We start from the raw sequence: 250,796 nt of genomic DNA, 5'->3' as shown, positions 1-250,796 counted from the left end.
TACACATTTATTCTGCTTTGTTTAATTTTATCTTATTTCACAGTGCATCTTTGAAAATCCTAATAGATGGCAGTTCACATCATTGAATGATTATTAACTGCTGCAGCATGGTAAATGAGAACCTCAGCTTAAGTGTCAAGTTCCAGTTTTCAGCAGTGTCAAATGTTAACTTCAGAAGTTATCTAAATAAAAATTAAGACCTTTGAATAAAACTACTTTTAAACCCTAAAGAATAAGTTTTGACTCTATTGCTCAGCATAGGTATTTAGTTTCTGGGAGAGATTTCAGCTAAATTTTAATAGTGTGGTAAAACTTCCGAGTGTGATTACTTTGTCCTGGGTTCAGCAGTAGCAGTCATTTTTCTCCTTCTTGGTAGCTGGTGCAGTGCAGTGTTTTGACTTTCAGCTCAGGAGCAGAGCTGATAACAAGGATGTTTTGGTTTGGCCAAGGACTTTGTGAGCCTCATGCTCTGCCAGGGAGGAGGGGAAGCCAGGAGGAAGCAGAGACAGGACACCTGACCTGAACTGACCAAAGAGGTATTCCACACCACAGCACGTCATGCCCAGGATGTAACTGGGAGTGAGCCGGAAGGGCTGGGAGACTGCAGGGTTGGAGGAGGTATGGGTCCGTGCTTGGTCAGGCTGGGGGGGGGGGGGGGGGGCGTGAGTTATCGGTTGGCTGGTGCTGAGGTGTTGTATTCTCTTCCCTTGTTATTTCCTTTATCATTATTATCATTGGTGGCAGCAGTAGTGATTTGTGTTATACCTTAGTTACTAAACTGTTCTTATCTCAACCCGTGGGAGTTGCATTCTTTTCGATTCTCCTCTCCGTCCGTCCCCCCGGGGGTAGGGGGAGGGAAAGAAGGGGGGGGAGTGAGTGAACGAGTTACCTGACTGGGTTTAAACCAGGACAAGTTAAAGCATCTACAGAACCTAGGGTTTAAATTCCCACTTGAACTATCTAAGTAAAGTAACTTGGAATATGTTTCAGAGCTTCTAATAATTAAAGTTTACAGTAAATCCACAGAATTCAATAGAATTAACTGGCTATAAATCTCAGAGCATAAAACTGGCTTGCAGAGGTAGCATGTCAGTGACATCCAGCCTTTCTGCAAGGTGCCAACCATTGAGCAAGCTGATTAGTCAGTCTTTGATTAACTGGCTGCTGTGTAAGACTCAGGGTCAATCTACTCAATTAGGTGAAGGTCTGGTGGACATCAGAGATGTATATCAAAACCTACAGCAAAAGCTTCAACACAAGATGAGAACATACCAGCAGCCTTTCTTCTCTGCAAGGATCCCTCTCCCACAGGCAGCCTGCTCTCCAGCCATAGCCGTAAGCGGATGCTGAGGAAAAAGCAAAAGCAGAACACCACAGGTGCATTGAGTAGCCTTCACACCTCCAACCATATTCATTTCCAAGGATTTTTGAGCCTGACATGGTTAATTGTTTTCTTCCAGGTACTTAACTAGCTTCCCACTGAACTCAGGTACACTTTTTGTGCCCACCAGAGATCTCTTCAGCAGAGACCTCTGCAGACCTACCACCCACTGCATGAAGGTCCAGCTCTTTCTGTTCCTCCTCAAGCTGGCTTCCTCTGGTAGCCTCCAGGCCTTGTGGGGTAGCGAAAAGCAGTCCCTGCCCACCTCCCCATTACTACTCACATAAGTCTGTATATCTGATGATCCCCCAAAGTTTGTCTCTTTTCACAGTTTATGAGTCTTTGTCAATCAGTCATGCCCAGCACTAGAAACATCCACACTGTCCACACCGTTGACCTCACTGCCTCTTCCAGTTCTGCTATATCCTTTTGGGAGTGAGGCGGCCAACACTGTGCACAGTACTCAAGGTAAACTCTAGGTTTACCTGGGCTGTTACTCAACAGCACAGTGGTGCTTCCTACAACAAAGGACAGCTTGTTGGTAAGATGAGGCAATTCCCCAACTTCAGAGCATTGTGCCAAGGAGTGCATAGACACAGACTGCAACCACCTCCCACCTTCCAGCAGCAAGCCCCATGCTGTTGCAGAGGAGGAGGGACTCACATAAGGGGGACACAGCAAAGCTCAAGGGAAGACAAAATCCAGTGGGAAACTGTAACCCCCAAATCCAAGAAGCAGGAGAATATGAGAGCAAGTGAGGCCAGTGGGCAAATGGTGTGACTTGTTAAAAAAAAGCACAAATAAAGATCAGTTTAAAACCAACCAGATTGTAACACTGGTCCATGAGACTACAGGAGACTGGGTATGTAGACAGAAAACAGGAATAATTTGAAACCACCCCACACAGACTGGGAAACTATCTTGACAGGATGATGAAAACACTCTATTTTTTTGACATTATAAATAACTACTTAAAAAACTGTAATAGAAAAGCAGCTCATCCCCAATGACACATTCTTCAGCATCCTATAGAAGAAAAAAAACCCAAACCCACAGAAATCTAAGCAATAAACTTGGATCTGAAAAAGCAGAACTACATAAAAATCAGTGTAGCAGTAAAAAGAAATAGCTGGAAAGCTGCAAACACTTCCAGGAGATCATGTACAGGTACTATAGGAAAGCATCAGGATACTTACATCATTCATTCAAAATACTTTAAAAGGACTAAAAAAATCAATTTGTTGTTTGGGGCTGAACAGCAGATTAAGGCCACTACTGGCAGTAAAGACAAAAAGGTGAAAATGAATATCCTTCAGAATGTGAATATCATGTTCAAAGGAGCAAAAGAAGAAAAGATCATGAACTTCTGGCAAGTTAAATGTGGAATCATAGGAGGGCAGACCAAAAAACAACTGTGGTAAGCAACTTCCTAGCAGCATGAAAATTTAATTACAACTCTTTTTCAAGTGTTGCAGAAATAGGGCACCTTCCTGAGAGCTTGTGGGGTCAGAGATGCTGAAGGTACACAAGGAACACTCATGACACTAGGCCTAGAGAGGAAAGCCAAATTTTGCAGCAGTGTTACCCGTAAAGAAGCTGAAGGACATAATTCAGCTATTTTCACTTATGAAAGGTATCTCAGTGACTGTCCAACCAGTTCTTTGAAAATAGTGCAGCATTCAGTAACAAGGCAGATAAATATTATGAAAACTAGTGAATAAGACCACAAAAACAGCCTTGCCATGACAAATCCATACTGCATTCCCATTTCTTCAATGCAGTGCAGAAGTCTTGAAAAGGTTATAATAGACTCACACGGAGAAGCAACTTGGATAATGAGGGGTCTGAAATAGCTTCTACTCAAGTAAAAACTTCACTTTTTCAGATAGAGAAAGAGGTAATTATGGGATTAGCACAGGAATGGAGGGGCAATAAAATGGTAAGTGGTATGGAGGTGGCAAATAAGGAATGAATTATAACTACTTTGTAGAAAAGAACTAGAGGGCACACAACAAAATTAGTCGGTATCAGGTACAAAACACAATGCACAGAAATAACACCTAAAGCAACACAAGACTATGAAACTCACCCCTGTAGGACAATGCAGGGTCTGGGAGCACAATGGGTTCAAAAAGCAAACAGACAAATGGAGTATGGGTTCATCACAGGCTAACAAACATAAAGACCATACTTTCAGGGTTACAAGTCCCCAAACTGCAGTCAGAAGCCAAACACACAGCCAAACCGCTCTTAAACATTCTCCCCAGGTACTTGCTACTAGCCAGCACCAGGGACCTTTGCTTTGACGCAGCACAACCATTCTTCTGGCAGCACCCCCCAGATTGCTTTTCTGTTTAACTTTTTAAGTTACTTTGAAATCTAAATACAATCCAAACTGTAAGATTGCAAGCTGTTAACAAAGGATGAAAAATTAACTGCTTGGTTTGCAGCTTTCACTCAGTAGACCAAACAAATAAACTGCTCCAATAGCTTCATCTTTCAAGTAATCTTTCTGATCATTTGCTTTAACTTCAGGGGTAGGAGTCCTGGCACAAAAAGGTACCTGAAAGCTAATTCATGCTGCTAATCACCCAGCGACTAACAGCATCACCCCAAGTGATATGCTGTGGACACACAGTCAATACCAGTCCCCTGGTCCTGCAACTCAATTGTACAAAAATTGGATATTGTATAATCCCAGCTCTCCCCTAAACTAGGGCGAGGCATTAATCTGGAACCTTATCTTTATTCATTTTACTATTTATTTATTTATTTATTTATTTATTTTACTAAGATGCTCTCAATTTATGCCAAGCAGCACAAGGAAATGTCTCTGCTTTAGCAGTGAATCCTCTACCAGGCCATGATCTCCTCCAGCCTGGAGTCTGTTCTGCCACAAGGATAAGCACTTACCAGTGGTAACTCTCTTGGCCAGATAACATCATTCCAGCAATGGCAAAGCAGCATCCTTCTTTCAGCCTCAGCGATGTGCATGTAATCAGTGGGAAATACGAGAGACTAACAGGCAGTTTCATGGACAGGCTTTGCTGCCTGCTGGAGAGGTCTGGAAACCAGTGCACAGGGCACCAGCCCAGCTCTGCCCCACTGGCTGTTACTCACCCTAATGGGCAAGGAAACCAGAGAAGCCTTAGCCCATCCAAGGCAGAAATCATTCCAAGAATAACCATTAATTTTGTGAGGAAGGGAGATTGGAAAAAACATCCAACTGTTTTTTCAATGAAAAGCACTCAACTTGGACAGGAAGTCTCCATATCAGCCTAGATTCCTTTCACTTTTCTGGCAGTTTTTACACAGCCAAGTAGGGAAAAAGAGCTCACAGAATGGGGAAGGAGAACAGAGACAGAATGAAGAAAGGAGAGAAGGTAAAGCAGAAAAGGAAAAAACAATTGGAAAGGTGTTGTGCCCCCCCGCCGGGTGGCAACAGTTCAGCTTCTAACTTTGAAAATGAGATTTTTTTTCCCAGAAAAATTACAGTATCTTTTTATTTACACTTTTCTTTGATGCTGCCAAGCTCAAGGGAAATAAGTTTTGAATAAAAACGTTAAAAACATTTTGACCAGCTTTGCCTGAAACAATCGATCAGTGGTGAAGGGCAGAGCAGGAATAGGGAAAAAAAGAAGAGGCCAGCAGCTGGGCAGCAAACAAAGCCAGCCTGGCAGAGAGAAGGTGGCAGCCCCTGACAAGTCTGTGCTCAAGCTAACACACCCAGACCTTTATTCCAAACAAGGCTTATCCTTTGAAGGATGTCCTGTGCTATCTTCTCCAGAGAACCCTATCACATGGTCTAGGTCCCTCAGACCCTGCCAGCTCCCTCCAGTGCGGTCCACAGGGCCTCTCAGGTGCCTGTATCTAGCAACATTAACGGCTGGTGCCGAAAACAGATCAGCAGGCTTGTTAGGAGCCAGTCACCACAATGGTGGTCACCAAGCTGGCTTAATATGACTCCAGCCATGCTTCATGCTCTTGAGTAGCTGCTCAGATATATCTGGTAGTCTCCTTTCAGTGCTCAGATTCATGCTCTTCAATTCCTATTCTTTCTTCTACTAATATAGTACATCTTGCTGGCATCTCTTAACACTCATTTGCTGGCTGGCTGACAGGTCTCAAAAAAGCACGTCTTTCCACTTCGTGCAATTCTGTTTAATCTTGTATGGAGAAGGTGTATCACTTAAGCAACTTTTTCTACCCCTCCTTTTCTGCATGAAAAAAGAAAGAAGTTTGGAAAAAGAATGACAGCAGTGTTTTAACCTAAACGGGAGCAATTTGCATGCAAATCAGATTTTTCAGGTGCCACAGAAGATGTGGGGGCCCTGCCAATCTGGAGGGAAAAATAAAAAGAAGGGTGAATTTGAACAAACACTGTTGAATGATGAACCTGCAACTTTCAGTTTCCTCCCTAGGACAAAGTGTACTGGAGAGAAAGTCTCTTCTGTACTACAACATATTTATTTTCATTCTCATTGACAGTACCATTGTAAGACAAAGAACCTGTTTTTTCTTTTATTTATATGCGTTCTCAAAGCCTCTTGCTTGCAAGTCCTACAAATGTAGTCAATATGTGAGTAGGTGCAGCTGGATATAAAACCAAGTGGGAAGTGGTTTCCTTACTGAACTTGATGAGAAAATGAGTTATACAATCAATAAAGTAGCACCAGACTGTAGAGAAAGAGAGAATCATATGATCTGCTAAACAGCATCCAGACATTATCAGCAATAAATCATGGTGCTATGAAGTTAGCAGAGGCACAACAGAGGTGATAAAGCTGTGGAGAATAGAGGAGCCCCAGGGAAGGCAGCAGTCTGCCACCAGCATTTTAGCTCAACCAGTTCATCACCCCAACAGTATTTCTCCCAAATGTAAGCATTTGTTACACATGGGGAGAAATCCTTATGCTGCAGAGCTGGCACTCTTGTCATAAATAGGGTTATTTGCACCTCTCAGAGAAAGACCTTTCAGAAAATTACGTCTGTGGACATTTATGTTCTTCTGGCAGCACTGAAGCAACCTTTTTGGGAACGTGAAGGCACCAAGACCTGTGGCAGGGGATGCCAGAGCACTCCATGCTTAGGACCGCTGCACCACACCACAGAGCAGCTATGTAGCCATTCCAGATCCATAGCACTGCCATAACAGTCATTTTCACAAGAACCTCAACATCAAATTCACCAGTTTTCCCTTATACTTGAAAACAGAGAGCGCAACCTGAGGAAAATGCCTTGTGTTTGCCTTCTCATGGATGTGAACAATGGAACTGCCATATCAGGAAACAGTCTCCAGCACGCAGATTAGTAAATAACCTACAGCTGCCATTTGCTAACACAAACATACATTGGTCTTGGAAAACCTGTACTGAGCACAAGTTTTGCAAGTATTTGCTCTTCAGCTTTCTACTTTGATGTTCCTGGTATGCCAGTATAATTTACCACCACTGTTCTTAGAGAAGTGTTACACCCTTTCTAAAATAAAACAGAGCTATGTGACAGATCTAAAACAGAGAAATGCATCAGATCAATTAGCGGTTCTGCTGCTTTTATGGCACTGATTGGTGTTCTCAAGCTAAAAGCCAGTTTTCCAGCGAGAAAAGAGTGGCTCTGCATACGGGCTCCATCTGCCGGTACACTGCTCTCCAAGCTCTGCTCAGTGTAGAGTAAACTGAAACAAAACCTACATAGCCATCACTTAACATTTTTCTTCTCTCAGCCTATGAATTTCAATAAATACACTATCTGTTCATCTTCTGTGTGGGAGTTCAGTCATCTTCTTGGCAGCAATATTATTCTAGAGCAATTACCTGTGTCTTTATCACCTATCATTGTGCATCATCATCTTTTCATCATGTGTAAAAACCAACCACTTTATTACTACAATTTCTGTAGGCAGCCCGGTCCTGTTAGTTACCATGGAGATGATCTGTCAAAAGAAGTCTACATTTAAAGAAGTGAAAGCTGAGAAAAGGAGATGAAAAACACAAAAAGCCTGAAATGAACTTGTTTCTCTAAGTCAGAGTTTAAAACACAAAAAGCACATCTTGGACAGCAACACTGAGATGCCACTAACAACCTAGTTAAGAATCCATCAACCTGCCAATACAGAGGATGTCTCAATGACTCACAAGCATTACTATATGCACAGAGGCTTGGCTTTAATCCCTCATCCAAGTCCCATCACCTGCTCTTGGGAAGGCCAATTTCTTATTAGTATAAATCAAAGATAAAATGGAGGGAGGGAGGACAGGCTGGAACCGCAGGCAGCTGGCAACAGCAATTTTCGCCTCCCTGGTAGTCACTAGCAAGACAGAGGATTTTACATCAGCTGCGCTATAGTTTATACCCATTCCTGAAAGCCTCTTTGAGTTTATCTTTCTCCTCCAACTTCACCCTGGTTTTGCTCCACTTTTGCCCCTCCCATGGACTCCTGCCCAGCTCTGCTCTTTTGCCCCTTCCCTCACATGGAGAGGGAAGAAAGGAAAGCTGCACATGGCTCTCCTCTTTCCATAAAACATATGCATACTTGCAGCTGTTTTACCTCTCTCAATTCCTATATATTTCAAAAGAAGCTGTCAGTGGCAGCTATTTACAGATGCTTGCTCCCTCACCCACACACATACACCCCCTGCCTCACTTTATGAAATTCTGTTTTCCTCTTTGAATGTTTTCATCTCCTCCAGCCTTCCAGCTCCCACCCTTCCAAGCTGTAATTGCTCTCATGTTACTGCAGGAAAAATATTAGCAAAGTACAAAGCACTTGCTGATGCTCTGTGTTTCTAGGATGCGTCATTAGCAGGCTTGAGCTGAAACACGCCAGGCTGCAAACGGCTTTGGCTCTATTCATCTTTGTATCTCTGGAAGAAATAAGCAATCTCAGAGTTGTCCAATTTGTTTAATATCAAGTACACATGCAGTGAGCTTTAATGATGTGGCCTGTCATGCTGAACTGTGAGAGTACAGAAAATGACCACCTATTCACTATGTTCACAGCTACCTAGCAGAATTATCCCAGTCCTACAAATCATAAAAAGATAGCTAAGGAGAAAGGAGACAATCTCCAAAAGTTTCTCCAGACTTAAAAGCACTTTATTTTCTGTCTGTCCACCCTGAGACACATGGTACTTAATTTTCATAAGTGCTAAGTGTCCATGCTTTCCACGGGTTTCCACCTGCATAAAACTTTCTACGTTAGGAAGATGAGTCTAAAGAGCATCAAATTTAGACACTGCAACTAGACAGATGTCTAGAAATCTGAGACTAATCAACTACCAGGGTATTAGAAAAGGCACTGCAGCAGAAATAATGATCGGGTTCAGCAGCAGAAGGTTCCAGTGCTTAACTTCTGAGAAAAGAAGGAGGGAATATAAAATAGGCAGGAGAGGGAGAGGTTACAGTAAAACAATAGGCAGGAAAGAAAAGTGATTAAAATAGAAAAATAAAACCCAAAGATATATCAGGAATGCACTGCCATCAGAGCTCAAAGCAGAAATCTCATGGACAAAACAAAAAGAATCAAATCTGCAGATTTGAGAGACTAGTTTAGTTTTCCTGAGAAAATATGAACTAAGCAAGAAAAATCACATTCTGATCTCAAATCTGATCTTCCCTGAAAACTTATTATGAAGCAGAACTTCTTCCCAACTGTCCCCTTAGCAAAAGTGCTATTGAAGAGAGACTGAAACCACAGATAGATCAGACAGTGCAAGTTTCAATCACTGAGGAAATGGCACCCACACACCCTCCTTTAAGGGTGTGGGTCCTGTGTTTCCTCTCTCTCTTTAGATACCTTTCAGTGTCAGGTTGAGCCATCAGCTTCCATATGGCGCTTTATCTTCTACAAGACAGGCCCAGGGAGTGTCACTTCCCTGCTCTTTAGCATGGCTGGTTGCTGCACAGATTGGATGTAGATGGAGAAGTTCCCAGGCTACAAAGTGGTTTCCAGCATCCTGGGCCAACTTGAGCCGCCACTTGGTAGGCATGCTGTAGAAACTTCTGCTAACCTCATTTTCTCCAGCCAAGCCTTCCAGACAGGCTTAGCAGATGCTGACTCCCTGCACAGGATCTCTGTGCCCTTCCAAGGCAGATGCCCTCAACCAGCAGCATCTGTGCTGCCTCTCTGCCCTGTGCAGAGAGGTGCTGGCAGGCAACTGGGGCAGACGGTGTTTCTGCTTGTCTTCTCCTCTTTCCCACTGACAGGTCTGCAAAGCCAGCCAGAACTGCCCTGACAGGGAACACTGTCTGTCCTGCCCGCTGCTGCTGGGAGATGCTCTCCCTGTGGCAGCAACAAGAATAAAAATGGAGTACAGGATAAAGAAGGATTTCTTCTTCTCTTCAGAACAAATCAAATACAACCCAACACACACACTGCTCCATAAAATGGCCAAAACATTCACCAGGAATCCTTGGGGGCAAAGGAGAGAGAACCAGTATGTCCCTTTTCATTCCCCTCCAGAGAGCCAAAAGCATATTTCCCCACTGGTACCCATGAGCTGCTGCAGCAGCGGGATGCCAGATTATGAGTCAGACCAGGCAAGAATTGTTCCCTGTGCCAGGGCAGCACAAGATGGGCAGGCTTGGCAAGGGGAAAGGGTGGCAACATACAGCAACTTCACTAATGTCAGCAAGCCCTGCACAAGGGTCAGCAGGCCAGCACCTTCCCAGAGCAGCCTGCTACAGCCTGGAGCACTGCAAAGCCCACACCACTCTTCCTGCCAATGATCTGTGCCTGGAGAGTGGGCACAAGTGCTCATCCCTCAGCAGCATCACATATCCACAGCTTTCCTAAAAGTCAGTATGACCTAACAGCCACGAGCACAGCTATCACTTTCCCAGTCTTGAACTGGCTGGGACAGAGTAGAGAGAACATGGGGATTGGCTGCATTCAGATGGCACCTGCAACCCATCTCCTCCATGGTCTTACATGATCATCCCTTGGCATGATGATTAACATGTGGACTCAGCACAGATATATATATCTGCAATCCAAGTGTAAAACAAGCAATGGCTAGATAATGCAAGCTGGGATAACATGTGGCATGCCAGATGCTCATCCAGCCCAAGGTCGCCATCGCCTGATTTTACTTCACCAGTGGCAACCACAGGATCAGACCACCTAAACTCCACCTAAACCTTTGAACTGTCATGAATTTTTCCACCCAGTGATCCAGCATCACTCTTCATCAAACCACAAAGCAGGGAGTGCAATGGGAAAGGCACAGATAGACAGCACTACAGTGGGAGATAAACAGATTTAATCACTTAACAATCACTTAATCACTTAACAAAAGGTATGCTCAACCCTTTGTTCAGAATTGCTTTTTGCCAAAGAACCAAATAGAAGGCAACCTTGCATCTTTCCTGGTTTTGCAGGTATAAACAAGTCAACACAGCTAAGCCAGTCATCCTGTCTGCAAGAGTAATCCAGAAATCAGAGCTCCCACGACACTACAGGCAGCTCTTGGTTGGCAACAGGTAGCCAAAAAGCCAGGATCCCTTGCAGGGAAAGGAGACAAGCCTGCTTTCTCATGGACAGTCTCACTTCATTTATCTGGAGTTCTGCAACAAATGAGTGTGAATACTTTAATAAACCCAATTTTGATAAAATGATCAAATTATTGCATCGCATTAGCTCTTTCAAGATGTCAAGACAAGAGGCAAGAGAAACTGAGGCACCACAGTTCAGGGTGCTATATGGAGTGCCTGTACAGAGCCTTCCTCTGCCTGGGTGCAGGGTTGCTTGCAGGCACAATGGGGAAGGGGTGAAATACAGACCATGAACCAACATGAGAAGGACTTGGGGGTGTTGTTCGATGAGAAAATGAACATGAGCCAGCTTCAGTGTGCACTCGCAGCCCACAAAGCCAACCGTATCCTGGGCTGCATCAAAAGGAGCGTGACCAGCAGGTCGAAAGAGGTGATCCTGCCTCTTTACTCTGCTCTTGTGAGACCTCACCTGGAGTATTGTGTGCAGTTCTGGTGTCCTCAACATAAAAAGGACATGGAACTGTTGGAACAAGTCCAGAGGAGGGCCACAAGGATGAGCCAGGGACTGGAGCACCTCCTGTATGAAGACAGGCTGAGGAAGTTGGGGCTGTTCAGCCTGGAGAAGAGAAGGCTGCGTGGAGACCTCATAGCAGCCTTCCAGTATCTGATGGGTGCTTATAGGGATGCTGGGGAGGGACTGTTCATTAGAGACTGTAGTGATAGGACAAGGGGTAACGGGTTAAAACTTAAACAGGGGAAGTTTAGATTGGATATAAGGAAGAAATTCTTTCCTGTTAGGGTGCTGAGGCACTGGAATGGGTTGCCCAGGGAGGTTGTGAATGGTCCATCCCTGGTGGTGTTCAAGGCCAGGTTGGACAGAGCCTTGGCAGGGGGGTTGGAACTAGATGATCTTAAGGTCCTTTCCAACCCTAACTATTCTATGATTCTAACATTGGTGGCAAGGACAGAAACCAGGATCTAATACCCAAAATGCAAATCTGAAGGATTAGGTTAATGAAGAGGTACCATTATAACTCTTCCCTGTAACACTGTAACACTTATATAGTCATACACAAAGCAATACATATTTCTGTGACCAGTGTTAATTATTTCAGCTCACAGCGTGTTTATATCCTCAGTTCAGCAGTAGCCTTGATTGGTTCCTTAAAAACTTAACAATAAACGTATTCCCAGCCTCACCTTAGGGCAGCAGTTTACTGGCAGTGCTAGATGAAGTGTACAGTCAGCACCACCCACAGCAGTCTGCCTGGCAGAGGTGCTGGGCTGGACTGGATTCAAAGGCAGCTCTCAGCTGGGGAGATACTGAGACACAAATCATCAATTCTGACAACATCCAGGTGGAAAACCAGGAGCTCCCTCAGTGCTTTTGGAGAAAAACAGGGACAGGAGATCACAGATCATACCCCCAGTTGTTCTCACGTCACTTTGAGAATATTTTTCTGTATATATCTCTGACTTATTGGATGTTCCACTAGTTTTTACAGGTTTTTCATTAACCAGCAAGTAAAGCAGGCAGCTAAAGTCAAACTAGACCTGTACATTGAACAGGCAGAAAGTTCTGAGCAAGCAGTTTTTCCTTCCCCGGTAAAGGTTTAAGGAAGACACAGACACTAGATCCAAGTGATGTTTTATCTTCTGTCTGCAGGCAAGCATAGTGCAAATTCTTGAAAATATCATTGCTAATTCTCTTCAGACTATTTATTGCCCTTGCTACTTACATGTATTTGAAGAACAGAGTAAACTTTTATGATGTCTTCTGCTGCACAATATTGATGCACAATGCCAGCACAGTACTTCAGGGACATCCTCCTTTGTACCCCTCCCACAAATGCAGGAACACATCACCTTACTTTCAGCTCAACAGACCAGGAATCCACTTGCATACTTTATCACATGGCCTCCTGCACCAGTCAAATCTGGATACTTCATCCCCAAGTTGTGATTTTCAATTCTACTTTAAAGCCCACACTCTAATTGAGATTCTCAGACAAGGGTTTGCAATTCCTTGGGGAGCTCAGAGCATTTATCCTCTCTAGAGAACAGCTCATCACACAAATTGCTGCCAGCAATGAAAGGCAGTTAGGATCTTCCTGATTAATACAAAAATAGTATACATAAGTATTCTATGATTCCATGATTCTATGATATATACTTCCAGCAAAACCCATTACAATTGTGTCTCATTCTCCAGCCCCAGAGGAATCAAAGACTCTCATTGGAAAAGAAGATGGAGGTGAAAGGACCACCAAAATCTCAGCTGAGCCCCAAGATCATCATACTGGCAAAACTCTGGGAAACTAGTGTAAAGTGAACACATTGGTCCTGGGGTGGCACTGGGAATAAACCACTCTTCTCAGCAAAATCCTTCAGCTGTGGCAGAGGTCTAGCAAGGAAAACCCCTGGCTGACATGGAATGATCTCTGCAAAAGAAGATCAAGAAATTGGCTTGCTGTCTGTCTGCTTTGTACATGGCATTGCGTTAGATGATGCAGCAGAGATTTCAGCTGGCTTCAAGCTCGTTTGCACAAGTAGTGGGGATAGTCTAGCCCTGGCAGGAATGCACAGCTAATTAATCTTGCCAAGGATTAATTTGCAGGATAGACACAGAAAAGCCTGTAAGCTTCTCTGGGATCTAGCCCTTTCATCTGCAAAAGAGCCACTACAACTAGGGTGCTTATAGCCAAGAGACACCAGTGCCATGTCCAGCTGACACCACTGGGCTGCCCATTCGTGCTTTTCCCCTGAGGTAAAATTTTACATGGGGGCATTCCATACGGTTGGTTGCCTTCGCCAGTATGGAGCTGTGACCATCCCTGTATGAGGCTCAAGAAACAGTTCTTCCTCTTTTCTCAGTACTGCTGCATACTGCATCTAGTACCTGGTAGTATCCTGGGGGTAAAGAAAATAAATATTTAAAAATCTGTTAAAAAAAAATACAAAAAAAAAAAGGTTGTGGAAAAAATAACACCTAGGTAGACATAAAGAAAGGTGGACTATTTCAGCTGAAAAGATGAAGGAGAGAATCACTGTGGATAGAAAGGGGATTTCTCTCTATTAGATACAATGCTTAAATTGCAGCAGGAAAACCTGTCAGGAGTTAGATACAGTTCATCTGGATGTGGGGCAAGGGAACAGACCTGTGGTCCTGTCCAGCTTCATTTTCTATTATTAACTTCGCTCCTCAGTACTCATGGGTCAAGACACCCTCCTGCTGACTAGTGTACAAAGCCAGACTGAATAGGATTTGGTACCCATTTTGCTCAAGCTGAAGAGTTTTCCCACAAAAAATAATGGTTTTATTTAGCCTTTGTCCTAAACATCCAAACAAAAAAGAGTAAAAAATAACCACAAATAAACCCTGAAAAAGAGAGCAATTCCACAGAAGGAAAGTCAGTATTAAAATCCATCAGCAGAGAAGCACAGACTCTATTAAATTTATTGTTTGGTTTCAGGACTCGGGAAGAGTCTCTTCATTTCCTGTATCTCTTGAGTATTTACTATGTCCCCTATGAGCTAAGTCTTTCAGAGTCATTTTAATGTCATGTTCTAAGCACTTCTGCATTGTAAATCATCGATTTTTATCTCCTTCTCCCAATCAATGCAAAGATATTTATGCTGAACACATAAAAGCTCTTGACACTATAGGAAAACCAATTACACCCTGCAAGATGTTTGCTTTTGGTCGTTGACATCATGGAATTATCCATTACACTTTGCACATGCCTGCCGTTTACAGGAAAGCAGTATGACCTTGCCTGCCTGAAGTTTGCATCTCTGTGACCTGGTAAAGCCATGCAGTGTGAGCTTGCAGCTCCCTGCCTCAGGGAGTACCTGAACTGCAAACGGTGAAAGCTCAAAGAAATCGGGAAAGGAGAAGCAGCTATCATGCCAGTCCTGCTCCTGTGCTCCTATCAGACATTGCTTGCTGTCAGAGACAAGATGCTGGCAGCAGAGATCTTTCTTCTAGCCACTGCAGTCCTGTTTCTCTCCACAGCCACAGGGACAGTGGAAAATTTACATTATTTCTTTCAAGTGCTTTCCAAGTGCTGCAAGGATGCGTCCTGTGTCCATCCTCTATCAGTGTGCCAGGCTGGTCCTTCTGTCTCATCCCACTCCTACATGCTGGGCTAGCAATAACTATACTTAAACTCTAGGGCAGATACACACTGAAGTACCCACAAGCTCCTGTAGTAGTAAATTGTATAGAGGACACCGTGAACCCTTTCACTTGCCTACCCTAGCTTCCTTCTCTTTAATAATGCTCCATCCTTCCTGGATGCAATCAGGGCACCGGGTGCAAAAACACAGAGCATGCTTGGATGGCTCCCCCGCTCCATGCTACTGGCAAGACAGGTTCATGGGATGAGCCAAGAACCAGCCCTTTTATCTTAGCAAAACTGCAACAGACTTGTCAGGTCTCCGAGGCGTTTATGCTCATGACGCCCACCAGTCCCTGTCTTGCACTTTCTTCTTCTAGCAGTAGCAATTCACACCTTCCTAGCAAACCACTGATGAGTCTGTGCTCCCTGGAAATGACCCACCACCAAAGGACCTCCCAGGAGGTGCAGTCTCCCCAGCCTCAGCATCACATTCTCTTCTCTCCCATGTCACCAGCTCAGCAATGAAAAGCAGGTCTCCTGCTATGCTGACTGACACATGGATGCGCCTCACAATCACAAGACTTGATGCTTGTTTTCTCACATATTAGACAGGAATGTGTTTCGCTCAGCACTAAGTCAGCAGTATTTGTGGAATAAGGGTGTTGAACAAGACCACACAGGAGCGCTGTACCTTCCTTAGCACTGCTGTCAACTTAGCCTTTCCATTTCAGGTGTTTGTTCAGATTTTATCTGAAGTTGACAAATGCCTGTGGCCCCAGCAGGTGAGGAACAGCCTTCACAATGAGCTCAAGAGAATTGCATTTCCTTTTAAAACCTTGGTAAGATCTTGAAGTGTAGAAGGCTAATTCCAATGAAGTCAGGAAGCTGTGATGATTACAACAGATCCAGCCTGTAAGCCATGAGCACACCTTTAATAAGAGTATATATAGAGAGAGAGCATTAAACACCCAATGGTCATCATTTTCTCTGCTGGTTGCAAAAGCAGGAATTATACAAGCAGCAACACCACCAGAAGCTTTAGGATCCAGAGTCATCATGCTTGATTCTCTTTAGATCCTGACTGACCCAGCTGAGTGAGGCAGAAATATCTCTCATGATCAGAACAATTTGTGTGTCTAGCAGATACAAGTTCCAGGTACTGCATGGGAGATTTATTCATTCATAGCCAAACTGCTTATACTTAATCTAGTTTAAGTTTTTGAACTTTCCTTAGAAGGAGACGGGGTTTTTATCTCTTGTTGCCAAAACAGGCAGAATACAGTAAATTCTCTGTAGATCAGGCCCAAATCACCCAGGAAAAAAAGGGCAATAAAAAGCCCCACTTTGTTTAAAAACTGACAACTGCACTTTGACTCCAAATTTTAGGGAAAAAATTAGCCCACTACCTCACCACTCCCCCCAGTTATTCATCTCCTTCTGAACATTTGGAACATCAGGCAGTCAAAGGAACAGTGTGAAAATGCCAAGCAGATACTGAGGGCAGAAGCAGGAGTAGAGAAAAGATCACTCATTTTAAAGAGGTTGACAGAGACATGCACACAAAAGAAATGCTAATGACAAGATCTTTCAGCGTATCGGTTCAATGGCATTAAGCCCTTTGGCTATCTCTCTTCCTCAAAAATCAAAGTAGTCTTAAATAATAACAGTATAAAATTAAGCAGATTTCATACTCTTTATTCTAAATCAAGTAAGGTGGCACACGTGGCTCAGATTTAAACCACAGAGGAAATAACAACCTTAATTCAGAAGGAAACTAGACAGGTATTTGCCATCATTCTGTTAATCCACTTTACAGTCACACCTTAGTTAACTAGAGAACACACAGTGAAATAAATTGGTGCAAACATATATTAACAGTGATGCCTGTGTAATACCTATGCAACATTCATCAAGCAGGAGTCAATCAGATTCAAAAAGACCTGTATCAATAGACATCCTACTAGACAATGCTACATCTCAGTGTCTGAGAACAGTGTGGTCCAACAGGGCACTTTGTTCAAATCACCTGTTCATCTGAACAAACTAACACCACTGCAAGCCCTGCAAAATGCTCCACACTTCCTAGGGGAAGGAACCAATCAGGCTGACGCATACCTGCTCTGTCCTAATACCTGCCCCTGACTTCAGACTCAGACAGGACAGACCTGGAATCTGAAGGAAGAAAACCTAATGGGGAAAGTCTGCAGGGCTCAGAGAAGGCTGATAACATCTGAGGGGAAGTAAATGAAAGAAAGCAGGGCATTTGCAGTGGTCTGAAAGAGACCATATCAAACAAAATGTAACCATATTGTATGTACACTGACAAAGCACAGGTACCTTCATCTCTTTAAAAGACAGCATGTTGCATTTTATTTTTTAGCTCAGTCATGTCTCTCTTATCCACATCTCCCTTTTTCCAATCTCTAATTTCCACAGATGAACAAGGTGCACTATACTTAGAAAACAAAGAAATAAATGTCTTTCAGAAGTATTAGAGTGTAAGACACTTTGCACAGGGATGTGCACTATGTGATTCCCATAACATATATGAGGTAGCAGTTGTATTTCATTACGTTATTGGAAGAAAGAGTCCCTAAACAGAAACAGTGTAGGACAAAGGAGGGTCAGTTGTTTAATGCTGAGTCCACACACAGACTTTTGCATGCACACAAAGCAACTCCTTCCTGCTGTGAAAGGCAGTCAATTTTCATTTGGAAGAAGCATTGCTAATGTGAAAGTTAATAAAAAACTGTCATCCAGTGACTAAGAGAGTGATGTCTGTAGCAAGATCCTTGCTCAAGCACCTGGCTGTTGGATTTCAGCACTGAAATGCCCACCACTGAAAGTACCTGCAATGTGAACGGCACGCTGACTCTCTGCCCATCCCCAGTACGTGCACCCGTGTGAGCAGCCAGAGGCAGCCTGAGGCACCTCTGGAAGGACACTGAAGACAAAGCAGCGACTCTTGCTGATGGCCACAAAACAGGATGTTACTGTACGTAACTGTACTGTTTCCTTCACAGCTAGCAGAGGAAGAGGGTCATGCAAGCCAAGCACGCCCTCCAGAACATCCTTTGAGATAAGTGTGTGCACATGTGCACACATGCACATGCACCTGCACCTTCCCAAAGAGAACTGGAGGCATCTGAATGTGATTCCCCAATTTAACTCACAGCAAACAAGTGCTCAGAGGATGACAGGCTCCGCAGGCCTCATGTGCTGCAAGACGTGGATTTCAGTTCACTTTGCAGAGACATAAAAGGTCACAGGGTGGAGATGTGAACTCTCTCATAAAGCAAAAATCCATGCCAAGTGCTCATTAGATAATCAGCCAGCTGCACACAAACTTTTATTGGGTAGCAAGGAGCTACAGACCCCTTCTGACAGCATAAGCAGCCTCTAGGCTGTGGCTCAACATTCTTAACAGCAGCTTGACATACTGAATCAACACCCTGTCATTTTGAATGCAGCCCTGTAATATTATCTGCAGACGTGTGTGTGTATTCCACATCTGAACTCCCACCTGAAATTAATTCAAAACCTTTCAGGGAAAAGGAAAGGAAATTTCGAGCTGCGCTCTGCTGACATGATGGTTATTGATTTCTCTCCCTGCAAGGAAACCAAGACAGCACCTCCAGTCAAAGGATATGTTACATTATGAGACTGTCCTGGAAGACAGGTGAAAGCAATGTGAAACAAATAGTTCTTTTGTGGACTCTGCTTGATGCACGGGAAGAGTGATTTTGGTTTGTTTGCTTCCTTAATACACAAATATGCTACCAGTTTTTTCCAAGAAATTAAAACTTTTTCAACCCAAGTACAGTCAGTATAATGCTCAAAGTCCCTCCAAAAACTGGGTCCAGTCTTCTGCTACAAAAAATTTCAGGAATCAAAACTTTCTGTGAAAAAAATAATAACAAAAGCTTTCATTTAATTCTCTATTATTTTTAACTGTTTGAAGCAATCATCCTGCAGAGTAAGATCGCAATGAGATAAACCCTGGAGATACTCGCATCACAGGGGTGCTGCAGTGCCCTCTAGAGTCTGCCACTTACTCATTCCAACATCTAGACAGATTTTTGCAGAACTGGCTCTAAAGACATCACAGAGGGAGTGCTGTCTACCACATATGAAGCACGGACAAGAGTTCAGATTCAGACTCTTCAAGTGGTTCTCAGTGTTATTCTGGATGATATCTCCCCCCACACTCCTCTTGTTAAAAAGGCATCTCTATAAAGTAAGGCATTACATTTTAAAAAGGACTTTCAATATCAGTATCTTTATAATCCACAGAAATAAAGATGCTAACAAAGGTAAAAACAAATACTGTATTTTTTCTTACTTTCTCCCTTCCAAAAGCCATTACTATTCCTGTAACTCAGATTGCAGGATGAAGAATCTACCTGGCTCCCTCCAAATGAAACACTGCTGCACTCAGAGCTGCTGCATTCAAACTGTGCAGCGCTACAGAAAGATGGATATTGCTCCTAGGAGTGCCTTTTTCTGATTTCAAATTAGTTCCAGTTCCCTTCTTTCAAACTGATAATGAAATATCCCCAAAGCAGCTCACTACTACACATACATATCCATCTGCATGCAGCTAACCACCATCCATTTTTTCCACTCATAAGCTGTCAAGGACAAAACATATCTTAACCCTGGCATATCAAAACTATTTCAAGTACGTTCCGCTGACACCACGTTCTAACTAACATATGTACACATCCTCATGTCCCTTGTAGCAGGAGGTGGTCTAGATATATTTCATCCTTTTGCACTGGGAATGGTGGAGCATCTTCTACACATTTCAGACCTCTTGCTTCACCCCTAATAGTTACGCATCTAAGCAACCCATATGCTTTCCCAAATGGTGGCATCTGCCTTTCTGTTTTTGAAATACACAAATATATTCTTTGTACTTGAACAGTGCTCAAAGGCAGTAGCTGATTTCAGGATTCTGTGATAAGCTCCCAGTAACAGATGGCTTTCACTCTACAGATCACTTGGGGCCTAAAGAAGGAACATAAAGGGGGTTGAAATAAGGACAGAAGCCATCTTGTTTGATTTGTCACCATCCACATCAAATTGCACAAATTCTGTGGGACATGATACGTTTCAGATATGTAATAGATACATGCCTGAATGTATGCACACACAATGTACCCTTAAAAGAACACAGAGACATGGCTGAGCCAGCTTCCTCTTGTCCATTATCAGATGACCTTCTCAGCATCACAGCAGTAGTAGTGAATTCAGGTCTGGAGAATGTCTTGGCCTCATGAGCCAGGTAGTAAAAACAGAGCAGGAGTAAGGGGCTCTGGGGAAAAACGGGAAAAAAAAAGAAAGATTGCCCAGCTGCTGAAAGATATGCTGCAAATTACAAAACCAAGACTGTCGGGACCCTTCTCAAAGACCTTGGAGCCTGTATGAAGTCACGCAGCCATGAGAAATGAAGCATCAATATAAGATGGTCCCTGGCACTGCCCAGACTAACTGCTGGATGGCAGTGGGAATATCAAGGGCTGCATTCTTTGTGTGGTATTTCTAGCCACACAGGATAGGGGCATAGAATATGGCTCTTAAGAGTTTCTCTGGCTACATGCCAGTGTCTGGAAGAAGACTAAGGTTTCCAGGGGACATAGTGATCCCTTAGTCTCCAGCAAATATCATAAAAGAGCCAAGAGGTTGGGGTTTTGGGATTGTTCCCTGAAGCTTGCCTGTTTTCTCAAGCTCCACATCATCTCTGCTGTACTCTGCCCTGTGAGGCTTGAGCTTGCATGGAAATTACAGCACATTAAACTCACTCCATGGCCTGACTAAAGCACCTTATGTAACAGCTGGGACTGCCCAGGGGATCTTCCATCACCTTTTCCGTTAAAGTTGGTAAAGGTTACTTATCTGCTACAAGGCATTGCTATCCTGGACATCACAAACACAACCTTGAAGTCTTTTAGCTTAGCCACGCTCAGTGTAGCCAAATTCCTGGTCCATCTTATGACAAAGGGACTTCCCAAAGACAAACTTGTAGGCTTAAATTGTAGGTTTGAACTAACTGTGTGCCTTTAAACTAACATAGTAGAATACAGCAAACTGTTCTAACTTGCTAGCACATAGAGAGAAAGGAATGTTTGGCTGACAGGGGAAGCAACATCATGGGACTGATAACAACTAAGGAGACAGTAAATAAAACCAGGGATGCCAGCCTTCAAGACAGCAGAGTGGCGCCCAGCGCAGAGCGAGACTGGAACAGAACAGAAGCAAGGACATGCCAACTGCTAGCTGAGCACTAGGACCTTGCAAGCATGAGCAAGCACTGAGGTCATTCAGTAAACACAGTGAGGAAGACCATCGTTGACCAGCAGAGACTCCCACTCAGCACGAAAGCACATGCATAATTGGGATGCAAATATTATAATTAGTTGGGGGGATTTCATGAATATGTAAATGATTTCCTGGAAAAATCTGTAAATATGCATGAGTATGCTAAATATATAGCTGCTGCTTGCAAGTAACAGGCATGCTCACCTGTGCAAAACTACTTGAGTGTGTGCTCAGCACTGCAATAAAGAATGCCTGCTTTCTAAAACTCCAAATTGAGTCTTAAGAGAGTTTCTCTGATGGACTTTTATGGCAACAACTCACTTTACAGTTTACTCTCTCTGCCTCTCTCCTCCAGGAAAGGAGGGTCTCCATGACTGCCTTTAGCTGTCTCTTGGTTTGGGTTTGAACTCAGCTCATTTTTCTGGAGCTTCTCAGATGGAAATAGGAAGGAGCTTGCTCTTTAGTAATGATGGCAAAGACTTCACTGTTAGGAACAAGATGAAAATAGACAAACATGGGTTTTAAATTCTTCCCAATCCTTCTTAAACAGTACATGCTTTATCCATCTTCACCTGCACCCTCTTTGCCATCCCTCTGTTCTGAGGGATATCTGGATTTTGTCTTTCCAGCAGCAGCTCCTTGGAGCTACAGGCACACAGCTACCATGTGGATGTTACAGCAAGAATGAGCCTCAGTTCAAAATGAAGACACCAAAACCCAGTCTCCTGTAGCTTGGTGTGCACTGGGCGCCTGAGCTCCCATCACAGTTAGTGCATCACCACTCAGTACAGCCTAGGGAGCTCAGAGAGCCACTCTGCTGAGCACTCACTCCATATCTACTTCAAAGTGAGCTGAATCACTTTCTTGGCTTCATGGAGCATCATGACTAGATTTCCATTAACTTTAATGGGAGCTCAGATGCCTAACACACACCTTCACGTTGGTTTAATCTCACAATGAATCTCACCTCTGCCCTTAAACCCATCACAATGACATAGAGCTGTGCGTTCTCTGGGAAGCCACACACCTTGCATAAAATATTATGTATACAGCATTAGCATAATTAAACCAGTGCAAGTTTTATGTCTGGACATAACTTAAGTATACATTCCCTATTTGCGCTATTCTAAAAAAATAGGAATTTTGTTATGTGGGTTTGATTTGGTTTTGGGTTTTTTTACAAAATACTATATTCCCTCTGCTAATTCAGTAGTGCTCCCTCCATGTTTTGTTACTGCTTATGTAATGTTTTTGGAAACTACTGAGCAAACTGCGAACACTGGAATACTACTATCTCAATCCAAAACAAAGTGGGAAAGCTTTTAAGTTTGTCAAACATACATTACATTAAATCACACTCAATTAACCTAATCAAATATTTCTCCAATGAAAACATACGTTTCTGGGCTGGCAGTTTCTGACTCAGGCACAATTCATTCAATGTTAAGGGAAAATCATCAGAAAAACCATCTGTTCTCTCTAAATAGAGGAACTATTTTTACCTTCATGAGGAGCCCAAGTAATTATAAAACAAGGGTTGCAAAACAAAAACAAAACCAGTGGGTTTCAAAAAGAAAAATAAGAGGAGAGGACAAGACAGATGCTACCTTGTGATGATCGCAGTACAAACATGTTGCTAGCCATGTGCAGTTTAGGCCTTACACTCTTCACCCCTTGTGTCATCCCACTAGCTGAAGCTACACAGTATATGCTACAGGGAGGCACAGGGGTTTAGAGAGTGAAATTATGAGATTTGGTGAATGAATATTTACATACTAGAATTGAATGCCAATAGAATCACAAAGTTCTCAGAAAAGGGTGATTCTCAAAAGAAATCAGTGACAAAAGTCCCACACAATTGTTATTTTTAGGTGCCAAATTCAAAACTGCAGTCCAAAACCATCAGTCAGTTGACACCTAATCCTAGGGGATCTGACATTTTTTGCATTAAAATTCCCCAGGCATCCACCTGCTCACAGAAACTGTGACAGAATTAACCAAATCAGCAGAACTCCCTCATACCCAATCCTTCCCACAATCGTAACACAGAAACTTCTGCCTACGTTTCCTGATGAGCTTATCTATTACCAGGGAGACAAATCACCCTATCAGATCAAGTGGGCAGCACCTTTCTTCCAGCAGTTGCATGGCTACAGCTGCAAGACAGGACAGACCTGAGTGGAAGTCCTGGGTCTGCCTAGAAGGATCTGAACCCCAGCATCTGCACTCCACTAGCCTGTGGAGTCCTCCTGGAGCACAGTAACTCTCAGAACAGTAACACTGCTGAAGCTGCTTCATTTAAATGCTAAATGTACCAAAGAGAAACACCAAAGCACAACTCCATCGTGCACAGTGAGTTACCTGACACAAGGCAATCTTGACTTCTTGCTTGTTCCCCAGCGGTTGCTGATCAGAAAGGTGGGAGGTTGCCAGTATCTGTCATTCTCAGTCACATGAAAATGTTGGCATATGGCTTTTGCAGCCAGGCAAGTTGACCACCCTTGGTACACAGCACCAGGAATAGCATAGACTGAAAAGCCTGAAGGCTGTCAGATCGTGGACTGCCTTAAAACACAGAATTTCCCAACATGAACTACGGCAACAGGAATACACCTTAATTTGTTTACAGGCTGTCTTCTGACTTCAGCATCATGAAATGCACTCTGCTTCCATGGAAAAGCCTATGATACACCATGTCTATGATTCTATATACAACCATATAAAATCCAGTGGGGAACACTTCTTAATTGCAGGTAACAAGTAATTCAAACTGCAGAACAAAATCCAATGCACTGCTGCAAAATCCTGCAAGAATTTGTACATCTCATCTGCAATGGCTCCAGTAAAACCTTGACAAGCACTTTCTCTGCCATACAGCAACAAAATTGCCTGGACTAATTTCTGAGCAGGGCTCCCTGCTGCAGCACCCACATGAAGACCAATGAATATAATGGCAGGGTCAAAGGTACAGAACTTCTAAAGTCATTTTTGCAACTAGAAAATTAAATAGGTTGTAACTATACCCATGCCTCATGGAGCATGTGTGTTTTTTACAGGTCTGTTTAAATGCAACTATCAACTTCACCAACCAAAACCTAAGCCCTCCTTGAACAAAAATAGGTGTTTTAGGTAAATGTGTGGATTCTTTAGTAAATGATGAGGCCATAATCTCATCTGCTACAACAAGCAACATTCTAGTCCTCGTGGCAATAAAAAAAAAAAGCCTTCTTTCATTTTATCTACTCCTCTCAAAAGAAACTCGGAGGATTTCAAGTGCTGCAAAACAAGAAAAAGGACAAAAGCCTCCCACACATTAAATATATCATGTGGGATTTTTGTGGTGATTGTGTTGTTCTTCAGGGTTGACTCCAAGTTCTTAAGCACAAAGCGTAACCATTCTGCAGAATCCCCCCTCACTTGAAGAACTAATGCTTAGAAAAAGAGAAAGTACCACATCAAAAAGCAATAAATTATTTCAGAAAGCTCTTTTCTTTCACAGTGAGATATCACAAAGGGCTGAGTAGATCTGTGTAAAAATTACTGGGTTTTAGTTCAGTCACCAAACACTTTGTTTCAATTGTGCAAGCACTTGGTTTTCAGGATGAGGTGATGAGAGACATCTGGGGGACTTTTAAAAGATCTATATACATCATCTGAATATGCTCTTTAGACACTTCGGAGATGTAAAACACATTCTGATTTTCCACATTTTCATAAATGATTTAGAAAAAAAAAATTTTTTTTTTTACCAAAATAATTAGGTTTGGTACCACAAAACTTTATTTTTAAAAATAACAGCCATCTGAAAACATGTCTGCCAGCTGTAGGCATAAGCACTACCTGCAAGTGCCCAGATGCTTTCAAAGCCTGTCAAAGCCAATGAAGGCTAATTAAGGCTTACCCCTCCTGCCTGCTCTTGGAGGCACCTTGTATCTTGTACATTTGAATCACAAAAGCCCACTAACAATAATACTAATACAGCTAATAATAATACCTAGCTTACATGTAACACATTTTATTACAGTGCACTGCAGAAACAGCAAAGGGAAACAGATGCAGGGAGGGGAAGCAGAATGCTACGGTCTCTGAAGAAGTCAGCAGCAGAGCAAAGACTAATGCCCAGCACAAGTCCAGCCATGCCCTCTGCATGGGGCTAAGAGAGTTATGAAAAGTACTTGCAAACTGGAGGTGTCAGAATGATGAGAAGTACCCTAAAAGAAAATAAAACAGCCCCATTCCATCTTCACCCTTCCCCAGTGCCACTCGGAGCCCCTGTACTCCTCTCACAAGAAGTTTTCACCAGGGAGCATCATACAATTTATTCCAAGCCTGAAATGGGGACCATGTTAATGAAAACATGCCATCCAGCTGTTATTCCACACATGCATGAAAAGTAGCTGTGATCCCACAAGCAGAGGAAGGAATAAGTGTAATTTTGTGTTTGTATATGGAGAGTGAGCTCTGTGATACCCTTCCAATACCCTGTCTTCAGCCAACACTCTATGGCCTTCCTACTCAACCTGTCAGAGCTTCTGATGCAATCATACACTTTGTTCTTAAAATCATATCCTCTCTTGGCTTATGCAACCATCCTTTCACACCTCCAACTATTTCTTTTCATGATCTTCCTATCTTCCTCTAGGCCTTGCCCATCTCCCTGAGTTTCCCAGGAGACCTATTCCTTTTTTTTCTCCCATCTTACTTCCAGTCGCAGCCTCTATTTTTTGTTCAGCTCTGCCTCCAATCCAGATTTACCTTTCCATCTATGCTAGATCTTGGCATGCCTTTCCAGTGTTTTTACTCTACACCTTGTGAATCAGCTGAAACTTCAACATGGCTAAAGCACAGCTCATAATTCTGTTTGGCCCAAAATCAGGGCATCATCCTGTCTCAGAACTTGCTCTGGGGTTTAGCACCTTGTTTCTGTATAATGCCTGTATTGTTATGCACTTTGCAATCTTCCCATACTCTTTCAACTCCCTTCCTAATCTTTTCCATTTTGATTCCTGTGAGGTGCTCTTTTGGGACTTCACAAATGGCATCCTGTCTTCCTCATACCCACTGACAAGGTAGTCACAAAGGTCACTTCTCATTGCTTTAACCAAGTCCTGCAGCTGGTCTCCCTGCTGATGGGTAACACTGCTGTTGGCAATTTTAACCATTTACCCACTCATTTAACCCTTCAACACAAAACCAGTCTATCTTACACATGAAAAGGAAGATATCCAAGAATTCCATTCCTGATAGCACAGCTAACACAGTGTCCATGACTGATTAAAACATGTCTAATTTGATTCATTTATAGCCACTGTAATAGGTTGAATACATACATATCAAATGAACAGTTGATAACTATATCCTCCTCGGACCAGGAATTGATCTCCAAAAACTACATGAAGAACAGTCAGTGCAAAGTCTGAGTGCCTAAATAGCAACTAACCACACCAGTTTGTGGACTTCGTGTCTTCCCAGCCCCAAAACAGATTAGACTCAAGCCCTTGCTGAATAATTGATCAAATTTTCTCAGTGCACAATCAGAGCCATCAGCAATAGATCATACAAATAGAAAATGAACACAAGATCTCCTTAATGACCTTATCTAAGGCACATAAGAGGCTGGGTTTCAAAATGAAGCTGCCTGATGGTTTTAGATAACCTTCCCTATTAATTACAGATATTCCTACTTGGGTAAGAGTCATCTCTACAGCTGAGCAGCACCATGGAAGGACTTAACCAGGCCAGATGGTACACACTTGCTTCCCTTGTGCACTTGTACCAAAAGAACACTTCAAGAAAGTAAAGTGCAGTAAGTTCCAGACTGCCACAGATGGGTCCCTCTGGAAGTGCTGGCATCATTACTTAGAGCAAAGGCAAGCCACAGTGCTTCATTTTACAAACCCTGACACAGCTCACAGTGTTCTCACAGCTGCAGTGCTTCCAGCTCAGGGCCCCAGCACATCCACAGATGCACCACCACATTTGCAAGACTTCTTTCTTACTTGCTCATCTGCACTGAATGTGACCCATCTCACAGGGACCCAAGCCTATTGAATCAGTGCTAGAGCCATTATCATCAAGGTTCTGGGGACAGATTTGATTTAAGGTGCCCTACAAGCTCAAAAATGGCTTGGTGCCTCACTTGCATCTTCAAAACCTCTAAAAATATCTTTAAAAAGCCTGGCTCTAGGACCCACAAGCCCAGTGGCCCTTTAGCTTTTATTTTGTCAAAGAAGGAATGCTGCCTATACCTCTGCAACTGCATCCCAGTTCTTCAGATGAAACACTCCCCATCCTCTCCTCCTAGGCATACGAAGCTGCTTACCTTTGCAAATAATAATGCCCCAAGCAAACTCTCATCAGAGGCAGTGTCCCTGGAGAATACCCCCACTTGAATCAAAACAGGAAGGAAACAGATTTAAAATGTTCTCCAGTTTATTTTGTGAGTTACTTTGAAGTCTGACTATGTAGTTGAATGTTTTTTCATGGGGACAGGTGCATAAGCACAAATGCAGTCTCTCCATACAAGTAATTGTTTCACGTATTTAGAGGAGAACATACAATTGCAATCAATATTTTCCACAAAGCAAGCATTTTTCAAGATTTGCTTTCCACACAGCCAGATGTGACACAGGTCTATTATGAGCAAGAATTTAAGCAACGCTACATCAAAATGAAACAAGGGAGGTAACACACAAAGAAAAAAAAAAAAAAAGAAAAAAAGAAACTACCAGCTCTGCTTATTTCCTAGTAGCAGGTTTTTCATACGCACCAGTGCGGCTGTACTCAAACAAGCCTTCCACACTTAGATGCAATTTTACAGTCAGGCATCAAGCATACAGGCACAGGAGGTAATGTCTCAGCTCACTAGTAGAGGTGCAGCCTCACCAGTGCTGAGTACAGGGGGACAATCACTGCCGTAGTCCTGCTGGCCATACTATTTCTGATACAAAACAGGATGCTATTTTACAGCAGTAACCAGATTAAGTTCTAGTTGGGCTTTCATCCTTCTGATTTCTTCCCTGCGTAACCTCACAACATCTTTGTAGTCCTGCTAAGTTGCCCGCCCCTGCTTCCAAAGGTCATAAAATCATCTTCTTTTCCCAAGTTCCAGCTAAAGCCTGTTCAGGCAGGCCAGCCTTCTTCCCCATTAGGTTCTCTTTCAGCACATGGGGTTGGCCTCCTCCTGCCCCTTTAATACCACTAGAAGTGTATTGAAATGATCCACAGCTGCCTTTAGCACTGACCTGAACTGTGTTCCAAGCTGTACTCATTTCAAATTGGATTGAAGCCAAAGCTACTGGAGACCAAACTTCCTTCATTTTTGATCCTTCAGCCAGCAGGAACAATGAATTATTTAACAATAAAGATCAGAGCAGACTGCTGTAACACATATCTCTGATCACTTCGAGTCAGCACTACTAGCTCTTCTGGCAGCCCAGAATCACAGAGCAAAAGAGATCCTCTGGGTGTTATTCCCATCTCTGAGAAACGGTTCAGATACAAGGACAGAAACTGACACTGCCTGAGCTACCAGGATGCCCCTTTTCAGCCCAAAGCTCCCTGATCTAGCAGAACTCCCAGTTCTGCCAATGGTGCCACTGCTCCATGCAAGGGCAGGCAGGGTTGGCGTCTGCTGAGGTGTCTGTTGGATATAAAGCTAAACAGAACAATACAGATTTGCCCATTTCAGTAAGAATCACAGCTTATATCTAGTGGAATTTAATACCAGCACTCCAAGTCCAATGAATGCCACATTATTAATTTAATACTAGGCTTCCCTCTGGTCTTTTTACTCTAGGTTATTATTTCTCAATCAAAACATTAAGTAATTTTCAAACAGATGAGGAATTAACTGTTAGATACACTTACTAAGATTAAATATTGCAAGCCACCAAGTATCTTAATGAACGAAAAACACATGGGTAGCTTTGAAAGCATGATGCCTCAGACCAAGGACATCAGCTCTGCAAGACAGCTAATGGTGACAGAGCAGGATGAAAGTTCACCACATCTGGACTGGCACACAAAACAATGGGCAGCGCATGACACTCCAGTGGCCCTGGGCCAAGGCAAATGAGTTTAGCAGGATTTATTAGCTTGGGTTTCACGGTGGCACCAGTGAAAGGTGGTGGTAGCCCCAGGAAAGCAACACATGGAAGGAACCACAAGGAACAGCAAACAAAGAAGCACAGACATTTTCCAGCAAAGCTCACCTAATAGAAGCAGTTTGGGAAATGATCCACTCCAAAGCATCAGCAGCTGAACCAGAAGACAATGCATATGTCTCTAGGCTGCTTTCGTACACTTCATACTTCACTGTATCAACACTCCACCATTGCAGCGACCATACTGTATGGTGAATCCCATCCCTTGTATTTGTTAGGCTTATGAGGAGCTAATTTACAGCATCATAAGAAACTTAAATGTTCTGTTTGCGCTCTTAGTCACATTATGCTGTTTTTCCTCTTATTTTAAGTGTGATGAAATTGAACTAAATTGAAATTCTAGGAAAAAAATCCTCCAATTCGCCTTCTCTAGAAAGAACACCAAAATTCTGGGTGCCCAGATCTGATCTTAGAGCTAGAACCTACAAAATAAAACCTCACTTGGAGCTCTTCTCACCCCTGCTATACAATCCAAGGCTGGGAGAGCCTGTCCACACAGCTGATCCAAGCTCCCTGTACACCCAAAACCAACAGCAGAGGGTCAGGGTGGTAGGAGCTCAGCTGTCCCCACACTTTAACCAGTCATCCACCAAGTAGCACAGCCTGCAGCCTGAGCCTCCTACCAGAAGAGGAGGTCTATTAAACAAACAATACCTCTTGTAAGTATTTTGGAGAACACAGAGGTGTTGTTTAAGGAACAATGCAACAGCTCTGCTGACTATTGGGTCAGAAAGACATCAAATTAATTAAATACTGTACAATTACCCATTTCACATTTGTGCAGCAAGAACAGAAGTGAGAAGCCAAGTCACCATATTATCAATAATTAGTAAAATACTATAAAATGCAAACTAATGATAATGACATACTGAGCCCTATTGGTGCCTTTGGATCTCTACTTTGAGTATATAATTAAGAGAAGGACGGATTCTGCTAAGCAAAAGTGTACTGTTACTCTGAACAAACCAAGTCAGTTCCTAATTCTCCCAAGACCACCTTGAAGTGGTGGGATGACTTCACATCACATCAGCCTGGGCCTTGCCTGAGATGGCCCTTCCTCAGAGACACGGCCTCAAAAGAAAACAGCAAATACATGTGACTATCACCAAATGACAAAAGGAAGAGAAATTAAACTCCCCATTAGGTCCAATCTCTTGGAAGAGCTCAAATGTAGGATTTTGCTCTCGAGAGCTTAGAAACTGCTGTCTGCCATCCTGCTATTTCTTAAAGGTTCACGTGGTTGTTTCACCCAACCTAGCAATCTCCGTGACGCGTTGATGTTGCTTTTTCTACAGTAAATCAGGAGGAAACTGCCAGGACCTCGGCTAACAGCAGTAATTCAGGTTCTAATTCACCAGTGCTGTGATCCAAAATATTAAGAGAAATACCCACCTTCCATGCAGCAGCACCAGTACCATGGCCAAGACCTAAGCCATGGAGGTAACATGCCATCGGGCAACAACCTAATCAATCAAATAACAGAAGGCGATCACCCTGAAATCATTTGTATTATAGTGTGGTCAGAAAACCCAGCAACTCTGGGTCTCGCAGACACAGCCAAGCCTTCCGTGATTACAAGAACACCTGTTCTTTATTAGCATCTTAAAAGCACTCTTTCCTATTCCTTTATTCTCCCTAAAATTTGTGTCCGTGGGCACTCACCTGCCCATCCCTTCCCGTGTGGAATGCACAGGTATCACCCACCACCACCACTACCATCACCCCATCCCCTGTGAAACCGCGGGGGCTCGGGCAGCGCAGCCAGGCCTCCTCACGGAGGGGAACGGACACCCTCTGAACCCCGTTTTTCCGCCTAGCCGGGCCCCGCGGTCGCGGTTCCCCTCCCTGCCGGTCCCAGGGGCAGGGCCGCCGGAGCGGGGCCCGGTTCCACCACGCCGCGCCCGTCCCCCGCCGCTCCCCTCCGCCCGGGCCGGCAGAAGCAAAGCCCCGAGCCCCCAGCGCCGGCCGGGGCCCGAGCCCCGGCCGGAGGGTGCCGCGCCCTCCCGGACTCCGCCGCACTCACCGTCCTTCGCCATGGCCGCGGCGGCAGCCCGGCCTCCCGCGCCCGCTGCCCGATAGCGGCGGCGGAGCCCCGCAGCGAGGCGGGAGGCGACCCGGGCCGCAGCCGGCAGCGGGGAGGGTGCGCGCTGGCCCGTACGGCGCCTCCCCGGCTCGGTGCGGGAAGGATGCGGGAGCGGCCGCGGGGTCCCCGGGCTGCGGGAGTGAGCAGCGCTGCTGCAACCCGCGGCGCTGCCAGCGAGCCCTGCCCGGGGCGCTTCGGGCGGGGGGACAGCGCGGAAGGCAGCACAGCCCGACCACACCACACCGCGGCCCCGGGCGCAGCGGCACCGGCGGGACTCCGTGGAACGTCTCTCGCTTGGGGTGGTAAAGCTGCTTCACCTCGCTTTACAAAACGCTGTGGCATCGTTCCTCACGAGTCCTCAGGCCTGTGATGACCTGTTCCTAGCCTACATAAGGTACGTCAACTCCAGCCTAGCTTTCGGGGGCATGGTCAACACAGAGCCCTGGCTCGGAAACTAATCTGGAGACACAGCAGGTTGCACTCAGCCTGTCGGTAAGATTTAAATGCTGCTTCACTTTTCATCACACATACAAAACTCCCTTCCAAAGAAACAAGTCACTCCAGATCTCAAAAAACCTTTAGCAGCTGATGGCTGGCTCTTATGTCCTCCATTATTCTCCATATCCAGGTTTATGATTAAAGAGAAAGTTTGGGGTCTGAAGCTCAAGCTGTTGCAAAATAATTTTGCTTTGCAGCCAGCAGAGAAGACTGACCCAAGTTCTCAAGTGGTAGGGGTGAGACAGAGTTTCAGCACATTTCTCATTCCCTTGTAGCTCATAAAGTTCCTACAATTTCACTTGCAAGTGTGGGGCTGCATACACATGGGGGAGGGAAGTTATTTCATCACCAGGATTAATCAGATGCCTAGATTTAAGGACAAAGATGAAAATGGGGTGAGGAAGCCAGATCCATGCAGCAAGCTTTATAAAACATGAACAGGCAACTGCAGCAGCAGAATGAACTTTAAAATGAAACATGCCAGAAGAGATAAAATATCTGTATCATTTGGAGAATTTGCTATGCATGTGTGATGAGAGATAAGCTCTCTGCATAGGGTCCTGTTATGCAAAACACACGAGTATAGCACTAGAATGAACCTCTAGTCCATCTTCAGTCTCCAAAGCACGACTAGGTCTACTTCAACCAACCACGACTCATGTTTTTCCAACATTGTTTTGAACTTCAACAGTAAAAGTGATTCTGCTGTTTAAGGCCAAACTGTTTACTTAACTGCAAAAAATCTTATGAAGTAAATTAATGTTGCTGCAAATTGTATAGCTCTACCTCAGTGAACACAGAACACAATTAACCACCACTTGCATAAACACGTACTTTAAACCTGTAAAGACAGTTACCAGGAATTGTTTCACTCTCAAACTCTCTTTTCCAGACTAAACCCTCTTCCACTCTGTTTTCTGTTTGTGAATGCTTTTTTAGATTCTCTAATGATTCCAGAGGTGATGTCTGTATCCTCCCCAAATTATACACAACACAGATCACGGCTGCCACCCATGGCATTTGGAAGTTCACCCTCATATTGCTGATCTGCCTTCAGTTTGAGGGCTGCAAAACATGCAGACTGAGAACAGCTGCTCATGCAAGCATTGCCAAGCTGACATTTTCATCTAATCTGTCCTTCCAAGTGCAGCCCTCTACACTTCCCTTTATTTAATTAGACCTTGTTGATTTTACCCATTATAAGAATAAAAATTAGACTGGAAAATGTCTTCTACTTAAACAGTTTCTAAACTGGTGTCACCTATAAGTGTTTTAAGTTTATTCTGCTTTTCATCACCCACACTGTACTTGTCAACATTGCATAGCAGTAGCTCAGACCTCCACTTGGAGGATCCTTTAGCTTTGCCAAAGCAATGAATGTAATTCTTCGCTCAGTTGCGTACCCATCTCAGAGAAGTTTCAGCCAAATCATATGTCTCTAATTCGTTTACGAACACTGTAACTACACCCAGATACACACTGTCACATTGCCCTACTTCCAACCACCAGATCAGCTGGAAGTTAGGCTGGCCTTAAGAGACTGTTTCCTTGCAGCCTTCCAGGCTGCAACCTTGAGGCTACAAGAAGAAGAGAAGTTAGAACCTAGAGAACAGTATTCTTGGAAGTCTAGATTTACTGTTTGGGGGGGAGGGGGGGGGGAGAGAGGTAGTTTTGTTTGTTTGTTTTTTAATGACAGCTGCTTGCTTCAAATTAAGCATTTAGGAAGTCCTGTTTGTAAAAGTCTGTAATTGCCCATCAAACTACAGCAAGGGATTTAAGATTACACCAGCATTATGCAACTTTGCTTACAGCTGCCTCTAAATTCTCAGGATTACCATTTTGAACTATTACCACTGCATATAGTCAGCAGTTCTAAGTCTATCCTTAAGCATAACTTCCATTTTACATCTATGTAATTTTATAAACAAATTAAAGAATGCTTGCTTTCATAATTGCAACATTACACAAATCTTTGAGCCTAGTCAAGCCTTCGCATGCTTCCAATGTGGATTTGCAAATCATTTTTAGAAGTGCGTGCAGGGAATTTAGCTGAAAATAATCTGTCAAGAATGTAAAAAAGATTTTTTTGTAGCTGTGCTTCCTCTTTTGCTTCCTTGAGAAAGATACCTGCAAGTTGGAGGGAAACAGAAAAAGAGAAGTCACTTTCAAGTTTCTCTTCAAGGGAAAAACACAACCATGTAGCTGGAAGACGTACCTTAACCTTGGTGACTAGAAACAGCAGAAGAGGATTGGTGCTGTAAAGTTCATCCTTAAGCAATTTCCAAAGTGAAGAAACCCACAAGAAATTATGAATTTGAAGCTGTAGTCCCACTATCTGCTACAAAGAACTCTCCATCCGTATCTTTTTTAGATAAGAAGAGATTCAAGTGCTCCACTGCATCTCATCATCACATTGCTCCACTATTACACCTCTCCTGCTATCCATTCCCCGCAATGTGAGGATACTGGAAAGCTTCCTCTATACCCACACCCAAAGCAGCGGCTGGAATTCACAAAACTGACAAACACAGTATTACCAACAGGATCTTAACTGCATTAAGATGAGCAGAAAATACTGACCAAGAAAGTCTGGTTAAGTTTTCCTTAAGAGGTCTCTTCATGTTTCTTGTATTTGCTTCCCAAAAATTAGGAGCAGAAATGCATAGAGGCAGAATGAGTTTAAGCTGGCAACAGAAAAACACAAGTATCAGCTTCTTCCATGCCTCTCCAGTTTATAAAAATCACTTTGAATTCCAATCCTGGCCATGTACAGCTTAGGGTCATCTGCAGAATCAATAAATACAGTTTACATTTCTTTATTCGAATACACAATGATTCCAGATCTGCTGGAGACAGAGTACAATAAAAGACTTATCACCAAGTACATTTCCTGCACCTGTGGGATCAAATCACAACAAACATTGCTGAAGTTACACACTATAAAATGGATCAAGTAAACTGTGAAAAATAATTTATTGTACTAATTTTCAACAGTCAATAACCTTAATTTTATGTTCAGAGACAAAAGATTACAAACATGTCTCATTTGGGGAAATACTGTGAGCTGTTCTTTTACAGTCTCGGCTAAAACCATCATTTCAGATCAACATGAGTTCCAAGCAGTAACTCATATTGTACAAACTAAATACAACAAGCAACCATGTTCTCTTTCAATCTCAAACAGAGCACAGCAAAAGAAGTCTGTCTCCCAAAAGAAGCATTCACCCGGTGAACAAAGGCACCAGAAGCTGTACCAAGAGGCAGCTAAGGTATACCACTCGTTACCAGTATTCCAGCATCACCTATAGTTGTGGTCCCAGTCGCTTCCTGTTGTATGTTCAAAGACATCCAAGACAAGCACTTTGTGTTACCTCTGACATTAACATTTTGTCATTAAAATTAATGTTGGCGCTTCTCCAACTGGATCCTCTAACATCTTCTTTTCCTCTCGGGAGGAGATGCTTCTGAAAGGAAATAAAGAGATTTTCTGACAAGCTTTTCAATCTGTCTTCCTTCATGGGAATTATTAAAGTAAAATTAACTCTGCCCAGCAAAGGAAATTAATTAGATGAGCTCGAGATCCCCTCCCAATTCCTCTCCCCATTGTTTTAAATATGAAAAAAAATAATCTTACTGGATTATACAGCACACTATCATTCAGTGTCAATTACAATTCCACTGATAAACAAAATACTGTACTTCAAAAGTTACTCAACCTTCACAGCTTTCTGCTTGTCATGAACACCTTCAAGATTTCATTGTGAGTTTGTCAAATTGAATACTCACAAAATTAAGCACAGAATACTTGAAGAGATTGCTCAGGGGTATTCTTAATGCCTCAGAATTTTCTGAGAAATAGAAAACGGAAGAAACTTTTTGCCCACAACATCTTGAAGGATAAGTAAGTAAATAAAGTATGGTATTAAATGCTAAATGCACCACTGTGACTTCAATCTGACCATTTAAAATTGAATGAATTCACATTGTCTACAACTAAGGTAATCAGAGAATGCAGTCTCGTTTCAGTATCACAAAGCACACTTTCGCTTTTAAAAAGCACAAATATAAATGTGCTACCTCACTACAAATGTATTTTAATAACGATCATGCTTCCTTGTACGAAATACCCTTCCATTACATAAAATTTTGGATAGTAAATTAATTCCAAAAGATATACTCCTTACACTTACTTATGTGCTTCAAGACTTCCAGAAGTTGTTACTAACTCTTTGCCCCCCGCTTTAAGTAACCTAAGTAAACCCTACTCTTTCAGGTTAAGAACCAGAACCTCTGGTCTATCAAATCTGCCTTCCACTCTAAGCAAGACTAAGCCAGTCTTAGACCAGCCAGAACTGTCAGCAGAAATCACGCCTTTAGCTGGCCGGCTACTCTCCCAGTAGTTGAGACATGGCAGCAAAGCAGTATCCTGGCTCTTCCCAGAGCACGGCTAAGTAAGGTACCTCAAGATAAGAAGGATGCAGCATCTCAGCTCACCTGGAGTACTGTGTGCAGTTCTGGTGTCCTCAACATAAAAAGGACATGGAACTGTTGGAACAAGTCCAGAGGAGGGCCACGGGGATGATCAGGGGACTGGAGCACCTCCCGTATGAAGACAGGCTGAGGAAGTTGGGGCTGTTCAGCCTGGAGAAGAGAAGGCTGCGTGGAGACCTCCTAGCAGCCTTCCAGTATCTGAAGGGGGCCTATAGGGATGCTGGGGAGGGCCTATTCATTAGGAACTGCAGTGACAGGACAAGGGGTAATGGGTTAAAACTTAAACAGGGGAAGTTTAGATTGGATATAAGGAAGAAGTTCTTTAGTGTCAGGGTGGTGAGGCACTGGAATGGGTTGCCCAGGGAGGTTGTGAATGCTCCATCCCTGGTGGTGTTCAAGGCCAGGTTCACCAGAGCCTTGGGTGACATGGTTGTGTGAGGTGTCCCTGCCCATGGCAGGGGGGTTGGAACTAGATGATCTTAAGGTCCTTTCCAACCCTAACTATTCTATGATTCTATGATTTGTTCCATGGTGCTTATGTTCTCCTCAAGCAATACTGAGAACAGACCCTGATGCTTCTAAAACCTCAATTTTTACTACATGCATTTGATGTTTCTCAGACCAGCTCCACTATCAGCTTTGAGAAACCTGCTTTACCACTGCTTCCAAATAAAAATTACATTATTTCTAGTAACATGAGTGATAGAAAAATCATCCACTCTTCTGCTGCAGTCCCCAGAATCCCATGCCAACTATGTCAGACAACTTCTAATACAGCAGAGGACACTTACTGTACATGTCTACTGGAACATAATCCTTGAAGCACTGCCCAGCTGAAATGAAAGCTAGAGGGGGAATTTTGATGTTGCCTCAGTTCCACAAAGTTGAAGCTTGAGAGGCAGGTTACATAATTCCCAGAGCTACTAGATCAGGTATTTTCTGTGAGTGGGAGAATGACAAAAAAAAACCACTTTTCCCTGTACCTTGGAATATTTCACGGCAGACTTTATTACAGAAGAGTAAATCTCCTTTTAACTGGACCTCTAACTCTGAATGTGCTATAATGAAATCTATGTCGAAAAACATGGCTCTAGTGATTTTGCCACCATGTGAATGCAGAGACTCAAATCAAAGCTTCAATTTTCATGCTACAACTTACAGGCTAAAACTAATACAGATTTTGCAAGGCAGCAACACATGGTCCAAAATATCAGCTTTAGTTTCAAAAAAAATATAGCATGCAGAGAACTATTAAAATCCAAGTCACTGGTTTTGTTAGAATTTCAATCACTGTACCTTCTTCATCTGAGTTTTCTTCTGTGATTATAGGCATCCCAATATGCTGAGTAACAGTTTCCTTTGCCACCTGCATTTCACCTGCAGACAGATATTTAGTAAGAACCATCATCTTTTTTTGCTTCTACATCTCAGGTCCAGCAGTTAAAAGATTGCTCACTTGCTCCTCTCTTGACTTTCTAGTCAAAGGCTGTAGAGAAACACCTATCTGTCACAGCACCATCATACAGCTCCTTAAAGAAACCTCCAATAAAAAGGAATTAACACTATAAGTGTAAAGTGTATTAATCACCAACTCGGTGCAGAGATAATTCAAAATGCCTTATTCCGCTTCAACACTTCATCTACTGTTTTAGAGTGAAGCAAAGGCAACATAATGTAATGCTCACGTCTGACAAGGGATTTATTTTCTCAGTGAGTTTTTTTCTAGGAGAAGCTAAGCAAGTCAGAAGAGAGTCTGTAACTTTGAAATTAAATTCCTGTGCTCAAAATAAAGTTCATTCAAAACTATTTTGCTGGTCAATTTCATTTAAACTTTAATACATAATAAGTAAAAACTTAAATGGTAGAATAGCTTTTATCACTTTAAAAGCTGTTTTTAAAAAAGTCTGCTCCTTAAACTTGTTTTTATTCCTAGATAAAATTACAATGCTCATAAGAAAAAAAAACAAAAACAAAAAAACCAGAATTACAGAACAGAATCAAATAAGAAACAAGTCACAGGTGTATAAAAACCCTTCTGTCAAGAAGGGAAAAGTTACGTCTAGCTATAAACTAGACAAGTCTGGAACTATTCTAAGGTAATAATTGCAATACTGTGATTAAGGAAACAATTGGAAGGGAGTTTTGAAACTACACGAGTTAGGAAAAAAGATTTGTGTTCATATGGAAGGACTACAAATTTCAGTAACAAAAGGACAAGATAAATATCAGATGGAAGGAGAATGACTGATGTGATAGGGTAAGACTACTGACGTACTAGTCTTACAAAGCAATCATTAAGACATCAATATAATTTTCTCTGGAGAAGTATTAGAGAATATTCCTTCAAGAGGTCACAAACAGAATAGAAACAGGCAAGATTTACTTTGGATTTCATTAAAATAGTATGAACTATTAGAATAATATGAAAATTACCAGATAGGTTGATTTTCATCAAAAAGATAGCTTCAAAAAAGCTATCTGTCAGAAGAAGAAACTGACATATATCAACCTCTAATATGTCTATTATATGGCAACAGGAAAAATTTAGACACTGCCACACAGAACATGCTTCTCTAAGGTCAAGCCTTTCCAGAGAAAAACTTAGCAGGAGTGTATGTGTATGAGAGAGACTACCCCTTAACAAGAAACTGCATGTAATTACATTGTTAGGTAGAAACCTAACCAGACTATGGAAAACAAATTTCAGTTACATACTGGTATAACTTAATCTTCTACCTCTACTAATCAACAGTAAAATTTAACCCAGCTACCTCAGCTAGCAAAGCAATGGATAAACTTTTATAGTTGCTCCAGGTTCACAAATGCAATGGAGAAATACCTTTAATTCCCAAAGAATCTCTTTTTCTTGCTAGCTGTGGTCTCCTACTGTTTTTTCTAGTTCGGCTTGGAGATTTCCCATAATTCAATCCTGATTCAGAAGATTCCAATTTTACTTGTCGATGTCTTCTGGATTTTGAAGCCTAAAAGCCAAACATACATACGAATGATACAAAAAAGCTAAACTGCTACACCCAGATATTACTGTATGTCACCCAGTACTCTATATATCAGCAAGGACCACAGCATCAACTTCCATGTCAGGGTGGAGGAAGGGATTGAAGGTGTGTGGGTGGATTGCCACCAGTTACTGTTCTTCAGTTTTAACAAGGCAATGTGCTTCTATGATTTAATGGGTGTATCACTTAAATTCAGGCAATGAAACATTCATTTCTTTTCAAACCACTGTCTCTTGGCATCAGCCTACACTATGTTGGACACTATTGTGGGCAAGTGAAAGGAACACCTCTGAAAACTGTTGCACCATAAAGCCTCCTTACTTTACTGTCATATTTTGCTTATGTGCCTAGAAAACTGCCTGTTATACATTCAAGAGCTCTGTTTCATTTAATAGTGCATTTTTCGATACGAAATTTTAATCAACAAGCAAAGTTTTGATGTTTCTCACAGGCCTGATATAAAAAAGACAAATCAATAGTATTTTTCAAGTAGCAATTATTGAAAAAATAACTGCACTGCACCAGCTACTAAGGAGAAAAATAATTGTTACAGCTGAACCCAGGACACAATGTTTCCAAGAACTTCCAACTGACTTTAAAACCCCAAGATCCATTTTCACAAGCATCTTTGGAGATTCCAATGTCTAAGCTTCAAAGAATTTGAGCAATTTAACTTGTAAGTATTTTTATTCCATCTACTTGAAATCCCATCTACTTAAACAGAGCATAGACATTAAAAGATACTTGTAAATTAAAATTCCCCAAGCATAGACCGTATCTGCACTGTTACCATAAATCTAACATGAACAATAAGAGCTTCAGGTTTCCCCTATGTTATAGGAATACTAGAACATTCAAAGGTTGAATTAAAGAGCACAATTTTAACTCATTCCTTTCTAATCCATCATTTACATTTAAAGTAAATTTTATTTAAAAATGGTAAGTCATTAATGTAATAATTCACTACATACCAGTTTAAAACAAATACACTTCAATTCTCAAATTTTGTACCAACCTCAACAACCGCAGAATAAGACTTGTATTTGATCCTAGCCAAAGCATTTGCTCTTTCAGAACCCTGCAAAGAAACAAGAGATCAGTCAGAATGTTTTCATAACTATTATAGCAGTATTTAAATGCAATTCTACATCAGACAATCACTTGAACAATATCTCACTATCACTGTTATTCTGTAACTAGTTCTGTATTATTAGAATGCTGCCAAACTGTTACTTTAATAAAACAAACAAATGAACATTTCAAATTTCATTAAAAAGACGGAGCATAATTTTGATTGTCTTCACTGTTACAAAGCCCAAGAGAAGTAAATCAGATTTAAAACTTCACATCTTACTTAAATTCAAAGTTGAAATAAGCAGCTAAGTACAAGAAGAGAGATAATTCTATACCATAAAAAAAACCCCATGGGTATTGCGTTTAGTTGAAACTCCAGGAACCATAAAGGTTTGACCAAGAACATGCACCTCTTCCCCTCCTTACGTGAAAGGGCTTTTTACTATGAGCATCTAAGAGCTATCACAGCAGTGAATGCTCAAAGATTAACAGAAAACAATCTGATTTAAAAACAAAACCAACCAAACAAGAAAAAACAACCAGCCTCATTAGCTGTTCCTGGAAGTTACTTTGACACTATCAAGCCCCAACATCCACTGCTTAGCCTGTGATTTGAAGTCAAAAAACTATCAGATCTGCTTTGCGCATCGTAGCAAACTAGTTAATTCTTCTTACCTCTGATTCTAGCAGATTCTCTTCTTCCTTTTTGTTTAGCATTTCATCAGTTTCTTTAGCATTTAGGAATAATTTCTGGGAAAAAACCAAAAGTGGTTTTTTTTTTTAAATGTCTGTCATATACAAGACAGCTAAAATCCAAGAATTGTGAAAAACTAAACAAATATTTACACACGTCCATTTTCTTCATTGATCTTACGCTATGGCCTATTCTTGATTCAAGAATAAGTGCTACAGAGGTACTTCTATGGTCCTTCTAATACCACCCATAAGTCACATCTTCCAGGGCTTACATCTCAGCAATCATTTACATGAATATGGAGGCAGTACCACATTCCATGTCCTTCACCCCATACCGTAACTCTGTCTAGGGCTTTACTCATTCCATGTCTTCAGTGTTACAGTTCCTTCTACTTAAGTCTGAGATCTGCAAAGTATGCTCACAGGTAATTACACTAAGAAAGACAGCTTTTATGTTCACACAATCTGCTAAGCCGCCACAGAATAATGGTTGATATTACCTACCATTCTGTTCTGCTGCCATTCCTGATGTTCCAAGGTTATATCTTTAAGAGTAGCTACAAAATCATCTTTTATCAAGCTCAGCGCCTTGTCTGGCTGGGATTTGTCAGCTGAAATGACACACTTCATTTTCTGATAGTGGTCATGAATATTCATCAGTTCCTAAAAATAAGAGAAAAACTCTTTTCAGGGGAAAAAAAAAATATATTCCAGCAATAAAGTAGTATTAGTCCTCAAAGAACAAAACCAGGTTTATAGAAATCATTCTAAAGAGACCATTGAACTAAAAAGAGTATTAGAAACAGATTCTGTTTAGATCAGTCCAGTTTTAGGGAGCCTAACAATACTGCTACCTAGCACTGAAGAGTATCTTGCATTACTCAAACTGAGAAGGAAGTATCAGTGATACTCAGGATCACTGCTCATAGAGGATTCACTCTGATATGGTAGTCTATTTTCATCTCTGAGGAAGTATTTTACTTCCTCCTTTCAAGGAAGCAGGTCTTCTCACCCTGCTGTCTCCCAGATTACTGATTTTTGTACCACTGTAGTCAACCTTACTGATGATATGTATCTGGTAGCAGCAACCGGAAAAACCTGTAAACAAAAATCTAGTATTGAGTAATAGTGAGCAATAGAACTTACACCTGGCTTGAATTACTCCATTTTTTATAAAATTTAAGGCTATTACCCTAGTCTGCATTCCATAAGAAGACTTACAAAAGACAAGACTGTGCTAATTAGAGAAGCTGTACCTCTTGGACAACATCAGAAAAACAAAACAAGCCCCACTGATTAATCTGTAGTTTAAAAGTATGTACCTCCAATACATCATTAGTGATAAGGCTGTTTACTCTGTTACTCGGCTCCTTAAATTCTTCTTTAAATTCATTTTCCTGAATCTTCTTCTTAGTTCTGTAGTTTAGCTAAAGCAAAAGATAATATTTAGTAACCTAAAAGCAGACTGAAAATGCCACCTCCTCTTGAAAATTCTTACTGCATATCCAACAATCAAGAAATGCTGAAGGGCATAAAACCATGTCATCAACAGTAATATACAGCTTTACTGTCAAGTGCTAGGAGTCAGCATTTAAGAAAAAAAAGATTCCATAGTCAAAAATGTAACCCAGCACCCAGACTCACCTTCACTAATGCTAAGACATCTCAATTACAGTAAGAACATTAGATAGCGAAAAAATACTTTCAGGTGAGAAGCATGCTACATTCAAATATCCTCCAAGCTTCACATCACATACCTAGCTACTTAAAGCAAGCCATTACATTTCAACACAGCCTTAAAGCTAAACTAAATATGAGTGCTACTGAATTGTTAGCCATTGAAAGCTAAAGATATTTTATTAAAAATTGCAAGTCATTAATTTCACAAATGTAATAACTCACAAGCTTTGGCATTGCTGTGAAATGGAATGCTCTGGCAAGTCGCAGTGCCCTAAAAATGTATGCTGCATCATAATGCTGGGAGTTTATTAGATCCTGTTGAAATTTATGGATTTCAGGCCAATCCTTGAGCGCGATTCTGATCTGCAACAGAACAGTTACATATTATCATACCTACCTATTTCAACTAATAAAAATCCAGCTGACAACTGTGATCATGCTAGAGTATACAAAATGCCTGGATGTCCAGGGTGTAGCATGTCATATGATCACAGAACTACAGAAAGAATCCTACTATAACATTTGTTATTACTATCAAGATGTTATGCAGATAAGATTATACTGATATGTTAAATATTCTGTCTATATCTTCAACAGTGACATGTAACATAAGTCCTTTTTTTACACTTGAGAAAGTTAATTCTTCACCTTCTGAAGTGTCTGAAAAACAATATGCACCTAGGAAAGGAGACTCCCATACACTAGGTATCAGGAAACAATACTTGTACCATGGTTTGCTGCCAGTGAAATGCTCATGAAAGTATCTCTCCATTATTTCATGCTTTTGTTCCTCTCACATATACTCTGCCCACTTCATTTTTAATCTCTGTTAGCTTCTTTAATAACTCTTATACTCTCTACTAGTTGGTATACAGTAGTGGTTTTAAAAATTGCCTAAATTCATCTCCATAAAAGGTACTGACTTCTCTCTCTGAAATCAAGATATGAGGCATAATGGTATCCCTGTAGACTACTTAAACTTCAGTTTCTTACTTAAAGAATCTGGACTGAATTGTGCATATGTGCTCAACATACATCACACGGTTTCTAAGTAAACCACTTCTTACATGGTTTCCAACTCCTTTACATAGTGGTCTCCTGCCCTAAAAGCAGCAAGGAGGCATGTCGTTCAGGTATTCACACTTTCAACCTATTTACGAATTCCACTTCTGAAAATAATTCAGCCAGTCATTTCATTATGTTGAAATTCTGAAGAATAACTGGGGCTGCAATGGTGTTCATCCTACAGCTGATGAGCACGTCCTCTGTTCCCATTTTGAAAGCTAGTAGTTTTCATTTCTTAACAGAGAACAGCTTCCTATTTTGTAAACAAGACATCCAAGACCACAGCTACAATTTAGCAGGCATAAGCAATATTTTAGTCACCACCCCTTAAGTTCTCAAGCCCAAAGTTGTTTGAAAGGCTACCTTTTCCAAAGGGACCATCTGTTTCCAAATATTTTTATTTTAAAAAAGCGAGAGGAAATGCTCTACCCATTTACAATGACAAAGCAGACAGAGGCATACCATGTATCTTATACCTAGTAACTCCTGAGAATAAAACACCAAGAATAGTTACCTTTTGTTTTGGCTGACAAAGCTGTGTACTATAGAGCCCGTACAAAAGGTACAGAGCACCAACTCGAATCTGGAAAGCATACGGGGGCAAGAAGTACTGCTGTGCCACTTCTAAAGTCTTCTTTGTGAGCTTATTCCTCTCCAAAGCTCTTATTCTACCACTAAAGTAAATAAAAGGGAAGCAAGTTAAAGCAAGTAAAAATAAAAGTGGAGGCTTCAGAAAATCCGTAATGCAGAAACATACTTTAGGTATTTTAAAATATATTATCATAGGACCAAAGTCCTGGGAAGTCTTGAAAGACAACCAGCCCTTAAGCTCTCGCACAGTACTGCATAAAATTCTCTGTGCTAAATTAGATTTAAAGCAGAAAATGCATCATCCACCAATCATTTTTTAATCTCATGAGGACTGCATCAAGCTCCTAGATGTCAGTGTTCAAATCATGCATTAGTAATGCACAAAATAAACTGTGCTAATAACTGGTTTTCAGTATCACACAGGGACCGATGTTTCACTGCCATTTATCTACACACCAGCCAGGCAAACCTTTCCCAAACCCCATGCCTGAAGTGAAACTCAACTCCCCAGCACACCACCTCACGGTCCCCAGGGCAAACTCAGCATCGGGGAGGTGTGCGCTTTAGGAGGGAAAGGATGGGCTCCGTGAGGCGGGGTACGGGAGGAGGGCCCGAAAGTGCGGCCGGACCCGGTGCCTCTAAGGCCGGCTCGCAACGGGCAGGCCGCGGCGGAGGCAGCCCAGGGACGAGTGGGCCCACCGACCTCTTCACTCACTAGAAGATGGTGTGGAAGCGGCGCTCCCGCCACAGATCAGCGAAGCGCTCGAACCGAACGGTGTCGGCTTCCTGAAAGGCTCCAAGCAGCTCCTCGCAGTCCACCTGCAACCCCGGCACCGAACTCATACCGCCGCCGCGCAGCCACACGCCACCTCCCCAGAGCGCCTGCGCACCCTTCCCGCGCATGCGCGAGGCCTGCTGCCGGAGCTCCTCCGTGAGGGGCAGGGGTGTTCCGCCCACGGTGTACCCTTATCCCCCGCCGCGGCTGGCGGACCCCGGGCACAGAGGCCCCTTCGGCCACCGCGCTTCTCAGCTGGCCCCGGGATGCAGGCCGGGGAGATGCGGGGGTCTGGTCAGGAGCAGCGCAGGGAGGTGCGGGGGTTTGGTCAGCAGCCACCACTGTACAGCAGCCACAGGGAGCCTGGGGATGCCGGCGGGCTCCGCCTCCGTCCCCACAGAAGCGGCGCAGGGAGCTGGCCGTCCCGCAGCGCGGCAGGCCCGGGAGCGGCGGGGCTCGGCAGCGCCGCGGTGCCCCCGCGCTTCGCGGCCTTGTGAACGTGAGGCACCGCCAGTCTCCCGGGCAGATGTGCTCACGAAGTCCCGCTGCCGGCCTGCCTGCGTCCCGCTGCCGAGCGCCGGTGCGGTGGCCGCTTGCCTCCCGGCCCTGCCCGCAGGGCTCAGTGGCGGCTGGAAGCCGCGTTTCCGCCTGAGCGGGTGCAACGGGCAGCGGATCCGCCGGTGGCCGCCCCCCCGAGCTGAGGGCAGCGTGCCGCTCCCCGCATGCACGGACACACGTAGGCGGCCGGGGCGAGCCGGGCGCGCGGGGAGGGGGCCGCAGCTGCCGAGCCGCACGTAGGGTGGGTGCGGCCTCGCCGCAGGCGCGGGGACTCTCGTGTCCCGCGCACGTAAGGGCGAGCGGCGGCCGAAGCGGCTGCGGGAGGAGCGGAGCAGAGAGGAGCGTTGGAGAGCCCTCGCGCACCGAGCGAGTACAGACTTGCGGCACACGGGAGGCGGGCGAGCCCCGGAGCGGCAGAGATGTGTGTTCTGGGGGAGACGGGTTTCGGTGCTGTCTTCCCTGGGGAAGCTCCGCAGCCCTCCAGCAGTTCCCATGGGGGTTCGGGGACGGGGCTCCGGTTTCAAAGCGTTGTTGCCAAGGTAAGCGCCCGCGGGCGGAATCGCCGCTGTGGCCGGGGCTTGGTTGGAGACGGGCTGAGGGCAGCCTGCGGTCCGCTCCCGTTGGAGACGGGCTGAGGGCAGCCTGCGGTCCGCTCCCATGGGAGCGGGGCTTGGCGGTGGCGGCACCTGCGGGGAGAGCGGGTCCGCTCCCGTGGGATGAGGCGGGCTGTGAGCCGGGTTCGTGGGAGTTTGTCCCTGCGCCGGGGGAACCTCGGGGGGTGGAAACGGAATGTAGAGAAAGTAGGGAGTGTACGGGATGGTGCGTTGCGTGCTGCCTTCGGAGTATTTAAACCTGCAGGAATTTCCCAATGTGATCAAGTCAAAACCTCACGTTTCGCTTTCCCAAAAAATCGTGCACTACCAAATGGATTTTAAATTCTGCTGGCTCTGCTACCGTAGTGTTTTCCAATCCACCATTAGCATCAACTAATCGCGTCAACGGTAGCTCCTTAAAGCTATCAACTCCTAGTGACAGTAGCTTCCACAATGCATCAGACACAAACCCATCTCTCCATGTTTATTATATTTCTCACAAGGTTGCTGGAATACAACCTCCAGCAGAGCCTTTGTAGATGAGGAGGAAATGAATGGCTATCAGCTGAACAGCCGTTGCACTTGAGCATCACTGATTGTCACTGTTATTGATTATAGGAGCCTTAGTAGAGCTGTTGCACATGAATTAGACAGGTTTTAGCAGCTGCAGTGAAAGAATTGCTGCACCTGCTGGATTTTGGGTTGGCTTTTCTCTGAAAAGACATTTTCATCTTTCATTTGGATTAATACTTAAGAGACACAGGGCAGTGACCCTGTTCATCCAGTACATGACCCTGTCTTCAACAGATTGTACTGATTTTGAAACAGAATGGTAACGCTGTTGGGAAAACAGTTATAACATAGTCCCCCTCCAATGGACTTATGGATTAAAAGCACAAGCAAGTTAATAGTTGACATGTCATGGAGCGAGTTTATCATTACTTACAGGTCAAGCCAATCCCCATGTAGTTACAGGAGCTATCCCTTAGTTTAAACGGAGTGGAGGAGCTTGGCTCTGGAGTGATGCTGAATGTGTAAGGCTTCAGTGTGCTTTCTGTATTTTAAGTGTTGTGTGTAAAGTATTGAGTATTGTGATTTCTCAGAGACAGTGTTTCAGGAAATACTAGATGGAAATGTCTTTTTATAAGGCAGATGGGGCGGCATGTCATGATACTGTCATTGTGTAAGATGATGTAAGATATAGTGAGGATGAGGCTATTGTGCCCATATAGTAACGTTTGCTAAGTCTTTCCTTGCAGAAAGAGAATGAAAATGTAGATAAATAAAAAAATGAAAGCAACAAGGCGTCTTCATAGAATTCCATTTCTATGGTGTATATAATGAAATAGTGTCAATTTTTAGGTTAATATTCTATTCATCTTGATAAATTGTGTGTTTTCATCTAGTGCTCCTTCAGTTTTTCAGTAATATATTTTAATTCTTAATACACCACCTTCCTAACAAAAAAAAAAAAAACAAGAAAAATCAGATGATGTAAGGGGGTGCTGGGTACTGTATCTTCTTTGTATTCTTATTTAACTCCTAAAGGATGAAGTCCTGTTTCCTCTATTAATTCCTAGCTTATAAGTTGCAAGTTAAAAAAAGCCATTTTATCCTGCACAAATATAAATAACAGGGCATTCTCTAAATGCACATCGCACAAGACAACTTTTTTCTTTTTTTCTTTTTTAATACCTTGTATGGTTGTATTCTACCCATTTTCAAATTGAAAGCATTAAAATAAATCAGATTTTAATGTATTCTCATGAAAATAAATCATGGATACATTTTATTAAATAGTATATTCAAACTTCTGTATGTACAAGCCTATCATTAATACCAAGTAACAGGATCATACTCTACTGTGACAGCACTGGCACTTACCTTTTGCTTTCAGACAACCAAGCATAAATCTTGCCAAAGCCTTTTAATGTTTGCAATAGGAAGCACTATTGATTTAACAAGGCAGCAGGAGTCTCAAGTTCTCGTGAAGTTATTTGCATGTACTGAGAGCAAGTGAACTCACCTGGAGAGAGCACCTTGGATTCAAAGTAGTTCCTGTTTTGTTAGTAGGGGCATTTTTTGTATGTGATTACTAAAGAGGTCTCTTTAGTTCATGCACGTAGTCTACTTAATTCAGGTGGGATAACCATTGTGTCCAATGTTCTGTGATTCTATACCGTCCCTGGTGTTCAAAAAAATGTGTAGATGAGGCCCCTAGTGACATGGTTTAATGGTGGTCTTGGCAGTCCTGGGGTGAAGGTTGGACTTGATGAGCTTAAAGGTCTTTTCCAACCTAGGTGATTCTGATTCAGTGTGAACAGGATTCAGCTGTAAAGGCAAGACAGAATTTGTCAATGCTTTTGGAAAACAGACCACATGTGCTTAGTGTTAAAGTTTCTGACTTCAGTAGTAAGACCTGAAGCATGTGAGGAGTCTTAGTTGCATAGTGGGTTTTAATTCACTTTTTTTGAAGTGGTTTTTGCCATCTGCCATCATCTTTTAGAACAGGGATAAGGGATGAACAGAAAGATCACAGATGTCACGAATTAGAAACAAACCCTCTCTTTTATTGAATTTTATACTGTTACACAATCAAAAAGAAATACAGTCACAAGTACGTCAAAATGTTTCAAGAGAAATATCAATTGCAATATGTTGTACTTGGCTCCAAAAAAGAATTCCATTAAAATATACCACTTCTTCATGAGAGAATACTGCTATTATTCACAAAGTCTACCACACTGTATAAATCCAGTAGCAAACTCTTTTAATTTTTGGTAACTTGCTCAAGGTAAACAGGGAAGCAGAAGGAAAATGACAACTAATTTCTGCAATTTGGATCAAAAATAAAAAATAATCACAGTTCTCCAGAATGGAACATTCCAGGGAGTCAAGTCCCTGTAATTGCTAATGGTACTTTTAATGAAAGCTGGATACATAACTCATGTGAATTACTACGGAAATGGTCTTCTTACAAAATACTCTTGGCCTGTGAAATGTTTATTTTTGTGTTGGCAATTAGTCTGAATAATGTGTTTAAGTGCAGTGACATTTGTGCAAGATCTGTGCTGGGTTCAGTAGCAGCTAATCAGCAGGCTGGGAGCAGATGGGTGACAGTGGCAGGGCACTCACATTTCTCAGCTTCCACCACTCTGTTCATCAGGAAACAGTTCAGTCCACAGTGGAAGTGGGGAGAATGCTTGCCAACAGGTACTGGTCAGACAGCCCATGTCTGCCTTTTACTACCCCTGGCTAGCTGTTTAATTAAACAGCTTTTTAAAATAATGAAAAACAAAACCACAAATCCAAACTATTAAATATACAGTTATCTTAACCTGTAATGATCAGACTTTTTTAAGCTGTATTTCATTGGAAGCAGGGCTGATCAATTAATCTAATATAACCTTTGAAGTCTTTTATTGTCACCAGAGTTACAGGTAAAGGCCTTAACTTGTGGTTCTTTAATGCAGTAATTACTTAGGAAGAGTTCAACATGTGAACAGAGACATACAGGAAAGGAAACTTAATAGCAGTTTCTTTCTATTTCACCTGAAGGTTTGGTTTTCAAAGATCAGCAGGGTCCAAGCCTTTCTCGCTACACAGGAGGGAGGTATGTTTGTTAGAAAGGTGTACTTTGGACTCCTTAATGTATTCAGTATATTACACCTGAGATCAAGTTGCTGGGCAGCAGACTTCAGTGACTTCTTGGGAGCTGCAGCTGTAGTTGGTAACTACTTTCAGGTAAGGGAATGAATGATAAGTTCTAGTTTTAAAATTCCTCTCTTTTAATAAAGCCATCAGGGCTTGACTACTACTGCAGTGACAGTAATCTTCTGGAAGCTGACTTTGTTACAGTCTCCTCACTTTATGTGAAAATGATAATTGAGGATTTCATATGCAGAATGAAACACTGTTATCTACCTACAGTTCTTTACTGGCAAAGAACAAATGCTCTAACGTACTGTCTCAACATTTTAAAAAGGTAGCAATTCAGCAAAGAAATTATTCAAAATCCCTAAGAAAAGATGTAGAAGTAATGTATTATCATAGAACGGTTTGGGTTGGAAGGGACCTTAAAATGACCTAGTTCCAAACCCCCTGCCATAGGCAGGGACACCCTCCACTGGACCAGGAAGATTGTCCTCCAAAGTAGGTTTAGAATCAGACCATGCATTCCGAGAGTCTAAGAAAAAAAATATATAAAAAATTAAAACAAGGCAGCTAGAAGGTGTCCTTCTAGATTCTGTGAAATTCCAGCTGCATTTAGCAAAGCTCTCACAAGGCCAGAGCAATTACTGTTACTTTCCCATATTTTTTTCAGTGTCTTTGGGAGGTTTTTTGTAAACAAAACAAAAAGTAAACAATACAGCTACTGCAGTTCATGTCATTAACTGCTTCAGTCACTTTTGCATGAACAGAAAAAGCAAAATGCTATGCCTTACGTGTAATTAAAAAAATGTGAGAGTTGGGAAGATTCTTAGATGAAACATGGCTCATTTAAATACAGAACTGCTCTCATTGAGACCAGAGATGATTCCAACAGGCACATAACCATAAATCATGTGGGTCACTTAAGTTTTCCTCCTTTAACATGGATTTGCTTTATGAAAATTTACTGCCCTCTTAAAATACACTGAAGAGGAACTGACAGATCCAAACAAGTCAGGCTGCTCCAAAATAAGGTCAAGAGAGTAGCAAAAGAACTTCAGGTGTGACTGTATGATGTTTCTCTTGGAAGATGGAAATGGAAAACCCAACAATGCAGCTTAAAGCTTGCTGGGGCAGTAAGAGAAGCAGAACCCACTTGAACCTTTCACACATATCAAGACTCTCCTATCTCACAGAAGCATCACATGAATCCACATTGAGCTGAGCAGAAGGGATGCCCGTACCAGCAGGTTCTCTACCCTAATTCAGATTCAGAGCAGCCCTGTGGAGAAGGACTTGGGGGTGCTGGTCGATAAGAAAATGAACATGAGCTGGCTTCAGTGTGCACTCACAGCCCAGAAAGCCAACCGTATCCTAGGCTGCATCAAAAGGAGCGTGACCAGCAGGTCAAAGGAGGTGATCCTGCCCCTCTACTCTGCTCTCGTGAGAGCTCACCTGGAGTATTGTGTGCAGTTCTGGTGTCCTCAACATAAAAAGGACATGGAACTGTTGGAACAAGTCCAGAGGAGGCCACAAGGATGATCAGGGGACTGGAGCACCTCCCATATGACGACAGGCTGAGGAAGTTGGGGCTGTTCAGCCTGGAGAAGGCTGCGTGGAGACCTCCTAGCAGCCTTCCAGTATCTGAAGGGGGCCTATAGGGATGCTGGGGAGGGACTCTTCATTAGGGACTGTAGTGAAAGCACAAGGGGTAACAGGTTCAGACTTAAACAGGGGAAGTTTAGATTAGATATAAGGAAGAAGTTCTTTACGGTAAGGGTGGTGAGGCACTGGAATAGGTTGTGAATGCTCCATCCTTGGCAGTGTTCAAGGCCGGGTTGGATGAAGCCTTGGGTGTCATGGTTTAGTGTGAGGTGTCCCTGCCCATGGCAGGAGGGTTGGAACTACGTGATCTTAAGGTCCTTCCCAACCCTAACTATTCTATGACTCTAAGCCTTTAGCAACTTCACTGTTAAAACCTTTTAACTGCTGATAGAACATCATCTCCAGGACCTTACACAGCAGGGACACAGTAGCTCTGCTGTATTCATCCCAAGAACTTTATAAGCTTTGTACACTTAAAGGCTTCATTAAAAATCTGTAGTATTCAGCAGCAGGCATGTATATATATTCAAATGTTCTCTGCACGAAGCTTCAACTCTGGCTTAGTGCACCTACATGCTTTCTCCTTTATATGCAACTTCTATTCAAAACTTTAAGTATGCAACCCTCTTCTGCTACTAGTGCCTTATCTTTTACTTTAAGCTGGTAGCTAATAGTCTCCATTTAGTTTAAGAGTTGTTTCAGTTTCAAAACTGCACATTTTAGTCAAACAGTAATTTGTAGAAAACAGGTTAAAGCTTATGTACCGTTATACTGATTGCAGGAGTCTAATGAAGCCAAAGTTTCAAAATAAAACCAAAATCATTCTTGTGACACTCCATGTGATGTCTTACATTGAGATAATTTTTAAAGTAGTTTGAAGAATGCACAATTATCTTGACCATACTTACACATGATAAGGTTCTATCAGTAGTATTGTGTTTTATGGCAGCAAAATGAGAAGTCACCTAGTTAAAGTTATGAGCCAAGAGCACAAGAATGCAGAACAAGCTTATCAAGCACCAGCTTAATTTTGTAATCATGCAGTTTTGTGAGAAAAATCTGTCTACCTGATCAGTCCTGTGAATTTTACTTTTTCCTGCTTTCCAGTGTTACCTTGATAAAGCTTCCAGAGACAAGCCTTTAAGCTGTTCACAAGGAAGAATCTTTCCACTCTGCAGTAACACAAATATGCTGTCTCCTCACTTTAAAGTTTGCAAACTGGTGTGATAACAGATTTAAAAGTTAAACATCTTTGGTGAGCGGTAGTACAACACTGTCTAGACTTCAGTACTGAATAGGCTCAAATAATTAACACAGAGATGTTACAATCAAAATAAGGTAGCAGTGATTTCCAATCAACTCTAATTTAAAAAGGGAACACGGATGAACAATAACCACTAACAAAAATATAAATTATCTCATTTCTCTCAGATAACACACTCCCCAAGGGGGCCTGGTCCACATATAGTTTATTGATGTAAGAAAACAATACAGTTAGTGTTAGATCCAACCACAAAGAGCAAAAGAATGAGTGAATGAAGGTTTTGTACAGTACATATAGGAAATTAAGATGTTTGTGACAACTATGTATTTCTAAATAAAAAGGCTGCTAAATATATTCAAGTTACTGAAATCTACATGAAAACATATGGATGTTAATAGCAACAAGGTGCATAAAACCAAAACATCAAAATATTGAGCAACTCAATGATGTACTAGATAAAACTTTGCTAACAATGCAAGATGTTTTACAATCTGCTTGAAATATCACCTATACCACACAGGGTAAGCTGAACATTTAGATTTAAGATCATACACAGTATTAGCATTAACTTCAACAGCTACAGGCAGGGGATTTTTTTTTTTTAAGCTGGCAAAATGACTACTTTAATAACATCAAACTTTCCTAAATTGAGAACAAATCCAAATAAAATGCTGCTAGCCCTTTCCAGATAAAGCCTTTCCTTTGACTAACCACGCTCATTTAAGTCAAAAGCATAAGACAGCATTTAAGAACATTTTATATTACAACATGACTAAAATAATGACATAATCCAGGTTTAAATACAATTTCATAGGCAAACAAAAGAGGATTCTTCTTAAAAACTAGTTTTTATAAATGCAGAATATATTGCATGAGGAACTGCTGGTATTTTTTAAGAAAATATATTGTGCGATTGTGGCTACAATGCACTGCTGCAAAGCATTGTTGTATCTTATAAAAACTATTAAAATAAAAAACTTATTTGAACATAAAGAGTAAGAGAACACAAGTCTTCCAACTACCTATGAAAAGCAGGGTGGAAGTACTGCCAGTTTTTCCTGTGTTGACATTTTACTACTAAGTTTTGGTGACCAACTCCCCAGCCAAAAAATAAATATTTATATTTTTTTAGATCAGGTGCATATTTCAAAGCTGCTATTGCAAGAGTGTTTTAAATGTAATGGACTTAAAAGTGTATGTACCAAAGAATTATAAAAACGCACTATAGTTTTGAGTTATTGTTACATAAAGAACATATTAAAAAGACTGTCAAAGTAAGTAGAAAGGGGATCAAAACTGAACTAACTGAATTAGTGCAGTACTGTAGCCAGGCTTCTAAAATCAGATATAGAAAATATAAATAGACTGCTTTAGGTGATGATTCACCAGTGTCCAAAAAAAGGAACAAGTATTGTGAAAGCTCAGTTAACTTGATCCAGAGCTCTGAGCAGTTCTTCACCCTGTAGCAGGTTTCTGTTGCCTTGTATGGGAGCGTTTACTTCACAATCGTAACTCGTGAGTTGGGGTAGCCCACTTTCATCCATCGACTGCCCTAGAAGTTTACTTGCTATGTCTAAAGAGGGAGGGGAAGGAGAAAATGTGCACTTTATTCACCACTTTTAACTTTTTCTCCGCAATTCTTCATAAAGGAGGTAAGTTTGGGTATGCTTTTGTCACTCAGTTCTCTTTCACACAACCCCCTCTGCCCCCCTCTAGGTATTAAAAAGAGAGACTGACCAGTTGATAGTAGAATGATTGTCTTTTGCTCCACTCCATTATGACCATTTGTTTTGCATCCCTTCACACGTTTCCAAGCAAGTGATGCATTTCCTCCACGGTCACCTGTCTGCTGAAATAAAGACCCCTAGAAAGAAATAAAATAAGTCTTCTTTACTGAATACTGTATCTTTGTAGCCCTCCATGTCCCTCTTCCAAACTAACAGTTCCTGTCACTAATTACTAGTGTAGGCATTGTTATAATTTAAAGTGGGCTTCACTCAGAACTTGGGGAGAAATATATTTCCAAGTACACTAGCCTTAAGAATTATTTAAAAGAAAACTGAATCAGATTTCAAAGACCTTGCTTCCCTTACAGAAAACAATTACTAAATCCTGGTTATGATCAGTTACCAAGCTGAAGATTAGCATGTTCCTGTATGCATACACACCCATTTAATTGCCACTGCTCTTGTATGAGTAAGCATCAGGTTTTCACTAAAGTCTCTGATGGCTTCCTACACTGTAGTTAATAGCATAGATAGGAGATTTAGGAACCTCGGTAAGTCGATTCTATCTAAATTTAAGACATAAATTCTGCTTGCACTCCAGTTACTGCCACCAAGCTGTCTGAGCCAAGCAAAGGGAATGCAGTCCTAAGCCATTCTACCACAGATACAGCTCCTTAGCATATTGTTTTGACAGCAGTACAGAAGATATGGCGATTAGAAAGCTTTTAAAGGCTCCATATGATTAGTATAAGTAAGAAGAAGCTGCCACTGAAACAGATGGGATGGAAGGAAAACACACCATCTTAGTATCAAATTTACTAGCAAAAGTAGTTGAATCTGCAAATTTGTCTTCTTAGTAGTACTGACTGCTGCTAAAGGAGGAAAAGGTATTTCAGAACACTGCCATTATCCAGAACACTTAAAATAGCAAAGAACATATGTTTTCAGGTTATAAAACATCCATGTAACTCAGAAGGACAGCTGTATAATAGAAGCTAAACAACTTTGACTTAGCAATTGCATTTCATAGTAAGGTCGGTCACCTGCATTGTTGCTGGGGTTGTTTTGTGTTGGTTTTTTGTTGTTGTTGTTTGTTTTGGATTTTTTGGTCTTGTTTTTACTGTGAATGCAATACAGCCTTCATATTAAGAAAGATATAGCTCGTATCTTCTTGTATCTGCTTGAAATAATATCACTAAGACCCAGCTACATTGAAAATTCAGCTTCTGACTGTGCAGAAACAGTCGACATTTGCAACACTTATTTCCAGTACAGAAAAAAGAAAAATATTTAGTGAAGGATGAAGTCTGAACCTTTAAGCATTAAGCATAAATGCCTGAACACTATTACAGCAGTTAATGCAGAACTGCTTGTTTTCGGTGTACTTAATTACAATTCAGGCTACTCTGAATATTTAATCAGCAACACTACATGACAGCTGTAGCACCATTACATGAGAAAAAGGCAATGGAAGGCAAAGTAACTTGCAGAGCTGTGAATATTACAGAGCTACTGGAAGCAAAGAACAACATGCATAAAAGTGCAAAATATTTAGCAAATGAAATCAATAGTATGATTGTTTTAAAGACTGCCTGCCTCATAGAATAAAAATGGACATACAAAAGTTCTCAGCTCTTCTGGAGGACAAAAATGATAAAACCAGTATACAGTAATTTGTCTCATGCCCAAACCAGAATGCCAATACAGGAATAATTCATAGTTCAAAAGAAAAATCATCCTGCACATGAGGGATTATTACCCCTAGGAGATGGATTGCTGGAGAAACAAAGAATCTCAAAGACTACCTTGCAGTAGAGGAACCAAGAATTAATTGTACAAAACTTAAGTGAATTTGCAATGAAGGCAGAAAGAGAAATAATAGTATGTAATGGCAAAGCTCAAGATTTCAAAATACTAAGAACTGACAGTAAAAGACAAAGATTACGGAGACAAAATACCCTTGGAGAAAATAACCTAGATAGCCCCAATTAAGTGACACAAACTTAAGAATACCCAAGGTTTTTTTTGAATAGCTAGAACAGACAATGATGAGCTACTCACAATCATGCACACTTAACACTACAAAGAGTGTGCATGTAATAGAAGCAGTAGTTTTATATATATGTGCTAGGTTATATTCTATTCCCTTATGGTTCAGATGGTCTTCTTATGTGATCAAATAAAAGAACATGAGACTCGATGAAGAAATGAACGCATAGAAAGAAGCACAATAACACTATCTCCAGTACTGACAAATATGAAATTGAGTTTGAATGCAAAGGTGAAATATGGCAATTTCACATTTAAATGTGATGTCTTACTCTTCTGTGAACATATCTGCTCTTCTATAGAATATGCACAAATGTATTTCCTACCTAATCAAGAAATGTGCTTAAGTATAGAGGGTACTGTTGAAACAGCTGATAGTAAAAGACAACTAAAAAAAAAAAAAAAAAATAGAGTATCTGTGTATACATGGGAATTTCACTACCAAGCAATTTTCTCTGATCCCAAGATTCCAGTGCATACCAAGAACTAAAATTAGGAGTCTGAACTGGTGCCTCATTTCAAAAATTGCAAGGTTAAAAGTGAATATTTTAAAATGGTAAAACAAAACTCACAATTCCAACTGCCTGAAAAAGTGAACCATCATGTTCCATTTTTCGTTTTCTCTGAGCATTATGCAAAGCTAGCATCTTTGGATTTAGTTCTTCATCCATTGCAGTAGATCTAAGAAAAATTGATTCAGGCTGTTAAGACGTTTCTACTATCCTCAAGCCATTTTTCTTTTGTGGACACACATACAACATCACAGAACTGAATCTATGAACTATACTACTTTTCTTTCATAATCAACTCATTTCAACAATCATTGTGTATGAGCATAGCAAATATTAGCTTTTCATCTTGCCATGAAGCTCAGAATGAATTATAACAAAAATTATAGTCTTTGAAGGAAAAAAAGCGCAAAAGTTCATCAATTCACTTTCAAAAGAAAGGAGGGAAGGGTGAGTGAGGAAAAGTCTATTCTGAATATTCTATGTACAGAAAAGTGTTCTATAGATCAGAATTCTGATGTTTGACTTTGTAGAGTTTTCTATCATGATAAACATCTATTACGTATGCCACAGTCCATCATTATGAAATATGGCTAATTTCAAACACAATAAATGCTGCACACAGACTGCAGCCACCTCTTACCACATAATGAAGTGGACAAGCACCAGAAATAGCGTGTATATAACTACTTGTACATTGCCTACTGTGCTCTTTTAAAAAGGCTGCACATCAGATACAAGAGCAGAACAAAATTATGTAGGAGTCTGTATACAGTAGCTGCCTATTAAATCAGATGTTTATGTAAAAGCTACTGCAAAATTAACTTTAGGGAAACTTACTATAAACCACACTAAACTGGTTTCAAATGTCTAAATTTAAATATATTGATTTCTACTTCGAAACAGAGTGCCAAAGACAACATATAACAGTTGGCGAGATTTAAATGTGTAATACATCTAATTTCTTCAACACATACTAGGGCTTAAGCTTCACTTTTAAAATACCTTTTATTCAGAGTGACTGTTAGCAAACTGGGTGCTCCAGGACAAGGTTTTTCTGTCTGATCCGATGTTCCTTTTCCTGCTCTGATTGGAGATGCAGTTCGACTCCTGTTCCCACTGTAAGGGGATCCTGGGGCACTACTCGTTTCACTGATTATGTGAACAGGAGATGAAGGAACAATTAGCGACTTCACATCATCCACACGTTCCGACACTGGCTTTATTTCATCAGCAGTACTTGATGGTGTCTGAGTCTGCTGAAATAAGGTAATGGTGGCTGCGTTCTGAGAGCCAGAAGAACTGCTTTCCAGTGGAGACAGCTGATCAAAGGATCGCAACTGGAAGTCATCATCCATTGGGATATAAGGAGCCAACATCTCTAGATCTAAATCAGTTTCCTGGAAAAGACGAGGTAAAATTATAAATATGTAAGAACATCTCAGCTGTGACTTCATGGCTTCGTTAAGGCTTTTCCCTTTACCAAATCTGTACAGTATTTTTTTGCCATTTAACAAAAGTATGGCATAGAAGAGGAAGGATGTTCCTGAAAACATTCTAAGAGAAGCACAGAGACTAAGTATTAAGATTATACAGAATTTTAAGTTAGCGTACATTACCTGAGTAGAGAATGGATTTTTTGCTTCAGTATCTATTGCAAAGAGTTTCTCCACTAATTCCAGTTTGAATTCATTAGCCATATCATTATCCACATCAAAGCAGTAGTTGTTGGGACTACTGGGCTGTGAAAACATTGTAAGTGCAGTTTTAAGTTTCTGCCATTACATTACTTTGCACAGGTTCTCTGAAAAATGTTCCAATGTAAAAGCTAATTCCAAACTATACATGCACAAAATTCTAATGGGAAAGGAAAAACACATTTATACATTCAAATTTACTCCATTCTGGAAGCACACAATTTGTTGGAACTCAGAAGTGGCCTCTATAGTAATAGGTTTCATCTAATTTGCTGTTTAGGGAAGTTGTCTTTGAACCATTTTTCTTCTAGAAAGACCAATCCCAAGCTCTTCTTGTTTCTATCAGTCAGTACTACAAGCATTTGCAAGACTCACTTTGCTGAAAAGGTGATACTCAGTTTCAAAATTGATCTTTTTCCTCAGATCATGGCATAAGTCACAACATAGAAATAATTTTTAATTCAGGTCTTGGCTACATCCTTAACCTGATTTGCTCCACAAGTCCCAGCAGCACTTGTATTTTAATGACAGTGTATCTAAATTACATAACTAAACTAACCTCAGGTGAACTTTGGCTGGTACTTGCATCAGAAGGGCTGGTTGGTTGCTCTTGCACTTGAGGCATGGTAAAAGAAAGTTCGAGCGGCTCTGTGTTTGGCTCCAGCTTTGATACAACTTCTCTATTGAGTGCAGGATCAGCATTGCTACGAAGTGGCTTTGTAGTTTCAGAAGCAGGTAGTGGGGACATTGCCATATTTATATTCTGCAATTTCTCACTGGATGAGGGGAGCATTACATCGTTATACAAAGGAACTTCATCACATTGTTGTTCATCAGACTCTATAAAAATTAAAAGAAACCATCAACCTAAGTAACAATACTGTGCATGTCTACGGACCTCATTAAATTCAAACAGCAGCTGACACACTACTAGGCAAGTGATACTGGGAGGTTATTTTTACTGTAAAATACTAACTTTACTAATTTGCATGATCTCCAATTTAAACACACACCCACCATTACTGCTGAAATCTAGAGAGATAATTGTGTCTCCAGCAGCTGGGGCCAGCACAGTTAAAGCATCTGGTTCCTGCTTAAGTTTTTCAAATAGGCTGTTGGTATCTTCCAAGTCATCTTTGCTGAATATTTTGGTCATTTTCATATCAGGAGAATCCACTGGTTTCAGCATACACTCAGTTTGTCCAAGGGAAAAAATCAAGTCCTTCTGAACAATTCCACTGTCAGACAGAGAGGAATGAAATTGTTAAAGAACAGCTAAAAGGAATAAATTCAGGGTTAATGGTTTTGTAAGTTGGAAAGAAAAATAAAAATAAAAAAAAAGAAATACTTCCCACACCACAAAATCACCAGGAAAGGAGCTTTTTTCTTACTCATTCTTTCCCCAAATGTAACAGATAGAGCAAGTACTAATTGTGGTGCCATCAAGAAAAAGTCACAGAAATAAATGTGCTTTTCTGAAAGCATTCAGAAAGTAAGAAAAAAAATGCTACTTTTAAATGAATGTGCAATACGTTGATAGATTGATATTGGTACATTCACTGAAGTTTCAAAAAACTAATTTAGAACTATTGTACAGTTGCAGAAAAAGTCAACAAGTCTGCTTTCAGTTGAAGCTTTCAATTATAAAAGAAATTCTATGAAAAAAAAATAGGATTAAAAAAAAAAGACGCCATTACTGCTGCTCTGAAGTCCATGACTAAAAGTTATTAGTGAAATGAACTGCTCCAGACTGCAGAATTAGGGAGCTGTCTAGAACACACACAAATTCTCTCACTTCCTTTGTGATAGTACAGCAGAGGCTAGCCCTACGTTCATGTGCCTACAGAGATCTTCCTATTGACACTACAAGATCAAAAAAGTGTTTTGTTTTCAAATGCATTTCCTAATCTTAGGACAGGCAGTATTCTAAGCAAAGTTTCATTAGTAGGAAATAGTCATACCATAACACATTCAACAGGAGACTACATTCTTAACAAGTTGAAAAAAGGATGCAGTGCCATCAGAATCTGACTTCGTCTTCAGCAAAGATAATGACACAGAACAGCGATGCACACCCAACTTACCTCAACACATAGTTTACACAAACTATGCACTGTGGCTGAGAATTCTTAGTGTTGTATATAACAGTTGCTTGAGTTTCAACCCAGACATAGCCACCTTGTTTAGCAAGCATTCTGTACTGTCCTGTTGTCACCTGCCCTTTGGTGAACACTGAAAGCAGAAAGGACACCAGCTTTAATTACAGGCAGAAAAAAAAGCCCTGTTTTAAGGTAACTTCACTGCAGTTTCACATCTGCCATTAAAAGAAAGCCTTCATTCTTCTGTCACTTTATCCCGGTGCTGTAGCTCATCTCCTGTAGCTGGAGGGCTTTAAATGCGTCTTTTACTTACTGTCGTGGTGTGTTTTGGTCAGATGATCAGAATCCAGCGCATGATAGTACTCATAGATTGAGCGACCCAGGAGTTCCTCTGGCTCATATCCCATCAACTCTGTTATTCTTTAAAACAAGGGAAAAAACTGCTAAGTAAAAGCAGACACTGACTAGCACAAACATTAAAGAATTTGAATGCTTGCACATCTAGAAAAATCCCAGTACATACACATTAGCAGCAATTTTGGTTTATTAGGAGTTTTCATTTTTAAATAAATTGCCTTTTTTAAAATTTTAAAATATGCTTTTTTAAAATGGAAATTTCAGCAGGAACAGGATTTTACTTCTCACTGAATATTTATAAATCATGTCCTATGGACAGGATTAAGTAAATCCCTGCTTTCTAGCCTTCCCCCTTTCTCCTTAAAGGTAGACCAGCTACTTATGGACTATAATATCCAGCTTAAGCAAATATGAGTATTTGCTAAAATAAGATAGCTATGCATCAACTATTGTAAACCTTCAACTAAAAAATTAGGAATCAGATTTATTCTTGCCCATGGCAGGGGGTTGGAACCAGATGATCTTAAGGTCCTTTCCAACCCTAACTATTCTATGATTCTTCCCACTCAATCACTGCCAGCTTTTAAAGAAAACAGTATTTTCTTCAGCCTCTAGAGGGCCCTGCTAAACAAGGGAAACGCATTTATTTTGCCCTATTCTACATGCCGAATGTGACCAAGTAAGTACTTTTCATATGACACCATCAACCCTAGAACAGTAGTTTCTGTAGAGGACAGAAAATAACCTGCACTGACATCTCTTTGCGTGTTACAGCACTAACTAATTATAAGTTTGCTTTTGTTATTAAAAAAAAAAAAACAAACAACCCAACAGGCAGTAGCAAATAATACTCGATTAAAACCACAAAACCCCCAGACTCAAACAAGAAGAAAACTTCAGGCCAGTGATTTCTTTCACTTCTGTTTTTTAAATTTGTCAAACTAAGTTTCCAGAGAATAGTAAGAGCAGTCTTGTGTATTTGACTACACCCATGACTTGTACCTGAACCCAGACATCTCATTTTTAACAGCAAATGTATTGCATCAAAAGTACAGCTAAACTTTTGGGGTTTTTTTGGGCTGGAGAAAGCAGACACTGATCTCCCAAGGAAGTGAAGTGGTAACAATAAAACTCATTTAACAAGTATTACATGCACACTCTTTTCAGTCACGAAAATGCACCACCATCTTTGACAAACCTAAAATCCTTCCCTTTTTTTCAGTGTCCAGGAGAACCTTATGATTTCAGTTTAATTACTGTCGCTACACTAAATACCAGTTTGAACAGGCAGTTAACTGCAGGCAAAAGATTTATTCCAAAATAATAACCTGCACTCTCCCTAGATTTAAAAAATACGCTTTTAAATAAGACATCCTGATCACTTAGTAAAAGCTGAAGTATGTCACCAATGACTCTGCTGTGCAGATGAATCAAGTTGTAAGACTATGTAAACGTATAAGGCCAGCATCAACCAACATGTACCAACCCTGCAAATCCTTCAAATTATTCTTTTTTAAATTACAAAATATATATTACCTTTCATCACAATATGAAAATTTCATATCAAGACTGTGACGACTGAGGAACGTTTTACTGTCCAAGGGGACCTCAATGTTTGATGGATGAGGAATAGGTTCACAGATCAACACCAGACACGTCATGGGAGGCTTTTTGTAGCCACAGTGAGTTTGATTACCACATGTGTCATATACACGTATGTGTCCAGTGCAGTGGAGTACCTATGAGAAAGTTCTATTTTAAAAAGAGACTAGGTTCTTGTCTGTCAGACAACACAATCCATTAACACACCCAGAGCAAAGTCCTTCCCCTCCCTACCCCTCAGTGTGATAGCAACAACAGAAGGGCAGCAGTGCTTTCAGATGGATGGCTACAGGAGAGCAGCAGTTTTCCTCCTCACGCTATGCAGAATGCAATGAGTACACGGGCTGCCAACAACTTCCTCTTGGGCACTAGCTGAAGCCACACTTGATATTTCAGTGTTTCTGTGAACTGTTCTTTGAAAGTTACATTAATGATGACACTGATAAGGAATTGCCTCACAAAGGGTATCTTACTATTTAAACTGGAAAGTTATATTAATAGTAGTGACTTCCATTTTAAATCTTCCGCAGAAGTAATCACATACATTCTCCAAGACACAGTAAGTTTCACATTTTGTGTTTTTTTTTTAACCATTCTGAAGCAGAAATTGTTTATGGACAGCAGCAAAGACAACAGTTTAATCCAGAATAATGAAATTTAGGTTATAATAGAGAATTGTGAGCCATGATACCACTCGATACAATAAAAGGCTACTTTTTGTCCAGAGGATAAAATGCATTCACTGCAGAAAGTTATCAGGCTGGGCTTTTTTTTGTTCCAACCGTTACAAAAGGGATAGCCAGCAGCTTCAGAAAGAATTATACTGAAGTCCTCAATTGAGACCTCAACTGTCACGTTTACAGTGTCAAATCAAAAGAAATCAGGTATCAGCATAAGTGGTGTCAAATATTTTTTTCTCGGAGAAAGCGTTATGCAAGCATATTTAGTAATTATAATTTCTAGTAAGCAAATGACCTCTAATTTAAAATGGAGAATTCATTAAAAGTTTTGAAAAACTAATTTTAAAACACTCTTTCAGTTACCTCCACAATGTAGTCAGCATTAAAATTCAGCATATTGAAGCACAATCATTAGATAGTGAAACTCCATCTCACTACATGAAGTCAAAATGTTGAAATACAGTGTTATGACATCTGAACAGGAAGCTGACAAACTACATAAATATTCCTTTGCATTAGTTACCTTCCATGTAGCAGACTTGATATTCACTGTTCTTCCCCTGCTAGTCAGTGTACACTTCATTCTGAGAAAAAAGCTGCGCTCTGTATTTTGCTCTTTGCCCTTTTTCACAGGACCTAGAAAAGCAAACAGTAAATCAATTCTTAAGCTCTTGGATCATCTTTGGAAGGCATTAATTCCCCAACCCTCCCCCCCCCCCCCCCCCGCCATGTTGTAGACTTCTGAGACTAGGAGAACACCCACAAATTAAAAAGATTGGTAAACCTAGAAGTGCTTTGGATAACACCACTTTTCAGAATAAGTTTTACTGTGACCCAACCCCACATTCCCAGGAAAAAGGAGTGAGGAGAATGAGAGACCAACTGAAAATTTAATACCCTTTAAAATTGTGAGAGAACAAGAAAAGCATGTGCAGAATAAGAAGTGCTATTGAGTTGGTTTCCACTGAAATGCATCAGTAACTCACTGAAGGGAAGTGTGTTTTGGACCTGTAGCTTTTCAGGACTGCAGTGTTTTAAGTTTTTCAATTCAGAGTTTAAAACTCTGCTGTTTACATGCATTCAAATATTTACACTCAGAGTAAACAGTACCAAGTTTTTAAACACATTATTAGCATTCTTGGAGGAGAAAATAGCCAAGAAATCGTAACACAAATTAATATTAGTCACACTAATTTTTTTAGTCTTTCTACCATCAAGCTTTAATTTTTTGTCTTTACAGGGGGAGAACCTTTCAGAGTCTATTACTAGCTAGGCTATTCTGGGCAAAGAAAATGCAAACTGATCCTAACAGGAGGGCAGCTCACTGTGCATGGCAGAAGGAAATAAAGCACCTAGGATAAGGAGCAGTGGAAGAGTAAGTTTGCTGAGGTATGCTAAGGGGTAAGGATCAAATCATGGCAGAGGGTGGAGGTTCAGACCATGCAAGCTTACTTCCGATACAAGTTTATACAGTAATTTGCTCTCATCCTCCACAGACAACAGCAGCTATGAAACTCTTCACGGTACTTGTACTCCAGCTACTAGTTTCACAAAATTCACTAGAAAAACGTTAAAGCCCCTATGCTACACTGTCGATAGCTTCTAGCTGAGGCTAACGGGGGACAAGCCTACTTCATGCAACATCAAAATACCCTTCCTAAAGGGGAGGAGGAATAAAGCAGAGCTCAGAGAAGCAACTAAAAATTATTTAATTCAGTAAGTTTTTTTATAAAACAGGAGTTAAACCAATCTAGGAATTCATAGTTGAAGACCACACATTATTGTTACCAGTCCTCATGTTTAAGGCTCTGCTTTAAGAAGCCACTGTAAAAGATGGAGCAACTTTCTCAAGTCTGATTCAGCACTGGACATTATTTTTAAGATTGCCAGCTCTGAAAGTTTAAAGAGAAACTTCATAAAATCAGAATGCAATTCAGTTTCTACCAGTCACATTCATAGTCATTTGCACCTGTACAATCCCAAAGGGGAGTATTTACTGCTTAATTCAAAACCAGAATAATTCCAGTGATGTAAGAGCTACAACAGAATGCAACCTGGGAATTCTAATAAATATAAAAATGTACTATTATTACTGTAATTTAGACTTTTGTCTGCCAACTTCATTTGCAAGACAGATTTTGTAATAATGCTTTCCAGACATTTTATTCCTGTCTGGCCAATTTAGACACACTACAGTTGGTTTGCATGAGAAGCTCACCAATATGACATTTTTAAGAATAAGCTTTTGCAACAAGACCTTTTTTTTTTTTTTTTCACACTGCTTTAGTGAAGTTGTTTCCCCATCCCCTCCCAGATGCATTACTGTATCCCAGAACGATGGTGGGGGAAGTCTCATCAAGCCTTACTTACATGAATACTTTAATACTAAGGGCAGTTTAGAGAACACAAAATCAAAGTTGGGGCCCTTAATGTTATGGTATCTTATCAGGTCACTTCCACTGAATTAAACAGAATGGCAACGTAAGATGAAAGCAGAGGTCAGGCTTGGTAATTTAGCACAATCTAGATTCAGAATCCATATAACCCTTGTTTGATGAAACAGAAATTAAAAAGGTTGGATTTTGGACATCTAACAATTGAGTAAAGCAGATTTGTTTGGAGGCATGTAGGCTGCCAAGTCTTTATAGTCATTAATAAACCTTTAGAAGACATAAAAGCAGTAATTCATGGGCACTGGTTAAATTCAAAAGCATACAGAATATGTGAACACAGTGTTCTGCTCTCTCAGACAGAGAGGAGTCAGAAATCTGTGAAAAGATACCAATTTCATGCACCAATTAAAAGGTGCAGAGAAGCATCAGTCCCAAAGCCCTTTCTGGGACTATCCAAGTATTGCACAATTACTTTTTCAGTGTCTCAAATATAGTATCTTTTTTTATTTTGTTTTAAGTATACCATCACAGATTCCTGGAAGAAAGTATTTGCTTTCAAATTGTCCTGTAAAGAAAAACCCAGACCAGAACAAATGCACCAATTTAACTTCTCCGTATCCCTCTACAGCAGTTGCTTAAGATCATTCTTATTCAAGTTACCTCTAATTTTATTCCTGCAGGCATGCTAATTCTTTCAACCTTCAATAATTCCATTTCAGTCATGAATTTTGTTTTAGATTAAAGTAGTAATGAAGTCTTCTCTCCTTTTTAATTATGATACTGCCAAAACATTCTGGTTATTTCTGTTAGTATCGCTGAACAAGGTTTGTTTTGAGATTTAAGCACTAAAAGATATTAGTTTGTTCTCTCAACAGCTTTTTCTGGCAGATATCCAACTGTACTAATGCTAACAGGAACTATCTATAAAAAAAAAAAATCAAATCAATTTTGTCTTTCTACTCACCATTTCTGTGTGTAAGCATTTCTCTCAGCTCTTCATGGTCACATGGATGAGTGAAATCAAAGACACTGTGCCCTGTCAACTCAAACTGCAAAAAATAAGAGGCATACAGGTGTCTAATTTTATATATATAAAAACGTAACTTTTATAGACTTGAAACAGTGTTAGGAATTGTTAGTATTTCACCTGAGTGAGTCCCATACACTTGTTCACGTTTTCAGACATGTAAATCATGTCCCCATCTTCAGACAGAACCATGACAAATCCATCAAGAGCTTTCAAGTAGAAACAGTTCAGTTCCTTCTCCATTTTGGCTTCTGTCTCCAGCTCACCTACAAGCAGCCACACATTTTCACTTAAGTAAACATCAGCCATTATCATAGAATCATAGAACAGTTAGGGTTGGAAAGGACGTTAAGATCACCTCGTTCCAACCCCCCTGCCATGGGCAGGGACACCTCACACTAAACCATGACACCCAAGGCTTCGTCCAACCTGGCCTTGAACACTGCCAGGGATGGAGCATTCACAACCTCCCTGGGCAACCCATTCCAGTGCCTCACCACCCTAACAGGAAAGAATTTCCTCCTTATATCCAATCTAAACTTCCCCTGTTTAAGTTTGAACCCATTACCCCTTGTCCTGTCACTACAGTCCCTAGTGAAGAGTCCCTCCCCAGCATCCCTATAGCCCCCCTTCAGATACTGGAAGGCTGCTAGGAGGTCTCCACACAGCCTTCTCTTCTCCAGGCTGAACAGCCCCAACTTTCTCAGCCTGTCTTCATACGGGAGGTGCTCCAGTCCCCGGATCATCCTCATGGCCCTCCTCTGGACTTGTTCCAACAGTTCCATGTCCTTTTTATGTTGAGGACACCAGAACTGCACACAATACTCCAGGTGAGGTCTCACGAGAGCAGAGTAAAGGGGCAGGATCACCTCCTTCGACCTGCTGGTCACACTCCTTTGGATGCAGCCCAGGATACGGTTGGCTTTCTGGGCTGCAAGCGCACACTGAAGCTGGCTCATGTTCATTTTCTCATCAACCAACACCCCCAAGTCCTTCTCTGCAGGGCTGCTCTGAATCTCTTTTCTGCCCAACCTGTAGCTGTGCCTGGGATTGCTCCCACCCAGGTGTAGGACCTTGCACTTGTCATGGTTAAACTTCATGAGGTTGGCATCAGCCCACCTCACAAGCGTGTCAAGGTCCCTCTGGATGGCATTCCTTCCCTCCAGGGTATCAACCGAACCACACAGCTTGGTGTCATCGGCAAACTTGCTGAGGGCGCACTCAATCCCACTGTCCATGTCGCCAACAAAGATGTTGAACAAGACTGGTCCCAACACCGATCCCTGAGGGACACCACTCGTTACTGGTCTCCAGCCGGACATTGAGCCATTGACCACAACTGTTTGTGTGCAGCCATCCAGCCAGTTCTTTATCCACCGAGTGGTCCATCCATCAATTGATGTCTCTCCAATTTAGAGACAAGGATGTCGTGTGGGACAGTGTCAAACGCTTTTGTCCAGGTAGATGACATCAACTGCTCTACCCCTGTCCATCAGTTCTGTAGCCCCATCATAGAAGGCCATTCTTCACTTACTATCAGGAACAACTTCTGGCACCAGTCTGCAAGGAGTCAGTCTTGCAGAACTGTTCTAAACTAGTATAATTCACTTATCTAAGTGGTCAATTAAATGTTTCAAGCTATAGAAATGGTATCACAAATCACAGAAAATCAGTGAGGTTAACCCTCTGTGCTTTTATGCATAAACCAAGAAACCTTCTACCTTAAGGAAAAGGACTGCATAGCAAAAATCTTACCATTTATCTCAAAAAGCCGTTACAAACTTCTCAGGGGCTTCCTAAGAGAAGTTTCAGAGTATGGATTATCCAAGTTACTTCTCCATGTGGTATAGGTATGCATGCGTGAGTACAAATAACGAGTACAGCATCTGTGGCATGCTATACAGATACTGGTTCATAAGCTAACTCAGATACTCCTGTAGTTGCATGGGTAGGTGTAACTGCAGAGACAGATATATATATTCAGCTAGTTTGCCATGATGAGCTAACTAGGATCACCAAAATAGAAAGGGAAAAAAAAAACCAACATTGAAGAGTGGCTATAATTTTCCGGTACCATCACCAACAGCCTATTTCTACTGCAAAGTCGTCCACCTTTCCATAGAAAGTGACTATCTATGTATTTAACTGCTGATAGTTTTTGGAAATAGCTTGTTCTTCAATATAACTCCAGCCCCTTTTCCAGATTCTGCTACACTATCTGCTTACCAGCATCTAGCAGCTTTCTCATGCGCAAGTAGCTGATGGTCAGTCTCATAATGGATGCCTTGTCCAGATGTGCACTCACAGTGTGGGGCAAGGGAAGCTGATGGGCAAGCTCATAGAATACTTCCGATTCCTTGCTCCTTCGGCACCGGGCTGCATCTCTTGACTTCTCTTTTCTGCGTTCCGAGCTAATCCTATATAAACAAAGTTTGGAGTTAATACAGGAAACAGAGTTCTCTTTGCAAATTAAATTTGAAACTAAGCTGCCCAGTAGCCAAGTACCCAGTTATCAAAATCAAGTAATTGAAAACCTCAGTTCAAAAGTATAACTGTAATTCTGTGTAGAGAGTTCTGCCATGGTTGGGCTCTGACAGAATTAAATTCAAGCCCACAGAGTATTCCAACAAGACAAATTCAAACAGACATCCACATACTCAGAACCATTCCTGAAGTACTTATCTTATGCTTTGACAGCTGCTTCTCTAGCCTCCAAATCCTGTTTCCTTCCTCCTTCCTAGCTCCTTAAGTCCATTCAAAATACTACAGTGTAAATTATTTCCACCTCAATGCTCTAGCAGCCTCACGTACACCCTCCGAGTTCTTCCCTTGTTACCATCCTTATAAAGCCCACCTAACAGGTCAGATAAGCAAAGATATTGATTTAACATGAGGTGTCCTGACTTTCAAGCAATCCAAAAAGTCTCGTTGCCAGCTTTCTCCAGTACAGCCCCTTCCATAGTCTCCCCTATACTGGAAAACTCCAGCTGTTAAGAAGGTGCCTTATTCTCCTTCCATTGCTTCTCTTAGGCTCACCTTCTCTAAGGCACACTGAGTAAAAGACAACTCACTAAAAGCAAGCACTCAAACAGCTAAGACTCTCATTCAGTTGGTAACATGGATAATTCTCCCTTTTCCCAGTACCCACATTGGTTCACGTTTGTCTCATGCATCTGTCACATGAGTTTTCAAGTAAGCATTTTCAGATGGAAGCTCCAAATTTTTTTACATTTGAAAAAGAAATATGGTCCCCAAGGAAATTATGTCACTGCAGTTAAATGTGCTTTCATTTTTTAATGGACAATATAAAAGCGTACGGTATTATTGCCCATTTTTCTTTTCATATATCTTCTGAAGGCACCCTATCTTTATTTTACATACACCTGAGGTACAAAAGGCAGCTGCACTAATCTATAGGATCCTCTTTTTTTCCACTGACTTACATGAAAAGTGTAAGATAAACATGTCTGTAAACGGTACTTTTATAATTCAAAGTCACATGCCTTTCGATGTTATCATAAAGAGAATGCATCACTAATTAAAAAAGAAAACACAGCATTACTTATTAGCAACAATTTAGGAATTAATTTTTTCAAATATCACTAGACTTAAAAGTCACATACTACCATTGCCAAATTCACATTGCTAAGTTTGCAGATCTGTGCAAAAGCACTTTTTAATTAGTATGCCTCTTGTGAGAGGTATCACAAATGATAGAGGAAAGCAATTCACAAGCTGGTATTACTTGGGAAATAATGAACCAGATTAATGTACGCACATATACACCCAAAAGAACATGCTTGCAATCATTTACCTGATGCGCTACCCCCAAACTAGGCCAAAAACTTGTCTAGTTTGTGGAGAAACATGCAAGCGAAAGCACTAAAACTAACACTGAAAGCATGAATGCCTTGAAACACAAAAGTTCAATAAGCTGTGATAAAGACAAACTAAAGTATCAGAACCTCTTCTGTGATTACCTTCATTTTCTCCAGCTTCATTAAACCATATGGCATCCCCATCCATCCCCAACCCCACCATCCTCTCCTCCTAACCCTTGCCACTGCCAGCAGAAAGAAGTGCTAGAAGCTTGGTTTTCAGAATGGTAAGTTTTATAGAGCTAAGAATAGGATTGTGTTTTCTCCTTTGGTGGCATTATCAGGCTATTTGATCACAGAACTACTATTTCTATATAATGAGAAACATTAATAAATCAACAGTAATGGAGATCTTTTGGAAAACTAACTTATGGATTTCACCATTTTAAAAATTCCAGACATACAGTAGTTCTATCAGTTTCCATGAATGTAAGCTCATGTTCCTCAGAAGGGTAGCCTAAAATATCTGATAATACTTCCCATCTTGCAGATTTCTTCACATTCAATTTCCCCATGACAACAGAAGTTCCTGCTCCAGTCATGGACATCTTGCACTGAGAAGCTTGAGGCTCTTAACTTACAGATATATCTGGAAACAGCTATTACAAGAAGTCTGACCTTTAACAATACTGAAAAAAATTGCTATATAAGCTAATTGATTAAACATTTCTTATGAAGACAGGCCTAAAGGAACTTTCTTCTTCATGAAAAACTAAGGGTGGAGGTGAAAACACATCTGGATTATCTTTGTTCCTCTTCTTAGACCACAGATTCACTGACAAAATTAACAGAAGTAATTATGCTGCCTTAGAGAGATCCACGCTTATAACTCCGATTTTTCTTTGTTAGCTACTCATTCAAGATCCCTACACCTGCAGAAAGTTCATTCTACAATAGAAACTCAAGGGAGCATTACTGGAAGTAATTGGTTTGCATCTGCCTAGATGCCTGCAGTTTTGTCAGGGCTTCCTTTTCAACTGCAGACACTTCTAAGTTAAAACCCCCATGTTTTGGCAATAACGCTGCGCACTTCAAGTCTACAAGTTTGTCAGGCTTGTGCAAATCACAAAGGGGATGTAGAGAAGGAGAATACAAGAGATTAAAATAGATGCTAACCTCACAAGTTGTGATTTGAGCCCCTTCCCTTATATTTTCTTTCTCAAAGGCTAACGTTCTTGAAAATATTTCAGCTAGTTTCTGGATTTTTGCCTGGTTTTAGCATGCTTAGCAGCAGACTTCAACATGAACAGTCAAAATTTCTCACAAACCATTGAATTATTGATCACTGAATGAAACACTGTTCTAATCAAGCTCACAGTGCTTCTGTTACAAAATAATCCTGGAGTAAGAGAATCAAGTGCTGCCTACTGGAGGGCTGCCTGAGCTTGTGATGGGCAAAGCTCAAGGAAAAGTGCAATGCTGGTACCAACCAGTGCTGTCCAAGCAGCAGTCTCCTTTCCCTCTTACTAGGTATTTCCTTTCTAGAAAGGCTACTACTATAAACAGATATTTAAACTGTACAGCACAACAGTTTGCTATTTTTAGCTGCTGTTTAAAACTAAGCTGTAACCAATCTGAGTAAAACCCAGCAATTTAAATAGGAAGATTAACTACCAGCTTCAAAGAGCGTTTCTTTAATGGATCAAATTAATAGAGAAAAGGTCTTTCACAAATGAGGTTTAATTACCAAGTGAAGTCAGAGTTGCCTCAACATAGGATGCCACCAACTAAAAAAATCCTTCACTGTTGCAACTACTCTAAGCTTTGTTACTTACAGTTGCATAACGTAAATGAAAAAACACACATCATCATGTGTAGCTGCCCACAAAGTTCGGTGTAGTCAATTAAAGGATGATGAATCCCTGTACAGAAAATATATTTCCTAAGTGAGCTCTCATTCAACTAAGGGGACAGGGGAGCAAAGGAGCTCAAGGAAGCTGGACTTTAAACAGCCAGATGTGAACTGCTTTAAAATCAACTTAAATAAGTCATTTAAGAGAGATTTTCCAAACTGCCCCTATGTAAAGGGGCAGTTTGCCTTCACAACAGAAATAGCCATTCTGTTGAGACAACAGGAACCAAGGCTCCATTTAAAACCAACCCCCAAATTAAGAGCAACCTTCTGCTATCAGTCTTGCACGAAAGAAAACCTCCTAAAGACTCAGAAGAATCTGAGCTGGAGTGGATTATACATGCAATGAAAATATCAGAAATGCCAGTGCTAGGCAGGAAATTGCATGCATTTTCAGGTATGATTTTTCCTGAACAATTTCAGTGCCAGACATTCATTTCCATTTTGTATTTCTGCCACCAGAATACAGAAGCAGAGAGCAATCCAGAGCAGGTTATGTATCACAGCTCACAGAAAGCAGTGCTTCACTGACAGTTTTAAACCCAAACCTATGCATTTTCTATACGTAAGAGATGTTCACATGCAACAGTTGAATAAACAACCGAGTTCCAACAGCTATTTGAATGAGAGACCCAGAGCAAAAACGTATTTCACCACCAGGATTCACTGCAGGCTCCCATTCACTGCCTCAAATCAGAAAGGCTTTAAAATACAGCAAGGTGGACAAAGTTTTACAGCAAGCAAGAACTGGCCCAATGGCCTTCAGAACAAAGCACATCAGCAGCAATCACATTTGCACCAGAGTAACAGATGTTAACATGGACTCTCGAATGTGCAACTTCTGTCATTGCCATATGAATGATTTGGGTCTCTCAAACAATATACTGCTCCCCATAGCATCCCAAAGACCCCTCTGTCTACCACTGCATACTTCTACACGTGGTTCTCCAATTAAATACACCCCACGTTTTTCATCTCCTTCAGTGGAAAACTAATCAATGACCACATTTTAAGCTGACTTGTTCCTGCTTATTTACCACTGCCTGAAGGAACCCTGGAAAATACCATCACTAACCAATAAATTTCAGTTTAAAAGAGCTAGATTTAAAATGGTCAACGGACAAAGCTTAAAACATGTACGTCAACTTTGCCTCCTTCTTACTTTCTAAATCACCACCCATTATAAGGAAAATTTTACACTGTGTATACAATATTACAGTAACACAAGAAACAAGGGAGTTCCTGTATGTGCCTTTATTGCTGTTATCTATTTTCTAGCATTTCTCCCATTCTAACTTACTGTTTCTCTAATCAGGTGGATTTTGCCCTAAAGATGTTTTCAGTTCCCATGTAAAAGAGCTATTGTGCATGTAATAATTAATCCAGGCTCACCTTTCTTGATTTAGGTTTTGCGAACATTCTAAAAATTCATAAGCATCTTCCGATAGCAATTCACATTTTTTCACTCTACAACTGTTTTCTGCAGTTGAGTGGATTTGTATTTATCATGGTACCTGCTCTTAAACAGTTTCACAGAAGTATACTATATGGAAATACTATAATCCAAATTAATAACGTGCCTCAAATCTGCTAACGTCTCATTACTGAACTTCCAACTAGTTTTCAGTTCTGCCATTAATTCCCATCATTTACCAGTACAAGATTCACACTCAGTACTTCACTGTTAGACGCAACCTCTCCTCAGACTGTAAAACTAGCACGGGAAATACCAGGCTTAGAAATGGACCCACAAAAACTGCATCTGCTGTAACACAGCTTCATTTTTCATTCACTACGCAAAACCAAAAAGATGCAGCTATTACGGTGCAATACTACCCTAACAGTACATGCCATCATGATAGTATCAAAGTAGACCTGTAAGCAGCCTCTTATTTTGATTTTAAGATTGAACTCATTCCTGCAGCTGGTACAAAACTTGGTCATCTTTTCACACCTAGCCTAAACCAGCTGTTTCTGCCAGCACAGCTGTATGCAACTCCCAGTCTGCAGCAATACCCCAGCAGAAGACATTAACACTGATATCTTCACACCAGCCTAACTAGCTGTGAGGTGAACCATCTGAACAGCTCAACCATAGGCATGTCCATGCCAGCCGCTCTTACCTACAGCACAACAGCGCACCAAGAAAATACTGACCACATACAAACTTGTGTAAAAAAGGCACAGACTGCCAAAGCCATTCATTTTTTCTGTGAGGAAGATAACAAGCAAAAAAAAAAAAAACCCACACCCAAATCTTATGTGTAACCATAAGCATGTGATTTTCTAGACTAAAGTCTTGCTCTTTATGAATTAATGAGCATTATAGCCCAGTAACCCATTTCAGGAAAAGAAATCAGAAATACCTTATATACAATAAGAATTAAAGGAGATTTAACTGCAGAAAACAGCATAATAGCCAGGCAAAGATGACAACACTGTATGTAAACTATTAGAACTCAATCCAATGCATATTCCCTTCTAACATAGCAATTTGATCCATTTTCATTACGTAAGGTAGTTACAGGCATTTATTCTAACCTGACTACCACCAAAAAAACCCTAAGAGAGCCAGCAGGCAGTTCAGACCAAATTAGCTACAGCAGCACATATGTTCTGAGTGAACACTGAAACCTACTGCCATTTGCAAAACGATGGTGGGGAAAAGCAGTGAGAAGAGAGTCCACCAAGCTACTCATTAACTTACAAAGTCAAGTCTTACTACCAAAACTGTGAAGTCTATACAAACAGCCATTCTACAGACAAGTAAATTGTGGCACACAGGAACAGGCAGCAGAGCCTGAAATTCCTGAAGCCAGCACAGGACCACACACTGCCAAGATTATCCATCACCTCAATTTGGCCTCGAGCTGACCTGAAACCCCAACTACCTCCCCGATTAGGAAGTGTGATCAAGAAACTGAAAGCTTCCAGAATTAGTATTTCCAATTCAGAACGTGAAGCAAACCTGCTGTGTCCTACTACACAATGTAACCCGCTGGTATTTTACCTCTGCATAGTAATTTACTGTTTTTAAATAACCACATGGCATACAAATCGCTGTTTGCCAGAAAATTCTTTATTTTTTTTTTCCCCAGCTTGGTTATTCGGCTTTTTGGTATAATACAGCATTATTTTTTTTAATTACCTCTAGTCTGCCCTTCAGGATGAAAGATACTTTGTGCTTAAATTGTGTTTATTATTACAGAAAAAAAACACAGCTATTCAAGAGAGGTATCTGGACACCCACTTTACACAACTAGCCACTAAGAACTCCCCATGCTTCAGCCCTCCTGCTTTTACTTGTACCAAGCTCACAACACAGATGCAAAACATAACCCTGAGATATCTGTCAGGCTCTCAGTTAAGAATGCTTTAGCTACAAACTGGTCTGTCCTCCAACAGATGCAAACTCTTGATGAAGTGACTAATTTTAGTTTAAATCATGGCTTTAATATGTATCATTTATGTCATTGTATTCAGGTTTTCCAGATGGGAGGCTGGGCATTTTCCCTTCACTGCTTCCATCCAAGTTCTTGTCCTTTTACCTCTTGTTCCTCAACTGCTTTCAGTTAACAGGGCACTTATGATCAAAGGTTAATAAAAATATATATATATAAAAAAAGAAGAAAAATCAAGCAAACAACAGAGATATTTTTCCTGTATGAATAAAGAACTAACAGATCCACTAAGCAGTCAAGAAAAAAACTTGCAACAACAGCTAGGACAAAAAGCCCACAGCAATGTCAGCTCAACATCCAGCAGATTCAACAGGGAACACAGGAAAAGGCCTTTCTGACGGACTGGGCACCAAATACTTCTGTCCCCCTCTAAACCATGTAGACCTTCTCATTTCTTTAGCGTAGGCTGAAGCCTTTACATTTGATGTGGATTACTTCACGTCTTCTGTTCTGTGGAACGCATTCTCACCTCTTCTGATGGATGTGAGCAGAGGGCAAACATAACAAGGTAAGCCTCTAGTAACTCCCTCTCTAGCTTTATCAGTCCATTTACTATTCACAAAAAAAAAAAAAAAAAACAAAACAAAACCCCCAAAAAACTCACCATCAAAAAAAAACCACCAAACAGGCCTTGGCCTCAGCCTCAAATTGTTCTGTTTCTTGAAATGTACTTTCACAATTAACACCAATCTGCTTTAGGATTGACAGCGAAATGACTCCTTCTGGCAAACAAAATGTGTCATCTTTTTCAGGTAACACTCCCAGGACTATTACAAATCGAGTTGATAAGGTGATTTGGTAAGTTACTGGGTGAAATCTTCCACTGCTGTAAATATAATAGCATAGTTCAGTGCTGCTGATTCAGTTTCCTCTATTCTTCACTTGAGCTTCAGGCTCTATTTTAATGTAGTGAGTTACAAGATATAACATTTTTGCTCAGAACGCTTAACAAGTGTTCATTCACACCACACCAAATTCAACAGAAGATGCACGGCGTCTCCTAACACACACACACACAGTTTATAATGTATTGGATGTCTTTAAGGAACAACTAATGGATCATCTCAAAGCACCAGTTCTTCAGTGCCAGCACAGCCATTTCAAATGTCTTGATACTAAAATTTCTCAGTGTTTTAAAAGGCTTCATTTTTTGTAGAAGTCCCAGTATTATCAGGCTTCAACATGAAAAAAAATAAAAATTACAGATTCAGCATGTGATGAAACTCCTCTTTATCAATGCACTTACTCTTGAGATCTTAGACGAAACTCCCAAGCTGCTATGAATGGGCATAGCTTCAACTGAGCCTATGGCTCCACAAAGAACCTTAAAGTGTTTGTCACCCACATAAACTGTATTTAAAAAAAAACAAAACAAAACAAAAACCCCAAAACAAAAAACCTTTTATATATATATACACATATATATATGCTGGTATGTATTCCCTTGATTTCATGTTAATGTTTTTAATAGTTTCAGAACTTAATTTTTATAGAGGCTTTTATTCTAAACTAAATAATAGAAGAAAACCTTTAACAGTCTTCATATTCATAGGTCATTTGAAAACCTGTAACTTTCCTGAATTTTCAGTCATTAGTTAAAGTAAAAAAGCTCACCTTCTCTCCTGGGCCATTTTTGTCCTTACCAATGTCGTAAAACCCCCAAGTGCCTCCCATTTTGGCGCAGTACTCAGTGGAACACTCACTTTCTGCATGCTCCTCCGCTTGCTCTAATACAAAGGTTTCTCAAGAGAGGCTCAAAATACTCAAACTTTCTCAAATTCAAAAGAGAAAGGGCTGTTAGAACATGAAAAGATGATTTAGGTCCAAGTTCTTTCCATGCATTACCTACGTGGTTTTTCTGCGGCATGTAAACACCTGCCTATATAACTGTGTCTGTGAAGATAAAAGGCACATTTGAGCTGATGACTTGTAATCTGGAACATTCCTTCCTTTTGGACATCAGCTTACTAGAAACAGGTTACTGTGCCTTCTTGCTACAGTTCTTGCAAGATTTGTGTTTGGTTTGAGCTGTTTGTTAAATAACACATCTTGTAATCAGATCAGTATTTGCATCTCCTTGAAAGAGCAGCATCATCAGGAAAATCTAGATGCTCTCGTATACCATTGCTGAACCATGCAGTCCTTCCCTCCTGGGTTTACTTAACAAAGCATATTCTACAATCATATAAAAATTATTTTGTTGGCATATCATAACACCAAGCTCTGCAAGAATAAATTGAGATTAAAATGCCAAATTCTCTTCTGCAGAAGAGCAAACAGAATAATCAAAAACCAGCTGTTTCTGTCATCCAATGTCCTCTTTAATACCAAAAATGTCAGATGAGCCTACTTGAAATGCAATCTTTAACATAAAATGGTGCAATATTACTACTGAACAACACGACACACTCAAGAATTCAATCCACTGAGTTACATAGGCTCAGCAAGCATCTTCAAGGCTTTTGGGTCAGAAGCACACCAAAGCAAACAGGCGCACTCTCAAGAATCTTAGAAGGATTTGGGCTTACAGTGCAACACTGCTGACATTTGCTAGTGTTATCCATATTTACTGACTTTTATTTCCACTTCACCATCAGCAATCAGAGTCCTGGAAACAGCCTTATAAACTCCATGCATCATAGTTCAAGGATAGGGAGGAATAAAGGTCTACGATTGCTTTTACAATGCACCAAGAAGGAAGTATGCACCTGCAAGTGCATACTTTAACATTGCTGACTGAAGCCTTACACGTGATAGCAGCATGGTCTTCTCTGGCATCTCTTGTGGTGGTAGAAAAACAGCATGCAACCTTCTTCTCAAGGCTTACAAAGGACATACTTTAGCATGTCCTTACCTAAATAAGCCCTTGATGGATATTTCTGATGAGAAACCAACCAAGAAAATTGTGATGGCAACTAAGTGAGGGAATAAAATGGATTATCCACTTCACACCTTCACCATTAAACCAATAGCTGACTTAATTGCCAGGCTGAAGTTGCTGTTAACAGTATGCAGATTCATTTGTGTTGTTCCCCCCACCCGAAAAGGGTCCAGGATGTGCCTCCAGCGGCACCAGAAAGGAAGAGCATTCCTACACAAGACAGAGTTGCTAAAAAAGCTTGAAGGTACTTGAAATAAAAACCTTTTACCATCCCATCACCCTATTACAGACCACCTGATAACCAGGGCCATCTGATCACATCTGTGCTAGACCTCTTCACTAAATGTGGACTGGTTGTTGGTATTTCAGGCATGCCAATCAAGAGCCCCAGACTGCAGACTGGAGACACTATGTTTTAAAAGGGCAAAGCAAGCTTTACCGTAAACAAAAAAAAACAGAAAACCCTCCTGCTGCTTCCATTAACATACTGCCAAACACTCCCACCTTCACTGATGAAAGGCGACCAAAGCATCACCAGAGCAAAATTATGGAAAATATCTTCAGTAGGCAAATCCTCCATGGCTATTCTTCCCCGAGTGTCAGTGCCTTAATAACAAGACAGGAAGGGCAGTAGCACTATGCTGTTGCCTTTATTTTTAGTGGGCATTCAAAAGTAATTTCTGATGGCTTTTATTGAAGGACCTCAAAACTGTTTCATGTCTGAGGAAACAGCAAAGAACAGACAGCACAGGCACTACCACAAGGTAAGCCCCATGGCAAGACAGACAATCCAGAAAAAGCCAGAAAGCAGTAAAACCACCATTCTGTAAGCCAGAAGCCACCCTGCCCTCCCCATACCTGTGGTGAGACACTACAGCAGATTTACTGAAAGATTTCTCCCCTTCTTACAACACAGTAGATACAAAAGGTTTCTGTATTTGCTTTCAACTCTAGTAATGGTGGCTCAGTTCCACCAATACTGAAAGAAACTAACAGACAAAAAACAATGGCACATACAACCCTTAAGACCTCACACAAGTTTAAGAAAAAACAGCAGTAGCTAGTGCCCCTCAGCACCAGCAGCACAGGACCTGGGCTTCTCAAACAGATTTTGGAGCTGTACTCAATGGCAGAGATCCAGCAGCAAAACCCTGGTCTTCCAAATCATCCCTTAGACACTAGATGTTAAGTTTCAAGTCTCAGATCCAAGAAGCTGAAAAGCTGAAGCTTTTCTGCAAGACACTCAAGTGAGGATGTAAAAGTTCACCATCTTAAGATTCAGAATGAACATTCAAGGAATCACTTAAATCCTCCTGCCTCTAATTTTTATTTAGCACCCATCCCATTAGAAAAATGAATTCTGGATTGGTTTAAGTCCTTCTCTGCAGCATAACATATGTATTTTTTGAGAGTGTCTACCTGCAAGCCACTACACCAAAGCAGTGTAACCAGTAACCCTAAATGGGTCATTTACTTAAAATGGTGAGAGAATTACTCTGCTAATAGTGAAGCATCACACCACAGACCTGGGGAAAACCTTTTCATAGCATCTGCCACCTACGCACTAGAGTTTATTAAAATAATATTCAGAAAAATCGGCATTCTTCTCAATAAGTGCCTTAAATTTGAACCAAATGAGAGTTAATAAGCAAACAAAACTCCCAACAATGCTGTTTTACCAACTCCATGCACTGAGACAAACTCACCCTGGTAGCACATGGGGGAAACCCCAGGCTCACATGAAAGTGATACAACTACTGAAGAATAGCTAAAACCCAAATAACTCAATACCTAATCATGTTACAGATACTTCATTTCTTATGGAATCTTTCCACCTGTATGTATATGAGAAGCCTGGGACTAGATGAAAGAATGGATTCAACACATCAGTATATTAATCCACACTTACTATTATGACTAAATTACATTTATGTAAGACCAAGACACACACTCGGTCAAATTCCATAATTCTGCATCTCACAGCACACAGTTAAGCAAATAACAAGCTTCACTTCAACTATCAAGAGCTAAACACTATCCAAATACAGGCACAGAGAGAGACAAGGAATAAAAGGATCGCAATGCATGCCAAAACAGAGGTGTATAATACATACAATCAGTCAAATTTCTGTAATCGAAGAACAAGACTCAAAGGTCTTCTCCCTTAAAGGTATTCTCAACATGGAGACCATCAAACCTAAACCCATCTAAAACAACACAGGTTCTTGAGAAATGCTCAAGATTCTCAATAAGTTCTCTGGTGAGCTCATATCCTTCCTTTTTGCTTAGCCATCTTTGCTCAACTGCACATTCACAGCCCCCAGGATGAGCTTACCACAGATACAACTTTATGTTTTCCATTACAACCTTACAACAGAAATAACCTGAATGTTCCTTACCGTTTTATAAGAAACATTCCCAACTTTGAACTCTGCCTACAGGAAACAGAAAACAACGAATTCTCTTTCTTAAGCCCTGCCTTTAAGGAAGGAAGGATAAGCTTTGCATACTGATTCTTACATTCTGCAGAAAGCAGATTACATCCAGGATAAGGAAATTGCAAAAAAAAAGTACCCAAGTGGGACAGAATGGTAAGTAAAAAATAACAAATGCTGAAGAAAAAAAAAAAACAAAAAAAAAAAACAAAAAAACCCACACACAAAACAAAAACCCACAAGCCCCACACCAAATAAACAAACAAAAAACAAACAACAAACCCGACCAAACAGAACCAAAACCAGCAACAGAACAATTTAAGTCCCAAAACCTGCAACTACATCAGGGCAGCCGAGCAAAGCACAAAATAACCATTGCTGTTGCAACATCTTCTCCCAGACTTCTCAATAGCCATCAGCTTTCAGCAGAGAAAGGTTACAGAGAACCGGTGCTACCCCCAGGTGCCCCACTATACGGATTTCATTAGACTACCCCTGCACCACTGTAACAACTCCAAATCACCACCGAGGTGATACAGACATAGAGGTGAAGCGCTGCCCGCTCCCAAGCCCAGAACCCTGCACTCCCAGCTCAGCACAAAGCTCACCATCCATTTTAAAACCCAAGCCAGTCTACTTCCCGACACGACTTACGCACTTTAACACTGACGGCGTTTAACCTACTCAGATGACCCTCTGATACAACAGCTAAGAAAACCCATCTCAGAAAAAAAAAAGCACCCCCCCCCCCAAAAAAAAAAGGTATTGATATCAATATAAATAAACGGCGTCTTCTGCAGATGGCGATTACTGCAGTTAATCCCTCCACAAAGCACGCCGGTGGGTCACCAACGCAGAAATCTGGTCACCCAAATACTCAAACTCCCTAACTTCACCGCCTAACAAAGGCTTTTAGGACTTTTATTTCCCCCTTCTAATTTGAGGTAACAATCCTTGGTGAATTATTCATACTCCTCAACTCACAGTGTCCAGCCACCCTTCACACCGTCCCGTCCCCCCCCCCCCCCCCCCCCCCCCCCCAACAAGGGTTTAGGTTTGATGTTTTTTCCAAATCATATTTTCAGATTCCAAAAACGCCCGTTTCTACACAAAACCAGGCGGCCACCGAGCCCGGGATGATCTGGAGTAAGGCACAACCGATTCCTCCACACTCGTTTTCAGAGGCAAAGGCAGCCCGCGGTCGCTCCCCGCAGGCGCAGGGCGCGCCCCGGCTCCTCTCACAGCCCTGCGGCCGCTCCTCGCCCGAGCCGGGTGTCTCGGTTTGGGCGCACAGGCCGCCCGGGCGCCACGGCGAAGCACGGGGAGCGGAGCGGGGCCCACGCACGTCCCGCGGGGAGAAAACACAGAGCGCGCTCCCACCCGCGCGTGGAGCCGTGCGCCGCGCCACGCCAGGCCGGCGGGACAGCTCCCGCCACAGGGAGCACCCCGGCAGCGGAGCCCCGGCCCGCTCCCCCCGCCGACAAAATGGCGACGTGGACGGCGGGGAGGAGAAGCAATGAAAGAGCGAAGCGCTCCGCAGGCCGGGGCAGCGCGGGGGAAGGGGAGGGGGCAGCGGTAACAAAGCGGGGGGCGGCGGGGTGCCCGGGGGACGGCGCCGGCAGCACCGGGGGGGGGGGGGGGGGGGGGGGGGGCCGGCCGGGGGAGAGGGAGAGAGGCGGCCCTCAGTCCGGCCGGCGAGCGGGGGGCGGGCAGCGCGCTGCCGGCACGGGCCGAGCCCCGGCGCCGCGGGAAGACAGCTCGGGAGGCCTCCGTGCGGCCGGCGGTACCTCTTCTTGTCGGTGACGCCGCCGGGGCTGTCCATGGCGGCAGGCTGACTTCTCCTCCTCCCGCCGGCTACCCTGGATGCGAGGCGGGCGGCTCCAACGGCCGGCGCGGAGAGATGGCGGAAGGCGCCGGGTTTGGGGCCGCGCGGGCTCAGCACATCGGGGCAGGCTACAGGGAGGTGCGGGCTGCGATGGGCGCAACGGCGACGGTGGGAGGCGCGGGGCTGTGCGCGGAGGAGGAGGCGGTGCGGGGGCGGGCGCGGCCTGCCCGGGCCCCGCGCTGCGCCAGTGAGAAGCAGCGGCGCGGCCCGGCCCCTCGGCCGGCGGGGTCAGCTGAGCGCTCAGCTGGGAGCGGCCGGCGCCGCACGTGTGGCGCTGCGCGGGGCGGGGCGGGACCGACGCAGACCGGCCCCGGCGGAACCCCAGGCTGAGGGTCTCCGGGCTGGCACCCCCCGCGTCCGCAGAGCGGGGCTCGCCCCAGCCGGGGTAGCTTGGCTTCATGCGGAGTAGCGCTGGTGCGGATCGCTAAAGAGTCGCCCCAAATGGGACCGCCGCTCCCTCCCGAGAGCCCGCCGGCACGGCCGCGCGTCCGTGGGCACGTCGCGTACTTTTATTTTTATGGCACAGAACTTTATTCAGGGCTTGATGCCTCTCCCAAAGGTTTCCAAGTCCTAAGCCCGGGACATTTACAGTTAAAGAGTTCAAGCCCTCACGCTAATTACAGGGGCAGGGTGCTACGTCTCCGGGCGGGCCAGCGGAGTAACGCGCCGGTCATCCCGCATATTTCCAGCAAGCTGTGCAGCTTCAGGAGCCCAGGGAGGTCTTAAAGGACGGGGATGCGCTGAGGCACAGCTCTTCCGCAGCCTTCCCTCCCTCCTACCCAGGCAGGCCCCGACCCCGCTGGCCAAGCACCCGTCCAGGCTTGCGGGACGCGGGTTCTCAGTCCGCAGCATCGCTGTCTCTGCCGAGGCGCGGCGGGAGCGTCCCGATCCCTCGCCCTGCCCCGGGGGCGGTGGGCGGCCCGGCGGCGTTGCCCCGAGCTACCCCTGCTCCACCAGCGGCCTTCGGGGGCACCATAGAGCGGCGGGCCTGGGCGCGCACCCTTCCACAGCCCCATACGGCCGTTTTAATCGTGGCGCCGGGCGCTTCTTCCGAAGGGCCTCTAGGCCGCCTGCGAAGCTCGGCTGGCCCGTGAAGCTCCTGACGAGTGGGATGCTTGACAGGGCCTGCCCAGGCCTTACCAGTTGGCCTGGTGTTTACGAGGCCACGCAGGTGCTCAGGGGGGAGTCAGGCCAGAGGCCACAGCCGTCGGGGCACAGGGAGAGGAAAAGTGGGGACTGACCCCACGCATGGAAAATTACAGGCTCCACATTGACCTTAGCTATGTACCAAGGCTGAAGAGGTGCAGCTCCCTGACAGAGGGACTCCAGAAAGCTCAGACCTTCCTTTATGTTTTGTGGGCTTCCTGGAGGAAGGACTGTAAGTGATCGTATGGAGCTGAACCTCATAAGAATACTCGGTTTGCAGCTCAGATATAATGATACCTTTAAAAAAAGCAGCTTTGACAGGCATAAGCAACAGCCCTGTGCTGCTGTGTGCGTAGGCAATGTAAGAAACATCTTCAGGGCAAAGCCATGCTTCAGTACTGCACCTTCCCAATACTTCTGTGAGGGGCCCAAACTTCCAGATAATGAGCTGTCCTTTTTGCATACAACCATGGATGTCTTGTGTTTAGGTTTTGTTGTTTTTTTTTTTTTTTTGGGGGGGGGAGTAATTTCTTTTAAGAAAAAGCAGGGACCATGGCATTAAATAGAAATCAGAAGGAATTTCTGTATGAAATTAATTGCTTCTGCCTGCAGGAGTCAGATATACAGAAGAGGCACAGGTGCTATTGACTCCTTTCATTCCTTTAAGGTTTCTCAGCCCAACGCTGACAAAGCCCAGCTTTGCTTAACTTATGAGATGTGACAACACAATAGCCCATGGCAGTGTGGCTGTGAATTACTGGTATTTCTGTTGTTCTGTGCTCCCTGGAGCCTTGAGAAGTGAAATAATCAAAGCAAGACTCAAACTCAAGTCTCTTGTATAAGTACCAAGGAGCCCTATGTAAGCACTCACAGACAACTTCATCTTTCAAAATGAGGTATAGAGAGTTTAAACATAGGAAGAAACTCAACCATGCACAGTAGTCATGCGCTGTTTTAATACAGTCACAGAGTCACCATAAACAGCCCCTGAGGTATTTCCACAGTGAAATGGGGGGATCTCCTGGCAGGTGCAGAAATGACATGCCCCACCACCACCACGATGGGGAACACACATTGGGAGTTTTGGTAGTGAAGTGATGTTACCAGAGATGCTTCCTGTGCCTTAGAGAAGGTGGCTGCAACTCAGAGCAGCTGTTGCAGCTTCTCTAATCTGAGCCTGAGGATGAAGTGGTTCCTGGTGAGCCCACCACGCACAGACGTGAAAGCCTCTTTTTCACTTATGACTGCAATCCCAGTGTTCACATTCCCTTCAAAGCCAGAGTAGCACCGATGTGGTCCAGACCTGAGACTGCCTAGCTGTAAAGCTACAGAACCCAGCTTATCCTACCCAGTAAACTCTTATTTTCAATCCTACAGTTGTCACTCCTTTGAATGATGTTTTTGGTGCCCATTAGCATGGATGTATCGGATTCACATGTGCACCTTTATTAGCATTACCCAAATTCACATACTGTGCAATATAGCAAAAGGATTACTCTGAGTAAACTCTAGTGTTTGAATACTCTAGGTTTTGGTCATTTAAAATCACTCAGGCACGAAGGCTCAAGATGTGTTAGCAATCCCTGAATTAAAGACACTGAAGAAAAATCTCAGTCTGCAAATTACTAACACTGCTCAAGTTGATTGTTCAAAGATATCAGAATTCCCAGTACAAACTGGCTGCAGAGCTGTGAGTAAGTGTTTTGGTCTCCTTACTAGACACATTTCTTTCATGACAAACTTGCTTACCCCAAGCTCATAATAAAGAATGCTGCTTCAAAACCCAACTGTGTTTCAGGAGGATGTTAGTGGAAACTTGTTCTGCAATTAAGCATTTCATACTATAGCAGCTCTAGAGAGATGTTAAGCAAACACTCTCCTCCACACACATCCTCCCCCTTATTAAGCTTTTGCTTCACTCCACTAAAATTCTGCATATACATTTTCTTTCCTGCTTTGCTGGTGGCTCATAACAGAAAGTTATTACAGTATACAATGCCTTAGTCACTTTTCTTGACATTTGTTGGTGTGCTAAGTTCAATACTCCAACTTACGTTAAGAGAAATTCCTGAATAAAATAGCGATTGCATATGACTAATTAGGGCAAATACAGAAGCTGATGAATCAGCAAACAGCTCAGTGAGGACACTGGAAGGGATTCAGCAGCAGAACGAATCAACATGAAGATGTGAGATATGCTTCTGCCTCTGGCCTCAGATCTGTTTGCTGATGGGTCACATCTCAGCATGATGGGCTCTGTATGCATTAACTCTCAGGATGTATCCCCATCAACACTGATTGATGAAACTTCTGATAATTTCAGTGGGAAGATGATCAGGGGCTTAATTGTCTCGTGTATCATCCCTCTGACGAACATTTACTATTTCTAAGCATGGATTTACCAGGTGGTAAAGAGAAGTAAGACTCCTTCCATTTATCTTGCTTGAGTTGACAGCTCATATCACATGGGATGTCACTGTAACAACCTGCCTGCAGCACTGGCTTTCCTGGGCTTTTGCTTCATAGTACAGCCCCTTACATTTAGGGAATAAATATTCATTGATTCAATAAACAAGCAAGGTCTTACAATGAAGGGTGCATACTAGTTTATCAATATTTGACCACAAAACCTGCTTTACCCACAGCACCCCTGTGGGAGCATTTACTTGAAAGAAAAGTGCCACACGGTCTTGAATGCTGTGCAGACCTGTGGCTCTGCTACACAGACTGACAGCGCAAGAACCTGAGATCTGTGGTGGTCATATCATTTCACAACAGAAAAGTGAATTGAAATTTGAATCAAATTCAAACCAAATCTTTGGTAGTGAAAGCTTAGTGCTGCTTTTTCCTAAATATGAAATATTGTCTGAAACAAGAGTATGTTTCTCTTTGGCAACTGTTATTTCCTCTGGTCTTTTCTAACCTTAGTGATTCTCCTCCCCTTCTTGTGCCAGAATCTTTTTTTTTTTCTTTTTTGCTTTTTCACAATCCACAGTTTTTAAATCATGCCCACCTCTTAAAGCCTGCTTGACTCAGTGCACATTTAGGCATTTAGAAATACTCTCCTGACTGTGATTTCTGCACAGATGTATACCAATGTTGGCTAGAAATTCTACAGTATAATAAAAGCACTATGTCCAATTCAGAGTAATTAGATTTGGGGGAAGGATTTTCTACCCATGAAAGGAATTTACCAGATGAAAGCATAAGGCAAGCAGGCGCTCAGCAGGCTGTGTTGTAGTCTCACAAGTTGGCTGTATCCTGCCAACCCCAGGCCACTCCTGAGCAGATACTGCCAATTGTATGGTGGTTTTCCTGATGTGGACAAAAAGCAGGATGGAATTTTAAAATCATCATTACAGAAAAGATGGGTTTGTAGCCAAAGCCCTGAACAAAGACTTGGGGAGATGAGGTTTGGTTCCAGGCTTCCTGTTGGACTTTACACAAATCACTTAGAGAAAGGCTTTTGGATTTCAGTGCTGCAGTCCTTTACTACAATGCTGAGTGGAGGAGTTCACTGCATGCTAGGCATGAAGCCTGGTTCCCCATGCTGCACACTAGGAGATTTGGGGACCTGAGCAGGAGCCGCAGAAACCAGCTGAGGAGGGACTGACTGAGATAACCACAACGTCAACATTGAAAAAAGGAGTTCTACTTAGACCCATGGTCTTGTCAAAGCCAGGTCCAGTTTTTGTCCTTCAGGATATTTCTCTGTGTTCAAGATCCACAGCTGGTAACTCAGCCCTGCAGCTAGCAACTCAGCCCTGCCGCTAGCCACAGCAGTGGAACTTAGACTAGCCAAAGTCTGGGGGGTAAAGTGCTCTCTTAGAGGTCAGAGATGTTTGTTTAGCCTCTCTCCTGTCCAGCTCAGACCAGGATTTGGCACCCACTTGGGCAAAGCTTCATTTCTTCCTTCCTCAGGGAGCTGTTTCACTTTAGCTTCTTAACTGCTGTTTACAGAGAGACACTTGGGGACATGATGGAGCTGGGTTTAAAACCTCTCTTTCAAGCAAGACAAAAAAGAGATTTGGGCACAGGTTTGCCCCGCTTGGCATTTAGAGAGTACAGGAGAGCTTAAACAGGGGGTTTGGTGCTCCTTGTCTTGGTCCTGAGTACTCTTGAACATACCAGACGCTGTTTTCATGACCATCAGTCTCACTGTGTAAGACAGAGATAGAACACTCCCTTTTCATCCCCTTTGCCTCTGCTTACACAATCCAAGAACATCTTTCTTGGCTGCAGTGACCAGCACAGCACAGTCTTTTGTCACACAGGTAAGCAGGACACCGGCTGGTTTTGCTTGTGACCAACAAAGTGTTTTTAACCTACATCTCTGCAGCCAGCAAGACACTCCCAATATGCCAATCAGCCCTAACACCTCATACCTACCCAGCTAGTTTTACTTTCTTCTTTTCCCAGGTTCCCTTTTGAAGGTACTATAAACACAAGTGAAATGCTTTGAGGACACGTAAGGGAAACCAGGCGAGCAGTCAGCAGATGCAGCATGAACTGTGCGACAGTCTTTGCACAAGTTATAACCTAGAGCAGAGGGAAAATGTGTTTCTCAGAAGCAGATGTGGTTTCAATTTCATGCAAATTTCTGACTCCTACAGCTAGTTATGATCTGCAGGAACATTCTGAAAGAGGTTTCTTTTTCCTTTTTTCAATTCTTTTTGTCCGTTCTTCCTACCAACCCCTTTATTATTTTACAGCCTAGACCACAAGTTTCTCACATGGAACAAAAAAGAGTCCAAAATAAATCAAAAGATGAAATTAAATAGGCTTCACTTGTGATTAAAATGGAAAGGGCATCAAACTATTTTACCTGATCTGAAATTGAGAACTGTTTCAAATTCTGGAGTTTCTTTCCCTGTTTTTACATTGAAACATTCTTTCTTTCCAAAGATACAGTTTCTTAAGTGTTTCTACTTAACATTTCCCCGACTTGGATATAGCTAAAACACAAAGGACTTGAGGTTTTGTTTATTTGTTTGTTTGTTTATTTTCCCACAACACATTAGAAAATGCAGTGCAAGCTTTAACGACTCTGTCTGTTTTAACATGCCTTTTGGAGGACTGTAGACATTTATGAGGGAATGAGGTAACTATTACTTAGGCATGCAAAAACAAGTTGGAAGCAGCTGTCTTTCTTCTCTTGATATGGCAACACAATTGTTAAAACAATGGCTTCCTATATCTTTTATTTTTCTCTCCACGTTCACAGACCGTTCAAGTTACTTAAGTCAAAACTTTAAGAGCTTACTGTATTTTCAGGACCAGTAATCTCTCAAACACACTGTTCTCTATTACTTGTTTGAAGTAGCAAAATGAAAATCAGTATCACAATCCCTTTAAGGAAATATTGGTACTCAAGTAAACTCAAAAGCTCACATGTTCACATTTCAGACGCAAAATAATGTCTTTCATAGTACCTCAATTTCTCTTCCAGAGTCAGTTTTTCCACCTATTATGCTAGAACCACAGCCTTTACAGATGCTATGAGAAGATGTGAGTTCAGCTGACCAAGCCAGCTGTGAGAAGTATCAGGTATCCCAGAGTCTGGGATCCAGAAGCAGATGAAGGACCACGTCACATTGCTTTCTGCTTTGCGGAAAGCCAGGTGGGTAGGTGAGGGAGGATACCTAAACCATCATTTCTAAATGGCAGGGTCAAGGAACCGATCGTTGCTCTAGGCAGAAGTAAGCACTTTGCCAGCTTGATAACAACAGAGCTGAGACACAGATTACAGTTCCTTTAATTTTCTTCCACTTAATTAAATGATCAATTGCAGTATTGGCTCTCAGCCATGGCAATGCCAGCTGAAATGAGCTCTCTAGTTTATGAGAGGCTAATCAATAGGCATCATTTGCTGTACTGATTTTTTTTTTAATTATTATTTTAAAGACAAATATCAAAATGCAGAGGCAAAATACTGCTGTTATTCACAGCAAATTGAGATCTTCTCAAACCCCTATAAATCCCAATAAAGGGAAGAATGGCACAAGCAGTCACAACTTTAGCTTAGGTTGTGTTTTCACTTCTTTGCTTACCATAGACTTCCTGCATGACCACAGACAAAACACCTAGATGTGCAAAGATATCCAGGCAACTGAGATAAAGATCAGTTGGACTGAGATACGTAAGTTGTTTGTGGATCTGATTCTTTGGAAGGAGATCGAGTTTTCCACTTATGAATAGTATAATAGGTACTTTCCAGCAGAACTGCAGTAACTCCCATCATGGAAGACAAAGGCTAAGCAAGAGCTGAGGAAAGGCAGTGACTGAACAGCTCCAGATTATTTGACCTCAAAGTAGCATCTGGATTCTCTGTCCAGTGTCTTCTCCTTAGTGCTACCTACCTCAGCCAGCAGTAAGAGACCAACATCCCCTTTGTTCCCTTCCCAGCTGTTTCTTGGTTCAAACCATTTCCAATGACTTTAGCTGGAGTCACTGTGGGGTGCAAGAAGGGTGAAGTGAACAAGGACCACCAGTGCTGGGTTGAAGCATACAATAGGCTGGGGGCATTCCTAAATTGTTAATGAAGGATTTGGCGATCCTGGAAGGTTATGATATGAGATAATAAGCACAGCATTTGAGACCGGGAAAACCCTGGGTTTGTATGTCAAAAGATGTCAATACAGGATAGAAGAATTTTGCCAAGGAACTGAGTAAGCAAAATTGAGACCCATAATGACAAAGTTGGTGCACCAAACCTCTCTTTGCTATCTGAGATCACGTTAAGTAATGAAACTGTTTATCAATAAGAGGCAACTCATGAGCATGGGAAACAAAGATCTCATAGGAACTGAATGACCACAGACCTCACCATTTTCAGAACCAAATAAAAATTTGCTTATGCTGCCAGCTTTTGCTCAGTGCAGACTTGTAGTACATATAGGTAGGTATTCATGCACCCAACAGAGAGAGATTCACATAAGCCAATCAAGTTTTCTTTTCCCTACTGCCTTGGCAAAGAGAGGAAAAAAAAAAAGGTCATGGATGTAATTTTCACCTTTAGACAGTTGAGAAACCCTCACTTCATCATGAACAAAATACCTCACGAAAAAAAAGGACAGCAAGGTCAGAAACCAGTTAAATTTCATAACTATTTCATGGCTCCTGCCTTTATTAAAAAAAAAAAAATGATGCAAGAGGACTATAGCAATAGCATCTCTACTCTTCATTTACAGTACTAGGACTGTTACGCAAAACTGGGAGAAGACAGTACTACCCGCAATATCCCCCAGGTAAAAGCAAGAATAGGCCCGAGTACAGCAGCTCGTGGATTATTGATAGGACTAGCAGCTGAACATTAAACCATATTCTCCCAAAGCAGCAGCAAAAGAAATCTAATTGGTGGAGTAGAGTACGGTTTCTCAAGAAGGAAGAATGTGCTCTGGTACAACAGGAACACTTTTTCAGAGTTTTAAATTTATTTAAGCTTGTAAACAAACAAGGAAAAAACAACCCCTTAGGTACCACGATCCATAGGAGACATAATCGAGGTGAACTGAGCCGGGAATTCACAAGCTAAAGTGTCTCAGTAGCTGTTGGAGGCATATGTATCACCATAACTGATTTATTGGGCAGGAATGCACGCCCGGCTCAGCTGGTACTCTCAGCCTGACATGTCCAGAGTGCCACACCCTCACCCATCTGCCAAGCATCCCTGAGGCTCAGAGGGACAGAAAGAGGCCTGCAAGTGCCAGAGTTATGGGAAAGAAACACTTCGGTCACATCTCAGGCTCCTCTCTGGCCAGCCTCACTCACTGAGCAATGCCCCTTACGTGGCAACTTGGTGTGATCTCACTTCCCTGCAGGTACGCGCAAGAAGAGGGGGCAGAGGAGAGCCCATGAGAGTTGCCTCCAGTTCACCAGGCTGCAGGAAAGGCAGGGACAGGCAGGCTGCTCTGGCCATGTGCCTTTTCAATGGGACATCGGAAACATAGAAACATAGCCACAATAATACAAAGCAGAATGCTCCCTCCTCCCTCAAAATACAGGCATTTTGGGTTGGCTCAAACCAAAGGTCAGCTCATTGCCAGTCCATTGACTTCTTCAGGATCACGTAGGCAGCCAGTCAGCTTCTCAGGGATACATCTCAAGTTTCCAAACCCACAGATCTGCACCATAACCACTAATTTTCCTCGCAGGGATTTTTTATAGACGAAAAGTCCCTCACATGTTTTTACCCCATCAAGAAAAGACAAGCAGCTTGCATCCTACAACTTCCATTATTTTTCTCTGCAAAGCTTAAAAAGTGAGCTGAAAATGGCTGAAAAAACGAGCCAAAAACTACCCCAGAGCACTGTGTATTTAGCAAAACATAGGTATCTCATGTCCAGGAGCCTTCCTTAATTTGAAAAGTTTCCCCATGACCTCAGAGTTTCTGTAGCATGTATGAGTGTCCTACAGCCTCTGCTGCATATCATGGTAAAGAAATTGCTACTGCAGTCCTGTGGAAAGAGTAATAAAGTTCTGTCTATCATGTCTGAGATGGCACAACCGATTTACTTGTTAAAGTAAGTTATAATACTGCACATCTCAGTGCAAGTACTTAATTGCTGCGTATGCATGCTCACCTGAAAAATGCTGCTCAGCAGAGGTAGATGCTGGTCACAGGGTTATGGTCTGTGTCAGACACAGGTATGCTTCCTGAGATTGGATGTGTCCAGCTTTGAAGTGCTGGGTGTCAGTGAAATCAGGCCAAGCTCTTGCAGGCTCGTAGGAGGAGTATGAAGAAAATATGATTTCCTGGAGTTAGCTAACACATCTGACCAGAGAAAGTCAATCACCTCATTGATTAGTATCTCTTCTTCTGTTGGCACTCTCTAATCTCTCCTGCCTGGGCAACTCCTCCCAAACAGGTCATTACTAAATAGCAATTAAAGCATAGATACCTTAGCCACACTGCATTATAAACTCCCTTGCAAGCCACGCGGTGCTGCCAAGCCTGGCTGCAACAGTGGGACTCTGCCTGGTGACTGGCTGCTTTCCCATGCCAGGCATATCGATCAGTCACTCTGAAATGATGTCAGAGTTCATGTCCCGTTATAACACAATTTTGACCTTTACAAAGTGGCTGCAGCTTCTGCAGGGCATGTGGTGTTAAACGGGGCTGGGCTCAGGTGACCCTTGCTGTTCCCTGCTTCCAGGCAGCTCCTGCCCCACCAGCTGCTTTCTCCTCTGCTTGACTGGGCCAGATGATATCCTTTCTTTTTTTTCAGATGACAGGAAGCATTCATAGTCCATCATAAGGGCAATGGCATATTGCAACTCTCCAGTCACTGCTCGCTGCAGCACCCATGCAGGCACTTGATGTGCTGCCCACAGCAGGTCAGGGAAACCCAGGGCTTCCCCCTTCAATATTCACCTTATCTTCAGGAACACAGGGACCAGCTGTGGAAACCTGTGTCTCCATTTACCTCACTGGGGGTGGAGCAGTTTGGAGAAGGGTTTTTGTGAAGCTGAGGAAAAGAAGTTTTGATGGGAAACTTTTGTCTCTGATGCCTGGAGAGGGAACCAACCAAGTGTGATAACCCTGTTGCTGCTGAGTTGGGGGCATGCACATGAAAGAGGGGACGATGGGCAGCGAGGAGGCACCAGCTCTAATTGCTGCTATATGCAAAAATCTTTGCCCCCCTGTGTCACCCCTGTGAGGTTCTCCTGTGGCAGGTTGCAAGCTACAGCTTCCAAGGTATGAAACAGGACACTTCTCAAAAGCATGCCGAGTTTGGCTCAGTTTGCCAGTGCTGCTGAGTGCACGTGCTTCCAGGCAAGCCATTCCCCCTTTGCTGCTCTATGTCTTCTGTGTATCAGCATAGCCAAGTTCACTTCCCCTGTGGTGAAACAAGACGATAAGGAGCTATTTTAAAGTCCCTGAGACTTGTGTGAGGGCAGGGTGAGGGCCTCCTCACTTGTTTATACACCATTTTGGTAGAAAAGCAGAGGTGAGCCTGGGAAGAGGGAGGCTTTCCCAGGGCATCCTGCTAAGCTGTCCTTGGAGGTCCCTGAGCTCCCAAACCACACAAGGGATGGAGGTGGCCTGAGAGCACAGGGATGGTAAACACATGACTCAGGCATGAAGCGGTTTCAGCAGAGGAATGGTAATGCACAAGCAATAAAATGGGAGCTACCAGCACAACATTTCCTGTTAACCACATACCAGCCTCTCTTAGCTTTCTAAGGAGAAGACACCAGGGAGAGGAAAAAGGGATCTGCTGAGGAGCCATGGCTTGGTCTATGCCAAAGCACTACCCTAGATGTAAAAGATGAGAAACTCGCATCACAACCCAGAAGGGTCTGGGCACACAAGAGCTGCAGCAGACAAGAATAAGCAAATAAATAAATCAGGGACAGAAATGGGAGCAGCGCTGGAGACAGCTGGGTGAAAGCCCACAGCCTGGCAAAGCTCTGCACAGCCCTGGGGAAGCAAACACCAGTCCTGCGCAGAGCCTAAGCGTGAGCCAGGGCTTTCCCTGATGGTCACCACTTGTTTTGCCTCTCTAGAAAGGAGAATTTGTGCCACAGCAGATATCCGGAGTCACTCGCTGTGCACGGCTGGTTTTGGAGCTGAGCTGCCATCAGGAAAGCCGGCTTTGTGGGTTGCTTTAATAAATGCTTTCTGCAAGCAGCCTTTTAATGGGCTCTTTTGCCTCTGGAGGATGTGACGTGCAGTAACAGTCTGTCTGCAGAAACACTTGCCTGTCTGTCTGCAGAAATAGTCCAAACATGGAGTTTTCTCCTCATTCACACCAAAAAAAAAGGTGGATTTTTTTAACTTAAAAATGTGCTTGCTTTCACAGAGCTCAGGCACGGCGCTGTCAGCTGCTGGGGGAGAGGTTTTCTCTCCATCACACACAGCAGGATCTGCTGCCAGGTTGCTCTATAGTAGCTGCTCTGACTGCTGCTGTTTATACTGATGGAATATATTTTATGCTTCCCAACACCTGGATTTACTGAAGTCCTGCACTTCTGGAAAGCCATTGGATATTAAAAAAAGGCAGTAGGATTGAAACTGTAAAAATATACAATATTAATAGCAGCACTGATTTTTAAAGGCGTTAACATCCATAGGAAGTATAACTGCATTTCAGAAATGTTTAAAGGATAAATAGTATTCTGTGTCAAAATACGGCTCTCTGTGACAGGTGGGGAGGCAGCATCTGGGGCAGAGGGACTAAATGACATAAATTCATCTTCCTATGTATTTTGGAACATGATTTATTTGTATTCATTGAAATGACAGCTTTGCTGGTAATTTCTTCCTTTCCCAGCAAAGAAACCTTAATCTCCTTACTGGAAATTGTACTATTTATGCAGAAAATCCTGCCTCTGAGATTGCTTGAGATCATGAGTTATGTAACCCAAACAGATGGAGCTGGAACCCTCTTTTTTTTAATGTCAATTCATATTATAATCCCAACAGCCTGCAATCATTTATCAGCTCATTTGTAGCATAGAAAAAAATAGAGTGAGGATTTTAAATATGCATTTAATATACACTTACATAGGAACACTGTCGCTAAATACTAATGATAGTAGTTACACCTATTAAGGACTTTCCTCATTCTTATGAACAGAGGGACTCTGTGTGATACACATAATAATATGTACATGATATTATGACCATCACCCTGCAAAGACATGTATGTGGTTGCACCTACATGTTGGAGATGTGGTTATCTGCAGTGCTAGTATGAAATTAGATCTGAGAGAACCTGGGAGATCAAACCAGTGAATAAGAGGAAAGGAGGTGCTAGAGGAGAGCTGGAGGGAAGGAGAAGCTGGCCAGGGCAGGGCAATCAGTGTGAAGAACCTGGTTAATACTGCCTTGTTCAACTCTTGAGCAATATTAAGTCATCCAATGATGAATCATCCATCCAGCTCCCAGCTGATCACATGCATATACTGTAGAAGCCAATATACAATATAAAATACATAATTTTAAAATTCACATTAGCATAATAGTCCTTCTGTTAACACGATCAGGCAGATAAAATCCTAAAAGGCTCAATTACAATTGCAGAGATTTTATCCTTTTTTGCTGCTAATGTGGCAGCTCTTATTTCATGTGAGTTTAAGCTAATGTGAAAAAAAGGAAAAAAATGATGAAACAGGATGGGAGGGGAAGGTAACAAGCAAAGGTTATTCCAAAATAAAAGTAATATAGGTTGAGTGTCTAGGTGTTCTTAAAACTGAAGAGGGCTTGATCAGATGGATTTGGGAGGAAGTAAAGAAAGAAATAATGATTTGAAGCCAAGTCCAATTTTCTATCAAGTTCAACCAGAGCTAAAAAAAAAAGCCCAACCCACTGTGTTTAGATATGGTCTTTGTACAACCATGTTACTTTTATTCTATTCTGTGGGAATTCCCCATGTGATACACTTGCATATTTGGGCCCAAACTGTGATCTAAAGCTCAAACAGTGGCAAGGAGCTTTGCTAGAGAAGAGCTTTCAGAAGGCTGAGGCAGAACTCCTGATATGACACAGTATTTTCTACAAAGGCAAAACCAAAACAGAGGCTTCCAAGGCTGGGTTTTGTGGTCTGTCCAGAGCTTGACCACTGTGGACCTGGCTGTGTCTTGTGTTTAGCTGTTACAACCACCACTTTGTTAAAACATGCTGCCCAATTTTGCTGTAGTTTGCCAGCAAGAGGTGTAAGGTGGCTGGAATGGGCTCTGGTCCAGAGACTGTAATGGAGACACCAAGACCTGGTCTGTCTCCAGCACCCTCTGCTACATTTCCACACATCTCTGGTGGCATTTCTCCTCCTTTTTGGGGACTTTTGCAGTGCTTGCCCCCTGGGTTGTAATTTCCAGAGGCATACTTGGGTGAGATGCTGGGAGCAAGAGCTCACTTGTGTGCTGCGACTGTGGGTGGTCACAAGACAAACCCTACATTTTGATCCCATCTTTCATTTTGCTAAAGCCTGAACCCTTTCTCTAGTGAATGTTTTCCCAGGAACAACCTAGAAAATGGAACCAGACAGCGGCTTACAACCAGGCACTGCACCATCAGCCTTTTCAGGTCTCACCACTGACAGCACATCTTCCACTACAAACATTTCCAAGGAGGACAGTAAAAACCAAGTCAGCAGGAGTCAAGTTTTAAATCCAGATATGGTTATGGCCTCTAAATTCCCTTGTCCCTTCAATTTGTTTTCCTTGTTGCATTTAAGACTGCAGAGAAAACAACAGATTTTAATGAAGCATCAAGTGATAGATAATATTAAAAGATGGCCTGAGAGTAGAAGAAATTAAATCACTTCCAAGACAGACCCAATTTTACCCAGGGAATTGCTATTTCTTATTCACAATGCTATGCAACACTTTGACCTCCTTTCTTCTGGACTGGGGGCTTTACCTACTTAGTACTACTAATGTGAGAAAAATTATAATGTGTTTTTAATTAATTCTGGATCTTGGCCAGTGATTAATTTAGTCAGATGCTTTTCTATTACCCAAAACTTCAAAGATCCTCCTTTCATTTTTTCTTCACAAGGAAAGAAATGAGCTTCTGCTTGTAAATGTATTTAAATGATTAACTGAGCAGGATTTTGCTCAGCCTCATGAAGTGTGCTTTCTTCAGAATAGCTTTTCCCTGGATGATGTAATTTACTTGACTCCGTGTTTTCTACTCTTGCACAACTGTGTTAGTTGCTCTAAGCAGATTAATCTGAGCACCAACCTGGCATTTGCTTTGCCAAACAGTTATTCAGTGCCCTGCAGAAAAGAACTGCTATTTTAGGGAGGTAAAAAGATCACTTCTCTGTGCCCGAGATGACTTTCAGATGGATGTTAGTCTGTTTGTGTGTAAATAGGTCTAAAAGCCCCAAGGACTGATGGACTGAACAAGCCAGATACTGTATTAGCAGTTACGTAATAGAAACAGCACTAAGAGGAGGAAAAAATGCTGTTTTTTCCCCACTGTTACAATGACAGTCCAGAGTCAGATGATATAAAGGGTATAGAGATGATTTTAAAGACAGCACCCCAGCACTGGCTACGCTTCCTAAATCTTCAGCCTCTAAGAGCTTTTTATACTAAAAGTGTGGATTTGTGGAGGGACAGGTGAAAAGAGCGGGAGAGGAGAAATAAGGAGGTTTATTTTTAGTAGAAATTATTCTCAGATGGGGGGAAGTCGATAGCTTTCAGGAAACGCTTTGTTTAAACCTAAAGAACAGACTGTGGGGAGCAGATTCAAGCCATCTCCATAATTCGCTCCAAAATGCTTCAACATCACTCCATCAGTCTGCCCTTAAGGGTGAGATAATTACAGCTGTGCTGTCTGAATGAGGGATTTTTTGGTTCACTGATCAAAAATTTATTTTACATCAACTTGCAAGGAAAATCTGCCCCCTTGTTTTGTTTGGATTTTGGGGACGTCAACATTTTCCCTCTTTTTTTCTCAAAATTATTTGTGTAATTCAGGCAGTATTCAAGAAAACACAATTTTTCATTAGTATTAAGGAGATATTAGGGGAAAAAATAATCACAAATAATTTTGCTATTGTACTTCCTAAATTCAGCTTGGTAGGTATTTGGTCACCGCAAAAATTCAGGCTCATGAAGTGAAATTTCTTCCTGGGCTTCTAGTGATCTCTGAGTTAATATTCAATTCCTCGATATTTCTGCCTATTAAAGACCTAGATTTAGTACATCTAATCACATCTCCCTCTTGTGGCTACTTCCCATGACTAAAACAACCTGTTATTTACTCAACATTATATGGGATTATAGAAGTTGCTTCTTTCGCTCACACTACGTTTCCCTTCTTCACCACCATTTCTTGCCTTGTGCTTCTCAACAAGATGCCACCGATGGCACTCTGGGGCTTGGAGACACTGATATCAAACTGGAGGGTCCCACCAGCCCCATGCCAACTGCCTCATCCTTTAGACAAGCCACGAGAGATGTTAGCAAAGAAAACGCTTCTGTGTTCTAACAGATGGGCTGCTGAACAAGCCCACTAACTAGACAATGCTGATGAAACCAGGGCTTTATAAGCAGCTTTACCTTCCAGAGCCCTTGTGGAGTATTTCCCCCTTAAATTATAGAATTTTGCTGCTCCCCACTTGGGTTTTACAAATAGCTTCTTTAATAACTACATTTATTCTCCTGCTAACAGTTTCACAGAAATGATATTTAATTTTGATGAGAAAGCTTTTGAGCAGAAGCCAAATTGCTCCAGGCAAAGCAGATTTTGTTTTCCTACAGTTTAATCAGTAGGAAATTAAGAGGCCAATATTGTGCTGCCACAGACGTAGAGGCGAGCAGCTGCCTTTGCTTGGCTGATTTTTTTCCCTCCCTCCCCAGAACATAACTGGGAGTCAGAAGTCACCCTGTCTAACGTAAATCTGATGATCCCAATCCTCAGCCCATTTAAATCAGCATCACTCTACTGGGAGCAGATTTACAGCCTTCATCAGTCATCAGGTATGCAGCATCCACCACAGAATAGCCCATGATCAGCCAATCTTTCTTGTTAAAGAGACAATTTTACCTTTTTAGAAGAAATTGAGAACATGATACAAATTCCTGTTTGTGTCCTTGCCTCAAGAAGAAGGCAGTTCCTAAGGACCTTCCGACAGCAGCTGATCAAGACAGTATGAAAAGCCACTGAAATTATATATACATATATATATATTTTCATGCTGTCAGAAAGGGTCAAGGCTGGCTGCTCCAAAGGAAGGTGTTTCTAAGCAAACATTAATGTGACATTCTGTTTGCAAGGGTTGACTTAGCCACAGAAATATGTGCCTTTTATCATACGTTTTGAACTCTGTAAAAAACGAGTTTACAAGACTTCAGTCTGCTAATTCCATAGTGGAATTCAGCTCAAATTATCCACCCAAAAGATGTTTATTTCACAGGTTTTTCCTAATGTCAAACACTATAGATTAAACGCTTTTCGAGGAGTATGTATTTTGTGTAGCAAATACAATACCTGTGTTGCTTTAAAAAGAACCTAACATCATTATGTAGTTGATGGTTTTCCAACACATGCCTGCAGAGATTTGTCCACATAAAGCCTCACTTTACAGCAAAAGACTGATTATGGATCCAGTGCCCCATCCTCAGGAGTTAAAACTGCTTGCTGGAACCCCAGGCTCTTACCAAAGGAGTTTGCGGGTTGCTATGGAGGAATGCTGCAGGCAGCTGCCAGCCCCTGGGTCACAGGATTTTAGCACTCAGACTTTTACATGGGGCTATCTGAGGTTAAAAGCAATGAGGGCTGTGCTGGCTCAGGCTCCTCCTGCCCTCCTCAAATCAGAATTAAACTGAAACTCATTTCAGTGCTGGGCCTGGCCCTGTTACTTCAACCTGGGGCAGGGGATTTCCCACCCACTTCACTGGGTTTTTAAGGGAAGACTTCTGCAAACTCCAGCTCTTGCCCTGGCTCTCTGTACAGACCATGTTCATGTTCAAGCAGGCTAGATCCAGAAAGGAAGAGAGCAGCCTGGAGATGCCAGTACTGACCAGGCACAGTTTGGATGCAAATAAACCCTGTTGAGAGGAAAGGGCTGAGCTGACTCCAACCCCACATGGGTCAGCCATATGCTCCAAGGGTCCCCTTTGCAGCATCCAGGGCCTGTGGCAGGGATGATCAGTGCATTTGATAGTGAAGGAGCATCTTTCAGCACTGCCTTGGTGTTAAGCAGCTCTCCTGGGAAGGCAGCCACTGATAGCTGGTCTTAGGAGAGAAAAGGGGAGGGTGGTGGCATGGAAAACCCTGTCACCTTTCTCCAGGTTTCCCCATCTCGAGAGTCAGCACTTTATCGCATCTCTTACGGAAACTTTTTAAAGGCTTCTTAATTTTCCTGTGGTCTCCAGCAGTTCCTGTGTTAGCTGCTAGAAGCGCCCGGGTGATACCACAGGGCTCATTTTGTCAGATGGAGAAAGTCTGCACGCAAGCCACAGCAAAATGCATTTGCCTGACTACCAGGCTGGCAGGGGGTGGTGAGTGGAGGTGGAGAGGGGGCAGTCATGTTGGGTGGGATTTGTTTGTGCGATACCCTGGTAAGAAGTGACAGACTCTGTATGAGCTGGATCTCAGCAGGTCTCACCTCTGAAGTGCTTCTCTGCTCCAAACTGGTGGTATTTCCTGCCACAGCTGGTGTGAGGAGGATGGGAATTGCTGCGCAGAGAAAAGGCACACAGCATCTGAAACAATTCAAAAATGAAAACCATTCCTGTTTTGCCCACCACATCCTCCTGTGTAGCTCACAGCCAGTGTAGCTGGGGTTTTCCTCTCTTTTCTCCACTTGAAATCTCACAAAAGCCTTTTTTTTTTTTTTCTGTGGGATACCTCCCCCCTTGATGTGTGCCTGGGTACCACCACCATGGCAGCTTCACCTCATCCTCCTGCCTGCACCAGGGCTCCCAGCTATGACACTAAGGGATTGAGGGTCAGAGAAAGACCTTTTGCCCATTTCATGCCAACAGAGGAGGCTGAGTTAAAGCTTTTAATCACCTGCTAAAATTATTGTTAAATTAGGTAGTTAACTCAGCTGTTTATTCAGCTGAGAAACCTGCTTTTCAGCTGGCAAACCTAGCTGCTTGCCCCCATCTTTTGGCCGAACCCCAAGCAAAGCCAAATGACAGTTCCTGAGTTAGAAGGGGATCCAAAACCAGGATCTTTTCCTTTCTGCTTCCCTCCTCAGGGGTGTGCCCCCCATTCCCTAATCCCCACCTGCTCTGTTGCTCACACTCTATAGGGATGGCTTCCAGAGCCGGCTAATCCTGCCTGTAGCAGGGCTCCCACCTCCTCCCTCTCCCATTCCCCAGTACCATTCCCACCCATCTCCTCAAATCCTTCTATGGCATGAATATGCATCATGCGGCTTGGGGCTTTTCCTTATGCACATGGGTGCCCTGAGTACATCTACATCTGCTGTTATGTATAAAAAAGAAGCTGTAAAGAAGTATGTTCACGCATGTGAATATGGTCATGTATTACAGGAAAACGTTTCTCCCACAAGTGTCCAGAAAAGAGCGGCCTGGGACTGCCTGTTGCTGACTTTCCTCATCCTCACTTCCACACATGCAGGGGGGGATTCCATAGGCAATAACAGCTGGAAATAGATTTCTGAAGAAGTTTAAATTAAGAATATTTTCCTCTGCTTAGGCAAGCATTTGACAGTGTAATTCTTAAATACACTTTATTGCTATTAAATTTAATACCCGTGAAGGATTACATATCTGCTTCTTTGCAAGTCTGACAGGATTAGGAGAGTAGTGTCTACTTAGTGTTTTTAAAACATCAAACACTAACAAAGCTCTGAGCAAGAAACATTTCTGTGGGCTCAAAATGCCAAGGGTCCAGTGAATTGCACCGTGCCAGGAAATCTGATGGCATGCTCTTTAAGAAGCTCCATGTTTCAGCTGCCGAAACACATGACAACAGGGACAAAGCTGCTGCAGAAATCCTCTCTGCACCCAAATACTCAGAATTCTGCTCACTGGCAGTACAAAACTGCTGGCTTCAACTCAAGCAGCCAGCTGGAGGAGCGGAAGCTTGCACCCCTTCTCCACAGGCTGAAAAACTCTGGCATTTGGGATTTACACACTATTTGCAGTGCTCACGTAGGAACTAATTGTTCATAGCTGCATTGCTTGTAATGATCTCTCTATTCCAGAAATACATATATGGAAAGAAAGTCAGTTCTCTTAGTCCTGAAACTACAGATTTGTAGCAGAGATGTTGAGTCCTCAGAAGAGCAGGAAGTGCAGCTGGGGTGGGATGAGCCAGGCTGGCTCAGACCCTCCTGGCATGGCAAGGAGATTGGCACAAGGCCCTTTGAGGGATCTGTCTCTTTAAAATAATCCTCAGTTTCTCAAAAGAGGCTGAAAGTCAATATTGTTTGCTGTAATTAATGGCCTCTCCAGCTCAGGCACCAGCCTTAGGCAAATCCACCTCAAAAATCCCCTGGAATAACCACCACCACTTTGATGATAGCATATGAGGTGACTTGCCTTGCGTTACAGTAAATTGGCATGTGGGAAGAGCAAACCAGCCTCGCCGCTTCCCTGCTCCCTCCGGAAAGCTCTCACGCAGGAATGGGATTCTCCACCCTCCATCTTCAAGGACACCGGGACTGTGCACTGTGAGTCGGAGCCAGTCACTGCGAGGCTCTGAAGGGCCCATAAGCACAACATATAGGTACCACGCAGGGGCAGGGAAGCATAGTTTTGATTCAGCTGCTGTTGGGGTCACTCTGGGCGTCTATAAAGATGAATTAGCTCTGGATATTTCCAGGCATAAGGGTTTGGCACTGGAACTCATAGAAAAAAAACACTTGAGCTAAGAAATGGTTAGGGGTTTTTTTTTGGTGTTAATATTATTATTGTGCTTTCCTTTTCAGAGCTAACAAATATTTGTCCCTGAGGAAGGGAGCATGTGTGATAGGAAGGCTACGGGCACTGGAGGCATCTTTACAGGCAGAGCCTATCTGCAGAAGGTGAATGACAGTAAAGCAGCACTTCCTGATAGGTACCAAATGGACCCAGAGAAGATTCACCCATCTCTGGCAAGATGTGATGGACAAGAATCCCCAGAAAGCTCATTTTCTGCTACAAAGGGGAAAGAAGAAATTACAAAACAAAAGTCACTCTAAGAGTTGCCTTCAAAACTCCAGCAGCAGATTTAAATGTAATCTCCAATTACTTCTTCACCTCCACAGCTCAGCTCAAATTCCTCGTAACTGTTTCCTTTACATCAAAGACACAGAAACTTGAAAAAACCCATAATCAAAGCAGCAAACAAATCATGAGGGAAAAAGGGCTTCTTAAAGCAGCGCGCAAGGCAGGTCTCTCCTCATTTGCCTAAGGAGAGCCCAAAGACAGAGCCTTGCAGTTACTTACTAAAAAATGGGGTCACATGGGAAGGCTCTTGGCTAAATCCTCCACCCCAAATCCCACAGCTAGGCTGGAGTGAGTCTAGTTTAAAGCCATGCTTCCAAACCGAGCCACTTGCATTGAAAGGACCTGGAGGTACAGGAGAAATGCTGGCCAGCCCCACAGGGCTGGGAAAGGGGTCAGACACCTTGCCAGGGGCTTCCACAGCTTGAACCTTACCCACAATTACCCAGCCCTAATTAGGTTGATGGGAAACAGGAATTTTCATGAACAGAGGCCAGGGTGAGGGGCTGTCACCATAGTGCAGCTTCACTGCTACTGGTCTGAATCATCAGCTCGAAATGAGATAGCAGCACCAACCAAGAATAAATATTTCCATCCTTGGCTCAGATTTGTTGCCATTGGAGGATGATGTGAGTGCAGGAGGACCCACAGGCACCCCATATGGGGCACAGCAACTTTTCCACAGATGGCCTAGTGGGAAGCAGAATTTGTGGGTAATTCATTATCCAGCCCGCAGTAGTAAATGTGGCACGGTGTATACACACCCAACACAAGACTGATTGCCCTGGCAGAGACCAGTGCAGTCCTGGGAAGTTTCCTTTGTATTAAGTTCTTCTGACACTAATGTCGGTGCCTAAGCAAACATATTAGGATGACTAAAACACCAGGACTGCTAAGAATCACAGAGCACACATGCTGGAAATGTAGCAGCAAACCCAGAGCAAGAGGAAAGCAATGTGCCTTTGCTTTTAAGGCTGACCCTTGGTCTCTCCTGCCTTTGCATGATTGCGTTGAGTTTGGTAAGGTGCTTATGGGTGAACCAATACTTCCTCACGACACTTCATTGCTATTTATGAGGCAGACCTAAATATTCTAGGTTAAAAAGTATTGTGTGTAAATTATGCACATGTGAAGAGTAATTGAATTTGATTATGTCCTTTACAGATATGGGAAGTAAAATCACAGCCTGCACTTGGCAGAATTACAGTGTTGGAAGGACAGCTGAAACAAGAAGAAATTCAGGTTCATTGCCCATATTACCTGGTGCCTCCACACAGTACTAAAGGTTTTTTGCACAGATCTGCAGCCAAGATATTCCCATTTGGAAGAACCTGAGATTCAGGGGATTATGAAGGATGTGTGGGATTATTAGGCAGTTCTCTATGCTGAAGGTGAAAAAGACTCTCATAGACATACTTAATGGTCTTTGAAACAAGAATAAAGTACACAGGGTATTTTTAGAAGCTGGCCTGCACTTGCCAACACCTGCATCTGCTGATGGCAGAGGCTCCCGAGTGTCGACACCCAGCACCTCTCCTTGCCATATTGCTCCAGAGATTTACACAAGATTATCTGCTGCAGCCACGAGAAAGAGGGAAACATAAAATGCACGTGATTGGCTGAAGCAGGGAACATACCCCGACCAAAGCATTCCTGAAAAATCACCTCTGAAAAACTCAAAGGACCTTGGTTTCCCTTCTGCAAACCAAGAACCTGTTTGTGCTTTGAAAATGCCACCCTGGAGCGCCAGATGTTGCATGGTGGCAATATCCTGTAGTGTACGAGAAGAACAGAGGTGAGACTTGTCCACAAGACTTTAACAGCTCCCTCCTTTGCCCATCTCTTATCTTGGTTAAGGACACATCATCTCCAACTAAGTTACCTGGTTTGGACTTTGTTCTGGAAAGCCAAATGGTGGCTGCTGCGCAAAGACACCAGCACTAGCCAGTTATGGGAATGCTGAAGTGATGCGAGTTAAAATTCCTTTGGAACTCACACTTCAAAAAGCACGAAAATACAGAGTGGTTTAGTGCTTTGCATGTTTACCTACCACTCCAAAGAATGGTTAGAAGAAGGTTGATAAGTAGGGGTTTGTAATTATCCTGTGTGTTTTTCCTTTCACCTTATTTGCTAATAGTTTCCTTAGAAATAGACACACAGACACTGGAATGAAGCATTTTCCCATGAAAGACTACTAATGCCAGATTGTGTAAGGTCATAGGAAATTACTTGTTATTACTTGTTTGGGTTTTGACATTAAAAATTTGTAGTGTCTGAATTTTCCAGCAAGAGAAACTTAATCTTATTGTATAAGAATAATCCCAAGCCAGTAATAACATTTCTGAAGGAACCAGTCATGGAAAACATGTTTCTCAGAACTGTTCTCAGGACAAGAAATTTCCTAGGCAAATCTAAAACTGGAAAAAAGAAAAAAAGGAAAATTGAGACCAAGGGGTCAGGATAGAGGGATGTCTGGAACCGCTGTTCTAGAGTGGCATTTGGGAATTCAACATGTCACTTCTGCTAGTAAGAGCAGTTAGCCATTCTTCACCAGGATGGCTAACTGCTGTGCTTTAGATTACAAAGGATCGTTTGACATGAGAATAATAACAGTAAAACTATCAGTTTATAGGGACTGTGCTATAGAAATCCACATACCAATATCCACCACCCCTCAGGCTTGGTGTGAAAGTCCAGGATGATTTTCTCTCTGTATGATTTCCTCTCCAATCCTGAGCAGGGCTTTGGAGGAAAAGCTAAGAGGCAGCCCTGGCAGCAGGCCCATGACATAGGCAACTCTCTGGAAAGATAACAGGGCATGTTATCAGCCTAGCCCTTAGGGGTGCTCTAGTTTTAGGGGTACAGCCAGGCATCTCCCTGCCATACAGGCTGGCTGGCTGCTCCCTGCTGTTCAGCAATGAACCTGGCCTCCTGTCCCCAGGACTTTCTCTTGCTTGCTAAGCATAGCTGCAGGGGCAGGCTCTTTTCCTACCCAGAGCCATACATGGAAAATACATTTTGCTGACAGCATTGTATCTATCAGTTCTCCTATTAAAAGAGGAGACACAAGTTTTGTTTCTGCTAAGGCTTGTATGTGCAGTAAAAGCCCTTCTATCAACAGGCACCAAGGAAACGAGCTGGCTGAAACCCAGCTAAACTGTACAAGATCTTATCTACCATCTCACAGCCTGTTGGATTAATGCCTGCTTGCATTGAGGGCACCCTCTTGGAGCAGGGTCTGGGACCGGGATCAGGGGAGAAAGGAGCCACACTGCCCTCAAGCCCTCTTCTGGGTTCTCCTTTGTATCTGCCACCTCACTGTGCTATGTACTCTCTAGGTGGGTATCCCTCCTTTCCATCAGGGTATCCTCCCTGCACCCTGAAGAGAAAGCTTGGAAAAAGGCTAGACAGGGAGGAGAAAAAGTAAAAAACAAAGAGGTATTTCAGCCCTAACAAGGGCTGTAAAGAGCAGCATCAACCTGATAAACACTTTTCACTGGCAGCAGTAACGATTTGTTTGTGAAACATTAATTTGGAGCCAGTCTGACATAGATCTTTCTTTTCCCCTGTATTTATTGTTACCGCTCAAAGTGTTTTGCTGTGATCTAAGGACATGTTGCAGAGCTGAGCACTGCAATAACCATGGCAGTTTTGGATTATTCACTTACCAGGCCAACGGGGAGGATCTTTGTAACAGGAGGCCAAAGGCAATTCCAATCTCATTCTGAAAAGCTGCATTTCATTCAGGCACCCTTTGAGGATCAGAGTTTCTCCATCATCTGAAGCTATTGCCTTAATCTAAATTGTTATTCCAATTGCTTTCCATGAATTTAGCACTTAAAGGGATTAGGGCAAAAAAAGCTTTAATTTTCCTTCTGACCTTCTAACATCATCAAACGAAAGTTGGGACATCAGCAAAGGGATTTTAAGTCAATAATTATTTGTAGTGACTATATGTTTGTGAGCCAAATGCTGCCCCTGTCCAAATCCTCGCTCCCTGTATGGAGCAGAGTCATCTGCCGAACTCTTCTGGGTTTGGCTTTACACCGGCTTCACCAACAGGACAGAACTTGCAAACAAGGCAAGAGAACAGAGATCCAAATAAAAATCAGAGCAATGAGGCTGTTCTGCTTGAGTCCCAGCAAGTTCTCTAAATGGGCTGATGCTGAAATCCTGACCTTGTTTGCTCTTGGGCTGCCTGAGCTGCTGCCTACCCTGTAGCCAAGATGAATTAATTTGTGGCAGTCAAGCAACTTCCATGAAATCATAAAACAAGCTGAAAGCTGTTGGTGTGCTGTTGAGGAGGAGACAGGGAACCAACATGTAGGGATTTATGGCGCAGCATACCAAACTAGCACAACTATAATCTCAGGTTGTGTTGCCTAAAAAAGAGGCACATCAGGTACCTCATTCTGTTTTGTATTACCCTGAGCAGAAGTTGAGGGATTTAAATAGGCTCAAAGCATGTTCCAGTCAAGGGACAGTAACCAAGGAGACCAGATCTTTATTCCTTTAACGTTTCATCTCTTATACCAGGTAAGAAGCTGAACTGTGAAGTCTGCTTTTGCAGACAGGTTTAGTTGCAGTGATGAGTTGTAGGTATAGATTTCCTTTCAGTCCTCAGAGCTCATCTTTGTGTCCTCCCTGGTCCTGTGTTGGTTTGCCTTGTTGTCACTTCACAGTTATGGTGACATTGCTAGAGTTAGAAAAACTGATTTAGAGGTGTGGTTCATGCTCATGGAGGGGATCCAGGGGAAAGCAGTTGTGCAAGACCTTAGTGGCTGCAAGAAACAGCAAGGCTAGCAGGAGACCTGGAAGGAGGCATAACCCGTGGCAGGAGCCTCTCATCACCATTCCCTTGAAGAAGGTCCACAGGTTGCTTGGGCAGCACATGGTGGTGAGATTGGGATAGATACCTCATGCCATAGCGGGTCTGTGGGGCTGCAACAAGGACACATATCCATGGCAACATTGCCTTGCAGCAGGCTGCACATGAGGCCAGCTCCACTTTCTTCTTTCTGCTTTTGCAGGTCTTTTTTCTTCAGATGCTGCCTCCTTGGGAGGGAACCGTTTCTCACAAAATCTCTGTAAGCACTTTCCAAAACAACGAGTCCCTGTTAGGAGTCTTCACTTACTCCAGTACCAAAGTACAGGGGAACCACAAACAAGAACTGCAGTGTTGCAACACCACTGTGCTGTCACAAGCCATCTCCGCTAAAAATAAACTGCCAGGATACACTGGCAGCCTAAACAAGCTTCAGACTTTCTTTCACCAAATGCCATAAGGAAGACGCCCTTCAAGAGCACTAACCCAGACAGGGCACAAGGAGCTTCAAATACTGCAGTGAGTTTCATTTTTTGCCTCTCTTCTGAGTGTTAAGTACCCCCTGAACCCTCTCCTGCTCCTCTGTCCTCAGTAAGGAGGCTGGAGCCCCTGGGATTTCTCCAGAAGCATTTCTATCTGAAGATTTTGTCCTTGCTCTCATCACTTCAGTATATTCATGCGGCCCCCAGGAGAGCAAATCCCCATGTGGGGACAGGAGCAACCCTCACCTTTGCTTTTAGCTGAATTCAAGCGATCCGTGATCTCTGGTTTGTAGCTCACCTCTTCATGTTCTGCAGTGATATGCAAGATTTGCACAGCTTTACAGGGAGTGGGGAATCGGCCTTGCGGAAAACCACCCACAGGCAGACAAAAGCTGGCAACAAAGCCCAGCAAGCTGTTCTGTCTGAGCCGGGACTGCTCCATCTCCGGCTTCTGCCGGGACTGGCAGTAGTTGAAAGCCGGGTTAGTTTTCTCAACTGATCTTGCTTTGGTCTTACCAGGTTATCTGAAGTTCAGCTCCCCCCCACTGCCCCTGTGTGAGCTGAATGGAGTGCGATACTTGCCCTGAGTCGCAGCCACATACCAGGCTGCCCACAGTACGTCGTCCTGTTGCTTGTCAAGAGCCCCTCTAGGCAAGTTCCTCAGCTCCTCGCCTTTTAAGATGAGCTGGAGAGAGTAAAATTGTCCCATGATGGTCCTTAGGACACTTTCACGAGGTTGTCTAATGTGCATCAGATATGGTCCCCCTGCAGCAGCAGCTTCCCGTGAGACCAAGACAACAGACAACAGCTCCCAGCTTCTGAGGCTGCACCGTGTGTTTCGTTTATACAAGATTTTCCTTCCCTCTCTCAATACTTTCTTTTCAGTGTTCTCCAGCTCTGTGAGAAAGCCAAAGAGGCTGGAAACAAAGCTGGAACTTTTTCCCTTCCTCTCCCCTAAATGCAGAGATGAGATGCAGCCTCATGAGACCCACCAGCCTCTCCACAAAGTTGCCACTGGGCTCAGTGGGAAGCCTATGATCCACCTTTGATACCTCCTTGGTCCTGCCATACTGCAGATCTGCATAAGATACTGGGATGCAATCCAGAAAGGTTTGGGTTTCACCAGTCCAAAATCAGTGAGGAGAACAGCACAGCTCCCTCACCAATCCCAGCTCCAGTGAATCCCCATGAACCCCATCAGCAGAGACATCCCCAGTGCCCCTTGCTGTGCCCAGGCATACATGGCCATGTCACCAATAGAAGCCATGCCTTTACCACCCGCTCTTCCTGCTTTGTGTCCAAAATAGCCACACTCGGGTGCTCAACCCACAGCATCGCTGAGCCATGCCTGGGAAGAAAACTCTTACCCTTTATCTTCTTTCTTTGCCTTTTGGCCTTTTAAAAAGACTGACTAAGTAAGGGAACAGGATGCTGGCAAGTGGAGATAAAAGCAGGCTGCAGGTGGTAAGGGACAATACCCTTCCTCTAGCATCAAGCAGTCATGGAGCTGGTGGGGCAGGTCAGGCTGCTTTTCCGTACCACCTGGACATGGAGAATCCCAGTTCAAGGAGAGGTGACGCTCAGTCCCCAGCTGGATCCCATGGCAGGCACTGTGAATACCATGTCCTCAAGGCTGGCTGCAGGTTTATGGGCTGGCTTGTGCTGATATGGTTCACAGAGTGGTGGAAGAGAAAACACACACTGGCTCCCACAGCTGCCCTCCTGTAGCATGTCTCCTTTACCAGTGCAGAGGAATGGTGGGAGATGCAACAATGGCAGAAGACGATGGTTCAGAACGGACACCCAGTTGATAGGAAAATTTTTACAATGTACCCAGTTTCAAGCAGGACCAAGTGCTGCAAAAGTTTTGATCCAGTGGTGCCAAATCACTTCCAGCTGAAAGCAAAGGTACCTTTAATGCTCTCTCACTCAAGGCTAACCCTTGACTTAACCCAGCATGGCACTTCATTTGGACACAACTGAGGGAGGGCAAAGTGTTTTTAAGTGCTGCAGGGCTTTGGAGCTGTATATAGGATCGTTTGTGGCTTTGTGGAAACAGTTGATCACCTGCGTCCCTCTCAGAGCTCCTTGGCCAGAGAGCGTGGTGTGCAGAGCATGGGGCCAAACCACTTCCAAGCACTGCTCCCACCCAAATCACAGTTGGAGCAGGCACAGGCACAAGCTGAACCAGCTTTAACCAAATGAGAAAGAGTTTTGACTGGCACCTAGTGAACATTGAGCAAGGGATGCACTTCAGATCCCTGTGACAAACAATTTCATCTTCAAAACCTCATGTATAGATTTGCTCATAAAAATTGCTAAAAAAAAAACAAGGCACAGGAATACTTGGGCAGGTCCATCTGTGACCAGCATGCTTCGAGTCTTGCTTCTTCAAGTTATTAGCAGGTATAAAAGAACATTAAAAATACCTCAGTCTGTGGGGGACTCGGGAGTGAAACCTTGCCCTGTCCGGATCAGGCCCTGAGAAAGGCAGAGGCGGTGGGGGTGAAGGAGCAGGCTCTGTTTCCCTGCGCATGGCTGCCAAGCTGCAGCCAGCCCGAAAGGCAGAGGACAAGACTATAAAGCCACACGCAAGTGATTATGCCTTTCACTCACCTTCATTTGCTGATTGCAAGGCTGTGAATGAGGGAGGCTGACAGTAAAATTGAAGCAGCTGAAGGCTGTTGTTAGAGATGCAAAGCAGAGATGCATTTTCCCAACCTCCCAGCTGGCCTGTTACACTCCGGTCCTCTGGGAACAGACTGAAACCTACTGCCTGACAGTGGTGGGCAGTGTGAAATTCTCGGTCCCTATGAGATAACAGAGATCAGGATGTGGCATTTGCAATGAACCTGGAAGAAAACAAAGCAACACCTGGAGCTGCAGCTCCCTGCCATGGGATGAATTATGCCTTGCTAGAGAGGGGCTGATGCTCAGAGTGTTAATTCATGCTAACAGGAACTTGGCCCCATGTATTTGAAGCCTCTGTACCAAATCCCTCATCATTGGCTGCAGATGTAGCAGCAGTGCATCAGCATGGAGGGATGAAACAAGGGTCCTGGCCTGGGGCAAGGCTCCTTCAGCAGCAGAAAAAACAATCAGCTCAGGTTTGAGCAGAGCTCAACACCTCCCAGCTTGCCTATAGAAACACTGTGATACTGCAAACGCTCCTCGGGGTTTTGTATGTTTTCAGTCAGCAAATGCTCAGTCTGACTTTCCCTGTTTCTTCATAAATGCTTAAATTTCTCCTGAAATGCCCTTGTATAATCTTCCATTTTTAAACACAATCTGGAGGGTAAAAGAAAAAAAAAAAATGAAAAGAGGTGTGCAGCTGAGGCAGACAACATTGGCTGGCTATAGGATTTATGCTGCATCATTGCTATATTTGGCTCTTCCTAATATCAATGCCCACTGCGTTTTTAAGGCTGCATTAAAAAGATAAAAAAGGAACCAGACAATGACAGTTCAGGCCTAACTTTGGTACCGTTGCATTGGTCAAATATACAAAGCAGCTGCTCTATAGTCCAGAACCAATATTTTCACATCGGAGTGCTGCACAAAACACAAACCAGAGAACTGGGAAGGTTTTGACAGGAATTTCTTTGGAAAGTCCTGGTTAGGCTCAGGCAGCTCTGGAGGCTGGGCTGGCGAGGAGTCAAGGCTGCAGGAAGCCTTTACAGGAGCTTTTTGCAGGGAAACATCCAAGTGTTTTACGGCTCTGCAGCTGTATGGGCCAAAGTGGAATTTGCTGGGTTACAGCTATTTTCCACTGAATCGACTGGGAGCTGTAGCTGCTGCTCTGTGGGATAAATTTGATCTTGTGGTGACTTGAATTTCCTCACATGAAGAAAAACATTTCCCTGCTAGTTTGTGTGTCCGAAAATACACTGAGAAGGGGAAAGTCATGTCAGATGGTGCAGCACAGATAGTAACCACATCACTTGCACCCTGTGTTATCCTCTTGGCTGACTGCACTGCTGAATAAATGATGCTGCAGGGGCGGTAAGTTGTGATGCCACTGCTTGGAGAGTAAATTACTGCTTTGAGAACAAAAGCAGCAAGGTTAGTTCATCAGATATAACTTGTTTCTGCTAGGAAGGAAAATCTCAAGCCAAAGAGCTTCTCTCTGCAAAAGCAAAATTTGTAAAGTAATTCATGCCAGCAAATTATTACTTTTCTGATCAAAGCATCTTTAAGATTAATAGAGAATCCCTCCGTATACAACATGTATATGCACATGAATGCCATTTCTTAACCGCTGTCTAGCTCTAGGAGATAGGAAGGTGGAGCAGCAGTAAAAGCTGGATCCATCCAGATAGGAGCCAGCACAGCACACAGAGAGCTGACTTCTGAGGAGAAAAGAAATAAAAATTCATATTATCAAGAAGAAAAGAACACTGAGATGTGAGGGATGCTCAGTGCCCTGCTGCGGGGCTGGGTTCGCCTCTCCTTTGAGATTATCTTTTATTAGTTCACTGTTGCAGGTTGAGATAAAGTCCTTGAAAACAAAACTGTAGTGACCTCTCAAACTCTAAGGAGTTTAGGCAATGTTTAAAAACAGGAGTTTAAAACTCCTGGCAATGGCCATGGTTTTCCAGGGTCCACTTTTATCTGGATGTCTATATGAGGAGGGACAGGTTTTCCAGCAGCTCCAAGCATCCTTGCCAGGGAGGGAAGACACCACTAAGTCAGGGACACAAAATGCCTCGAGTCCAGTGCTGACCACCACAGACTGCTACTGGAAGTCATGGTCCCATGAAGGTGACCCAGTGCCTTAGCCTGAGTGTGAGGCAGTGTGAGAAAGGCAGAAGCAAGCCCCAAGTACATTCCCAGATACTCTCCAGCAAAGTCAAGCAGCTCCTCTCCCCAGCCTGCAACACCACAGCACCTCCTGTTTATACACCCCATAACCTGTAATTGCCTTACTTGGAGCTTTAATCAGCTGCAGCATAAATACATGGGTGCAGTAAACTGCTTCTGGCAGGGGGGCAGCCTCTCCTTGCTCAGGCTTCCTGAGGGGAACAGGGATGGGGCAAAAAGGGGCTGTGTAGTTTAGCCAACACTATGGTGTATGGTGTTGGGGAAGAGTTGCAGCTCCTACATAAGACCCAAATTTGCTCCATACACCAGCCTCGCTAGCACACAGTACTGACCATACCCACCTGCCATCCCCATGGGTGGCTGGAAACTACCTGTGTGATTTTGCCTGGGTTAAGGCCACATCTGGAATTCCAGCATACTCTGCTGGGATGGCTTGTGAGCAAGACAAGGCTCTCCATCCTCAGGAGAACAGCCACAAATTGTGCTCCTGAGGACCCCATCCCTCTTACCCTGCAAAGGGGAGAAAAATGAGACACCAGGCATGTTCACATGCATGGTGTTTAGGTCCTTCTCAGGGTGGACTCTCACCTCGATACCAAACATATTTTGCTAGCAGAGCACACTGATGGGGCATCCAGGGTGCTGCGGAGGGCAGAAATGTCTCAGGAGAGACTTAACTGGGCAAAACACGTATATTCTGCAATCTGCCATCCACGCCCATGGTTGGCTTCTTGGGCAACTCTGCCTGGTTTGCCCTATTCCTGTTCCAGAACAGTGGGGATTGATTTGCAGTCCAAGCTGATGGGGTGTTGAAGAGGCCATGCTGATTCAGTGAGTGCAGAGGGCTGTGATTCACACCGGAGGGTGCATTTCAATCAAGCCCTTGCTGCCTCACTGCCTGCCTGCCACGATGCCAAAGGTGCTGGCTCCACGGTGGGCAGCTACTGATCAACTGCTGTCCTCCCAGTCGGCAAGGTGATGCCATTGGGATCAGTGGTGTTTTGCACTAATAATCTGGATCTGCAAACCAGGAGCGAGAAGGAGAAGAGCACTACAGGAGCAGAGATGCCAACATGCAGGGTGGGTAGGCAGCTGCCAGAAACATGCTGGGTGCTGCAGCTAAATCCCCCGGGTTCAGTGAGGCAGAGCTCTTCACCAGAGCTGACATGCACTTTGGGAAGGCAGTGAGGATGCTGAGCCCAGCTAAGAGAGCCAGGATGGAAACCCTGGCACTCTGCAAACACAGAGCCTGGAAATACCTAGGGGATCAGGACAAGGACCACGGTGTACCAGGAAGGGGGAAATGGGGGGGTAAAGTAGTAAAAAGCTCTGATAAGGGCCTTGTAATCAGGACAAATGGTGAGTGATTCAGCAGCAGCTGATCAAGGAAGGAGTAAAGTATATTTCTTGCAATGTTTAACTTGCTGACTGTGACGGCGCCACAGCCTCCGATGAAGCAAAGCAGCACATGCAGCGAGCAGGTAGCTTCCCCCATCACCATGGCACCCGCTCATCTGCTTCTTCCAAAAACCCTGGCATCTGTGGGCTTCCTGCGGCTGAAGAGATGCCTCCTCCTGTGGCAAGTGCGGGTCTGTCTTGCAGGACAGCAGCAGCACTTGGTACCAACCACCAGGCAGGAGGCCAGGACAAACAGCCAGGTTATTTGCTGTGTGTCCCAGTAGACAAACACCACTGGCAACCCACGTTACCTCGCGTGGGGATGTTGCAAGAAATGCAATCCCCTCCTTGCCAAGCCTTGTAACAGGGGCAAACAGCCAAGCTGCAACTAAATGTCCCGACAGCCTGTGTTATTTGCTCAGACGGGGCAGGTCTGCCTTTAGCCCTCATTTCACAGTGCTGGGGTGTGGTCCTCATGATGCTCACACCACCTCAGCTCTGGGCTCTGTGGCTGGGTCGGTGCCCAGCATAGGCATTGCCTTCTATTTCCTCCCTAAATCCCTGCAACAGGTAGTTAGGAGGGGGCTTGCTTGCTCTTTTCCCTGGGGAGGCACTGGGAGGTGTCATGAAATGATCCACATGGGACTTTGCTGGGCTTTGAAAAGCCAGAAAGCCAGTGATGCTCCAGGCCACGGGTGGACTTTCCATTGTCACCTCCAGGAACACAGGTTTGGAGTCCAGGCTGAGCACCCTCCTTCAGAAATTCAGACCTAGTGAAGGAGACCTAGAGCTGCAACAGAAGAAAGCATATAGGAAAAAAAAAAACCAGCCCAACCCTAGCACCTCCCAAAACCATGACCCAAAGTTTACTTGTGAAAATCCAAGCTCTCACCCCATACATAAAACACACGCGTGCTTCCTGCAGGCACCACCCTCGCACGGCAGTTGTTTCACAATGCCTGGCTGGCAAAAGAAATCTTCATCTTTCCGAGCAGAGATAGATACCAGCTGGAGGACTCAAATGCGCGGGACCTCTATACCTTTAGCTCCTTTCCTCTTGGCTATCACAGATAGGCCATGGCTCGGAGGAAGTTTGGTGGGACACTTCTGCTGCCTATGGAGAACTAGCAATGCCCAGGGGAGAAAACAGCCAAAACATCCCCAAAAATGATGGTGGGTGGTATGAATCCCCACACCATGACATAGTGGAGATGGAGGAGGTTCCTTGGTTGCATTGGGTCTTTCCACAATCCCTGTATCTTTTCCACACATTGCACTGGGCGGCTGGGAAAGCCCAGCAGAAAGGTGCTGTGGCAGGATGGGCCGTGTGTGCCATGGGGCTGAAAGCCGTTCTGCTGGCGCAACATGGGGAAGAGTGGGAATAACTCCCTGTGCTAAGCGTGCCCATCTCCTTTCATGGGAATAAGTGAGCATCTCTGGTGCCACTATGGTGCAGAGCTCTGCCTGCTCTCCCCACCAGTGACAGAGGGGGCTCCTGTCCATGCCATCACCAAAGCTGGCATTTCAACACCACATCAACACTGCTCACACAAAACAGACCCACAGCAGACACATCCCTACCCAAATGGGCAGTGCTATGCTTAACTGTGCCAGCTTGCAGCACTGACTGAGCACAGGAGTAGCTTGGCAAGCTGGATAAATGAAAAACAAACAACCCCCAAAACAAAACACAGGTACAGATAGTGATAAAATCAACTTTGCAGAGATCACAGTTATACTTTCTCCTTGGTATAGCACTGCTCCTTCCCAGCCAGGGTGCTGAAATGCCTCTGGAGGATCACAGATAGGCACAAACACAAAAGGAGAAGGAGGAGGATAAACAAGACAATACAAAGATCATGTAGGTACTGAGTGAGGCATCCCTGCAGGCTGGCATGACTTAATGTGGATTTGCAAAGGCTTGTCCAGTGATTGACCAACCTGCAAGTGCCGAGGTGCAGCTGAACATGACCTGCCAACCAGACTAGTGAGAGATGGAAAGTCCCTTCAACACCTGCCATCACCGGCTAAGAAGTAGGGAAAAAACATAAAGCAGGGGATTTTACTCCCCTGGAAAACAGTTCATGGGACAAAAATGCATGGCCCTGCTTATGTTCAACTGTTTGAGCTTCCCCATCAGCATAATTGGCGTTACAGCAGCCACCACCGGCAACAGTTCCTGCACCTGGTGATGCACAAAGAATGCTTCTTTGCAGCTGGGGTTCATCACTGTTGCTCCAGCCCCATACTTGCTACCCACTGCACCTGCCTAGCCATCTCCAGTGTTTTTGCCAGCAAAGAGGGAGGGCAGTGAGTGGGCTGTGGTGGGAGTTTGGGGATGTGTTACCAGTGCACTGGTCCGTACATGGGGAAAACACAAGGTTTTTGCCATAGGCTTCTTGCCACGGTGGTTGCTGCTAAATTGACTACACTGAGACTTTGTGCTCCATCTGGAGCCCCTTGCCCATGGGAAAACAGGTATTGAAACACTGAGGTCCTCCTGATAATGCCAACAGCTCTGGCAGCCCCCAGAGCCCGGTGAGAGTGGCTGCCCATGCCTCACGCTGCCTGAGACCGTCCAGTGCCTGTTCTGGCCACCACGATCACTTTCCCTGCCCGCCTTCACCCCAGCCCGCTGCTGAGGTTCGTCAGCAGCGCAAGAGCTGTGGCCCATTGCATCATCCTCGTTCCACCTCCCTGGGCAGGTCTCCATTAGCCCCAAACCTGGTAGCTTCCCCTGAGGGATCTTCACCAGCTGGCCCCAGCCGGCTGAGGGGAGCTGGGGCAATGCTTGTGCTGTGTCCCAGCAGATACCCAACGTTTTGAGTTGTTTCCTGGTCCCAGGCCTTGCCAAAGCCAAGACCTTCCCAGTTCCTGGTGAGCAGCACCAGTTCCTGGTGTTCGTCTGAGACAGGAGCACCCTCCCCTGTGCCAGTTCCTGCCTATTTGCAAAAACTTGCCTCAGAGGGACAGGGCAGATGGGTTTTGAAGTGTCTGGAGAGGGCTGTTACATGCACATATTCAGCTATACCCATTGCTAGCAAGACAGTTTTACTTGGGCTCCTGAAAGATGGAAAATGAAGGCAGAAGTGGAGCAATTAGCCTCTGAGGAAAGGATGGAGAGGTGAAGGTTTAAGGGCAGGGTGTTTCTCAGCAAAGCGGTTGCTGCCAGGAATACTGTGAGAGAGAAGATGGTCCAGAAAAGTAGCTTCCCTTGGGCTGGAGAGCACCCAGAGACACTGCACCTTCTCCATGGCTACTCATTGCCTGTCTTCTGGGCTGGGAGGCATTGCAAAGCTCTCCATTTTCCTGGCCGCCTGCAGCAGGCAGGCTTGTGGCAGAGCTACAACACATCAGAGTCTTAAAGGCAGATGCAAACCCCCTCCATATAAAAATAAAGCCACCAAGAGCTTTCAGCCTGAAGGAGTCCACAGGCTCCTGTGGGGAATGGGCTGGTACCAGAACCAGATGAGGACCTTGGGAGCAGCACCTCAGGGGGTGCAGAGAGAGGTGGCGAAGCCATCGTTGGATCACACCTGCAATATTTTAGGCATTCCTTTGTGAGCTTTTCTATTTTTGACCTTCCGCCTAATCACATAAGCTGCTTTCTAGGGCAACCACAGCATGTGCAGCTTTCAGTGACTTCCTCCAAAAACAAGAGCGAGGAGTGCCAGCAGGGAGGTGCCAGAGCCACAATCACTTTGACATGGTTTATTCACCTGGATGGTCCACTGGCTTCAAATAACACCAGGCAGGCACCTGGGCAAGCAGAGGGCTGGCAGTGCCTGGCTGGCATCTGCCACCGCTTCTTTTGCTGGCAACTAAGAAGCAAAAGATCTGTCAAAGAGGGTGAGCTGTTTGTTTACAACTCTCTCCACACAGCAGAGGCTGAACTTTAAATCCAAGTCACTCTCCACTCCACAATAAACAGTGGGTGTTGGGTTTTAAAGAGCATCTCACCATGACCTTGATGGCCCATTTTATTTGTGGTGGCATGGAAGGGAGCCCGAAGGTGAAATGGCTTACTTGGTAATACTTCAAGCTGATTACTACGGCCCGTATATAGGGTGACCTGCATCTACTATCACTTAGCATGGTAATGACTAAGTACAGCATGTGGTCTAAATATCTCCCTAATGCTAAAGCTAAATGCATCTATAGCCCTAACCCTCTAATTGACTGATTCTAAATATGATAGATTAGCTTTCCATCTCATTATATGTATCTAATCAGGGGATGAGGGTGTGTATACCCCTGGACACATGGTTTTTCATTTCTACTGCCCTACAACAGCAATTAGAACAAAATTACTTGTCTACTTGGGTTTGTTGCAGGCTTATCTCGTACCTTATCTCAGAAAGCTGCCAGATTCACTTTATGATTTTAATAAAAATAAGCTGCAGAATCCTGCTTTCTGTGTGGACACCAAGACTTAGAAACGTGTTGCCTGTGTGACCTTTGCCTGATGACCCTAAATTGTTGCAGGGCTCTCACTGCCTGTGGTCATTTCCCCATAAACAATTGGTTCATGGCTCATGGGCAGCAGTGACGAGCAGGAAAGTCTGGGAGCAAGCAGCAGGGGAAGGTCTTGGCACAAGAACCAGCTTAGGCTTCAGTTGCCCATTCTCAACCAGGATGCTCCTTTAGTAATTGCTTAAAAGAAGTTTCCTGATTCCAGCAACGCCTTTTCCTGCGGTCATCAAGCCCAGCTGCAAGGTCCTACACATCAGGCAGGTTCCACTCCCTTAGGAGCTGCTCACCACATCATCAGCCTAAGACACAAATGGGTGGAGAACTAAGGCAAAGTCCCTAAGTGACCTCATGTACACCATGCTGAGCGCTAGTAAGCTTGCTGCATTTAGGCTTTTACTCTAGGTCTGGGTAACTCCAGGCACCTCCTTGCTCATCATGCCTTGCCTCTGCCTAGGAACCAGTCTCCAAAGCAGGATGCTATTGGCCAGCTGCCTGTGTTGAACTCCAGTTCAACAGCCATTTATTAGTGCTCAGCAGTCCTTGGGATACACTTGTGCTCCATCAAAACAGAGCGACATCTATGGAGCCATGACAAAGGCCCAGACACCTTTATGGTCGCACTGGCTGGTCCAGACCAGTGCTGATAGGTCTATACGTAGACACAGAGTAATTCAGCACGGGGAGATGAGCCACGTTATAATTTTGACATTTTCCACTCAAGTGTATCAGGCACTGATTGTAGTTTGGGGATTTTCCATCTCAGACAAATGACCAGGCTCCACCAGAACAGCTGACAGACAGCCCCATATTGCATTACATCATCTTCACCAGATTACCACCAGCACAGCTCCCCTCTGTGTGCGTGAGGGAAATGCCTGCCATGGGCAGGACACTCGGGGACACGGTCATTTGCTGAAGAGCAAAGAAAATTAGAGGAGTCAGGGCAACAGATTAGAGAAGGCATCCCAAGCTGGCAGGGGAAATTCTTGCTCATTAGCAGCAAAAACAAAAGACAGCCTTCAACTGCCAGGGTGTAATTTAGGTGCAGGCTCTACATGGCAATTTTCATGGGTCTGTAGGGAGCCCTGGTGAAACTTGGTGATGAAGGTTCCTGCAAGCAGAAGGATTTTGCTAAAGTCTAGGCCTAGGTGAGCAGGTTTAAAGGTCACATTTACCTTTTTTCCTCCAGTTAAAAATGAGTTTTAACCTACAAAGATTAGCATTTGAAAAGGAAAATTATCCCGTGACATATGGCTCACTTGGCCAGTTTCCTTAGGCAGTTGGAGGCAGGTTTTCTTCACTGTCCAGGGAAGCGGCAGAAGCAAAGAGCTGAACAAAACCACCACCCAGCCTTCCCCTTAGACGAAGGGTTAAGGATGAGTAAGAATAAAGGGCCTGAGAAGTGGCAAACAAAGGCTGCCCCAAGGAGAGCAACAAGTTCAGATATGTCTACCAGATAACAGTGCTTAAGCTCAGGCCTCAGAGTGTGTTCACAGAGCTTAAAAATAATGGTGACTCAGCTGTAATACTGCCCTCCTGCCTCAAGTCAGAAGGTTCAAGCTACCAATGGCACTGCTTTCACTCCAAGTCTGGGAGACATCAGCATCCCAGAAGCTAGAGGAGACATTGGCTAGAGTTCTTGTTGGCATTTGAAAACCCAATGACCCAGTTCTTGAGATGAACATGACACTGTGTCTCAGTTCAGAAGAAATGCGTGGTCAGCACCAAATTCTAATAAAGGCTTTCAATACCCTGGGTCTTCCAGGCTGCATTTCGGAAAAGAAAGCAAGACTTTTGTGCAGAAGGTATCTCTGGGCAGCAGACAGGTCTGCAATAACTAGGAGACCTGGAACTGCTTCCCATCTGAGTCTAGAAGCAGATAAGATGAAGATCTATGAATTGCCTCTCAGTTCCAGCCCAACCACAGCAAGTCTTGGCTAATCTCCAAAGAAAGGCTTATTGACAGCTCTTGCAATGTTCTTCTCTCTTGGCATACATGGTGGTGGTGCTGTTGTTGCAGTGAAGATCGTGAGATCCTGTTCCTGGAATCAAGTGAGACCAAGGTGAAACAGGTTTCATTTAAGGAGAAACACAGTTTTAGCTGTCACTGTTGTAGGAAAACTGAGGCTCTGACCCCAGCCCACACTAAATATTTGGAAATGAGAAACCAGGTGATGAATAAACCCCTCATTTGAAGGAGGGGGTAAGGAAGCACTGGAGGAACTGAGTCATCAGTTTTGAGCAATCCTGAACTCACTGCTAAAATCTCTCAACTCCGCTTTTATAAGACCTGTTGCCAACAACAGCTGTGGGAGTTCAGAGCTGGAGCAGGAGAGCTACACCACAGGCAAGTTAAAACTGTTTCAGGGCTAAAACGTGGGAGCCCACGCGGTGAAGCCTCTGCCTCTGCCTGACTTGAGCTCATTTCAGGCTTCCTTCTTGGGATGAAAGGGTTTGGGAATGTTCCTTGGCAATTCTGCCTGGCAGCCTTTTGCTGCAACACTTTCTAACTCCCACCATCCCTGGCACCTGTGGTCCCCAGGTCTCTTCAATCAAACCACCCTCACCAAGGCAAAGTCATCTGCCTTCCCCAGTGTGGATGGGGGCAGAGATGAAAGGGCAGCTTTCTCGCATGTCTTCAGTACTTGTCTGCAAGCAGCCTAAGGCACCTCTAAAATAAACTCCATCCTCTCAATCACAACTAAGAGTTGTGACCCCATTTCTCAGATGATACTGTCCTGCTTCCTCTCTTTTCCAGCTTCTAATACAAGGTGTGAGAGGGCATATAGCCTATCCTCCTACAGATTTCAGTCATATATGGACATCACTGGGACAGTGACAGTACCAAAGTCCCCACCACATTGCTCAGGGCCAGAAGGCACCCAGGTGGTCAAGCACCCCTTCTCTTTCTTCCACGCTTCTTGACCTCCTGCTCTTCCTACAGTCTTGGCTCCATCAGCAGGACACGTCCAGTGATGATGGTCCAAGGGGCGATGCAGAGTGCTGTGCTCAGGGGAAGACAGGACAGGCAGTGGGGCGGATGGGGAATGGCAGCACAGGCTGCAGAAGGCAAAAGGTGACGGGCTTGTGCAAGGACTGATGCACAAGTTCAGAAATGCCTCTGAGCAAGCCCTATACAAAGTGACTATACAGCATGTAAATGTTTTCCCCATCCTTCCTTTTCTCTTTCTTCACTCCTGGGCCTCCTGCATGCTGCATGCCCTGTTATGTGGGGTTTGAGACAGGGAGACAAGAGACCACTGTGGTGACTACACATAAAGAATAGGAAGACATGGAAAAATACATAAACCCCATGCCCTCTGTTCTTGCAGTTTTATCACCCATCTCTTGGTGTTTGGCATTTTCTTCTAAGCTCCAATGCCTGGCTTCACATCAATTCATGGATCCCTGCTTTTATCTAAAATAATTATGTTGACATGACATTCCAGCTTTTATTGATGTGGAGAATAAATGCAAGTCATAATCCAGATGTTAAAATGAAAAGAAAATACTTTGACATTCATTATTTTGGAAAGCTCTTGATTCCTGAGTGAGCTGGGATTTTCAGACAACCTGACTCATCATTTCTGACTGCTTTGGTTTGGCAGCCCAGTATATATTTAGTAATACAAACCCTGACTTGCAGCTTCCAATAAGGATCCTAGTGGCATGATAAGACAGATTTTCATCTCATTCACGTCATTTCCAAATATCAGGAAATTTACTTAGCAACGAGAATTGTAAAAGCTGTGAAATGGTCTCCCTGGGGAGGAGCAGAAACCTCCTGCCTAGACACTTGAACAGATGAGCAAACCAACAGAGAACAGGCAGCAGTGAACAGCTCTTTCCTTTCTGGCCAAGGGACAGAGCAGAGGATCTCACTTCTCCTGGCTCTGGGCATTGCTGATCAAGTCTTCATGCCGCAGCCACCGGAGCCTCTCTCATATCCAACTAGAGAAACGGCAACTTCTGCAGGAGGAGCATGAAGCTTCAAGGAAAAATATCATTTAGGACTTCACAAGGAGTAAGGAACCTGTGCCAGTGTTTGAGAATGCATTTAAACATCTTCATCCAGCAGTTAGAATTGAATTTTTTTACATTAAAATCCCTTAGGCACTTGGAGTCTGTGAGATCTTTCTTCCATTGCCTATCAAGCAGCGGTATTAAAAGCAATGTCTTTGGCAGCACAGCCAGCCTGGGTAGATGCGAGATGATTTTCATCTATTCATTCTAGACCATCTGCTTCTCACCCCCACCTTTCAAAGGCCACGAATGAGATGTAGGCCACTGAATTTTATAGCTAAATTTCAGGAACCTCTTTGAAAATGAAACTATTGCACAGAACACAAATTTAGAGACATCAAAGAGACCTTCGCTTTTCATGCAAGCACTAAAAGCAGTGCAAAGGGAACTAATTATAATTTGCTCTATTGTCAGTTTTCACACTGGAGCAAATACAAGCTTTTTATGCTTTAAACCATGGCTGCCAGCTTAATATACTCCTAAAGTCAGGACCAAATTAATAGGCTAAACTCCATGTTGCATCACTCAGACAAGCAACGATGCCAGAAGAGCTGGCAGGCTCGCTCATGGAAAAACTCTTTCTTTTTTTTGTATCCCTGCTTTGTTTTTTTTTAAATATCAGTTTTTCTTTGTATATTCCACTGCGGCATAAACACTAACTCAGCTTTTGGAAAGCAAACCTATTGCATAGATACTTTTTATTAAGCCGATCTTCATCCATGCTGCTGACAGAGTCTGGAGGGAACACAATCAAAATGGCAGCTCCTTGTAAAAAGTATGGGAGAGTTCAAGGACCTCAGCCAAATGTGGCTGACTCAGGATCTGCTGACTCAAGTAGCCGAAATCATTACATGTGAGTTCCAGGCAAGCAACGGAGGAGAAGAGCTGCCCTAAATTATGAAGCAAGATCCAGGTGAAATTGTGAAAATCAAGGAAATTATAGCAGAACATTAGGCTTCAGGTCCAAGCACAGATCTGCACATGTGCTTTGAGCCAAGGGTGATGGCAGGGTGGAGGGACCCTGATGCCATTTGAAATCAATGAAAAGTGAAACTGGAAAGAATCTCCCTTTGATATTTGATCCCTGCCCCATCAAGCCAACAAGCCCCTGGGCCAAAGCAGGTACTGGCTGGCCAGGGCAGGAGCTTTTCCTGCTCCCCAGGGTGGCCTTAGACATCATTTTATAGCTTCCAGAAATCTACAAGCTTTCTGATTTATAGTTCACAAAGATCCTAACACAGCACTACAGAGGTGTCTCAGTTTCCATCCCCCAAGCTTTCAGGAAACAGATTGTTTGCTGTTGCTACACAAATAAAGGTCTCCAAAGGTGACTATTGGACATTCTTCATACTGTCAGGGGTGTAAGCAGAGCTGCTTGGCTCCTGTGACCATGGAAGCGGGATCACATTCTGATGCTGAAGATAACACTGTGGCACTAGCTTCTCCAGCAGGAATGATTCCATAAGGTCTCCAGAGCCCCAGGGAATGACAACCAATAAAACACTGGGATGATACCAACGTGCTGGCAAAAAAGCGTATCACTTACTGCTCTCTTGCACCGATATCTAGGGAAGGCCATTCATAATCCTCAACAGTGCGGCATTCAAAACGCTGTCAACACAAAATTCATAGATAGTTTTGGTGCTCTCACCCTCAGTGGCCAGCTTAGCTGTACTCACCCCTTGCCGAGCAAGCACTGCTGCAGTCGTAACACTGGGAAAGTTGAGTGAGGAGATGCCTAGGTTCATGTCTGCACCAGACAGGTGAACACTACACTTAATTCACACCACATCATGGTTTAGAGGCCACAGTGCCCCCCTTATGCAAATGCATTCATCCCTGCACTGTTTCTTTCTATATGGGAAAGCCTGCATGACTGGTTCTTGGATAACTTTTCTGGATATCCGCTCTCTCTTCTCCCACTTACACCATACAACCTTTTCTCCTTTGTCCTTCCTCTTCTCTTGTTCCAGTTTGAAGGATCTATAGATCAGCAAAGGGCCAAGAGACGGGCTGGCTGCAGTGTGGCCAGAAGATGCCCATGGAAGGGAGGGAAGGCCAGAGAATGAAGCTGTGCTTACATGTAAGAGGCGATACAGGGAAGAAAAAGGGAGAACTGGTATAACAGAAGCACAAAGGCAAGAAGAGTCTGAGGGTAACTGAACCTTTGCCCCATCTGTCAAACAGTTCAGCAGGTTGTTTCAGGGTAGAAGAGACTCAGTCAAGTAGAGAGGGCTTGGGTGAGAAGGGGTAACACTTCTATGTAGATCTCAGCCTTGATTTCTTATTTCTAACTTGGTCTTACAGCAGGTGAGCACGTACATACTGGTGGGTTTGTGCTGTAATGAGGGTTGTAGCAGTATAATTTCCTTGACAAAAGCTTCTGCTCCCATGTCACCTCCACAGTTGCAGTGGTGCAAGGCCTGTACAGAATGTGTCCCTCTCTGCTGCACCTCACCCTTCTTGCAAGTTAAAGCATGTTACTAGCCCTATACAACCATGATCAGTTTTGCAAGAGGTTAGAAATCCTCCTCCTTCTCCAGTAATTTGTATCTGCCCAAGAAACGGGCTATGGTCCTGATGCACAGCTTCAAGCTCAGCAAGGAGTGCAAAGGTGTGCCAAGGAGCTATAGAAAAATCACCCCACTTCCAGAAGAGCAGGGAAAGCACAGAACCATCTCCAGAGTGTCTGGTTTCTACAAACCATGTAGAAAAAGTGTCTCAGTCTGCCTGTGGCAGACGCTTGAGGCTGCAACCGATAAGAAGTGCCCTGTGTGTAATGGGCCCTTAAATCCAAACCAAACCAAGTCACCCTGTTTCTTGGATAATGTTTATCATTCTCATGGGAGAAAGTTGTCCTTTTGTGTTACCTGTTGGTTGACAACTCTGCTTTCAAGCAGTTTGCCATCTCTGTGGCTCTTGTTACAATAATGCTACAAATAATTTAAGAGCTACCACTTTGGATTAAAATTTTAATGAGGCACTAAACCCACAAAAGGGGCTCTGTATAGCATAATTAAATAGAATCGGCCTAAGTAAACAGTAAGGTTTTACAAGTTACGTTATAGTTGAAAACAGCTGGGAGGCAAAGAAAGGAGCATTGAAGATGCATGATGTAAAAAGGCACTTCACAGAATGCAAACACTAAAACTTTTCATATCGCACAAACAGTAGAACACTACGAGCACATGACTTCCCTTTGATTTGGAAGAATCTGTGTGGGGCACAGGGCATTTGTTTTTTTTTCCTTCTGCTAGTCAGCACAATGAAATATTTCACATGGAAAACCCAAACAGTGGCAAAGAGAGCCATTTGTCCTTCAGAAAGAAATAAATACTGCAGAAACAGGTAATGTCAGTAGGAACACCTGGTTCAGTCAGGCCATGGGATGCTGGATCAAGGCTCCAGAATGCTGGACAGTGCTGGGACTCCTCAAAATAGTCTTGCAAACAATCAGAATTGTAACAAGTCTGTTTGGCTCAGAGCTGCAAGACACTTGTTTCATACTCATGCCGACTCCTTCAATCCACTGCAAATGGTGACATTCAGGCTGAGCCAACTAGCTCAGCATTCAGTTCTCTGTCCGCATCAGCTATTTACAATACCATGTTTGTTCTACTCCTGTCAATATTTGATCCAAGAGCTGCATAAATCCCACAAACACAGGAAGGTTTCAATTTCACATTAAGGTAATGTTGACAGTGGTGCTGCTGTACCGTGTAAAGTCAGTGCACTGTTACTCCTTGAAAACGAAATTTCTCGTAAACTTAGTTTTTATTTCATTCCCCCCCAGTCCTCTCAGCAGCCCTTTCCCAGAGCTGTAGCTATTGCTGCAGTTCTGGGCTTGTGAATGAAAAGTTTCTAAATTCATCTTGGTTTATCATTGGAAGAACTCCTTCTTCAATAGGAGTGAGAATGGGCTCCTCTTTTATAAAATCTGGATCAAAGTTGCTCACGTCATCTTTGGATTTCTGTCAAACAGAACACACAAAGGAAAGAGATGTCAAAAGTATGCGTCACCTGCTTGATCCTCGCTCTGCATCTTTAGTCTAGTCTTGAGTGCAATGAGCCGTCCCCTCCATAACCGAGACTGAGCTTACCGAAAGCTTTTCCTGGGGTTGGGCTGGGAGCAGCTGAGTGCCCCACAGAACCTCGTACAGTGCAAACCTTCTAGAGACTCTGCAGGCTTCTGACAGGGAAGCCCTCTCTGATTTAATTGTTACCGCCTCTGATGGGTTGCCTGCCCAGACACAGCAGGACAGGGCCCATAAATCTGTTCCCTTCCTCAAGTGGCAGCACAGACCCAGCCATTTGAAGTAGTTATCAGCCGCGTTTCCAATTAGCTGACTCCACACAGTCCTTCCTTACCTGCAGAGTGTCTATAGCTGGGTTTTAGGGGGAGCCTGGGTGTACAGTCCCATGTGTGAGAGCCATTAAACCTGCACAATAATGAATTACTTGGCCTTGAGAAGGCAAATGGCTTGCCTCTGGGTGCTGGATTCCTTGCTGTATGCCACAAAGTGAGACTGCTTACAGTGCACGCACACAGACTGGGTTTGTGGCACATTTTGACAGGGCACGTGTTTTTTCTGCACGCAGTACAAGGTATTTTATGGATATCAAAGTTTAATGCTCCCAGATGCTGTCCAGCTCAAAGCAGAATGAGGAGGCTCCTTTAGCCTTTGATTCAGGTCACAAACCAACCCAAGAGCCTGACTTTGAGCTGCTATAGCTCAACCAAGTCCATGATCCTGCACCCTGTGATCTTCAAGGAGCAGGACTGGGTCGACCATTGCCACCAAGAGCTTGAAGAGTGACCACAGCATGAGACAAAGCCACCTTGGGCAACAATTTCAAAGGCATGTGTTGTGGTTTCACAGAGACAACCTCGGAAAGGCACTCCACAGAGAGCAACACCTTCTATCACACAGCATCCTTAGGGCTGTGCGGCAGCACTGGGAAAAGGGGCAGACCGGTGTCCTCTGCAGCCTGTCTGCCATTTGAACCATTCCACTGACAGTGGTCTTAGCAGGGAACACTGTGCTGGGTGTCGTACAGACAGAGACAGACAATGGAGAGACAGCCCAATTGTGAAGGGTAGGTGGAGTGGGCAGGATGAGGATTACTTACCCTGCCTTATGTCTGGGGCAAGGCAAAGAGTAGTTAGGTGCCTAACCTGCTGCAGCTGCTCTTACAAACCTGCATCTTTTGGTTGAGTTGCCTTTGAAAATCCTGCATGGAGGGGAAATGTGACCTGTACAACGTCAGGTAGCCAACGAGCAGCCAAGCCAAGACCTCACCTCTTGGCTCACCTCCTGGGCCAGGGCTTTTGTGTCAAAGTTGTCCTCCCTTCACCTCCTTTCCTTTCTGAGGAGAACAAACCTACTTACAGAACCCAGAAGAGAAGAAAACAAACAGGGTTCCTTCCCCCCACACTTCCTTCCCACGTACAATTCGGGGCCTGAACGGTGGCTCCATCTGGCGCTGGTTCAGCAGGTCCCAATCCAGGTCTTTGAAGTAGGGGTGCCGCAGAATCGCGCTCTCACCGCCCAGCCCCGGGCTGCCCAGCCGCATGGTGGGGTTCTTCGTCATGAACTGCAAAACAGAAAAGGCTGTTTGTTCCCTCCCATCCAGCAGGGCCATGGGAGAGGGACCTATTAGCAGCCACACAATAGCTTGTCCTCAGCTTTCCTGTTGAACCCAGTTGCTGGCCAGACTTCTCCGTTTCATAGTACCGGAGCTGCATGCAAGGAACTTCACTCATTCTCTAAAGGAAGATGTCAGGGTGTATTTCTCCTTGGTCCTTTTTCTTTTGGTCAAATCCTTGGTTACCACAACAAGAAAGGAAAGTTGAATTACATCCTTTGCACCATTATAAAAGTTGCACAGTGGTTTTGATGGTTATTTATTTCTGTATTAAATTCTCAGGAATACAAGCTTGCTCTCAAATGCTGCTCCCCAGGCTTTGGACTGGAGTCAGTCCTGAGCTGCATCTTTTTCCTAAACCTCAGCCTGCTGAAGCACAGCCAGAAGCCTACACTGTCCTTCCTGTCATCTCAGGAGACAGAAGAAAAAGAGCAAGGCACTGGCTTTTAGAGCCCTCCAATCCTGAGCAGATGGGAGCAGACAGGTGATCATCTCCTCTCTCAATAGTGAAACTCTAAAAGAGGATTCTTTTTAGTAACACTTTTATTCTGTGGCCAGTGAAAAGAAATCTCAAACCTCAGCCAAAGTGACCTGATTTGCCAAGGAGAGATGAGAAAAGCCATACATCACACACATGGTGTGAGTGAGCCCTGGCAGGTGCCCTTTAATCCTGACAAGAATGATGAAGTGTGAGTGCTGCAGATATTTCTTAAGGGGAAGGGAAATATTGGGGGAGGAGGGGAATCCTTTCCCTAGGCAGGAAAAAAGCAAGTTGGCTTGTTAATTTAGGATTGTAGTTCTTACAAATTCAGTAAAAACCCAGCATTGCCCCTCCCCACAAGTATTTCTAATTCATTAGAGAAATCAGGTTATGTTTAAACTGGGAAAATAGCCGCTTTTATTTGCCTATTGAAATAGCAGCATAAAGCAAGCTCCACTCTGGTGGAGGTGTCCAGACGATTTCCTCGAAGATGAAAGAGCATTATGTTTAGCAAATAGCTGAACCAGCCAAACCAGACAATCGGTCACTGTTTCAGGAATGACCAAGTCTGCTGCATCTCGGCAATGGGGAAATTAAAAGAAAGGGAGGTGCAGACCAACTTCATTCTGACTGTAGGAGCTTTTCAGAAGGTACAAATTCCCCTAGGATGAGCAGATAAAAGCTCTAGTCATTCCCTACCTAGGGAGAAGATGGGGAGAAGAAAGACAACTGCCAGATTTATTTTAGGAGCCTGCTTAATACCCCATCCTGATGGGGCTTCAGAGCCAAAGTACATGAGGCATCTGCAGCTGAGACCTTGCAGGACCCCCGACTCTGCTGACATCAGCAGAACCCCCCAGGTCCAGCTTGATCTCCTGAGCTCTTCAAGGACATTTGTTGCCATGGGATTCCTTATGGCAGAACCATTTCCCACCATTCCACTCCAAACATCAGTATAAAAGGCTGCTGAGTGCATCCAGATTTGTAAGAGCAGTCACCAGGAGAGGAGCAGACCCTCTGCACAACTCTCTGCAGCTGGGGTCTTCCCATGGTTCTCTGGACTCTTTGGCCCTCAGTCATGCAGTATTCCCAGCACCAGGCCCAAGTAAAAGCAGGACTTGTCTCCCAAGCCTTTCAACCCATTCTTCTCCCTTTCTACCAGCACAACCCCAACACAATTTGTTTCCCAAGAGACTCTGCCCCAAAACTTCTGTGGGATACTGATCCCCAGACAAGAGTTTGCTTTCCAAGCAAGAAATCAAGAAATGGGTCAAGCCAAAATATCTTGGAGACCTGGTTCAGACAAGCCTTTTCAAGTCTTGAACTAAGCTTCTTTGGTTTGCAAAACAGGCCAGAAATCTCCTGGCAGCCCCATCTTTCTCTAGAGATTCCCTGCCCAGCTTCTTTGTCTGTACATATGGGTATCTGCACCTCACTAACTCTTATTTGCATTGCTGGAACACCTAGAAAGCTCAAACAAGATCAGAGCTTGCTGGTACTGGGAGTGGTGTAGAGAAAAACAGCCCAAAGAGACAAGACAAAAAGAAGAGGAGAAGAGTTGGGGGTAAGTTCCTTGTCTCCTAGCTCCTCACCGTCTACCACCTCCATTACACCAGGAAGCTTCTACTAAATCTGGAGAAAAATAACCACAACAAAGTCATGAAAGCAAATAATCTCTGAAAAGGGCTGGTAACGTGCTTTGCTTGGATTCCCATTCATGCACAACCGTATAAAAACAAAGCCTAAACTGGACTGTCCCTTCCCAGACCAGTTCAGAGGCCTGGGATATAAAAATGTATTTACATTCCTATTTGCTTGCTTTATTCTACATGATGCCAAAATTGTACCAAGCAAAGGCATCCATGAAACATGCTGAGAGCCAACGTAAATGCATTCCTGTCTGCTTAAAACACCCTTTTTGTTAGGACAATGAGGATCAGGCAAGTGCCATCCCTTGAGGTGGGCTGTTTTGAACACTGAAAAAACAAAACATAACGTTCAAAACAAAATGACTGTTCAAATTCAAATGGCCAACTCCCATTTGAGCACTGCACTTGCAGTTTAAGAAACCCAGGAACCATCTACCCCACACTGGGTGCCCAAAGGAGGCAGGAGGAGAGTGAAGGCTTCAAATTCACCCACTGCTGGAACACATGCTCCTGTGTTCCAGCAGTGGCTGAGAGTTACACTGAGCTGCCACAAAACCCCTCTGAATTAATCCTTGCCTCCAATAGGAACGGGGTGACCTATGGGCACGATTGAGCAGTACCTTCTGCAGCTGTCAGGCTGCTGCCTCTCTTGCTATGCAAAACAAGAGCTTTGAAGTACGAGGGTATCAAAAGATGCAGTGTCCCACCAGCAGCATAAACAACTCCAGACATGTTTCTCTACGCTTGTTTTCCAGATACTGTGGAAGAGCCTAACGCAGGCTTAGGATCTTGAAAGTGAATATAAATCATGCACTGTACGTGAAGAAGCCTCCCTTTCGAGGAAATCAAACTCAAGCTAGTCTGCTTCAGCAAGGGAATCACAGAATGCTTTGGGTTGGAAGGGACCTTAAAGCTCATCTAGTTCCCACCGCTGTCATGGGCCAGGACACCTTCCACTAGATCAGGCTGCTCAAAGCCCCTTCCAGCCTGGCCTCGACCACTGCCAGGGATGGGGCAGCCACAACCTCTCTGGGCAACCTTTGCCAGTGTCTCACCAATGTCTTCATAGTGAAGATTAATTTCCTAATATCTAATCTAAATCTACCCTCTTTCGGTTTAAAACCATTCCCCTTGTCCTGTCACTATAAGCCCTTGTCAGAAGCCACACTCCAGATTTCTTGTCAGCCCCTTTAGGTAATGGAAGGCTCCTCTTACATCTCCCTGGAGCCTTCTGCAGGTTGAACAACCCCAGCTCTCTCAGCCTGTCTCCATAGGAGAGGTGCTCCAGCCCTCTGATCATCTTTGTGGCCCTTCTCTGGACTCACTCCAACAGGTCAACACTCACAGGGTGTGATACCATTTCAAGGACAGTTGGTCTCTTATCGTTAACCTACATCCCTGATAAATATATTGTACAATGCACTGAGTCCTCTTGCTTCCATCTGCACATGGGACTAAAAATGTTGCCTTTGAGCAGCATAATGCAGTACATGAAATACGGTCCTGTATTCTGGCACCATTGCTGCTCCTACCTTACATAAAAACTCCCGGTGAATTTTGGAGGGGGCAGGTCCATCACAGCCTGGTGAAGATGGGGTGTTTTCTCCAGGGAGCCACTGTAGTCTTTATTTGGCAATGGGACTGAAAAGCAGGTGCACAAATGGTGACTCCAACTGAGACAGTACTGATGTTTTACACTGGAACAGAGTTACCTGCCTTACTGCAAGAGATACATGAAATTAAAAGATAAAATTTTGGAAGCCAATTTCACTAAAATGAGTAACTAGTCCTTTCAAACACTATTTGGATTCACTAAAAACTACTGCACTGACAAAGAAATGGATTTTAGTTTTGTTTTGGTTTTAGTGGTTTTAGTTTGTGTTGTTCAGTATTTCACAAAAACCCCAAAAGACAGTAATGACCTCTCAAGGGCTCAAAACCCCATGAATCCTCTCTCTCTCTCTCTCCCTCTACCTTATGCAGTACTGACACTTCTCTGCTGCAATAGGGTAGCATCTGACAGCCTGTTTCATGACACCTCTGCTATCTGATGGCATTTCTAGCAAAGCAGACAAAAAACCTGGGATTTCTGAGGAACTTAATTACAAGCTCAGCCTTCATCTCTGAAATAAGTAGTTCATACCCACATCTCTGTCCATATAAGAGGCACTTCTGCAGCAGGAGGGGTAAAGCTGAGTGCCCAGAGTATACAGATGCTGCCCTCTGCACACATGCAGGCTGTGCAAGATAAAAGTTTTTGGAAGGGTAGCTAACCTTTCACCTGATCCCTTTGGCTGCATTCAGAAACAGCTGGGAAATGTCTTAGAAAGTGTTGCCCGCTCCTGGCATCCACATGAAGGCCAGGGTCTGACTCTTGCTTCACAGGTTGGGGAGCCCTAAATGTCCTTCCAAGTACAAACCTCCAATGTTTTTGCAGGTGATGAGAAAAGATGCTCAGCTGAAAGTTTTTCATCTGGCAAAATGTCACCTCCTAATGTTTATTGAGTATCTCTAACTTTGCATGATAATCCAGAATCCAGCATGAAGCTCAGCCTCTGGCATACAGAGCTCAGTGAAGAAACAGAGAAAAATAATTCAACAGTAAAAACAAGGCAAAACAGAGATGTTCCTGAACAAAAAGAAATATGTAATCACTCAGATCCAAGAAGCCTCCCAGGAAAATCAATAGCAAGACCATCAATCTTATACCTGAACCAGGCCATCAAGCCCTCACTTTATTATCACATCCAACCACAGGGAATTATCCCATTCCAGCGTAGACCCCCTTCTGAGCATCCTCAGAATGGGTTCCTTTAGGCTACACCAATTTGCCAAGCAGCAGACTTGAGCAAGGCTCTCACTGACCTCAGCTAACCCTCTCAGCAGCATTGCAGCCAAAACCAGCAGTTGGAATGAGCCAAAAACATGACTTCATGAGATCATTTGAAAACATTTACTGAAAGAAAATGCAGCAAGCCATGACAAGAAATTAAAAGCTGAAGATTAGTCCACAGAGGGTCCAAGAAGTTACAAGGGAAAAATACAACATAGCAGTGCCAACCATTAGGAAAAATCTGCATCAGCCCTGGGAGTTCAGCCCACAGGCGGGTGAGGGAGACAAGGGTACCCATGCTGGTCCTCCCCTTCACCCACTATGTGGCACAGACCATGCTGGGAAGGGGTCCAGGTCTCCCTATCTGCTGGGCAATGCTGTTAAGAGGCTTCTTCAGTGATGCTCACATGCAGCATTGCAACTTCTGTCTCAAGAGGCTGAGTTTGCAAATCAGTTTAACGGCCTGGGAGTTGGAAGGGATGTTTGCACAAAACAGATGTTTTTTTCTTTGAATTTACAAGTTCCCTTTCTCAATACTGGAATCCCCAATAGGTTTTACCTAACTCATGTATGCGCTATCTGCATCAGGACAATTAACTTTATGAGAAATATCACAGTGACTAGATTGTGTTAAATTGTGTCATGTTCTAGGAAGACACTAACAAGCCCAGACCCCTTCACAGAAGTAATGCACTTCAGGAAGAGGAATACAACTTCCTGCTCAGCCATTCCCTTCACACTGTCAGCCACCTAGACAAGGATGAAATTATTATTTCTTGTAGTAAAGAAAGTCTTAGAGGTACCAGCTCCCATCAGGACATTGTTGCCCTGGGGAGGGTGCATTTACCTTGTAAGAGAAAGCCTGTGCCCCAGGCAGCTCATCTTTCAAATGCAAGTGTACAGCAGAGATGGAAGCTATCCCCCATCTCACAGGCAGGAAAGAGAGACCCAGGGAAATTCATCACTTCATTTTGCCAGGAGCCCAAGAGCAGCCTGTCACAGATACAACAGCAGACCTTCAGTGTCAGCTGCTCTCTATCACACCACATGCCTCAGAGGACTTCAGGATTGATGGCAGATCCTCGGTCTCAGGTCCTCTCCATCACACCACATGCCTCAGAGGAATTCAGGATTGTGCCAGTGCAATAGTCAAGCCCAATCCGTTAAAGGAACACAAGATTTCCCTGTTCACAGTATTAACATTTCCTGCCTATTGCTTTCCCAAAGCAAAAAGCAGGAGCAACAGCATAGATTAACACCCCACAGGAATGAGGGAGAGCAGAGAGATCAGGAGATATCCAACATGCCCATCTTCATTCAGATTCATGAGCTAAACTAACAGGGCAGAAATTAACTCGAAAGCAAATAAGATTTCTCAAAGATCTATCTGATCACAGACAAAAGGGAATCGTTATATAAATAGAGCAATTACTCTAATTAAGGGTTCCCTTCATGAGTCTCTGAACTGAATGCTGCAATTGCTGAAAACAGTTTGGCTGCCTATTCCGTAAGGCAAACAAACCTGCACTCTGGGGTTTCATTAGCCTTCATCCACCCCTAAATAAAGGAGAAGAAAGATGGCTCTATGGCTCTGTCAATGTTGGTATTATTTTTAAAGATTGGAAGCCAGGTGGCATTAGCATAGCAGACACTTCCCCCCCCCCCCCTTATTTATCTTTTAATAAAAAGCTGTTTATTTGAGCCAGTCTTGTCCTTTGCTCTCTTGGGCAAGGCTCCTATCAACCTCCATCACAACCCTGCCAGGGTGATGCTCACAAGCATGCCTCACTCCCCCACACAGGAGCAAACCAGGGCTCAGACACACAAGTGGGTTATGAGAAGCAACCCCAATTTCTGCAAATGTCATCAGCTGTGGAGAGCTCTCCCATGGAATTCCTCGTACTTGCAAGCAGCTCAGCCGGTGCCTGGTACTGCAGCAATTTGGCTGTGGGCGTGAGCCAGGATCTTGGGAGCCCAAGTCTTACTGACCTTCAGTGCGGATTGTGCTGCTGAGAATAGGACTTGGAGTCATTGCGACTTTCTTGAATGCTACCTCTGTTTTACCCTGGGCATTTGCTCTGATTGCAGCCATTAGAGGCCATGTGGCGTTCCGGCTTCCTACCCTGGGCACAGCAGGATCGACTGCTAAAAGCCCTGATTTGTACTTGTGCAAAGTACATCCTAGCCAGAATGCAACCCATGCTTGCACAGGGTGCTTCCACCCCCATGCCGGGGTCATGGCTACAGAAAACTCTGAGCAGGTGAAACCCTTCAGTGCAGAGAGGGTCCAGTGACTGCAGGGGCAGGGCTAAGAAGTACAAGGCTGCTCTGTGAAAGCATTTTAAGGAGGAAGAGAGGAAGAAAGAGAGTGAGAGATTTCTGTTATCTCCTTTTCCAGATAAAAGAGGAATGGAAGGGAGGTAAAAAACTGTATTCAGTCCTGCTCCTACAAGCCGGAAGACTGTGACAATAAGCATGACAGCAATCACATGTTTAATGTGCCAGCCGCAGGCAAGAAGGACAAAATGTCAGTGCAGTGGATAATAAGCAGATAAATTTGATCTTGCTTTCCCCTAGTACAGAAATGGCTGTTCAATGCTGCCCAGTCAAAGCCCAAGGAAACAAGAAGGATTAACTGTGTATCAGCAAACAGTGTAAGCAAGGGAGCCTAGCAAAATAAACCAGACAGAGCAACTCAGATGTGGGATAGATACACCTGGGCCCAAATCTCCTAGTAGTGTTAACTGCTATAACATTGCTGACTACCACCAGGAGAGAACTTAGTCCAAAATATGGGAATTAAATGTTGTCTGAATAGCTACAAACCTCTTTGCTGTTCTGAAACCTGCCTGCTTCTGTGCCCCTCCCCACTCATCAACAAATAATTCATCAACACTAACGCAGATGAAAAGGCCACAAGTATCAAATGCATATTGGCCATTTTTGACCTGTCTGCCCTCGGTACTCCTGTAATAAATCATATTAAACAGAAATTAAATTTATTCATTAGATATATGGAATATTTAACATAGGTTTTGGTCAAGATGTCACTGCAGAAATCTGTGTTTTCAGAACTGATGAGTCAACCCCAGTTCCCACGTGGCTCACCAGCTGCATGGGCTGCCCAGACAGTATCAAACTCCAGCTGCTGCTTTTAAATTACTCCAATTGGACCATAGGTATGACATGGGGATATGCAGGTCAATTACTAAATCAATACATCCATCAGACTAACACAAACATGGATGAAGAATGAGCACCGCACTTGTTAACAGCCTGGGGATATGATCTCACTTTCGTTTTAAGCAATGGTAAAATTTCCCTAGGGTTGCATGGGAAAACAATTAATCCTTTTCTGATGGTCTTGTCAAGAGGAACTGGGAATCTATTACACAACCCTGGGTGGCCTATTTACATAGGGTCAAGTACAAAGGGACTAAAGTGCCCCAGACAAACCTGTAAAGGCCAATTAAGAAAAAAAAGGAAAAAAAAACCCACAGGAAAATACTTCAAAGGAGCTTTTTTGTGGTCTTGGTTATATTTCAATTCTTTTAATTTTGAAGTTCCTGAAAAGACACAGCAGGTCAGAAAGTTCAAAGCTGGAAGGACAAGTAAGACCTACAGCCCTGAATGGCTTGGACAGTTGGAGATTTGTTAGCCCTAGCGGACCCCCCAGTTAGACAGTCTGGCCCCCTCCACTGGGGCTGCACAACAAAAGCTGGTCCCATCATTCAGCTATCATTCCCATCTCCAGGTGGAAGCCAGGTTCTCAAGGGAAGCCTCAGGCCTTCCATCAGGATTGGATTTTAATGGACTTCACCAAAACACTTTTGAGGGGCTATAATCGCACTGTTTAACTATAGCAGAGCTGAGAAGGGAGCCCAGAACAAGTCTTAGGCTCAGACACAGGAATCGCTTATTCCCAAGCACCTAGGAGCAAGCAGAAAAAGAAGAGGGGGAAGACAAAGTCAGCACAATGAATGCTCCTTCACTTTTTTCCCATCTGGGGCAAGAAAGGGGAGGATGAGTCACACCTGATATTACAATAGGCTGGGTTAGAAGCTTCTGTTTGCAAATCTGAGCCTGCATACTGCAGACTTCAACAAGAAGCTAATTTCAGCCTATTGGAAAGGGAAAGGTAAGTCTTAATGACTACATCAAGATGAATTTGTCCTTGGCAAGCAATGTAGAGATGGCTTTAGTTTTCTTTCCACAGTGAATTATTCAGAAGCATGGAACTATTACTGCAGGGAAGAGGAGTGCTTCAGAAAGAGGTGTGATCAGATCAATCGACAGAAGAGATTGAAATCATTGGAGAAAGCTGTTTGCTGAGTATTAGGAGGCAAAAAATAAGAGACAGCATGTTACAGCAATGGATATGCAAGCTCAGGCAAAAGAGGTAAGAGGCAACCTGTGGTGGAGCACAGCCTTGTCACTTCACCACAGTGTATGTTTATGGCAAAAATTATCAAGATGAGATCATTTAAAACTGCAAAACTCCTTCCCAGTTGGGAAACAACAGGCTCTGGAGTCCTGCTTTTGCAGCAGAGGGTCTGGAGCCAACCAGGAAATGCAAGGTGAAAGCTTTTCTAAATAACAAAATAAAGGAAAAATGTGTACACAGAGCCAGCAGACTTTCACACAGAGATTTAAATATTGACCTCACTCTGACAGCCAAAGCTTAATCAAACTATGCAAAAGGATTTATCAAGCCTGCCAATTCTGAAGAGATGCCAAGGAGAATAATTTATCGGTGTATTTGAAGGCATTTTTAATATCTATCTGCCTTTGTTAACAGGCTTCTCAGCTCTGAGGATAAAGCAATGAGCCCATCTAGATCCCTCTTTGATTTCAGTAGGTCCACCATTGTGTTGTTCTTTTTCCTTTTCGTCTTTATCTAAAAAATACTCCCAGCATCTGTTTCATTCAGAAACAAGTTAATTCTGGCTATTCCAGCACTGCATGTGAAACAGATTATCCGCCTTTTTCTGTCTGTTGGAAAGAACGAACTTGGCTCAGATCTATAGGATGCAAGCTGAAGGACAGACATGTGCTTGCACAGAGCGATGTAAAGGAAACATAGGCAACCTTGCTGCCTTGGTTCACACCTCATAAGTGTTCAGGAGAGGACTGGAAAGCACAAACATGGGGTTTAGTCTAGTTCACAGAGTAGCCAAACTGACCATCCTGACTTAGGGAAAAGGCGAGGCACAAATGGAGCAGGAATCGCCTGCATACTGCACTTGAACATGCCAAGCAAAGCACACCTCAGGTATTCTGAGTCTGTGCAAGGAGGATGCAGGCACTCACCATGGTATCTGAGCTGATGAGACCTAGTTCTGATCTCTCCGTATCCAGGGGTGCTGGGCCTCGAACAAGTGCAGTGCATGAAGAGAATAAACTTCTCCAGATTTCAGAAGACCTCCCCCTCTCTGCTGATGTTGGGGTGACCAACTGCAGCAAGTAGGCATCTTGGACTATCCACGTCTCTCCTGAGCTTAGGTGTAACCTTGCCAGCAGTCCAAAACTAGCCCTTTCCCCTCCATTCTTCTGTCACATCAGACCCTTCACTTTGACTACATTTTAAAATATTCTTTTTTTTCTGATGTAAAAACGCTGGCCCTCTGCCTCCTCTCTTCATTAATGGCATTTTTAAGCTCCTTACAGTGGTGGGGCCACTCAGGTTCAGCATAGAGCACTCACCATCCAGAAAACCTTTCTGAAAATAAGCTGCAGCACACACAAGAGGGGCCCTCATCAAGGGTTTGGGCAGTCACGATGGCATCCCCTTAGGATGGGTACTTTAGTCCTCCTGAAGCACAGCTCAATTCACTCTGCTTTCTGTCCTTCAGCTGCACCAAGGTGGAGTGCCCTAGGGAAATCTCTATCTCTCCAATCTTCTTTCTTCTCAGCCTGTTATGGTAAACGCACCCAGCACAACCTGAGTCTCCAAGGGCTCTGCTGGAGCTGTTATCCTGCTTACAGACAGACTGGTCTGCCCTGTGCTCTGCTTGCAGGACATTTTGAAATCATATCCACAGGCTTCCCCCATCAACTCCAGAGAAACTGCTGGTGGAGCAATACCCTACTCATTACAGTACCTTGTGCAGAAGTCTCTTGTGCCTGATGGCTACCTGAGTGACTGAGGGACCTAAGGCAGCCTCACATTCACTCTTCTGGGCAACAAAGGAATGACAAACTCCTGTAGAAAGTTTTGAGTGGCTTTTTTAATTGACAAGATGAAAATTGGCCAAGCTATTGTGGAAGGGCCCCAATACCTCTCTCCCAGTGAAGGTGAAATGGCTGGCTGCCTTCTGCACTGTAACATTCCTGAGCCCTTTTCTAACTCTCCAGAAAAACACATGTATGCTGCCACCTACCAAAGGGGGTAATTTACACCGCCAAAGAGCCCTTGGTGTTGAATATCGCTGTGTGTGCTAACTGTACAAGCAAGCCAAAAAAAGAGGGAACTAACAGAAAAGCCATCATTTCTGGGTGTCAGTCTGTGACATGAACTCATATGAATGTGAGAAAAGTCTTTTTCTTCCTAGATAAGGGCTTTTTTTTTGACGTCTTGATCAGGCTTCAAGGCTGTGGGATTTAAACTGTGGCACATTTAACCATTACCCTTCCAGCTGCTCCTGAGAATCACGCAAGCTCCCTCCTTCCAGAAGCTGGGAAGGAAATCCCAACTCCCTTACCTTGTGCTCCAACAACCCAAACTGAGTCCATAAAACACAGGTCACAAGAGCAAGACCTGGCTCCTGCTGACCCATAGAGCATCACTGCTACTGCAGCTGAGTCTGAAGCACTAATTCCCAGAAACAACAGCCCCTTGATGTTAACCTGGCAATACAGAGGGGATTTTAAGCAAATCTGCAAGAGCAAAGTATTTAGGAGGAAGATGGGGGGCTGCTGCACATGTTCGACTCCAGTGGTGTTGTCAGGGTGCAGGTATCTGGAGGGAGAAAGTTAATTCCATGACACAAAGCAGAAGAGAGTTCACTAAACCCAAGTATTTGCCTTTTGAGTCAGTGTCAGTTCCAGGCTATTGTTCTCTAGAAAAACAGACAGTCTTCAAGTTCTTCTTTGCACCCTTAGCTCTGTATTGCTGACATCAATTTTCTCTGAGATGTGTCGTGTTTACTCTCAGCTGATCTCCCTCACCTTTCAATACCTCTCCCTCTCTGCACTAATCCACTGGCATTTGGATTCCTCTGTGCTGTTCCACCTGCCCTGGGTAGGAATGCAGGCTGCTAAAATCACAGCCAGTTTCCTCTGCACCTTCCTCTTTTCTTGTCTGGTGTTTATTTTTTACATGAAAACCACTTGGAGGGAGACAAAGATTTTTGCTCAGTCTCTTGACTCCACTAGTGTTCTCTTCAAAATGCATAGTTTTAACCAGCTGGAAGGAGAACAGGCTTTAGTCTCATTTATGTCCCCGAAATATACAGCTACAGGCAAGGCTGCTCAAGCCTCACTTTCAGAAGGAGCATTTCAGCTAAGCCAGAAGTGTTTCAGAGCTCACATTAAGACTGGAGGTTGGCACGCAAACACTAAGATGACATACTTGGCTTCATCAGACTCAGCTGTGACAGAAGATCAGAAATCAAGGGTGCAGAAAGCACAGCAATGCTGACATTTCTGTGGGGAGATGCTGCTTTCTAGCTCCTGCTGTTACCTGGCTCAGAGTGAAAACATCCAAGCTGCATTTGTTCTTCCAAGTTCCCAAACCTTTAGGCCAACCACTGCTATTTCAGATCATCAGTCCATGGAGCGATTCAATAGGCTTAGCCCTTCTCTCCTCATCTGAAATCAGACTTGGAAAGGAAAATCCCTGTAGCACTCCCTAGGAATTTGCCTCCTATTATGCCATCGACTTTTGAGATCTGATTTTCACTGTGTCCCTGCTCTCCCCTCGGCTAAGTCTGACTGTGAGCAAGATAGCATGACTGAATTGTATTTGAGAAAGTCATACATGAAGTGGGTGAAACATGCTGCCAAAATACCACCCTGCTTACGGGAAACGCGAGGATTGTGTTTCATCTTGCAGTTCAGTCAGCTGAATCCCAAAGCCTCTGCCTGCCTGAAAAGACCCCCTTTTTGCTAAAGCACTTTCTGCTAGTGACAATTTACAAATTCAGAACACCAACATGCTGCGAACTCCAGCTGCACTCTCCCTGTAAAAGATAATAGTGTGGCAGTCTCTGCTCTCTGCATGCTCACAAAGCTGCTCTTTCACAGTCTCTTTATCATCACAAACTGGTGACAACTCTGTCAACCGATGGCAAAGAGCATTTGAAAGAATTTCTTTTACTCACACAAACCCAATAACTCCTCTGGCATAAACTCCTTGTAATTGCATTCAGTTAGGGCTATGGAGAAGCCTTTTGGGAGGAAGGCTCAAAATCAAAGCAAAACTGAATGTTTAGAATGTGCTGAAGTGGTCTGAATCCATTCAACAGCAATTCTCCCTTTTTGCACTTATTTTACACCCACAAGCAGATCCAGGCCCAGTTGCTCACACAAGCAGTGGAGACCTCAGTTTGTGTCCTCTTCACCTGACTTGACCCACCAATACCCAAATTCCCCAGCGACACAGTCAGACAGGGTAGAGCACATGAGTGAGATTTTCTGCTTCCCTCCTCTAGGAGTATTCACTCCAGGAAAATCCAGCTGATTTACACTGATTTAGCTCTCCCTACTCTTCCCCCAGCTCTTGAGGGAAAACATCCAAGGGTAAAAAAAAAAACATTAAAAATGGAAACAGATAAAAACTTCTTTTTGTAGAGCACAAATATTTCTGCTTTCAATTCTAAACAAGGTCCCATGACGCTGAGTTTGGTTTGTTTTCCTTGGTACAGTGCTCAAAAACACACCAGGAACACCCAGTGATCTAAATGAGGTCCTAAGGACATATGCTGGTTATTACTGGGAAACCGCAGAGATGAACAGGATACAGCTTTCAGAAATCAGCTGGTTTCTGAAGGGGGGAAATTGGTGAAGCACAATTATGGTAAACAAAAGCAAACCAAAATAACAGCATCCGTAAAATGGGTCCTAAACCATATTATCCTTGTTTACAATGAAGCTTTTCATGAAGGCAAATGGACCAAGTGCTTTCCAAACCTAGATATATCCATTTGTAGAACATCTCTAAGCACCTACATCTAGTTGCATCTTTCTGGCAGAATTTGATTTTTGCTTCAGAGCTTTGTACAGTTCAGGACTAAGTGAATTCTCAGTTAGTCCTTTTCAAGGTTAGAGGCCAGAACTTTTAGTGAGGGGATAATCCAGTTATTAAGGCTATTAAGGCCTTAGCCTGTGATACAGGAGACTCCCTGTTTAACTCCCTGGTCTTCCACAGTCTTCCTATGCCACGTAATTCCTTATAATCATTTATGTCACTGCAGTAGCTGAGTGCTCTGATTCTCTGGAGCATTTAACATCACTGGTTAGAAAGCCCTGTCACAGCTGTAAGTCAGGGAACTTAAGTTCACTTTTTGTTGGAGGCAAACACAGTAGTGATTAGAAGACACTCACACAGTAATAATGCTGTATCTAGGAGACATAATATTAGCATCAGTAGTCTCTGAGAAAAATAATCTACATACTTAGCAGCTGAAAATCTACCACCTTCCTTCACAAAATAGCCACAAAGGTACAAAAAAAACCAGGTTCACCAGTCTGTGTTACACTGAAACCTAAAAATACTGATCAAACATTATCAGTACACTGCAAATATAATACCTCAGCAGAAATCACATTTGTTATCATTCAAAAAAAATCAAAGCATGTGGGTTTTTCCCTTTTTAATCTAGAGTCCCAGACAACCTCATGACAGGATGTTTCCTTCCTGTTAAAGGTAATATGCTGTGATGCCTCTAAAAACTCAGCATAAGATAGGGAAGTGGAAATGAGTTCTAGTGATCAGCTCTTAGTCCCAAAAGCAGCTACTGTGAAGTTGCAGAAATTCAGGCTTTATTTTATCATCAGTGCTGTAAAATAAGATGCAAAAATTGCCTCTAGGTAGCAGCCACCCAGGGAGCAGAAACACTGAAGAACTGAAGGTCCAGCCAAAATTCCAGTTGCAACTTCCCCTGGTTAAACACCAGGCTCCTGGCTAATGCCCTAAATTTCAGCCTTTTTCCCAAAGCATACATAGCATAGTGCTTCTCTTGAGCAGCACACGTGCACTCAGAGAGGCAGTTTTGCTTTCATTTAGGTTTCACCAGCAACACGTGACACAGCAGACAAGCAGAGTGGCTGGACAGGAGACCTTTTTCAGGCAAGTAAGCAGCAATTGCTAAGCTGACTGTGCAGTTTTGGAGGCACTCAGTCGGTCTTTATTTAAATTCTTAGCTCCATCCTCAATTCTGGCCCTCTTTCTCCAAAGCCTCTCATCAGGCTGCTTGCCCACTCTGAAAGGGAAGCAAAAGGGACCCACTCTAAAAGCTGGGCTCTGAACACGAGCTAAAGCAGCCTGGGGTGGCTGCCGCTAGTGCTGGCTGTTTCTATGAGGTCCCTACCTGAATTAGGAAAACAAGCATTTCATCAAGAGGCTAAAATTCATATTTTATCATACCCTGAAATTCCTGTTACGATGAGCATCTACCTGGCCACATTTTACCTCCATCTTATACTTACACTAGATGCCTGCAACAAATCCACTCTGCTATTACTTGCTCCTGCAGAAGAGGAATCGGCTCAGACACTCAAGATTCCCAACCCAACAACATGAACGTGGCTCCAAATGCCACAAGAGCCTGAACTTCACTTAAAAAAATAAAATAAATAAAATTGAACATGTTACAGGTTATTTCCAAGACCAAAGGTAGCCTTCAGCATGACAGGCACTCCTGAGCACAACCTGCTATTTCAGTAACACAGTCCTTTGCCTCTCAAGAAGTGGATTTTCTTCTTGGTTGATTTCTGTAGTATTTATTAGATGTGTTTTCAGATACAGAAAGTAGCTGCTCAGTCAGTGTACAACAGAAGTCTTTCAGCAGAAACCTGAAGATCTAATGAAAATGAACTCTCCTCTTTCCTTTAAATAGTCCCACCACTCATTACCTCATTTCTTAGGGTCAATGCTCCACAAGTTACTATGAGCTACCATTTTATCCAACGATTTTGTAGATCCTCTATTACGACAATATTTAGTTGTATCCAGTCTTAAACACACCTTTGGTCACAGTGCTTTTGCAAGGAAATGGAATACTCTTATCCTTCTCTTTCCAAAGGGTGCCTAAATATATTACGTGTCTTGATTACGGGCAGGAAGAAGTCAGTAGCAGAAGAGCCGTGTTAGGTCTCCTCATTCGTAGCTTAACACCCTCATCATTTAATCACCTTTTGATCCATTACAGTAAAGCCAGGCCAATTCCACTGCACTAGGCACTGTTTGTACACACACAGCCTGAAATCTTAAAAAGCTTCACTCCCATGTCATAGGCAAAGGATGGAAGGCACATAGATGAGAGCTCCTGGGAAAATTCAGGAATACATGGTAGAACAAGGACTAAGTGTAGCTAGCAACAGCTCTCCTCAAACTGTTTGCTCTATGGCTCCATTTTTTTTTACTCCCCACAGAAAATCAAACCCCTGTCTTTGTACACAGGTAGACAGGAAACCCTGGGGGATAACTGGTATTACCATCAGAGGGAAGGATTATCATGAAGACTTCACTTTTTCACCACTCCAATTGCATGGAAATCATATATTCACTATTGATTAAATACTGTGTATAACTGCTGCTTCTGTTCTGACTGTATAGTGTAAATTATTAAGTCAGCAGCGGAATGCCCAGACACACAGACATGCAGACACTTTGCTTACCAAGCAGGCAGCTGAACCATACAAAGGACATAACTAGCAAACACACCTAAGTGTGTCAGGATTTGTTTGTTTGTTTACCCTTCAATCCAAGGTAAGAAAAAGACCAGGGTAACAGCAACTTCTGAGTGCCCCACCCCCAGCCCTGCTTCCTTTTGCTAGATTTAGGCTGAAGAAAGCCAGAGAGAACGCGAGTAGCCAAATGGACTCACTGCTTTGAGAATTGCCACTGCGTCCTGCTGGAGCCATGTCGGGTAGACGACTTCATCATTCAGAATGGCCTCAAAGAGGTCGTCCTCATTCTCCGCCTCAAAGGGCGCGTGGCCACACAGCATCTCGTACAGCAGCACGCCCATGGCCCACCAGTCTACGTCAGGGCCATACAGCATCTCCTGCAGGATCTGAAGAAGAGACGGGAAAGAAATATCAACCCTAAAGCTTCTTAGGAGGGGAGGAACAGGGGATGAAACATTAATGTGGAAGTTCTTACTTGTCCTAACAGTGCTCTCTGCTAAGCTGGCTATATGTCCAGGAACATATAGGTGATCTCAAGCTGGTATCAACACAAAGGTACATCAGATACATTAAATAAGAGCTTGGCTGCTCACAGGGTCACCTGGGAAACAAACCCACGCCAGGGGTTAGCAGGAGGAGAAGGGGATTTCAGCAAAACTGGCTGAGCCTCAGAAGCGGCAGAGCAGCCATGTGTGTGGGTTGACACCGCCTTTCTTGCCCCTGGGAAGGAACTGCTTACCCGGCTCCAATGGCAAGGCTTTTAGCTGCAGAGGGGAAGGAGCGTGAGTGTGTGAGAAAGGAACAAACACAAACCACTGGCAAAAATTCAATAGTGTTGAAGAAGGATCTGAAACCCTGTCAGAACATCTGGCAGCATCTGGAGAGCAGCTGCTCCTTAAAGAGGTGTTTATTAATTTTGTAGTGAAATTTGGGAATGACAGGGAATAGGAGGAGGTAGAAAAAAAGAAACAAGGGTGAATTCAATCTCCTTTCAAATTAAACTGGGCCAGTATCTTTATGTGCCTCAAGACTTTTACAGCTGCTCCTCCATTTTTCACCTCACATTTCCTAAACTAAAATACAGGCTTATCTTGGTGCTTAACAGCAGCGTGAAGGTTTACTCATGCTTTACTTGCACAAAGATTATACAAGCATAGATCTATGAGGAATCCTTGCACCCAGCAGTCAAATAAGGTGTAGCTAAAGACACCAGGAAGTACACTTGCTGTTCCAAAGCTAACCTACACTTTTCATATTGCAGCCAATTTTCCTGGGCTCAGAAAGGTTCCTATACCTCCGGAGCGATGTAGTCTGGTGTACCACAGAAGGTGGCTGTGGTAATGCCATCATGAATGCCTTCTTTGCACATTCCAAAGTCTGCCAGCTTGCAGTGACCCTCATAGTCCAGCAGCACGTTGTCCAACTTCAAGTCCCTACAACGAGAATTGTTCATCAAGTCACTACATGCTTGGAGCAACCCCAGCACAAACGGAGGCAGCGTCCCAGGCTTCACAAGCTTAACCTGCAAACTGGACAAGCCTCATAATCATAAAAAAATAAACAGAAGTCATGCAGGAGGGGTTTTCTTTTGCTTCATCTCTTACAAAAGGGAGGGAGGAACAAACACCCGTTTGCCAAAATGCATTTAGTATGGGCAAGTGCTATATGAGTTCGCCCACACGGCTTTCTAAACACACCACAAGCCTGGCTGGCACAGCTCCTGCTCATTTAGCTCTGGGATTCACTGGAGCAGAGGTTGCCAGAGCTGTCAAATTGCGTAATGATGTTATGATGCAGCAGAACGCACAGCAGGGGACGTGCTCTGATTCAGCAAAGCGCTGCACAGGGAGCATGGAGCTGAAGCCAGGAGGCATGCAAGGCTTCTTTAGGGGAAAGCAGGTCCCCTCTTCTCCCGAGGTGTGTGGGGTTAAGATCCCAGACTTGCCTGTACTAAGGCAAGGCTGACTGATAAACCAAGCCTGGAGTATTATCCAAGCTGAGAAGAAAAGAAGCTCCCTGCTGACAATACACCGTATAGACTGGGGGGATCTGTGGCCAGTGTGGGATGCCCCCATCATAAGACAAAGTCTTAGTCCTTCCAGGGGTATCAATTCCAGCAGGACTGCACTATTGCAAGAAGTAAATGTCTCCCATAGCCTTCATTAGGATGCATGGGGACCTCCTTGTCACTGCTACAGAAGACCACCTGCAAAAGGGCTCATTTTCCAGTACGTCACCCCTAGGAGGCTGGGAGCTCCCTATCAAAAGCAGAGCTGCCAAAATGACAGAGCCATAACACAGCTTATCAGCTTCCCTGACCTTGATACTCCCTGAGGGAATAGCCTGCAGTCAGAAGCGCTGTCAGGAACATGACCAGAAAGCACGGGGTCATCTGCAGACTTAAGCAATGCCTTCCTAAGAATACATACCAGGTCATAGCACCTCTGCTTTTCAGCTGCCAGGCATGCTGTAGGCACTGTCACAGATGGAGGAAAGGAGCTAAGATGGGAGCTTTGTGCAGTACACATAGTTTGCAGTTCATTTTCTGAAGCATCTCAGGTACTGGTCCAAGAGTTATACAGAGCCCTCACAGCAGCTCATTCTACTGAGATGGAGGACACATTATAGGCCTAGACAAAGCCACTTTCAAAGTCATGCAGATGCTCAGAGAAGGATCAAATAAATGAATATATTTGAGGGTCTCAAGACTCCTTCATGAAATCCATGCAGGAACTTGATCCATTTTGCCCTCTGGTTGGACACCTATTTCCCTGGGAAGGGGGAGCAATGGGAAGGGTGGTAACATAGGTGGTGGCATCTCCATATCAATATGAAAATCTCTGGATGAGCTGAAATCTGAATCCAGCTTGATCCTGTTCATCCACTGTAACTATGGTGTTAAAGTGAAAATCAGGTCGTCAATTGTTTTGTTGTGCATTGGCATTTCTACAGCCCACACCACCATCAGAAACCTCTCTGGAGCTTGAGACAGCTGTGCAGTGGAAAGATCAGTGACGCACTGTGCTATACAATTAGAGCTACATCCTGTCCTAAAGAGATAAGGAAAAGTATTATTAGCCTATGTTTAAAGGATGAGAAAGTGAGGAGTAGAGGTTAAGAAATTTGCCTGTGTCCCCGAGAACCAGGACTGAACACCAGCTTCCCGAATTCCAGCTGCAGATCTTAATCACAAGATCATACATCCTCTCTCTTCAACTTTGACACAGCATGGCAACACAAGCCAGCAAAAAGCCCTCTGCAGTGATGCTCCCCTTCCCAGCAGGCCCAGCAGCTACATGGTGACCAGTGAGATTCCGATGCCAAGGACAGTGCCAATGCCTGCTTTATGCTGCAGTGTTTCCTGTGGATGGGATGCTCAGCATAAGACACTTATTTTTCCCTTTCTGAGAATCAAAAATGGCTGTCAAGGCCAAAGGCTCGTCCTGGAAAGACTTTAGGCAAGCACAGTGAGAGGTATTGTACGTGGTCACTCATGACAGTACGCTGTCAGCAGCAGTTTCCAGCCATAGCTCCTGTTGCTCTTCCCTGTGGTTCCTGGCAGAGCAGCCCTCCAAGCATGAAGGCAGGCCTTGTTTCCAGGAGTCTGCAATGTGGTTGAAATACACAGTTTATTCTTGGCTCAGTTTTAAATACAGCAAACATCTTTTTTGGGCAGGACTGACTGTTGGGGGTGCCCATAGAGGTGAAACTGTAAGGGAAATTTTGACGAACTTGCTTGGAGATCCCCTTTGCAAACCTCTCCCCCACTGTCCCAAACATCTGCCATGTACTGGAATGACTTGGGAATACTTCCCGATACACCTTCCTTATACCCAAGCCAGCAGAAACATAGTCACGTATATGGAGTAAGCAGGTTATGGTTCCTCATGGAGAACCTGAGGAGCAGAGGCAAGACACCAGGGTCAGCTCTGCAGACAAGATCACCAGGCACTCTGAAATCCCTGCTAGCTGTGTAATACACCACACTCACTACACCAACAGGATGGTCAGAGCTTCTGCAGGTGCAAGAGCACTCTGTGGCTGCTGCATCCTCCCAGAGAGCCCCTGTAATGTAATTGTCATTAAATCTAAACTGCCTGCCTCTCACTGGGTGACTACAGTTTTAACCACACAAAGCAAACCTCCAGCCCCTCCGCTTCTCAGCACGTTAAATCCATTAAGAGTGCCTGTTGTCTCCTCGTGTAGTTAGGCATTTTCTGTTTCCACTAACCGGTAATGTGACATCAATCTGCTCTCACTTGCTCAGGCACTCTGGCTACGTGCAGATCACTTTAGAGGAGGACCTCCCATGACAGAGACTTCTCAATGCTCTTTACTTGGCAAGGCCACAGAAGATGACCCCACACATGCCTCTTGGAGCAGGTCTCATGGACCAGCACAGTGGCAGGCTCAGCCACGCAGCTCCTCTGGAGCCTGCTTTCTCGTAAGGTAATAATTGTCTGGGAAAGCTGTAGTTTGGTCAGGTGTTTGAGCATTCATCCCAAGCAATCCCAGCAGCCAAAAGCTCTGTTCTTACTGCTCGATGTTGACAGGTCTCCCTATGCACCATATCACGTGAACCAACACGGCCACATGAGAGCAAAAACACTGACAGGTTTCTGAGATTTACAGGGAACACTTCATTTTCACAGTAAGGATTCCAGGAAGCTGATGAAACTGGAAGTCATCCAGCTCAGAAAGCCCAAATCTACCTCATTTCCTTAATACTTGCATTTTCCATTCAGTATTTTTAGCAGTTCAATGAAGCAATAAAGGCAGAAAGGTTTTCTGAGGGCTGAGATTCTAAGATCCAGCTGAGGTTCTGCCTTTCACTGGCAAACCTCCACTGGAAAACAGGCTTCATCCCGACTCAGAAAGGCAGCCTTTGTCCTCACAGGCAGCTCAACATAACAGCTTAATGGCCTTGGTTTAGTCTAGACCCAGAAGAAATGACAAAATGAGCTGCTTCAGCGTCACTCACTGGAAGAGGTGCTCTTTACACATCTGCTGCTTGAGTTTAACATCTGTAAAAACCCAAAACTGCAATTGCAGATGATCCAGCCCTTTCCTGCAGCATCTGTCAAATACAATTTCCCTGCAGCAGGGAGCTTTGCCAGTGAATAGGTGTTATACATGTACCTGCCACTCCTTCTACTCTGATCATCTCACTCGTGATGTGGAAATGATATTTTAATGAATGAAGTTTTGGTTTGGGTTTTGGTTTTTTTTTCTCTTTTGGTTTTAGCACCCTGTGCTGTAAGGGCTGTACACATGGTAAGGATCTTCTTCACAGGAGTAGGGAGGGCAGAAACTGGCTTCCTGACTCAGATCAAGGTTCTCCCAGGTTAGTAATCCCAAAAGTCCAGTTTAAAGCTCATAGAAGCCTGCTGTTCCCGTCTTGATGCAAATCATTTAGTCATGAAAGATGTAGGTACAAAGCAGTGGGAGCTAGCCACAAATAGGTGCGACTAATGTAAAACTCCAGCCAAATGTTTAAGAAAAAAAAATAGAAAATAAAAGGGCAATTGAAAAATAAAATCTCTGAAACTGGAACTAGCTAAATGAGTAATTTGGGCATTTCTGAAAGAGAAAATCTTTGCTTTATTAAATCTTCAGCATGCAAGGCCATTTAGATACTCCTTGGGAACACCTTTGGGTGAGCAATTGCACATTCAAACACCCTTCGCAAGCAGGGAGTAGATTTTGGTTTTTCTTCACCTCTTCTGCTGAAGTCATTTTGCTCCATAGAAATAATAAAATCTCCATCACGATGGAGAAAAATGTGTTTCTATTGCCTGCTCTGGTAGCCAAAGCAAGACAAGCTTCCAACTCCTGCTCAGTGAAACTGAGATTACTTTTTGCAAAATGAAGCAAATTCAGTAGAGGAGAATGAAAGACCTGCAGCCTATGGAATAGCACAGTTGGTAAGATACTTATCGAAGAGGTAGGATTTTTCAAGTTGGAGGTTTGCTCCAAATACAGAAGACAACAGATTTAAACTAGTATTACGATTAAATAAAGAGGAGAACAGCTGGAGCTCTCAGTTTTATGTAAAGCCCTAAAAACTCATGTGAAGCTAATATAACTTCCCATTTTCCTTTGCATTCATTAATAATACTCAAACCAAAATATTTTATTTTACTCAAAACCAATATTCTCTTAGGTTGCAAAAAAATATTGTTACGTTTAAGAAGCCCTAACAACTATTTTGGGCCCACAACTTCTGAAGCGATTTTTTGTCTTTCTTTCCACACTAAATATTGGAATCTCAGTTACCAAACTCAAAGCAAGTAATTATTTTCACAATTCCATTCTCACCAGCTTTGGACTAGGGACCTCCATGTATTGTTCCCAATATTTCATATCACTTTGGAAACTGGGGCGACTTCCAACCCCATGTGCCTTAGGTTGTAGAGAACTCACTTAAAAATTCCTTGACAAAAAACAATTCGTATCTCCCACATTTTTCTAATGACAATCAAACTTTTTTTTTTATGGTCAAGTAAGTTTTTATAAACAGAAACTGATATTCTTACAGCATTAAGGAAAAGTTAAGGAAATTTCCTAAGCAATGGTAAAGCTGAGCGTCAGCATGTAGCAGTAAATGCAGGCTAAAGACAACACTTGCAATATATTCTACTGGAGCTAGGACATAAAAACACAGGCTAAGCTGTTATTTGCTTAGTTGGTAGACATCTTTAGGGTAGGGGGAAATATTGAAATCACAAATGAAACTCCATGTTACCAGCCTTTGAAAAAGGGAGCCACAAAGCAGAGATCAGGCAAAGATCAAGCTCCACCGAGCTGGAGAAAAACGGTTTGAGATCCTGAGTTTTGCTGCCAAATAAAAGGACGAGCTGTTGCTCCCTCCCAGACTTGGAGGCTTCCTCTAATTCAGCTCCTGACATACTTTAAAGGGGAAAATCAGTGTAGCTGGAGCAACCCTGCTGTGCTTAAAGACAGCACCCTCTTGGGTACAGAACCAAGAGAAGAAGCAGAGGTAAGACCCAGCACTGTTATACAGAATATAACCAGCATGTAGCCATTTACATACACCATGGTATGGGACTCACAAGCTGAGAAAAAAAGTGTTGCTACACACACCCACAGCTTCACAGCACAATCCCCCAAGTCCTATGGGATTTAGTCTGTGTACTTTATCCTCCGCCGTACTGCATGAGTAATGTTCAAATACAATGCTGCGACTGCAAAACATCACTACACTCCTTGTTTTCCTGAAAACTGTTCTCTTGGGTGCAGAAAACATTTCTCCTAGTTTCCAAACTTCTGAGGTGCAAACCCATTCAGACCACCAGCATGCACACGGACACCCCAACTACAGCAGTCATACTGCAACTTCCAGTGCAATATAATAGGACAGGCGTGAGCTGTCCCTGCCCTATGGCAGGGGGTTGGAACTAGATGATCTTAAGGTCCTTTCTAACCCTAACTATTCTATGATTCTATGACAGAAATCCAGAGAAGATCTCTCCAGATATTTGTAATTCATAATTACCAGAAAGCAGGGATGAAACATAGTGAGGTGCCCTTCTGCTCTGTCCTAAGGGCCAGAAGTTATTTTCAAAAACTGACCACGTATAAGTGTTTAGGGACTGTAAATACAGGCACAACAGCTCCAGACTGAGCTTTCACGTTTCTCAGAAACAAAGCGAAAGCAGAAACTAACATATTGATTCAGAGATTCAACTCAGACCCAGATGAGTGGTATGAGCGTGTGAAACTCCACTAAAAGTTAACACTCAGTGCTAGGCCATATAACAACAGACAGCACTTGATGCAGCTGTGGTAAGCAGAGGCAGCTCACGGGGAAGGTTAATCACACAGGCAGCTCAGTACCTGAGCATTTTCCAGCCAGGAGCCCAGCACTATTCCTGAGGATTTTACAGCCTCATCCCACCACAGCACATTCCAGTCTCTGCAGAGAGCTGCAGGGGGGGAATGTACCAGTATAAAATACCCCCATGGCTTTTCTCTTCTTCACCTAACCCACCCGTGCTGGCACGCAATGTGCAAACCTGTTGAAATGCTCCGCACCTGCGTGTTAGGATAAAGGCATGATGGATTATGGCCACCCAGCCTCTAAAGCAGGCTCCACCTCTCTTGAAGACACCAGGATGGTAATAGTGATGCAATATGGATGCGTATCCAGGGTCAGATACACCACCAGAATGCATGGCTGAACTTCTCTGAAAACTCATACCACAGCACTGGCCAAGGACCACCCTGGAGGACAAGGTCATGGGTGTTTTAATTTGTGCAGAGGGAGATTCTCATACTCACCTTCATCTGTGCTCTTCAGTATGTCCAAAGGCACGCTGTATCAGTCTTACACATTCACAAGGGTAAGTCTGATAAAGTTTTGAAATACATTCTTGCCCTGTTGCTTGGGCTTCAGACTAAACTGTGACTGGCAAGCATTTGTATCCAGAAGCACTCTGCTATTACATTTTAATCTCAAAGTCAAGCAGCCCCTGAAGCTTTAGGACAAGTTTCTGCAAGTCTTCTGCCTAGGTTAAGGCCACACCATGGGTTTTTTGGTGGAGATGGGCTGGAACCCAGTGCTGCCAGCTCCCCGTCTGTCTGACCCCCTCCTGCTGGTGGGGCCTCTCTGGAAGCTAGTTCCCCAAACCACATCAGAGCACTGGTCCCCTCCTGGCACTCCCTGGGCTGCTGCTCTGAGACAAAGCGGCGCCCAAGGCGTTGACTTCTCTCATGGCAAAGCTGGCATTACTGGGCATCCAAGACCTCTCTGGTGGTTTCAAGTGCCAGCAGTCCCACCTCCCCTCCCTCTGGGCACTTCAGAAAAGCATCTGTGGAAGCTAACACAATTACTGACATGATTTCATTGCTATTGAGATGAATGGGCATGATTCATCCTCCAATTAAATTAGAGTGGTAGGCTAAAGTATACAGGCATACACTAAAAAAAAAACCCTTGGCATACTGCAGTATATAATTACAAAGCTTCCACCAAGTTAGTGGGTCTGAACCTGAGTGGTACAGATCCAGTGAGACCCCACGGATGCCACGATTTCCTTCAAGGCCAGGTACAGCTATTAGCTTCCCCTTTATTAGATGCACAACAGCTGTAAGACAGCTAATGATAGTTTCCAAAGGCAGATTTACAAGGGCAAAAAGATACACTGAAATGGAGCACCCGAAAGCTGGAGCCATTACCCATTACTGCTGAAATACAGACGCGCTGGAGATTGCTACATTGGAGTAATCTCAAAGATGGTGCAATCCATATATATTTATATGTCCACATTTGTGTGTGTACTTTTTTATATATATATGTATATATAATACATATATTATTTGCTTCACTTTTATGTGGGACTCTAGTCAGGAAAGAGGAGTTACACCTGAGGCATTTCCCCGAATCCCAGAGCAAACGTCCTCCTATTTACTGCGGGAAGGGGAGAGGTAGACAGAAGAAGGCTTCGTGTCCAGCTCTTGGTATGCATGCCACACGCTCCCTTTCCGGATGAGCCGCCAGCCTAGTCCTGTGATAGACTCCTCAGTCCCACTGGGCAGTGACACTGGAATTTGCTGGCCCTGAGACATCACTTGCTGAGTTGCTCCCAACAGAGCTCCTATTTTATCCTTGCCAGAAAAAGAGGGAGAGAGAAAAAAAATCCCAACTAAACCACAATACTTTTTTGTGAGCCGTATTGCCTGAAGTCTTCAGAGGAAGCATACAACAGACTCAAGACGCAAATGCACAAACAAGAATCAGGTGTGGACTTACAACTGACAGCGCTGAGAGGTTAAAAATATAATCCTATTATACCACTTCAACAAAAATAGACTATCATTGATTTGAAGCCTGAAACTAGAATTAAATCAGGCTTGTGCCTACAGTACAACATGGTCTCAACACTTCAAGATGTAGTGGAAGAGTTACCCAAGATTAACCATCACGAACTGCCCATAGGCCACTGCAGAGCTGCTCAAAGGTCCCATCACAGCTCCAAGCTGTCCAGGTAGGATCAGAGTTGGACTGTGCTGCTGAAAAGGCTCCTCTTTCCACCCGCACAGAGTGACACGGGTTTCACTGATGCCTGCCACTAAGCCCGCCTTGGGGGAATTAGTATCTCCCATGAAATCAACTCTTGTGTGCTGTCACTGCTAATCTCAGGGATGCTGTGAAATCCACCCTCCCCACACTCAGAGTCTTAGGAAGCATGTTTCACTACAGGAAATATCAAAGAACAAAAATAAAAATAAGGATGGCCCTATCCATCATGATCATGTGTTCAGACTGCCTCTGGCAACAGCTTGGGCAGCAAACCAACCTGTGCTAGCACTGGTAACGCCGGGAGGTCTTTGCGGGGGAGACACTCCTGCATTGAACCTGTATGTCTAGTCAGACAGACTTCACCATATTCATCTGATACGGATAAGATTCACTCTACTGAGCCTGATCCTGAAACCAGGGAAATCGGGGGGGGGGGGGAAATCCTGTTGGTTCAGTCAATTTTGGATTAGGGCCTTAAAAAAAATTACTTAACCTTATTAAGGCTCTGAATTACAGATCCAGACTTATAAAGCTAAGGCCATAGGTGCTAATCTCCTTTCTACAATGGAAAGAACAAAGCTGAAGGCAGAAGTATTTTTAGACAGGACTTCTAAAAGCACTTTGCTTTAGCCTGCACTGCTAAATTTACTACTGACTTTTGAAGGAGCAACACTGGGCCAGCATGGATGCCTCTGAATTTTGTCTGCACTGAAATTTTGTCCACGTGGAGAAAGAGCTGTCTCTGTGTTAATGACACATTGTGAGCAAAAAGCACACAGGCATCCCAGTACAGTGCAGGAGGGGGTACTGCCTAGTACCCCTTGGAACAAAGTTTAAATACATTTCCTAGGAGATGCAGTCTTGAGGGTCATTTCTTAAAAAAAAGACTGAAACCATCATTGATATCATTGATTCTCTTTTTTTTTCCTAAGACTCCAATAAACCCACAGGCAAACAAAGTGCTTTCTTCACTGTTCTGATCTCCCTTGCTTTTTGCCACAAAAATAATTTAAATAGCAGCAGTGAAATCAGTGGGTTTTGTAGGTATTTGTAGGAGTGTAGCAAAATGGGTCATTACCCCAAGGTTTAGTTTCTTATTTCATGTGGATTACTGTTGCTATTCACTCATTACAGCTGATTCATGCAGGGCTGTGTGAAGCTCAAGTATCCTGGATAAGCAGGATAGAGCCAGGTGACAGTCCTGGCTGGGCATGTCGAGCTCTCTGCAATCCCACTCCCACTTCTGAGGACTCCTCCCAACCTGCCTGCATGCAGGAACCAGCAACCCTGAGTTTTGTGCCAGGCCAACAGGGACAGACTAGATCCCATGGGTCACCCCAAATGCCATACAGGCAGCAAACAGACCCCAACCAGTCTATGAACAACGCTGTCTGGTTTTGTCCCTGTGTTACATCAGGCACTTAACCCACAAGTCTCATTGGTCAGTGCTCCCAATTCCAGCTATCAAGGGAGACAGGACCTTTCCCAAGGCAGTTCAGTCACTCTAAAATATCACTCACCAGCTGGCAAGGCTACCTAAGTTCCCAAATTGGTGCCTTAGCTGGTTGCCTGATTGCAAGCAAAACAGAAGTGAGAGCAGGAGTCAATCAACGCTTAGCTGACGTGGCTATCGTGCACAAAAAGCTCCCTTGTTCCTGTAATATATGAAACAAATGAATCAGAAAATGAAAATAAGCACTGTCTCAACTGACCTCACCTAGAAAAAAGACAGAAAGAGAACCAGGAGGAAAGTCTGTCTTCACACTGCTCACCTCTTGAGTGTTTAGCACATAGATCTATCAGGTCCCTGTATGAAAGTCACCGCAACCCAACTGTCATCTCCTCAGTGCAGCAGAGCACTCTGCCCTCTGCAACATGCAGTCATGGAGGTACTGTGCATTTGTGCCTCTGGAAATACACTTCCTGGCATGTCTTGGCTTTCCAGATGAAATATTACAGTCCTTCTTCCCCTGATAAACAAGCCAGTCCTTCCATGGACATTTACAGTCACAGCTTGCAACATGAAGAATCAGTGGCCCTTTCCTTTCATCACCCAATACACAAGAGTATCAACTCCAGAGCAGAAGTGGGAAGATTGTGTAAAGGAAGCACAAGTGGCATTTTCAGGACAGGAATGGGTAACTATAGCAAGCTCCACTAAGACAGAAACTTGGGCATGTTAGGCACAAGTAGCATATATCCTTCAGTTGACTGATTCAGAGTCAATTCATGTGACTCTGTTCACCCTTCTGTCCAGGACCAGGATGCCTTGCTTACTGAAGGTACCACTGACAACTGTTCTTACCTTAGCCTTTTTCAGGCCACAGACTACAGGATTCTCAGATTTTACTATTTTAACTGGGGAAGATCTAAAACTGTCAGGTTCTCCTCGCTTACACAGGCCTGGATTATATGCTTCAGTGTCTTGACTGTAAGTTCCTTTCTGCATTAAGAAGACCCCACAGATCCTCAATGAAACTTACTTCTTAAGGAGACTAGAAACAACAGGCAAACCAGACAGAAATCCTTGATGAGAGGCATGATGGCACTGCACCAGATCAGAATTCAGAATTAAAGATTTTATATCTAAACCTGACACGATTACACTGGCCAGAATCACACACCAAGACACACTTTCTATCACAATATAAAAGTCAATGTGAAGGCAAGATGTTTTTCAAAGAAGTCCTTGTCTGTGCCTGCTAAAGGTACACCCAGATGACATCTAAAGTGCGTTGCTTTTCAGCTCATGTCCTCATCAAAGTTTAGCACACTCCACCTACAAGGCTGTACTTTTATTTTGTGGCAGGAAAGCAGTTCTTAATGTTATTGACAATTCCAGTGGGTTCTGTCATCAAGTACTCCAAACTCATCTACGCAGTCTAGTGCTGCTACTCCCTAATGGGACTGCTGTTTTAAGATACTCTCCCCATGAATAAATAACTGAGGACTAATGGAAGACCATAGAGACTCAGATCGACTCTTTACTGCCCTGAGAAAAAGGAACAAAAGGTGAATTATATTAATTTTTAACATGCTGAAATACATCACCCACAAAAGATACATTAATAGTAACAAATTCTCAGAACTATTCCAGATAGGCTATGCAGGCAAGGAGCAATAGATGTCCCCTCTGCACTTTGGGGACACTATACACATGTGATTTGCCAGTCCTTGTTTCTGTTGTCAAGCAGAATTCACAGTCCTTTACTTTACAAATGGTTTGCAAACCTCTTCATGATTTTGCATAAGAAACTATTTCACAGTAGGGTTGTGAGAGCAGAGAATGCTGTGTGTGGGATTGGTGTGGGTGCTGCAGCACACTTTGTGCTAGACTGAAACAGGAAAGCAACCACACCATGATGCAGCAGCTACTTTTACATCAAGATTACATCCATGTGCATTGGGAATCAACTTTTAAACACAGGGTTACTTTCACTTCCCACCTCACATTGTCCCTGTGGTGACTTGGGAAGCACCAGTGATACAAATGTAAACCCAGGTTGCTTCCTTCTCTACAGCCAATTCCTTAAGTTTGTGCTACTGGTTTTGAATCTCCACATTCCCAATGTGCATGCCTGTGTCTCCACAGCCTCCTGCTACCTGGAACTCAACCCTTGGGCATTTGTTTCACTGTCCCCAGACCAAGCACTTGTCACTCCTGGCACTGCCAGCAACCTTCACCATGGCTGGAATGACTCAAACAGAAAATGCCCAACAAACTATCAGCAGCCTTTCATTCACCTGCAGCAACTAAAGCAGGCTCCTGGAGCAGGTCTGCCCAGACATGGAGCAGGTTGAGCTGGCACCTGGTACGATGCTTGGATGCGGCAGGCTCTGCCCCACAGCTAATTCAGACTTCAGGGATCAGGCAGAATCACCCTCAACTGCACATCACCAGATGAGCCTGTATGGCAGATTTCTTCACAAGTGCTTCTCCACCCCAGCTTTCTATCTCAAGGCAAAGCCCTCCACAGCCCGGCGGCTCTGGTGCCCACACAGCACCTTCATACCACAGACATCAGAGCTCTGGCACTATGACACATTACTCAAACACGCGGTGACTTGCTATTCAACCCAGCAGCCGAGCAAGCAGAGCTCCCCTTTGTCTTCAGTTGCCCTGGGCAGCTGGAGCTTTTTCTGGCACCTGACTAGCAACCCTGTGGCTTTTACCTCATGTACAGAAATGAGACAAAACATGGATTCCAGCCTAGCTTCTTCCTGCATCTTTAAAGAAAGGCGTTCAGGTTTAGCACTGGCCAGCCAACTATGTTGCCCTCCGGGCTGCTTTTTAGAAGCTAAAGACAGCAAAGTCCATCTTTATGGTGTTTTAAGCCTTCTCCTCCGGCACCATGGCCGCACGGATTTCCTACCTGAACATGCCCTTCCATGTCCTGTCCCATCTGTGCTTTTTGGGGCAGTAAAGGTGCTATGTGCTAGGCAGACATGGTGCCCTGCAGAGAGGTATAGTGATGGAGGGGGAACCCAGTGCTTCCCCACATATTACAACCAACCTCAGCAGCAAGAGGAAGGCCCTGTGCATGGCACAGCTGCAGGCTTCACCCTTGGTAGAGGACAGCACTGCACATTACTCATGACGTAAGCAGTTATTGGAACTGAGAGATTTCCTGGTTCGCTCTGGCCAAGCTGTGCTGCGGCTCTCTAGTGCTACCATAGGACTTCAGCTAGATCCTCTCCTCCCTATTGCACCCCCTGTTTTTTTGCCAAGCTCCAACACATTTGTTCAGTTCACACAGTCTCCTGCTCCTCAGCACTCTTCCCTTACACAGTCTGAGACATTCCTAGGACCAAGTACCACTCAGATGAGCAAGACTAGAAAAATCTCTCACACACCCCCCACGCACAAGTCCTATTTTGGCTTGCTGTTGGTATAAACCACAGACTACTTCATGACTTTCTGGCACCCACAATCTACATCATCAGCCAGTGAGTGGGATGGGTCATATAGGCATGAGAGCACCCAGGCGAAACCACAGAAGGGTTAACCCTGCAGTGGGTTGAGAGAAAATGCGACCTTACAGAAGGCTCTCAGAGGAGCCAGAGTCCATGACTCACTGGGAGGGGCTGCACAAAAACAGGGCTTTCAGCAAGGCCCAAAGGAATTTCTTTAGGGAGATTCAGACACAGTTGTAGGAAGGCGCCTCACCTTTCCCACCACGGAGGGGATCCGATGACTGCCCTGCCAGGAAGGGAATTTGCTATTGTCCAGCTGATTGTTTCCAGTCTGGCTAAAATGGGATTGCAGAAGACTAATTGCTTCACTGGAGAGGAAAAAAAAAGAACAGTCTGGAGTGATGGAATTATTTTGTGGACTGTTGTTGTTTGGGTTTGTTTCCATCCTGGCTTAACGAGCATTAATGACTTCAGTTGCAGGAAAAAGAGGGGAGGAAAGCCATTAGTGTGAGAACATGATCCACACGGACATCTCTCACCCAGCACACACATTTCTGCCTCAGACAACTTCTACAGCCATGCTGGCAGCAGCACATTGCATCTATCTTCCACCCATCCCTTCCTCCTCCAGCCTTTCAGGATGAGGAAGGCAGCTGAAAGCAAACAGAGAAGTTAAGTTTCTGACCGTGAGTGCCAGCCTTCCTGCAGCTCAAATGCTTTAGCATGTTAGCTATGCTCGGCAGCATTGCCAGAAAAACCACTGTCCCTTCTCAGCGGCAGGGAAACAAAAGCAAAATGTCCCAGAACAGCGGATGCTCCAGGAGAAAGCAACAGAGCGCAAAGCTTGTAAAATAAAGTTTGTTTATTTTGTTTGCAGAAGCCACACTGAATCTTCTGAGATTACTGCTGTCCAGAGAGACAACATGAAACCTAAAGCCAAGACACGTAATTAATGTCAAAATTCTTCCTTACGTAACAGTGCCTGGGATGCAGCCACTCACTTGGCCAATGCTGTGAATGGCCCTGACAACCAAGGAAAAGCCTGCAAGCGAGTGATGCCTCTATTACACCCTGTGGCTACAGGCATCCTTACATACTCAGTGTGGGCTCCGGAGGATTAGGGATCAGGAGCTCACATCTACAAGCCAACGCTATTGCGGGACAGCCATCTTCTAATTGGCCACTTAGCCCTGGGAACAGAACGGCTTGAATTACACCAAACCACAGCAAAGTCTCAAGAAAGACATAAGCAGAGCAAGGACCTGGAAATATTAGGAGCTTCTCTGGAGTATTTCAGAACAAGTCTGGTTGTAAGGAAGTGAAGAGAAAGTATGGAGGACTCTCAGTCAAACAGTGACTTCAATTAACCTTTCCTAGACATGACAGAACATGGAGATACCTGCTACTCCATGACACATTTGACTCATGCAGAGGTAACAGCTAGGCCTCTAGAAACAATCATTTGACATCCCCTCCTTTTCACATATCCCCAATCCAGTGTTGGCTTACTGGCTCATGGCAATAGTTGGAATTTGCCGTCTTGCTTCCTGGCCAGCAGGGATACAGAGATGCCACAAGTTCATGTTGGGAAGCAGCATCCAACAGTTCTGATAGGAGCTTCTCTTGAGTACCCTGTGGCTTACGGAAAGCCCTCAATCCAGAAAGACCCAAAAGGTAGCTGTGACTTGAAATGATGAGGTGCAGGAAACAGGGCAGGCTGTGAGACAGTTTTCCATTAATTTTATCACACAACATACCTGATTTTTCCCCCTGGGGCTATCCCTGTCAGGGTAGTCACCAACTTGAGTGAGCAGAGCAATTTTACCAGATCAAAAAAGTGTAGGGGGATGTGCAACACAGATTTTTCACTCATGAATCAGAATAGCCCACTTGAACCACAGATGCCTTGGGGCTTTAGAGGTTCAAAAGCCAGTCTCGCTTTGCTCTGACTCCTTTCCAAACCAACATGATTTCCAGGAAGCAGCACAGGTTAGTATTGCCTTTCTGAAAGTAGACAGGAAAGTACGTTTCAAGTGGCTAAGTCACAGATAAGTGTAGGGATAGGTCAAAAATCATGATTTTGGGTATGAGTTACACTGGTTCCATCTCAAACCTACCAACAGAAGTTTTGACATTGATGGGCCATCACAACTTTGAAATTAACTCTGCAGTTCAAGATATGAGTTGGACTGCCTAAATCATCATTGGCTTGCATGCTGAGATCCGTAAGCCTCCTGCAGGGGTTGGCTCTGGCCCCAAAGAGACCCCACTGGGAGCAGGACTGGCAGGACCATGCTCTGTGCTTACACAAGTAAAGAGGGACCTGGCAGCGCTGCACTGTGCCCTTCACAGTGGGTGGACTATCTCGTTGGGACCTTGGCCAGCTATCAAGAATCAGAACAGCTCATTGGCTTTCTCATTTATCAAGGCTGGGCTGAGAAACAAGAAGCAGGCATCAGCTGCCAAGATTTTTGCTCCCTTCAGTGCTCAACAGTGGGTGAAGGCAGAAATTCTGTCTGTAAAGCTGCTGTTTGGGCACCAAGTTTCAAACTAGTAATACGAGAAATACTGAAATGGGGAGCTCCAGCTAGGAATAACTGTTAGGGAAGAGAAAACAATTAAGAGAAGGTGCAGGCAAAGGCTACATTGAGTTGATAAGATTGAGTCAAAATCCCCAAAACATAGAAAAGCATATAATTTCTCAACTTCCGGTTAAGAGATGCTGACAGACAGAAATACAAAGGACACCAATTCAGCTTTTAGGCACAAGTTACAAGGACACAGGACCTTGCTACATTTTCTTATCAGGGAAATGTCAAAAGGAACATAACCACATCCAGAGGAGGGAGGAGAAAATCTGATGCCCACATGCTAAATGTCACACATGAGCATGGACTCTAACATGGGTGCACGCTGAAATGTGCTGCAGCGTCATTACAAGAGCACACGCAGGCTTATTTGAAAGCCCATGAAGAGTTTGAAGGGATCACTTCCCATCACTCCCCTTCTACCACACAGGCTTGCACATGAAATAAATTCTCCCTGCTACCTTGGCACAGCTAATCCTGCTTTTCCCAATTCCCTGTTCCCGTCATGTCCCTTCCTCCAGCCCCCTTCCCCCAATAAACAAAGGAGTATGACCCTTTGGCAAGGCACCATAACACTTCTGCCTCCCCCAAAATGGCATAGATCAGAAATGGTTCAGATGCAAACATTCACTACCTTATTGGATGGACTTTGCTACAGCAGTACACCTGGATCAGGGATTTAGGTAGTAAATAACCTCTCCTACCTGGAAGTAATTTTCCTGATTCATAAGCACTTCTTTACTATGCTGCTGAGACATTTGTGAAAGCAGCTCCTGATGGTAATAACAAATTGTGCTTGTGAAACTCTAATTGATCTAGAAGAAATCAGCTCAAAGCGTGGAGGATCTCTGTGAATATATCACACCTTGTACATGGTTGAGACTTGAAGGCTTGCTCCTGTTTCCATTGTTGTCAGCTGGAATACTGCCACCTGCTTTAGTGGAATAATAATCAGGTAATACAATTCTGAGCCTAAATTGTGCCTTTAGGCACAGCCTCATAAAAGGGGAGGTTCTCCATCCTATTAACAGCAAAGGTGTTATGACTCAGAGGCCAAATGATGAGTAATGCTTTCCCCTTGCTTCATGGGAATAGGTTTTGCAATCTGCACCCTGGCCTGCACTAGCAGCTAACTACAAGCCTCAGCACCAGCTCAGGAAGATGATGGAATTTTCTCCCACATACACTTCGAGTTGTAAAGCAGACAACCATTGCTGCAGTGCTGCCACATAACAGTTGAAATTTTCAACTGTGCTACTATTTTTAGTTTAGCTTTTTTATCATTACAGGCAGCTGGTGATTCTGAACTAGAATCTAAAGATAAGGTGTTACAACGGTCCACCACTGATATTAAAAGCTGCGGATGACTTTACAAATTCCTGTTTGCATAAAACCAGAGTACCTAAATGCTCACCAGCATAAAGAGCGAAATCTAAACACTGGGATACTGACTAAGGAAGCATCAGGCACTGATCTTGGTACAGCTAAAAGAGTAAGTCAAATTCTCCCTGGATAGCTATGGCAGTTGCTGCAGGCCAAGTATGTTAACTATACTGATTTTCTCATTGTCTCCCTTACATAGTAGCTTTGCCCGCTGCAACACAGCACATACCAATAAATCTTCCATTTCAGCAAGTCAGAGGGAGCAGATGCAATAGCATTTTGTTGGCATATTCTTTGCTTTCAAAACTTGTGCAAAACATTTATTAAGGTTGACAGAGACCTTTTCCTCAGCTATATATACCAGCCTCCCTAATGCTATCCCAGGGGTCATATTCTCTGACGTTACTATTGAAAGCTTCCTTGATTCAAGGTGGGTACAAAGATCAGTAAAATGATAGGATTAATGCTGGGCAATTGTGGGGATCTCGGAGCAAAAGTTTTCAAAATTGGGTCCTTAAAAGTCACAAGCCTGAATGCTCTTGATATCAGGAAACACATTAAAAATCAGATGAGCAGTTCTGGCTAAAAAGGTTGCAGTAATGTTCACAGGTGGTTTTAAAATAAATTTTACATAACATCTTAAAATTTATTTCTGTTTTTATTTTTCTCTCCTCATGACCTTACACCTTTAAAAAGAAAGAAAAGGGCAGGAAAGGCAGAAAATTGGTCTTTTTGTAGAAAAATTTCTTAGTTTCAGAAGTTCTAACCTGAACACCTCCCAGCTACTCTGGGACTTAAAAACTGAGTCAAATTCTGGACTCCTTTCTTTAAAAACTTGGCTGTAGTTGTTACACCTAGCTATTTCTTGAATTGCATCTATACGCTTTTTTATTGTGAAATGCCTTCATAAGGATATATTAGTCATGAAAAGCATGACGGAACAGAAGTCACATCTAATCACTTATCCCCTCCACAGATGGGCAGCATTGCCTATTTTATTGCACCAATACCAGAATTCTCAGCTGACGCCGAGCTCTCATTTCAAACACTGCATAAATAAGAGTCCATGCCTGCAAGAGTGTTGTACGCAAGTTATTACATGCAGGTCTAACAACTACACCAAAGGAGAAGAAGAGTGAAATTATGAGACACTTGTATTTAGGCAAAGGTTATCCAGCCCTGGGGCAGGTGGGGAAACTAGACAAACTCTTGAGGTCCCTTCGAGCTCTGTTTTTTTAATGATTTATACAAACTCATTATGTGCAAGGTTTGCAGGTTTCAAATCAATCCCTTTAAAGAGCCATAAAGAAAAAAGTAGACACTAGCAGAGCCAATAACTTCTGTAGGCTATTCAGTAGTCCTTAGTCATGTGGAAAGTTGCATTAAAGTTCACAGACTATATACAGTGGAGTCAATGGGGCACAGAGATCCGATCTCAAAACAGGACTGCTCTACGTAAGCATAACTGTAAATCAGGACTCAACTGTCCTGCACAGTGACTGATTAAACATGACATGGAAACGTGAGAGGCTGGGGTTTTTTTATCTCTGCATTTTCCATTTGATCAAGTGCAGAGAAACAATACTTTAAACACTGCCTGCCAGAGGCTGTAGAAGAGCCCCCCTTGCAAGCATGCAATAACCACATTTGAGAGGAAAACAAGGTGGAAGATGCACTGTCTAGAACCACAAATCAGGTCTACATGAGCTGTCGACTGCCAGGTAAGATAGCCACAGACATTACTATACTCCTGACCCTAAGAGACATTCTTTTGTATTTCCTAAGCTGAATGAAGTGCTTCCAGAGACTCGAGCATGAAAATTTCTCTTCTGCACTAAGCAGTTTCTGCAGGGACAGAGCTGTTGGCATGCTATTCTGTGCCAATTTGCAGCTTTTAGCTGATTTGCTTCACTCATTCACCGTAAATCAGCTTATAGTTCATTCTTTCCACTACTCTCATAATACAGCACATCCTTCATTTTGTTCTGCTTACATTAATCTGCTGTCATCTTCAGGGCCCCAATCCAGGGAAGCACCAAATCCAGGAGTTCTGAATGGAGGTTTTGAAATGACAGGGACCAGATCCCACAGCTGAGGTTATGGTGCTCCACGGAGCAGACTCACACCCATTTTGGCACTTGCTGAGCTGTTTCCCACCCTTTCCTCCCGGATACAACCAACCTGCCTCTGCCCACATGTCAGAGAATCAGGGTGGGGAAGAGGGAGGCATCAAATAGAGCAAAGATGCCTCTACTGTAGCACATTCAAGCAAAAACTTTGAGAAAACTTTTAAAACACTTCATTAAATGAAAGATTTATCTTTATTTGCTAAGAAAACAAAGCTATGCATAGCACCTAAGCAAACCAATGTTAATCCCTGGAGAGCCCCCCAGTCAGCCGGTTTGCTTTGCTGGGCACTGCTGCTGTCAGTCATAGATCCATTTCAACTGCTAATTTACCTCCCTCAGGAAGGCCTCTTGAATTCAGGAGAAACAAGATCTGGCTCCAGATGTGAAAAAGGTCATGAGATGAGAATAAACAAATCCACCAGTTGCCAAAATAAAACAAACAAACAAACCTACACACACACACACACACAAAGTAAGAGACAGAACATGAGGGTTTCCATGTCTACAATACCTTGACTTATTGAAAAAAGCAAACTGAACACTAATAAAATTGCTCTGTTAACAGTGGGTGTATGTAATTAGGAAAGGCATTCAGCTTCTGTTTTCAGCATGTAACTTCTAATTGATTTTGCTGAAAGAAACTGGTGTTGTTTCAGTTAATAGGAGACTTTCCAGCAAAACTGGTCTCCGTAAAAGGCTTATGTAAACCTTACATCAAGTGCCACAGGCTTATTGTTTGAATTGGCAGAGAATAAACCTGTTGCAAAAAAACCCTTCACTACATAAGCCAATAGTCATGAGACACATACCTGCAGACCTTATGGGTCTCCTACCCTAGAGAAAGGTGATGGTTTCAGAGATTTGGCCAGTATCCAGCAATCTTTCCAGATCCCAGAGGATATGAAGCTTTTCCTTGTCATAAGTACTACACACGTGAAGGTGGTGCTTTCAGGTAACATACAAAAGAGTAAACATTTCCTATTAACAAACTTATTTTCCTCAAGAGCTGGTGTTTAGCCCCAGGGCAAGACCTGTTCTCATCTGGATAATTGTATAGTTATCTTTTGCCTCCCAAGGGGACCACACATCCTATTAAGCATAATCAATTCACAAGACTTACTTAATGGTGGCTGGTGACACATCAGAGCGTGGGGACTCTGTGCAAACCATCACACATTCAGAGGCTTGATAGAGTACAATGAGACCCCAAGCATCTCCAGAAGGGTAATTTGCATTAGAAATATCGATATGGACACAAAGGCAGTGAAATAAGCTAACTAGCATGAGTCCTCAGGATAAAAATAAGGTTCTGCAGCCAGCCAAAAACCAGTCCCTCTCCCAAGATCTCTAATCCAGTCTCTTAGCTCCTCTGGCTCTTGGTCAGCCACATTACCTACATGCTACACTACCTACACCCTTAATGATGTATCTGCCAGTCTGCTACACCAAGCAGTGAGCCTTGATTATCACCTAACCTTTTCCTGGAAACATCCAGCATGAGCTGATCCCAGATATGTCCTTGTCCTACTACTCTGTGGGCAGGGGTACACAATATACTATAATGTGACAAGTAGAAAAGCATGTTTCCATGGCTGGATGCATTCCCCTGTATGAATGGGATAAGGAACCACACTGTACTTGTCGACATTTTTTTTTCAGGAAGCAACTATAAATAGTTGCTGCTGAGCTGACAGCTAAACGTCAGCTTAGGGCAAGACAGAGATGTTTCCTTGATAAGCCCAGAAAGCCATTTCTCCCTTGCAGGGTTGCAAATGAAAAAAGAAACAACCACCATAATCTGTGAAAATGAAAGCTCTCCTCTGAAAACGTACAAATTCACACATGTATGTTTACGGGACTTCTATTCTGGCCACAGCTTAGTAGCAAAAAGCTACCTTGAAGCAAACCTGCTGAAAATTTCAGCTGCATCACAAAAACCATCCTATAAGAGCACCAATCCAGCAGCAGACCTGGTTTTAATGTTTAAAAGTTGCATACAAACAAAATACAGCATTTGCTTCAGGAACCCCATTTCAAAGACTCACAGCAGCAACTGCAGGAATACTGCATCATGGCTGTTTCAAATTGCATACATGTGGCTAGAAAAGTAATCAACAAACACCCGATTTTAGCTGTTACCCCAGGGCAAAGTGACACATTTCAACTACTTTTCAGTGAATTTTCAGTGCTGGCTCTCAAGTCTCTCTGGCATTTCAAAAGAGAGAAGACACAGCTTTTGGCAGCGCTTGCAGCAAACGCAACTCAACCTCAACTTACCAGGAGAATGCTCATTGTGTTGGTAAATGCAGACCCTCTCCTGAACTGCTTAATCTTGAAGGGGGCAAGGAAAAATATAGTATTATTATGTTTAGTGCAGAAGAAAAACAAATGACCCAGGGTATTCTAGGCCAGCATCATTCTTACTTCATTGACACTGGGAATCGAGAAAGAAGAGGCACAATAGCTTGTGGCAAAACACTTTCTGGTCAAGCTTTTCCTGGTGCTTTTGCTCTTGCTCCTGCTCCCAGCTTCCTGAGCAAGCACTCACATTCTGATCACAAAATCTCCAAACTCTCTTACACAAGTGCAGTGATTCCCTTCTGGCCATCTCCTTTCATTCTGCAGACTCCATTATGGAGCCCAGTGCTCATGACCCGGCAGAAGCAACCTCAGTTCAGTACAACTGGAGCCCGCAGCTCTCTCGTCTTACATCTCCCAGAGCGGAGTCACCCTGACTAATTTTAAAACAAGTCATCCCCCTCCAAATCTGCCCCTTGCAGCTGAAGCTGCCTGACTCCAAAGCTCAACCAGGCTCTTAACAAGATCAAAGCCCATGCAGTTGTTCAAGCAGGTTTTCAACTACTCCTCCAGTTTCTACCATGAATTACAGCAGCACTTGGAGAGTGCGAAAACCCAGGGGGATCGATTACTCCTGCCCTGTGACAGGCAGCAGGCTGGAGGGCACAGGACAAGCTGTAAGCATAGTGGCATTACATTATGCACAGACAGTTTTGCTGCTGAATGATTGACAATAACTACTGGATGTCACTATTTTAAGGATAATGTCATTCACGTAATTATCTGGCACGGTTTCTCTTTGGAGGCTGGCATTATTCACAGGGGAGGAATTAGACCAAAATCCAGCTGTAGAGTAAGCAGATTTGCTATTCTATGCAGACAATCACTGTGCCTTACAAGCTCAATACATATGGTACATATCAGTAGTAATTTTCGTACTCTGAAGACCCAGAGAACATTAAAATGACTATTTTACTGTGCCACATATATCATATGATTTCATACTTGAAAATGATTTCATATTCTCTGTCCTCACCTGGCCATCTGGTTCTCACTGCACCTCAAGCTAGGAAGAGAAAGACAAGTTGCTTTTACTTGATTTAGCTTATCATCTCACCATCAGATTGGAAAGTGTCCCCTCTGCAGCCCCTGGCCCTTCAGCCACTTCAGCCCTCAGCTATTCTGTTTTTAGTGTGTTCAAACTTGGTTTTATCTGACACAGGAGGATGCGTTACTAAACGCAGGACTGCATTGCCTAGGTTAAACTATGCAAAGCCCCAAACCAAATGGCATTTGGCTCAATCCACAGTGTGAAATGGTACTAACAGAGCCTGGCTGGGATTGGAACTGGTCCTATCCTGGACCCAGTTGTAGGTCTCAGCTGTACAACTGTAACCAACCAGCAAAAATTGAGAGTTGGCATTATTCTTTACAGTGCTGGCATGCCACAAGTGGGACAGAGGAAAGCTACAGCAAACCATACAAAATTATGCATGTTTTGCTGCTGGAACCCAGGTAACAGTAGCCCAAAGAAAACAACTGGCTGTTCCTCTTTCCAGTGGTCTGGGCAAGAGGATGCCAGAAATGTTCTGCAAAGCGTGTCAGAAAGAAGCCTTTCTGTATAACCAGAATGCCCCATCGCTGACATCTCCTGGCTCTAGCTGTCTTATTTCAACCAGAAGTCTTGCTCTGCCCCTGGCCTATATGGGAGGATGTTGGTCAAATGGTCAGCTTGGCCAGGGAGGCTTCTGCAAGGCAGACTGGCTGTCTATGCCTTGATGCTTGAGCTGACAGGGGAGCATTTTGGCAGTAGAGAAGGGAAAAAATATAACCATCATCCTGAGTACGGAATAATGACAAATAAAGAGCTGCCTTTAGGAAGTAGCTTCCTGAGAACAGCCTTGAGACCTGGGAAGAGAGGCTGACACAGGGAGTCAATGATGCTTCAATCCAGTTGCAACACAAAGATGCCAGTCATGGAGGGGAAGAAAAAACTCCTGCTGTAGAATCATGGCAGGAATTAAAAGACTTTTAGTGGCTGATCTGCATGGAACTGAATAGGTATGTCAAATAGATAGGGTTTAAACACAGGCCTATAGTTAATACAGGGAAATCAAAAGGCTTTGGTATAATCAGCACATTTAAATAACACAGTGGCAAAAGCAACAGCTCCTTGCATTTATCTCCAAGAAAATCTAGGAAGGTTTCACTTAAAGCCTGACCATTTGCTACCAGTTTGGCACATGCTCTATGGCAGCAGGACAGGCCCAGAGCAGCACAGTGGAGGCTTTTGCTGGTCAGCAGCTAACACCCAGCAGCCACACAGTCACCTGAGGTGCAGACAAGTTGCAGTTCTGGGGCTAATATAAACCAGCTATGTGAATTGCCACCAATGCAAACCCTAGCCTCTGTGCCTCTCAAAAGACACGTTTTCCTGCGTGCTTGCACACACGTTATAGGAAGACCATCCCTGCAGCCAATACTGCAGCCAGAAATTTCACTCCTGCCTGGAAGCTGGTGCGCCTTGGACAACGTGCAGGTGTCTTGGGTTCAGCAGTAGCAGTCATTTTTCTCCTCCTTGGTAGCTGGTGCAGTGCAGTGTTTCGACTTTCAGCTCAGGAACAGAGCTGATAACAAGGATGTTTTGGTTTGGCCAAGGACTTTGTGAGCCTCATGCTCTGCCAGGGAGGAGGGGAAGCCAGGAGGAAGCAGAGACAGGACACCTGACCTGAACTGACCAAAGAGGTATTCCATACCACAGCACGTCATGCCCGGGCTGGGGGGTAACTGGGAGTGAGCCGGAAGGGCTGGGAGACTGCAGGGTTGGAGGAGGTATGGGTCGGTGCTTGGTCGGGCTTGGGGGGCAAGTTATCGGTCGGCTGGTGGTGAGATGATGTATTCTCTTCCCTTGTTATTTCCTTTATCATTATTATCATTGGTGGTAGCAGTAGTGATCTGTGTTATACCTTAGTTACTAAACTGTTCTTATCTTAACCCATGGGAGTTGCATTCATTTCGATTCTCCTCTCCGTCCCTCCGGGAGTAGGGGAGGGCAAGAATCGGGGGGAATGAGTGAATGAGCCCTCTGCCTGGTTTTAAACCATGACAGCAGGGGAAAGTGGAAGTGCTGTTATCCCAGCTGACAACGTGTTCCTGGTGGGCAGCAAGTGAGAGTTAGTTATTATGCAGAAAACTCAGGCTATCATCTCAGCCATGTTGTTCAGACAAAGAGAATGAATGAATGCAGGGCTCACCGATAAATGATGCCTCTTTCATGGAGAAACATAAGGGCTGAAATAATTTCTGCAGCATAGAACCGGGCCCGATCTTCATCGAAGCGACGTGACTTCTGAATATGGAACATCAAGTCCCCGCCATTTACGAACTCCATCACAAAGAACAGGCGATCCTTCACACACGCAAACACAACAGATATGAACAGCATTAATCATACCTTCTGTCAGGCTTAGATAGTTCTAAGTAAAACCATTATCTACCAAACAAAAACAGATTAAATACCCATGAGGCACTGGGGAAAAAGAAAAAATGCCAACTTCTTCAGGAGAGATTAAGTCAATACCAGGAAGAGCTGTTAGTGCCTCCTTGCCCTGCACTCCTCACAAAAATGTTGTCCCTGTTGTGAAATGAATTCTTGTCCACATGGGATTAGGCATATCCCTAAGTGTGTGCTCATCACTAACCAGCTGCCATTGGGTTTCCCAAACTGTCCTTAGCCTGAATCAGCAAAGAGTGACACCCTTTCAACAGCACTCTCCGAGCCGAGCAGGCACAAGAGAAATCTGTAAAAGGTCACTTGCTCTGTAGTCAACACCTCAGATCTCTGGGGAAATACACTCCATAGTAAAACATGTATAACCAGACTACACTCAGACTGCAGCTTCGCCACAACAGCACATTGTCTGAAGGGTATCCTAATGCCATTTCTGGGGAATACACACTGTTTTCCAGAATGGGATTTCCTGCCATACACTTGCATAGCAGCTGCTTGACAGACCCTCCAATTTCAGCTTTTCTCTGATTAACCTGCAGAGACCTCTGGGTGTTGAAGGAACTGGTAAGGACAAAGTATAAGTTAATTTTTCAGCCGGACAGAAAAGCAACCTGTTTGATAAAGTTCCCAGATCTGATGTTAATCATCTACAAGCTAGTTTTAAACTCTCTCTAAGTTTAAGAGGATAAGCATTGTTATGCTCCACCTTCTGGCAGCCAGCCAGCTTGAAATGACTACTGGTATTAACATCTTGAGATGCACACAGCAGAAGAAAAGCCACCAGGAATCCTTTCATTCCTCTCTGTATATGAGCAGGAAAGCAAATGGCTCATGACAGACAAGAACAGCTTGCTTCTCATCACCATCCTGGGCTCTGCTCAACAGCTTCTGGGCTCCTTCCAGAAGCCAAGATACATGTGTTCCTGGCAATCTCACAATACTATTGTGTCTAGCACCAAGGCCACGTGTTTAATGTTATCTCTGGTCCATATAAACAACAATACTTCATTGTTTCACTATGCCTTTATTACAGGGCTGCTCAAAGACACCCAAGCTGGCTTGTCTACAGCACCAGTCTAAGACAGTAGCACAAACTCTGCAAACCAGCAAAACTTGGCTCTTCAGCCCACATCAGATCTCTAATGCTACATCTTTGATGCATTAGTTAAACTGAGATCAGCTACACCTTGCCTACCTGCTCAGCAACCCTTCCTCCAGCTGCAGTGCAGTTATCACCCCTGCCTTGCCAGTCAGGCCAGCTTTTACACCTCCTTGTTGTTCCTCCCGGCCTCGTTCCTTGCTGATCTCTCCACATGACACATGTTTACCTAGACCAGCTTGTCCAGGCATCTCTTCAAGCCCACACTTACAAAAGAAATCCATTTTGCCAGATCTCCAACAGGAAGGAATTTAGCAGCAACCCGACAAGGGGGGGGGGGGGGGTGTGTTTATAATAAGTAATATAAATGCTTGTATAAACATGAATACAGTTAAGTGAACATGCATATATTTTCTGCTCTTCCTTAAAGGTGAGATTCAGGGAAACAAAGTTAACTCTTCCTAGCATAAAACTGCTTCTCCAGTGTGGACAAACCCCCACAGCCCTTTTGGATGTACTCATCTATCTTTTGGATGTACTCATCTGTATTACGATGCATAAAAGAGATACTACTTCTTTCTCAAATGTTCCAGTGAGCACTGAAACAGCCAGGCTTAACATGCACATCACTGCTGTCATGGTGTTAGCAGCATTTTGTTACAAACAGCTCTTGCTTCAGACTAACTGTAAACCTGAGCTGGTATTGAATCACAGAACGGTATGGGCTGGAAGGGACCTTAAAGATCATAACGCCTCACCTCCACCCATGGTCTCACTTCAAAAGTCAAGTACAAATACAGTACTTTGAACTATATATGTATATATATTTATTTTTTTAACAGGTCCAGCTAATTGTCTGTCCAGTATTCTAACATTTAGAAATCCTGTGGGGCATCTGAAGAAAAAAGCAGGATGGGTATTATAACTTGCTCATGATACAGCATTTGTGCACTGGCCTGCTACATGCCTGGCAACGTATTAGCAAAAAGAACACTAACAACCACCCGTTGGGGAACAGCATCTAAGAACCAGGCAGTCTTCCATTTTCACTCTTAAGCACCATCGGCTTGACAAACTGCAAAGACCAACAGCTCTCCCAGGAACCACTGAGAAATAAAATGAACATGCTATTTTATGGGGGGAAGAGGTGCAGGGGGAGGAAGGCAATTTTGCAGCAGGCAGATTAAGAGTGAATAAACAGATTTAAATGGCACCAGGAAATCTTAAAACAACAGACAGTTCAGATACTTGAAAATTTGACCTGATTTAATGTTATGTGCATCCTTTCTTGGGGACTATCAGTGAGAATTAGAAGTTGAAAGCTGGAGTGTTTTTTGACAGGGCTTAATACTGAAATCCTCAGATTTCTACTCATAGAATCAACTAGATTGGAAAAGAGCTTTAAGCTCATCAAGTCTGACCATTACCCCATGACTGCCAAGACCACCACTAAATCATGTCCTCATTACACAGTTTTGAACATTTCCAGGGAAGGTGATTCCACCACTTCTCTGGGCAGCCTGTTCCAATGCCTGAACACCTTCTCTGTGAAGAAATTATTCCTATTTTTCTATTTTGCATTGCTCAGAAGTCTTCCCTCATCTGCTATCTCTGTTTGACGTTGGCAAGAGTAAGAAAAGAGCATTTGAGTCAACAGGAAACAGTGACGTGAAAGCCTTTGCAGCCGTGGCAGCCACATGAGGAAATCACATTGCACCATTTCTGGGCTGGGATTGAGATAAATAAGTCGCAGAGCAATTGTTACTGTAAATTGAAGAAATACTCAGAGGAAATAAAGTCCATGAGATCACGTGTGGTCATTTCAAGGTTGACCTACAGCTAGAGATTAGCCTTGCCAATTTCAGTGCAAGAGAACTGTTTGAGGTTTCAGGGTGGGGGGGTGTTGGTGTTTGGGTTTTGTGTTTTTTTTTTTAATTAATTTATTTGTTTAAATTTTAATTTGCTATTCCTATGTATTTGTCTATTAGCAGGACAGGGGCTGTTCGAATCACATACTATGTCTTAAGGACAGTGTGTGATAGCAATTATACATACCTTCAAAGCTTCATTTGCCTGTTGTCTTAGTGGGGTTTTGGTGGGGCTTGAAGAGAGTCCCCTGAGTGCAAAAGCCACGGGGTGGGACAATCCACATACTAGTTACTGCCCCTTGCAAACACAAGCACTATGAAATCGAACTCAAACATTACTTTAGCCCTTTGCCCTCACCAGCTCTACAAGCAAGCTGTTTTGTACCCTCATGCCTTTCCTCTTCATTATCACAGGAGAATAAAAAAAAAACAACACAGATTTTATTAGAAGAGCATCCTTTCCCTCTGCATGACCCAAAAAAATCAGTGTGATGGGTAACTTACACCTCCTCCTAGTTAAAAGTCTAGCTGATGTCCATGTACAACCTACACAAGACCAAAGACATCCGAAGAAAGATGAGAACCTCACCTTTGATCACAGGCTTTCATGCTAAGTAAATGGGACAGGGTAGCAGCATTGCCCCCTTCAGGAAACACGGAGGGAGGAGCTGGAGAAAGAAATATTTCTTATCTGCAGACCAGAATAGCAAATCTGCCTTCCCTATCTGCCCTACAACAGCTGTTGTGCCAAGGGCAGCATGGACCAGAGAGAGTTTCTCTCAAGAAAGTCATCAGCAGAGGTTCAGGAAACCCACTGCAAAACACCAACGGGTGTCTGCTCTCCAGCCTCCACAGCTACCAGGAATAGGCTTGGACAGGCCTTGCACATCCCATTCACAGCAGAGCTCTCCCAGACACTGCTTCTGCACACACTGATTTCTCTGCAGGACAAGGGCCTGAGCTGACTCACCAAGGACACATCCCAGCAGTAATTCCACCCAAGCATCTTCATTAGCTACCAGCTACCGTGTAAGGCAGCATTTGGAGGATACAGAGACCTGGTTAAATGTGGTTTAAAGCAATAGTCCAATTCCCCCCCCCCCCCAACAAAAAAAGATGTATTAATTGCATTCATCTTCATGCACACAACTTCTCAGAAAATCAGCTTTAGGCTCAATCTGAGTTCCCTGAAGCCAAAGGATTTTCCCATGAAAACAGTAGTTTTTCGTTGTTTTGGCAGCTCATGCTTTGCAGAGCAGAAGGCAGGCTTTCAAAATTATCTCCATACAGAGACAGCTGTGTCACTGCTTCCCAGCAAAAGTTTACTGCTTCCAAAAAAAGAGTAGCAGGGCTCAGGGAGCTTGCAAGCAAATTATTACAAGATAATTACAGGAGCTGGCAGGCTCCCTCAGCACTCTCAGCGTTCCTGATATCCCTTTGTGGTCCACAACCCCCACACAAAGCAATCTGCCTTAGGTCTTGCTGGGAGCGTGCAAATAAACCGTGCTGTCACTGTACTAGCCTTTGGAAAGCCACATGTCCAACTCCCCCAGCAGTGCAAGTAGCCATCCATATCTAGGTCAAGGCACTGCAAAGCACAGGACCCAGAGGAGGAATAATAAACAGGTTTGTTTCTCAATGTTTATCTTCATAGGTGTAACAAAACCATGAAGCACACTCAGGCGCTGCTCTGCACTGAAATGCCTTCCCCCCATACCCAGCCCTTTGACCAAGGATGCACCACATCCTTGTGAGCTGAGTACTGGTCCAGCTAGGAAGTTTACAGGCTGTTTAGGGGGGGGCTATATGTGGCAGTGTTTCATATCCAGAGAGGACTGCAGGTGTCATAAGAACGGGCTCACCAAAAGCAACATGTGTGCACACAACAGCTGAAGCAGATGGGATGAGCTCAGCCTCAATTTCCAAACAGTGTCAAAGCCACATTCACCCGACCGAGATGGAGCAAGACACTGACTTATGTTAGGTGAAGATTTCAAATCAGAATAACTACATCAAGCAGAGAAGAAGAAACACCTCCATGCCACGTTTGCTCAGCTAAAATTACGTGCACGCATTAGTTGCGCTTCCCAAACACGGCCGCAGTGATGACTGCCATGGTACCTGCTGCTGCTCCGCTTGTGAGACTTCCCAGACGAGCAAGGCAGCAGCAGAAAGGCAGCAGGTTTTACAGCCATCTGCCAGCTGGCTTTTGGTGCTCTGGCAGCCATTTTACCTCCCTGCTTCAGTGGCTGCAGAAGTGCACACCAGCCTCAGGAACCACTTCTGCCTAGGAAACATCAAGCCATGCAAGGGAGCATGCCACAGACGGCACATACAGCCCTGGGGCTATCGAGATGGAGGGATCACTGTGTGCACATATGAAAGGCTGAGAAAAGGAAGGTTTCTTTCTTCTGATGGTTTTGGGGTGGTTTGGTTTGTTGTTATGTTTTTTTTTATTAGCTAGAAGGGGGTGCAGTAAAATTTAGCACTCAATGGGGATAAGGTGCATGTGGCATCTACTCCAGGCTGGGCAGCTGGTAAGCATGCTTCTGAGAAGCACCGGCCACTTCCCCATACCAGGCTCAGTTTTAGTTCCTTTAACAAAGCCACTGGCGTCATTGTCACAACTCCTGGAACAGGACAGTTATCACTTAAAACCACACTCTGCTATCTGACGCTGCTGGTAATGGGCACAATGCAGGTTCTCCTGTGTGGCAGTCAGTCACATAAACACCGCCTAGAGAATAACGAATTGGCTCTTCCCATTTGCATAAATAAACTCTGTGGGGTCCCTCGGGGTAAAGGCTGCCTTCTGCATACATGTGTGCCTGTCATCACACAGCCTGAAACCTGAGCTCATTCCAGAAGAGCTGAACAATGACAACCACAACGCAGGGCAAGCTGATGGGAGTTTGTGCTCCCACCTGCTCCAGGAAAAGTAAATAGATAAAAAAAAAAAAAAATCACAAATTAACTACACCCTCCAAATCTCTGTCTCTGTTTTCTTAACCATGCAACTAAAATCTCAAGCTCATAGACTGAAGAGTTTTTGTAACACACGAATTCATTCAGCCATTTCTCTGGAACAATGCAGCCTTCAGGGTACACAAGTGAACCATACGTACATCCTTCCTCTTCATACCCTCCCCTTCAGATGGTCTAATTTGTACACTATTACATGATTAGCTCATTTTTTGAGTAGAAACTTTTACTCAGCATAAATGCAAAAGGATGCCTTTTATCACTCTTGTTCATCTGTATTTTTTCTATTAGAAATAAACCAAAAGTCACAACTAGAAAAAACACTAAATTCATTCCAGACACTAGGTCAACCACTTAAATCCCGTACCAAAAAAAAGCCTGTATAATCCCTATTAAAAAAGAAAAGCAAGTCAGTTTAGCTACCTTTAAAACAAAACATCAAAAAAATAAAATCAAAGCTAATTGAAAGAATAAACAAAATTAAATCTTCCACTCCAGACCTTTTAAAATGGCATAGAAAACAACATAAACACTCCTTCCCACTTCAAAGATCAAAAACCAAAGGGCTGGCTGCATTTAGAGAGGAATAAATTGAGGAAAAAGGAATTAGAATGCAGCAAGATACAGACATCACCTGTTAATCAAAGATTTATAGGACATCTGCCCCCCTCAGCTGGCTGCTGATATCACGATGTCTCAGAAGAGACCTGTATGAGGTCTGTAAAGATCATGCTCATTTTACAGCCCCCAGTTCAGATGAAAACTATTGGAATTGGTGTTTCTAGTTTGGAGTGACCAACCTCAGACAGCTCTGAACTCTGCAATATTTGCTGGCCTCAAACTGTGCTAGGGAATTATGGAATAGTTAGGTTTGGAAAGGACCTTAAGATCATCTAGTTCTGATCCCCCTGTCATGGAGGCTAGAGAGCTCTACAAGCTCAGCCAAAGGTCTTCAGGAAAACTAAGGATGCCAAAACACTCAAAGGCCACTTGGAAACTGCTTACTTTGAGGGCTTTGTGGATCCATTCTTCCACCCTAAACATCACCTGGAAAGCAATATGGATTCAAAGAGACTGAAATCTAAAGCACTGCTGAGTCGCAATTACCTCTTCTCTGAGCTTTGACTGCCCTTTCTTTTGGTTCTCCTTTCCCCTATCCTTAGTGGCACCTGCTGGCTCAGGCTGCTTGTGAATCGCTTTCACTTTGATCCATATTTATGCTGCAACTTCCTTGATTTTAAGGTCAAAGACAAAATATTAGATTCACATGCTGTGGCTAACCATTGGCAACAGCATCTCCTTCAGCTACCCTTGCAATAAACTTGGTAAGTCTAAGTTACAGTCTCTCCCATGAGCCACTGCAGATGGAGAAAGGCATTTTCTCAGCTTCATAACAATGCAAGTATCCATGGTCCCTCAACAACTGGGGCGGGAAAGTTACACTCAGGAGCTACAACATGATGATGGCAGCTAACCCTTCAGCTCGTATCACCTTTTTCTGCACCCTAAGTGTGGACACCCAGCAAAGTTCACAGATCAAATCAGAAATGTCAGTCAGATCTTGTTTCATCTTCCACTATGCCCACAAAAGAAAACCCAGCTGAAACTCTGACTGTGTTTGCTCCTGCAAACCATCACAAGGTGTTACTGTGCACAACAGAGAACGCTGAGCCTTTCAGACCGGGCTTTGGAGTCTTCACACATGTGATTTACTGGCAACTTGAGCTGGCATACCAGCAAAGATGTCATGGGTTTTGGTGGATACGGACATTGTAAAACCACAGGAAGATATACTTTTTATCAGGTTGCCTTTATTTGGTGCTAGACAAAACAGGAGCCAGAGAAAGGCAGAAACAAATTGCTTCTCCCATGGTCACAAAGCCAATGTGAGAGCACCATGATGCCATGATGCACATGCCTGCAGAAGTCACATTGGGCAGAAAGGTGGAGAGAGGGAATTCCCCTGTACTTCCTGCCCAACAGCCCCCCCCCCCCCCCCCCCCCCAACCCTAACTCTCCCCTGTAGAGTCCCAGGTAAAACACAACCCAAGCCTGACCTCAGAAAGGCTATGAAGCCAGTCTCCAGCAGGGTGCCTTGTGTGCACACAGGGTGCCAGGAAGCATGCTAGACTGTACCAAGCTTTTTGGAACATGCCTGGCCCAGAAACATGATGTCCCCATCAACTTCTTCACTTGATTTTTGACTGACAACAAGAAAACTGAAGTGTGCACTGGTCTTCCAACAGAGTGGCCTGGGGTTAGCAATGGTCTCAAGGCTCAAGAACAGGGGAAAAGGTCTCAAAGCTGACAGAAAAGCATCCAAGGAGTACACTTGGCTGTCAGGTGTATGCATGTATGGAGTCATGCCTCCCCCAACATGCCAGAGAAGGAAGGCTAGGGTTTAGCGCCTGGGAGATGATCAAAGCTGTCCTCTCTGCTTTTAAAGGGCTCCCTCTCCAGTGCCTTTCAAAGAGAATATCAAAGAAGCCTCATCACTTCCTTACCATCCACCAGCATGCTCCTAGGCCTCTCTCAGGACACTTGTTTATCTAACCAAAGCCCTGGGAAGGCTGCCACTGCCTTTCCAGACTTCCTTACCTCCACTATGCCATGCTCTGCCCAAGGGCTGCCTTGCGCTCTGCCTATTTGGTGACAGTGGAGTAGCTGGTGACAATCAGAGCGATACAGAGAGCCACTGGAAGGACCATGACCGAGGGACTCCCCTGGACATACAAGGGCACCTACATCTCTCTCGTGGCACCTGGGGACTAATGGGTGGGTGAGCAGCCAGCCAGCAGCCACTGCTCAGTCCCACCACTTTGGCTGGTGGGCCCTCACTTGAAAATCATGCGCCCATCAAAGCCTCCAGGTTACCTCCAACACTTCTAGGAAGTGAAATAAAGGCTTCTCTCCAAATACGTGGGTGACCCATGACATGATGCCCATGCTGACCATGGAAGAACTGCTTGAGTGCCCCAAGAACCAGCAGAGACGTGCAGAAACCCTCCCCTTTCATGTTGAGAGCATGACATCAGCCCGTAGCTTGTAAAGGGAGCACAAAGCTGCGCGCCAGACTTCAGGCTGCCCTCATAAAATGGGACCAGTTCAATTATTATGCTGCCCTGGAGTCCCTGGGCCAGTCCCGATTGGCTTCAATAGCACTCCTGCTAGCTATTATCTCGGAAGGACGCTCGTTACAGAAAAATCACATCCCTCTGCCAAGTTCTCGTGTCTCGCTATTTTTGGAACAGCACGGGCAGGCTCTGTGCCTCAGCAACTGTCAGCAGAGCCACCCAAAGCAAATCCATATAATGATCAGGCTAGCAAGGACAGTGCTGGAAACAGCATGGCCTGGGGTCCCCTGGAAGCATGAGAAAAGGGATAAGGGCAATAAACATAAAACCCAGAAGCTATTTGACACTATTTGCATAGGAAGCTGATTTCCCCCAGCCCTCTTCATTCTCATGCATATGAGTGGAGACAAAGGGATTTAAGAGGAAACCACCTGCACAGGAAGGATGGTTCCTAAAATCCAAAGAAGACAGGACCTTCTTAGTGCAAACTCCTTTTAATTAAAACATTCCAGGATCCACATTCCCCAGGATTAAATTACTGATTTAGCTATTTATACACATAGCCTCTTTCACCTGTTCTAGGACAGTATGTTTGAGGTGTTGGATGACAGCATCAGGTAAACAGAAACAAGCATTTTTTGTGTGCGCTCCCTAATACAGGATCCACGATTATCCACAGGTCCCAGCACCTGTCAGCAACTCACAGATTACTGGAGTAGGAGCATAATCCTCTGCGACACTAAAGGATGATTCTAAGGCCCTTAGAAAAAGCAGAGGTAAATGGCTTGGGCAAGCTGCAAAGCTCCCATAGTGAGGCTTTCAATTAAAAAAAAAAAAAAAAGAAAAAAAAAAGAATTGAAACCCAGAGATGTGGGGAGCAAGGAAAACCTCACTTGGATGCACTTGAGCACAATTTAAACTGCAGGGAAGCTGCAGGTCTCCTTCCTTGCCTTTCACAGGAAAGGAATCTGGAGGTGCAAGTCAAAAACTGCCCAGCCAAGTAGTGGGCACGCAGAGGGCCACGTCCAGCCTCTGCTAGCCTGCTGCGCAGTTAACACTTCCTCTTCAGGCTCTGAAAACTGTGACCCATAGCAGGCAGAGACAACGCTGGCAGCTCCTACCACCTAGCGGCTGCAGTATTTCTCTGTGACACAGCAAGGAGGCTGGTCGGAGGGCAGGCAGCCTCGGCTCACCCTGGGCTTTCTTCGCAGCCCTTGCTAGCACGTACCACTTGTGCCGCAGCTGGGACGAACTTAGGACCACAGTGAGCACAGAGGCAGCACAAGAGAGCAGAAACCTTTCTGGAAAACGTCAGTGGCTAATGTACGCATAAAAAGCCCTCAGCTAGCTCTAAAGCAGGTGAGCAAAGTAGCAGCAATATAGATGAATTCCAGTAATGCATTGCTGTTTCTGGTACTTATTCCAGCTCAGGTAATGCTAGATTACTGGCACTACACGACATGGCACCATGCAGTGCAGACATTAAACAGTGCAGACTTAAACAGGCTGTTTAAGTTACCCCCTAGGCTGCTTAAGTCAGGGGAAGAGTTTGCTGGTTTGGGTGGAATATTATACAAGAGCCAGAATTCAAATGTCTCCAGATGCAGCCAAACCCTCAAACCCTCTGAGCACTCTGTCCTCAAACTGCTGCAGCATTTCAGGCACTTCCAAGGTCCTTCCTTTCCAGGTTCCACAATTTGCCTTTAACTGGGGAAGGAAGGGTGAGAGTGGAACGTAACTGGACACTCCTATTCTATATCCAGCCTCACCAGTGCCAAGCGGAGGGGATAATGACTTCCCCTGAGCTCCTGAAGCAGCCCAGGACATAATTTAACCTACGTGTATGAGATTCCAATGCTGACTTATACTGAACTTGGCACCAACCACAAGCCTTTGCCAGTTAGTCTCAGCCTGTCTTGATGCATCTTGTGGGATCAGGCTCTGACTTTACTTTGACAAATAGTAAGAAGACTCAAAATGGCTAGTTCTCGACAATGTCCTAAAGGCAGGCCCAGTAGCTCATTATTTATCCAGGATCTCCACAGCTGACTGGAGTCAAGCTTTGTTTTTTTATGACATGAACTGTTAATGTCAGAGTTCAGGCTATGTGATACATGTGATGTGACTTCCATGTAATTTAAAGTGAAAATGGGTATTGTTTTGTGTAACCTTGTTCCCAACTCCAAACACAAGTAGCATTTTTAAATATTCAAAACACTGGCCAGCAGCCATAAGTGGTATTTTCTTTTTTACTTAATTTATATATATATATATATATTATTTTCTGTTAAGTTTTTGTTCATGGAGAGGATAACGCCATGCCATATAAAGAACAAGCAGAAACCCCAAGTACTGTATCAGCCTGGCTAAGTCCTCCTGGAACAACTCTGTCCAGTGAATACCCTGCTGTTGCAATCACTTCTATAATATAGCAAAGGGATTTAATTATGATTTTATAAGCAATTTAAATCTGGTTATTCTGGATTGCAGTGGGTGTCACTGAGAGCAGAACATGGGCAAAAGATGAAATGAACCACATTAGTCTTAAATATACTTTTGTAAACACTTTCCTTTTTGGTTATGTGTATTATTTGAGAGAAGTAGTTTTCTGTTACTGACAATCCAGATAAAGCAAAGCGAGATTCAAGTGGAACCTGAGAAAGACTGGCAATAGCAGGGTCTGCTGTGACAAGCACCACTCCCTTGGCACCCTTTCAGAGGCTGACCAGCTCTGTGTTCTGGGCGCAAGGGCTGAGGGGTTCTTCCCTCCACTCCTCTGACAAGCTGGTCCAGAAATTCCTGTTCCAGGCTGCTCTACTCCTCCTTTTCATTTCCAGTCTAACTGTATCCATGGCCAGTCTAGACTCATTTAATCCGAGCCAGCATCTTGACAGCTTCATTTCCCTCCTCAGTGTTCAGCATCTGCAGACATCAATCAGATCCTCTTTTTGCTTTCAATTTGCTAGTCTAAACAGACTGAGTTCTTCCATTTTTTTCCTCTTTACAAAAGCCTTCGCAATTACTTCATCAGCCCAGCAGACCTTGTCTGCACCCATAGCGGATCGCACTTATTTTTTGAAGATGACGGACAGTACTAACACGGTGACCTTAAATCTCCCTTAAGTTCATGGGAAATACTCTACGTAGCCCAGCAGCACACCTACTATTTTCACATCTACGTTGCAATTCAGTAAGCAATGCCATAGCAAAGGGCATAGCAACAGCTCGCAAAACTCATTGCTATCCTGCATCTGACTTCAAAAAGCACGCACCAATACTGGACATCTCCAACATTTATATGAGAACTTCAGGAAAGCCATTAAAATATGGGCCCTGTTTCTTCACATTATAAAATACAAGAGGAGTTTCCTTGGTTACTAGTGACAACAGTAAGCTTCAAGTTTTGTTTCTGCTCTACAGCACAGCTGCTCTGCGAACCGCGTATATAGGGGAAAAAAACCCAAACCATCTCAATCTAATTTCTGTTACATGAGTCTACCCAAGAGCTCCACCCTAAATGAGCACAGTTCTAAAACTCCATAGCTGGCTGTTGCATTACCCCAGTGAGAAGAGTAAGACATGGGTGTGTGGCAGGATCCATTTGTCTGCCTTCCCCCCACCCCCTTTTTTTTTCCACAGTATTTTCGGTTTATGTAGGAGTGAAGCCACAACTAAAAGGGCAAGTTTCTCCTGCCTCTTCTAAGAGAAAAACAAGCTCTATTACCGTTTAGCAATGGACAAAAAGCACCTGGAAAGCAGCCCAGGCAGTTTGAAAGAGCTACACTGAAGAAAATGCTTTGGTCCTAATAACAGCTTAGCTTAGGGGCTTCCAATCTTACCTTGCTGGTACAGTGCTGCTGCCACTGCCTTCATCATAGTCACTCCTCCTCACCACTCACATCAGCAACGAGCTCCCACCCACATGCACATACCACAGGAGGCTCTGAGCTGGACAGGCAGTGCATGTGCAGTCCTGGACTGAGGTATACATACCACAAATGACACGCTTCCCTGTTATTACCATTTTGTCAGGGAGCTTAGAACAAGCCAGGATTTTTTTTGCCAAATGCCCAGCAGTTGTTACAGGTGGACTACAGCACAGTGCCCTTCTCACCCCTGAGCAAAGAAGTTTTATCCTGGTTCTAAGCAGACATTTATACCAGGCCAGGGACTATATTTCTTGATGAAATATAACAAGGGAAAGTGTAGAGTCCTGCATCTGGGCAGGAACAACCCCAGGTTCCAGTACAGGTTGGGGAACGACCTGTTAGAGAGCAGTGTAGGGGAGAGGGACCTGGGGGTCCTAGTGGACGACAGGATGACCATGAGCCAACACTGTGCCCTTGTGGCCAAGAAGGCCAATGGCATCCTGGGGTGTATTAGAAGGGGGTGGTTAGTAGGTCGAGAGAGGTCCTCCTTCCCCTCTACTCTGCCCTGGTGAGACCATATCTGGAATATTGTGTCCAGTTCTGGGCCCCTCAGTTCAAGAAGGACAGGGACCTGCTGGAGAGAGTCCAGCGCAGGGCAACAAAGATGATTAAGGGAGTGGAGCATCTCCCTTATGAGGAAAGACTGAGGGAGCTGGGTCTCTATAGTTTAGAGGAGACTGAGGGGTGACCTTATTAGTGTATACAAATATATAAAGGGGGAGTGTCACGAGGATGGAGCCAGGCTCTACTCAGTGGCAAACAATGGTAGGACAAGGGGTTATGGGTACAAACTGGAACACAAGAGGTTCCACTTAAACTTGAGAAGAAACTTCTTCTCAGTGAGGGTGACAGAACACTGGAACAGGCTGCCCAGGGAGGTTGTGGAGTCTCCTTCCCTGGAGACATTCAAAACCTGCCTGGACACATTCCTGTGTAACATTATCTAGGTGTTCCTGCTCCGGCAGGGGGATTGGATTAGATGATCTTTCGAGGTCCCTTCCAATTTCTAGCATACTGTGATACTGTGTGATACTACATACACAGAAGAGAGCCTCTGTCCTGAACACGCCAGCCAGTGTCAGGAGGAAGGCTGTCCACCACCTGGGCTATACTTACAGGAGTCTGGAAGCAACAGTAAAGCTTGGTGAGGAATGGGTGGTTCCTTGCTAAGGAAAGGATGCGTTTCTCAGTCATGGTGCATTCAACATCGTCATCTTGAAGAATGACATCCTTCTTCAACACCTTCACTGCATAGAGCTGCCCACTCTCTTTCATCTTGGCAAGCATCACCTAAACGAAAAGGGAGGATGAATTACAAGGGCTGAGCCTTCACTTTATGAGCAACACAGAGACTCTCACATTTTTTCACACTAGAAAGGTCAGTTATCTCATGACCAGGCTGTGGATGCAAGTGAGTCAGCCTGTTAGTATGGGCATCAGTGTACAATCAATGACACATATGCTACTGTTTGCAGCAAGCTCCTCCATATAGAAATACCCACACACATTACTGTGATGTCGGGTGCAGGGCTAACTGCTTGAAGCTCATTCACTGTGCCAGGGCAAACACACTGAGCAGTACCATTAACCCCACCTCCCTCCTCTGTTACCAAATTCAAACATACCATTCCACACCGTCTTTGTGGCAAATCAGAGAAACAAAGCCCCCATCTCACCACATTTGAAACCACTGCCTTGTTTCCTTTAAAGGAAAAGTCTTCACAAGCTCCAAGAAATGCCGCCCAAACGAGTGCTAGCACACACACTTGTAACTACTGGTATAGGCCCTGGCATGCATCTGTTCTTTCAGTCGTTTTTTTCTTTCTTGTGATATCCAACTCTTCACTTTGCTGTCAGCTTTCTTTCTCTTCCCTCTTCTCCCTGCTCTCTGTATCCAGCTCTGTTGCACAAAGCATACTTCAGTGGACAGCCCATGTGCTACATTATGAAATAACTTCATCCATCTTGCAGCTTCTTAAATAAGGGATATGGTTCTCCCCAAAAGAGCCACAAATAACTCTCACCTTTCCAAAACTGCCCTTTCCTAATACACGAAGGAAGGTTAAGTCTTTGATCCCAAGTTTGCTCGCTGAGGTTTCACTAACATTGTTGCTGTCTTTCAGGCTGCCTTTTCCCTGATGTCTCAAAGTAGATCTTGAAAGTAGTTTCTGTGGAAGAAAGTAAGTAAGCATCAGTCTGGACAGAAATTATACTTCTGCATCAGAGGTGCTGACATGCAGTTAACCTACCAACCTAGGCATTCAGGACCTGTTCAGATGCACTGTATGGCCACTGGAACAGAAAGCACACTTGTACCACTACCTTGCATAGCTGCTTGTGTGAGACTGGCAAACCTTGGTACTGCGCAGAGCTGTGCTGAAATGTCAATGCTGGTTCCTGACCTGGGCATTTTTAGTGGTAATCCACTGCCCAGCAGATCCAAGAGGCAAGCCTGACCATCTCTACCCTCACTCCCCAGAAAAATAAGACACTGAGTGTGGAAATCGAAGTCTCCTATATAACATCAGAATGAGAGAAACTGCGTAATTTCTGCAATATGTGAAATGCTGGTGAGGTCTAGAACCCAAGCAGATTTCATCTGATCTCTGAGGTTTCTACCCGATTTTAAGACTTTTACTCAAAGCCTAGTTCAGTCGGTCCAAAACATCAAATATATTTTTCTTCTCCATTGCTGGCTGCTGGCTTCTTCCATTGCTCCAAAAGTAATGGAAGGCTGCTCATTCCCATGCCAGCAGTGAGGGGTCTGCACTTTCAGGACCTATAGCAGTATCAGTACACATTACTAGAGATCCTTCATTTGCAGTATGCGAAGACCAGTCAACCTCCAGCGCCCTCTATTCACAGTTCTCCAGATATGAGTGTACGCATATAAATGACTTACTCAGTTAATTAGCCCAAACAAAGTCACACGGACTTCTTGAGCACCACCTTGCGACTACTTTGGTGTAAAGCAAAATTCTTCCTGTACAGAAGCCTTGTCTCAAATGCCATAGAAATGGCAATCCCTGCTACAGGTAAAACCACAAGAACATTCATCACAGCATCCAGCAAAACTTCCAACAGATTTACGCTTACAGCACTCTGAACACTCATCTACAGCCTTTAGCTCACAGATAATGAGAGGAGATTGTTAAACACAGAGCACAGATTTTTATTTTCCTAGCTTCATCTCCTTTTGATGTGCAGATTATGCAAACAACAAATGTTAACAAGTGCTGTTTTTAACAGAGTTGAGAAGGAAGTGTGGGACTTGTGTATCCCTGTAACTCCCAGGATAACTTTGTTGACCAGTGTAGCTGGCTATCTGTATGACAAGATTTACCATGTCTGGAAATTATGGTTTGGGGATTAATATTTTCTTTTGGGCAAATAAAAATAAATAGAACAACATTTTATTATGGGTTATTGTGATCTCAAGCAAACTAACTTTCCAGTACTGCTCGCAAAGGAAACATGATGAAAACAGACTTGTTATCAAATGAGAGCTCTGATTTCCATTACCGAGTATGGGCATTTTCACTCAAGTTCTTACAGAGTGTATTAAACTCTGAATAGATTCACATATATAACAGCTGGATTTTTAGGATGCCTTAAGTAGTGAAAAGCAGAAAGCATACAGATATGTCCAAACCGTGGCAATAATCTCACTGGGACCATGTCTCAGACAGCAAAGACCAACACAAATGTTGTGTTGACACAGACCACAGATTTTAGCCAGGGGAATGTAGTGAAAAGTGAAATGGTTTCCCAAAAATCACTCAAAACAACTGTGACAAAGCTGTGAAGAGAACCTAGGCTCTTGCTGAGCTCTTCCTTTGCTCTGCCACAAGCTATATATGCAAACAAAACATTTGTGCTTGCAGTAAAAATAAAAAAGGTACAGCATGGATTAGATTGATCACTTATTATTTAGGGCTCTTATTCCCCTCTCACTCATGCCAAACAGATAAAAGAGTGGAGTCACAACAATGAGAAACATAAGCAAACAACAAAGCAATACCTAGAGATTAATGCCTCCACCAGGGTAAACCTGGATATAAGACATACATTTTCCAGGTGAAGTCTTTGCCACAAGACACAGACAGTAACAACCTACTCATGCAGTCCACTGCCCAACACCATCTGTCATAACTGAAGTCTCTGACTTCTCCTGCACCATGTAAAGACTTAGCTGTCTTGTAATGAAGGGGTGAAGGGGACAAAAGGAAAAAGAAAAAGACTCACCGAATTCGGGGAAATGCTTCCCGGTTGCAGACCCATGCATGCCAAGGTTTTAGCAAGCTCTGCTGAGTTCACCCCACAGTTCGGTGCAACGTTTGCTTGGCATCGGATGTGGACGTTCATTTTACAGACTGACAAGGGTGATGGGAGGGATAGAAAGTAAAAACAAAGGAACAATTAAAATAACTTGGAGGGATTTATTGCTGAGAAATAATTTAGCAATTCTGTTTCAGGAAATATACCCATAGGGATGTACTCTGGGTCTTTAAATTAAAGGGATTTTTGCCACTGATCTCAGCAGAAACAAAATCAGGACTCTCAAGAGGATAAACTCCTGAAAGTCAGGAATATACCCCAAACCCTCCAAAAGCAGGATACCATGTGTGAAGCTACTGGCAAGCGCATGTTTGTCAGGTATATAAATACCACTGTACCTATGCCTGCAGATAAAATTAGTATTTATAACTCTACAGAATTCACAACAAACTTTCACTGCATTTGCAGGTATCTAACTTTATAGGCATGCTGTTAAGTAGGAAACTAAAATCTTTCTTGCTCTCATTCATGGATACAAACACACCCTCTTGTGGGAGATGAAGGTAAATGTAGACTGTTGGGATTGTGCAGTCTGAAGCAAAAACATAACACTAGGACACATTTTGTCATCAATTAACAGTGTGACAGATAGGGTAGTCAACCTAAAGCAATGACCATTCTTCTCAAATGCATTGTCATTGCCCTATTTCATTAGCTGAGGAAAAACGTTTAGGTAAAGGGAAAAATGAATGCAGAAAGTAGTACTACCCATGAATAATTTCAATAATGCAAGTCAAACAAAGCTGTGCTGACAGTGCAAAGTAGAGTCCTTCTGGAAGCCAGAGATTAAAAAGTAGATCAGTGGTTTTTAACTCTTGCAAAGATAAATATTTATTTCTCATCTTTCTCTTGAAGATTACAGAAAACAAGCCCACACAGTCTATCACAAGTCTAAAAATATATGTATTTTGTGCAAAAGGCTACAATAAGAGGCTGCTCACTTTTACACTGTAGGCCCTGTCTCATGATTCCCCACAGCAAGGAACCACAGTGGTCACAGAAAGTCGGGACTTTGTAGTTGTGAACGCTGAACTTGTGAGGAATGTTGATTCCAAACCTCTGTTCAGTCACCTGAGGCACCAAAAGAAAAGCACAGATTTAAAATCCAAATAAATACATCTGTATGAGCTGGTTCATTTACACGCAAGTACAAAACTAGACAAAATAATGACATCTCAGAAAACGTTCCAGTACATCACCTCACTGAGGTTTACTGCAAGTGAACACTGAGTGACCAACCTCACCTGCTGCAAGCCTCTCTGGTTTCTCTGCTGGGCAAGCTGGGCTACCTGACAGAGCAGATTTTAAAGAGGGCTGCCTAGCCAATTTTAAATTCTTAAAACCAAGTTAGAATTACAAGTGTGGAATAGCTCATCACAAACTATCATACTGAAGTGCCACATACAAATTAAAGCTACGGCATTTTGTACTAACCAGTTTTCAAGTTATTAATTTGCGTATTATGTGCAAACTTTGACTTCAGGTCAAACTGCTGATTTTATTAAATTTAACCCAGAATAGTTTTCCCAGCTCCTAAAATCCTCATTCCTCTTCTCATCCTCCTTGTAATTAACAGTCTTTTAGCCCACATTTCACTGTATTACTTGCTCTCATCCCGTTTTTAACCTTGTTCTTTTCCAATTATGAATCATTCACATCTCAGAGACACCTTAGAAAACATTGCACTGCTGAAGAAACCAACACCCACTTAGCCTCTTTGTTATTTTAAACTTTGATTCTGAACATGCAGATCCTGGAAGACTGAGGAAAACCGACAACTTCATTAAGTCAAGTCAAGGATGCAACTGAAACTATGAGCTTGAAGTGAGCAGTGCTGCTCACCTTTGTCTTCTTTTAAAGTAGCTTAAATGTGTTATAAACCCTTCATAATCCTAAGAAAGGGGTATGGAACCTCAGTATTTAACTTGCAGTTTAGCTTTAGGCATTTTAACTTATTTTCATCTGGCTTGGCAAGGGGTCATTTTAAGAAGCCCAGCTCTGCACTTTGGAGGCAAGAAATAACAAACAAAAGCAATTACGTATCTGCACTGGAAAACAGGTTTCTGCATGACACACACAATTAAAAACATTACAATTGAATTTTCATCAAACAGTTATTAAACAATTCCAGTTACAGAAATGAGACACACAATACACAGGGCAGTTTTAGGTAAGAATGGCACTCCTGTCAAATACAGCCAAAACTAGCAAAAAACAAGCCTTCAGAAACACAAGTTATACAAGAGTACTTTATTAAAACGTACATAATTTCCTAGAGTAAAGGTGTGGAACAATGACTAAATTGGCACTTTGAGTTACCAGAAGAGGAAAAAAAATACCACATAGCAAAGACCAGTGGTTGAATTTTAAAGCAGAGGAATCCACATTAAGAACCAGGCATCAAATTTTGATGCAACACTGTTAATCATGCAAGAGAATTACCAAAGAAAACAGTGGATTTGCTATTTCTTGATGTCTTCCAGTGAAGACACCCTGCCTTCCTAAACTAGCTACTAGTCCAATCACTTATTAGCATTGACAGCAGAACAACCAGATGATATTGCATGGCTTTTACGCATGTCCCTATCACTCTCACTTTTACATCCATGAATAAAGATAACACAGAGTAAATTCTGTTATTGGACAATCCCCAGCAACCCAGACAACCCTGAAAGCATCATAAATTATCATGACCCATAATAACCAACATGGCTTTACCTTGAGATCGGTCTTGTTAGTATTGTTTTGGCACGTGCAAGCTGTAACAATTAGATGATGGCAGCGCTTGTGTACAACACAGGTGCATACTAGGAAATAAAAGAGGCATGCTGAAAAAAGCTCTTGAAAGACTCTAAACACATCAGCCCAACAGCTGGGTTCTTTAAGGGTCAGCTATATCATCAGGATACAGTAAAGATGTGAAAAATAATCAGTGTCTTGGAATTTCCAGCAGATCTGGAGATGCATCTCCAACCCATCGCAACAGAAATTCTGCACTGGATCATTCATACAGCCTAGAAAACAGCTGTCTTTATAAAATGTGGGTGATTATTTCTTAAATGAACTAAAAAATTGTTATTGAAATAGTTATCCAGGGGAGAGTATTTCACACAACGTACAAAAGCAACATTAAAGAACACAGGTCTGAGATACCCAAAGTCATCCCTACATCTCAGTGGCATTAGTGCTTCTTACACTGGATATCCAAGTGAGTCCCAACCAGATTAGTTTGTTACTGAGGCTTAGCGCAATGCTTCTGACTGGGAAGCTAGATAACTACAGCAGAATGGTGCTGTGCCTAGGCTAATTAGCTAGTCCCCATCAAAAGGGCTAATCAGCCTGAAAGTAGAATTGGGATCTCTCCAGGTATGAAGCTGGCTTGGCTGGAGTGAACTTCCACAACCCAGTGTGCACTGCAGACACCACTAAGGGCCAGAGATATTGTCTATGTAAGGAGATTTTTGTAATGGAAACTCCAAGCTGCAGATATGTTGCAGGGACTCACACTCTTCTGTTTGTTGCTGACTTAAGCTTGTATTTATGAAGGGTTATCAATAACATTCACTTTCACCCAGAAATTTTATGTGGGGTATCCATTTTATTTACATGAAGCTTCCTTTCATATGGGGACACAAGCACCCTATTATACTGCACAAGAAACAGGCTGCATTAGAAGGCTATACTGAATGACCATGCACCTCTAAAGCAAGTAATTCTGGCATCTCACCACAGAAAAAGGGAAAGCCAGAACAATAATTAAGAGCAAACAAACACCATAAACATCATTCAGACAAAACATGCATTCAGACAAAAGTGCTGTGCCAACACCCAGGACTGTCCTTTGAAGTCACATTAATAATTTCACTTTGTTGAACTTCATAGGCAGACAAAGGAAGAGGGTGGCCATTGCATTAGGGTACTTTGTGTACCAGTAGCAGCTGAATAACTGGCTGAACGCTGTCCTGAGGAGACCCTGGAGGTCTCAAGCCTAGCTGGGTGTTGCAGGTACTCAGCAACTCAGTGGATCAGCACAGGAACCAGACCCCTAGGTGTTTGTATGAATGTAGGTGGCTGCTCCTGCAGCCTGACAGCTGCTCAAATGCACATTTTTGGCTGGCTAGGGAGGAAGAGGAGTGGTGACTTCAGAGAAGCTTATAACCACAGGATGTCCCAGCAGTATGGGAAAGCGTTCCCAAAACAGCACATCCTACACACTCACCACACAGGAGAAGAGCACCTTACCTTGGCACTGGTATCCCTGCTTCCCAAATACGCCCCTGTTCAACACAAAGTATGAACATAATTTAACATCAGAATGCCAGTCTTCTTCCAGATCACTTATAGAAAAGAGCCAAAACACAAGGGGATCCCAAAATGACCAGATGCTTGGCGCAAAACTGGTACAATTCAGCACAGAGCATAAAAAAGTACTGCAAAGGCCATAGCTGTTGGGTGGGCTGTTGTATGCATGTTATTCCCCATATTCCCTCCTCACACTACTTTCTGAAATAACTCACATTATTACAACATACACCACACTTAGACTGATCTCAGCAGCCCACACCCTGTTATTATCTCTCCCACTCCATGCTCTTTTGAGACATATCTAAGATGTTCTCCCTGCCGTACCTACTCCCCCACTTGTATCACCCACACTTCACACCTGAGAGCTTTTCTGTTCTCCAGGCATTTACTCTAGTGTTTCAAGCAACTGTTTTTTCTCAGTGTAATATCAAAGCTCCACTCAAGTTAAGATCTGCGGTCTTACTTCAGATTGTCTGGGTTACTTTTTCTCCCCCTTGAAATAATAGGTATGCTTACGTAAGTGAAGAACATAGCCTCATCTGCATACCTTCCCACTTTGTTACCAGCATCCAAGATACACATCACCTCTGGCTGTTCTGCAGTAGACTCCAGTTTGCAGCATAAATGTGCCCTGCTAAACCTGATGGCCAAGGGGAATCATATCCGTGGCCCTTGTACAAAGTGCGGGGTGACTGATTCAGGATGGCATGTTGCTCCCCAAAGCATGAAAGGATGGAAAGCTTCACATCACCATGTTCAAGCCGTCCTTACCAGATGAACTCCCTGCAGTGCGAGCAGTATGTTGGCTGTCGCAGGTAGGTAGCCATGAATTTGTGCCCATTCACCTGATGCACTCGCCTTCGCATTGCCCGCTGGCGCTTCCGAGTGAGGTTCTTAAAAATTCGATCCCTTTGGAGGGTCCCTGTGCAGAGGGCAGAGGGGAAAAAAAAACAAACAAAAAACAAAAGACAACAAAACATTAACATTATCAAACATTATCATGTACAGTTATTGCTCCTGTTTTTGCTATGGCATAAGAAGGACATGAACCTGTTGGAGCAAGTCCAGAGGAGGCAGTGAAGATGATCAGAGTGTTGGAGCACCTCTCCTGTGAAGAAAGGCTGACAGAGCTGTGCTTGTCCATCCTGGAGGAGAGAAGACTCCGGGGAGACCTTTGAACAGCTTCCAGTGCTGAAAGGGGCCAAAGAGGAAGCAGGAGAGGGACTTTTTACAAGGGCAGGTAGGACTAGGACAAAGGGAAATGGCTTTAAATTGAAAGAGGGGAGATTCAGAATAGATATTATGAAGAAATTCTTCACTGTGAGGGTGGTGAGACACGGGCACAAGTTGCCCAGAGAAGCTGTGGCTGCCCTACATCTGGCAGTGTTCAAGGCCAGGTTGGATGAGGCTTTGACCAATCTGGTCTAGTGGAAGGTGTCCCTGCCCATGGCAGGGGCTTGGAACTGGATGAGTTTCCAATCCAAACAATTCCATGATTCTCTCATAAAATGCTTCGAGAGGCCACAATTACATCCCTGATTTAGAAGTCAGGAACCATGTTCTTGAACAAGGATAGCAACAAAGGTAATAATTGCAAAGGGCCCTTTAGCTCAAAATTGCATTTTTCATCTAGAAATAATTGCCTCTTCCCATCTTTCTCTCCCTCCTCTCCCATGTTGAGACATGTCACCAACAATTAACTCAGAAGCTGTAATCAGACCAGAAGCTCAAGGCTAATGAGTTGTTATAACTCACAGGTTTTTGGGCAGTAACTCCTAAAACATAACTACATGCAACCAACTGACCAGCACCCCAATTGCTGAGACAAAGCAGTGACTTGCTCAGTGAATAGTGTTTGTTCATCTTCGGTATTCACATGCTACAGTTCAGTATCATCATTTCTAGAGATTTTACTTCCTGTATTGGAGAAAAAGACAGCTTAATTTTTCAAGGACTGTTAATTGTTTGGTACATGCCACTAGGCTTTCTTTAAAGGGATCATTTTCCAAAGGGTAGATAACATTTTATAGCTCTGGAAAGCAGGAACCCAGGAACTGCTGGCCTTTAAATGTGCACTGTCTCAAAACTTACCTTATTTTTAGAATACAATAGATTGCTGGAAGGGACCTACCACAATCATCTAGTCCAACTGCCTGACCAATTCAGGGCTGACCAAGTTAAAGTATATTAAGGGCACTGTCCAAAGGTCTCTTAAACACTAACAGGCTTGGAGCATCAATCACCTCTCTAGGAAGCTTGCTGCAGTGTGTGACCACCCTCTTGGTAAAGAACTGCTTTCTAATGTCTAGTCTGAACCTCCTCAGCACAATTTAACATCACATTTTAATATCTACCAATTTAATTACTTCTTTTTTTACTGGGTTTAGTTCAGCCATTGAACAATTTCCTAGCAAAGCTCAGCTTACACAAAACAAGTCACTCTTAAAAGGCAGAAGTGAGCTCTACATCAAGAAAGCCATTCCAGTACAGCAGCAGCCATCTCACTTGCAAATCACAGCCAGCTGGTCTCAGAGATGCTTGCATAGACCAGGTCAGACTCAGCTGAGCTTCCTAGATCAAAGCCTCATCTGGGGCACACTTGCCTCAGAAGCAAGAAATTAAATTTGCTGTTTTCAAGTTCATTGCTTTGCAAAGTAAAGGCCCCGCTAGCAAGTGCATTTTGGGGATGCACACGGGAGTCTGATAAAAGTGACTGTGCACCATTATGTGTTCAGAGCTCTTGTTTTGAGAGTGTGGACTGAATGCAAGACAAAAGCCAGCTACTGCCAAACCCTCCACATGGATATAATGACACGGGAAGGGATAGGCAGTCTGTAAACTTCCCACACATCTGATCATCCTGGAGCACTGGACTGGCAGCAATACCCAAACACAGCTGTTATTGTACCACTTAATTTACCCATAAAAAGGGGGCAGAGCATTTCCCTGCTTTCAACTAGCTTTGTTGATTAACCACTGGCAGGAAAACAAAAGGGAAAAAGCTGTCAACCTGATCAAGGCTTGAAATGTAAGAGTCCCACATCACAGGCGTATTTCCCAGTCCTCTCTGTAGGAGTAAGGATAAAGGAAACCATCCTGTCAGTACTGAACCCAGCCACTTCAGAGGGCTGTAAGCCACAGGATGTATTCCTTTCAGTACTCTTGCCACACAGGTTTAGAAGCAAAGCTGGTCATAAAGCTCAAGGGTTTTTTTTTCTGCTGTGTTCTCTCAGTCACAGGCTGGAAACCTCCTAACCAATGGTATAACTATGACATGGAGAACAGCTTGACTTTGAGACAGTTTGCATTTATTTTTAATAGAAGCAAATGCTATACATTAGAATTTTCCTATTAAACTCACACAAAAAAAAGGATGTGGTAAGGCTGATCCAAGTATTGAACAGCAACTGGCTTTCTTCATTGCAGAACTTTGCATAAATGGACAGAAAGACTGGCACAGAAAAGCCTGCCTTTCTAGGGAAGTACTTAAAGATGTGTTTAATTCTCATTGAAGCAAGAGGACTCAGGGGACCACAGGAATTGCCAGACTGGATCAGAACATCGGTCCATCTAGTTCAGCATCCTGTCTCTGTCAGTGGGCAACCAGAAGCACATGAGAGCAAGATGGAGAAACCCTGCACCTTGGAGATATCATTTCGATCTCCAGAAGTCAGAGCTGATGTGCAGAGGTTTAAAATCCCTTCCAAACATTCAATCATCATTGCACAATTTCAACAGACTCATTAACCACCACAGGAAGCATAGCTGAGAAGAACTTCAAGATGTCAACCAGTTCATCCCTCTTCCCCAAGGGCATATTGCTTTGCTGAGCCCAAGCTTCCTACAACTTCATGTGAGAACTATTAACAAATAAATAAATTCTTATAGTATTACAGAATTTGCCCACCTTTAAATTCAAGAGAACATCTCCTTCATCCAGATTTAAACATACACTTAAGTGTTTTTCTGAATCAGCAAAACTAGCAAAGTACCCATCTCGGCCTTCAGCATGTACAGGAGAACTTCCAAGGCATGGAAAGAGAAAAGCAGGGTTTATGAGTGGGTGGTGAGCATGTAAGTAGATCACCTAAAGCAGCAATCCAGTTACCAGCTTGCTCCATACCAGCTGCTCCATTAGAAGTCAGCCACTGATGCCCTTTAGGTTCATGCACTTACATTTACGAGAGTTTAAGAGAATATGTTCCCAATTTAGCTCATGAAGTTTCTGGGTTTGTTACCGTTCCCCTCAAGGATCAGCACGGGGTAATTGCCTCCCTGGTGCTCATCCATGCAGCAAGAAGCCCACATGCAGCCAAAAGAAAACCAGACCTTTGCATGAGGATTAGGGGACACTCAAAGGTGGTCCACAAAGCCACCAAGTGGGACACTGCTGTGCATCTCTATGGTCTGCAGAGCTTCGGAGAGACTGCAATTTTGAAATGGTTCAGGAAGATCAAAGGATAACAGGAAGTCAATTTTTCATGGGCAATCCAGAAAATCTCCACACTGCCTGCGCTGGTAAACCACATCCATGGCCAGGCTTCAGCCTTCTCCTCCAAGCTGTCCTTGGTCTCCCTCTCCTGTTCCCCAGCCACCACCATGTCACACAGCACAATGGTTTCCATCTTACAGACCCACTTGTCACTAAAACACACTCCACAAGTTTTTTTGTATTTTCCCTCTCTAATAGCATAATTCGCATTTAAAACATTCCTCAAATTTCACATTTTTCCCACATTACTTGGCTGCATTTACCCGCTAACTTTCTCCACATGCTGCACACCTTCCAGGTGATCCTTACCCATGCTTACATTCACCTCACATTACATTACCTTATAGCAAATCTAAATGTTACTAAGCAGATGACTGACTTCAGCAAGGCCTGGACTACTTTCCATATGCAATCAGCTGTTTTCGGCACTGTTCTCTTTTCCTGATACTCTTTTGAGCAAAAAGGAGAGAGAGAGTACAGGACAACTTCAGCCACACCTAGGCCCCAGTAGGAAACCATCCACCACAACCTCACAATCTAGTGGAACTACATATACAACCACATCTCACAGTATAAATCCCTCTTTCAGAGGGCTTGGATACTCACCCATCCCACACACCACACCATGGAACAGGCAAATTCAACCCTCCAACAAGGTGCAAGTGATTTTGAAATGATGGAACATTTTGCTTTCAAAACCACCTTCCTCCCAGTCACCAGCCCCCCGCCCTTCCCCCAGCCACCAAGATGGCAGAGGGGATAGGAACTAGATGATCTTTAAGGTCCTTTCCAACACAAACCATTCTGTGATCCTACCAGTCTTTCTTCATGTGGAGAGCGTTTTACAAAACAAAGCAGCTCTAAACCACTCTAGGAGACCCATACTTTTAAAAGCCTCTAATCTCTGGTAAAGCAGCAACCACCATGAATGGTTCAAATGTCCAAATACTGCTATGAAAATAGGCAAGTAATTGCTCAGTGAAGGGAGTTTCCATATCCATGGTTAAATTTGGACATCTGTAACTATGGGGTATTAACTCTGTCTGGCTCTGTGAAAAAGTAACTACAAAATAGTAAAAAAGCTTCTTCCTTTTCCGCTTCTCCACTCATGCCTAACACGTGTTTATGGCAGTGGAAATTATGCACATGGATGGAGAGGAGAATAAATAACCCACCAAGTCATCTGAGGACATCTGCATGCACTAGCACACCGCTCACCCACTCAGCAGCCTCATCACACTGCCCTACCTGCCCCCTGAGCTTACCTGATCCTGCCCTGCTGGCCAGAGATCCTCCCCCTCTTTCTCCCCCCATTAGGTTATTTCAGGTAAGTCCTTTGGTAGCATAACTACAGCAGTAAGACAAGAGGAAGAACTGCAGAATTAAGTGGTGTGTGTGTATGTGTGTCTGTGCACGCAAGTAATAATTTGCCTCTAGTAGTTAAAGCCTGTCAGGTCTCCTCTATTGGAAATCAATCTCACCATCACACTATCAACCACTGCTATCATGCTGGCACAGCAAAGGTCATTTGGGCACCTCCTGATACACGACAATTTCTGGTGTTGTATGGGATGTGTCAATGTGTTTTTTCTTTAAAAGAAAGTATTAAAAACAAAACAAAACCAACAGTGTAAAAAGTCTTAGAACAATAATGCTAATAGAGTAAAAATTAAGCCTTTTTCATCAGTACCAGTAACAATATGCGCTACCCTAAGCTCCCCTGGAAAAACTGCATGCAAGATCCCATTGTACTGAGTGATACGTAAGCACGGAGTGGAGGCTGACCACTCAACTTACTGGACTGTAAAAAGCAACATAGCGGATTGGCAGACCCCTTGCTTTGCACTGCAGCACTTAACATTTCAGATCAAGCTAAATGCTCATCTAGCCCATGCCCTAATGGTGCCTGTTCTAGGAAAATAATATATAAAACCAAGTAAATGGCAGGGAATGAATACACTCACACCCTCCAGCCATCAGCATGTAGATGTTCTCTCAATATTTACCTAACAGCAGCCTTTCTCACATATACTGAATATAAACAAAGGCTAAACCAAAATTAACCAAGATGTTTATTTTCCAAGCTGGAAAACACATGTGTTATGTCAAAAACCCCTTACAAAGGCTTGATATCTTAACCAGGAGTTTTATCACCATAATCCTGTGGATAGTCAAATCCACAGAAAGCCCTGCTAATTAAAACATTACAAACACAACACAGCCTTGAAGAAGAGGCTGATAGCCTGACTCCGAAAAGGGAAAAGGATTTAAAGGCTACAACCCAAAGTGGCATTTCCTGTGCTGACTGTTCTGCTTCTCTAGTATTAGTGCTGCAGTGTGAAAGCATTGCCTTTCTTCATTACTGCAAAGTATTTTCTTCAGTTCCCCTCAAAGGTCACTTGGATACATGAATTGGACAGCTAGAAAACAGCCATATCCACAAGGACGGTGTTAACCAAACAGGGTTTCTCTCCCACCTCATGTCTGTCAAAGTTTCTGTCCTGCTGCTGCTGTTCCCAGTCTGTGCATGAAACCAGATTGGTTCAAATCCCAGGTGAAGCTCATTGCAAAGCAGACGTGTGGCACATCAAACACAGGCTGGCACTTATGTTTCATCCATCTGTCATTTTCCTCCCCGAATCTGGATGAAGTTTTGTGCAAAGACCAGAGAAAGAGCCAGCTAGTGGTGGCAGCGCTAGCTTCAAGGGCTTCTAGGACTTTACAGAAAACCCATGTTCATCTTTTATGAAGCCAGCCTGTCAGTGCTGTCTGAAAGCATAAGAAGGGGGCATGATCATAGAATCATAGAATAGTTAGGGTTGGAAAGGACCTTAAGATCACCTAGTTCCAACCCCCCTGCCATGGGCAGGGACACCTCACACTAAACCATATCAGCCAAGGCATCGTCCAACCTGGTCTTGAACACTGCCAGGGATGGAGCATTCCCAACCTCCCTGGGCAACCCATTCCAGTGCCTCACCACCCTTACACTAAAGAATTTCTTCCTTAAATCCAATCTAAACTTCCCTTGTTTAAGTTTTAACCCATTACCCCTTGTCCTGTCACTACAGTCCTTAATGAAGAGTCCCTCCCCGGCATCCCTATAGCCCCCCTTCAGATACTGGAAGGCTGCTAAGAGGTCTCCACACAGCCTTCTCTTCTCCAAGCTGAACAGCCCCAACTTCCTCAGCCTGTCTTCATACGAGAGGTGCTCCAGTCCCCCCCCCAGTCATCCTCGTGGCCCTCCTCTGGACTTGTTCCAACAGTTCCATGTCCTTTTTACGCTGAGGACACCAGAACTGCACACAATACTCCAGGTGAGGTCTCACGAGAGCAGAGTAGAGGGGCAGGATCACCTCCTTTGACCTGTTGGTCACACTCCTTTTGATGCAGCCCACGATACGGTTGGCTTTCTGGGCTGTGAGTGCACACTGAAGCCATCTCATGTTCATTTTCTCATCGACCAACACCCTCAAGTCCTTCTCCGCAGGGCTGCTCTGAATCTCTTCCCTGCCCAACCTGTAGCTGTCCCTGGGATTGCTCTGACCCAGGTGTAGGACCTTGCACTTGGCATGGTTAAACTCCATGAGGTTGGCATCAGCCCACCTCACAAGCGTGTCAAGGTCCCTCTGGATGGCATTCCTTCCCTCCAGGGTATCAACCGAACCACACAGCTTGGTGTCATCGGCAAACTTGCTGAGGGTGCACTCAATCCCACTGTCCATGTCAGCGACAAAGATGTTGAACAAGACCGGTCCCAACACCGATCCCTGAGGGACACCACTCGTTACTGGTCTCCAGCTGGACATTGAGCCATTGACCACAACTCTTTGTGTGCGGCCATCCAGCCAGTTCTTTATCCACCGAGTGGTCCATCCATCAAATTGATGTCTCTCCGATTTAGAGAAAAGGATGTTGTGTGGGACAGTGTCGAATGCTTTGCACAAGTCCAGGTAGATGACTTCAACTGCTCTACCCCTGTCCATCAGTTCTGTAGCCCCATCATAGAAGGCCACCAAATTGGTCAGGCAGGATTTTCCCTTAGTGAAGCCATGCTGGCTGTCACCAAGCACCTTGTTGTTTTCCATGTGCCTTAGCATGCCTTCCAGGAGAATCTGCTCCTAGATTCTGCCAGGCACAGAGGTGAGACTGACTGGTCTGTAATTCCCTGGATCATCCATTTTCCCCTTCTTGAAAATGATGCTGTCAATCCAAAAAATAAGGATTTTCCCCAACTTGTGAGTATGAAACAGCATTATCAGCAGTCTTGGAAATGCAAAAATATGTAATCATCCATGCATCAAATCACACAGATCTCTGCACTCAAGACAAGGTCCCTGTTTCCTGTCTGAGTGCTGAAGTAGGCCAGGTCCATCTTCCTTGTTTTCCTGACAGGCCTAGGGCATAAATTCATCTCAGCTCACCCTCAGCTCTCAGTGATTAGCAGCATTTGAGTACTGAGGCTGAATGATGATGTTTCAGTGCAGCAGCAGTGACAACACAATCAACAAAGTTGACACAACAATATTAGTGAGCATGACAATGCTCAGCTATTGCTACAAAAGCACATCACAGGCTTATTTTTTACAATTACACAATATTGCCAAAGCTGTAGTGGCACTAGTAGGCGAAACAGAAAAGTTCAGAGGACGTGTCTCCATGTTTCCCAGGTTTATCAGCTACAGCTCTGCTCCATCCATCACTGCTAACCTTACTGGTGTGGAACTGGGGTCCAGGACTTTTTGGAGGGTACAGTTTTCTTTACTAACAGTCCCTTACATTAGCACGTAGCAGTGCCAAGGACAGCAGGACAGCTCTGTTGAGTTGGAGTGATTAGTATGTGGCTGCTGGGAGCTATCCACATGTGCAGGAAGGGAGATGGCTGCAAAGCACAGCCTAGAGCCCAGTGCCAGGGCTGAAGAAAAAATAGCTGCTTTTTATCTGTTTGCATAAGGTCTGTGAGAACATGAGAGAGAAGGAAGAAGTTGGCTTGACAAACTCTTAAAACAAGTATTCTGCTACCACTTCAAGTCTACCAACCGGTTTTGAAGTACAGGTTATTTTGCACAGAGTTTTAATCATGATTGCCACACAGGTTTTCAGACATGCACAGGCCAGCTCAAAAATACTATTTTCCACATCTGCTTTTACAAGTTATTTCTGGGAAAAGCTTTCATACATGTCTGCTCGTGGACACTGACAGCTATGAAGCAAGGCACTGCAGCAGGTTGTGCAAGGCAGAAAAACATGAATGGAAAAGCCTTTCCATTCACTCTGTGATGGGTAACAATGAATGAGCAAACGGGATGCTGAGGATAACAAAGTATTTCAGTCAACATGAGCAACTCCACACCATAAGAGACCAGGTTCTCAAACACAGATTGTTGCATGCCAGCCCATTTGAACTTTTCCAGGCCACAGGCTGCAGAAATGCTGCTGGCTGCCAACAATGATGTGTGCAAAGGAAGTGCAGGCACTTCCCTGCACTCTCCTCTCTCTTCTCTTTACAGCCACACAACCGTGAGAGAAGGAAGGGGACAGCCCCGTTTTTCACCCTGTGCTTGTTTCTCTGCCAAAAGCAACCCAGGTTTTACCTGCACTCCATTTAATCATTCCGTCTCTGTCAGGCTTTGCATTTGTTTGGCAATGGTAACCTCATGATACTTCTGGTTGTAAGAGAGATCAGGCTGTGGTGACAATAGCAGAGAACTGTCTCAGCTTGCACTAAGAGAGGATGCCAGCAGAGAAGGATTTTATTTAAAATTGGAGTAGGGACTTGAGGGAGACACAGAAGAAACCTGAACACCAAACTAAGCCCTTCAGAGCCCCAGGCTGGCTCAGTGTGTGGAAGGTCACCCCATATCTGTCCAACACCTATCAAGAGACACGCGGTACCCATGCAGTTTGGAAAAGCAAGATAAATTAGCTAGGTCCTATCCAGCAAGATGACAGGTACATGCTTCCCTCTGGCTGTAGCTGAATATGGTCTTCCAGCAGCAGAAAGACACCCCAGTCCCACTGCTCCCTCCTCACAATGGAATCCCCTCTCTACCATCTAAGACCTGCCAACATAACTCCACGTGCAACTGATCCATAACCCACTCCTGCCCCGCTGATCTGGACTAAGGTCTTCAGGCAACAAAACACAAAGCAAAAAACGCTATTATTAACATTTTCAGTTGACCCACACAAACAGTGAGAAACAGGCAGTAATAGCCGCCTCCCCTGCTCAGCTGCAGGTAGAATGGCACATCTGCTTGCTGTCTCAATTTTATCATAAGATGGGGACAATCCTCCTTCTTACTTTAAGATGTGCAAATAATACTAGTACCTCATAATTCTGACTGCACTGCTCATTAAAGCCTTAACGAACTGATTCCTCTCCTCCCCTCACCAATTATAATCATTATTATTTCCTTGTGCTTAGGCAAGTGAATTTCCATTGTAAAACCTCCTGTTAGTCCTTCCCACTTATTAAAATCCAGAGAAAAATGTTGAGATGGGATTTATTAGGGAAGGAAACTGTTTAAATACATTATTCATTAAAAACAGGAAAATAAAACTAACATAGCAACTTTGATCTTTCCCATGATTAATTCATGCACCATAAGCCCTCTTCACCATAAGTTTTAGATTTCAAAGTATGCTGTCTACAGAGAAGAAGCAGCACTAACGGGAGTGACAGCATTCGTAAGTCAAAGCTATCAGCACTAGTGCAAAATCCTTGAGAAAAGCAGAATTGGCAGGCTGGGCAAACAGCAGAAGATCCTGAACCCTCCCCTGCTCCCAACACCTCAGGGCTCATGCATAGCATAACCATCAGAAACTTGCATGCTCATAGGTGGCTCCATAGTAGGCATCACAACATGCCATTAGGAGGCCGTACCCACACAGGGATGCATGAGTTCCAAGTTATATCTATTTTTAACCAGATGCAGTTTAAAGCTGTATTTAAGCAGATGCTCTGGGGATAGCCTTCTTTTGAGCTATGTGGTCAGCTTCAGAATTAAAATTGACCACTTTGGCATTAAACCAAGATTATCCACACAGGGTTTTACACTCAACTAAATGAGCTTAAAATTCACACCTTTATGTTTAGGCAGTGCAATTTTCCAGAGACAAGGGCTTAGCATCTGTCCCAAAGGAGAAAGACCATGAAAATATTCTTTGTGTAACACGGGACAAAACACACAAAAATCCCAGGATCAACAGAAAGCCAGCTAAAACAGAAGCATCAAGCAGCTTGTGTCCAGAGGGACCCAAAGTTTTGCAGCAAGTCCACAAACGGCAACTGCATTCCTCAACACAGCAGCCATCCCTAACACAAAACGTCAAGCTTTCCTCACCAGGGGCACTGCACCTCTCGGTAAGAAAGTAAATTGTAACCCCAAGCACAAGTGGAATCTAGTCAGGAACATATTAACTGTGAGAGCTAATTAAGTAGGACAAGTTAAACACTCTCCTTTTTTCTGCTGCTGGGGCCTCGACTGGTGTCATGCAATGCCTCAGCCCTTCTCTAGTCCCTTGAGGTGCACTGGCCTTGCACTCACCTGGGAGGATGACCAGCCCCTGAATCACAACCCTGCAACACCTGGATTCTCCTGGTTGATGGGTCACCCAGCAGTTGCACCAACCCAAGTGGTCCAGCCACATACACAGCCCATCCTCAGTACTCTTGAGATTTCCATGTGACAGCTTGGTAATAAGTTCTCTAATTGCAACAGCCTTAAAAAGCAGGTTGTTTACCATGTCACTCTCCCACTCAGATTCCCACACACCATGGGCTGAATAAGACACTGCTGCAGCAAAGCATCTGTCAGGAAAAATAAATTCAGCCTTTTGTATCCCAAGCATATTGCTATCACGAAGATATCTGTCAAAAAGCAGCACCACTTTTCATCCAGACAGTCCCTACCTTGGTAATGCAGCAAGGCAATGCTTACTGCTCAAGTACTGAGGCTAGCAATCTCACTTGGCTTCACTGCGCAGCCTGTCCTAAAACACTTCCGCAGATGGCACAGACCATTGCTGCTCTGCCACACACCACACCCCTTCTAGTGCCAGCAGATTATTATTACTATTTCACAGAGGGATTTCCCAAGGGCTGCAGGCCAGGAGGAATGGCATGTTCAGAAAACACAGCTGAGCTGTCCCCAACAGCTTCCCATGCAGCTAACACGGCTAAACCTGATCTATCTTTCTTCCCCATCTCCTCCCCAACAAGGATTTCACCCCACAATACATATTTCTGGGTGCCACATGCAAAGGGTGTTGCTTACCTTGGCTCAGAATCTCTTTACATGTAGAGAGAGGGAAGGACCCCACTGGTTTCACCAGCTCCATAACAGCCACCAGCACCATCCACTAATTTTATTCTTGCAAATGGGTGGCCCTTTCCATAACAGCAGGAGTAATAAGCAAATATACTGCCTCCCTGCAGGTTCCCCCACCAATTAATGAACAAGCAGAGGTGGGTGAGGAGGAGGAAAGTCTTTCTCCAACAGCTTGTGAGAGACACCTAAAATCTGCACTTTTCATCATTTTCCCAGTCCCTCAATGGGGAAGGAACGCACAGGGAGGCAATTTGTTTAGGCTCAAGGGACAGCAGATGAAAGCCATCCTGTGGTTTGAAGCTCTCAACAGCTCACAGATTGAAGCAGTCCTCCCCCCATACAGCACCCTGCCTTCCTTCCAGCACCCCCTTCGACACAGTCATTTTCCAGTCAGATCAGTTCCCAAATCTGTTTTTACATGCACCCCACAAATAGCTGCAATGGTATGATGTGTGATGAAATCAAACCGGGGGAAAAAAATCAGCCAGACTTCATCGTGCCTTTTGTAAGGTTCGTGTCCTTAGCATCCAAGCTCCACGCTCCTCCTTACAGCACAGCCCAAAGCCACATCTGCTGTTGGACTCAGCCCTGCATGCCCACCACATGGGACACAGGGTACCTCCACAGCTAAGGTGTGTGATGGCCCTTGTGTGCAAGTCATCATCAACCCTTATGGATGCAACACTGGAGCCCTCTGAAGGACTTGCTTTTTTTGCCTTACCTCCGATTCACAAGTGAAACACAGGACCAGAGTCAATGCAAGAAAAAAAATGCATGGGACCAGACTGAGCCCCCAGATTCCTCACCCACTACTTAAGCACTCCAAGCTGGGCAGGCTGGAGAGGAAACATCTTTGAGCCTTTGTTATTTTGATCTGCAAGTGTGATCTGCACTTCTGTATAGTGACTGTAGAGGAAGGACAAATTTTAGACAAAAATTCAGCATTTCCTGACTTTTGAGAGTTTGATTTTATAACATTAGTGCTAACCCTCAAATGAAAAGGTTTATAGTTTTAAGACAATGTCCTAAGCTTTCTAAACAAAATAAACTATCATTGGAAGTAAGCTCATTCACTGAGCTTAATTCCCCCTCCATGGTTGTGGTTTACAAGCGTGACTATGGTCCCAGGCACGCAGCTTCAGGGAGAGAGGACAGCCCTAACAGGGGAGCCTTTGCAGAAAAGGACTATGCTCTGCTGTACTAGCTACAGGCAGACACACTTGCTCAACAAGTTTGACAGCTAGACGGCAGAAAAGAGCTGAGATTCTGGGACTAAAAACTTGGTTCCAGGTTCTAGCAAGAAACAGGCTTTGCTGGTCACAGCATTCTGCTGCAACCTTTCCTTGTCCCCTGCTGCTAGAGGAGCTTCATTTGTCCAGCCTTGCCCTTCCACCAGCTTTTGAGCTTCTTTTAGCTTCTTCCTCACAATACCTGCCCATACTGACCCATCACCACTCCCCAGACCAGTCTCCTACTTTCTTCTGTAGCTCCTTATATTTCTTCTATATCCTTCTTCCAGACCCTTATGGCTCTACTTCTTCTCCAAGTATGTTTTCCCAGTGTTTCCACCATTCACTGTCTTCGTCCCATGACAAGGACAGGGCATAGAGAGTGGGACACCCACTCAGACAGACCTCCTGCCTTCCTCCCTCCTCTGCATCACCACCGGGGGTTCCCCTCCTGCCTGGCTGCAGCACCCCAAGCCAGCACTGAGCTCACCCAGAGGACGGATCTGCCCCAAAACCAGCCCACACCCCTGCTCCAGATTTGCTCAGTTCCCCAGTCCAGACAGTGCAGAACTGGCCCCACACAAGGCCAGCCTAAAGAACATCCTTTTAAGATACACAGATTTACCCTCCAATTACATAATGGCCTCAATTCCTGTATCTGCAACTACCAGCAGCGTCAGCACTGCCAGGTTCAACAGCCAGCAAGGTGGGAGCCTACTCTGTGCAGGTGATGTTCATAGCCCAGCCCTCAAAGCTACACAGATCTCATGTGGTTTATCCCAGAAGATAACAAATAGGTAGATTTTCCCAAACACAGCAGAAGGCAGACAGGGACAGTGAGAGGTCTCATCCCTCCCACCCTCTCCTCCACCAAGGTGGAGGTTGCCCTGACAAAACAACATCAGGATCTCTTCACTCAAAGCTCTATTTTGATTCAGCATCTCATTCTGGAAAGCAACTGAGCAGTTTCTGGAAGCACTCCAGAAAACAAAAACCAGCTGGCACTGAAGAGCAGGAAATGCCGGGCACACTCAGGAACAACCAAAATCAGGGGCATATAAATTGCGAGCATGAGCATTTGCCTCTCAAAGAACCACTAGAAGACAAGCTGTGCTTCGTACAGCTTCATGCCAGCTTGCCTAATGCTGAGAACTCCATTCGGCTTGGCTGTTAGTGTTAGTGCCCTGCTCCAGTGAGGTGTGGGAGCCGGCTGCAACGCAGGCTGATGCTGCTGGTCCCCCTTGTGTCTGCAGGGCCAGAAGGAACCTTGCCCCTCGCCCTGCAAGCACTAACAATGCATAACTACCCTCCAGGTAAATTGAGGTAATTAACAGGATCCTGTTACCTCACACATCCTTTCATACCAACATGCCCAGCAGATCTACTCACACACCAAGTCCAGCACTGCCCCATGCAGCAGCCATGTGACAGGGATGACTGACAGACTGAGCTGCCAGATACCCAGACACAAGGAAAACCCTTGCCTGTCATGGTACCACCTAAACAGGAGTCTATTCCAGCAGCCAGAGCTGACAGACCTGGAGTTTCTGCTATAGATGTACAGGGTGACCCTAGGCAAACTTTTGGACAGCCATTCATTTATTTCATCAGTCAGGTACCTTGCAAATTAAGGTCTAGGGAAATTTAGGTGCAGCCATGAGCTGTGCTGGTACATGGGGCACCCCCCCTTCATCTCAGTTCAGGGCATCATCCAAGTGCCCTTGACCACAATGCGTGCAGAGGGAGATGGCCATGAAACAGCATCCCCCAGGGACAGGGCTGCTGTCATCATCCCTGGCCACAGGATCACTGTCTCAATTTTCAGCGGCTTTCAGCATTGAAAACTGGAGCAGCATTCTGCTCCCTCCAGCACACATTTGCCGTCCTGCTTCACTGCAGCACAAGCACGGCACTGTTGTCCAAGGCTAAGTAGATAGGTTTAAGCTCCTCTGGGAACCACCATCACTTCTTCCAGGAATCACATTAAAACAAAGCAAAAATCTCTGTTCCTCATTACAGCCAGGAACACTGAAATCCTAGAGCAGATTGCAAGCTTGCATATTTATATCTAAGTTTCAGAGGCCAGACAAAGCACAGCCCATTGGGGAAGCAGAGTTAACCCTGATATTGCTGTCTGTTGCATTTTTTTACAGCGTCTGGATACCTAAGCAGTTAGCAGATCTTGGCAAGCCATGAATTACTGCCAAAAGCCTCTCAGCCTGAGACATAATGCAAGAGCTGTGGAGCTCAAACAAACCATTTTCCAAGAAAAAAATGTGGTCTTGTGGATATGCAGTAGGCTGAGGTACTGTTCACCTCCTGGTCCTGCATTAGAGTCCCTCCAGAACACAGAGCAAACCATTTTCCACAGCCTAGATCTTTCAGCAATCAGGAATAAATAATTTTGTTTCTTTCTTTGTTTTCCCCACTGAAATCTTTTTTTTTTCCCCTGTAAAAATCCAGAGTTTATCAAACTTGGTTTTTTCTTTATTTCTTTTTTTTTTTTTTAATAGAGGAGAGGCAAATGTGAGATATAAGACTGCAAGGGCACAAAAACATTTGGGTTCTCTCTGCAATACTTTAATGTGAAATGCACCACGTAACTTTAGAAGGCTTCGCTTTTTTAAAAGGTAAAAATCACTATCCTCCCATCATAAAAAACAATTATTATTTATTATATTCATTACCCCCAAGTTCATTCACTTTGTCTATCTTCCAAGACTGCACTGTCTCTCATTGCAGTGACCCCTTCTCATGCCATTGTCAGCCTGAACATGGCAAGCAAAAGGCGATTGACACCTGGGAAGATGCTGTCAGCCCCTTCTCCTAATGGCAACTCATAGCTCAAAGGACATTTCTCAGAATGCCCAAAGGCTCCTCCCTGTGAAAAGGATCTCCAAGAGGTTCTTCATGGTCTTCCAGATTTTGAAATTCTCTCCTGAGATCGTCAGTGTTGCGGAGAAGCTTTCCTATCCTTGTGCTTAGCTCACACAGGCTTCATGACAAGGATACAGCTGCTCTTGCCCTACTGACTTGACCTCTGTTGGGGTACAGGTCTGCAGGGTCTGACCTCCAGGAGAGCAATACCTGCTCAGGGCTTCAAGGTCAGCTTCTGGAACTGCTTTTTAGTTTTTAACTCAATTGGCATCTTCCAGTGAAGGTAGTGATCCACTGAAGTTCACCTGCCTCCCACCCAGAGATGCACAGCATCTGTGGACAGCACTCCTGGTCTTCACGAGGGCTCAGTCTTCTCCAGGCTGTACTTTCTCCACAGGACTCAACATTGTTCTGACCTATTTCCATCTGGAAATGCAGGGTTGAACCAACACGGAGTGCATATGGAAATCCCTTGCCTGCAGCATGCACGTGTGACATGCACATGTGTAAAGCACTGGAAAAAGTGTAGGCATTGGAAAAAAATACAGGGCTATAGGAAAAAAAAACCCTCCATGTCTCTTGCTTCTCTCTGTCACGTTAGACTTTGGGCTAGACACTGAAGACCACAATGTTCTCAGACTGTGAGCCAAAGATAGAAACCCTTCTTTATGCTAGCCTGCACTGATATTGCCTATTTAGATCTGGAGGTTCTCTGGATGGTGTCTACCACATGCCTTAGAACTTTGCTTGGGCTAGTGACCCAAAACAGAAGAGTGGCCAAACCAGGCAGGGGATGAGACCAGGGCATTTTTTGTTCCTTGCTCCTAGTTTCCAATAGTTATCTCCTTAACTATAAAAACTAGGCTGCAAACAGTCATGATTGCAGTTTACGGAGGACCAGTAAACATCTTTTTTCTCCCTCTTGTGAAAGAGCCTAATAATGTATCTGTAAATATAAGTTTTGCAGGGCTGAGGAGCTACATTACAGTACAGAGCAAGGACCTACTCAGCACAACATCTGTACACCATTTGAGACTTTCAAGCTGAAAATCTTTACTGATGCCTGCCTGAGTTGCTATTTCTTTAGATATACACCATTTAATGTTAGAAAAAATGTATTCAAAGAAAAACAGTAGCAAAAGACTGAGCCTTCGTGCTTAAGAGCAAATCATCCCGAACACACGATGTGACAGTTGGAAAACAAAGAAGCATCTCCTGCTCTAGAGGCAGGTGCAGGCTTCCTTGCTGCTGCAAAGCCTACCAACATTAAATATTTAGTAATGGGTACTATATCTGCTCTACCCAGTCACTTAGCTTTTCAATATTCTCACTGTTCTATTTCTTGCCCAGAACTCAAATTTGTCTTTGTCTTTCATGACACTGAAAGAAAAGAAAAAAAACACTACTTACCTCACAATGATGAAATTAAAATTGAACTTCAAGCCAGAATTATCACTTTGAATGGCAATGTAAAAGAAAAATAAAGAAAAAAGGCTAATTGCAAGAATTTGAAGCACTAAAATAGAAGCACTTTAATTTCTACAAGGCTTGCTTCATTCATTGATTCAGTCAAACAATTATTTTTTTATTTATTTCATTAACTTTGCTCAAAATTAAAGAACAAATAGCAACAGAGGTGGCAAACCAAGGGCACAGCAACACACCTTTCAGGCAAAGCTGGAAGGGGCTCAGCTTGCTCTGGAACTCCAGTGTTGCAAAGGAGAGAGGTTTGTGCCATCTTTCAGACACATACGTTGGGCCTCTTGGTGTCAAGTCTCACCTCGCCTCAGTGAAACACCCTGACCCATGCATGATTGCCTTCTCTTCGGTGCCTCTACTAACTTCTCACAGGTGTCCAGAAGCACCAACAACAGGAGTAGCTCACCCACACTCATTGCAAGGCTCTTGATTCCAAATCACACAGTCATGCTCAGAGGTAATCTCCTCCCAAGGTAAAGGGATTTTCATTTTACTTTTGCACTGGTCACTTTACACAGGAAACACCAGCTGAATGAGGGGAGTTAATATAATCAGATACAGCTAAGTACAGCAACAAACACATTCAGCAAATAAAGACAGGCAAGGATAATTTCACTAGACGTCCCTCACTTCCTATTGCTCCATTCCTTTCTCTTCCTGAAAAGTTACATGTATTTTTAACATGTGAAACAGGCGTATTTCCTTGCCTCAAACAGCAGGTTAACACTTATGGACAGAAGAGCCACATGGGAACCTTCAAAAGACAACCTCCTTCCAGCTGTACATTTTCTATATCGCCCTCATCTTGACAGTACAGGAATGCTTCTGTCGGACACACGGTGCCACTCAGAGGAGTGCCACCCTTCTCCCTCATCACTGCCATAGGTAAGCGCAACCAAATCAAACTTTTGGTCAGAAGAACCTTTAATCAAAAGAAACCCAAACAAACAAAACAACAAAAAATCCCACTCGTCCTGAAGCTAAATAACGGACAAGCTGCCAAAACCACTAGGACTGCCTACTTTGGATAAGCGTTCTAAGACAACAAAATAATACAATCTCAGGTGGACATAACATCTCAGTCTTGCATTGGCTTTTTTTCCCAGCACATGACCATTGCTTGATCCTTTTCAGAGCAAGAAACACACTAGAGTCACACAACCATTCATACCAAAATCCTAAACATCATATTGATTGAAATTCCATGTGGGTCTATATGCTACACTGATAGAGTCTAATGCAAACTAATCATTAGGTTCTCTGTGTACTCATAGACACACACAGCCTTTATGTGTCCTCTGCATGTTAGCCATAAGCAGAGAGGATGTGGTAGCAGCTACCCTCCAGATTAGGGCACGCAAGTGGAAAGCCAGTTTTCGTGCTTTCAAGTTGCAAGTTATTCTCAGACTTTTTCCAAAAAACCTCAGATTTCAAATACAATTCTGAGGCTCCATATTTCCAGCAAAAGAAAGGGAGAAAAATCTAATAAAACAAGATGTTGTGAAAGAGACCTCACCTTTTTTTCAGAAGGAAACCCCTCCCTGATGGATGCCTTCACTAACAGCTGGGAGAAGTCAGTATCTGCTATCAGGCTTGAACTGGATTATGTCTATTCTTGGAAATTCTAACTGTAAGCACACATGGGACTAACTAGTAAAAAGAAAAAAAACCACAAAAAACAACAAATCAAAAAAACCCAGGAGCTGTCTTTCATCTTCCTGTTCTGTAAGTCCACACATCCTCAATAAAGGCAGAGGAAAGAGAAGTAGACTTTTTCCAATATTTCTCATTTTCCTCAGAAAGCAGTAGCTGTACAAACACTTCAGTTCTCCATCTCTCATCTTTCAGACCTTGTTAGCAACATGTCTAAACAGCATGTGGCCTGTCCAGCTTTACATGGTAAGTGAACTTCACTGGAAAAGGTAATTCTGGTCCTCTCCTTCCTGCTGCAGTGCCAGGGTGTGATACTCATCGTCTTTCCCATTGCTCCAAGACTATATTTCGCTAGTAGTCAAAATCAGGCATTCTGTTCATGTCTCCTTCCTAACAGACCTTCTGCAAGTGGGATTACGCCTTCCCCATAGTCCCTCAGAGTAAGAGCAGCCTCAGCTGCACACAGAAGGATGTCTTTAAACCTGCCACCATTTGCACGCCATGGGGCTTGGGATGCCGCTGTGGAGAACACCATCTCCCTGTAAATCCTTGCTGTGCTCTCAGGTGAAGCTCTGCTGATCACTCCTGTAGTCAGCTCAAATGCTTTAAAAGGCCACAGCCATTGTGCCAGGAGCAGGGTACTCCTGCCATGTGAACCACCCAAAGAAAACCAAGTTTCATCAGCTCCTCTGCTGCAGCAGCTCTCCACCAAGCAGCTACCCCAGCACACCAAGGAGACAAGAGTGAGACAGCTCCCCAACAGCACCCAAGTAAAGTACAAGCTAGCATTCAAACCTGCATTTGAAAAAACAAATGCAGAGGCATTGACAGGCCTGGGCACCTAGCCCAGGGTATGAGCTAGGGGAACTGCTAGGCAGTGGAACAGAGTTCCCTCACAACCCTTGAAGTTCCCTCCAGTTCACACCCTCCTTGTGTCCAAGACACAGTGTGGCAGGGTGGGCTCCTCATGCTGCAGCCCCCAGCACAGCCTTCATGCTGAGCAATCAGTTTATGGGCAGAACAAGAAAAAACATTAAAAACTCAGCTCCCCCAGCATGCAGGTGACAACAGAGCAGATCCTGCCTCAGTTCTTGGTGTCTGTACAGAGAACAGCTCCCATTGAATGCAGTTTGAGACTGCTGCTAAAACAAGTAAGAACCATGGTGTAGGTCTGAAGAAAATTGTTCTTTTGTATGCCCCATCCCAAATTTCCTGGGTTCTTCCAGCACAGGTCACATCCATACTCATAGCTGGTACCACAATAAACAACATGGAAATTGAAAACATAACACTATAAAATACAGTTACAGGGAAAAAAAATCTGCCTGGATACTTTTCCAGAGCAGCTGCCACACTAAAGACCTCCTAAGTTTCCTGTGCAAAGCGAATTTGGGAAACAGAAATACACATGAAATAGATGAGAATCATTATGGGATAAAAATCATCCAGATGTTTTGAATGTGTTCTATTTTAAACATGCCCTACATGCTCTGTAGCTTGCCCTTCAAGGGGCACCCAGGCGAAAAGTACAGGTGACAAAAACAATCTCAAGTTGTCCTTCAAACGGATAAATAAACCAGATCAAGCATGAATCAGCTCCCTGGGTCTGAGATAAGGGCAACAGCAGAGCAGTGGGCACACACAGTGAGCCCTTAAGAAGAGCCCTTTCCAGATTTTCCCTAATGCTCAGAAAGTCTTCGGCATGCAACAACATATGGCCTGCATGAAGAATGCCATTCACTTCTGTACTGCTTGGTGACTGATGGCAAGACTAAACACCAGGATTCAACTTTTAATGGAAACAAGCCAGAATAATTCCCTTACCTTCTGTGAAGCTGCCTGTAAGAGTTATGACAACAAACACTTTGCCTTCAGGCTCCAAATCCACCTGAAAAAGTAAAGGAATCATTAGAAGATTGTTTTTCAAGGAAAAGACTGTTCTTGGGATTTTGCATGATAAATCTGGCCAACAGTTGATTAAAAAAAAATAATCAAGCATCCATAGCTCTAATTGTTCAACATTCAGGGCTCCATAAAACATAACATAACCTGATTCCTTCTTCTTCCTAAAAGTGCTGAACAAGCTCAACTTTGTTAGAGAAAATGGAGATTAAAGAAGAAACAAACAAACCAAAGGTTAATAGTGTTCCAATCTGCCAAATAAATGAAATGGGAGTAACACTAAACATACGCAATTCTCTGAAAAAGATCCATGCATACCTGTTTGGTGAATTATATGGATATTTCCTTCCTACTATATCTTATCACATTGAAATTGTTTCAGTCTCTCAAAATACCACCAGTGCTGGGGTAAACACCACTTTCTTACATAAATCACCTTTTGGCCTTAAACCATAGAAAACAGGAAACTGTTCATGATGTTACCTAAGGACTTGGTGTCATTTAGTCTATAGTAGACAGAGATGTAGAACATAACTTTAGGGATCAGAGACTCAATCCTGGTGTCAGCCAACCTGTATTTGAAAGAAGGTATGTATTTTTTGGTGAGTAGATGTTTTAATTTTTAGTTACATTTTTACACAATTAAGGTCTTTGGCTGGTTGGGTTTTTTGTATTGTTTTTGGTTTTTAGTTGTTGTTGTTTGTTTGTTTGTGGCTTTTTTCCTCTGTTCACCAACTAGTTTTTAGCAAAAATCACAGCTAAGGATTTTTGATGTTTGATGTAGGCTGTCACATGAAAAATTCACTCAAACCCCCCTCAAAAACAACAACAAAGCCAAACACACACACATACACACAAAAACCCACAAAAAAAAAAAAAACAACACAAAAACCCACACAAGGCACCTCCAATGCACCCCCAAACTGCAAGCTTAAAATGAACAAAGAAAAGCTTCACACCTTGTGGGTACTGACAATCTGTGCAGAACAAACATCCTGAAAATAGAGCTCTCTGGAAGAGCAACTGAGCATGACCATCCAAACCCCCTCTGCTCTTGTACAGCCACATTCCCTTAGTCTGGCAGAAACAGAAGCAAGTCTCCTATGTCAGCAGTACAGAGTTTCATCATAGCAGTGCCCAGAATTTAATACACCTTGCTGTATTTATGTATTTATGACTTGCTGTAGTCTTAAATCATAATAACTAAAATTAAAAATAAATAAATAGAAAACTATTTCCTGCCCTGCAAGGAAGTAAGATGAGCCCAGGCTCCTTTTTTCTTTGGTATCATATATATAGTGCGTATATATGTATACGTGTGTGTGTGTGTGTGTGTGTGTTTGGCATACACACAACGTATCCTGCCAACACTTTGATTCCTCTCCAGTGTTAATACATATCACACCATTCAAATAAACTTAAAGCATAAGCTCCCACAGCAATGGTATATGGTCCGCCACTAATCCAAACAATATTTGTGCATGGACTGTAAAACCCTTCCGTGTACCAACCAGTCCTTTTGAGGGAATAACATTAAGATACTGTCAAAAGAGATAGCTGAACTCTATACATCTAAGGGAGGAGCCAGACAGCTATGCTACAAATGGACACATTGTGCCTGCATAGCTGTAATTGGCAGAAGAAGGCGTCCAAGCTGAACTGCCTCCTCTGTGTTAAGGTATAGCAGCCCTTCCTGCTGGCACCTTCACTCCTGGGGATGCTAACTGCAGCTTCACTAACATGAGCTGAGAGAAAACAATATTCTGAGGTAAGCGACAGACAGCACACACCATCCCTGTTCATTTCCCTAGCCTACAGTGTGGTGCAGAAGTACAGAAATTGCTTTTTAAACCATTGAGAACTTGCTAGGATGAACAGAGCAAACAATTTCAGGGAAAGGATGAGAGAACATCCTGTTCACACCACTCCAGCTACAATCCAGAAGTGACACACCTCTATCAAAGAGATACAAAACAGGGAAGCTAGAACTGTTTGTGAATATCCTATCAAGATGCTGATTTTATGGACACTGTATTCTCCTCTTTAAAAAAAAAAAAAAAATTAAAAAAAATCAATCTCACAGGGAAAATTTAAATTAAATATGTAGCTCTGACTCAGTATTAATTTTTGTGTTTGCTTGGGCTGCTTACTTACATGCGCTTTAGGAAGCTGTGTTTAATGGAGACAGCATTCTGTCTCCATTCCCCCCCAAAAAACCCACTTCAACTCCAATGATCTCATGCATCATTTTTGCCTAAATTTCAAGTCTCTGGAGAGACGCAGCTTTTTAAAGAAATGATTCTTTCAAAAATATTTAATATGTATAATATATACAGTCACCCACACTGATTTATGGGACATCAAGAATTCAGATTTTATGAGAAAATCCTTACTTACTTAGTTTTCCAAAATAATTCAGTGCTTATCATTTTTCTGCCAGTCTCCATGTATATACATTAGACTTCTACTTTTGCATTCACAAAGAGGATCTTTCTTCCCTTCTTCTGACATACATGGTCTGTGGTGCAAAGCAGAGCAAGTTCTGCACTCCTTGTTTAGTCTTAGAAGCAAAGGCTTGTCAAGACACAAAGAGCTGGGCTGGGACCAGGAGATGCAACAAAAGCAGCATCCACCTTTGACACTGGGCACAAGCAAAAATTGTTCCAAACTCTGTGACACACCTTGCTCTCCATCATCTCTGCAAATGGAATTCCTCTACCAAGGGTAGCATGGTCTTACAAAACAGAAAAAAAAACAATTTTGAAAGTAATAGCAAGAGATTTATGACAATTATAAAACAATCTCTCTCCTCTCCGGACTCCAAGATTAAAGGCCAGTTAAATCCCCTACACCAACTAAGTAGCCCTGTATACCACAGCTCAAGAGCACTCGATAAAGAGGATCTAGCTACACTTAAGATGATCTCACAGCCCTGTCTAAGCACATGAAAATGAAAAAATACAGCTAAAATGCTCCGAAATGAGGACTGAAGCCTCAGTATGCCAAAAGCTGCTGAAACTTTGGCACAGCAGCTCCCCACTGGATGCAGGACAGATAGTAAAATCTATACAAGAGGTGAAATCAGACAGTCTTAAGAGTTTCTCTGCTCTTAAACTGATAGCAACAGCAACAACAACAGAGAAGATAACAATGAAATGAGCAATTAAAATTAATAGGCCACTGGTAAAAGTCTGGATTTTGGAGCTGCTGTGATCTCCTTTAAAGATAAATATGACCAGCTAAGCAGCAGCCAACACAACACCTGAGGTCAATTCCCAGATACGTGGAATGCACCTGAAACAGAAAATAATCTCTGACCTAGAAAGCTAAAAGGACAATATCTGACCACAGACCTCCTCCATGCACCTGTCCAAGATCAGACAATCGAGCAGCCCCCAGACAGCAACTCCTACCTGACCTCACATGCTTCCTCTCACCATCGCACAGAGCCCCCATACTACAGCCACACAACATGGAGAGACCTCATGCTGGCATCATTAACTCCTCCTGTGAGCTCCTCACATGTACTGGACCACAACCCATGATGCACGTGCAGCCTGATGGATGCTCATATGCTGAGCTGGCATGCACAACAAGTGGCTTGATAAGCCCAGGTACCAGGGCTAACCTCAGCCATCATTGCATCACACGGTTCCTGTTCCTCTCCCTTCTTGACACCTTCATTACTGCCTTCACACTTTGTGGTGCAGCTACTGAAATAGCAAATGCTTTGAGATAGCTTTACCAACAGAGTAAACAACTGCAGACACATCTGGGCACATAAAAATATGCCATAACCATCTGAAAACAGATGTTCACAAGTAAGTGTGCTACCCTACTTCCTTCTCCAAAAGGAGGAATTCCTAACATAAGCCCTCCTTCAACCTCTTCAGTCATTAAAGAACTTTATCAATAGCACCTGTTTTCACAGACTGAGAGGACATCTCACTATGCTGTTATTTAATAGGACTGTTTTCACAGACTGAGAGGACATCTCACTATGCTGTTATTTAATAGGACTCAAGTACCTCAAAAGGAAGCAGCTGTCAAAGGACTGGCCCTCCAGCCATGAAGGCATTACTCTATCTAGGGCTGGCTGGCAGCCCAAGCCCTGACAGTGTGCTGGCGGGGATCTGGCAATGTCAGTACCTCCCAGCATCAGCAAACACCCCCACGATCCAGCCTCACAACAGCATTGAGGGCGTAACACCAGTACCACACATACACCAAGTTTTGTTACTTACTTTTCTTTCTTGAAAAGCATTGACCTTGGCTGCACAAAGATAAAAAATGTATTTTTACAGTGAAGCAGGGGCCACAGTATTATTCTTGATGGAATTACTAGTCTAAAGCAGACCATGCAATTGGTTTAAGTCAACATTGCAGCTGATGCTGATCTTCTTTCTCAAAGAAAGCACAAGAGGCTGAGAAACTCAGCAGCCTGAAGACAACACAGATGATGCTATGCTAATGAGGAGCTCCTATATCATAACATAGGAGATAAGTGATACAGGAATACAACCATCACTATGTATTTGACAACAATATTCAAAGAGTAATAACTACAGGGAAAAGTTTTCTAATGCGAAGATCTATTTGGCACAGGATAACTTTTGGAGAATCACAGAATTCAGCCTGGAAGGTTTAATATCAGAGCAGGAGTTATACTGCAATGGTAAAGTCCTGTTGTACTGGGAGAAGCAAAGGAGAAGCCTGAATATTTATGCATGCATGATATTGCGAATATCACGAGGTACACCAGTCTCCAAATAAATCAAACTAAATTGGTGGCATGCAGCAGCACACCACTGGTGCACACAGCTGTAAACAGTAATCACCCTCCCCTCTCTCCAGTGCTTTCATCCTCAGCCTGGGCCCCCAGAGAATAACTGGGAATAAAACCATCCACTTTCTGGCTGTTTTAGAGGCAACTGGCCAAGTTTTAGTTAACTGGGAAGTGTGCTTATCAATGTAGAAAAGCCTTTACTCACTGCCCGCTTCCAGTTCAAGGAAATGGAAGACAGCATGCTCCTCCATAGCATAAAGAGTGGATAAGATCAACTGTTGGAGCTCAGTTGTATCTATCTGTGAAGAGCAACACAGGATTTTGGCCCAGAGCTAAACATACACTTTAACTTCTGTTGAACTTCACAGCCGTACCCAAGAGAACACAAGCAGTGGAGGATTTTGGCAAGCGAGCTGGAAACAAGCAGGTAAGGACTCATGAGTTCAGCCATGGTTTCATTATGGTTCCATTGTGAGACGCAACATCTTGGCAGTGAGGCTGAACACAGGACCAAGGACTCCACTCCTAATTCAAACCACTCACACAGTGCCCCATGCCTGAACTTGCCGAGACTGCGCAGCTCCGTGTGACTTCAAAGGGAGCTGCAAGGGATTGGTTTCCCACAAGGAGGGGCCCCAGTCAACCGTCTCACACACCTTCTCCAGGAAGGGACTGTACCAACATCGTTCCCGACAGCTAGGCAGGCATTAATTGCTCCCCTTCTCCTCATTACAAAAAAAGAGCTAGTTCGGGAACAAACAAGGGAACAGACACAGGGAGACCAGGGCTCCTTAATCATATGCCTTCACACATATAATAACTGGTCGTGCATGATTCATCAATGGAAGAGGTTTAGAAAACAAATTCAGAAGGAGGGTAGTCTCTCAGGCAACATATCAACACCCAGCTGAAGCATCCACTGAACTTGAAGAGCAGGTATAGTCAGTCAGCCTCTGAGAGCACCTGGCAGGTTAAAAACCTGCTGCGGATGGGAAGAGGCAGATCTGAAGGGTGGCTGCCTTCTTGCAAGTCACTTGTTCACCAAAATGGAGACAAGGAGGGCCTCCAGGATAAATAGAGATCTCCAACACTGCATCTGGCATGAGCATTAATTCTTCCAAACACAAATTCAGAACAAATTTTCCACCCTTCCCTGCAATCAATAATCCAGTCTGGGAAGTCTGATCTGAAGTGCACTGAAATCAGCAGGAATCTTTTTATTGTCTTTGGATCAGATACAAAAGTCAACTGCATTTACCCAGGAGCTCTGAACATCCTTTCTCCCGTTGCTGCTCCGTCCTTCCCTTGCCACAGGCACAATTAGTAAGCATCCTAGAAGTGCAACCTTTTTTCTAAGCCATGTCAATGTTGACATGGCTTCAAAAACAGAACAAGCCAGACACTTGCAGCAAATAAAGCAAATCTAAAAGCTACCTGGGGACTTAATTAGCTTAATTAAACAAGTAGCTGTATCTTCTGACTTCCTACACAATTTTTAAATTTAATTAACAGAACTGCATATATAATCAGTCATTTGTGGAGGCAATTCCCAAGGCTCTGTTCGGTTGAAAGGGCTGAAAGTCCGGGTTAGGCTAAAGCTGATTTTTCACATGCCTCTAGTTATTTCTTTTATTTTTTCTTGTTTAAGCTCCTAACAGATCATGCTTATGGAATGTCAGATCTTCCTGTACTTTAATTAAAGATAGCACCTCCACCTGAGCATGCTTTTGTTGGACAGGTCAAAGTAGCAACTGTCTCAGCCAAATACATGGTGTCTGGCTAAATCAGTCCTTCTTGTATGTTTTGAAGCTGACAGACACCTGTCTATCAAGACAAGCACTTCTGAAAATCCTTAGGGCTCTCTCATACAAAGGCAATTTTGCATTTCCAGACCAACAGATTAAAGTACTTTTCCTACAAACACACTGCATGCAATCTCTAAAATTCAAATCTGTGTGCCTAAAAACTATAAAATGGGGTGCTGAGGCATCTTCTCATTCCTGCAAAGGCTGCAAGTGCTTTGAGCAGTAATTTCCACCGTAGGCACCAAGCACAGATGTGGAAAGTTTCTCAACAAACCATGGAAAGCTCTGGCCAGGGGAGACCTAGGAGATATCATTTGGTGAGTGGCAGCAACCCCAGCTCACTTGTCCCACCCAAGCTTTGGATCCGATGCTGCTGAACAGCAGCGTCTCCCTGCTCCCACCAAGATTTAATTTTGATGCCAGGTCTCAAAACAAAGTGAGCACAGGGTGGCACAGCCCTGCAAAGGCTGCCAGTCCCGCCTCAAAGTGGTAAGTGCACACACCATGCTGAATTCGGAGTGTTGAAGCCCTCACAGCTCCCTGTTTCCAGCTTCAGCAGACGCATGATTAGACCTAGAGGTGAAACCTAGTCCCCTGGAGGTCAGCATGTCCATCCCCTGGTAGGGGACGAAGACTCAAAACTTCCACTTTCTGTAACCCATGGTTACTGTCAAAGTTTCAGGGGGGGGGAAAAAGCAAACCCACTTTCCAATAACCATTACTGCCATATGGTTGTCGCTCTGGAGGTAAACCCACAAATGGGTGGAAAGTTAGTCTCTCTCACAACTCCTATAACCTGTTATTCCAGCTATTACTCTAATATTGTCATTCTAATTTTTTGTTCTAGGACGGCTGTTTAACATACTACTTTTGTTTTCAGTCAAGCTGCATAATTATAAGCTGTGCACCAGCCATGAACAATCATGCACAACTAATGACTCTTAGCCAATCCTTGACTCTTTAATCAATTTTAGTTTCATGCAAGAGATTACACCCCTCAACAGGGGTTTTGCTTGGGTAGGAAGAGCAAGGGCTGCAATGAGATTTATCTATTCTGTGAAAATTCCTGCCAAGAAAACCTGCAATCCTATGGAAACCTGCCTGAAAGGCTACAAATAAAATACAGATAAAAAAGGAGGTTTCAAATCTTCCAAAAAATTACATTTTCAAAAGTGTGAGCCAAAGCCTGCTCCTAATGGGGTTACACCAACTTATACTGGTTATGACAGATCCCACCTCTAAAGCAGTGAATGAGGTATGAATAATAGTTGTGGGTTGCTAGTCTTTAATATATCTAAAAAATAAAGGTAGTGTTATCAATCTAAAAAAAAAAAAAAAGATATACACACACAATAGTTCAGACTGGTATATTTTTGTTCTCATATATTTAAGGAAAAACAACAGCTTCCTTCTGGAGGGATTTCTGATCTCTTTCCCTCCCCCCACCCCAAGTTATGTGGCAGAAGGAGAAATCCAATCACCTGTTCATTACTGCCACAGTACTGAAATTTCTCAGACTCCAGGCATTAACCCCAACACCACTGAGCAAGACTCGTTCCTTCAGAAATTGAAGTGACACTCATAATGAAACAGGGAATGGCAGAAGAGCCCAAGAGTCCCATGCACATGCTGGAGTCTTCAACAAAGGAGGGCTTTCATGCACAAACACAGGATAGCTTGAAATGATGAGGGTGGTGAACAGGCTGAGAAGTAAACATGAAAGGTGATGAGAGCCCAGCAGTGAGGGTCCAGTTTCTGAAGGTACAAAACACACTAATGTGGGGATAACCGCAGGTGCTGAAACTCCCGCCTCTGAGCTTTTCCCCTCTTGATTCAATGGGGCATGTTGTCACCCACAAGGAGGTGTGCTGTCACCCCTCCCCAGCCAGGTCCGTGGGGCAGGGGAGGAAGGTGGTCTCCCACGCTGCTGTCAGCATGGTTAGAAATGGCGTGCACAGCCCAGGCTTACCGCAGGCGGCTCTGCAACTGCTGGGGCACAGCCACGCTGCAGCACGTGGCTTCCGGTCCTACACAGCTCCTGCAGTGAGCCCCGCTGACAGACTGCTCCTGTATAGACAGACGGTGGAGCAGCACTACTGGGATGCAGGGCCCTGGGAGGCCAAGGTCTCCCCTTCTGGGCAAAGCCTTGGGGAACAGATAGGAGTAAGGCAGCAAAAGGCCTGCTCTGAAATAACTTCAATCCAGGAGACACCAAATCTTCAAAAAATGTGTAGATGAGGCCCTCAGTGCCATGGTTTAGTGGTGGACTTCACACTCCTGGGGTAACGGTTGGACTTCATGATCTTAAAGGTCTTTTCCAACCTATTTGATTCTATGATTCTATGAAGCTGCAGGCGACTCTGCTCTGCTTTCCCACCTGGCTGACAAACATCATTTCACTTGCTCTAGTGACTGTATGCGGCAGCCAGGGGAGATGACAGGCAGAGAGCGAAGACTGCTCTGTGCCTTCCTGAGCAGCTCTGCAACCCAGTCAGCTGCAGAGAGCAGTGGCAGGACCCACTTCCCAGAGGGCCTCTCACACCTTCGTGCCACCTCCTTCCCTGAGCTGTGTGACCATAGCCCGTGTGAAACCAAGATCGTGTGGGCAGGATGCATTCTGCCTTTCCCACCACCTACACGACAAACAGCTCCAGTTCTGCTGAGCACAATTTATTAAGCACACATCCTGCTTTGTAACACTATACTAAATATCACCACATCCCATCCATCACTGGATTTCTCTCCCAACTCTTGCCTTCTTCCAATAGCTTTATTTTATTTCTTTAAAATAAAATTGGAGGAAATCATAGATTAATAGATTAATTTCCTAACAGATACTGATCAATGCAGGACCACTAAATTAAAAGATGGCAAATTCAGGGCTTCATTTTCAGCTGTTTGAATACTTAATTACAGCAAATACACCCATGCACACATTCAGTAGCTGGTATCAGGCTATTGGCTATGCACATGCAATGTATGGAGATTTGCCTGCAAACACCTGCATGTGCAGTTGCAGGCAAAAGCAGCTGAAAGTGGGACAGGGTCTCTGCTCTTGGGAAAACAAAGCAAACAAAAATCTTCTATTTCCATTCAATAAGCTGTAACAACAGGACAATAAACCTCAACAATCGGTTATTACCAATAAAAAAGAAATATCTTTCAACAGTTATAGAGCCCTGGGACACCACTTTAGCTATTACACTCCAGACATACGGGTTGTAAAGGGATGATTCTGACAGTTCACGTTTTAGGTCTCTCATGGAGAACACAATGCAGGAAACACTGGTTTCTATCTCCAGGTTCTGGAGGTGACCAATAAACATATTTTCTGTCACATAATTAACCTGGCAAAAAAAACCAAACCCAAACAGGAAGCTGTGCCAGTTTTGCAGTTTTCACTAATAAAGACGGGTGCCAAGCAGGCAAGTTGGTGGCACTTCCCATTTGGAAACACTCCAAAGGCCATAGCAATGAGTTAGTGAGTGGAGTTTCCCCCATGAAAAACAGTGACATAGCTGAGCTTAACAGTGATGCAATGTCCCTGACAAAGAAAGGGCAGGTGAGTGCACTAGCAAGGGAGTGAGCCCAGGTAGCCCATACACCGTCCAGCACACACTAGAGACCTGGGGTTTGCCCAGGGAGGAAGAGAACAAGCACCAGGCAGAAAGATAGAAGGAGAAACAAAGAAATTGAGCAGAAAAGAATTAACGATGGTCTCAGCCTTAAGGAGAACTCTTCCTAGGCACAGCAGTCACCTGCAGTTTTAATTAACCTCATTAACAAATCCAGGCAGGCTTATGAATCATTCACAACTTTACATTAAAAGCAGCAAAGTCTGTATTGTGGTCTGAAGTTCTATGTTCAAGGCACTCCTGTTGAATATCCAAGGACAGTCACCACACAGTTACAGCAGGAGAGCACTGGGTAGGTTAGCAGAAATCCACCAGGTTGTACAATGTCAGACAACGCCCTCCATATCCTGTTCCCAGATCCAGCCCAAGGAATTGTGAACCTCTAAACCAGCTGCAATACTCTGCAAAGAACCCCTCTGTAATTGTCTCCCCAGCACATACTTGCCCATCTACGTATTTTCACTGTTTTCCAGTATTCAGTGCTGGAAACTGATTTTCCCGTTATTCATACGTTTTATAGCATAACCTTAAACTTTTGTGAGAATCTTCTCATTCAAGTCTCCATTAGTTGTGTCACTAGTTCTAAAATATCTTCCTACTACATTCATTTGATGTACTGCTGCTTTTCCATTTTTGTCCAATAGCTCTCCCTTCTTCATAAAACCAGGCTGCAGCAGATGAGATCATGAACCATTAAAATCCATTAGTCCTCCAGATATAATCCATCAGATTTCTCAACACCCCAGGTAGAAAGGGGAAAGGTCACAACTTTCTGCTACTCCAACCATTTTAAGTCAGAGAATCACTTTTGAAGAGCCAAACCCCATCTTCTCAATAACAGTTAAAAAGTTAAGTCCTGGTGGTACAGCAAAAGGCAATCTGTTGGAAAAGTCCAGCTGTTTACAGTGCTTGATCACTACTCATGGAGTGCTGTAAACTTAAAACTCCTTGAGTGAGATGTAATAAGCATCTTGATGCCTGCTGCTTGACAGCAGGAAGCTGGGGTCCCACGATACAGAGATGCAAATCCAAACCAAAAACTCTGCAGAGGCAGGCACTTACCTTCTTCCCTTCAACACCAAGTGTTGAAAAGCTCTGTGTTTAATAGAGGGCCTTGCAGTAATCAGCGCTATGCTGTTTGGTGGGCAAACATTTTGCGTGCTGCATAAGGGTTCAACAGCTCTCTGTCCTGACCATTGCTCAACTGTCTCAGCCCAACCTCCAGAGTTGCTGTAGCACAACACTGGGGATAGGTGGAACCCCATAACATGGATTCTAAGGGAAATTCCATGCCAGGTAAGCCTACAGTACTTGCCTTCACCCAGGGAAACTTCCCACACAGGCTGCTATCCCCTTGTTGTATCCCTGGTATATTCCTACAGCAGCATTGCTGTATCTCTCCTAAAGGCAGTGCAATGTACAGAAGGAGCTACATAGATGAGATCATACACATCTCCACCTTTTCAATCAAAAGCCACAAATCCCTTTGGGGTGCTGAGGAAACCTTACACCATCAATTTTATAGACAAGGAAAGTAATGTATGCAGATGGCACAAGCACAGCCAGAAATGCCACTTATGGTCTTCACAAACCCAATCCAGCACATCACGTGGCAGGCACACCACATGGAAAAAGTGCAAGGAAGACTCTGCAGTACCTGTGAAAGCAATGAATGCGTGCCTGGACTGCCCAGCAGTCCAATGGCAAGAAAAATCAACTGCTCCACACCACCAGAACCCATTATTCTTCTCAGTGACTATAAAGCCTTCCACTAAGTGTATTTGAGGGGCATACACCACCACCCCCCCTGTCAATATCACAATTACTTAATATGAAAAATCAACAATATTTCTGACAAAACATAAGATTTCAAATGACATATCTCAGTAGCAAGCCAGTCTTTAGAACTACAATTCCCATCACAGATATCCCCCCATAAAACCTTTGCATTAATCATCCTTAGGGATTAATTCCAGCAACTTCTGAAACCCAGATCCTGGCATGGGCTATAACACCACAGAGAAGCCTAAGTACCTATGCTTTGGCAATTCTTTCCAGATCTTGAATTCATCACAATGACTTTCTTCCTCCTCTCACTTCCTCACCTGGCTCTTCCTTAACACTGGAACTATTAACATTTATATCTAGCCAGTATTAATCCACTACATCTCGCACACTCCATGTTGCAAGATGATCTGTCAGAAGATTTGACAGTGAAGGATGAAAAACAAACTATCAAATATGGGTGATGTCTCAAGGACAGAAACTTCTTGGGGGACAGAAAAGGATGGAGAGGAAGGTTAAAAGTCCTTTAGCTCACACACTAACACCTCTCCCATTCCCTGCCTGCAGCCTATGGGATTGTTTAACATCCCTGGTGCACACATCCCAGAACATCACGTGAAAGAAGCAGCAGTTTCTGGCCACCAATTAGATATTTCTAAAGGTACTGAAGAAAAAAAAAAAAGAAAAAAAAAAGGAGTGCCAAGGCATGCACTCTCCCAGCATTCCTGAAGGTATGATGCTTGCTCCTGGTGTCCAGATGTTACCGCTTGCATCTCCGCTCTAATCCCATGAGGTATATTGCTGGAAGTCACAGTCAAGTCTTCATGCAGCAAAAAGAATGTAGATTGGGATCCAGTATGCAGCTGACAACACCCAGAAAAGACATGTCGTTGCCAACATTTGCTTTGCCAAGTTAGATCATATCCTATTTGTATAATGTTTGTGGGGGTTGTTTTCGGTTTAGGGTTCCTTTGGTGAGGGGAAAGGGGAAGAGTACAATAAAAATATTTCTGTAAAATAGCATTTTAAAAAAGGTGCATAGATTAGGTTCTCCTTGTGAAGGACCCTGTGTTGTAAGTACAAAAAAGGACTAATGGGGTGGGGAAGGGGAAGTCCCAAAATCCTGAAGCCAGGCACTGCAATAGGAGACAGACTGTCCAAGACCAAACAATATTTAGTCACATCAAGTCTGTGATTACAGTTTTCCTCATCTACCTCATGAGAGAGATGATCTCACTACCCACTTGTGACCATAAAGTCATAGCTGTGACTCCAGCAATTGAGTTAAGGCAGGAAGGAGCTGAACAACATCAGCCTCCCGTCTTCTGCAGGCCACCGGATGGGTGACAAGGTGCCATGACACTGAGATATGCTATTCCATTGACCCAGCCATCTGCCTCCCTCTGAAGGAGGAGGCACCTGTGGGATTTGTGTGCAACTGTGAGCTGACAGGCAGCTTGCTGGCACTACCAACAGCACGTCGTCATGTATTTCCCCTTTTTAGTATTTCATCTTCCCTTTGCAGAGTGTGGCTTCAAGATGAGGAAGCACTTCTCACCAATGTGACCAAGATGTACCTTGGATTAATAAAAAAAGGGTCTGTAGAGAAAAAGTTTAGAACATGGTTGGAGTGGTTTTGCTCACATGTCAATAGAGAGTATAACCTGATGCTGACCGCATTTCCCACCCGAAGTTCAACATTACCCACAAAGCTGCACATAAATGTTCTTCTGTTCAAACAGAGCTTTTACTGGAGATCATTGCAAGTCCAAGGTAAGTCTAGAGCAGAACAGGCTCTGCTACACAGCCATGATATTTAGGACAACTGATGTCATGTTCCCCCCTTGATAAATATTTAGTTCTTTGTGAATGGAAGGCCTGGCATTTTATCCATGCCACAGCCAGTGTTGCATGTGCTTTGCATTACAAATACACATGCTTTTAACTCCAGCCCGCTAGCTAATATGATTAAAAGTATAAATTCCCTACTGCAGAAAAGTACATCCCTACCTGGGTGGCACTGCTAATGTGGACCTTATGCATCTCTTCCAGTTGACAAACAGCCCTTGCTGAGAAGGAGCAACACTACCTTAATTCCCAAAGCAAAATGTTATTCACTCCAGGAAAAGTAACATCTGTTTTAGTCTCACAACCCTAACCAGAAAGCTTTCACCAGCTGAGAACATAAATCCCTTAGATAGCATTTATGTTCTTTCAAAAGAAAATCAAGTAACTTCCCTTTTTTAAAGTTCACCAAGCCCTGTAGCATAGAGCCAAGAAGCCACTCAGACAGCTCCTCTCCTCTGTACAAGCAGAACACTCAGTAATGACCCTGGGAGGAAGAAAATGGAAGAGATACAGTCACTGCAATAACTTCCATACATCCAATGGAGTGAACCATGACAAATACAGTTCCCTAACAAAGGTAATAAAACACCTAACACTGTTCAATTCCTAATATGCATGATATTGAAGGACCTCTAGATAAGGTTACAGAAGTGAAGAGTTAGATCCTAAACTAGCTGCACTGGAGCTGCTGACTAGATCCTCACCACCACCACAACGTAAGTTTTGGCTTTTTATGAACATAAAAAGATGCCTCTTGCAGCCCAGGAGCACTTGAAAGGCTTCTAGGACATAACCACACACAGTAATATGAAGCACTGGGGTGGTTTTGGATACTGAGATAGAAAGTCTGAACAAGTAATGACCCACTGGAAAATTCATAGTGAGAGATGGAAAGATCTAGTACTCTTCAAACACCTACATGTTCTGACTGTGGCTTTGAAGCAAGCCACAACACCGTCTATTGTAAAGAGCACTGTTCCTGTGGAAAGAGTTGCTTAATATTGCTAGAGATGGAGTAAGAATAAATACTATAGGTGTACAGAATTTTTCAACTACCCATTTACTGGAAAAAAAAAAATTAAAATAAAAATTAAAAGTCCTGTTCTTATTGTTGACAGTGAAAAAAAAGTAGCAGGCAAAGACAACAAGTAGTTTTGTGCAGCTGAAGTAATTAAAAAAATAAACAAACCCAACCCACATTTCTCTGCAATAAAATTTCATATGCCCAGGACTATTAACATAAGGAGACTGTTTAGTCAAGCTAGAAATGAAACACAGAACTTATACTGAGAAAATGTTGACGAGTTTTTTTTGTGGTCAGGAAGATTCTTTCGGAACAATTTTTCAGGAGCCAAGCACAGGGGCACCAGAGGTTGTTTAAAACCAGCAAGCCTCTGTTACTCTTTTCTCACCTAATGTTCTTGTTCAAAACAGGAACAGACGCTTCCAAAATGTTACTAAAATAAGAAGTGGCATTGCTTAAAAACAATGAGTGCTGCACATCCACTGCTGAGGCAAGTCTCTCTGCAGTAAGCTTCTCTATATATAGAAATAAAACCAGTGACCCCACATTAATCATAAACAGTCCTTTCTCTATAACAAAGGGACATGACAAACTAGCAAGGACACATCTGAAACCTTCCAAGATAATATCCACATAAGCCAAAACATGTGACAAATTGACTGATCATTGCTTTTGTCTGAAGAAATCCATGGAGACCCTACGGCTTATTCTTGACAAAATCAGAAGAGTGCAATTCTAAAATGAACCACCTGATGGTTTTGGATATAGCTTCAATTCTCCACACTCAGGTTCTTCTAAAATACTGGAGTTCTAAAATTCTTAATTATAAGAACTTTAACCAACAAAGCAGAAGCCAGAAGGTGCACAACCAGTCAAAGGAATTTTTCTTCCTGACATGCAGCGCTGAGAACTGAACTGAGCGTGCATTGTGTCTTGTCTGCCCCACAACACGCACATGTCCACAGGCATTTCTACACTGAGAGTATTAACATCCTGTGCTCCTGCAGATGTGCAGCCACAAGCAGCAACTGCTCACCTAAGACAAGCTAAAAGATGCAGCTTTCAATACCCCTTCAGAAGAGCTTTGGTAACATCAGAGTGAGGTTTTGTACATGTCCAACAGTGATTGTAGTTAACTGCTGGGAAGAGCACAGGCTTGATTAGGAACTGTTAAATCATTAACTGAGTTCCTCAGTATATATATAATAAAGGAAAAAGCTATCTTGGTACCAAGCTTTGATTAAAAGGAGATTACTGCCCCCAGCTCCCCTCCCCCGCCCAAAGTTTCCTCCCCTTTTCTTCCGGCTGTCACCCCTCCTCTACAAAGGCAGCATAATGGACGCTGCTTTCACATGACTCCAGAACCACAGTTCACAGCCCACCACATTAACTCATTTGGCCTTTGACTGATGTTTTATTTAGCACACTCAGCTTGAAATGGGGTAGGTGAGAAGCAGAGACACAAGGAGAAAGCACTCTGCCTCTCCTGCTGCACAGAGACTGCCCATAAGGAAAAGAAGGACAAAAAACTGCTGGGTATCATCCTAGATCTGCCTTGTGCAAGCTGCCAGAGCTCACAAGACACTGCTGAAAAAGTATTCCACCATGATTAAACACAAACCCCATTCCTACTCTGCATGGCTTTGTAAGCATTAGCCCAAATAAAAAGGGTTTCATAGCAGCACATGGAAGTATTCTATCTACAAGAGGCTGAAAACCATTCTATGAGGATGTGCAGATAGCCTGAACTTTTTATGTGTTATTCCTGAGCTAGGCAGACACTCCAGAATCCAAGCGTTTGCTCTCCATTTCAATGCTGTCACTCCAGGACAATGGCAAGCCCTAACAATTTGGATACAGTGAGTCCTGACCTGCAGAGTCAGCACCATAAAAGTACACACAGGAATCCCACTGTCCTTCAGGTAGAGCTAGAGATCTTAGCCTCAACCTAAAGAAATCTGGAACATGCAAGAGAAACTTTATCTGCTTCTGTAACACTGCTGCCCATTCCTTTTGCCTGCACCATACCCCTTTTGCCCTTCAAAGGCAAAGAATAAGGACCTACCATCTGGGCTCACTAGTGTACTAGAACTTGGCCCTTTTCATGTGGACCTGAGCCCAATGAACTTGACGCTCTTCTAGGCTCACACCAAAATCCATTCAGATTTCACAAAGGAAAGTGAAAACATCATCTTTATTGGCAAGACAGGCTAAATATTACTTGAGCTAATTATTTGAAAATGTGGTAAAAATTATTTACTGTCATTAAGTACTGAAGGGGTTATTATAATAGGGGCTAATTTCTGAGAGGAAGATGGCTTACCTTAACACTGCTGGGTTTCTAGACGATTTTGCTCCACTCCAAAATGAGAACAGTTTAGTTGCTTGTATAGAAGACGCCAAACCACCACAATTCCACGCCACTGCGTTAAGGAAGACTTAAACCAGCATTTTTGATTAGCATAGGTCTGTAAGCTACTATCATGCAGAAACAAGAGGCTGAAACTTCTAAGGGAAACTGACTGTAAGGTCGTTTCCAGCAATCTCAAAGAAGTTGCCCTCTCTCACATCCACTCTTGTGAGCAATTTTTGTGGAAATACCCAAAGCTCCTATGCTCAAGTAACAGTAAAAAGTCCAGTAAACAGATAACAAAGTGAGAGGCATAGGGCTCCATCTTGCAAAAACTGATTATCAAAAGCAATACTCCTACAAAGCCCTATTAGGAAATGGAGGACCACCCTACACATTTGACACCACTGTAGGTTTTGTGTTAAATGGTGTGTTATGAGTCTTTGACAAGAAATCCCACCATGAATTTGGACCGCAGAGGAACATTTTCCTCACACAGTTATATTTTCTTGAAGGCACACAAGCAAACAGCCTTACAGAATAAATTTTCATTGAATATATTAACATTAGATGCCTCAGTCTGTGAATGACCTAGATAATAAACTCATTGCACAGAAACCTATTCCTTCCTCTTTCTCAAAGCTCCACAAGCACTCACTGTACTCAATAAATTATGTACAACCCAGCTATCATTATAAACCCTTGTTGCATGCAAGGAAGGGGAAAGAAATGTGTCCAGTTTTGCTCCTAATTAGATCAGTGCAAAACTGGCAGCATAACTCCATTGATGCTGTTGGGAATACACTGATGTAAACCTTGCACACAAAAGCAGAGGCAAGAACCGAACTCCTATTCTGCTGAAATCTCACACAAGACACAGGCAAACCTTTTATAAAGTGACATTTTACAATAAGAAAGGAGAAGGATAACTTGCACATCAATGTTACAAAAAATAGATACCAGAAAGTAGTGAGGTATGGAGAGCACCTTCTCATGGAGTGTGCCAGAGTTTACATGGGAAGGGTAAGAATTGGGCCCCACTGCAAAAAAGATTTCTCACCCTCTTCTTGAGATTTAAAGCATTTAAATTTTAAAAGAATTGAAGGCAACAAGATAGAAGAAAACATTAAGTAAACCAATCTATAGGTTTCACCACTTAGAACGAGGTATTTTTCCTCCACTCTTCAGTCCTGGGAAAAAAAAAACAACAAGCTATATGGCCTTGTTTGTCGAAAAAAAAAAGTAGCAGGGCAAAGTAGGAATTAAAACAGGATAAGCTTGTCTTTCAGTAGTTGTTCTTGATCTAGAAGACCACCATTATTCTGAAGGAACTTAGCCCAGAATTGAATACATTTAGTACAGGATGAGCACACTGACCAGTCTAAGCAGACAGAATCACCTGAGAAACTAATTTGTACGTAGAAAAGCCAACTCCAATGCTATCAGAGGCAGCATTTATTTGCAATCACTTTACCAGATAAAAGCACTCAGGAGTACAGACATCCCATGCTTATTTGTACTGTCATAGTAAAACTATCACCCTCTTTCCTATGCAGACCGTAGAGCCAGCCAGCTCCAGCGAACTGACAAAACCCTAAATGACCTTTCTGACAGCTCACAACTCTCTCTGACTCACACCTATAGCACTCAGCATAGTTATGACTGGTGCCTGCTCGAACCTTCTACAACATCTGCAAAACTGAATGATGGCAAATATTTCCTATCCAAAACCAATAAAATGGTTTCCAAACTAAGACCCCATTGTTACCATAGAAAATACTAAAGCAAGTGAAGATTATAGAATCACAAAATTATTTGGGTTGAAGGGACCTTAGAGATCACCTAGTTCCAAGCCCCTGCCATGGGCAGGGACACCTTCCACTAGACCAGGTTGTTCAAAGTCCCATCCAACCTGTCCTTGAACACTGCCAGGGACGGGGCAGTCACAGCTTGTCTGGGCAACTTGTGTCAGTGCCTCACCACCCTCACAGGGAAGAATATCTTCCTAATATCTAATCTAGATCTACCCACTTTCAGCTGTACATGAAGATGTATACAAAGACTTTCATTTAGAAATGAAACCTTGCTTACACAACAGAGTAAAATTAAAATTTAATTTACCCAAGCGAAAAACACAAAATAGAATACTATGTTAAAATGGGACTAATGACAAAGATCTGAGAAAAAAGTAAGAAACAAGCAAAGGCAAAACAGAAACCACAAAGCAGGTCAGAGAGAGGGCTAGACACCAGAAACGCTGTAGGCAGGTATGAGCTGTTTTTTCAGACCAAATCAGGCCAGTTGACAAGTCAAAATCCTGCCTCTGAGGATGGCTGACAATATATGAGACAAAGGCAAGAAAAACACCTCAGTGTTCGGATACGGAACTGCCATCTGTCAGACTGTCAGTATAATTCTTACTGTTAGGTGTAATGTCCTGGGACAGCATAGATATGCAGGCTGTTTCTCACATTCTCTCGCTCACTTGCCTCCATCTGAGAGGTGGAGGGGCTCTGCTGATCTGTCAAATGATTTCACATTGCAAATTATTTTATCAATTCTTTTATTTATTTTTTTAAAAAAACACACAGCAGACATGCAATACACATACACCAAATCACACATTTAAAAGTATCTCTTGAATGGGTGTTTTTTCCTCCTCTCTACCCCTGTTGACAGAAATACTCGTACTGCAATAAAAGTAAAACAAACTTCCACTAAAGCCTACACAGCACTGTCATGTTGGTTAAAATAACAGAATAAGTCATCTATCTCCCATCTCACAAACTGAAGTCAGCTACCAATCTGCTCAACTTTTGTTTCTGTGCCAGTTCTTCATCTCCTGTCTTTCAACAGCAAGGAGACCTCTCCTGGAAGGAGTCTGGAGAGCTGCCATGGTATCACTGATACAAATACAATCAACTCACCCATGAAACTCAATCCTTACGAAACTTGGCAGATAAACACCAAGAAGAAGTCTTTATGTAATGTCATCTACAGGTTCACACTCCCCTCCCTCCTCCCCTGCCAACATTTTTTTTGTATTGGCAAAGCTTGTTGTAACTCCACTCACAGCACTCTCATTTAAGTGCACCCGAAGGGCAGGTCTACACTGTATAATGGAGCACAGAAATTCCCACCCAGCAACCAGGAGGGACAGCAGACAAGCTGAAATCTTATTCCACACCTGACATTCCAAATACCCTGCATATGAACAGCCCTGGGCTTCTGTCCTTCCCAGGCTGGGCTTCATGGCTTGCAAGATGACACCCAGAGGAGACAACCTGGATGTGACAACCATCTATCACACAGACAAGACATAGACAGATCCTGACTGCAGCAGATGGTACTCTCCATTCCAAGAGCTGCATCCTTCCATCGGGATGTCGATGACAGTTGGCTAGAGAATACAAGTCTTTCTGGAGATTCAGTGGGTCCCACAAGGAAGACAGTGGCTGAAAACAAGCTGGCAGATGCCAGAGCAACTCTGCCTGCAACCTGCCCCCTGCCCCACATCTGAGGAGCCCCAGGGAAGAGCAAAGCAGAGAGCTGACCATCAGCCGGTAAAACTGCTCTGGCAGGCCTGTGGGATAGATCTGGTCATCGATTAGATGCCTGCAGTCTAGTGTAGCAAGGGCACAGGGGCACACAAGGTCTCTCTGGGGGAGTCAAAAAGCTATTTTTTCCATCACCTTGGGCCCAGCACAGACACTGAGATTTAGTGCTGAATGTCAGTAACACCAGAATTGCTGAGGAACGCTTGCTCTCACACATCACCGCACTAATTCAGTGAAACCTGGCTTCATAATGCTGGCTTTTGAAATAAAGCATGATGATTTCTTTAGCAATCTTCCTGACTTCCCTGAGAGAACATCTCACGATAGCAAAAAATAAAAAATGTTGGCATTGTAGAAATGTAAGTAACTCATCTGGCTTACCCTAAATGGCTTAGCAACATTAACTGGATGCTTCAGAATGCACTTTGTTTTAGAGATACATTTGATATCTTTGAGATAATTATAAAGCAAGTCTCCCTCGCAACCAGCCACAGCTTCTTGTACTAGCACATGGGCATGGCTTGGGAGAGGAACAACTGCCTGGTGAGCTCCGCCGAGACACAACGCCAGGTTAGTTATCCAGGACTCCAGGACACTACACGGCCCCATAAGTAATGCAGGGGTGGAATAAGCAATCAGAACAAAGATTGCTCACTGTCTCCAGAAGAAATTAAGTCTGCAGCATGGTTTGACACATATTAACTGCGTGCCTAAATAGGCTGAGATTTGGGAGGCAAGGAGACATGATGCCTGACCCAGAACCCTTTACAAAAGCCTCCAGGAACTCATTTCACTGATAACCCTTCTGTTCATGTTTTTCTCCATGGTTACACAAAAGGTCCCCGGTTTCTTGATTGTATTAGCAAAGCACACTAGCTACAATCAAGCCTAAAACATCAAAGGAGCTTTAGTAGTTTGCAAAGAAAGGGTGAGAGTTTTATTCACTTCAGTAAGGGATATGCTTTTCGTATTGAATTATGGGGAAAATTAGTAGACTTTCTAATGGCATTTCAATAGCTTCAACAGCCCCCTTGGCACTCTTTTCTGCAGGGCTTATTGCCTAAAAATGCTCAAAATGGCCCAAAACCAATCATTACTCTGAAAATTCTCCAAACAGAAAGCCTCAGACAGCCTGGGTGAAATATATTTCTACAGAAAGGCCTGTGGTAAAAGCTAAATATAAAACACAGAGTGAGGCGAGGCCTGCAGGGTGCAGAGAACCGGGATGGGAATGGAGCTTCCTGGGGTACTGGGCTCACTTGTGCTGCAGTCACCCTGATGGCCTCCTCCTCCACACCACACCTCATACCACCCCAGGACTCGGGCACGGGTCTGCAAACACCCTCAGGAGCTGCTTCTGCCATGACTGTCGCTGCTGAAAGAGACTCAGGCATCAGCCCCTGGCCTGCCCTCTCCTCCTAACTGGGGCTTGCAGGTAGTTCAGTGGCAACACCCCCAGAACCAGAGGCAGCAGAGAAATAGGTAATCTGGCACCAAATCACCCTGCACCCAGCAACCACATTAGCAGGGGCTTTGACTCCGGAGAACCCTGTGTGTCTGCACAACCTGCAGCCTCTCCCAGCCACCCTCTCTGCCCCACTGGAGAGCCGAAGCATGGTGAGTGGACAGGCAGGCAAAGGCAGCATGGGCTGACAGGCCAAATGAGTGGGGAGTAGACCAGGCTCCATCTGGAAACATTCACACCCACCATGCTGCAGACCAGAGAGCCTGGGTACCTCTCAGCTGTGTTTGGGTTGAGCTTCAGCTTGGCAGCTGCTCGCAGCCAGGGAAAGCAGTGTGGTGGTACTTGCACAGCCTATCCCAAACTGCGCTGGGGGAAAAGCATGCTTGCCTCCTGCACACCTTTCCGGTGTTCTCAGAGCCCTTCCCAACTCCAACAGCATCAAAGCAACAGTTCTCAAGGTGTAGCTGTGAAAAAAACAGACTAAGGAACACACTAGGAAGTCAGTACCGCAGCAGGATCAGGCACCTAGCTGCCTGAAGGACAGTGAAACTCATGTCCTGCTTACTCAGTTGGAAGCCAGGGCATCAACCCCAGTCCCACAGGCTCCTACTGGCATCCCAGAAGCTCCAGCCCCTGGAAACTGGCTTTCTGCATGCTTTAACCAAATCTTTCCAACCTAACACACACCCATTTTCTCCAGGGATGTTCACAGCTGCCAGACTGGCTGTTTACTGGGGAGTAAGCATGCAGCTCTTTGTGACACAGTCATCTCTAGTTGTCCTCACCTGCCTTGATCAGTAAAACTGTTATTAGCATCCCACACCCCAGGATTATTTAATACCTGACAAATATTAAAAATATTTCCTTCATTTATTTATGACAGCGTTTATTTCAGACTGCAGGGCACTCTCAGACAGCTTTGGTGCACGGGACTCTGCTAGCATTCTGGAGGGTTTGTTTGTAGGGCCAAAGGACAGCTGTTTGCTAAAGGAAAGCACAGAAGCCAAAATTCTGGTAGTTTTCAAAAAACATCCTATCTCCTGCGGTGGGTGTTTCTCGCTACTAGTCCATGTAGTAATGCAACATAACAACTCCATATCTGCAATAATAATTACAGAAACAAAACTGATCAAGAAATAGGAAAGGAGCTTAGTTTGCTCAAGCCTAGTTTGCAATTAATGTGCAAAGTGACTTTTCACTCAGATCAGAGATCTGCACTACGTGCTTGTTTGTCACATGCATGGAAACAGAAATGACATGGACATACTGCTGTTGCTTCCTACCTCAGCCTGCTACTGACCTATGGAAGGAGACACCATTTACTCCCGTGCTAAAAACTGTGGTCCATATCTTCAGGTGGGCACAGGCTGGTGCACAAAATACTGCTTCACAAAATCCTCTGTCAAGACCTATACCCTATTTGTGGCTTCCTGATGCAAGTTGCACACACCTGGAAAATACACTGCAGTGAAGCAGGACCAAAAACAAGAAACAACTATATCATATTTGACCTGCAGCACTGTGGCTCTCTGCCAAGGTCACAATGCTCTGGTGAAGAAGTTGCATTCTCCTTTAACTCTTCAATTTAATGTTCAATATATACAATTACAGGTAGACACGGGTAAAACACAATTATTTCTGCCTTAAGGAAGAAAAAGTCACAGGAAAAGATAACGGCAAAAAGAGCTCAAGTTAAAGAATGCATGAGAATTACTTGTATTAATCTCTCCCCGCACACATGAGCAAATGATAACAAACTAATCAGGAAGTTGTGATTGGCTCATTAATCTTCTAGTCCATCTGTAATGTAATTTCCTTCAGTGTACTCTGATAATTTGCTACTTCAAGATCACAGTTTAATTTTAACTCCTTGTTAAAATCCTAGAAATTATGACATCCCTACCCAGGGACTAACAATTTTTACAATAATTATTAAATAATTCCCTAGTCACAATGCAATTCAGTATCTGTAAATAGTGTTTCCCCAAGCTTAAAAATTACCTCAGCTACTAAATAAAACTCATAGGAATAATCCTATGTATTGTAAATGTCTCCCCTTTCGATTACAACTCAGTACTCTGAATTACTTACATTGTTTCACTGACATATGACTGCTTCCTATACTGCACTCGGAGACAGTTAAAGAGAAGACAGGACCTTTTAAAGATGCATATGCCAAGTAAAAAGATCTTAGCACATGCTAGTGCACAATTAAGCTTTAAAAGACAAGTTTCAACCCTGATGTAAACCATAACACAACAGTTCTCGGACAGCAGCCAGCTTAATTCTCTACTGCACTGCACCCGGCTGGGTCATGCGCACCTGTGTAAAATGCTACCATTCAGGTTTGCACAATTTCACACCCACACTGGAAAATGCCTACCAGAAAGAACACAATACCGGGGAGAACGCTCCCAGTTTTAACTACATTAAAACATCCTCAAGGCAAGATGGCATTTAATGGACAATATTAATAAAAGCTACAGCTCTGCAACTTGACAAGTAAATATAAGACATGCGAAACAGAGAGGCAAATCTTGAAGTTTATAAGCTCTTATGGATTTGATCTGTGTAAAATTAGTCAAATGTGTTTAACAACCAAGATGCAACTTAAAAAATATCCAGACCATGCTAACATGTTTACTAAAAAGACCTCAGAAAAAAATCAAAATGTTTAGAAGAAAAAGGGTCAGTTTTGAAGAGTCTCTGGAACATGGATTTTAATGCAAATCATGAACAGAGAACTCTGTCCCAGTAGCCAGTGGGATGAGTCAGGTGTGGAAGCATTACTGATGAGACAGTTCATGTCCATACACTTACTCATCTGCATAATTGTTTGGGGTCATAATTGCAGAGATGTACCTGCAAGTCACGCTTACACACCAGCTGCTCCTACTTGCCTCTCGCTGACACTTCCTACAGTTGTCACAAGAGGTGATGACCAACGTTACAGCTAATCTCTTTTTTTCTTCAGCAGGAGAAAATCCACATTCATAGGATCATAGAATAGTTAGGGTTGGAAAGGACCTCAAGATCATCTAGTTCCAATCCCCCTGCCATGGGCACAGACACCTCACGCTAAACTATTTCACCCAAGATTCCATCCAACCTGGCCTTGAACACCACCAGGGATGGAGCATTCACAACCTCCCTGGGCAACCCATTCCAGTGCCTCACCACCCTTACAGTAAAGAACTTCTTCCTTATATCCAATCTAAACTTCCCCTGTTTTAAGTTTTAACCTGTTACCCCTTGTCCTATCAAGTCCCTAATGAACAGTCCCTCCCCAGCATCCTTATAGGCCCCCTAAACATACACAGGGCAGCATGAGCCTGGCAGCTTAATGCCAAAACTTTCAGGCCAGTGTGTGTGAGCTGAGGAACTGTTCCAGGTAATCCCTGGCAGCTCAGCAATCTGGAGAATAGTTGAAGGACCAGGGGCAGCCAGCTCCCCTGCCCTGCTTGGCCATTATCAATCCAAGGAGCATTTGGAGGTTACTTGTTGTCCTTGTCTCTGAAAAGTGAATGTAAATATCATGCACAGCCACATAAGCCAGGTTAAACTTCAAGGATTCACCAATTCTCCCCTCAGTCCATTCACTCCTTCCTTGCCTACAAGTGCTTTAGCTTTGGGGATGGAAAAAGGGCAGTATGAAGAATTTCAGAATGGAGGTGTTGGAAATAATCTACAAACCCCTTGTGCTGTCTTGTATCATGCCAGCAGTTCCTGAACCTTCGGTTACTACAAATCAGCATTCCATATTCTTCTGATTACACAAAACTCCATGACAGCCTTGCTGGATATGTCAAGACATACTAAATTATCTGGGCAATATGTTGTTCCCTCTCATCATGTGATCCTGGATGCACACTATGAAAGATGCTAACAAAGCAAGTCAAAAGGGAGAGAAGAAAGGGAACAGAATATGAATGCTTGCTTACTTCCCACTAAATCCACCCCAGTTGTAATATTTAGACATCAAGTGAAAAGGAGAGAAGCAGCTCTGTCTACATGCCCAGATATAGCATCAGTTTACAGCAGTCAAGCTGAAAAGAATCACTGATTTCCCACCCCATTGCACCCATCAATTCGCAGGTACAGGGATAAAAAACTTTTCCCTCACCAAAAAAACAAACAAGCGTTTTAGGCCATCTGTCTTAAAAATCAGCACTACAGGATGGACGAAATGAAAGAAACAGTGGGTCCCTGGACACACATGCATCCACACCAGAGGCAATACTATTACAGATATTTTGGCAATGTAAATAAGGCCACCACCTTTGCAACAGAGCAGCCCAATCCCATGTGTGGCCAGGACTCCAGCCTCCTGGGAGGACAGGGCCCCTCTTAGGAGCAAAGAGGAAACACCTCCAGCAAATCAAACACAAAGAAAACCCTCAAACCCACAGCTCTCTATCCTGAGCTCACTCCTTTGCCCTGGCCCATAGGGCTCCATTCTGCATTTAAAACTGCTTTAGCACAAACCCCAGGAGCAGTTTCTCTCCAGCAGCACAGCTAGCCTGGGAATCAGGGTACCCACACACTGAGCAAAACCTTGTCAAGTCTGCTCTGGCTGTGCTGTCAGGAGCAACACCCAAGCTAACTTGTTTGAGGCTAGCTTGGATCCCTCCACCTGACACAAAATCACATCAGCCACTGCCTGAGAGGGACCACCTTGAGTGCGTGAACCTCAGGCCTATTTATAGGGTATGCAAGTACACCATAAGAAGAAAATGAAAGAAATAGTACCAACATACACCAATTAATCCTGCAACTGGTATTTCCCTATAACCACCTCAGAGGCACAGTATCACATCTCAGTTACAGACACCAGCTGAGAACAGAAAGCACCAGCGTTCTCCCCAGTGACATGATCAAGATGCTTATCTGTTCTCTACAGTGTCAGCTCTCTTTCCTCCACATGTGATTTTATTGTGGAGGTTACCTGACCACGCATGCTGAACTTCTTGGCCTTGAAAAGCTAATACCAATCTTAACTTTGGAAATTCTCAGCTCTCCTCCACCTTCTCTAGAAAGAGAAGAAATACTCTTTTTCTTCCCTGTTTTAACTTAACACTTACAAACAACTTTCTGGATCAATACAATCACTTCCTCCTCCTTTACAGTAGCAGAAACAAAGGTGCAACTTTAAAGGTAGTACTATTCCTTTCACTTACCATTAGGACTAAGACATAAATGATCTGGACCGGATGCAAGTGACACCTACTTGGAAATCGCCTACAACTAGCTGTAAGTGAAACTGTTCAAGCAGTGCAGCAGCACATAACAGACATAAGACTATTCCTGCCATTCCGTTAAGAAGTCAAAGAAACTTACATTCACACATCAAACAATGGTGCAAGCATGCACAGATCTGAACAGAAATACATCCAACCCCAGGTATGTAAGTTTCCAAGTACATCTCTGCATGCTAAGCAAAAGAACAAAGGTACATCATCATCATGTAAGTCTACAGGTGTACTTTGATGGTTATGTATTATGAGTCTTCTCTCTGCTAGTCTACAAAGGGAGAGAATTCACATCCTTCAGCTACAGGGTCTTGACCCTCAAGCTATGACAGCCAAGACTTTTTGTACTTAGGGCTCCGAAATGCATCAGCTGAAATAGCAGTCTAAATAGCAGGCTAAACAAGCCTAAAGCGTAAGGGCACAAACAGATGCATGAAAGTTCACCTGTGTAAATGAGACACACACACTGAGCCGCATGCATCTGCGGCACAGACGTGCAAGGACAAGCCCCAGCTCTGCAAATACCCTTCGAGCACATTCATTCATTCAGAGAGGAGCCCGGCTCCAGCTTCCCCTCAAGACAGGTACTCACCCAGCCTTCAAAGCTGTCACTGGGACCCGCGGAGCGCAAAAGGTCCTGGAAGTGCAAGGTGCAGTTGGCCACAAAGTCATCGTAGCCAATGGGGGTGTCGTGGAAGACGGACAGCTCGATCTGATGGCCGTCACTAACCGTGGTGGAGAACTCCTCGTTGTAGGTAGGTTTGTTGGTCTTCTGCTTGGTGCTGGTCTGCCCGACGCGCACCTGGTCCACGCTGACAGTGACATAAGGGTCCAAGAGCTGGTACCCCTTGCGGAAGAGCGAGTGCCGCAGGGACCAGCGAGTGGGCTGCAGTCCCACCGCCTCCCCGATCCGCACCTTCAGGTACCCGTTGAACTTCATGGCTCCGGACATGGCCGCCCCACCGGGGCGCCCGGAGGAGAGCCCGAAGCCAGACCCCGATTCCGCGAAGCCCGCAGCCAGCCCCGCCGTGCCTCTTCAGGGGGCCGGGCGGCGGCGGCGCGCCCGCCCCCGGGCCATGCCGGGGCCCCGGAACCACCGCCCCCCGCGCACCGCCCACCTCCCGCGGCAGCGGGCACCGCTCCGCCGCCCAGCCCCGCGCCGCCGCTGCTCCCGTCCGGTCCTCTGCTGCCGAAGAGCAGCAGCTCAGCGCGGCGAGGGACACCTGGGGCGTGGGACGGCGCCGGGCGGGGAGGAGCCGCGAGGGCGGGCGCGGGGTGCGGAGCGGGCGGGATGGGCTCGGATCGGCACGGCCCGGGCTGGCCCGGCAGCGCCCCCGCCCTTAGCGCAGGTGTGCCCGGAACCCTGCCGAGAGCCGGAGAGCGCGGGGGAGCTGCCTGCCAGGCCTTGGGGAGCGGCGGGAGAGCGATGCCAGGGCCGGGCTGCTGCGGGGACGCACCGCCCGGGGAGGGGCTGCGGCTGCTCTGGCCATACCTGCGGTGTAGCTGTGCAGGGAGACGAATTCGACAGCGCAGCACTCGCTCAGCTGTGTTGTACGTTGTGTTCTGTGGCAGGCGATTCTCTGCATCCTAATGCTGGAGCAGCTCATTTAGCTAGGAGAACGTGTACAGAGAATATAAGGACATGTTAATTTTGCTATTGAAACGTTTATTGTTATAACTCTGCCGTTTGGGATTAATTCTACGTGATTACCATTCTTGGCACTTGGTATGCAGGGCTTGTTGCGGGGTGGATTTCTTTTGCCTTTTCAGTGCACTTTTAAAGTCAGAATTTAAATACTTTTAATTACTTTCCAAAGTTCACAGCAAAACTCTGGACTGGGTAGAGGAGCAGTGAAATCCTGCATTCCTGGTGATGTTGTTTGGCCAACGTTGTCTGGATTAAGGTTGCAATCCCCGCAGTGGAGTACGATGTCATTTGAATGACATCCTTGCTACAGCAGGGATTGGTTGCGAGCACACAGCCTGTGTGTGTTTCTCTTTTTATGTTTCTTTTACCTTTTCAGCCTATGCCTTTTCCCCCAGCCCTTCATCTCTTACATTCTACCCATTCCCTAGCAGACTGCCTCTCATTTCCCACCCCTTTTTCTCCTTACCCTCCTCCCCATACCCTCCTCTCCTTCTAGCCAGTCCACATTTTGAAGGAGAACCAAGCCAAAGCTCCTTCCAGCCTCAGAGCAGGGCTTCTCTTGCCTCCTCAGGAAAGAGCAGGTGGAACAGGTTCAGTAATGTGATCATTCATCACATAGAAGCAACAGTTCTGCCAGAAAAACTTGTAGACCCTTAAATCAGACTTTTGACAGGTCTCCCTGCAAGGCTTTTAAGTTCCTTGATTTGTCATTGTAAGCCTGAGAAAAGAAGTGTTTAAAAAATTTTTGAGCTTGGTTAGGACAGTTCACCCTGAGGAGGAACAGCCTTAATTACCAAACTGCATGTAATCCAGGCACCACAGGGGCTGGGATCTTGTCTCCAGGAGTGACCAGCTCCAGGTCTTTTAGCAGAAGGTATGGCTGTGAAAACACAGAGTAGCCTGTTCCTGTAAAACACTTAAAGATACAGGATTTTTTTTTTTATTCTGGTTTTAGTCTTCATACCTTTTTGATTCCTCCATCCCACAGCAGTGAGGTGGTCAGAAATAAAACATTTTCATCAGCTCTACATCTGCTGTCTCTTCAATTTCTTGATTCACTGCTGCTCTTCTTTCATGACAGCAAAGAATAGAAAAGCCCATCATTTACCTTCTCAAGAACATCATTACTTGTCATTTTGTGCTTTCATCACCTCTATTCTGTCATTGCTAGCCAGGAGCTGTCCCTTGGAGTCCAGCATGAATGTCCACAGGATGAGGCTCAAGGCCTTACGCAGCCTGGAGAGCTCAGTCTTTAAACTCCAAATCATTAAACATAGATTTTACTTTGTTTAGAGGTCTCCAAAGAGCTCAGAGCAATAGCAATGAAGAATAGTGCAGTGTTTCTGCTTTGCCTCTGAGTTTCCTGTGCTGGATCTGTTTGCCTCATGGAAGTTAAAACCTCAGTATGCTCCTGCAGTTGTGCAGATAAACCCTTTACAGAAACTTTAATATCAACTTAGATTCACAAAAGCTCTTGGAGACTGGAGACTACAGTTAATAGATAAACATGAGTTACATTCACAAACTGCTATCATAGTGTCAAAATTTTTCTTTTACCTTTTCCTCAGTTTTCTGAGGAATCAGAGAGGAAAACCTTCCCAATCAACTTGTTAGAAGTAATGACTGGCTCACATATTTACTGGCACAAACAAGAAATAGACTAAAATCTGCTAGTTAAAGGTTCAAGTGGGCCATTTCCTCTGCTAAATCACGCAAGGTGAAGTACTTTGCTACGCTGGAATTTCATATGTAATAGCAATAGCAAAGTGGACTCAGAGAACTTTTTCTGTGCAGTGGTTCATTGGAGTCTCATTGATCACATGATTCTGGTACCTGGGCCTTTAAAAAAACAGCAAACATTTTCAAACATATGGAAAAGCAGGTGAGCTATAGTTATAAATATTTCTGACAAGCAACAGTACCCACTGCTAGCTTGTTTTCCATTGGAGGAAAAATTCAATCCTGTGGGCTCACATGATGTGAATCTAATTAATTTTGTTTATCCACTCAAACCAGTCTGGAACAGATCATCTCAGACAGCATCTGAACACACCCCTATTCAGAACTCCCAGCCAAAGCTCAAATGTCCTGTTCTCAAACAGCACTGAGTAGCGACATGAAGTCAGAACATCCCCTGCGTCCTCTCCAGACGCACAAGCAGTGGAAAAACATCCCCAGTAGAGTCTTTTCTTCCGAGAATCAAAACGTCCCTGCACGCGATGACCTTGCAAGGCTGAACGCAGCAGCACCATCTGGTGATGGCTGCGCTGAACCTCCTTGCCCTGCTCTGAATGCCGGGCGGGTCTGCAGGAGCGTGGCTTCTCTCTTTTCTCTCTTCTCTCTCCTCCTTCTCCAGCACGTGCTTGGAGACCAGGCTCCAGACAAGGCAAGTTGATTCATTTTGTGCCCTCGAGTGTTCAGGGGGGCTGAGCTCTTCCCAGTGCTTCCTGTCAAGCTGCATGGTTTCCTGAGCAGTCGACCACTGACACACAGCTGTTGAAGAAACTGATTGAGAAGTATAAAAAGATCTGATGTTGTGCCTGAGCAGCAGTGCAATGGAACGCATGCAAGGTAACAAATACAGAATAATGCACATAAGGAAATACAATCTGAATTACAGGTAAATTACAGAATAAACAAAGAGGTAATAGGTGATCTTACTGACCTTCTCCCACTCTAGAAGATTTTAGGGTAGTGGTGGAGAACCAGTGGAAAAAAAGTTTAGTGTTCAGCAACTATCAAAAGGACAAATATAATATTAGTAATTACAAGAAACACAACTAAGAGCAAAGCCAAAACTGTCACTCAGGCACTGTATAAATGATACACCCATACCATTTACATTGTGTGCAAGACTGCTTCTCCCTCCATCTCGAAAAATGCAGAGTAGAACTAGGAAAGGCTGAGCAAAAACTGAAAAGATGGCAAAGGTGATCAAAGCCATGAAATATAATTGTGAAGGGAGAGAGACTGCCTAGCTTAAGAATTCAGGGTCTGGGAAAGAATGACTGAAGAGGAAAATGTGGTTGATATCTGCACAATCATAAACCATATGAGCTGGACGAATGGGAGAAAATTTTTCATTCTTTTCCAGACAAGACGTAAAGGGCACTCAGTGAAATTTGAGGTAGCAGGTTTAAAACATACAGAAGCATACATATTTTACAGAATGCATAATTATAATATAGAATTCATTGCCAAAAATGGAGGCCAGAAATATAAAGGGCTAGGTATTTATGGAGGATAGACTGACTACTGACTACCAACCATGAGATAAATCCTGGCCCAGGAACCTCTTAAAACACAAATTGCCAGCTGAGAGGATTAGCAGAGGAAGGACCACTCTGTGCCTGTCTTATTTCTTATCCTTTTCTGCTGAAGTATTTTATATCTTACTCTGAAGCCTCAGTTACTTGCCACTCTTTGCAACAGCATGGCTGAGGTATGATGAATCTAGGAAGGAACCAGAGGGAATATTATGTTCCTCTGGACTGTAATTTCCATATCTAAGTAAGAAAACTCAAGAGTGACACCTCTTTAAATTGGCTTAGACACTATTCCCTGCATGTGGTTGAATGGCCAAAGGTGGGAACAGCTCTCTGAGTTTACTCTTGCATTCTTCCTCCAGGTCACAGTAACCCTAAGGATAAATTTATGCAAGGTCTTTTATGTTTTGGGGAGTCTATCTGGAAAACTTGAAATTTGGCTCCACAATCAAAGCCAAAGAGCTTGGCTAAGCCCTATTATAAGTTTATGATTTAAGCCTGGCCTCATCTCATGCTATGACTATACACAAATTAGAGCCCATTCATACACATTTAAATACCTCCACTTCTTTTTTGTACCAAAGTGTACATTATTCCCTTCACCAGTAACCTATAATTCTGTAATAATTTAGTATCATCCCCATTTGGCAAGTTAAGGGCAAATGCTTAAATTGCTCCACTTTAAATTTCTACCAAACACTAGTTACATTCAGAAGTGAGTCTGTAAAACCATGGAAAAACTTCGGCTTTCACAACTACCATTGCAAAAATACTACTGACATTTCTTGTAAATAGAACTGCAGTTAAAAACACTTTAAAAATACAGAAATTAAAACAGCTGTAGAGGCTAGTGAAGCAGGAACTAACTCTATTTGGTTCCTCTATTAATTTTAGTCTATTTATACAACTTCCCTTTTATAGTTCTTTCTATAAGCGTGCATGTTAAACCTCTAAATAATGACAGCTGCTAAAAACTGAATATCCCATGTGTGGCATCATTTGTGGTCTGTGAAAAAAAAAAAGGGGGGG

The 250,796-nt window shown here is 43.8% G+C and overlaps 3 protein-coding genes across 5 annotated transcripts; all 3 read right to left on the bottom strand.

The window, feature by feature from the left end:
• Positions 1–35,015: 35,015 nt before the first annotated feature.
• On the bottom strand, positions 35,016–45,528 carry SNAPC1 (small nuclear RNA activating complex polypeptide 1). Its single transcript, XM_057416139.1, has 10 exons — positions 45,391–45,528; positions 44,599–44,758; positions 43,242–43,382; positions 42,662–42,766; positions 41,844–42,002; positions 41,319–41,393; positions 40,585–40,647; positions 39,392–39,533; positions 37,849–37,929; positions 35,016–35,525 (listed from the first exon to the last, which is right to left on the bottom strand). The coding sequence occupies exons 1-10, from the start codon at positions 45,516–45,518 to the stop codon at positions 35,491–35,493; spliced, it is 1,089 nt and encodes a 362-aa protein (XP_057272122.1). The 5' UTR covers positions 45,519–45,528; the 3' UTR covers positions 35,016–35,490.
• A 7,781-nt stretch (positions 45,529–53,309) lies between these two features.
• Positions 53,310–83,669, bottom strand: HIF1A (hypoxia inducible factor 1 subunit alpha). 2 transcript variants are annotated; one of them, XM_057416081.1, is made up of 15 exons: positions 83,556–83,669; positions 69,488–69,678; positions 67,382–67,527; positions 67,199–67,283; positions 64,365–64,477; positions 63,096–63,298; positions 61,516–61,622; positions 61,188–61,335; positions 60,121–60,341; positions 59,663–59,943; positions 59,026–59,148; positions 58,412–58,806; positions 57,470–57,578; positions 54,859–54,985; positions 53,310–54,694 (listed from the first exon to the last, which is right to left on the bottom strand). In XM_057416081.1, the coding sequence occupies exons 1-15, from the start codon at positions 83,588–83,590 to the stop codon at positions 54,543–54,545; spliced, it is 2,436 nt and encodes an 811-aa protein (XP_057272064.1). In that variant the 5' UTR covers positions 83,591–83,669; the 3' UTR covers positions 53,310–54,542. The 2 variants fall into 2 exon arrangements, 1 of the variants encoding a protein (XP_057272064.1); XR_008972992.1 differs by lacking the exon at positions 57,470–57,578 and having other exon boundaries at positions 54,555–54,694.
• A 43,748-nt stretch (positions 83,670–127,417) lies between these two features.
• Positions 127,418–245,956, bottom strand: PRKCH (protein kinase C eta). 2 transcript variants are annotated; one of them, XM_057416134.1, is made up of 14 exons: positions 245,446–245,956; positions 217,272–217,335; positions 196,156–196,306; positions 195,322–195,356; positions 193,798–193,886; positions 192,021–192,150; positions 190,987–191,114; positions 188,766–188,909; positions 187,858–188,031; positions 173,533–173,687; positions 148,219–148,357; positions 147,122–147,310; positions 129,917–130,060; positions 127,418–128,436 (listed from the first exon to the last, which is right to left on the bottom strand). In XM_057416134.1, exons 1-14 carry the CDS (start codon positions 245,803–245,805, stop codon positions 128,290–128,292), a joined length of 2,049 nt encoding a protein of 682 aa, XP_057272117.1. In that variant the 5' UTR covers positions 245,806–245,956; the 3' UTR covers positions 127,418–128,289. The 2 variants fall into 2 exon arrangements, with proteins under 2 accessions (XP_057272117.1, XP_057272118.1); XM_057416135.1 differs by lacking the exons at positions 217,272–217,335; positions 245,446–245,956 and adding an exon at positions 208,156–208,271.
• Between the last annotated feature and the right edge of the window lie 4,840 nt (positions 245,957–250,796).

The sequence above is a fragment of the Pezoporus wallicus genome, unplaced genomic scaffold (genome assembly GCF_028554395.1).
Source record: "Pezoporus wallicus isolate ANWC-B61680 ecotype Strahan unplaced genomic scaffold, APGP_CSIRO_Pwel_v1 scaffold_2146, whole genome shotgun sequence".
NCBI lineage: Eukaryota > Metazoa > Chordata > Aves > Psittaciformes > Psittacidae > Pezoporus > Pezoporus wallicus.
The sequence above is the reverse complement of the archived record's forward strand: the minus strand, read 5'-3'. Positions and strand labels throughout refer to the sequence as shown.

What these genes read in the sequence shown, in the direction of transcription:
- PRKCH (XM_057416134.1), bottom strand. Translation starts at nt 245,805, where the DNA reads ATGTCCGGAGCCATGAAGTTCAACGGGTACCTGAAGGTGCGGATCGGG. An exon ending in TACAGGCAGCTTCACAGAAG is followed by an intron (nt 196,307 to 217,271) that starts GTAAGGGAATTA and finishes CCCTCTGCACAG; the next exon opens with GGACCCTCCAAAGGGATCGA. An exon ending in CAGACTACATCGCTCCGGAG is followed by an intron (nt 147,311 to 148,218) that starts GTATAGGAACCT and finishes TCTCTTCTTCAG; the next exon opens with ATCCTGCAGGAGATGCTGTA.
- SNAPC1 (XM_057416139.1), bottom strand. Translation starts at nt 45,518, where the DNA reads ATGAGTTCGGTGCCGGGGTTGCAGGTGGACTGCGAGGAGCTGCTTGGA. An exon ending in CGCTTCCACACCATCTTCTA is followed by an intron (nt 44,759 to 45,390) that starts GTGAGTGAAGAG and finishes TATTTACTTTAG; the next exon opens with TGGTAGAATAAGAGCTTTGG. An exon ending in AGAAAACTCAGATGAAGAAG is followed by an intron (nt 35,526 to 37,848) that starts GTACAGTGATTG and finishes ATTTCCTTTCAG; the next exon opens with AAGCATCTCCTCCCGAGAGG.
- HIF1A (XM_057416081.1), bottom strand. Translation starts at nt 83,590, where the DNA reads ATGGACAGCCCCGGCGGCGTCACCGACAAGAAGAG. An exon ending in TCTAGATTTCAGCAGTAATG is followed by an intron (nt 59,944 to 60,120) that starts GTGGGTGTGTGT and finishes TAATTTTTATAG; the next exon opens with AGTCTGATGAACAACAATGT. An exon ending in AAAATCCATTCTCTACTCAG is followed by an intron (nt 58,807 to 59,025) that starts GTAATGTACGCT and finishes CGTCTTTTCCAG; the next exon opens with GAAACTGATTTAGATCTAGA.